The 287,684-nt window shown below is 33.6% G+C and overlaps 17 protein-coding genes and 6 non-coding genes across 41 annotated transcripts; 17 read left to right on the top strand and 6 right to left on the bottom strand.

The window, feature by feature from the left end:
• The first annotated feature begins 9,258 nt into the window (after window positions 1–9,258).
• On the top strand, window positions 9,259–14,658 carry LOC117932687 (transcription factor 25). The gene is made up of 5 exons (XM_034853963.1): window positions 9,259–9,362; window positions 9,462–9,648; window positions 11,105–11,661; window positions 12,765–13,676; window positions 13,944–14,658. The coding sequence occupies exons 2-5, from the start codon at window positions 9,496–9,498 to the stop codon at window positions 14,233–14,235; spliced, it is 1,914 nt and encodes a 637-aa protein (XP_034709854.1). The 5' UTR covers window positions 9,259–9,362; window positions 9,462–9,495; the 3' UTR covers window positions 14,236–14,658.
• Window positions 14,659–15,573: 915 nt separating this feature from the next.
• LOC117932689 (O-methyltransferase MdmC-like) lies at window positions 15,574–19,898 on the bottom strand. 5 transcript variants are annotated; one of them, XR_004654207.1, is made up of 11 exons: window positions 19,552–19,898; window positions 19,412–19,465; window positions 19,226–19,309; window positions 18,055–18,180; window positions 17,868–17,935; window positions 16,649–16,718; window positions 16,457–16,555; window positions 16,303–16,380; window positions 16,146–16,207; window positions 16,012–16,062; window positions 15,574–15,891 (listed from the first exon to the last, which is right to left on the bottom strand). XR_004654207.1 is itself a non-coding variant. In XM_034853967.1 (10 exons), the coding sequence occupies exons 1-9, from the start codon at window positions 19,804–19,806 to the stop codon at window positions 16,166–16,168; spliced, it is 843 nt and encodes a 280-aa protein (XP_034709858.1). In that variant the 5' UTR covers window positions 19,807–19,898; the 3' UTR covers window positions 15,574–16,062; window positions 16,146–16,165. The 5 variants fall into 5 exon arrangements, 4 of the variants coding, with proteins under 4 accessions (XP_034709858.1, XP_034709857.1, XP_034709859.1 ...); XM_034853967.1 differs by having other exon boundaries at window positions 15,574–16,062; window positions 16,457–16,522; XM_034853966.1 differs by having other exon boundaries at window positions 15,574–16,062.
• Window positions 19,899–19,969: 71 nt separating this feature from the next.
• On the top strand, window positions 19,970–31,503 carry LOC117932690 (probable plastid-lipid-associated protein 10, chloroplastic). 5 transcript variants are annotated; one of them, XM_034853972.1, is made up of 9 exons: window positions 19,970–20,047; window positions 20,807–20,990; window positions 21,086–21,199; window positions 21,340–21,474; window positions 28,115–28,210; window positions 29,342–29,422; window positions 30,589–30,675; window positions 30,975–31,030; window positions 31,124–31,503. In XM_034853972.1, the coding sequence occupies exons 2-9, from the start codon at window positions 20,835–20,837 to the stop codon at window positions 31,233–31,235; spliced, it is 837 nt and encodes a 278-aa protein (XP_034709863.1). In that variant the 5' UTR covers window positions 19,970–20,047; window positions 20,807–20,834; the 3' UTR covers window positions 31,236–31,503. The 5 variants fall into 5 exon arrangements, 4 of the variants coding, with proteins under 4 accessions (XP_034709863.1, XP_034709864.1, XP_034709862.1 ...); XM_034853973.1 differs by having other exon boundaries at window positions 19,971–20,047; window positions 20,833–20,990; XM_034853971.1 differs by having other exon boundaries at window positions 19,972–20,047; window positions 20,740–20,990.
• Window positions 31,504–32,486: 983 nt separating this feature from the next.
• Window positions 32,487–69,272, bottom strand: LOC117932686. 3 transcript variants are annotated; one of them, XM_034853961.1, is made up of 14 exons: window positions 68,846–69,271; window positions 65,172–65,489; window positions 61,019–61,198; window positions 59,636–59,771; window positions 57,862–58,196; window positions 51,328–51,457; window positions 49,674–49,802; window positions 49,488–49,532; window positions 36,706–36,785; window positions 34,881–34,977; window positions 34,672–34,761; window positions 34,411–34,464; window positions 32,894–32,959; window positions 32,487–32,817 (listed from the first exon to the last, which is right to left on the bottom strand). In XM_034853961.1, exons 1-14 carry the CDS (start codon window positions 69,190–69,192, stop codon window positions 32,665–32,667), a joined length of 2,160 nt encoding a protein of 719 aa, XP_034709852.1. In that variant the 5' UTR covers window positions 69,193–69,271; the 3' UTR covers window positions 32,487–32,664. The 3 variants fall into 3 exon arrangements, 2 of the variants coding, with proteins under 2 accessions (XP_034709852.1, XP_034709853.1); XM_034853962.1 differs by lacking the exon at window positions 61,019–61,198; XR_004654206.1 differs by lacking the exons at window positions 32,487–32,817; window positions 32,894–32,959 and having other exon boundaries at window positions 34,888–34,977; window positions 68,846–69,272.
• Window positions 69,273–72,287: 3,015 nt separating this feature from the next.
• LOC117932688 (methionine aminopeptidase 2B) lies at window positions 72,288–99,042 on the bottom strand. The gene is made up of 12 exons (XM_034853965.1): window positions 98,927–99,042; window positions 98,484–98,608; window positions 92,032–92,068; window positions 91,835–91,942; window positions 82,229–82,328; window positions 81,928–82,073; window positions 81,743–81,834; window positions 81,490–81,584; window positions 80,964–81,060; window positions 79,715–79,858; window positions 79,386–79,603; window positions 72,288–72,687 (listed from the first exon to the last, which is right to left on the bottom strand). Exons 2-12 carry the CDS (start codon window positions 98,599–98,601, stop codon window positions 72,577–72,579), a joined length of 1,266 nt encoding a protein of 421 aa, XP_034709856.1. The 5' UTR covers window positions 98,602–98,608; window positions 98,927–99,042; the 3' UTR covers window positions 72,288–72,576.
• Window positions 99,043–102,713: 3,671 nt separating this feature from the next.
• LOC117931790 (light-mediated development protein DET1) lies at window positions 102,714–136,908 on the top strand. 3 transcript variants are annotated; one of them, XM_034852856.1, is made up of 12 exons: window positions 102,715–102,961; window positions 105,723–105,828; window positions 111,350–111,777; window positions 111,917–112,145; window positions 112,975–113,133; window positions 119,665–119,733; window positions 119,919–119,975; window positions 124,384–124,464; window positions 124,558–124,722; window positions 124,884–124,979; window positions 136,208–136,307; window positions 136,590–136,908. In XM_034852856.1, the coding sequence occupies exons 2-12, from the start codon at window positions 105,757–105,759 to the stop codon at window positions 136,727–136,729; spliced, it is 1,596 nt and encodes a 531-aa protein (XP_034708747.1). In that variant the 5' UTR covers window positions 102,715–102,961; window positions 105,723–105,756; the 3' UTR covers window positions 136,730–136,908. The 3 variants fall into 3 exon arrangements, with proteins under 3 accessions (XP_034708751.1, XP_034708747.1, XP_034708750.1); XM_034852859.1 differs by lacking the exon at window positions 119,665–119,733; XM_034852860.1 differs by lacking the exons at window positions 119,665–119,733; window positions 119,919–119,975 and having other exon boundaries at window positions 102,714–102,961.
• LOC117931789 lies at window positions 115,354–117,853 on the top strand. Of its 2 annotated transcripts, none has more exons than XR_004654092.1 (3): window positions 115,354–117,083; window positions 117,189–117,515; window positions 117,604–117,853. XR_004654092.1 is itself a non-coding variant. In XM_034852855.1 (3 exons), the coding sequence occupies exons 1-3, from the start codon at window positions 115,437–115,439 to the stop codon at window positions 117,637–117,639; spliced, it is 1,650 nt and encodes a 549-aa protein (XP_034708746.1). In that variant the 5' UTR covers window positions 115,354–115,436; the 3' UTR covers window positions 117,640–117,853. The 2 variants fall into 2 exon arrangements, 1 of the variants encoding a protein (XP_034708746.1); XM_034852855.1 differs by having other exon boundaries at window positions 115,354–116,906; window positions 117,372–117,515.
• Window positions 136,909–206,426: 69,518 nt separating the features above from the next.
• On the top strand, window positions 206,427–210,887 carry LOC117931829 (transcription factor MYB3R-3-like). Of its 2 annotated transcripts, XR_004654103.1 has the most exons (8): window positions 206,427–207,036; window positions 207,624–207,678; window positions 207,868–207,925; window positions 208,140–208,234; window positions 208,328–208,431; window positions 208,663–208,791; window positions 208,941–210,316; window positions 210,608–210,887. XR_004654103.1 is itself a non-coding variant. In XM_034852899.1 (7 exons), exons 1-7 carry the CDS (start codon window positions 206,927–206,929, stop codon window positions 210,187–210,189), a joined length of 1,800 nt encoding a protein of 599 aa, XP_034708790.1. In that variant the 5' UTR covers window positions 206,427–206,926; the 3' UTR covers window positions 210,190–210,887. The 2 variants fall into 2 exon arrangements, 1 of the variants encoding a protein (XP_034708790.1); XM_034852899.1 differs by having other exon boundaries at window positions 208,941–210,887.
• A 534-nt stretch (window positions 210,888–211,421) lies between these two features.
• LOC117932704 lies at window positions 211,422–214,459 on the top strand. 2 transcript variants are annotated; one of them, XR_004654209.1, is made up of 5 exons: window positions 211,422–211,694; window positions 212,175–212,321; window positions 213,888–214,059; window positions 214,140–214,175; window positions 214,279–214,459. XR_004654209.1 is itself a non-coding variant. In XM_034853994.1 (4 exons), the coding sequence occupies exons 1-3, from the start codon at window positions 211,449–211,451 to the stop codon at window positions 214,029–214,031; spliced, it is 537 nt and encodes a 178-aa protein (XP_034709885.1). In that variant the 5' UTR covers window positions 211,423–211,448; the 3' UTR covers window positions 214,032–214,059; window positions 214,140–214,432. The 2 variants fall into 2 exon arrangements, 1 of the variants encoding a protein (XP_034709885.1); XM_034853994.1 differs by having other exon boundaries at window positions 211,423–211,694; window positions 214,140–214,432.
• A 789-nt stretch (window positions 214,460–215,248) lies between these two features.
• On the top strand, window positions 215,249–218,420 carry LOC117932705. The gene is made up of 3 exons (XM_034853995.1): window positions 215,249–215,567; window positions 216,467–216,613; window positions 218,049–218,420. The coding sequence occupies exons 1-3, from the start codon at window positions 215,328–215,330 to the stop codon at window positions 218,190–218,192; spliced, it is 531 nt and encodes a 176-aa protein (XP_034709886.1). The 5' UTR covers window positions 215,249–215,327; the 3' UTR covers window positions 218,193–218,420.
• Window positions 218,421–219,653: 1,233 nt separating this feature from the next.
• Window positions 219,654–222,105, top strand: LOC117932380 (acyl-coenzyme A thioesterase 13-like). Its single transcript, XM_034853618.1, has 3 exons — window positions 219,654–219,944; window positions 220,557–220,703; window positions 221,803–222,105. The coding sequence occupies exons 1-3, from the start codon at window positions 219,720–219,722 to the stop codon at window positions 221,944–221,946; spliced, it is 516 nt and encodes a 171-aa protein (XP_034709509.1). The 5' UTR covers window positions 219,654–219,719; the 3' UTR covers window positions 221,947–222,105.
• Window positions 222,106–222,268: 163 nt separating this feature from the next.
• Window positions 222,269–229,670, bottom strand: LOC117932379 (cell division protein FtsY homolog, chloroplastic). 2 transcript variants are annotated; one of them, XM_034853616.1, is made up of 12 exons: window positions 229,345–229,670; window positions 229,151–229,255; window positions 228,999–229,072; window positions 228,844–228,902; window positions 228,660–228,697; window positions 227,248–227,368; window positions 227,019–227,087; window positions 226,827–226,909; window positions 225,739–225,807; window positions 224,736–224,798; window positions 224,466–224,594; window positions 222,269–222,670 (listed from the first exon to the last, which is right to left on the bottom strand). In XM_034853616.1, the coding sequence occupies exons 1-11, from the start codon at window positions 229,651–229,653 to the stop codon at window positions 224,481–224,483; spliced, it is 1,104 nt and encodes a 367-aa protein (XP_034709507.1). In that variant the 5' UTR covers window positions 229,654–229,670; the 3' UTR covers window positions 222,269–222,670; window positions 224,466–224,480. The 2 variants fall into 2 exon arrangements, with proteins under 2 accessions (XP_034709507.1, XP_034709508.1); XM_034853617.1 differs by having other exon boundaries at window positions 222,269–222,699.
• Window positions 229,671–235,153: 5,483 nt separating this feature from the next.
• LOC117932401 (BON1-associated protein 2) lies at window positions 235,154–235,914 on the top strand. The gene has a single exon (XM_034853646.1). It carries the CDS (start codon window positions 235,225–235,227, stop codon window positions 235,753–235,755), a length of 531 nt encoding a protein of 176 aa, XP_034709537.1. The 5' UTR covers window positions 235,154–235,224; the 3' UTR covers window positions 235,756–235,914.
• Window positions 235,915–240,976: 5,062 nt separating this feature from the next.
• LOC117932627 lies at window positions 240,977–252,910 on the top strand. The gene is made up of 13 exons (XM_034853906.1): window positions 240,977–241,339; window positions 241,467–241,678; window positions 242,750–243,017; window positions 243,123–243,408; window positions 245,469–245,682; window positions 246,744–246,953; window positions 247,047–247,107; window positions 247,245–247,349; window positions 247,866–248,063; window positions 250,473–250,721; window positions 250,854–251,065; window positions 252,061–252,328; window positions 252,448–252,910. The coding sequence occupies exons 1-13, from the start codon at window positions 241,112–241,114 to the stop codon at window positions 252,736–252,738; spliced, it is 2,802 nt and encodes a 933-aa protein (XP_034709797.1). The 5' UTR covers window positions 240,977–241,111; the 3' UTR covers window positions 252,739–252,910.
• A 908-nt stretch (window positions 252,911–253,818) lies between these two features.
• LOC117932840 lies at window positions 253,819–253,912 on the top strand. Its single transcript, XR_004654245.1, has one exon. It is a non-coding gene; the product is annotated as a small nucleolar RNA snoR114 (small nucleolar RNA).
• A 1,296-nt stretch (window positions 253,913–255,208) lies between these two features.
• Window positions 255,209–255,301, top strand: LOC117932835. Its single transcript, XR_004654241.1, has one exon. It is a non-coding gene; the product is annotated as a small nucleolar RNA snoR114 (small nucleolar RNA).
• Window positions 255,302–256,175: 874 nt separating this feature from the next.
• LOC117932837 lies at window positions 256,176–256,267 on the top strand. Its single transcript, XR_004654243.1, has one exon. It is a non-coding gene; the product is annotated as a small nucleolar RNA snoR114 (small nucleolar RNA).
• A 709-nt stretch (window positions 256,268–256,976) lies between these two features.
• Window positions 256,977–257,068, top strand: LOC117932833. Its single transcript, XR_004654240.1, has one exon. It is a non-coding gene; the product is annotated as a small nucleolar RNA snoR114 (small nucleolar RNA).
• A 419-nt stretch (window positions 257,069–257,487) lies between these two features.
• Window positions 257,488–257,579, top strand: LOC117932836. Its single transcript, XR_004654242.1, has one exon. It is a non-coding gene; the product is annotated as a small nucleolar RNA snoR114 (small nucleolar RNA).
• A 526-nt stretch (window positions 257,580–258,105) lies between these two features.
• On the top strand, window positions 258,106–258,197 carry LOC117932839. The gene has a single exon (XR_004654244.1). It is a non-coding gene; the product is annotated as a small nucleolar RNA snoR114 (small nucleolar RNA).
• Window positions 258,198–258,373: 176 nt separating this feature from the next.
• Window positions 258,374–263,051, bottom strand: LOC117932335 (E3 ubiquitin-protein ligase At1g12760-like). The gene is made up of 5 exons (XM_034853547.1): window positions 262,300–263,051; window positions 261,155–261,274; window positions 260,941–261,073; window positions 259,363–259,527; window positions 258,374–258,933 (listed from the first exon to the last, which is right to left on the bottom strand). The coding sequence occupies exons 1-5, from the start codon at window positions 262,851–262,853 to the stop codon at window positions 258,757–258,759; spliced, it is 1,149 nt and encodes a 382-aa protein (XP_034709438.1). The 5' UTR covers window positions 262,854–263,051; the 3' UTR covers window positions 258,374–258,756.
• Window positions 263,052–266,499: 3,448 nt separating this feature from the next.
• On the top strand, window positions 266,500–270,049 carry LOC117932184 (pentatricopeptide repeat-containing protein At2g03880, mitochondrial). Of its 3 annotated transcripts, none has more exons than XM_034853292.1 (3): window positions 266,500–269,198; window positions 269,295–269,582; window positions 269,721–270,049. In XM_034853292.1, exon 1 carries the CDS (start codon window positions 266,640–266,642, stop codon window positions 269,082–269,084), a length of 2,445 nt encoding a protein of 814 aa, XP_034709183.1. In that variant the 5' UTR covers window positions 266,500–266,639; the 3' UTR covers window positions 269,085–269,198; window positions 269,295–269,582; window positions 269,721–270,049. The 3 variants fall into 3 exon arrangements, with proteins under 3 accessions (XP_034709183.1, XP_034709182.1, XP_034709184.1); XM_034853291.1 differs by having other exon boundaries at window positions 269,295–269,451; XM_034853293.1 differs by having other exon boundaries at window positions 266,500–269,180; window positions 269,295–269,451.
• Window positions 270,050–270,153: 104 nt separating this feature from the next.
• Window positions 270,154–276,408, bottom strand: LOC117932186 (shaggy-related protein kinase theta-like). The gene is made up of 13 exons (XM_034853294.1): window positions 276,118–276,408; window positions 274,113–274,364; window positions 273,894–273,986; window positions 273,341–273,400; window positions 272,965–273,237; window positions 272,738–272,812; window positions 272,500–272,556; window positions 272,280–272,420; window positions 271,614–271,664; window positions 271,427–271,522; window positions 271,236–271,319; window positions 270,839–270,941; window positions 270,154–270,754 (listed from the first exon to the last, which is right to left on the bottom strand). Exons 1-13 carry the CDS (start codon window positions 276,175–276,177, stop codon window positions 270,693–270,695), a joined length of 1,407 nt encoding a protein of 468 aa, XP_034709185.1. The 5' UTR covers window positions 276,178–276,408; the 3' UTR covers window positions 270,154–270,692.
• Window positions 276,409–287,684: the final 11,276 nt, after the last annotated feature.

Below are 287,684 nucleotides of genomic sequence, written 5' to 3' on the forward strand. Positions count from 1 at the left end.
TTCATCATTGTTTGATCAATCGGATTCCTAACAATAATCATTCAGCGTGTCATGTAAAGCAGAAAGCATATAATCAAAAGAAGGTTACCTATCTGTAATGATGTCTGCAGCCGATAGTGGTGTGCCTAATGATATGCTTGAGTCCCCCTTTCACATGGCACCCGCGGTTTGAAGCATGGTCCCCCCGTCCCCCTCGACCCCTCTTCTTCCTCCTCCATCCTCCCCGCAATCTATGCAGAGATAAAAAGCAAAATCTACTACAATCCACAGCTGCCACGCCTGGGTGGAGGAGCCATAATCGCTATCAATTGATGATTACTGCCCTTTTTCAACACCCCAGGGTCCACTTGGGAAGTGATATTTTCTTCTTAGCATGCAAAGGTCTGCCCAAACACTGCCCCCCGTCCTCCTCCATGGATTACATTCTGGGTTTGCTCATCACGTCCATCATGATGCATGGCTACTGTATGAAATCTTGAAAAATTCAGAAACGGGAAGCATGAATTATGATCAGCTAAGGTGAAAGTGGTATAGAATACATGAAGAATCAGAAGAAAAAGGACCCTCTATTCTTTAAAACCCCATTAGAACTTGCAGATACCCACAGTGACATCCATGATTGCTGGTTGAATTAGTTTCACAACAATGATATACTGCAACATGGAAGGATGAGCATGAAAAAAAAATTGATAGCATGTCATCTTAATCAACAAAGAAGTTGATATATAGATCTTTTGAGAAGCTTTACCTGGAATGTCCTAGCCAAAAGAAGATGAAGAAGAAGAAGTTCACCTGGACTGCCAGAATAGAAGGGATCAAGAATTTTCCCCTGTCAAATTAAATTGGATCCTTCAGTTATCTTCTTGTCAAGCTGCAGAACTGATTTGATTCCATTTTTTTTTTGTTCAAATGGGGTTGAGTTCATATCCATGGCAGAAAGTTCAGACTTGTTGGATAACTTTTTTTGGCTTCTCCAAACCCTTAATTCATGACAAGCTATTTTTAGCTGATAATATGAACTCTAGACATCCAGATTCCAAGACATGAAGAACACAAACGGACGATGATACTAGCTAGAAAAAAGACTTCACACAAGATACATTTACTCCTTTGATGAAATTGCAAATTATTTATCAACACCCCCTCTTGATTTGTAATTTCCGGTTGCTCCTTAAACTTATCAAACTTCTCTTTAGTTATGTTTTGGTGAGAACATTGGCAGGCTGTTCATTTGTGTTGATCAACTCCAAGCAAATTTCTCCTACGCTTACCGAATCATGAATATAATGATGCCAAAGTTCCATGTGCTTTGATCTTGCATGAAAAACCAAGATTTTTAATCATAGCAGTCACAAAAGATTGTAGTAGGTTTCTGAGACATTCTGCTGCAAATCATCAACTAGCTCCCTTAGCCAAATTGCTTCGCATGCAGCTTAATTTGTTGCTACATGCCCTGCTTCTGTCCATGACAATGCAGCAGTCCACCGCTTTTTTGAAATCACTTTTGATCCCATAAAAAAGAAGAGCCAAATGTACTCCTTCCATCATCATCGGTACTTCCTGCTCAATCACCATCAGTAAAACCAATGAGTTTGCCATCTGATTCTTTAGCATACTTGATGCCTTGCTTCCTCCTCCCATACTGGAGGATTCTTTTTGCTTCTGTAAAATGAAAATTTACTCGGAATATATCTATTAACCTTGTAACAACACCAACCATTGGTGACAAAATTAAGAGAAACAACTGGCTTCAATCATTGCTTCAATGTTCTCCATACCATAGTTCTACTAAGTGGTGATTAAGTTTGATATACTTTGTAACTCAAATCCAATACCATTTTTCTTAGATTTGGATTTTTGAGTGTAAACATGTATAAGTAAAATAAAAAATAAAATAAAAAATATTTTTGAGTCAACTTGCATAATATGAATTTGACTTAAATGAACCTATTTAATAGTCGTGTTGATTAACCTGGGTATAATTTTAAACTATTTAACCCATTTAATCCTTTCTTTTTAACAAATAAATCATTTACGTCATAAACAAATATTGGTATGACATTGATAAGATCCGTCCATCAACACAGATTGACACTCATAATCCTACTATAACTTTTTATTGTGTATCGTGCAAGGATGAAAATATTAGGTTTCTAAGATTATATTCGTAACTTAATTTTACAAATATATCAGATATATCGATGAATATTTTGATATAAAATACCACTCAGTAAAATAAAAATTGATCAAAACTCATAAAAATATTGAGAAAAAAAACTTTAACAAATGATAAAATAAGGAACAATTAACATATATCAATATTTTGATATAGTGAATTTTCTTCTCCTTTACTGTGGTTTTTCTTATCTAGGGTTTTCCACCTAAATCTATGTCTTCTTATTCTAGTTTCTTTTTTATTGTCCATTCTAGTTATTTTGTAACGTATTTTTTTTTTAAAAAAAAAACAGTCTTTCATACAAAAATCATCTTTTCAAAGCTTTTAAAATTATTTGTAGAAATAAAACATTTTTAGAATTGTATTTTTAATATATGCATAAATCATCTTTTCAAAAAAATTATTTTATACAAATTTTTTAAAATAATATTTTAGCTAATTCTAAATAATAATAAAAAACTCATTATTACACAAAAAAGAAAAAAGAAAAAAAAAAACCCATAGGAGCTTTTTGTTCAAGTACCAATAATTAAAAAAATAAATACCCTCCAGTCCGATTGACTTCGTCCAAACCGGTCCAATCTGATGAACCGTGCGGTTTTTTTTTAATCTGTCAACATTATTTTGACCAAGATCATAATGTGAGCCCAACCCCCTTCATTTCTAGCCCAATGTGCTTTGTATCATAATGACCCAACTGCAGCCCAATAACAATCTCCAACCCAACATGTTTGAAACTTCGAGGATAAGCAAAGTATCTATATAAAATATAATTTATGTTATAAATAAAGTGGTGAATGACCACATTGAATAAAATATTAATGGTTATTTATAAACTCCATTTACTCATCTTTAAGATGAGTAATGGGAGTTCATATGGTGAAACCTATAAAAGGCTTCTTACACCCCATGTAAGGAGCATCCAGAGAAAAAGAAGCTTTCACTCTTCCTCTCTTTATCTCTCTCTTATTCTCTCTTTCTTTCATTCTCTCAGCACTTCTCTTCTTTGATTTCTTTCTCCCATTTATATATATTACTAAAGTAATATATAGTCATCTTTACTTTTATTTGAGTCACATTTATTCTCGTTGTACAATATGTTATTAGTATGAATTGTTTTGAAGGTAATTCTCATATCTTAAACTTAAAGTTATTTATATAGAATAAAATTTTACATATTTATATTATTGTTGATTTGTTTTGTTAAAGGTTATAAACAAATTATTTGATTTTGTTTATAATCAAAGTTATACCAATGCTATCAATTTATAATTGATTCTAATAATATTGTTTTATCATATATATGAAGTTATTTGACAATGTCGAATCTCACAAAACTCAAATTTGTGGCACTTGACATTTCGGGAAAGAACTATCTATCTTAGATCATTGATGCTGAAATACATCTTGATGCAATGAACCTTGGAGCTATGATCAAAGAAGGAAATCAAGCATCCCTGCAGGATCGCACGAAAGCATTGATTTTCCTTCGTCATCACTTCCATGAATGTTTAAAAAATGAGTATCTTACGGTAGAAGTCCCTTTTACCCTATGGAGTAATTTAAAGGAAAGATATGACCACCAGAAAACTGTGATTCTCCCAAAAACTCGATATGATTGGATGCACCTGAGGTTGCAAGATTTTAAAACTATTAGTGAATATAACTCCACACTTTTTAAAATCAGCTCTCAATTATAGTTGTGTGGAGAAAAAATCACAGAAGAAGACATGTTAGAGAAAATTACTACGTTTCATGCCTCGAATGTGCTCTTGCAACAACAATATCAAGAGAGTAGATTTACAAAATATTATAAATTAATATCATGTTTTCTTGTTGATGAACAAAATAGTGAGCTTTTGATGAGAAATCATCAGTCTCGTCCAATTGGATCTAAACCATTCCCTGAAGTGAATGCAATATCGTCTCAAACTCGTGGATGTGGACGTGGACGAGGACGAGGACGTAGTCGTGGTCATGGTCGTGGAAGAAATCCTTGATACCATGGTTATTATAATAATAATTCATCAAATTCTCAAAAAATGAAAACCTCATTGCACCACCAAAAGTGGAACAATACTAAGGTAAAACAAGAAAATGAGAAGTGTTTACAAAATAAACCTCCTAAGAACTATGAGAATAATTTTTATAGATGTAGTATGAAAGGGCATTGGTCGCGTACCTGTCGTATGCCCAAACATTTGGTCGACCTTTACCAAGCATCAATAAAAGCAAAAGGAAAATATATAGAGATGAACTTTATCAATGGTGATGGATTAGACCTAACCTACTATGACATTGATTTCTTTGGAAGTCCCATTGAAAAAACAGACCATTTAATAAATGATAAGAAGATTAACATTGATTAATGTTACTTTCTATATCAAATAATATATTATTATGTCTTATATTTACATCTAATTTTCTTTTGTTATTTACATTATGCCTCTTTTTTTTAGTTATATCTAAAATCCATGTGCTATTTGGTCTCAAGATGAATGAGGATGATGTATGTCTCGTAGACTACGCAACCATGCACACAATTCTTCGAGATAAAAGATATTTTCTCGAATTGATATTAATAAAAGCTAATGTAAGTACCATATCTGGTACTACAAACTTAATTGAAGGCTCTAGAATAGCAAACATAACGCTACCAAATGGAACAAGATTCCATATAAATGACGCTTTATATTCTAGCAAATCCAGAAGAAATTTGCTCAGTTGTAAAGATATTTACAAAAATGGATATCATATTGAAACTATGAACGAAAATAATATAGAATATCTTTACATTACTTTCATTATATCTGGCCAGAAGCTTATAATGGAAAAACTCTCGACTTTTTCCACTGGGATGTATCATACAACTATAAAGCCTATTGAATCATATGTTGTCATGAACCAGAAGTTCAACGACCCAAAAGTTTTTGTCCTTTGGCATGACAGGCTAGGCCACCCAAGGTATTCAATGATGCATCAAATAATCGAACACTCACATGGGCATCCACTAAAGAATCGGAATATTCTTTCACCTAATGAATACTCATGTGCTGCATGTTCACAAGGTAAATTGATAGTCATACCATCTTTTGCTAAAGTCATATCTGAGTCACCAATCTTTTTTAAAAAAAATACATGGGGACATATGTAGGCTTACACATCTACCATGTGGACCATTCCGTTATTTTATTATCTTAATGGATGTTTCTATTAGGTGGTCACATGTTTGTCTCATTTCTACACGTAACGTTGCCTTTGCTAGACTCCTTGCACAAATAATCATATCACGAGCACAATTTTCAGATTATCCAATTAAGACAATACGTCTTGATAATGCTGGTGAATTTACTTCTCAAACATTCATTGACTATTGCATGTCAGTGGGGATAAATATTGAGCATCTTGTTGCTCATACTCATACCCAAAATGGTTTAGCAGAATCCTTCATCAAACACCTCCAATTAATAGCTCGACCATTACTAATGAAAACCAAATTACCTACTTCCGCTTGGGGACATGCTATTATGCATGCTGCAACTTTAGTCCGTATTCGACCTACAACTTACCATGAATACTCCCCTTTACAACTTGTGCTTGGAAAACAACCAAATATCTCTCACTTACGAATCTTTGGTTGTGCAGTATATGTACCAATTGCACCTATACAACGCACTAAAATGGGTCCCCAACAAAGACTTGGGATTTATGTAGGTTTTGATTCTCCATTTATCATAAGATATCTTGAAACTTTGACAGACGATGTTTTTACAGCCCGCTTTGCGGATTTTCGTTTTAATGAGAGTGTTTTCCCATCATTAGGGGAAGAAAAGTCAATTCTTGAAGAACGACGAGAAATTAGTTGGAAGACATCTACTATGTCTCATCTTGATCCTCGTACAAATCAATGTGAACTAGAAGTTCAAAGGATCATTCATTTGCAAAATCTTGCAAATCAACTACCAGATGCATTCATTGATACAAAGAAAGTGACAAAGTCACATATCCCGACTGCAAATACTCTAGCACGGATTGATGTCTCTGTAGGACAGTTAACAAATGAATCTAAGATACGCCTGAAGCATGGTAGACTTATCGGCTCAAAAGATGTAACTTCTTGGAAGAGGAAAACCCAAGAAAAAACTTGGCACTCTAGAAGAGACCATCAAACTGACTAATCAGTTTAAAATTGATACATCTATAGCCCTAGAAGAGGCATAAATAATGCAGAAAGCCCCTGAAGAAACACATATTGAACAAGAAGCCCCTGAAAAGGCACATATTAAACGAGAAGCCCTTGAAAAGGCACATGTACCTGAAAATTGTGAGATCTCAGTAAGTTATGTACACACAAGAGAAAAATGGGATCGAAATAATATTGTTATTAACACTATTTTCGCTTTCCAAGTGGCATTCGATATCATAAGAAATGATGAAGATCCCGAACCATGAAATGTGGAGGAATAACGACATAGAAATGATTGGCCAAAATGGAAAGAAGCTATACAGGTAGAGTTAAACTTATTAACAAAACGAGAAGTTTTTGGACCTGTAATCCAAACATCTGAAGATGTAAATCTTGTTGGGTATAAATGGGTATTTATACGAAAGTGCAATGAGAATAATGAGATCATAAGATATAAAGCGCGATTAGTAGCACAAGGTTTTTCGTAGAGACCTGGTATTGATTACAAGCAAACATATTCTCCCGTCATGGACGCAATCACATTTCGTTTCTTAACCAGTTTGGCAGTCTCAGAAAGACTGGATATGTGTCTCATGGATGTTATTACAACATATTTATACGGATCCATGAATAATGATATATACATGAAAATCCCTGAAGGATTTAAATTGCCTAAAGCAAATAGTACAAAGCCTCATAACATGTACTCAATCAAGTTACAACGATCCTTGTATGGATTAAAGTAATCTGGATGCATGTGGTACAATCGCCTTAGCGAATACTTGTTAAAAAAAGGGTATGTGAATAACCCTATATGCCCATACATCTTCATTAAGATATCAGAAACCGGATTTGTAATTATTGTAGTGTATGTTGATGACTTAAATCTTGTTGGAACTCCTGAAGAACTCACAAGAACAACAAATTACTTGAAAAAAGAATTTGAGATGAAAGATTTTGAAAAAACAAAATTTTGTCTCGGCCTGCAAATCGAGCATTTTCCAAATGGAGTTTTAGTACATCAATCAACATACATTAAGAAAGTTTTGAAGTGTTTTTATATGGATAAAGCGCATCCTTTAAGTTCTCTATTGGTTGTCCGATCACTTGATGTGAAAAAAGACTCATTTCACCTTGAGAAAAAAATGAAGAATTACTTGGTCCTGAAGTATCATATCTTAGTGCTATTGGTGCACTTATGTATCTTGTCAATTGTACACGTCCAGACATTGCTTTTTTTGTCAATTTATTAGCAAGATACTATTCTGCTCCAACTCAAAGACATTGAAATGGTATCAAACATATATTTCATTATCTTCACGAAACTACTGATATGGGTCTATTTTACTCAAGGGAATCAAAGCAACAATTGCTTGGATATGCAGATGCAGGATATCTTTCAGATTCACATAAAAGTAGGTCACAAACAGGGTATGTGTTTAATTGCAATGGTATTACTATTTTATGAAGATCTGTCAAACAAACAATGGGGGCCACATCATCAAATCATTCAGACATATTGGCAATTCATGAAGCAAATCGTGAATGTATATGTCTAAGATTTATGATCCAGCATATTCGGGAATCATGTAGACTCTCCTCTATCAAAGGTGACCCAACAATATTATTTGAAGATAATGTTGCATGCATTGCACAAATAACAAAGGGTTATATTAAAGGAAATAAAACTAAACACATTTCACCAAAATTCTTTTATACACATGAACTCTAAAAGAGTGGTGAAATTGATGTGCAACAAATACGCTCAAGTGATAATCTAGAAGATTTATTCATAAAATCATTGTCAACCTCAACATTCAAGAAGTTAATACACAAGATTGGAATGCGTCAACTCAAGAATATTGACATGAGGGGGAGTATGCTTGTAAAAGGATGTTAGTATATTGTACTATTTTTTTCTTTGTCTAGGTTTTGTCCTACTGGGTTTTATTAACAAGGTTTTTAATGAGGCAATCCTAACATACCAAGAAAAGAATATTGTAATCTTTTTTCTTCGCTAAGTTTTTCTTATAAGGTTTTTTACTAACAAGGTTTTAATGAAACATATTCTTTTAATATGGTGGTCATCCAAGGGGGAGTGTTGTAAATAAAGTGGTGAATGATCATATTGAATAAAATATTAATGGTTATTTATGAACTCCATTTACTCATCTTTAAGATGAGTAATGAGAGTTCATATGGTGAAGCCTATAAAAGGCTTCTTATACCCCATGTAAGGAGCATCCAAAGAAAAAGAAGCTTTTGTTCTTCTTCTCATTCTCTCTCTTATTCTCTATTTCTTTCATTCTCTCAACACTTCTCTTATTTGATTTCTTTCTCCCCTTTATATATATTATTAAAGTAATATATAGTATCTCTACTTTTATTTGAGTCACATTTATTCTTGTTTTACATCAGTTTATAAATTTTTGATGTAGGATTGCTTATAATATTTAAGGAAAACAAACTTTATTTTATAATAATTATATAATGATAAGCATAAAAATAATATAATAATTTTTTAAAATTTAAAATAATAAAATAAATAAAGATAAAATTAAATATTAAATTTTTTTATTCTAAATATATAATTTATACAATAATATATAAATTATATATTTATTAAGTCACCAATTCAATAATTGGTCCGATCAATGAATGATGAATAATAATTTTTTTCGTTCAATAATGAATCCAATTATCAAAACATTGAAAAAAAAAACTATAAATTGAACAAGTGATATCTCTTTCTTTTTTTTTTTTGTATTTATTTTTAAATAATTTTTTATTTATAATTTTTTTTTTAGAACAACAAAATGTCAATTTTTTTTTAATAATATTTTATTTTTGAAGCAACATGTAGAGAAAAAACAAAATCCCTTTAGGCGCATGTGATATAGATGAATTAACATCCAAAATTTCCTGACGCACTTGAATTGATAATAAACGGAACGGACCGGAGCTGGGGAGTGAAGAGGCCTCCGATTAGGTCAAACCAGTGTAAGAACCCTAGCGATTTCCCGTCTGGGATTCTGTTTATGTTTTCAATTTTTGATCAAAATGAATACAAATTTATTACATCCACCCACACCCACATAGGTTGAAGGCTTTATTGGATTGTCAAAGAACAGCAATGTCGGCGCGATTGCTGAGGAAGGTTTTGCAAGAACAAGAAGAGCAGCAGCCGCAGCTCGACAACGACGATGACTCGGACTCTCCCGATTCCGTCGCTCCTCCTTCAAAAAATCTCTTCCATATCCTCAACGACGACGACGATGAAGCTCAGGTTCCCATATTGCTTCTTTCTTCTTCATAGCAAGTTCTGCTGCTATTCATAAATGAATAACCATTAAAGATTTTTTTTTTTTCCCAATTCTTGAGATGGGATGATGTTGTAATTCATTTTTCATATCGTTTCTCTGGGATTTGCGATTTGCGAAGATGAAATCAACAGGTGTTTTTCATTGTTTCTATTTGCCATTAGAATTGGAAGAACTTTCTATATGAATTCTTTAGTGAATTTGTCCTCTCAACTCTCTTACCCTCCGTTAAGAATTCAACTTGGAAATCATTCAAGCATATGCCTATGTATGTATTGTATTTTAGCCCTTGTTCTTGTGATTGGGCAAAGTTTCTCTATAGCCTCACCCCTTCCTCTCCTATACAATAAGCCCTCCTACATAGATAGGCCCTGTTTGGGAAAGCTTCTCAAAGTCTGCAGCTACTTATTAGTGTGTTTGATAGAATTCTCAATCATGACTCCATATTTCCCAATGTAATTTACCCAGCCAAGCTGATTTTTATTTAATTAAAAATTTGAAAGATATCATAATTATCCTTATTTTTAATAAAAATAATTTTAAAATATAATTCCCAAACATAAAACTTAGTCAAAGTACTTCTTATTAAACCCTATCCCCAATAGGGCTGTAGATGTATTTGAGGGTTGGAGATTGTACTTTCTTACCAAGGCTATGTTTGGTTCTTGGAAAATTCAAGGGAAAATGCAAGGAGAAGGAAATGAGGATGAAAAGTGGAAGGAAAGAAAAGCAAAGGAAAATACAAAAAATAGATTTAACATCAATAAATTATTTTTATATGCTACTTCAAATTTGTTTCACTTGTTTTAGATTTTTTATATAAAGATTAAATAATCTAAAAATGTATAAGTTTCTAACTAATTTAAATTTTATTTGTTTTTCTTTTGTATTTTTCATAATAAAATCAAACATTAGAAAATTATTTTCTTTAGTATTTTTTTTTTTAAATTTCTTTCTTAAAACCAAGCATAGCATTAAAGATATCATATTTATCCTTATGTTTAATAAAATCAATTTTAAAAATATAGTTCCAAACATAAAACTCCATTACACTCTTGTAATAATTACTTCTACTTCCTATATTGTTAATTGCAAAGTTAATCCGTATCCCAAATAAAGCTATAAATGAATTTGAACCTCAGAGATTGTACTTTATTATTAATTCACTTGTTTTTCAAACCTCATTCCCATTGCAGTAATAATTCACAGATGTGAGACTATATTAGATGCTAGCTTATGCTTCTCTCTTGTATTTCCATTGTTACCAAGTGTTAACTTTTGGTAAAAATTCATTATTGAGTTTTTTGTGTGTTTGTGCATTTGTAAATTCATTTTACAAATTATTGGTGGCTGCTGAATGGGTAATCATTGAACATTGGCACTTTATTTGTTTGACTTGCTAATGATCAATTTCATCTGCAGGGGGATGAAAGTGAAATTGCTAACGAAACGTTGACCAGAAACATTAATGAACAAGAATCCTCTGTGGAGAAAAGTACTGCTGATGTAGTTTCAACTTCTAATCATAAATCAAAGAAAAAGAAAAAGAAAAAGATAAAGGGCAAGCAGGGTTCATTTTCAAGAGTGGATAAAGCTGAAAAACCCTTGGATGTGATTTTGAAAACATTGTCTCTTGATAGTAACTCTTCTAGCAATCAGCCTGGCTCTACAGAAGCTAAATCAGTGAATGTAAAAGTTTGTGATAACCGGGCTAAACAGTACACGACCTCCATATTACAAGTAGACCCAAAATTTTTAAGTGCTGAAAACGAGCTGCGGCGAATATTTGGCTCTAAGGTAGTGAGTTCTTTTGAGAATAGTCAGCAAACTGGTAGTTCCAGACAGATACGTGGGGGAAGACGTGGAAGCCACAATCCCAAAAAGACTATTCTTGTGTCTCCCTCAGACCATTGGCCCCGTTGGGATGGATCTTTGTCTATGGAATTTCTGGAATCCAAAGATGGATTGAACTTCTTCAGGTAACTATCATCCTTAGTCTGCTTGACAATTTTGGAGCTCTACACCTTTTCTTCCATGTTAAGACTATGTTATTGAACTGCAACTGCTGACCAAATCTTTCTGTTTTAATATGAATGGCTCATTCTTTGCTTGTAATGCACACCTTTATGCGAGCTACAGACTATGTTATTGAATTGCAACTGCTAGCCTTACCTTTCTGTTTTAATATGAACGACTCATTCTTTGCTTGTAATGCAAACCTTTATGTGAGCTGCAATTTGGAATTTTAACAGGGTGTGAATGCCTTGTGGATAAATGGTTCAACATGGCAAATGGTATTCCTTTGCACATGCAATTTTGATTAGATGCTCCAACAATTAGTGCCATGGACAGTGGTTGTGATTTGCAATTTTGGTTATCCGAATGTGCATGCATGCATGCAGAAGCAAAGCTCACGAATGTGAGGATCAAACATCTAGGTGATTTTCCACATGAAAAATAACCTGAGGGGACATTGAAACTTGCTAGAACCATCTATAACTAGTGTCTTAATCACTAGTAGGTTCTTGCCATAAGCACCCCTGCTATGTATCTTTTACCAAACGAAAAGGTTATGGGGAGTGTGTCCCATATATTTACTCTTAGCTCTTCCTTTAATTTGTGCATTTCTATCATGTGCACTATGGGAAATGTTAGGACTCATGTGACATTTCATACATTGGTCACTGCTTAAGTATGGAAACCACTGCATAAGTGTTTGAATTAGAGGGGGATCCTGCTATAAAGGAAAATTCTTAATTTGCTGATTTGACTTGTCGATTTGTTTCTCCAGCACTCATTGTGACATATGATGTAAATTTTTCAAAATTGAGGAGAGTTGTGCGATGTGAATGGTCTGTGAAGCTGAGTTCATCACACATCTCCTGTTATCTTGTGCGTAAGCAATTATGATCACATGTTATTATTAACTATGTAATAATTTTATATTTTGGATAAAAAAGGTAGTTCAGCGCCCATCTTGAGGATCATAACAGCATATCTCATTTCCACTATAATATATAGCACTTTGGTTTGAGCTTATTAAACTATGTGCCCTAATTTTGGCTTTGTTTATGTCATGTAGATATGTACATTCTTCTTCCTATGGCCAAGCTCAGAGAGCGTTTGAAGGTGCCAAATCTATTCATGATCTGAACAGTATAGCCAGTGTTTTACTGTACTATCCTTATCACTTGGATTCACTCATAACAATGGCAGACTATTTTAAATTTGTGGGGGAACATCACATGTCAGCTGATGCTACTGCAAAGTCTTTGTATGCCTTGGAATGTGCATGGAATCCAATGTTTACCCCATTGCAGGGTAATTGTCAATTAAAATTCAGCCATGAAACAAACAAGCCATTGTTCACAACACTTTTCACTCACATGAAAAACATGGACAGGCGAGGTTGTCATCGGTCTGCCCTTGAAGTTTGCAAACTGTTGCTTTCACTGGATTCAGATGATCCAATGGGGATCATGTTCTGCATTGACTACTTTGCTTTGAGGGCAGAGGAATATGCTTGGCTAGAACGTTTCTCTGAAGATTACAAAAGTGATAACTCCTTGTGGTTGTTTCCAAACTTCTCATATTCCCTTGCCATTTGCCGGTTTTATCTTGAGAGAGATGAATCCTCAAAAGACACTCATGTGGAAAATGTGAAGGCTACTTCAACTGATCTTATGAGGCAGGCTTTGATGCTTCACCCTTCGGTCCTTAAGAAATTAGTTGCAAAGGTACCTTTAAAGGACCAGGCATGGACAAATATACTCAAGCAAGCTTTTTTTAAATCAGAACAAGCAGGGAGCCTCTCCTTGGATCACCTGATTAATATCTATGTAGAGAGGAGTTATATCATATGGAGGCTCCCAGATTTGCAAAAATTGTTGAGAAATGCTGCCCTTCTGGTGATTGAAACACTGGAAAGTAATGGAAGTGAAGCTAGGGATTGGGCTTGTGTAAGAAAAGAAGTGTTCTCTTCTCAGAAAAATGAGTGAGTATTTTCATTTATTCAAAGACTATTGTTTAGTTCTCTAGTTAACTATTTTTTTTTCTTTGGCTTTTCACCCCATAATGGTGGTTGTGCTGCAATTGTCTCTGGAACAATTAAATCTCAGTAACAGTTCTTAGATTTAGTTATGGATATCAGGCTAGACTTGAATCTTCTTGTTAAGTAGATGGTAGATATACTTCCTGTGTTCATACGGTTAAATTTATTGTGTATTTGGGAGATTGGATGACAGAAGTTCTTGTTTGTCAGGTATGGTCATTTATTGGTGTCAGATTTCTCTGATTCAGTGCCAACTCTTCCACCTGATAACTTGCAAAATTTTATGGCTGACCCGAGGATGAGAGAGGAGGTGCTAAATGTGAACCAAGTTGTCAATCCACATGGTGGTGATCGTGCTCCACGAGACATTGCAAATCGAAGTCCATTAGCTGTTTTGTTTGAGTCGATACTACCCTGGGTTGATTTTGGAGATAGAGTTGAAGAGGAAGCTGGTGAGGACAACCAACCCAATGGACGTGGTCCTGATGATCAAGGTCATTGATCAGCATCTATGGCGATCTGGCCAATGCTTAAATTTTCAGAAACTCATTTACATCAGTGATCAAGACCAATTTTCTGCACCGAAGAATAACTCTTTCTAGAGGTGACCAAGTTGTTTTGCTGCTTGGGAAAATGATTTGTCCCATCTTTTTTTCTATTGTGCGTGTAGGTTTAAACATACATGTGCTGTTGCCATATAAGGATTGATGCCGTAGCATTCCTAAAGTGGTTAAACAATTGTTGAGGTAAATAAATAGTTGAGACAAACAAACACAGTGCCAGCTGATATATGAATCTTGTGGTGCTTGTGGTCTTATAGATGCAAATCCAATATGGAGAATGGATCAGCAAATATCTTGTAAACCATGATTTGAGTTAATTATAGCTACGCTGTAAATTTGGCTTATGGCTTTTCTCCTGTCAATCGAGCTCCGCCTTCATAGGTTTTACTGTTTTATGGCCACTAGAATGCAAGAAATCCTTGGGGAAAAAGCTGCTCCTCACTCTGCACTACCTTCTAAAATTGCTGTTGTGCACAGCAATTGACATTTAATAGAAGGTAACATTCAATTTCCCTTATCAATGGTGGCATCATCTGGGACCACTATAAAACAAAGGGGTGAACCCACTGGCAAAATTACCCATGTCCAAAGTATTCCAAAATGGGAGGTACAGGTGCCTTTGCAGGTGAGGAGGGGGTAAAGGGGGCATATGGTGCCATGCTCTCTGCCCACACAGGGCCTTTGCTTTCCAAGCAAGGCCCCAGAAACCATGGTAAAGGCCTAATCGTTGTGCCAATGCAGGGAGCTCAAGAACCGGCAAGATGGCGAGGATTGTGGTGAAGAGAGCAATATCGGTAGCGTTGAGTGCAGTGACAGTGTTTGCAGAATGAAGTTTTACTGCAGAAAACTGGTTCTCTTCTAGTAACCATGCATACTTACTATGAGGCGGTGGTGTTGCCGCTTAGTTCTCTCTTAATTATTATTTTCTTTTCTTCTCAACTCTGTGATGCATGGTGACTTACAAGATCCTGTACATGGGTTGCACACCCTTCTTCTTAGGCACTTTTCTAATAAATTTTCTTTGCCTATAAAGAGCAGACCAACAAAATCAGCGACCACCAACCTAGCTCATCATCATACCAGGCTGGTAACTTGATGTTTTCATCTGGATTTTGTTGTTGCAATGACAATTCCTTTCTTCATCACATATTCACTTCATTGTTTGTTAGACACTTCATGTGTTTTGATAGGACTCTTGAGCTTTACTGAGAAATGAACATGGCATTCAATTTTAGCCCTAAGAGTTAGAAGTAATCATATCAAATCACAGCAACAAATAAAACTCATTGTATCCCAAAATTTCATCAAAACTGCAATTTTTTGTTAGTTCAAAGACGATACAGAGTTCAATGTGCTACTTGGAGACGCATAGATACGGTACAGAAGACAACTTACAAGTTCAAAGATAGACAAAAATAACAAATGATTGCACACTTCATGGCATCTGAACATAGCCTGCCTTTTTATTGGCAACATATGTTAAGTGATTATTGAATTCATGGTTGATAGTGCAGTCACCCTTGCAAGGTGCACCAGGATGATTGTTATCCCTGCTTTCCATCTGGACCAAAATTCATCGCAAGAGAATGTAGTCTCTGCCACCATCAATTTCAGCAGACTTTCATATCTCAAACTGAATTGTCAAGCTGTTGAAGGAATGCCAACACAGGACCAATGTTTTAACCAAGAGTCTGGTGTCTCAATGACTAAATTACCTTTCTGTGGAAACCATGGAAGCCGTTGGATATGATACCTTTTCACAATAACTGAGACCAAGGAAATATCAGCTGCATACACTAATGTAATTGATACTTTCTTTATGAAATAGGTCATTGCATCAACATAGTACCAGATGTTTTTAATGTGTGGTCATCTTTTTCTGCAGATTGTTATGCCATCTCCAATAGGTACCTAAAAAGCCAAAATGTTAGGGTATGTACAAAATGAAAAGAGTTGTTCACAACTTGATAAAACAAAAACAAAAAACCTATATGGTATATACCTACCATACTGATGCTTACACGCTTGTCCTCCATGATATTTTTATTAAAATTTCTTATGCTGACAGTCCTAGCATCATTTACCTGTTCAAGAGATGATATTAGAAATATTTTTCCTTTCAATGGGCAAAGTTTACAAATCAGAGTGATATTAATTCACCAGAGGATCAGCAACTTTTCCATGCCAGAGAACATTATCAATCACAATGACACCCCTGGTCCTCACCTGCAACAGGAGACTAAGTGCATTTCTTACAAACTACTGACGGAAAATTGAATTATCAGTTTCATCAAATTAGATGTTGCCAGTGGATCTAGAACATACTGTTTAAACATGACATTTTGGTCTTACCAGTTGCAGTAGCAATTCAAAGTATTCTTGATTCATTCTCTTGTCAGCATCAACAAATGCAAAATCATAGCTGCATTAAAAAGAAGATGCAGAAAACATTATTTAATTTGTTATCTTGATCAGTCATAAAAAGTAAAAATGGCACTAAAAGAATGTTCTAAAACATAAATATATGTTACCCCGCAATTAGTCATAAAGAAACTCCTTTTACTAGGACAAAGATTGCAGTTTTTGAAAATAAACAAATTGATGAATGGATTCGGATCCTCTGTGCCATGAAATTGCAACTTGAGGAGTTAGAAAAGTTGGTTTGTCATAGGAAAATTAGGCAAGGGATCAGCCCAATAACTTAGAATCTAATTTTCCTTTAATATAAGAAAAAAAACATGTAACTTGGTCTTGATTATCTACCATAGGATGACATATAACAGTGCAAATGGTTCACCAAAAAACCGTAAGGTTACAATTGTACAAAAACGAAAATCAAATGCATATAATCATGTGAGTTGATTCCATTCATATGACCTCCAAGGCAGAGTGCCTTAATGTCAATCTGTCCCTTTCTCATGTATGCTACTTTTTTTTTTTTTTTTTAATTAGAAACAATAATGTAATATATTAAGATAGGTATCATGAGGTACAAAAGAACGATGAGAAATGCCCCCCAAAAATTAAAGGAACTAGATAGAAGGTATGTCGGAACCTTCAAAGTACAAAATAAACCTAAACAACAGTGAAGTACCATATGGGAATATACACAATCAAATCATAGTTCCGTACAAGAAAAATTCCCTGCCACACCTTTCAAACTACACACTGATATTCAATCAAGTTGAACCACATTATAGGGAAATGCCCTTAAAATGTGGTGCAAGAGGCCCAAAATGATGCGAAGAAATGAATGATATCCCAACAAGCCTCTGAAGACCTTGCCTTATCCTAAAAAATCCAAGTATTTCTTTCCCACCCACCACGTAACCCAAATCAAAGCGAGACATGTGGTTTGCCATAGAACCTTGCCTCTAGTGGAGCTTCCCAATCCCTTATAAAAGATAGTCATCATATCACATATACTCATAAGAGAAACCCAGTCCAAATTAGCCAATCTAAATAGTTTGTGCCACAGCTCTCTCATGTATGCTACTTTTAAGGCACATGTCCACAGGAACAGATATATAATTGAACTTCATTAAATAATTGTGTTCTTTGTGCAATATACCTGCCGGATTCTCCATTTAAAATCAAAGATTTTAGAGCATCTGATGCTAGTCCGTGTTTCACGTCCACCTAAAGTCAATAAATTGTATCAGAGCTATCCATATCACTGGATAAGATTCAGTCTGTACTACTGGCAAAATCAAGAACTTTATAATTCTAAATTAGCATATAGAAGAAATGTGAATCACCTTGTGTGCCACACCAGCCTGCTTGTAGTACCTTTTTGCAACCTCAAGAGATTTGGAATCTCTTTCACAAGCAACTAAATAACCTGATTCTGGTAGGACTAAAGCAATAGCCAACGATGAGTATCCCTGAAAATAAATGATCGTGATTATAATAAGATGCTATATATTGCTACTTCATTTGCAGAGCACAAGCGGTCTTCTGTATAATAAGAAGTTAATCTTAAAATGGAACATGAAAAACAAAACAGAAAATACCATAGGATGGTAATACAAATTCTAATGCCAAATTAGTATAGTACTAAAATGTGAAGCAGCCTTCATAGTGAAGGTGCAAATATTGAACTAAATGAATAAATGTGTATGCTGAATCATTCCTAAACCTGAGTACATGTGTGCAAGCTCACAAGAAGAACAACTGAGTGGGCTACACATTAGTTGTGGTCGAGCCTCTATGGTGCTAAAAGTAATCTTGATAATATGTCCTACTCGCTTTTTATGAGAGATTACATCATTACAACAGTTAAAACAAGTAGAATGCTGTTCAAAGTTTCTTTGGGTCAGAAGATGTTCTTCAACAACTTAGGGACACAAATATAGAGCATATTCAAAAGTGAGTTCGTGGCAAAAATGACGGTCAACTGCCTCAGAGTGACATTGAATCACATCATTATATTGCTAATGAGAAAAACAAATGTAGCCCATTTCAGTTATTTTTCGTAGTCGGGTATGCATATATTTTTTTTCCTTAATCATAACAGTTATTAGTATGCATTAGTCGGATATTAAATGACTGAGATACATAACATTTTTTCATGGCATTGAACCTGCATAAAAGACTTTTACCAAGTATTCATAGCTTGACAAAACGTTCATCTGGCAAAATGTTTAAGATACTATAAACATATCCATCAGAAATCATGTGTAATACCATCATTTGCTCAATCCATTTTCAAATTATATGAGTACATTCATTTTAAACTTCATATAATTCTAATATTTGTGTTTTCATATGCCTAACAAGCAAAGCAGGCCAGAGAATTTGACAACACTAATGATATTTGATACTTCACCATACATAGAGTGTTAACAGAATATGTTCTTCAAAATGGTAAGCTGTAGCGCAACTGAGACAACTGAAGTTCAGAAACGAAGGTGTTATTGAGGTCCTTACAGTGTAAACACCAACTTCAATACATCGTTCCGCCCCGAGAATCTGGACGAGCATGGCAAGTAGTTGTGCCTGCTCCGGAGATACCTTTTAAGAGAACATTTGAATGATACTGGAGTTGAATTCGATGAATAATGGTGGTTTGGAGATACTAAATTTATAGAAAAAACAAAATCATAATAAAAGTACCTGCATTTGAGAACCCCGCATATTAGCAGTCTCCTCCCGAAGTTGCCTTAGAATCTGAAGAAGGTAAAGCATGATAAGAATACCAGAGAGACAGAGAAGAGAATGGCTTAACAAGAGAAACGGAAGAATCGAAACCGCACCTCAGGCTCCCGAACGTTTGTCAATATATAGTCGTAAAGGCGTGGAGTAATTGTGATGACCTGTTTGTTGCCATACTTGGGGTTATCGGAAACAACGGAAGGTTGAAGATGGGCATAGACATGACAGCTTCTTCTCCTTCTGGGAATGCCACCAAGGTTTGTAACTGCAGGCAATGAAAGGAGGGATAACCTCTTCCCAACAATTTGGCGTTGAAGCCCTAACACAGAATGATTAACTGCTGTGCTACAAGCCATTGAATTTGGAATTCTCTAGGAAGCATCTTGGCATCGTCAGGGCTGTCTCCTCCACTCCTTTTATCCTAAACAAATTTGATAATTTTACATTTTTACCCTTAGGAATTGGGGTGGGTATTTGATAAGGGAATTGGGATATGAATATCATTTGCAAATTGCAACTGTAATCATCAGAATTTAGTCTTCTAGGGTTACGGCTACCTGCTTCTTGTTTCCTCCTCTTCTCCTCTAGCAGAACCAGGTAAGCTGTTTGTTGCTTTCTTCTTTTTTCGTCTTCTTTTCACTTAATATATTTCTTTGCCTTTTGTGTTTTGATTGGGAAAAGAGTAAATGATTATGTTATCAAACCTCCATATTCACATAATTTGAACCTGCTTCAAGTAAAGGGAGAAGTTAGAGGTGACTCCATTTTAACAGTTGATGAAGGAAAGTTGTTTATGATGGTTGTATGCAAGGAAGGCATATAAATGGACTAGTGGGGCAATGGGGCAATGGGCCGATGGGGCAAGTGATTTGATTTGAGCCCTAGATAAAGAAAGACAGTAGCAAGGGAGATGACATGATATCCAGTACTAACAGAGAAAGGGGTTTTAGATGGAGCTGAAGGGGAAGAAAAGACTCTTTGTAGCTGAATCCCCATTCCATTGTTGGGATTAGGGCTTCATTGGGTAGAATTGATTTGTTAAAAAAAAAGAAAAGAAAAAAAAAAAGGGTTGCTGCAGATGGAGATGATGGTTCACAAATTGCCTCTATCTTGTTGTCTCTTTACTTGGTTACCTTTCAATTTCAGAACTCACATAAATCTTTGGGTTATTTGATTAAAAGGGATGAAATCATCCCCTTTTGTAAACCTAACCGTCCACTTTTTAGGGGCTCTCATGAAAGAATAATGGAATAAATATTGTTTGAAAATGATACATATTTTCTTTTTAGACAAGGTTTCAGAAAAGCTGTTGTTTTGTTTTGCATTGCATTGACCTCATGAAGTTTGAGCTTTTAGAAGAATTACCCTGCCCATCTCTTAAGAAATGAACTTGGCATTTGCTTCTACATTGCACCTTCCAACCGGACAAAGAGTTGGCTATGACACAAGACCCGTTAGCTTGGCCCCTAATGTCAGCAGAGCGCTGTCTACTCAGAAAATGTTTCCATGTTTGGCAGCTACTGCTACCCCCACGACTCAGGTCACCTTTTTCCTCCTTTATTTTATTTTATTTTATTTTATTTAATCTTTTAACTCATTTTTATTACTTAATTTTTATTTGGTTTGGAGTTCCAGGCAGCTGAATTTGTGTTAGAGGAGAAAAAACATGATCTGTTGAGAGCTATCCAAGACACACAACGGGGCCTTGTTGCAACTGCAGATCAACGCTCTTGCATTGAGGAGGCCCTAGTGAGCTTCTTCCATTTTCTTCCTTTAGATCATACATTGCTCTGTCCTAATTATTTCCATTGACAAATTTTCACCTGCTCATCCAAAGGGAGGTTGGAAGCAAGGGTGATTTTATTTTATTTTGTATATAAAAATGGTAGGTAAATGTGGAGGAGTACAATGCTGGTGCACCAATTGATCTGGGAAAGTTAGATGGGACATGGCGTCTGCAGTATACTTCCGCCCCGGATGTCCTCGTTCTTCTGGAATCTGCTGCAAGGTTTTCATTCTTTCAGGTACTACAATTGAAATATAAAATAATGTTTTTCCTATTCTGAACCTTTTATTCTCTTTTGTTTACTTTTTTTTCCTTTTTGTTTTAATCATCCAAGATGATGGAAATTGACCTATTCTCCATATTCTCTCTCTGTTAACTATGAAAGGATTTTGCTGGAAGTTGCCTTGCATGAAGATGCTTGTGTGTGGTTTTGCGTATGTGTGTGTGTGTTTTTGTTTGTTCTGGTTCTGGTTTCTTTTTTGATGAATTTGTCTTTGTACACAAAATAAGACTTGATGTTTGAAGTGATTGCTATCATCTTTTCTAGATTTTATGTTGAGTATGTTAGTTGTTCACCTTTGTCTACTCTTTGATGCAAGACAACCCTAAGGTGGTTGTATACAACCAAATAAGTTGGATTAGGGCTTTAGATTCTAAACAATCCAAACTAGCAAAAATACCAAAATAACCGTTTGGTCCTTTTCATGGATAAACCCTAAAGCTCCATTTGGAACTTGGAAAGGTTGAAGGAAAGCACAAGGGCAAGAAACTAGAGGGGAAAAATGGAAGAAAAGAAAATAGAAATAGGTTAAAACTCAGAAAGTTCTTATTACATGCTTCTCCAAATTTACTCTTGGTCCTTTTATATATGAAGAATTTCTGAATTCCTTTATTGATGCTTTAGGTACACACCATACACATATATATACACAACTGACTGAATAAGAAAAAATCAATCTAGCTTGATTCTCTCCTAAAATTAGGAAACTGAATCATCCTAAATGATCTCTCCTTCTTTATTCCTAAAATACTTTCCTAAATTAAAAAACCCTAACTTTGAATGCCAAATTTCAACACTCCCCCTCAAGCTGGAGAATATATATCATATAATCCCAGCTTGCAAGTTAAGTCTTCAAAGTTAGGCCTAGGTAAAGCTTTGGTGAGGATGTCTGCGGTTTGGTGCTTGGTAGGAACATAGTTCAATCTAACCGTCTCACTAGTCACCTTCTCTGTGATGAAGTGTCTGTCAATCTCAACGTGCTTGGTCCTGTCATGATGCACGGGGTTCTTTGCTATGCTTATAGCTGCCTGATTATCACACATCATCAGAATTGGAGATGAACTCGTTTGCCCCAGTTCACTAAGAACCCTTTTTATCCAAATCCCTTCACAGATTCCCTGTGCAAGAGCTCTGTACTCAGCTTCTGCACTACTTCTGGCTACAACTGATTGCTTCTTACTCCTCCAGGTAACAAGATTTCCCCAGACAAAAGAACAATATCCAGAAGTGGACCGCCTGTCAATGATGTTTCCTGCCCAATCCGCATCTGAGTATACTTCAGTGTCACGGTTCTCTGTCTTTCTGAAGAATAGGCCTTTCCCTGGTGTCATTTTTAAACATCTAAGAATCCTGTAGACTGCTTCCATGTGTTCCTCAGTGGGGCTGTGCATGAATTGACTTACAGCACTCACTGCAAAGCCAATATCTGGCCGAGTGTGTGAGAGATAAATCAAGCGCCCGACGAGCCGCTGATATCTCCCCCTATCTACCGGTGTACTTTCTTTCTCGATACTAAGTTTCTTCTGACTATCCATAGGAGTATCAATTGGTTTGCATCCAAGCATACCGGTCTCCTTAAGAAGATCGAGTATGTATTTTCTTTGAGAGACTACAATTCCCTTCCTTGATCTAGCCACTTCCATACCAAGGAAATATTTCAAATTTCCAAGGTCTTTAACTTCAAACTCCTCTGACAAATACTTCTTCAAATTCTGTAATTCCTCCATATCATTCCCAGATAGAATAATATCATCAACATAGACTATCAATATGGCCATTTTCCCGGCATGAGACTTCTTGACAAATAGAGTATGATCAGCCTGACCTTGTTTGTAGCCCAGCTTCAGGACTGCTTTTGTGAATCTATCAAACCAGGCTCGGGGAGATTGTTTAAGGCCGTACAAGGATTTTTGGAGTTTGCAAACCTGATTCTTTGCCATACTTCCTTCGAAACCAGGTGGTATTTCCATGTAGACTTCCTCTTCTAGGTCACCATTTAGAAACGCATTTTTTATGTCCAGTTGTTGCAAGCACCAATCTTGATTGACAGCCAATGAGAGAAGAATCCTGATAGTGTTCAGTTTTGCAACATGAGCAAAAGTCTCCTGATAGTCTATCCCATAGGATTGTGTAAACCCTCTAGCTACCAAACGAGCCTTGAATCTCTCGACTGATCCATCTGCTTTGTATTTTATGGTGAAAATCCACTTGCACCCCACGGGCCTCTTCCCAACCGGCAAATCTGTGATAGTCCACGTCCCATTCTTCTCAAGTGCATCAATCTCATCTTGTACTGCCTTCTTCCATTCTGAAATTTTTAATGCCTCTTGTATTGTGTTGGGAACCTGAGTATCATCAAGAGAAGTAGCAAATGCTCTGTAAGATGGTGATAGCCCTTCATATGTAACATAATTCCCAATTGGGTGATCTGTACATCTCCTAACACCCTTCCTCAATGCAATCGGCAGAGTAGAATCATCAATGCTGGGAATTAACACCTCTCCAGCCCTATCCTCACCTATGTTCTCTTCAGGAAGACTTGAATTGGAGTCAATATATTGGCCACATGTTGACTGTGATCCGTGCTCTAATTCCTGTCTTTTCCTCCTCCTGATGTAAACTTGTAAGTTCTCATTAGCAAGTTGTGGGGCTATAGGTTGAATAGGCATGGGAGACTGGATGGTCACAGGAGATGGCTGGACTGATGACGGTATGGGTGTGGACAACTCAGTGGGCGCGAATTGAAAAGGATTTGGTGACTCTGAGTGAAAAGAAGGTACACCCTCAAGAAGAGACTCCCAAACTTGATGTTCATTCATGCTCTCCCCCTGAACATGAGATTTGGGATAGAAGAAGACATGTTCAAAGAAAGAGACGTCCATGGTGGTGTAAAATCTTTTGTTGGTTGGAGAATAGCATTTGTACCCTTTTTGGGTTGGAGAATACCCTAGGAAAATGCACTTATTCGCTCGAGGAGCAAATTTGCTACGATTTTGAGGATACACATGAACGAATGCCGTGCAACCAAATACTTTGAGTGGTAAATCAGAAGAGGCTGCACGGGTGTGAGGAAATTGTTTTAAGAAAAGTTGACGTGGGGATTGAAAGGTAAGCACTCTGGATGGCATACGGTTAATCAAATAAGTAGCTGTGAGAATAGCTTCCCCCAGAAATAGTTTGGAACATTAGAGGAAAACATAAGGCACCGGGCAACCTCCAAGAGATGTCTATTCTTGCATTCAGCCACCCCATTTTGTTGTGGGGTGTCAACGCAAGAACTTATGTGGATAATGCCGTGATTTTGAAGATAAGTACTGAGACTACTAGTAAAGTATTCCTTTGCATTATCTGACTTGAGGACTTGAATTTTGGAATTGAATTGATTTTGAACCATAAGATGGAAGGTTTGAAAAATGTGCCCGACCTCTGACTTTTCTTTCATAAGGAAAACCCATGTTACCCGTGTATGATCATCAACGAATGTCACAAACCATCGAGTGCCAGAAATATTTTTTATCCGGGAGGGACCCCACACATCACTATGTACTAGAGAGAAAACAGTCGAAGGTTTGTATGGGATTTGAGGATAGACTGTTCGAGTATGCTTTGCAAACTGACAAATTTCACAGTGATAAGATGCTGGATTTTTATTGATAAATAATTTGGGAAACAATTTTGCAAGGTAAACAAAGCTAGGATGACCAAGGCGATAGTGTAACATTATAATCTCACTATCTTTATTGACCTTAGAATTTGACACAGAATTGAAAGACTCTAACATACTCTGAGACTGTACACAACTTGCTTGAGAGACTTGGTTTGAGAATTGGCCACATGAGAGGAGGTAGAGCCCGGAACACAGTTCAGCACTGCCAATCATCTTCCCCGATTTCAAGTCCTGAAAAACACACAAGTTTGGATAAAATTTAGTAACACATTGGAGATCACGGGCCAATTTGCTAATGGACAAAAGATTACAATCCAAGTTTGGAACATGGAGAACAGAGTCAAGATATAAGTCTTTAGTAAGTTTTATAGAACCTGTCCCGGCAATTTTTGACTTTGAACCATCAGCAATATGGACGGATGAATGACCATTACTTGGCTTGTAATTTTGAAGAATGGTAGCATCTCCTGTCATGTGATCAGAAGCACCTGTGTCCACTATCCACGACTTCATTCCTCCTCGATTAGCAGTGAAGGCTACACCGGTAGTACTGCCACTGCCAACTTGGCTTAATAGTTTCTGTAGCATCTCCATCTGCTCTTTGTTGAATGGACTCGGCTCGGGAACAGAGGTGCTCTCAGAGTTGGCAGCCACGTGTGCTCTGCCATCTCTGTCAGACCGTGGCTTTGGTTTCCAATCAGCCGGTTTGCCATGAAGCTTCCAGCAAGTCTCCTTATAATGGCCTGGTTTCTTACAATAATCACACCAAGGCCTATCCCGTTTCTGACGATCTCCACCACTACTATTAAATGACCGAGTCGCAAGGGCAGAGGCATCCAATGTTGGGGCAGGTTGCTCTTTGGATCCCATCATCACTTTCTTTCTACTTTCTTCACGCCTAACCTCTGAAAAAGCCTCCCTGAGACTTGGCAGGGGTTTAATGCCCATGATTCGGCCTCTAACATCATCCAATTCCCTGTTTAGTCCTAGGAAAAACTTGAACAGTCTCTTTTGTTCCACAATTTTCCTGTATGTTGCTGCATCATCAGGACATTTCCATGAGTGAGTCTCGAATAAGTCAAGGTGCTGCCAATACCTTGTGAGTGTGTTGTAATACTGAGTAACTGTCTGCTCTCCTTGGCGGAAGTCATGTAGGGCTGATTCAACCTGAAAAAGTTCTGAAATATTTTCAGAACTTGAGTAAGTTTCTTTGGCTGCATCCCATATGTCCTTTGCAATCCTAAACAGCAAGAAATTTTCACCTATGTCATTATTCATGGAATTGATAAGCCATGACATGATCATGCTGTTTTCAATCTTCCACTTCCTGAAACCCGGTTCTGTAGTTTCTGGCATGACTGCTTCTCCAGTGAGGTACTCATCCTTTCCTTTACCGCAAATGAACAGCAACACAGATTGTGACCACTGTAAGTAGTTATGGCCATTTAATTTGTGTCCTGTGATGAGAATAGGAGAGGAATCACTACCACCAAGGTTTGGAATTTCAGATCTGCCTCCTAATTCTGGTGACGTGACGCTGGATACTTGTGATGATGCCATTCTGTATTTCGTCATGGACCGGAAAGGTAGAAGAACACTTCCCAAGGCACGTGCAGGGATTGGAGTTGAGGAAAAATAGCCGGAGGACGTCGGAAAAGCTGATCGGAGGGCTCGCGGAGGCAAAAAGACCCCAAAAGAGGCACGTGCAGGGCTTGGATAGCAGAAACAAGTACGTAGGGTGGCTGGTCGGCGTCAGGCGAGCTTGGAGTAGGAAGCGCGTCGCCGGAAAGTGGCTCACGCGCCCTCACGCGCCGGCGCGTGAGATGCAGTCGCCGGCCGGAAAAACGCGCGTGGGCGGCGCGTGGATGGTTTTCTGGCTCCGGTGTTTTTGGAAAAGTTGTAGATCTCCTCCAGACGCTCCTTGCGGTGTGAAAACAAACCGTCGCGGGAAAAGTTCGCCGGAAAAGTTCGCCGGCGGTGAATGTTTTTCTGACGACGATTCGACCGACCGGAAAGCGTTTTCTCCCTTGGCTCTGAGAATAGGGACTGATGACCGGAATGAGAGATGGTCGGATTGAGAGATGGCCAGAGAGATTTGGCCGGAATGAATGATGGCCTGAATACGAGGTGGCCAGAAGGGATTAGGGTTTCAGAAAACTGGCTCTGATACCATGAAGAATTTCTGAATTCCTTTATTGATGCTTTAGGTACACACCATACACATATATATACACAACTGACTGAATAAGAAAAAATCAATCTAGCTTGATTCTCTCCTAAAATTAGGAAACTGAATCATCCTAAATGATCTCTCCTTCTTTATTCCTAAAATACTTTCCTAAATTAAAAAACCCTAACTTTGAATGCCAAATTTCAACAATATATATAGAATGGAGAATTTGAAAATATTTAACATTTTAAATCATTCAATTTTCCTTCATAATTCCCAAGATACACCAAACAAGAGAATTTGAATTCTTTCCCTTTTTTTCCCTTCCCTAGTACTTTCCTTGATCCAAACAGAGCCCAAGCATCTCATCCCCACCAATCTCAGTCTCATTTATGTCTATACATGTGGAGTAGGTTGGGCAAATCTTCCAAAAATTTGAATGCCAGAATAATTTGGAAGCCTTCTATTTTTTATTTTTTATTTTTTATTTTTGTCACGAGGTGGTTTCTGTTTGTGTTTGTTTATTTATTTTGGTTCTGATTTCTTTTTCAACGAATTAGCCTTTGGACATGGGATTGTGCTTAACATATAAAGGAAGTGCAATAGAACTTTGGATGATTTTGTGTTGGTTATGTCTGCAAATTTCAATTGTCAGATTTGAATTTGAATGATCAAATTTCCTGGATCACTTTTCTTTCCTTCTTCTCTTGTTCTAGTTTTGTCTTTTCTCAGTCTCATACATGTCCATGTTTGTGGAGTAGGTTGGGCAAATCTTCCAAAAATTTGAATGTCAGAATCAATCAAAAGAAGGTGTTGTTCGCAATGTTGTTCGGTGGAGTATTCCACCCTTATTAGAGGTAAGATTTTGCTTATTTATTTATTTCTTAGACTTCCAAATGTAATTATCAATTCTGAATTATAGCTCTGCACTATGCTAAGATTCTTCACCAAAGAACTATTTCATCTTCCCTCCCCTGTAAAAAAGATATGAGAATTCCCTCCCCTGTAAAAAAGATATGAGAATGATTAAGCACGATTCATAAAAGGTAGCATAGATAGCAGTTTATCTTCATTGATAAGGACCTGAATACGAAGCATGTTGTGTTAGTGCTCAAAATGATGAAAGAGCTTTTCCCTTGGTTTGCAATACTGGCTTGTATGTGGTCATTTCTTGAGATATATTACAGAATCACTTAGAATGACCTTCATTAGTTGTTTTAGGCATAGGGGATACTTTTCCCGATCTCTCTCTCATTTATAAATATGACTAAAATGCACCAAGAGGTGGATTCTATTCCAAACAAGCATGAAGCGTATAAACACAATAAAATGAGAAGGGCCCCAGTCAAACAATGCTCTTATTGTCCAAAAAATCAAAAAGGGAAAAGAAATCAATTTATTCTGAATCAGTAACCAGATGAATAAGGACTTACTCTGAATATCTTTCTAGTTTAGGACTGCTTACCGTTTCCTCATAAGTTCTTCTGTAATGGTTCTTCCATCTATGTTGCATAGGGCATCAAGGGACTTTCCTCCAAATTAATTGTTTCCTTATATTCAACTATTATTCATGGTATGTCTTAAGGAATCAAACACTGATTGTGCAGCTATCCAAGATACCCCAAAGATGGAAAATTGATGGGCCTTTTTTTTCTTTTTTCTTTTTGCCTTTATCCTTTTATTCTTATAGTCGTGTATTATTGTCAAACTCTATTAAGAAAAGTTCGGAAATAAGGACCATCCTTTTCTCTGTCTTATTGCATTCTATAAAATTCGAACTGTCAATAAATTTTATGAAGTCCACAGAATTAGCATCAAACTTGTGATCAGGTTGAATAGTAGCCACCTGTGTATGAAGGTGGTCAGCATGAGTTAGGAATGTATGCTTTTCTTTCCACATTGAGGAGAGTCTTGGGGACATTCTGTTATCTTATAACTGCTTGTAATTGTGGAAGACTGTCTTAATTTTGTGGTTCTTTGCTTTACAGGAGCAAGAAGGTGCTACTCTGCTTGTATCTGCAAAGTTTTCTGTTGTATCTGCCCGTAACATCTACCTTCAGTTTGAAGAGGTCAGTTTCCCTGTCTTCAAAAAACACAACACGACTTCCTAGGAAGTTGAGTGGTGGCAGATTCAACATTTTTCCACTGTTTGGTTGGGCAGCCAAAGGGTCGCCTGGAACTGTTCCCAATCAAAATGATAGGATTAGGTGTATCTTATACTTGGTATCGTTGTGAGCCAATTAGTTCACTTGCTCACTTTGCTTTACTAGAAGTTTGAAATCCTCATGGATTTTTTTTTTCTTTTTCTATCATCTCCAATCTGATCATTTTCTTCCTTTGATGGGAGCAATGTGTCCAGTTTATTATAAAACTAGGGACAATGGAAAAGTGCCACTTGTCTACTCCATTGTTTTAGAGGAAATGACTAGAAAAGGCAATTAGAAACACATTCTAGTAATGATGGGATCCTTTCCATGGTCGCCTCTGAAGCCAGTCTGACTTATATTCAATCAGATAGTCTACAGATAAGTTCTCTTCAGGAATAGTGTTGGAGAGAGAGCAAGGTCAGGATTGTGTAAGCAGAGTTCTGCAATCTTTGATTAAAAGCTCTGTTGTGTCAAACCAACAAGTTCAGCATCAGATATACAAATCACTTCCCTTGCAAAGGCTATGCCTTGTCTAATGGAGGAATGTTGCTGTAGGACAACAGAAGCACTTTGTACATAGAAGAGAAATTGTGGTAAGAAGCAAATTAGATGAGAAGAAAATAGATGAGAAAATATAAGAAAACAAGGAGAGAGAGAAATAGATGCTAACTTCTAGTATTTCTCTAATAATAATAATCAATCCATACATAGTTATAATCAACTCTATTTATAAGCAATTCAATAAACTTAATATCCCTGCTTAAATGGTTTTGACTTGTTAAACAGATGAGTCTGACATTTCTTCAATCTGAAAGTGATGCTGAGGTGAAAGAGCTTCATCTTAATGATCTTATTCAAGCTCCTCCCAAATGATATTGGGCTCTAATTTTTTGGTTCCAGGCCTGTATGTAGGGCTTTAAACCATATACCGAGATCTACATTGACCAATTTAAGTTGGGTTAGTAGACCATAAATTATGATTTATCACCTGTTAACAAAGTATCCTCACTGGTCTTTTCTTGCTCTTTATACATTTCTAGCTTAACTAATCAAAGTATTAACTGAAGGATGCAACTTCCATATCACAGATATCAATTCAAAATATAAACATCAGTGAGGAGCTCCAAGCTCTGATAGCTCCAGCAATACTACCACGTTCTTTTTTGAGTCTACAGGTAAAAGAAGCTACATCCCTAATTCAGCTTGCATTCTTGAATTTCAAGGTTTGCATGCCACCTTGGACATCCGATACCTGGGTCCCAGATTCAGCAAATGTCTAGCAAACTTGGATTTTGAAGTTTTATCATCTTTGAATGTTCAGAAAATATTTGGTTATCCTACTTCAAGATAAATTGAAAAAAATCAATACAAACTATTTTCATGTCTTTGATGCTACTTTGTATTAGCTTATACCTATGTGCATGCACTTCAATACACCTCTTCTTTTGTGTGTTGCATAAATGTTTGTGTGCAGATCTTGCAGTTTATTCGTACTTTCAAAGCTGAAATTCCTGTGAGAAACCAAGGGAGGTCTGTATCTTGCATTCATAGATCTCACAATCAACTTTGTATTATACACATGCTTCTTAGATATTCTTGTGAAGAATGAAAATTGAATTGCAGGCGATCAGTTGGAGGGCTTTATTACCTTTCATATCTGGATGCCAATATGCTTTTGGGGCGTGCTGCTGCAGGTGGAATATTTGTGTTTACTAGAGCTCAACCTCTTGTTTGATGTGGAAGCTCAACCTTTTTCTTCAAGATACACGAACCTGCAATGTGCATACTGGGACAAAGCCGAATACCAGTCTATCAATTACACACCTCATAGGTTTACGACTGTGTGTTCGCTCAAAATAGTACTCATCCATTCATTTTCACATATTACAGCCATGAGCCCAGGCATTTAATCCGGTCTACCTTTTAAATTACATAGTTAATTTAAACATTTCCTGTTGGAGTATTTCTTTATTTCTATCTGAAAAGTCATGTTGATATAGTCACATTTTGTCTCCTTTTGGCTTCTTCATTTGGGTCAGGTCTCTTATATGCTTCCCCCTCTAGCCTATCCGCTTGTTTAAGTTTATACAAATGCTTCTTCTAACCTATCTTATTCATTTTAATTGGGAGGTTTGACACAGAAATCCTATCTCATTCATTTTAATACAACTTCTAATCATCACTTCTGTTGGATCTCCAATTACATTTGAGATAGAGAAATTTTTAAGCACTTCCGATTTATTTATTGTGACTCCAATTTCCTTATCATCAATTCTTAACCTTCCTGTCTTTTTTTAAATCTCATCCAATTTATCTGTCAATCTCTTTCTTGACCCCAAGTGTTCAAGCCTACATCATCATCATCATCATCATCATCACTTGGATCCTTTGGACGAGGTCCTAAATCACCTATGATCACATTTCTGAACAACTTTTGGTATTCAAATGGTACACCTTATAGGCTTTGTTATGAAAGAATCACCATAGAAGATCCTTAAATCAGATTTTGAGCCAAACTTACTATTTCACTCACTATTCCTGAGGATAAAACACTTCCTGGGAGTGCAAGGTCCTCAAGGTGTTTGGAGGGGCTAATAGGGTGACTGATGCATTGGCTATTATGACTTACACTTGCTGCAACGACTCTACATGATTTGATTCTGTTACTTCATAAGCTGAAGAATGCCTACGTTCTTATAATATAGGCTGTGCTTGGCCTAGACCTCTCATGAAGCCAACTTTCCTTCTTGTACCAGGGGAGATTTTAAATGGCATGCTTGAATAAAAGCAACCTACCCAAAGGTGATGAACAACATTGCACTACACAACCAGGGACATATTATTTTGGGTTTGAGAATCATTCTCGTGTATCAGAATAATTGAAACTTGAGTTAGATGTTTGGATACAAGTCAAAATCTTAGTGTTCTAGGTACTAAACAAATGACAATCCTATTTTGTAATCACTTGGCCATGCTAACTTTCATGGGATGTCACAGATATATTAACCCTTGCTCTATTTTTTTCCAATCAAGTAAAAGGGAAAATCTGTATATCAATGAGATCAAAAAATATATTACAGTTTCTTTTAATTGAATTTTTAAATAAACTAAAAAATTTACATCACATATGGCATGGAACATGGAACTTGAACCCTCATAGTCAGTCACTTAAGCAAACTGTTCCATCGTTGTTTAAGGGCCTGACATGCCTTGGGACAGGGAACGGCCTGGAGTCCCATTATTCCATTAATGGGTGTTTCTGTTACTAGACCCAACCTTAACAATGTATCTGCTGCCTTGTCAACAGGCATTTCGACCTGCACAAATGTATCAAATAATCATCGAATGCAGAGTTCAGAATTACTAGATGATATACTCCTTTTCTTTTATTACCTTCTGTTTAAACACGTTGTACATGAATCTCTCACATTCATCTCCAAGGCTTTTGCGGCAAGTGGCCTGCATACCAAACAAAACTTAGAGTGTGTTTGATAGTGATTTTAAGAAGTATTTTTAACCTTTTTAATACTTGAAAGGTAAAAATTTTAAGTTATTAAAAATGTTAGAAACGCTTCCTAGAATCACTGTCAAACGCACTCTTAGTGATGGAAGGAAATTTCTCATATTTATATTTGAACTAACAACATACTTAATCAAAATACAACGGGCCGAATGTAGTCCATCTCAATATAATGACAGCTTGCACAACAGAAAAGGGTAAAAAGGCAAGGTTCTCCAGTAGGCAGGCCAGAATGGTTAGGATTGAGCCCCTATGGGTGGGGAATAGCCAGATCTAGGCTATATGAACCAATATTTAGGTGTTGCAGGTCCATCAAATGGAAGAATAGGACGATGTGATTTTAGGAGAGAATAAAGACACAGGATATATGACTTGTCTTTTACAGAATATTCACTTCTCCAAATTGTTTCTTTAAGTAGCACCTATAGGTGGAACCTTTTGTAGAACAAAAAGCAGAGACGCTTATGTTTTAAATAAATATTGTAATCCATGTTACCCTTCATTCCTATAGTAATTGAAGTGTTCTTACCATCTGGCATTACAGTAGACAATCTTGCAACACTAAGGAACAAGTAGACAGACATTTCTATGAGCGAACAGAACAACATGTCAAGTGAATGGGATTCTCTGTCCTGAACTCCAAGATTGGGCATCTCTGTGAAAGTATGTATCAAATGCAAAGAAAGATCAAGGAGGCTTGATCCTTGAATTGATTCTGAGAAACAATACATGGCTGCGATACCAGAATAAACAATTTAATCCAATGATTACTTCTCAAAACATAAGATTGGAGTTTCCTTAATTTAATGAAGATCCATCAAGAAGGTTTTATCATGTAGAAGAATTCTTCACTTATCACCAAACCCCATCTCAACAAGTCAAAATCACATCCTTCCAGTTAGAAGGGGAAACTCCCCAATGTGTCAAACCTAAGATTCTCATGGAGCAGTTGGCAAGACTTGATTACAAGAACAAAAGTTGATAATTATATGACAAAGATACTCACAGAATTTATTTTAATTATTGTTCCACAGAATTTGTATGAAGCATCACTTTAATTTAACTAGCTGGCTCATACAGATTTCATACAGCAATTTGATCTCCACAGAAGAAATTGTAAAAAGTGTATGGTACCTTCACCTCTGTTTGGACTGACTTAATCCTTTATTGCATATATGTTTGTCTTTGTCATGAAACTACCACTATTATGTTTTAAGGAAATTTGATTCCGCATGACATTGAAAATCTTGGAATCTAACAACTACCAACAACCCTATTCAAACAAGGAATAAATGTACTTAGCTGCAAGCTAAAAATATATTGACAAAATATGTTAACAGTATGAATGCTTCTAATATAGATGCATAGAACTGAGAAGGAAAGGGAAAACCTGGCCTTTCTCTGCTTTGAGCAGTATTGCATATGCTAAAATAGCTTCCTTGTACTGTACAACATAAGCCCAGGAGAAAGTGAAATGAGAAAAAAAAATCATCAAATTTTATCAAAACTATTAAATACAGAGCACAGGGAATGCTTGACATTTTCTCAGTTGCTTCCTCTTTTCTTTTTCTTTTTTTTTTTCTGTTTTTTAATTGAACATTTATCTGTTGGGTTCATAAGAACACAAAAATGATAATGAAGAGTTTCTCACTTGCTGCTGTTCAGAGGCATCCAGAAGAAAATGAACTGAGCCAAAGCCACTAGCTAAGGTTTTTTCATAAAGTGTCCTGTTGACCAAAAGCTGTAATAACAGGTTCCATTAATAAAGTTTGGAATATGCCTTAAAGTGAAAAAAAATGTGGTTGATACACTTTAAATCAAGATCTCCTGTACTGGATAAAGCAAACTTCATCAACTCACTTGATACCTATCCCATGTCTGTTTGTAGCCCAGAGCTACACGTGTCACATATATTATAAGAGCACTGACAGCTATGACATCAAGAAGTATTGCTGATCTGTATAAGAAATTAAGAATTATATAATGTAGTCAGCATTTTCTCAATGACAAGCAACTTGAAGGATGGTTTGGAATGATAGTATCAGTTAAAAAGTAGTCAGAGAAATGATAAGGGAACTCATAATCAATAAATCACCACTCCATGTATGAAGACTATACCAATGAGTAGGCAGAGAAGAAGGTCAAGCTATCCCAAACTAGCTTATGTTACTCTAGATCTTGTTAGTTGTTCCTATGATAATCCACTAAAAGTCTCCAGATCCATAGTTCATTTAATTGTCCCAAAAAGGAAAAACATAAAAGATGGAACAAGAAAAATAAATACGGAGATAACAGTATATTAGAGACAGAATCTGAGATAAGCTCAAAGTAGAAATAGTATACTGTTCTATGTACTGATCAACAACTAGATATGGTTCATGATCATCAAGTCAAATAAAGTGTAACCTCAACGATAATAAATAGCATATATCATAATGTACCACTAGTAATAAAATATGCTTCAGTGATAAGAAATAGCATATATCATGCTGTACCACTTTAATAAAATATGTGATTGGTATATAGGAATAGCACCACATTGTCTTCGAAAGTAAAAAAAAAAAATTCTTAATCTAACACTATCATGGAATTTTCCATTACTTCTAATTATAGACATGATGGGAGAAGCTTGCAATCATGTAACTAGGTCCCTCTGAATTCTTTTTTCTATCATTAATTTTTTTTTTTTTTTGATATTTTATTTTATTTCACTATATATATATCAGAGTTCCTAGAGGGTTCTATCAAGGTTGAAGATTTCTGAGAGTTGAGACAGGTGATGAATACATATGAAGAGTTCAATGACTAGACTCATCAAGGAAAGTTGGCAATATGTAGACAAGAAAATGATAATGTAATTTTCTGAGAGGTCTGTATTTTCCCCATCAGACAAATTTTGACCAAAAGTGAAGTTCCAAAACAAGAATGGAGAAAAGGAATCTAGAAATTAAGCTATGAGGGAGCTTCTAGGACTGACAAGCAAGTAACAATCAGGGAATTAGAAGCACAAAGGCTTATCTCCACAAAAATCTTCCTAGAACTGAGCTCTTATACTTTCTTGAATCAAAATACAAATGAAAAGTGAATATGCTAGGAAACCTGGGCATATAGCATTCCAAGGGCAGTGATGTGAACACCTATGACCTGAAGGTTGGCGTCCTAGCCATTCAAGTCAAATAAATGATTTTAATAACTTTGTGCCAAAGAATCTCATTTTCCCTTGGCAACCTCCACAACCACTCATCCAAGAAGCTTTTTGTTAAAGATGTTGCACTTCATATGTTGAAGATGCAGTCCTGATTAATTGTGCTGACTTTCCTCATTATGTGTTACTTTGTTAATTGTGTATTTATTATATTTTAATTTCTTAATTGTAACTAGTTGCCTTTTGTTTATAGCTCATCCAAGAATCTAGTTCCTACAAATTAGGATTATTTAGTTGACTTTTGAAAAAAATAAAATTATGGCTCACCTCTTTATGTGCAACCTCTCACTCATGGAAATACATTTTTTTATTTTTTGTATTTTCTTCTTTATGGAATCAGAGCAATCACGGGATATCTCCCAAATCATTCATCATGCTCATAGGAAATTCAAGATCAAGTTTATATATGAGATGGAGTTAATTCATCTATGTTGCTCAACTTCCAAATGTAATTAAGTAAAACAATCAAAATATACTTACGGAGAAGATAAGATGTCCTCAAATTTGTAGTTTATGAAAAAAGCCAAAAGTCCCAATATTGTGGCAGCATCCAAGCGTACCTGTAAATGAAGTTCATAATAGATGGCCAAGCAAAGTCAATAAACATTTTGGTCGGACATTCTTTGTTCCACATATAACAATGCTTGGTCAATAAATATTAAAATCGAAAATCAGAATTTTGCCCAAAATTAAGAACTGGAGAGTACTTAAAGTAAGCATGAATTAGGTCAATCTCTAGTTCAAAGTCCACAACTGCCATGCTTCAAACCTACATTCCATGATCAGCATGCGCACAAAACAAATATTCTTATATGTGATAATGACATATTCTTATAAAGGTTGAACAAATCAAACACATGGGGAAAACAACTTGTTCATTATCATGTCTTTGTTTTATTTTCTTAGAGCTTAGAATCCCCTAATACTATCCTTCAACTGACCGGCTATCCTGAATCCTGATAAAAATATAGTATTATAAAGATGGATAAACCTTAAGGGTCATCTTGCTCAATTTTCACCAACTTGGAAGATACTTAACCTTGTATTTAAATGAGTTTTCTGGTCTGATAGAATCCCAAGCAATTCCTTCCACCTTTTTCATCATCCCATCCAAATGAAATGCTTGGGCAATAAGCTGCAATTCCCTTAAGATAAATCTTCCACAGACAATAAATGCATCTTTTCCAGCAAACTCAAACATTGTGGAGTGAGTCACATCAACATTTTTAATTACATCCTACATACATCAGGAGATCAAACAATTAAATTTGGTCGACATAACAGATGGTACTTCTCTTGTCTCAACAAACTCTGTCATTACATCTTGCAGGAGCCTTTTTGGCTGCAAGGGATGCCTGGATATTTCAGAAATAGAAACATCCAAGCCAACTTGCATGTTTTGAACTTTTATTACTATCTGTTTTCTGAAAAGTGTTGCCACCACCATGGGGTTATATAAGGGATAGTACCAGAAGCAAATGGCACCAAGTGGCTGAAATGCCATCTGTGATATCCTTCAAAGCATCGATTTTCTAGAAGAGCAGTGTTCAAGATTTTACTGAGCTCCATCCTTTGAAAGAAGCTAACTGATATCTTTGAATTCTTTCTCAAGTTATTCTTTCCCTCATGCAGGAACTCACTTTTTTAATCTCTCTCATTTAAGCCTTTGGAGTTCTCTTGTTGCTAGTTTTTTCCTCAACATTGTTGCTATAGTTCAAACTTGCCTGTGATAGAAACTTGAGAAAACCTCACACATCGTCCATCACACTTGAATTAGAGTAGCAGATCTATGCTTATTTCTTAACAGCCATCCACGATCATACTTATGTATTGAAATAGCAGGAGCAACCTGTTATTTTGCTGCATATTTATTCCAACCAATAAGTTCTCTGCAATATGCTTAGAGTATAATTGCAACCATTGAATTGAGACAAAGTCCCCGTGTGTAATGAATATCCCTGCAATATGACCTATCAAAGACCTCCACCGTGGAGCTTAAGCCTAAGGTGTTTGCCAATAATCTGATAAGGGGTCGACTACAGTTTCACTTTTATAGGAGTTAAGGAGATGAACAAGTGCTTGAGGTTATAGGGGAAAAAAATAAAATGAGAAATAGACAGAGAAGGATAGGATAGAAAAAAAAAACTTAGTGTCACACAAAGGCCTCCCAAAAGTTTCACCTAGAATAGAAAATAATGGATTCCCACCATTAAATAATGCAATGATGCAAATTATTATCATTTATCATTCATTGTTTTTCTTTTCATCACATAGCATTAGACTTTGGAAACTCAAAAAAAAAAAACCTTCAACAAATTATACATGAAAAAAAAAATGGAAACCTTTAGCTCCCTTTTAGGAAACACAACAAGAATTTTTTTTTAATATAATGATCACAAAATGTGGAATAAAATATGTTGTCATAAGTGAGTTCCCTTACAAGGATATTAGAATTGAAGCTTACAAATTTATAAACATAAAGTAGAAATCTTTATTTCTATGTAGCACACTCTCCAATGACATCTTTTAGAGGTAACTCTTAGGTTGTTATAACTAGATCTACATCAATGATTCAATAGGCTAATTGTTTCGCTCCTATATCTTCCAAAAAGAAAAAAAAATCTTTGAGAGTTGCTTCTTAAATCTGGTTCTAGCTAGATCTACATCAATAAGCCAAAGAAAAAAGATCTTTGAGAGTTGTTTCTTAAATCCAAAAGAATGTAACTAGGTTCTCCCGATAATTAAAAGGTGCATCATGCTTGAATCTACTAACTAGGGTTAGCGTTGGTGGAGAAATTGGATCTGAAAAGAGAGATACAAACTAAAAATTTTCACTAGTGGTAATTGTGCATAATTGATGTTAAATATTTACATTTAAAAGATATCTTTTCACAAAAATCAAAACCTTGTTGTCACTAAAATATGATGAGAAGAAATACATACATCTTAAGATTTCCTTCCTTATTTTCTATGTATTTTTTTGTGTTCTTTTTTAACCTGAGGTTCACTAATCTTTTTGCAAATTTTTGCTAAAAATGCTGGAGAGACCTGTTGGTGTTTTTGACAGGGAGGAAGCATTTGCCTACTTGACACATTAGAAGAATTTGTTTGGATTTTAACAGGGGTGTAGGGCCCTACCCTTAGAGGTGATAGAGAGGACTTTTAGGAGGAATTGGGGGCAATTAGGGTTCTGTGGACTGGCTCGTGGCGTATTGGTAGAGATTTCAATGTTGTGAGATTTCTAGGTGAGCATATTGGTGCCTTCATGTTGTCGGCAATGAGAAGATTTACAGAGATCATTGACAATCTCCAATTGAGGGATCTTCCTCTACTTGGGGGCTCTTTTACTTGGAGTGAGGGCTTGAATAATCAAGCCCATTCGAGGTTAGATCACTTCCTAGTATTTGAGGGATGGGAAGGTTGTTTAGCAGTGTGATGCAGTGTATCTTGCCCAGAATTGTGTCAGACCATTCTCTAATTTTGTTGGATGTGGGTGGAATGCAGAGAGGGCATTTTCCTTTTAGGTTTGAGAATATGTGGCTTAAGGAGAAAAGTTTGGTCGAAGGAGGGTGATGGAAATACCATTTTTATTTTTTTTCACAAAATGGCCACATAGAAGGAAGAATTCTTTGGCTAAGGTCAAGATTAATGGGGTTTCATCAACAAGGAGGGTGACATTAAGGCAGAGATCATCCAGGCATTCCAGATTCTTTTGACTGAGCTAGGGGAATGACACCTCAGTATAAGGGGCATGAGCTTCGAAGCCTTGAGTGGGCAAGATACAACCAAATTGGAGGAACCTTTGTTGAGGAAGAAGTGTTCAATGCACTGCTAGCTCTAAATGGGGATAAAGCTCCAAGGTCAGACTACTTTTCAATGACATTTTGGTAATGTTGTTGGAAATTAAAGAAGGGGTGATGGGATTCTTTAAGAATTTTCACGAGCGGGGTAGATTTGTAAAAAGTCTCAATGCTACGTTTCTGGTGTTGCTGCCAAAGAAAGGCAAACTTGAAGATCTTAAGGATTTCTGACCTATAAGTTTGGTGAGTAGCCTTTATAAGTTATTAGCTGAAGTGTTGGCTAACAGGCTTAAAAAGATAGTGAGTAAAGTGGTCTCCAATTTTCAAAATGCCTTTGTGGAAGGTAGGTAAATCCTTGATGTTGTGCTTGTAGCAAATGAAGCAATTGACCCAATGCTGAAAAGTAATAGGCCTGGGGTGCTCTATAAGCTTGATATTGAGAAAGCATATGACTGTGTTAATTGAGACTTTTTACTCAAGGTTTCGGAAAAAATGGGTTTTGGCGCTTTTTAATATATTTTTTTTTTTTATAAATAAGCACAGAATAGAAAAAAAGGCAAAAAGCCACAAAGCATACAGGGAGTATACACAGCAGCCTAAACCTAAAAACGCAAAAAACAAGCAACTTCACCAGCCCTTAAGTGGACGCTAGCCACTCCAAAAAGCCTAAGAGTGAAGAGGACTCCTCTCCAATATACACCCTAACCCAACTCCACAAATTACATACAAAAGAATTTTTGAACTTCTGTATAGCTAAGAACTCCCCCTCCCTTCCCCCTCCCTTAAAAGCTAATCTATTCCTTCCCTTTCAGACCGTCCAAAAATTACACAACGAAATGGAATTCCAGAACTTTTTCCTTTTTTTCCCCACAAAAGGGCCCCTCCAACTGAATAACACCTCTTTAACTATCTCTGGGAACACCCACTGAATCCCAAACAAGGCAAAGACGATCTCCCAAAGGACCCTGACCATTATACAGTGTAAAAGAATATGATTTACAATTTCTTCTTCACAACCACACAAAAAACAGCGATTAGGGAGCTGCCACCCCCGTTTTTGAAGCCTATCCAGGGCGAGAATCTTCCCCCACGTGGCCTCCCAAGCGAAAAAAAATAGCTTTAGTTGGAACCTTATCCACCCTGTTGAGAGAGAGAGAAAGAAGAAAGACCTTAATTCTCATTCATGTAATATCTACTTACAATTGAGAAATATATATATATACAAGGCTAGGAGTCCTAACTACCATACATGTGACTTATATTAACAAGGAAAGATTATACACTATAAATACATTATATTCAACACTCCCCCTCAAGTTGGAGCATATACGTCATATGCACCAAGCTTGTTACAAATATATTTAATCCTAGGACCTCTAAGAGATTTAGTGAAGATGTCTGCTAGTTGATCATTTGAATTAACAAAACTTGTAGCAACACATCCTAATGCGATCTTCTCTCTAATGAAATGACAGTCAACTTCAATATGTTTGGTCCTTTCATGAAAGACTGGATTGGATGCAATATGTAATGCGGCCTGGTTATCACAGATGAGTTTCATCTGTTCATCCTTTCCAAATCTCAACTCTCGAAGAAGATGTCTCAACCATATGAGTTCACATGTTGCCAAAGCCATAGCTCGATACTCGGCTTCAGCGCTAGATCTGGCCACTACATCTTGTTTCTTACTCTTCCAAGATATTAGATTACCTCCAATAAAAACACAGTACCCTGAAATGGAACGTCTATCTGTGGGTGAGTCAGCCCAATTTGCATCTGTGTAACCAACAACCTGAGTATAACCTCTGTTCTCGTACAACACACCTTGGCCTAGTGTACTTTTGATATATCGAAGAATGCGGATTACGGCATCCCAATGGCTATCACATGGTGACTGTAAGAATTGACTAACAACACTCACAGGAAAAGAAATGTCTGGACGAGTAATGGTGAGATAGTTCAATTTACCTACGAGCCGTCGATATCTCCCAGGGTCTCCTAAAGGCTCCCCCTGTCCTGGTACAAGTTTGACATTTGGATCCATAGGTGTGTCTACCGGTTTACAGTCTAACATACTGGTTTCTTCCAGGATGTCTAAAGCATACTTCCTTTGGAAAAGGACCACACCAGAACTGGATTGAGCTATCTCAATTCCCAAGAAATACTTGAGTTTCCCCAAGTCTTTGGTCTGAAAGTAGGTAAAAAGATGTTGCTTTAGTTTCTAAATACCATCCTGATCACTGCCTGTAATGACGATGTCGTCCACATAAACAACCAGATAAATACACTGCCCCAAAGAGTTATGATGATAGAAAACTGAATGGTCTGCTGTACTGCGAAGCATGCCAAACTCTTGAACAACAGAACTAAAACGGCCAAACCATGCTCGAGGAGATTGTTTCAAGCCATATAGAGAACGACGTAACCTGCACACTAAACCAGACTCCCCCTGAGCAACAAAACCAGGAGGTTGCTCCATATAAACTTCCTCGGCAAGATCACCATGAAGGAAGGCATTTTTAATATCCAACTGATAAAGAGGCCAAGAACACATAGCAGCCATGGAGAGAAGCAGACGGACAGAAGCAATCTTGGCAACAAGAAAGAATGTGTCACCATAATCAGAACCATAAACCTGAGTATAGCCTTTAGCAACTAAGCGGGCCTTAAGGCGATCAACCTGACCATCAGGACCAACCTTAACCGCGTAGACCCAACGACAGCCAACGGTAGATTTACCAGAAGGTAAAACAACAAGATCCCAAGTGCCATTAGAGTGCAAAGCAGCCATTTCATCCACCATTGCCTGTCGCCAGCCTGGATGGGAAAGAGCTTCATGGGTGCTCTTTGGAAAAGAAACAGAGGATATAGCAGAAACAAAAGCAGAATAGGGTGAAGATAATCGATGATAACTCAAAAAGTTGTAAATAGGATGAGGATTACGAGTAGAGCGAGTACCTTTCCGAACAGCAATGGGTAAGTCATTAGGAGAAGGCAGAGCTGGGGCAGTTGAAGCCGAAGGGATAGGAAGTGAGTCAACAGGTGCCTCAGCAAAAGGGAGAGGAGCAACGACACGAGGGCGACGATGATAAACCTGAAGTGGTCGAGGAGGCATAGCATCAGGTGGGGAGACAATGGGAATAGGCAAGACTTCAGAAACAGGAAGAAACTCAGAAGTGGTGGAAAAGAATGGTGAGTCCTCAAAGAAGGTGACATCAGCGGAGATAAAGTATCGATGAGTCTCAAAGGAATAACAACGATAACCCTTCTGAAGTTTGGAGTATCCCAAGAAGAGGCACTTCATGGCTTTGGCGGAAAGCTTGTCCTGTCCAGGAGTGAGAATATGAACAAAGCAAGTACAACCAAAGACACGAGGAGGAAGGAAATAAAGTGGTTGATCAAGGAAGAGAAGGGAGTGAGGAATCTGATCGTGTAAGACAGAAGAGGGCATACGATTAATCAAATAACAAGTGGTAAGAACAGCGTCCCCCCAAAAACGAAAAGGAACAGTATTATGGAGGAGGATAGTACGAGCTGTCTCAACAAGATGTCAATTCTTGCGTTCAGCTACCCCATTTTGTTGAGGAGTATGAGCACAAGAAGACTGATGAAGAATCCCATGATGAGACATAAACGAAGTAAATGGGGCTGAAAAATATTCCCTGGCATTGTCATTGCGTAACACACGAATAGAAATATTGAATTGGGTTTGGATTTCAGCATAAAATTTCTAGAAAATAGAGAATAACTCAGCTCGATTTTTCATTAAAAATAACCAAGTACATCAAGAATAGTCATCAATGAAAGTGACAAAATACTGAAATCCTAAAGTAGACGCAATCCGACAAGGACCCCAAACATCAGTATGGACAAGCTCAAAAGAAGACTTTGCCCGATTATTCAAACGCTTTGGGAATGAGACACGAGTATGTTTCCCAAGCTGACATGACTCACACGGAAGCGACGACAAAGTGGAAAAATGAGGGACCATCTTCTGGAACTTGGAGAGACTAGGGTGGCCCAGATGATTGTGAATGAGGAGATGAGCATCAGTGGAAATGCAAACTGCAAGAGATGAATCCGAGGTGAGGTGATAGAGGCCTTGAGACTCACGTCCTATGCCAATCGTCTTCCCCGTACTCCGGTCCTGCAAGGTCACAAATTTATCAGAAAAGGTAATAGAGCAATTAAGAGTACGAGTGATTTTGCTGATGGAAATAAGATTAAAAAGACATTCAGGAGTATAAAGGACAGAAGTGAGAGGTAGAGAAGGCAGAAGAAGGGTCAAACCAATACCTTTAGCCACAGTTTGAGAACCATTAGCTAAGGTAACAGTAGGTAAAGCAGAGGTAGTAGTAATAGAGGAGAAAAGATCCTTATTACCAGATAAGTGATCAGAAGCTCCAGAATCTAGAATCCAGGGTCCAAGAGAAGATGTGTGGGTAAGGCAGGCAGAGGCATTACCAGGCTGGGCAACAGAGGCAACAGAAGCCTGAGATGCGGAAGAGCTCGGAGGCTGAGGCAGCGGAGAATCAGAGGACTGGGCCACATGGGCAGTGCAAGGAGGTCGTCCATGTAACTGATAGCAACGATCGCGAGTGTGGCCAAGTTTATGGAAATAGGTGCAATGAGGACGTTGACCTCTACCTCGGGTACCACTGCGGCCTCCTCGTGAGCTAGTTTGAGAAACTAACACAGAAGAATCTGAAGTGCTATCAAATGGCAAAGTCTGAGTGGAGGAGATACGGAGGAGGCGAGCAAACACATCATCCAAGGACGAAACTGATGAACTACCAAGAATCTGATCGCGGACAGGCTCAAGATCCGGACGGAGGCCAATAAGAGTAAGAACCATGAAGAACTTGTCAAGCTGTGTTTGTTGAGCCCCAACATCAGGAGTAAGAGGCATCACAGTCAAGAACTCCTCCTTAAGAGAGGCAATCTGGCCAATATAAGTAGATAGATCCAAGTCCTGTTGGCTGATATGGACAATAGCAGAAGCCACCTTATAAAGACGCTAGATATCATTCGTATATAATCCTTTGGCCTGAGTCCAAAATTTAAAACAAGTTTTGTAGGCCCGAAGATGAAGAAGAATCTTGGGATCAACCGATTGCCATAATACACTACATAACTGTGCATCTATCTTCCTCCACTGTACGCGGTCAACCTCAGGGATATCTGCCTCCTGTGTAATCAAGTGATCTTCATATCCTTGACCCATAAACCAAAGTTCAACAGAGGCAGACCAAGAAAGATAATTGTCACTGCCAACCAATTTCTCCAAAGTAATCATAGGAGATCCAACCAATTTCTCCGAAGTAATCATAGGAGATTCAGATATAACAGAGGAAAAAATGGAAGTTTTAGTAACCATATCTACTTATCTGGAGAATGAAGTATATTTGGATCGAAAAGAGCACTAATACGGCTGCAGATCGCAGCGTGGCACCACTAGAAAGGGAGACGGCTTCAGATCGCAGCGTGGCACCACCGGAAAGGTAGAAGAACACTTCCTTAGGCACGTGCAGGGATTAGGATGGAGAAAAAGTAGTCGAAACTCGCCGGAAAAACTGTTTGGAGGGTCGGCGGAGGCAAAAAACCCCAAAAGAGGTACGTGCAGGGCTCGGATGGCAGAACCAGGGATGAAGGAAGGCTAGTCGGCGTCAAGCGAGGCTGGAGGAGGAGGCGCGAGACCAGGAAAGTCCTCACACGCCCTCAAGCGTCGGCGCGTGAGATGCAGTCGCCGGACTAAAAATTGCGCGTGGATGATCTTTTGGTTCCGGTGCCTTCACAAAAGTTGGAGATCTCCTCCAGGCGCTCCTTCTGGTATAGTCGGTGTCGGAAAAAGACATCGCCGGAAAGTTCGCCGGAAAAGTTTGTCGGCGGTGAGTGTTTTCTGACGACGATCCGACTGACCGGAAAGTATTGGGAGATGGGGAAGGTGACCGGAATGAAACACGGTCACCGGAAGGTTTCCCGGAGTTGATGACACGGGAAACTGGAAAAAATTAGGTTTTCTCCCTTGGCTCTGATACCATGTTGAGAGAGAGAGAGAAAGAAGAAAAACCTTAATTCTCATTCATGTAATATCTACTTACAATTGAGAAATATATATATATACAAGGCTAGGAATCCTAACTACCATACATGTGACTTATATTAACAAGGAAATATTATACACTATAAATACATTATATTCAACACACCCAAATGCACTTTTTCGGGGAAGCGAAATCGTTTGGAGCAACTAGCAGATTATAAGCATCCTTAACCCCAAAAATACCATTTCCCCCACCTTTCCAGATAACCGAATCCTCCTCTGAAGATATCTTGAAGTCCCTCCACATATTAAGCAAATCTCCTATCAAATCCAACTCCCAATCATTAAAATCTCTAGAGAATCTGAGACTCCAACCTCCTTGACCAAAACTAGGGTCCCACACTTCATTAACTGTTGCATTCCTATGGACTGCCAAGACGAATAACTGGGGAAAGTTTTGGGACAGCGCTGCATTGCCACACCAATGATCAGTCCAGAACTTGACTTTAGTCCCTTTACCTACTTAAAACTCTATCTTTAGAATCTCCTTCCAAACCCCCACTCCAAACGTCCCACGAGCCTCATTAGACCTCCACCCAAAACCCTCCCGTCCATACTTCACCAAAATCGCCTTCTTCCAAAGATTGTCCTTTTCAAAGGCAAATCTCTATATCCATTTGCCCAACAAGGCCTTGTTCAAAAGGACAATTTTCCTTATGCCTAGACCACCCTTCTCCTTTTGAGCACACACCACCTCCCATTTAATTAAGTGGACTTTCCTTTCCAAGCTTCCCCCTCCCCAAAGGAAGTCTCTTTTTAATTTTTCAACCTTCTTGCAACAATCTTGGGCATTCGAAAGAGAGACAATTGGTAAATCGGCATGTTGGCCAGCGTGCTCTTAATGAGGGTGATTCTCCCGCCTTTGGATATATATTGTCTTTTCCACAGAGCTAATCTTCTCCTCATTCTCTCTTCCACCCCATCCCACATAGAAGGAGCCTTGTGATGAGCTCCTAAGGGTAGCCCCAAGTAAACATTGGGCAAAGACCCCACCCTACACCCTAGCTCCACTGCCATTTCCTCAATCTCTTCCACCTCACCAACTGGAATTAATTCATTTTTGGCCAGGTTGATCCTCAAGCCGAACGCAGCCTCAAACCAAGCCAAAATCCAGCTTAAAAAGGTTAGATTCTCTTTCCTTGCTTCGCAGAATAAGATTGTATCGTCAGCAAAGAGTAAGTGGGAGACATTTATCTCCATCCTTCCTCTTCCCCGAAATCTGCAGCTTGAGATGAAACCCCCATCATCAGCCCTTCTTATGAGTGCACTTAGCACTTCCATTCCTAAGACAAAAAGGTAAGGAGAAAGAGGATGTCCTTGACGCAGCCCCTTGGTGCTCGAGAAGAAGCCTGCTGGCATCCCATTAACCAGAACAGAGAATTTGGCAGTTGAGATGCACCGCCAAATCCACTCCATCCACCGAGACCCAAAGCCCATCTTATGCAAAACCTTCATAAGAAAATTCCAATTTATATTGTCATAGGCTTTTTCAATGTCCAGTTTACAGATCAGCCCTTTCTCTTTTCGTTTTTGCCAGGAGTCAATTACCTCATTAGCTATAAGCGAAGCATCCAAAATTTGTCTACAAACACATTTTGATCCACAGAAACCACCCTTCCTAAAACCTTCTTCAGCCTATTTGTCAGCACCTTGGCCAAAAGCTTGTACAGCCCCCCTAAAAGACCGATGGGTCGGAAGTCTCCCAGGTCCTCAACACCCTCTTTCTTTGGAATAAGGACCAGGAAAGTGGTATTAAGGCTTTTGGCAAAGGAGCTTTGATCATAAAACTCCTTAAACAACTCCAAAATCTCCTCCTTCACAAAGTCCCAACAAGCTTGCCAAAAAGCCACTGTGAATCCATCCGGGCCTGAAGCTTTATCACCATTCATCTCCAACAGGAGCTTTTTAATATTGTTTTCATTTACTGATAAAATAAAATAAAAAAATCAATGTTGGACTTCTTCGATCCATATAAATTTAAATGGGCATTTCCCATTAGTTATTATGTATGAATCCTTAATCTTCCTTTCATGAAGCTTTTCCATTATTCATATAGTTCCATCTTTTAAAAATTATGAAAATCATTTAAAGCACAATAACTGTTTTATTTAAGGATTTGGTAGTTCAGGTCTTTTATTTTCATTTTTATTTTTTATTTTTGTTTTTTTGATAGGCAGTAGATCAGGTCTTTTAATTGAAATGCATAAATCCAAAATATTATTCTCTATGTCCACTAAGATCTATGGTCAGCCTACAGATGATCAACAAGCAACCACTACTTCACACCTTCCTATCTCATGGAAAACCCTTTTTGGTATCTTTCTTCATTAACAGTTCTGGGCTGTTTCTTAGGTTGGTTAACAGAGTTACTGGTAAGTTGGCAAGGAGATTCATGGAGAAGAAATGAAAGAGCATGACTACTCTTGATTTGATGTTTCTATTTGGAAAGAGGAATTAAAGATATTTTGAGAAGTGGAGAACATGGAGTTGGTGTAGAAAAATTCTTTGTTAATCTTTGTACTCCTGTCAACTTTCTTGCTAAGAGTTAAGGCCTTCTTAGTGTTTGCATTCAATGCGCTTTGAATACATCCTCCATTTTAAGGTTGCACCCGTTTTTCTTGTGAAAAACCTTTATTGTATTATTATTACTTCACCTATCAAAAAATAAAAAAACAAATGAAAAAAAGGAAACTTAACAATGCATGTCACTAGTTTAGAATATTTTTTCATTGGAAAAAATCACCAAAATGTCAAACGTGTGCAATCATTGTATATGCCATCTCTACATGAATGTAGAAGGAAAAAACAAAAGAAAGGGAAATAAAAGTGCCATGACTAACTCATAATTTAGAAATAAGGTGACATGACTATGTAATTACTATTACAATGTATTACACAACTTTTCAAAATAGAAAAAGGGAGTGCTAGAAACCTATAATGAACATGATATTTCTACCCATTACCACATGGAAAGAAGTGAAAGTAAAAATGCCACTCCTTGTTTGGTATATTATCCTATATTGTCAAACTAATTCCTATGTTTAACAAAAACATGGTTAAAGAAAACTTATTTTAGAACAGATAATGGTCCTTATTTATTGACATTTATATGGTTTTCCAAATAAATATGTAATCATCTGGTCAATGCAGATATGACAAGCATATAGACAATGACTTCTGTGATAGATATTATCATCTGATAAAGTAACAACAGATAAGCATCCAAGAAAATCAGTAAAGCTACTGGCTACTGCATATAGCCTTGAACTGTTTAAATCCAATTTATAGATAGTAACTATGGAGTTTTTTTTTATAGAGCCAACCCAACATGCAACAAAGACAAATCTAATTGTTCATACCGTGTCTATGATACGGAAAGATAGCTTTTTGTGAGGAAAAACAACCTGCAAATACATGAGCCATATGAAAATTCATGAGAAAATCCTTCAAGCATTGCATAAAGAAAGAACTGCAAAAAGGTAGATACAAATAACTTGAGCCAAGCATAACACATGAGAGGATTGATAAGTATCACAGTTATTTACCGGTAAATCAGGAATAGGAATTCTCTCATAGATCTTCAATTGCAATGAAGGAACCTCAGATTTATATTTGGATTCTCCTTCACTCACTTCTTCAGTATAAAGCAGAATCAATTCTTCGAATGCTGGCTCCTGATTTGAGAAGGCAGAAATTTTTAGAATAATATTCACTATTATCTCATAATGACAATACTAATAACAAAATTAACCATTTAAAAGATGTTCACATGATGTGGAGAAGAGTATACATACACATGTAAAATACATAGACACGTATTCAAATTAAAGAATACCCAATTCATATAAACAAAAAGCTAATCTGGAGTCAGCAAAGTGAAGTTGTACCAATCATCATTTCACATGAAGCCATAATCCTACCTAGATAACCTGACACCTCTCATGCAGAATTTTTTAGTATACTCAATATAGCTCACAATTCCTACAAAACCCACTCAATATAGCTCAATATACTCATTTTTTTTTAGTATAATAGTAACATGACTAATTTATTTCCAACCTTTGGTCTTGAGGCCTAGCTCAAGTGATAAGGGGTTAAAGGGGGTTTGTAAGAGGTTCCAGGTTCTAGCTTCAATGGGGATAAAATTAAAAAAGAAAAAGAATAAAAAAGAATTCACCCCAATGATTATTTTGTACATGTTCTCTAAGTGATGATTCTTTCCTATATGCTACTTCAAAAAAAAAAATGTTTTCTATATGCTATCTGTGGGGTGCGGACTTAAATAGAATGCAAGCGACAATCTAATTATTCCAATTGTCACTCAGAGTGAATCCCTCCCGATAGTCCTTCATAATTTTGAAAGAAAGCTAAGGAAATCTTCAAAAAAACAACACCCAAAGATCAACATAGAAAAAATCATATTGTCATAAATCATAATTATAAGTGTTGATGCTTGACTGTGGCGTCTATGAAAATTTATAATGAATCTACCAATCATATTCTCATTCACTGTTGTGGGCTTTTAACTTGTGGATCCCAGTCTTGGGTCCTGCCTTGCTCCATTAAGGGTGTGAAACTTTAACGGGATTGAGGCTTTGGGGACAAGAGCCGCAGGAAGGTCTGAAGAAAAACTCTCATTTGTTTATATTGGAAAATGTGGAAAGAGAGAAATAGAAGAAGTTTCCAAGGCTTAGGGCACTTCTAATTGATGGTGGAGTAAAGAACTTTCCTTAAAACTTTGTTGGACCAGTTGTTTAGGAGAAGCTGATGTTTCTTCTTTTCTGGATTTAGTAGATAGCTTAGGTTAAACTTGCATCCAAATAACCTTCGAACCTTGATGCAAGAAAAAAAAGTGAAAGTCAAGAGAAATGTTGTCCACATTAATAGAATGAACATAAAGGCAGAGAGGAATGTAAATCCATCAAGAGTCATCTCAACATAAACACGTGTGGTACTTTATAGCAAACCTTCTGCTCCTCATACTGTAATTATATCTCACAAGAAAAACTCGACAACCAAAATGAGAAGTAATAAAACTAGCTATCTATTACAATGGGAGAAAATCCTAACTCCAAAAATGAGAGAAATTGTAATTTATGGGAAAAAGGGGTAAGGCACGAACAATCATTCTAAAATATTTGATGATATAATATAAGTAATAGATAAAAGGAAAACAGTAATTACATAGATGGCTAATACCTGGAGGATTGACTGTGAGAGAAGAATGGAAATGGATGTTTTCAACATTTTCCAAAAATCATTTCCACAATTTTTCCTTGTAGCAGGTCTCCATATATCACCCAATGTTATCCTTGATAAGGAAATCGGCCTGGTGAAACAATTCTTGTGTTACTTGGTCACTTCTCAGATAATAAAAAATTCTAACCATGATTGCAAACTGCAAAATATAATTAGTTAAAACTTTAAGAATCCACTTTATAATGTAGCATAAGCTATCAGATCACTTCATAAACACAATAATGTGAAAATAATATCAGCACAAACAGAAAAGAGAACAGAGTTAGGAGACAGAGAGAATGATCATACATAAGTATATTTTCCAATTTATAAGTATGTACAGGAAACAGGTTTAATAGATGGTAAATCCCTACACAAAAAGAAACATGATCAGCATAAGCCTAGAATCCTGGGTCAATTATATTTACATGAAAGACAACCAGCATCAGCCTAGGACCATGGATTAATTTTATTTACAAGTGAACATGATCAGCAAGACAAGGAAATATAATCAGCATAGTAATACTCAAACATTCATGTGTGACATGAAGCATCAAGAGTTTGTCAAGAAGAAGGTGAAAGCGTATAATGGTGTGGGACTTCATGAAGAAATCAGCCAATTGCATAAAGGAAGAGAGAAATGGTAGTGAAATGATCCCAAGTTGAAGATGTTACTAAACAAAGTGGTAATCAATCTCTATGCACTTAGTCTACAAATTCTGAATTTTCATCTTGTAAAATTCTACAATATATCACTTACATCTATACAATGGGAACATCCTAGGAAAGGAAGATTTACAACTATAATTATCCTAAATTACAATCAAGGAGACAAATCTGTACCCCCCCAAAAAAAAAAGAAGACAAATTAGAAAACCAAGTATGGTTTATGAATCAAATTACCAATCAGACTAGAATCAAGAAAGTAAATAAAATCATGATATGGACTTTCCACACTCCCCTTAAAGCTTGTTTAAAGATGTTCATCATACCCACCTTGATTACTAGAGATTAAAACACTTGCTTTGAAAATTGTTTGTGAGAATATTTGTTAATTGTTCATGTGCTGTCACAAATGGAATACAAATAAAAAAACTATGCAACTTTTTCCTCAATGAAGTGTCAATCAATTTCAACATGTTTAGTCCTATCATGTTGAACAGGGTTATAGGCCATATTAGTAGCAGCCTTGTGGTCACAATATAACGTCATAATTTCTGGTTTTTTTTTTTTTCATTCTCAATTTTGAATGAAGAATTCTCAACCATAGTAACTCACAATATCCTTGTGTCATTACTCGAAACTTAGCTTCAGTGCTTGACCTAGCCACATCTTCTTGCATTTTGCTTCTCCAAGTCACTAGATTACCTCCAATGAATGTGCAATACCTCAAATTAGATCTCCTGTCATCAAGGGATCAAATCTAATCCTCAAGTATGTAAGCCTCTACTAGAGCCTCTACTAGTCAGTAATTATTCTGAGGGAACAAAAGACCTTTTCCAAGTGTGCCCTTCAAGTATCTTAGTATCTTAATGACTGCCTTCATATGAGCTTCACTTGGTGACTGCATACATTAGCTAACTACACTAACCATGTGAGCAATAGGCTTTGTATGAGATAAATAAATTAGCTTCCCAACCAACCTTTGATATCAACTTTTGTCAACTAGTTTACCCTCAATACAAGTTCCTAGCCTGCAGTTTGCCTTAATCGAAGTATCACTTGGTTTGCACCCTATCATGCCAACCTCTTTTAGGAGGTCTAACATATACTTTATATCTCTTTTTATGACTTGCAACTTTGATTCCCAGAAAGTACCTCAATGCTCTAAGATCCTCGATCTCAAACTTGTTAGCTAGAAGTTGTTTCAAAATTTTGTATCTCACACTTATCGTTTCTTGTTAAGATGATACCATCTACATGTACTATAAGAATGGCTATTTTTTCATCCTTGAGTATCTAAAAATCATAATATGGTTCCCTTAACTCTAACAGTACTCATATCTGATAAGAGATCATGTGAATCTTTCAAACTAGACCCTAGGTGATTACTTGAGACTGTAAAGGGATTTTTTAACCTTGTAAACCTTTTGATTATCATACATATCCTCAAAACCGGGTGAAAGATCCATATACACTTCTTCCTTTAATTCACCATGAAGAAATGTATTTTTTATATTCAACTAAAGTAGTGCCTTTCTAGGTTTGTAATAAGACATAACAGTACCCTAAATGAATTCATCTCAGCAAATGGGGTGAAAGTCCCTTGATAATTAATTCCATAGGTTTGTATAAAACCTTTTGCAACAAGCCTTGCCTTATGTTCTTTGATTGATCCATCTACCCTATTCTTTATAGTAAACACCCATTTGCATCCAACATGTCTCTTCCAAGATGGAAGACTTACAAGCTCCTAAGTAGCATTTTATCTAGGGTTCTCATCTCTTCTTAAATTGCCTCTCTCCACTTTGGAAGAGCAAGACCTTCTTGTATAGTTTTAGGAATAACTTTTGAAAGATTAGTAGTGAAGGCTCTAAAAAGGAGTGTTAGAGTGCATGATATACGTTGTAGGCCCAAATCCTACAAGCTTAAGCTTTTTTAAGCTTAAACTTTTAGAAAAATCGATTGCTCAATATGGTATCAAAGCCTTGTTTAGTGACAAGTCATATGTCCGAATCTCACTACCATATATTTATATCCCCAATTTATTAAGCCTAAAAGAGGTTGATTGTGGTTGTTTGCCTATCGGCCTGTGTGTCTCTCCACATGCGGGTATAAGGGTTGCACGTGAGGGAGAGTGTTAAAGTGCATAATATACATTGTGGGCCCAAATCTTACAAGCTTAAGCTTTAGGAAAATTGGTTGTCCAACAAAGAGTATTAGCATATGATAAGAAAAAAACTGGCTTATAGGATGATGCGTACAAGATCTAACACCCTTTCTCATAGTAATAGGCAAATCAAGATTTGAGACAAAAACAATGGGATAAATAAAGCAAGATTTAGAAAAATAATAGGCAGAGAAGAACAAGGCTCAAAGCCACCTATGTTTTCCAAAGGCACTATCTCTAAATCAGAAGATTAGCAATCTTTCTTAGACTTATTCTTCAAGAATACACCTGTAATTCATAAGATTTTCCATTTTCCTTTTCCTCAACCACTAGTTGATTATTAGCTAGAATTTCTTCTTAGTTAATTTCAACTATAGGCATGGTAGAAGGTGGCCATGATGTAGGCAAAGTATGTTACAATGAAAAGGATTCATAACAAGTGTTAGTAACATCTCATCATCCTAAAACTAATCTCCCACACTTTTATTCCCCCCCGAAAAAATGTTTAGGTGAAACAAGGTTGTGACTCAAAGAAAGTGACATCCATAGTAACAAAAAAACTTCTTTGTTCAAGGATGAAAACATTTATACCCTTTTTTGAATAAGAGAATGGTCAATGAAGATATTGTTAGGAGGCATCCCAAATTCCTAATTAATATAGATTCTTTTTTTGTAAAGAATATTATATAGAATATTTTTAGGTTGATATATTATTGTAATATTAGACTTCCTTATAGAATAAGGAAGGTTGTTGGAAATATTTCTATAAATATTCTAGATCATGAGGAGAAAAAGTTATGAGATGGAGATGGGCATGTAGAGACTATACGAGGTGAATAAAGATGTGAGGAAGAACGGAAGGTACCCGGTGGAGCGAGAGGGCTCGTAGTAAGGTATGGATATAAGGAGTGGGGAAACATGGGATGTTTTGGGAACCCAATAGTTGTATCTGGTTCTGTCCTCTGTAATATTCTCTATTGTATAGTGGAATCATTCTCTCTCATCCGTGGACGTAGGCATGGTTGGCCGAACCACGTTAAAACCTCGTGTACCGTATGTGTGATTGTTTTATCTTTGTATTCTTGAACTAACATTGTTGGCATCAAAGCTTTCGTTGGCACTACAACTAGAATCAGAGCTTTCGCTAACACAACAACTGGTATCAGAGCTAGCAATTTGCTTGCCGAAACCCTCCTTATTCCTCTCTTTCAATCCCTGTTCTCTGAAACCATGTCGGATATTTCAAACGAGTCCACTACTGTTCCTCAAACTTCTCTGAACAATCCCATCATCACTGATTCTTCAAAAATCAGTCCTACCACCTTGGAATCTCACTCTATCCAAATCACCACGATTCGCTTGAATGGTGACAACTTTCTGAGATGGTCTCAATCAGTTCGGATGTACATCAGAGGACGTGGAAAGATAGGCTACCTGACGGGTGAAAAGAAGACTCCTGCAGTGGATGATCCGAACTATGCTATATGGGATAATGAGAATTCCATGGTGATGACATGGCTTGTGAATTCTATGGAAGAAGACATTAGCTCTAATTACATGTGCTATCCAACAGCACAAGAGCTTTGGGAGAATGTAAATCAGATGTATTCTGATTTAGGGAATCAATCACAAACCGCACTGATGAAATCCAACTTGACATCTGGTACTTCTAGTGTTTCTTTGGCACACACAGGTAATGAATTATATGCTCTATCTTGTCGTTTTAAATCTACTCCATGGATAATCGATTCTGGAGCATCTGACCACATGACCAATTCCTCAAACATGTTTGAATCCTACTCACCGTGTCCTGGAAATAAAAAGGTTCGGATAGCTGATGGTAATTTCTCACCTATTGCAGGAAAATGTCTAATAAAAATCTCTGAGGGAATAGATCTTAAATTTGTTCTCCATGTTCCTAAACTTACTTGTAATCTCTTGTCTGTTAGCAAATTATCTAGAGATTCTAATTGTTATCTTCTATGAATCCCATTGTATTTTTCTGGTATCAGAGCTTGGGTTGAAGATTTCTGGAAGAGTAAAAGATCACAAAGCACACAAGATGAAAACAAAAGGAATTTTCACTGAAGGTGGAGTTGATTGCTCTTTCGTGGTGATATGATACAAAAAGGTTTGTGTCATGCAGAGATTGAAGATTAACTTCATGGAATTTGGTCCAAGGTGGAGATTGTTAGGAAGTGTCCCAAATTCCTAATTAATATAGATTCCTTTTTTGTAAAGAATATTATATAGATTATTTTTAGGTTGACATATTATTGTAATATTAGACTTCCTTATAGAATAAGGAAGGTTGTTGGAAATATCTCTATAAATATTCTAGATCATGAGGAGAAAAAGTTATGAGATGGAGATAGGCCTGCAGAGACTATACGAGGTAGATAGAGATGTGAGGAAGAACGAGAGGTACCCGGTGGAGCGAGAAGGCTCGTAGTAAGGTATGGATACAAGGAGTTGGAAAACATGGGATGTTTCGAGAACCCAATAGTTGTATCTGGTTCTGTCCTCTGTAATATTCTCTATTGTATAGTGGAATTATTCTCTCTCATCCGTGGACGTAGGCATGGTTGGCCGAACCACGTTAAAACCTCATGTACCGTATGTGTGATTGTTTTATCTTTGTGTTCTTGAACTAACATTGTTGGCATCAAAGCTTTCGTTGGCACTACAACAGAAGACACTCTTAAGTGACCTAAAATTAAGCTTACTCAAATTGTGCTTTTGAAAGTGAACAAATGATTGTACAACAAGAAACTTTTGGTATAAGTCTTAAACCAGTGAGAGGTTGGAAAAACAAGTTTAAGAGAGTAAAAAGGAGTGTTAAAATTGAGGACTAGAGTAGGCATTCTATTAACCACTACAAGTAGCTAGGATAGTTTCCTCCCACAAATATTGTGGCACTCCCATGGTGAATAACAAAGCCTTAATAACATCAAGTAAATGTCTATTTTTCCTCTGAGATATCCTACTTTGTTAAGACGTATACACAAGATATTTGATTAACAACCCCATTCTAACTCCAGTAACTACCGAATGTAGAAGAAAAGATCCCCTCCAATATTTGTTCAAAAACAAAAGCAAAATTTTGGTTTCCCTAAAACGATTTCAAGGAAATGGAGAGAGAAATTGAAAACAACAGAAAAGTAGGACGCTGAAGTTAAATTTAGGAGAACGAGGACGAGAACAACTCAAAATCAAAACAGCTCATGTAATATGAAAATAATATCAGACTGAGCAGAAAAGAAAGAAAACATTTGGGAGACAGAGAATGATCATAAACAAGTATATTTTCCAATGTACAAGCATGTACAGTTAAATGGTTTAAATAGATGGTAAATCCCAACACAAAAGGAAACATGATCAGCATCAACCTAGAATCATGGCCCAATTGTATTTATGAGGAAACATAACCAACATCAGCCTAGGATCATGGTTCGATTCTATTTACATGTAAACATAATCAGCATCACATGGGAACCTAATTAGCATCACAAACAATGATTGATTATGGGACACCTTTCATAGCACAAGATGCTTTAAATAACACCCAAGCAACTCTTTTCCATGAATCAATTAGCCAAGGCAATAGGTCTATTACTAATAGCCAACACAAAAAACAAAAGGGATACAATTTCATTAAGACAAACCCCAAATAAAGTTCTGAAGCAGTATTATCATTTTGAAGCTCAAATGTTGTTTCTGTTGTAGAGGGTATAAGTCCACTCCATGTAAGCAATTTCCTTAAGAGCCTGCCACGGGGTCCAACAGGTGACAGGAGTCCTTCATAACGAGTTACAGCCTTCTGTGCTGCTAGCCAAATAGGAAGATCGCTATCTGATAGTTTGTCTACATCCAACAGATAATCGGAAGTTTGTTCTTTATAAGAATATGATTGTTGAAAAAGAGACAGTTCTTCAAGCCAAAGTTTCATTCTCTTAATCCAAACTTGTATTTCCTGTGTCTGATAAGCACTTTTGAAAGCCTGTCCTAAAGCAATTAAGGAGACATGTCAGATGCAATACTATCTATAATGAAGAAAAAAAAAAGCTCAAAATTTACTGAAGCAAAGTGAGCAATAGAGTCTTCAAAATAATGAATTTAAAAACAGAAAATATTAGATAAAAGAATAGCTGTGTCTATCCAACTGTTCCTCCTTTGATTCAACTCCTTTAATAGATTACTTATGAGGATATTGTAGATTGTTTCAGACACAAAGAGTATCATACTTACCCATATAGTTTCAAACTGCCAAACAAGATATATATTATAAAGGAGTTGCACTTCTTAAATGCATATGATCACAAAACATTTGTTCTAAATCAGGCTCCAGAAAATGAGAAACTTTTTGTAAATGTGCTTAACCATAAAATTACCCAAACCATAAGCGTTGTAACTGGGAGATGGTTTGATGCAAAGACATTAAAAAGTTCCCACAATGTTAAAAATTCTAGGGTTAAAAATAGATGAAACAAGACAAGTCAAAGATTAGTGTTACTCCAGAAACACTGAAGAAGCATTTGTGTTTGAAATAGATAAAATTGAAATACCTTCTTTTCAGGGCACCCTGACAAAACAGTAAGAAATTTCACAGATTTCATCAATTTTACCAGTTCAATCTCTTTAACCAGAAGAGATCTGTGGAGAACAACAAATTTTGCAAAGTAGTTATATGTACCTCCACTGATGAATCCAGAGAGAGCCATATCCGTCTAGTAATATCTGGAAAGAGTTGAAAATGAAGCAATTTTTGTCCTAGAAACAAAGGGTCATGCTATGCTGTACAGTGGAGGTATGGTGCCTATACTTTTTAGCCATTGGATCAAATTACTGGTTTGGCTACCTTACATAGCCTCAAATACGCCCCTTTCATGTTTGGGTCTCCCATTGGAAGGGAACCCTTGGTCTGCTTCATTTTGGGACCCAGTTCTTGATAGGATTTCCTGTAGATTGGATCGTTGGAAGAAAGTCCTCGTCCCTAGACAATAAAATAACCCTGACACAATCTTTTATTTCTCTTACTCATTCATTTTCTATCAATGTTTAAAATCCCTTCCAAAGTAGCACTTAAGATCGAGAAATTATATAGGGATTTTCTTTGGTCAGGAATTGGAAAATGAAACCAGTTGTTTTTCCCCCTTTTTTTCTCCCCTTTTTTCTTAAAATGCAAACTTAAGGAATTCTTATTAAGACAATTACAAACAATTATAGGAACACTTAATACACATAAACACATGCATAGATAAATATAAAAGCATGCTTGTCTACACCACATCTACAATCAACCGTATGAAGTAGTAGAATCCTTTCAAATAACAATATGACATCCAGGTAGCTTTAAATATGCAACCTTCAATAAAAAAGTAAAAGTTTGAGACTGCCTCAAGATGGAGACGTCCAAGTTTCCATAAACAAGAGAACAACCTCATTTATCCAGGTGCCAACTTTCCCTAATGGTTTTGATATGACAAAGAAAATTCCTTGCAGAAGTTTTGACTGTAAGTAATCCAGTTTTTCAACAACTAATAGACCCTTCTGCCTCTCGGTTGCATATCCCCGCCTGTAATATGAAAGGTGAATGCCTGTCAAAAGAAAGTGGCCTTCTAATATCTCACATAGTAGAATACTAGAATTTGTGGAAATAGCAGGTTTATGCACAGAAAGCAACCAAAACAAATAACTCTGCAATCATGGCATGCAAGTGCATACTAAGACATTTATCATATGAAAAAGATGGAAGAATATAAATATAAGGAACCTAACTAAAAGGGGGCACAATCCATGTACATAGGAAGTATACCAGAAGCACTGAAAATATTAAAACCAAAAAAAAAGGAAGAAGAAGAAAAAGAACTGCAACAAGCACTAATGGGCCTTAAACCTAGTTCACTGATCAATAAAATCTAAAAAGACAAGTTGTTAACCACAAAGGATCCCTTGACCAAGAAACAGAGATTTGATGAGATACTCTTTCAGAACCCACTCTGAACACTTCATACGATAAATATTCCTATGATTCCGCTCCTTTTCAAAGGCACCAAAATAAACAACAAGGGAACATCTTCTCACCAACTTTCTACTCTTGCCAACAAAACATTCTAGAGCCAATTGTACAATGTATCCTTAATCAACCAAGGAAACACCCAAACCACCCTGAGCAGATGGTAACTGACTCCTCCATTTGTATGCACAATCAGCACCAACGTACCTCTTCCCATGGGTTGGTCAATAGCAAGATTTTTTTTTATCAAACCATTTCCAATACAAAGAACCTAACCTTAGAAGGAGTGCAATGAAAAAAAAAACTCCTAAATACAGTGCCTTACAAAAAGACTTCACAGAGAAGCAATCATTCATTGATATTCTCCAGACCAAGCTATCATCTCTTCCATCACAGATAACAACAGGATGAATAAGTTACAAAAATAACTACACCAAAACCAACTCCAATCCTGAGAACTCCTTAAGAATCTTGGATCCTGAGACTCTGACCACCCTCCATAATACAATAATTGACCACCCAACCATTCTTGATTACAGGAAAGTTATGAGTCAACAAAGCAATCATTCAAGCATGCCCCTTTTACACACATACAAATACATGGTACACGTGTACACACATACATCACACAATGTGTACAGACATGCATAGACCAGAAAAAATATATAAAATCTACAAATTTCATGTCCAAATCTACTGTTTCACTCAAACTACAAGTTGACTTCATGAGTTTGGCTTGTTAAAATTTGTCTGAAAGTTAAGATGAAGATGAAAAAGATATAAGCAGGTCTATAACTAAAACTCACTTGAATATTATTGCATTGGACTCAGATGCCTTCTTCCAGTCGACATATATAGGCAGAGTAAGGAGATAATCAGTGTTTAATGCAGATGTTAACATCAAATCCCTAGCTGATAGTTCTTCAAACTGAGCATCATACAGAAGTTGCATAAAAGCACGCTGGAATTGAGTGGCAACAGCAACTCTACAAACAACTTGGCAGAATAAGCTAAATCCAGCTAAAGCATGAAACTGGAAAACGGTCAATATAGAACAATGTGAATATAAGAATAAAAAATGAACAGCTATCTTAAAAAATCAGCAGCATTTAGTGACATTTTTTTTTTCTTTTAATACGTGATAACAATGAATTAATAGGACATCAACGACACCTTAATCTCAACATAAGTAGTCAACTAGATCCTGAAAAGACCCAAAGTGACAATCCTAGGCCCAATTTGTATTAGCACTTAGTGGAAAGGGTGCTCCGTAGTGGGATGGGAAAGGCATAGTTTATGCAAAAGTTGCAAGACATGAAAACAAAGTTGAAAATCTGAAAGAAGGTTATTTTTTAGATATCAAAAAAGGGAAGGAAGCCATCTTGAGAGGTAATATTGCTATGTCGATTCACAAGAGGGTAACTATTGAGTTGGCTACTTTGAGGCCTACAAAAAATGTGGAACTGAAAGATTTGGTGTTGAAAGAAGAGGTGCATTAAAGACAAAAATGTAGAGAACTAAACGGGCAAAGAAAGGGCATTATAATTCAAAATACTTCCATAGGATAGCTAATAGAATAAGAAAAAGAAATTGATCAAATTCAAATCATTGATGAATGAGGAGGTAATGATAGATAACCAAGATAATATCTCGGATGAGATTTTGGGTTTCTTTGGCAGACTTTACAGCAGATCAAGCTTCAACTTGATTTGAACAGTATGGCCAGAAAGAAATACAAAGATTTTTTAGGATGTTTGGAGGATAGAAAATATGGTTTATTACTTGTTTTACTCTCCTATGTCCCTTTAACCCTTTGTTAGTGAAGCTTTCACTGGAACTCCTTTAAGCCTTGTATCACACAAGACTAGGGCCTTGTAAGTAGGTGGAAAAGGTTGGTTAAGAACAGTTCTCAAATATGGTCAACCTTGATTGAACCGTTCGTCAAGTTGGATTTGATGGATGTTCTTTGGCTACCCCAAGGCAACTTGGAATTGGTGGAGTAATTAGAGATTAACAAGGTACAGTGACAAAATCTTACCCTAAACCTACAGGTGAGAGCTTTTGCTATTGAGACCAAAGCTTTGAGGTTGTCCAATCTTATAGTCAAGGAAGATTTTGACGTTATCATTTCATGGGCGACTAAGAGAAAAAGTGTTCATGGAGATTTGTGTTGGAATTGAACCCCTAAAAGCAAGACATGATGTAACAAAGTCAAACTTGACTATCATCTTGCTATCATTTTTATACATTGACATTGATTTAAGCATTCAACGCACATTTCTTACATTGTACATGACTTGGGTCTATTAGGAATTGCACAAAGGATACAAGTTATAGGTTCCTTGTATATAGATAAATTGTCCATAGTCAGTTAATGGATTTAGGTAATCCAATAGACTATAGTGCATTACCTCCTAATTGGAGAGATGACTTGTCTTGGCGATCAGGATGGGTTTCTCATGGTGAGTGCACTTATATATGTAATGCACTTGTGTATGTGATGCTCATTAGATAAGACCTGCGGTGAATCATGACGTAAGACTATCAATTGTCAGGATTCACCAAGTTACTATACTACATGAATTCTTAACCTTAAGAAGATATTGAGCATGTGTCAAAATCAATAGGAGGTTTTAACCTATTGGTGAGACCCTAAAGTGGTCATATATCCCTATGGATTAGGTCACTGTTGATAGAGGTTGATGGTAACTGGTATTTTCAATAGAGATAACAAAATATCTCATGGGATTAAGACAGTGTGTGCCCTTGAGTGATCCAAAGAACATGTGATCATGAAATCTACGATCGCAGTAATTCCTTTAGTGGAATTTGACGTATGCTCCATGAAGCTAGAGTATGTCAATTGATCACAAAATAAGTAGGATCTGTAACTCAAGGATTAGAGAGGTAATTTTGATAGACGATAGCACTACCTTGTTAGATTACAGACCCCAATTCATGGGGAGTCTGCATGCAGTGGATAGTAGGTCACAAACCTGAACTTTGCCTCGTTGTTATTTACATAGAGTACTAAAGTGAAATTAATTCTTTTCAGTGGAATGTTAAATCAACTTTAAAATTGGATTTTGAGGGATCCAATACTCCTATGGGTCCCAATGATCCCCGCTCTGAGCTCAAATACCATAATGACACGATTTATGAGGATTGAATTGGCTCTAAGTTCATTTTTGTGTATAAGGGCGTTTTGGCAATTAAGCAAGACTACACAAGGGATAGTGAACAAGGTCTTTGGATTGAGCTAATTAATTAATTAAATGAATTTATATGGTTAATTAATCAATTAGGACCTGTTTTAGGCTAGATTAAGTGACACAAACCTTGATAGGCTCAAGTCACTTAAGCTTAGTGAGCAACACTATAAATACACTTTAGGGGTTAGGGTTTCCTAATGACTTTCAATTAGTCGTCTTCCATCTCCAAAGAGAGAGAAAGAGAGAAACAAAGCTTCCTCTCTTCCATTGCCCACACTTTGGAGTGTCAAGATTGTGGTTTGAGTCATTGGGCAGAAAACGTTGGGTACGTGAGTCCTTCAAACTTCTTCTCTACGTGAAATTGATTTGGGAACATCCAAATCCAAGTATGAGTATTATATCTCAAGATGTATAGTTAATTAATGGTTTTTATTGTCGTTTTATTTCGTTGTGATAGATTTAAAGATGCTTAGAGATAGATGCATGCACCCTACGAGATCTAGGGACAAGGAGTGGGAAAGTCTGGGGTTCCCAGTAGTTTGATGGGTAACCACACCAAATATTGTATAGGATCCTTCATCCATTGGCTTCTTCACTTAATCAATCAAGTGGCAAACTTTTTAGCTAAAAGAAAAGCAAAATATTTGGTGTCTTTTATTAGAGATTTTTTACCTCATTTTCTAATGCATGTTTATTTATGCTCTATTCCTAGATTTTTGTAATTCTTGTAGTCAAGGAAGATTCTGCTGTTACCATTTCATGGACGGCTAAAAGGAAAAAAGGTGCATGGAGGTTTGATAGGTGGCCACACCAAATATTGTATAGGATCCTTCATCTGTTGGTTTATTCACTTAATCAATCAAGTGTAAAACTTTTTAGCTAAAAGAGGAGCAAAACATTTGGTATCTTTTGTTATAGATTTTTTGCCTCCTTTTCTAGTTAATGTTTATTTACATTCTATTCCTAGATTTTTGTAATTCATTCTTTTTTTAATTATTTAGCTTGTATGGCTCCTTGTTAAGGAGTTTTTTCTCTTGTTTTGATTAGGTTTGTATCTTATGAAAGGAAGTCTTGTTCTCCTTTGTCTTTTTAATCAATAGAAAGATCTAGTGTGTTCCTGATCCCCAAAAAAAAAAAGAAGGAAAACCACAACAACAACTCATTCTGATTGAACAAGGCAACACCCACAAAAAGACATAACACCAAAGGTCTAAACTATGCATCACCCAGCATTAAATAAGAATATGATTGGCTTTATTCCTCATTCTGCTTGCAAAGAAAACACCAACTTGCCACAGCCAATCCTTAGCTATATAGGGCTGTATTTTCCATTTCAAGCAATAAACTGTAGAAAATATTATAGCATTGGTACTATTTGCATGGAGAGATGCAATACACCCCTACAAGACTCCCAATCAAGAAGTAAGACCTTTCTTTCTCTACTAGGGTAATATGAGACAATCAATTTTTTCTTTTATTTTCTTATCTTTCTTCAGTATCTTATAAGCCTTTCACATGAATCTGCTAGGCTAAGAAAATTTCAACAAAGGGGATATAAAATTAATATCAAGCACAAGTAATTAATCCAAAAACCATGGCTTGGTTGCTATTCTGATAAGTGCCTAGTTTGTCCAGTTTTGTTATCATTAGTAGTTCTTTCATCACTAAGAATCAGTGAATAACTCAAAAAAACTTTTTTAACCTTGGCACACTGAAAATCAAGCTGTCAAGACAATCTGTTACTAACCTGGACTCTGCACCAGAATTTTTCTTCATATTGTTGGTCGAAGAACTGAAGAGATATCTCAAATCTAGACCATAGCTGGAAAAAATTGAATTTTCAGGTTCAATGTTCTCCTCCCTGCATCTCTCCATGCTGCCAACCCCAGTAGTGCTATCACCAGCCATGTCAGGCTCCTCCACCTTAGTCACAAATTTTCTTTCTAAACTAGTTGTATCCTCATTAATCATTCCCTTGTCCTCTGCTGAATGAGTAAGGGGATAACTAATCCGCATTTCTTCTAAAACCTTTTTGTGTTCAGCATGAAGAATAGAATCCAAGCACCTGAAATACATAAAAATATACATCTCATAAGGAACCAGGCATAGAAGGAAAAGAAAGAATGTAAACTTAAAATTATCTTCTCATGCTAAGGTTCAGGCAGACAAGATAGCAAGAACCAGGCATAGATTTGCCTCCTTGTCTGGTTGTGGGGTCAGACGCCTTCCTACTAAACACCTAGGGTTGCCTTTAGGAGCGTCTCATAGGTCTTGTGCAGAGTGGGACTTAGTTGAGAAAGACCAAGAAGGAGATTAGCCTCTTGGAAGAAGCAACATTTGTGTGTTGCTTCTTTTTCCTTTTATTTTATTTATTTTACTTTATTTTAATTGTTAGGAGAGGGATAGACCCTTATCAAGAGTGCCTTCTTGAGCCTCCTCATATACTTTATGCCCTTATTTGTATTTCCAAGAAAGTGACAACCTGTCTAAAAGATATTCAGAGAGTTTTTGATGCAGCCAAATAGGGGTATCTTGGTTTCTACTTGGCGATGATGTGGATACCACTTTGGTGTTGATCAGTTTTTATAGCAGAATCATTTATAGGGAAGAAGGATGCATAAAGTGAAATGGTCGTCATTACCAAGGCATAAAAAGTGTGGAGGATTGCGAATTAAAAGAAGCATTCTCTAAATAAGGCTTGGCAAATGGTTGTGGATATATACACATGGACATGATAGTTTGTGGGGGTTGTCACACCAAGTGTTGAAAGAGGCTTTTGGTGTGGTTTGTAGAAAGATTTTTTTTATTATTACTATTATTTTTTATCAAAAACAAGGATATATTCATCATGGATAAAAAGTACAAGAGAAGGATGAGGAGTTCTCCCCACAAAATATAAGAATTTGATCAAGGTATAACTAAAACTACTCCACTATACAAGAAGACCTATACAAAAAGTTTAGTCCACTAAAGACCATACATCAATTCCAAACAAAGCTCCTCTCATTGTTGTCCAACCCTTTTGAATTATAAATCAAATGCCAATTGAGCTGAATAACATTGAGAGGAGTGTCTTTAAATGTAACAATACAAAAGGCCCAAAAGGAGAATAGAAGTGAAGTAAGTCCCACAACATCTATACTGTCCTCCACTTTTCCTCAAAGATCCTATCATTTCTCTCTTGCCACCTAATCCAAGACAATGTGAGGCAAGCAATTTGCGAAAGGATTTTGCCTCTAATGGAACTCCTCAATCCCCTTGAAGAAATGGTCATCATGTCGCATATACTCTAGGACGAAACCTAATCCATCTTGGCTAGACTGAATAATTTGTGCCATAATCCCAAAGTTATTGAACAATGTAGAAAGAAATGGTCAATTGACTTTCAAATTCCTAAAAAGATGCACTAATTAGAACTAAGTAATTTGTAAGGTTTTCTCAAGTGCAACATGTCATTGGTATTTATCTTTTTCTACGCTACTAACCATGCAAAGGCCTTAACATTAGATGGGACTTTAGATTTTCATAAAAAATTTGGTTGGAAGGAAAGGAACTAGACTTGATAAATTGGATAAGGCAAAAAAGAAAGATTTTGCCAAGAATAAACCTAAAGAGAACAAAAACCAAACTCATGTGTCTAGGATGGATGGAGATAAGTGCACTAGAGTGAGTGAGGAAATAAGTCTTTCAAGTTCCTCAATTTCCAAATCCATGAAATTGCAACAAAAGTTCAAGTTCCAAGAAAGAAAACGAGAAGAAGGGTCACCAAGAACAGTTGAAATAGTGAGATTTTTTCATGTTATAACTCTGTAAAGATTTGAAAATTTCAAACATAAAGGTTGATTTCCTTACCATAAGCTTTCCCAAAAATGAATTCTCTCCCTGTCACCCACCACAAAGTGGGTATATGGAGAAAAATCCTAGAAAACAAGTCTAATGGCCTTTCAAAGACCATAGCTTGACCCTCTAACCAAAATGTTGGTGTCGCATCCATTAGGATGTTTCTTATAAATAATCGAAATAACCTAATGCCAAAGGGTAGAACTTTCCCTAGGGAACCTCCAAAGCAACTTCTGTAATAAAGCACGAGTCCTCAAAGAAGTCTTCTAGAAGCCCAAACCTCTAGACTCCTTTGGCCTACATACTATGTCTCAATTGATAAGATGATCTTTTTTACCCTCGAGAACCCCCGACCAAAGAAAAATTCTTTCCAATTTCTTAATCTTTGAAGCTACTGATATTGGAATCTTGAACCTAAGGATGTATGACAAGCATGACTGAATTGGAATTATTCTTCCCCCCAATGATAGAAAGGCTCTTTTCTACCCATCCAATCTCCGTGAGATTCTATTAACCAATGGATCCAAAAACCTGCTTGCCAACAAATATTAGAAGGGGTTGGTAAGAGTTAAGCCTTAGAACTGCTTTCTTGGTGAGGAATGGAATAATGACCAAGTTTTGGTTTGAAACTTTAGTGGGAAAATGCTCTTAGAAAGAGGCCTCTATACTTTTTGGTCTAGCCTTTTCCAAAAAGGTTACATATTTATTGGAATTGCAATGAGGAGGATATGGATCACTTCATTTCCAAAGGCATTCTTATAATTGGGAAGTGGACAATTTATGGAGCTCATTCATACTATTTATTGCATGGGCGGTGATATAGCAAAGATATTAGATCTCCTTATGGGGAAAGGGTAGAGGTTGGTGAACAGACTGTGAGAGGACTAGATGGATAATTTTTGAACTGTCATGGGTAATCCAGATTGGGTTGGAACGTTTATGGTATGAAAATTATACATTCTTGAATTTTATTGATAGTCTAAATTGAGAATTTCACTGGGTGGTTTAGTTCTCCTTTCCTTCAATGTCTCTTGTATACCCTCACGCAAACAGGATGCGCCCCATTTTCATTAGGCCCTTTCTAATATGTTTTCTGTTTTCCCATGAAAAGAATGAAGATAAATAAGAAAAATCCATGTACTTGTTTTAGGTTCCCTCTTAAAAATAGAGAGAATTGGATTATGCTACCACTAACATCAGGATAACTAGAAAAGGAGAAATTTCTTGCCTTTCTTAGGACTCTTTTTCTTTCAGAAAACAAACAAGGAGAAGAGAATCTCTTCAACCTCTCTGCTACTTATTTTCTTTCCCCTGTGATTCCTATTCCCTAATGCACTGGGATTTCTGTGCATAGAATGGGATATACGAATGAGATACTGGAAATCAAACCCTTTTTCAATAAATCAATTTAAAATGGCAGGGATATTTTCATTCTTTCTGTTCGTTGTGAGAACAGATGATGCTTGGCAAATTGGAAACGACCAGGACAAAATACCAATCAAAATTCTAAAAAAAATTCCTTCCTTCTTTCTTACCCGACTGAGAGAGAGCAGGAAGGATACAGAAATCAAGCGCACTTACGAGGACAGAAGAAGAAAGTGATCGACATCTTGCTGTGAGTCGAACTTTAGTACTATGGCGTCCAACAGGTCCGACTTGGAAATGGGAATGTATTTCTGCCTCGGCACTTGAATTCCCGAAATCGCTTTATCCCCTTTTCCACCTCCATCATCTGGAACGCCATGTTCAAGATTGTTGAGCTTCGTGGCCTCCACCGGCGATGGAAATTGTAAATTCTTGACGGGGATTTTCTGGACTCGTATGGAGCAAGTGGGGGCTTTAAGATTGACGGCATGGCGGGAAGAAGAAAAGGTATAAGTAGGTGAGGACAGAGCACTAAAGCTGGTGCGAATTTGCCAAGATAACATCACTACCAACTGAACCAGGTGATTTCCCTCGTCACTACTCCAAACGCTTGCTTACAATCCCTGACGGATAAGGTGAGCAAGCGCTCAACAGTAACGACCGAAGGAAACGGTTTAGAATGAATCGGTTAAAAGGACGAAATAATCCTAGTGAACCCATTTTTAATATAAATATTAAAAAAAAAAAAAAATTATCAAAATGTGATAAAAAAAAAAAAAAAATTGAGGGTTAAATATCTAAAATTGGTTTCCAATTATCCTTCTAATCAAATGACCCAAGGGTTTATTAGGTATAATCGGGTTAGTATAATGTGACAATTAAACCGTTGAATAAATGGGTCGTATTAAACTGCTCAACTCGTTTACTTAATTCATATAAAATAGTTTTTTCATTTAATCGTATCAAAATAATTCATTTGTGATTTAACCCCAAGTGTTAGTATTTTAAATCATGCATATTTATTAAATTTATATATTTAAAAATTATAAAAAAATTAAAATAAAATTATAAATATCATATAATTAAAAAAATAAAATAATTAAATAAAGTTTTATATATTTCATTATAAAGCTTTAAATATTTTATAGTTAACATACTAAATAAATCTGTGAATTAGAGTAAAATTAAAACTAAAAATTACTTTTTATGTTATAAACATATTATAATTAAATTAATTAAAAATTTTAAAAATTAAAACTATAAGACAGTTTGCAACAATGTGTTTGTGAATTTCAAATTTTAAAATAAGTTCGATGGATTAAAATTATGTTTTAACAAGTTAAAATCCTACTAACATATTATTTGTGTAATTCATACAAGTTAAATAAGTTGTATTGTATTATGTGTGACGAATATTGAGGTCCAAATAACCTTATACTAATATTAAATAAATTTTCATTGATTCTTACTTTAATATGAATATTATCATTTTGTTTTCTCCTAAAAATAGGGTTAAATTCACTTAATGTGTTTTACAATTTGCACCTTCATATTCAAAATTCAACACTTTTCCTCGAAACTTGTTTAAGAGCAATATTTTACCTCAATTACAAACCCTTCATAAAATCATAAAAAGGGATTGCTCTTTTTGCATTTGATTCAAACATTGGTTTGAATTTAAGTAGAACCAATTTAGTATTGACAAGTTTGAAGTGAAATTTCTCAAACACTTTCAAAATATGACAACCATTAATTTTGGCTTTTGATTTTAAAGAGATGTTTATATTGTCATTCATGATTTTTACATGTAATTATGAAGTGTGACAATTTTGAATTTGGATAATAGGTATTTTATTTGTATTTTAGTCTTATTTCTTTATTGTTTATTGACTGTTTAACAAGTTTGAAAGACAAATATTTTTGCAAAACCAAAGTTTAGTTAAGTTCAGTTTTGATGATAACAAAACAAAGTATGAAACTAATATTTTATATTAAATATATTCAGGTTAGAAGGTTTCAAAATGACAATAATAAAAATAAATAAAGCCAAAGGAAAATCAAAATTAAGGAGAAGACCTCAAAGTAAAAAACTTTCAAAACTCATTTCTATAGAATCTTTTTATGAGATTGTTGGTATATTAAGATCATGCATTTTATTTTTATTTTTGCACCAAAAATCATTCAAAGTGCTAAATTGTTTGAAGTTATTTTAAATTTGAATAATTTCTTGTTTTGAATCAAAACCTTGAGCCAAATGTTTTTAAAATTTATCCTAAAAAGTTTTAACAAATTAAACATAAGTTGTTGGACACTTCAAATCAAGTTGTTTAAGCACTTTATAACGCAATTGGTTAAAGGTGTGAGGAACCAATAAGTGGATTGAGCTTTGACCGGTCGAGGGGCATTCTGTGCATTCCTCACTTTTAGGAGCATTTGTTTAGCTAGTTGAGGTAATGCCTCAATTGGTCAAGGGTTGATTGATGTTTTAACCTCCAATAGTCACTTATCAAAACATTAAATGCTCAATGGCTAATGAATCGATCAAGTCGATTGCTCAATTAGTTGACCATAAATTTGCTTAATAATTAGTTTGTCTTCCAAATCTTATTTAAAGGTTTCAAACTTCTTTATTTTGTTGTGCTAGAGTTCTAAATCTTTTTTAAATATTATTTAAGCTTTAGAGGAGTGTTTTGAACGCACTTTGTTTTCAAATTAGCATATCCATTAGTTCACCTCAATTTTAATTTATCTTATATCATTTGAGTTCAAAATTTGTGAAGATATCTCTTATCATTTCTTATAAACCTATAGAGGTAATCTCAAGTGTAGAATATCACTTAAGGGAAAATCTAAGTGTAAAGTATCATTTAGTGTTTGCTAATTATGGGATTTCACTTGGATATTTTAAGAGTGAGACATCTTTTGAGGTGATTGTACAAAGTGCTTGAATCTATAATTCAAGTGGTGTTTAGAGGCATAAGTTAAAAATGGTTGATTAGAATCATAATCCAATTTGTAATGCTTGAAGGCTTATATTGGAAGTCTTAGAAGAGTAGAACCCTCACCTTAAAGGGAGGATTACTTTCGGTTGATATAGATAAAATCCTAACAATATTATTATTGAATAACTTCGGCAAAATATTGCCCTATAACAAACTTTGGGGGCAAATTGTTAGATTTTGAATGCAACAAGACAAAGTATAATAACTGTCATAGGTTAAGAGGATAAAATGCATGTGACAATAAAAAGAAAGAGAAGAACAGGAAAAAAAAAATGAAAAAGAAAATGCAACCTCACTTTCCATCAAGCAATGATAGGCTACTAGGATGGGATTTTGAATGATTTAATTCAAATTTAAACATAGGGCAAGAATATAGGTTTTCTCTTGAATTGCATCCATCTGTAACTTATTTCTACAAAACCCTATTGCAGGGTTTTACTGATTTTGTTCCTCCATAGGAATGCATCAAGTTGGCATTAGGCTATGAGGAGAGAAATGGGAAACACCCAATTCACCATCATTTGATCAGAACTGCCTTGAATCCTACACCTGGGGCCAGTTTCCAATTCCATTTATTACTTAAAACCTGACTTAAGGTAGATTAATTATAAAAATGTAATTCATCACCATTCATAAAATTTAGAAGGGAAAAAAAATAGAAACAACAAAAACAATCCAAATTTTATATTCCCTTTCTTTTCTAGGCAATTTTTCGCTTTTTGGGTCAAACACATGTATCCTGGCCTCAACAGCATAAACAAAATATCACCAAGAGGGCAAGACCAGAAGGATAATAATCTTGATCAATACATCTTTGCATTCGTCAAAACCAAATCTAAGAAAACATAGATAACTCAGGATTGAAGTGAGCATTTTGTGTTCCAAATAGATGATGTATGTTTACAATGCAGGTATTAACAAGACAGTATTTGATTCCTTCCATTTTCAGTAGTCATCTCCTCGGGATATGACTTCCTTGCAGGTTGGCCGAAGTAAAATGGTATGCTCAAACTGAGATACATAGCTTCCTTTAACATCACAGAGAGGAGGATAAGGCTGCAAAAAAATAATTGGATGAAATTCTCCATGAGTAGCAATAATGGTGTGAGGGGAAATTCATAAAGCACAGCAGCACACCCAGAAAAAAATTCCATTTAAAGCATAGAAATTATTAGATTAAATGAACTGTCAACTGTCTACGTATTAAGGTCCTTTTAGAAACAAGATTTTGTTGGGGTCCCACCTGCTATTTTAGTTCATTATCATAGGCCTCTTCTAATTGGAGAGAATTTTGTTTTTCTTTTTGTACACCTAAATGTGGGCATGCTTTTATGTTAAACATTTTGATCTCCATTATCTTGGAGAAGAAACAAAGAAAAAAAACCTAAGGTGGCATTATGCTTTCTGTTTTTTGTTTTTCAAAAATAGAAAATAGTATTAACCTTTACAAAGTGTAGGAACTCCTATACAAAAAGCAGGGACATGCTTATGTTCTTAAAAACTTCTATCAAAATTTTTAAAATTTCAGAAAGTAAAAATAATTTAGTACTTATATCATTTTTTAAAAATTTTAAAAACCACAGGTAAATGTAGTATATGCATGAAAGTTTTCACCATCTGTTTAAAACACCATGTAAGCTTTTCTAGGTCTATGTAGCTTAGCAAAGTTGAAACCAAGTAATTTAACCGTATGATTAGTTACCGTTGTAGTTTGGTCTCACCATTTTTATGGGGTGTGGTAGGGGTGAGGACAATGCAGACTGCCAAACGGGACTCATGTGGTTGGAGCTATCTTGTTGGCATGGTATGGGTTAGGGTTGCAAGTTAGAATCTGGGGTTTGGGTTAGGATGGATGGGGTTTGAATGGGTTAATGTCAGGTTTGAGTCTATAAAAAAATACTAACACAAAAATACTTGGGTTGGCATGAGTTTAAGGTGAGGGCAATCCATTTTGCATGTTATTATTTATTTATTCTTATTCATTTAATTATATTGTTAATTATTTTATGTAAAATATAAAAATATAGAGTGGTAGGGATTTATCACTTTTGTTGAATTGTTAAAATATCTTTGAATGATGAAATTTGAGTTTAGGGTTGTCACTTATGTTTTTTTTTTTGATAAGTAAAGGAATTTCATTCAAAAGGCACAACGCCACAAGGAATAAGGGTTGTCACTTATGTTGGAAGACCATTCTCAACTTATCTATGTATGGATTTTAAGATGGAAATATTTAGCTTATGAGACAAGCTTTTTGTACAAGGGAGAGAGAAAAATGATAAGCGTAAGGGTTACCTACTAAAAAAATTGGTAACACATAGTAACTTGAGTTGTCCATGGTCTTGGCATGGATGGGGAATTCCTGACCCGCTCTCAAGTTAGGTTTGACATAGGTGGAATATAAATATATTGATAGACAAAAGAAAACATATATTAAAACCCCCTAAGAGGAGTAGCATAGTACACACGAAATATACAAAAAACACCTAGTATAAGCGAAAAGGTTAAATAACAAAAAATCACTCTCCTTACTTTAAGCTCAACTAATCTACAAAATCTAACATAGATGTTGTCTCGCCCTCTATATACCCCCTAGCCCAATTCACAAAAGTGTACATAAAATTGAATTTGATTGCTTGGTCAGACTGTTCAACATCAACTTAAGTAGGTTGAAGATGTTGTAATATTAAGAGACAAGTTTGACACGGATTAGCCTTTTAACCTACCCAACCTGCCTAAGTTGCAGTCCTATATAGGCTGATTGCTCAACCCTAATCTAGGTAATTATGTTGTAACTGAAAAATGAAGTTTATGATATGGCATGGCCTGGTATCATTTTAAATATCTTCAATTTTCCTCCCCTAATAAGTAGAAGCAAGGAAATATTATATATATATATATATATATATATATATATATAAGAAGTTATATAGTAAGTTACATCAGACATATACAATGGGTACCAAAAGACATTGCAAGAAAGAGAGAGAACACTTAATAACTATTCCTTCCTTCAACTAGATCCCACCTAATCTACAAATTAAGCCTTTTCAATGTACATGTTCACCCATAACAATAGATTCCTAAGGAAAGAACACTTTAGCACTTAAATTGGCTTCTCCTTATTTTTGAACACTTTTTGGTTCACTTCCTTCCAAATTGTCTAAAAAATGAGTAGTGGAGCATTTCTCCAAACTTTTCTATATATTCTTCACACAAAAGAGACTTACCAACTTAAAAGTCTCTCTTTGACTATAGAAGGAAGGACATACGCAATGTCAAACAAAGAGAACAAAAGCTGCCATAGTGCCCTTACTTTGACATAGTATAGAAGGATGTGATTTATTGATTCCTCTTTGCTTTTGCAAATGAGACATTTGTTTGGCAATTTTTTATCTTTTTGATAGGTAAATAAGCAAATAGATTAAACACGCAAAGAAAGGTGCACCAACTACACGGGAGTATACAAAGCTCCAAAAACTAGGCGAAAGGAGAAAACATCAAATCACAACCCAAGCCAAAGTGCTCCCAAACCAACAAAACCAAGCCCTAACAAACTAAGGAGTACAAGACTAACAAAACCAAGTCATTGCTTAATTCCCAAACCCACAATTCCAAGAAAAACGTAGAATCCACCCATTGTGAAAGCCTAATGCACAAGGAAGAGACTGCAAACCACCTTTTCCTCTCTACCTCCCATCCCCACCCAAAGCCCTATCATGGGCACTCAAAAACCACATCCAACCTAAACTTCCTACTTTGTCTTCCTTTGTCGCTTAAGAGGTTGTAATTAACTGAGCAATCGAACTTTTCAAAGTTCCCTTTCAAACTGAGAAGTAGGAGAAGGCCTCCTCTTACCTTTCGACCCCACCACTCTTTGACCCTCTTGGGCTTCCAACTTTCTCAAAAGGGAGCCAACTTCTTTCTCAAAGCCTTCCATAGGCAAACCTAAGTGCTCACTAAAGGAGACGAAGTTCTTGTAAGAATTGGCAAAATTCTCCCCTAACTCCATATCCTTCCCACCCACATCTTCATTGAACCCGATCGGGTCCACACTCATGGCAATGGAAGGAGTCTGTGGTAAAACTAGATCCAAACCTGCACCGGAAGACAAGCAAAGGCCTACCACACTCATCCTTTCTTTCAACTTGAAACTCCTCATTTTGCTCCCTCCATTGGATAATATCTCTTGCCAACAAACACCCCCGTCTTTGGGTGAAGAAGAAGAAGAAGAAGAAGGAGACGAGGTGAGAGACCTACTCCCCAAGACGAACAAACCCAAGCCCGTAAAGCCATCCGCTTTTGAAGCTAATCCCAAGTTAACATCTTACCCCAACTATACTCACATGCAAAAAAGATTGTTTTTGATGAAACTCATGAACTCCAAAAAATAGTCATTAGGAAAAGATAGCATGTCCTAGATCTAGAATGGAATATGTATAAATATTTGACATAGAAGATCTCATTCCTAGAATCCATCCATACCACCCTATCATTTTCTTCCCTCTTTATAGACCTTCCTTGCAACCTTGAGAAAAAAAGCCTTTACATTATCTAGCTCCCAATCATTCAAGTGTTTAGCAAAATGAGGATTCTAGTGGCCTCCCTCACCCAAACCATTCCAAACATCCGCTACCCAAGCCTCTTTTGACAATGCAAAGGCATACAAGGAAGGGAAAGACACATATAAGGGTTCATCCCCACACCATTTGTCCTTCCAAAACTACACCCTCCCATTTCCCACATCAAAGGATACTCTATTGTCTACTAGGTCTCATCCATTTATGATGTTTTTTCATATCCCATTCCCATAACCTTCCCTCACTTTGTAAGAATATCAAACCCCCCTCATCCTCTCCATACTTTCCTTGAATGATCTCTTTCCAAAAGGCTTCTTCTAAAGCACATCTCCAATACCATTTTCCCAAGAGAGTCGTATTAGGTGAGGAAAGGCATCTAATTCCTAGGCTCCTTATTTATATATTTATTTATTTATTCTCCCTACAAACAATCAATTATTTCACTGAATGCATCTTTTTCTCTAAACCCCCCGCTTCCCTAAGGGAAATCTCTCAGAATTTTCTCAAGCCCCAATCTTACTGTTTTGAGAATTGCTAAACAGGTACATAAAATAAATAGGGAAACTAGACAAGATGCTTCAAATTAGGGAAAGCCTCTCCCCTTCAAAACATATTGCCTTTTCCACAACGACAGTCTTCTACAATATCCTTCTTTCACACTTCCCCAAATTGATTCTACTTCAAATGGAGGCCTTAAGGGAAGCCTAATGTACTTGGAAGCTCCCTAGGCTTGCATCCCAATTGTAGATCAAAATCCTCCACATTAGTTGCCATCCCTATTATGATCCATTCATTTTTCTCAAGGTTAAATTTTGTGTGGCCTTGTAAAAAACTAGGGTGTCATTGGCAAACAACAAATGAGACACGACCAAGGTTGGTTTCCTTCCATACATTCTTAGCTATGATTAATTTAAAGAAATAATCAAAGTAAGTAGGATGTATTTAATTCCACACAAGACAAAAACTTCTTGGGTCATGATAATTCATTTTTCACTTTAATTTCAATTTTTCAAAGAAATTTTAGTCATAGAGATCACTTCATTTCCCTTCTCCAATCTATTGATCTCTCTATTTATTTTGGATCCTCTTGATGTTGGACCTTGGATGGAAGAGAAGGTATGCTTTCTTCTAGATTTATATGCAAATTCAACAACTTTCCTTCTAACTAAATTTATTTGGAAAACAAAAGCTCCCTAGGGTTAAAAAGCATTTACATGGTGGGTGGCCCCTAAGAAAGTACATATTAATTCCATGCATCAATCACATAGAGTGTACATGGCTAGCAACCCTAACAAATGTTTTTAATGTAAGACCGATGAAGAATTGGTTGACCATTTGCTTCTTCATTGGTTTGTTTTCTCTTAATAGATGATATGCCTTCTTCCCCTAGTAGGTTTTCAGTGGGCAACCTCCCAGAGGTGAAAGAGTGATTTATGTGGAGGTTGTTAAACTAGAAATTATTTTCTTCTTGCTTTGCCTCATTATTTTCAGTAAAATGACATCTATTTTTTTTTTAATAAAGAGAAAGATATATTAAGAAGAGCCGTCAAAAGAGCGACTCAAGGTATACAATACCCATACGCCCATCACCGAAATGGCAAAAAGAGGAAAAAGAAAAACCAAACAGAAGGGGCTAAAAAAACCTCAACAAGAGCCCAACCAATCAACAAAATTAACTAAAGTTAGAGGATAATCATCTATAAACAACTTTGTCTCTGATCAAAGGGAGCAAACAAAAGAACTTTTTAGTCTCTGTATCGTAAGCATGTCATCATTGAAGATCATTCTATTCCTTGTCTTCCACACCACCCAAAGGATGTGTTAAGGGAGCTGCTCTCCAGACCTTCTTGCACTTTTTGCCCATAAAGGAACCATGCCAACCTAGTAAAGTCTCTTTGACTAACAAAGGAAGCACCCAAGACACCCCGAACAAAGAAAAAAGCATCTCCCATGATTAGAAGCCTTTCAGTGGAAGGTAATTTTGGTGTTGGTTATTTATTGGGTTTGTTCGAGAAGGGGTGGTCTTTGCAAGCTCTCCTAATGGTGAACAAGGATACAGTCCTAGGCAAGAGGTTTGGGGCTCATCTCTTTCTTGGGGCTTAGACCATCCAACTAGGTGGCTGATGGATTGACTCAAAGGGGTTTGGGTCCCTTGAGATTTTCATAGAGGATTTTTTTACTCCCCCAATTCTGCCACCTATATTTTTCTTTACTTTCACTCACTTAGTTTTTAATATCATTTGGGTGTCCTTTAATGTGGTTTTTTCTTTTAAGGATTCCATATCCTTCTTTGCCCTTGATCTTTATTAGATCTGTTTATTTCTTAAAAATTGTCAATTAATTAAACTAACTATTTTTCTCTTTGTTGAACAATCAATTTTCCTAAAAGCTTAAGCTTTTAGAATTTGGGTTCACAATGCATATCATGCTCTTTTAACACCCTCCCTCATGTGCAATCCTCATACTCACATGCAGAGAGATACATAGGTTTGTAGGCAAACAACCACAATTAACCTCCTTTGGGCTTATACAATAAATTGGAGAAATAAATATGCAGTGAGACTCGAATACATGACCTCTCACCAAACAAAGCTATAATACTATGTAAAACTACCAATTTTCTTAAAAGCTTAAATGTGTAAGATTTGGATTCACAATGTATATCATACTCTTTAACACTCTAAATAAAGATTTTTATACTTTAATGATTGGAAGAACTAATTACATATCTATCTATCTATATATATATATATATCAGGCATGGTATCATAAAAACATGATCAGATGGAGAAGCTGGCTGAACAAGAGGTTCAATGGATTTGGAAAGAAATACAGAATCTTTCCAATCAGACATTCCATTTGGTAAATGAGATAGCACAAGTACGCTAAAAGAATGGTAAGATTAGTTTGTTGTATACACGCACGCGCACACACGATTTTTTTAAACATCTGAATGCACATGATATCCTATCTCTAGGATGGGAAAATTCAGCAATTGGAAGTACCGAGGCACCCTATGCTAGAATATGATTGATTCAGATTCAGAATACATTAAAATGTGGTACAGAATAGGGAAAGAAGGAAGACACAGTAGAATCACACTTAGAGCTGCACAATAACGACGGTTAATACATGCCTAAAAATATGCTAAATAAAACCATTTTTAAAACATACCTGAACAATACCAGAATCACACAAATTCTTTAACGCCATCAGATATTTAGTCTCCCCTAGGCGGTCTAAATATCGTCTGCAGAAAGCCAATGTGGAGAAGTTCTTGTTGATTGTTGCTAGCAGTTGCTTTGCTCTAGGCAAACGCAAAGGAATGTGCCCAACTTCAAAATTTTTCATGTAGTGGCTGCACTCTAAATCTTCTCTCACATAGCCTTTTCCTGCACATAAAAGTGAAAAATGACATTGTTGAGTAGGCTATGCATTCATTGCTGTCTCTTTTGAAATAAATATCTTTCCCTACCAATGCAAAAAAAAAAAAAAAGATGCACCTGTTGATGCAAAAGTTTCAATTGCAAAAAATTCGCCTTCTTCCATTTTTGTCTGCTCCCCTCCTTTAACGATAGGAACAGACTTTCCAGCATGGATCTGATAACTCCCAATACTATGTCCATTCAAGTTCCGGATACTTTTAACTGTCAATAACAGCCAAAGTCCGCATACATTAGCCATAGAACATATTAATTACAAATTATAGATAGAAAAGGTGAATTCATCATCCCAGCAACAACAGCCAATGTCCCCATACATTACCCCATGGAGTAAAGGTGCAAGGCATGAAAAGGGAATTCAACATCCTAACAACATATACAACACTGAACTAAGAAAAAGGCACAGAAGTATGGTTTTCAGGCATTATCCTCATCATGTGAGAAAAACCAGCATTTTGATCCATAGAAATGAAATAGAGTTTGTCTTTGAAACTATAATATTTTTGGTTGGAACTTAGTTAAACTCTGTTGTCTTAAAATTCAGTTTGAACCTCAGACCAGTATGATGTGTAAATAGAGCCAATAAGTTGATTTGACATCTCCCTCTTAGCCCAAAAAAGGTCTTCTTCCTTGAGAAAGTTTGTTGATTAGGTAGGGTGGAATGCTGTTGTTTTTTGTCAAATATGGATAACAAATCATAACAAAAAGCGAAACCACCCCCTCATTTCGGAGATTCTCAATCTCTCCATTCAATCTCTCTATGTAAAGGCTCCTCAAACTCAGTTCGTCCTTCATTTTCTTTGTATTGTGCTTTTGAGATACAAAGGAATTTTTTTTTTGATAGGCAAACACAGAAATACATTAGAAAAGGGCACCTTGAGGCTGACCCAAAGGAATTTGAAAAGCATATATTAAAAAAGGAAATTCAGTTTTAGGATTTGTAAGTAAACATCCCATTCATAAGCATCAATGCTAATGTTCTATTTTCTAAGATCAGTGCACCCTAGACAAATTGCATCTGTGCTTTGAATTGCAATGGATTAGCAAAATATAATCACTAAATTTGCCTGGATTTCCAAAAATGCTCTCAATTGCGGACAATAGCTAAGCTAGCTTACTAGTCCATGAGCCCAAGAATCAATAACCATATAGTAAAGCATGGATAATAACAATTCTTCCATATATTTGGTTGAAGTAATGCACCACACTTAAAATACACACTGCAAAAAAAAAAAATTTGCATATCAAAATTTAATTGGATAAAATTTGTTTAACAATCTAAAATTGTAAATTTCATATAACATCATACCTTGGAAAACTTTCCCATTAATTTCAACTTCATACGATTCCATGACCTCTTGGATTGCAGCACCAACGTCGCAAAGACGCACATCAATTCCAGATTCCTACACAATAAACAAGAAAGTGTAAATACCACTTTCTGATGTGTTTCTTAAAGTGATGTGATGTGCTGCTCTCCACTTATTCTATTGTCAGCAATTTTTTCCGATTTTTTTGACAAAATCAGTGATTTTCCGTTGGACCTTCTTTCTCTCTGTTTTACCTTTCCATGCCTGCTGAGTTCTGATTTTTTTTCAGTGAAAAATTGGCTACTTTCCCTGATCTTTTAAACATTCCTATGCACCACTTAACCTAACTAGTATGATGTCACTTAATTGCATAACATTTCACTCCATAGAAGATACCCAATACATAGAAGGGATACAGAAGTACACCCAAAATATCAAAGGAATACAGGATTAAATTTAACATCTCTCACATTTATATGCTAAGATGGCCTATCTTGTTATGATTATAGGTCCATAATACACTACCTTGATTCCAGTATTGGTAGCTTCACGTGAGGCCTCAAGCAGTGGATCAAACATAGGATTGAATGCCACTGTAAATGCACAGTCAACTATATGTCCTGTAAAAACAACTGTAATAAGTCATCTCTGCCAACAATGAGGAACAAAACTATGATGATGTAACACATCCAAGAGTGGAACTCTACTGACAATCTACTAAGCAAAAGTAAAACTTGTTGAGAAATCAAGAAGACAGATGAAGTATGAGTGGTGCTACCATCAATATGAGTTCCAAAATCCAACTTCATTACATCATCATACTGAAGCACAGTCTTATCTCCAGAATTTGGAGTCCAGTGAGCAGCCACCCTGGCCATTAAGGAGATCTCCCAGTACAGATGCAACCAAATGAAGCAAATCAAAACTGATGAGCATTCTCAAACACCAAAAAGAAAAACTTACCAGTTTAAAGAGCAACCAGTAGGGAACGCAATGCCTGCTTGCAGACCATTCTCTGATATTAGCTTTCGAACTGTATTCTCCAAGGTCTCACATAGGTCAGTCATCAACATTCCAGGCTTCAAAATACTTTTGATGTATTTCCGAACCTAACCAAAATAAAGCAAACAATTCCAGTCAGGGACCAGAAGCAGAAAAGCTCTTCACATACATACATACATATATATATATTAATCCTGAGCAGCATATTGATATTTGATTTCCTTTCAGAAGCAATTATGTACATATGGTAACCAATTGCAACCTGGCGATGGACTTCTGCTGCTTGGCGAACTGAATTATAAATTGGTTTTTCAAGGCGCTCCAACTCCCGCTTTTCTTCAGATGTACTCCTCCAGAGATTACTGGCATATCATCACCAACTTTGAATATCAAGCTCCAGATATTTCAACAGAAATAGAGAAAACAAATGGGTGAACAGGCACAAATCCTACAGTCAATTAACTCAGGAAAAAGAATACAAATAAGTAGAATAAACTATGCATGGAAAAGTGCCTTAATTGACATTCCATTCCATAAATGTTATTTTGAAACAAATGGAATGACGATTACCAAGTAGAAGCACTTCTGCAGTAAAAATCGATGACAAGCCCAATCAATGTTAGGTTTACTTGGTACAAAAACAAAAGTATTTGACACAAAAGCAGAGGATAATATTTTGCAAAAGCAGTTTAACAAGCAACTCAAAAGGATAATTAACTTAGGATCAATAATGATCCAACATGCTAATGATCAAAATATAATTAATTAGTCATTTCTGACAGAAATGAATCAGAATTTCAAAGTTCCTTCTAATTCTTACCTCTATTATTATTGATAGGGTTACAACTATGGGCCCTAGATAGAAGGGGCCATGGAAAATCAATAAAACCTAAGTTTGATTAATTAGTTTTCATACCCGAGAGAGGACCACTGATAAAAACTCAAGGAGCATTTTGTGAGCTTGCATTGGTTCTTGAATTTTTATATGTATTTAGATAACCATATCCATCATATTATCTAACCTTTCAAAGGAAAAATGAAAAACATCTAACAGCAGTATTGAAAAGCTATACTATGCATGAACGACACCATATTTTTTTCTAGAGCATCCTTGGAAGAGTTGCAGTTGCTTAAGCTAATTTTGTTGGTGTTAGGTGTCTATTTGGGCTTAAGATTAACCTAAATAAGAACACTCTCTTTGGAATCAACATTAGCCAAGACCAAACGGCTAGGTTGGCCTCTTTGCTTGATTGTGCAATTTCTGATTGACCTTTACCGTATTTGGGTCTCCCTTTAAGGGGGGGGGGGACCCAAAATTGATTTCCTTTTAGGACCCCGTGCTGGATAGCGTCTCTAGGAGGTTGGATGATTGGAAGAAAGCCTTCTTATCTTTTGGTGGAAGAATCACCCTAATTTAGTCTTGTTTGTCGCATATCCCAAGCTACTTCCCATCTATTTTCAAGATCCCAACTTTAATAGCTTTGAGGATTGAGAAATTACAAAGAGATTTTCTTTGGTCAGATTGTGGGGAAGGTAAAAAGGATCATCTGGTGCGGGACTTAGTCTGTAGGCTTAAGGAATTTGGTGGTTTAGGGTTTGGGAAAATTTCTCTGAGGAACCAAGCTTTATTAGGGAAGTGGCTTTGGAGGTTTCCTAAGGATAGTTCTATCCTCTGGCATTAGATTGTCTTGAGTATCTATGGGACATATTCTAATGGATGGGATGACAACAATTTAGTTAGATGGTCATATTGCTACCCTTGGAAGGCCATTGCACATATGCTCTAAGTTTTTTCTACACACACTCGCTTTGTGGTAGGTGAGATGGGTCTAGAATCCATTTTTTGGGAAGTTTTGTGGTAGGGGGACCAACCTTTCTATTTACAATTTCCAAGTCTTTTTAGAGTCACCACTACTAAAAACCGTCCTATTTCAGCCATCTTGGGTAATAACACCTCTTTGTCTTGGGATCTTACCTTTCATCGCAATCTAGTGAATCTTGAAAGATTAACGTCCTTACTTTCCAATATCATTTGACCCCTTTTGTTCTAGATGCGAAAGCTTGGGTATCATCCTCTTTAGAAGTTTCCTTAGTAAAATCGTTTTTTTTTAGTCTTATCTGTTTCGTCAGATTTTGTTCCGTTCTACCTAGCTAATTTTTTTTTATGGAAATCAAGAGTCCCAAATAAAGAGGACTAGAATAGCACACAGCCACACTAGATTCCCAAATAATTCCCTTGTAAGAACTCTTAAACTAGCCCATCATGTGATGGGGGAAAGCCTTTTAAAGTTTATTCAAGGAAGAAAGTGAAGACCTAAGTAAACTTTAAATAGGTTTAATATTAATTAGGATTGAATTGGGATTGGTATTTGTTGGAGTCTAATTAGGATTAGCTAGTTGAGTTATAATATTTTTTTTTTTTGATAAGTAAAGCAAGATATAATAATAAAGAGGCGGAAAGTTACAAGTATACAGGGGGTATACAAAGCAACAACCCCTCACAAAAACCAGAACAAAACAACAAGGCTCACCACCCCTTAGTTGGACGCCAACCATTCCAAAAACCCTATAAGGGACATACGCTCCTCACCAATATACAATCTAGCCCAACTCCACAAACTACAAACAAAAGAATTCTTAAGCTTTTGTATATCTAACATTCCCCCCCTAAAAGCTAGCCTATTTCTTTCCTTCCAGACCGTCCAAAAAATACACAACGGAATGGATTTCCATATCTTTTTCCTTTTCTTTCCCACAAAAGGGCCCCTCCAGCTAGTTAAGACCTCCTTTACAGTTTCTGGAAAGACCCACTGCACACCTGATAACCCAAGAACAATATGCCACAGAACTCTGACCACTATACAATGAATAAGAATGTGATTTACAGTTTCTTCTTCACAACCACATAGAAAGCAACGATTGGGTAGCGGCCATCCTCTTTTCTGAAGTCTATCAAGAGTAAGCACCCTCCCCCAAGTAGCCTCCCAAGCATAGAATGAGACCTTGGTTGGAACTGAATCCACCCAAATGCATCTAGAAGGAAAGACAAAATCATTGGGTCTTGCCACCAATCTATAGGCTTCTTTAACCCTAAATTTGCCATTCCTTCCTCCCTTCCAACAGACTGCATCTTCCTCCATAGAAGGCTTGTAATCCCTCAGAACATGCAACAAGTTCCCTATCATATCCATCTCCCAATCATTAAAGTCCCTCAAAAATCTTAGATTCCACCCCCCTTGACCAAAATTCTGATCCCACATCTCCTCCACCGTCGCATTCCTATGAGCAGCCATAGCAAATAAATGGGGAAAATTTTGGGACAGCCTTGTACCCTTACACCATACATCAGTCCAAAAATTGATTTTGCTTCCCTTGCCAACGATGAACTCCATGTTATCCCAACACCAATCGGTTTCCTTCCATATTTCCTTCCATACCCCCACACCAAAAGCCCCATAAGCCCTCTTTGCTCTCCAACCATGACCCTCTTGCCCATATTTCGCTGTTATCACTTGCTTCCAAAGATCATCTTTATCATAAGCAAATCTCCAAATCCATTTACCAAGCAAGGCTTTGTTCAAGAGCACTAGCTTCCTTAAGCCTAGTCCTCCTTTGCTCTTATCCTCACAAATCGCCTCCCACTTGATTAGATGAGCTTTCCTTTCCATACTTCCCCCTCCCCAAAGGAAATCTCTTTGAACTTTATCTAATCTCCTAGCCACTGACTTAGGCATTCTGAACAAAGACATGTGATAGATTGGCATGCTAGCCAAAACGCTTCTTATGAGAGTGATTCTCCCCCCTTTTGATATATATTGCCGTTTCCATCGCGCTAGTCTTCTTCTCACTTTCTCTTCCACCCCATCCCAAACTGAGGTGGCTTTATTAGGAGCCCCTAATGGCAAGCCCAAGTACTGAGAGGGTAGAGAGCCCACCCTACATCCTAATTCCACTGCCATCTCCTCAATCTCCTCCACCACACCAACTGGGATAATTTCACTTTTGTCCAAGTTAATCCTTAAGCCTGAAGCTGCTTCAAACCACAAAAGAATCCAGCTCAAATATGTTAAGTGCTCTTTGTTAGCCTCACAGAACACGATTGTATCATCAGCAAAGAATAGATGGGAAATTTTTAGATTGTGTCTCCTATCCCCCTGAATAGTGCACCCTGAAAGGTAGCCCCCCGTGACCGCCCTCCTAATTAAGGCATCTAGCACTTCCATTCCCAAAACGAATAGGTAAGGAGATAATGGATCCCCTTGACGAAGCCCTTTAGAACTCGAGAAGAATCCAGTTGGAACCCCATTAACTAGAACTGAAAACTTGGCTGAAGATATACAGCTCCACATCCACCCCACCCACTTTGAGCCAAATCCCATTTTGTGAAGAGTCTTCAGCAAGAACTGCCAGTTGATGCTGTCATACGCTTTCTCAATATCCAACTTACAAATGAGCCCTTTCTCTTTTCTTTTCTGCCATGAGTCTATCACCTCATTCGCAATTAAAGAAGCATCAAGGATTTGCCTACCCATCACAAATGCATTCTGAGTTGGGGCTACCACTTTGTTTAACACTCTCTTGAGTCTATTAGCTAACACCTTAGCCAACAATTTGTATAGCCCCCCCCAGGAGACTAATGGGTCTAAAATCTCCCAAATCAGCCGCTCCCCCTTTCTTAGGAATCAGAACCAGGAAAGTATGATTGAGGCTTTTGAGAAAGGAGCTTTGCTCATGAAACTCCTTAAACATCTCCAAGATCTCCCCTTTCACAAAATCCCAACAACTCTGCCAAAACGCCATAGTAAAGCCATCCGGCCCAGGAGCTTTATCCCCACTCATCTCCATTAAGGCTGAATGAATCTCATTTTCAGAGAACGGGATCTCAAGGTCCTCTGCTTCTTGCTGGCTAATTTGATCTAAATGGATCCTCTCAATATCCGCCTTCCACCCCAAATCTTCTGAGAGCCTCTGTTGATAAGCATTTGCAATCCCCTCCCTTACCTCCTGCTCCTCTTCCAACCAAACCCCATCAATTTTAATTCTGTCCAAAGAGTTGTTGTTACGGTGAGCATTCGCCATCCGATGAAAGAATCCCGTATTTTTATCCCCTTCCTTAAGCCAAACCTCCCTTGAGAGTTGTCTCCAATAACTTTCTTCCAAAAGGACCCATTTTTTATAGCTTTCCTTTGCTTCCTTTTTCAATTCTGTCTCTACCAAAGACAAACTTCTTTCGCTTTCCACACGGTCCCAATAATCCACTTGCTGCAGGGCTGCACTTTTGTTCACTTCCAGATTTCCAAAAACCTCTCTATTCCAAGCTTTCAATTTCTGTTTGAGCTCCTTCATCTTTGCTGCCAATCTATAGCTAGCAGTGCCTCTGACCTCAATTTCCTCCCACCAATTCTGGATAAGGTCTAGAAAACCCTCAACTTTTAACCACATATTTTCGAACCTGAAGAGAGATGGGCCTCTCCTCAGCCCACCTCCTTCAAGCAGAATGGGAAAGTGGTCCGAAACAGGACGAGACAGCCTTCTTTGATTCACCCCACTGAACTGATCTAGCCAGCTAGGAGAAACCAAAAACCTGTCCAATCTTGCCCAGGACTGATTATTCAGGCCCCCGCTCCAAGTAAACACTCCCCCTTGCAACGGTAGATCTACCAGCCCTAATTCATCAATAATATGAGCAAATCTCCTCATGGTTGGGATTATTCTCCCTTGGCGACTTCTTTCACTTTGGAAGAGGGTACTATTGAAGTCACCCCCTAGGCACCAGGGCTCGTCCTAGATTCCTCTAACAGCCCCAAGCTCTTCCCACAGGCATTCTCTTTCCTCTTTAGTGAATGGGCCATAGACACCCGTAAACACCCAAACAGCCCCATCTTCCACATTCTTGAATCTACACGACAGGGAGTACTGTCCCTCCTCCCAATCCACAATTTCCAACGACCTTTTATCCCAGCAAATCAACAGACCTCCCGCCACCCCCTCCGCATCCAAAGCCCTCCAATCTAAAAATCTTCCTGTGCCTAAACTTCTCACCACCCCCTCTGACATTGGCTGGATCTTTGTCTCCTGAATACACAGTAAGTCAACTTTTTGATTCCTTATAAAAGTCTTGATAATCTTCTTCTTGGCCCTGTCATTCGCCCCCCTCACATTCCAACTTAACAGCTTTAGCTTCATTAATCTACTGCAAGCTGATCCCCTTTGCCCTGTGAAAGGCTTTTTTGCTTACACCCTTTCTCATAATTAATTGAGCACTCCAGTCTCTTCAATTCCCTTTCAAATTTTGACTTCTCCATCACTTCTTTGCTGTGAATTCTCTCCCGTCTCTTTCTTATTTTGATCAAGAAGTTCAAAATTTCCCTTTCCAACCCTTCTGTCAAAAAACCCAAAAAATGACTGAACTTGGCCAAACTGCTTTCTTCCCATCTATCCTCTTTCTCAGTTCTGACCTCTTGAAGTTCTGTCCTCTCTGGATTCCCCTCCACCCCCCTGGCCAAAATGGGGTCCTTATTGAATTCTACCAAGTCCCAGCATCCATTGTCATCCATTCCGAGACCAACTTCATTACTTTCCTTTTGCAACCCAGAATGATCGAAAGGCTCCCCCCCCGGAGTCCAATCAAAAGAATACAAGATGAGATGAGAAGACCCATATCCCCTTTCCCTCTCTATCCTTAACCCAGAAACATACCTCATAGCTTCCTCTGCCAACGCCTTGTCTATTGCTGAAAGAATGGCTTTCTCCCTTGTCTTCCTTGCTTCCTCTGGCTCCCATATGACTAGGTGCTCTCCCTCTGAAGGGCTTCCGTTGCTGGCAATTCTACAGTCCAGAAGATTTCCTTTCTCCAGGGATCTTTTACCTTTGATTTGGACCATGGACTGACTTGATCTGGCCTCTTCCAACTCAGCCACTGGGCCTCTCCCGACATGAGCCCATCTTTTGGGCTGGTTGGTCTCTGGTCCACCAGGACTGGCCATCCCTTCCTTTAATGTCAGGCCCCTCGCTATACTCAGCCCACATGGGCTTTTCTTCTTCTCTTCCCCCCTTATCATTGGCTCCTGGGCCTGATCTACTTTTCCCTTCCAGCCCAAATAACTTTCCTGCCAGCCCAGCCTTTTATTTGAACTTACCAACTCCTCGGGCCGTTCAAGGAATGACTCTTGGATCGTGGGCTGAATGACCCCATTCATAAGGCAGCCTTCCTTGTCAAAGGCCCAACTCTTGGACGGCCCAGCCTCTATCCCCGCCCCCTCTTGCATCACTCCTTTTAACTTTAGGCCCAACTGTTTCGGCCCACAAACCCTTCCTTCATAACCCATGGGCGCTGATTGTTGGGCCCGGTCAACTCTCCCTTCCCAGCCCATGACCCTCTTCTGTCTCCCTGTCCCCTCATCTGACGATAGCAGCTCCTCGGTATTTTCAGCGTCCGATTCTATCTCCACGCGCGAGTCGGAGCGTGATATATTGTCATCCCTGACCTCCCCCCATCTTCGACTATCAACCCTAAATTTCTTGACTGACGGCCTGAACTCCCACCAGAGGGCAAGAGTGAGCACATCCTCCTCGATCCCAATCTCCAACGTACTCGGTTTGTCTCCGCCGTCCGTCCTAACCAAAATCCTGGCCCATTGGAGCTCTTCCAGATTCTTCGTCTTCGAGTCGGTGTCAATGTAACCACCGCATTCATCCCCCACCCTTCTCAACACAGTCGAGTTCCACAACGACACAGGCAGTCCAAAGATTCTAACCCAAACCTCATTACCTTCGTTCTCCTCCTCCCTGCATCCACTCCATTGGCTCCATTTCTCGAACTTCAGTCTTATCTCTCCCATCATTTTTTCACCTGATAGGGAAACCCTTTGCGCTTCTTCCAAATATTCGAATTCCAGCAAGATTCTGCTTCTCTCCAGTTTTGCCAGCCCTAGGCTTCCTTTCAACCCCCAAGATCTCGACAGAAATCTCCCCAATTTTTCCAAATCTTCTTCCTCTCCAGACCTAGGGTTCCAACTCCCGACAACACAATACTCCAATTTTTCCAGATTTCTTTGGATTTCCTCCCTCCTTATCTTCACCTGAACTGAGTTTGTAACCCTACAGATCGGTCTCTTTACCACTTCCGCGAAACTTCTCTTCAGATCCATGTTTCTACCTACTTTTTCTTCTTGCGAATTGTTCTTTCTATCGATTGACCTGCGCAGAATCTGTAGATTTTCCGCCATTGCAGTCCATCCCTTTTTTCCCCTCTACCCTTTGGGATGTATATACAATATTGTTTTCGTTCCAGATCCGTTACTCCTAGTCGGATGAAGCACCCCGCTCTATTTACACTTCGCAGCAGAGAGAAGGATCTCCCCTGTTCCTTCCATTCCGTCACCCATCTGTCTTCCTTCTCATCCCTTATACAGTGGTTTAGGCCTTCCATCAAGAACCCTAAACTCTCCACTCCCATTCTGACCCAAGACGAGACTCCCCCTTTGCTTTCCTCTATAAATATTTGGGGTTTTCCTCTTCTCTCTAGAAGCTCCTGCTCAAACACCTTTGATTCAACTGCGAACCTGCTCCCCCTTCTCCTTCTTCGAGGCTCCTCCTTATCTTCATCTCCCTCGCCGGCGTAGTCTCGCCTATTTCCTTCCTCACGAGCTCGCTCGCTGCCGCGCTCACTCTCTCTCACTCGCTCTCTCTCTCGCTCTCTCTCACCCATCTCTTCTCTGATATTAGTATTTCCTAGTTGAGTTATAATATAATTAGAATTAGAATCATAATAGGTTATTAGAGTCCTAATAGATTTTGGATTTCTTAGAAAAGCCTATAAATAGGCTAATCAATGTAAATTAAAGGGACGAATTTAATAAATAATATTATACTTTCTTTCATTGCAAGGTTGCAACCCTCAATGATGAGACTTCATTGATTTTCTTCTAGGTGAGACTCCTAGAAGGCCTTAGTGAGACTCTAAGGTTTTCCATCTTTTCTTCATTCTTTCTTCTTTCTCTCTATTTCTTATCTTATAATTTTCTCTACCATAAAATTTATTCCTTGTTCCTCTCCTTACACCCTAAAAATAAAACCCTAGCCCACCTACCCTTGAGTGTAGGCAACCATCCTAGGGTTGTCCTACATCATCATGTAATAAGGCAAGTTTGGCAGATTAGCTCCTAATATTAAATCAACATGGTTTTGTATACTACATTTTGGAGGCAGTTCTCTAAACAAATGCAAGGGACAGTGCCTGTATTTTTTTTCTTTAACCAGAAAATCCCATAATGGCATGGCCCTTTGGACCCACCCATGGCTTCCAAACCCCAGGGAGACTGACAACACCTGCCACAGCCAGCTTCGGGTAATCTAGGGATTTCCAATGGCAAGGATTGAACCCAAGACCGTGTGCCTCTACCACACATCCCAGCACTTGCCCTTACCACTAGGCCATGCCCTGACAGGTATTATTCTTGTTGTATCTTTGTCTAGCCCATATCCTATTTTTAGGAGTTGTCTGTTAGCATGTGTTTGACTTATCACATTGTCCTGTATCTATTCTTGTGCTACTTATATATGACCACTAGAACAACAAAATCAGCTCCTTGTTGCACTTAAACCAATTGAATGAGCATTTAACCCCAAATCAGGGCCTTCTCATGATCAACCATAGAGCAGCATGAGCATATTTTTCCATTTGACATGAATACAACAGACTTCGATCGACAAAAGTAAAGGAGCAGTACAAATGTACAACCTGAGCCCAAAACAAAAATAATACTCAGAATAAACCATATTCCAGCTATGTTATAGGAATTATGTTTTGTGTATACTTAAGCAAATTACAAGTTATTATGGTCAAAGAAAAATAGCTTATACTCACTCATCTTTGTACTGTTGAATTTCACCCTCAGGGAACTCCCCAGAGGGAAAAAGTTCAACAACAGGAATGGATGGTGGATCAGTCTGCTCAGGTAGTTCTTTCTTTTTCCTGCATACCATGGAAGAAAAACCATCAACCTTTCAGGTGAAAAAGCTTTACTGATAATAGGATAACCAAAACTAGATATGGGCACTCACTTGCTTTTACTTTTCTTCTTCTTCTTCTTTACAACTTCTGCTAAGACAGTTTTCAAATGCAAACAAGTGCACGTATTAGAAATACCATGGGCTAGATCATCTCTTCAAAGCAAAAATTCATCATATAATTGTAGAGATATAGAAATTTTAATCTGATCTCTATATCTGAAAATCATATTACAAAACCGCATTTAAACCAACCTAAAACATCAGGGAATGTAGACTAGTTTGTATTATCGGGGAATGTAGACTGAATGTATCATCAAATATTTTCATTTCTTATGGGACCATTTGCAATTGATTACGACATTTACTAGTTTGGCTTGTTTTGGTCCCCTTTTGATTTTTGACACAGTAGGCTTGCCCATATTCAAGTTCAGCTTAGATTCTCTGTGAATACTGTTGTCAGCAGCTCCATATAGGAGTCCATGTCATTTCCTATGGCTTGTCAACATGAAAAATGATAGGCTTAGCCTTTTTCATTAGTGAAACCATGCAATCTCCAATTTGACTTGGTTCATTCTGATAAATACGGACCTACTCCTATCCTAACAGTGGTAATAGATATTATCTTTATTGATGATTATTTTTGCTAACTTGCTGTATTTCACGAGAGGTATGTAGATAGTTCAATAATTTATGCATGATCCATTTGATTCTCTAAAACCCAGGTTCACATCTCAAGGCACTTGTACCAACTTTCATGTGCTGGCAGAAATCAACAAATACTGTTGCAAAAAGGAAACCTCACCATATTTTTCATATGACTTGTTAGTTTCTTTGTACTTTTGGTCCCATATAGTAGAGCAAAGTTAACAATTCAGCTCATCAACCATAAATGTTTCTTGTTAATGTCACTCAACAATTTTATTCCCAATGAAATTCATAGAAGCACTTGTGTTTATCTTCTTCCACACTTTGAATGCACCCAGTTGCCAATACATATACTGCTCTTACTCTTATAGAACTTCATTTGACTATGCAAAAATAAAAAATAACAGTGAGTGAATTCCCCATGCCACTCTCTCTCTTCTTCATTTTTTTAGGCAAAGATCAATTTTATAAAAAAGCGCCCAAAAAAAAGTCACAAAAGTATAGACAATACATATAAAGATGCCAAAAGGCCACACAAAATGAAGATAGACACAAAAAACAATACTCTCTTCCTACTTAGAGCTTAACCAATCAATGAAGTCCTACAAGTAGTCACCTATATACACTCTCGCCCATCCTAGGATATTGTACATTTTTTTTTATAGGTAAATAAGCATGACATATTAAGACACTTGCAAAAGGGTGCAATGAAGCATATGCACAGTATACAAAAAAGACCTAAAGGGAAGCATGAAAAAGGAAAAAGGAAAAAGAAAAACAAATGCCCCCCACCCTTACTACAACCAACCCTTAAGGAAGAAAGAACTTCCCTAACAAGAAGGCCTAAGCAACAGAAAAAAACCGCCCTCTCAACCCCACAAGGAAGACCCCTTCTGAACACAGAACCTTCCTGATCCCAATTACAACTCCTTCCCTCATACCCCATCACCCCTTTCCTTTCCTCTAATAGTGAACGAAGAGCTCTTATAGCTAATTGAACACCCCAACTTTCAAATTTCCCTCTCAAAACGTGAAGACAGAGGTTCTTTCTTTCTCCTTGACACCCTCATCCCACGTCCTTATCTTGATTCCATTTTCCTAAAAAGTGAACAAATTTCCTTCTCAAAGCCTGCAATTGGCATCCCTAAGCAGTTACTGAAACTGACAAAACCATTGGGAAGGATCTCAATATCCCCTTCCTCCTCCGCAACACAATCGAATTCCACGTCCCTTGGTCGTTCCATCTCCTCAGTCTTAATCACCAACTCCTTACCAGAAGGAACCCTTGCAGCCTCCCCTGAAAGCTCCGACAAACCACCATCCTGAAGCAACAACTTTAACAACTGGCAACCAGGGCTTAGAGGTCTCAAGTAAGAAGACCCAAGAGCTAGGATGTCTATTTGCCTCCCCGCCATGATAGCTTTGTCAATGGTTGGTACGCAAAAAGTTAACGTTGATGTTGGATGGTTCACTACCACCCTCACACCACTCTACCGCCCTGAGGACTTCAATAGAGGGCGCGACATGAGGAGACTCGGCTTGGGATGACTTCATCGCCAATGTAGGGGGCATCCTTTGCCTCTCGACCTTAGCTCCATCAAGATTACTCCTCTCAGCCACAAGATTTGTGCAACCCACTTGCTCCAACACTTGATCCTTTGCAGAGAAATGGAGCTCTAATGAGCCCACTTCTCCTCCTGAAAAGACCCTTAAGGGCCTTCCCTCCTTAGAAGCGACCTCCTCTTCCATCCTTGAACAATCTTGGGCTGAGCCCACACTCGGCAGCCCCCTGCACCAAATCCTGAGGCCAAGTGGGCCTTAGAGACTGTCACAGTCTCATGGGCCCCAAAAAAGGTCCTATGCTTTGAATGGTCAACTTCCAGCCCCTGCCGTCCCAAACGTTTTAGCCTAAGCACAACGCCACTAGTCTCATCTTTAAAACACGACCCAACCAAACTTTCTTTACCATCATCGTCTGTACTTCTCTTATTGCCACCTAGGTAATCCCCTTGACAATAGCTTTTGCAGCATAGGCTGCGATAACCTCACCTACCAACTTAGACCTGTAAGAAAGCGACTCATCAATGTTTGCAGGAAGCAAGGCTTACAACCCCTATCCCCTCTCTTTGTTGAGCGTGAGCTACCTACTGCACCACCCCTAACTTCCTACTTGCAAGGCTTCCCCCCCGCCCTTTTTTTTATTTTTTTGATAAGTGCTGCTCACAAGGCTTGTTGAAGCTTCTTCTTGGTTCCAGAAGCGAACAACATGGTGGAGCTTCCCACCACAATTGAAAGGAGTAATAAGAGTTGCCCACTACCATTTGCAGTGAACTGGGCAAGACTCTCCCCACAGAACACACCAAGATCTTGACCCAATGAAAGATTAGACATCAAAGTAGTGTCTTCATTCACAACAACAAACCCACCACAACAATCCCTAATTTTCTTCAACACCTCTTAACTCCACAGGTGCAGTGGGAGACCTAACACACTCACCCACACCTCCTTAGTCTACCCCCAGGAAATTGTACATGTAACAATGTTTGATTGTTTGAACCCTATTTTCAATGTTTTCAAAAGCTTTCCTATTTCTCTTCCTCCAAATTGTCCAAAATAAGCACAAAAGAGTCACACTCCAAGCTCTCTTCATTTTTTCCCGACAAAGGGTCCATGTCAACCCAAAAGGATTCTTCTACGGAGTGTATCACCCACTTTATACCAAAAAAAGCATAAATGAATCTCCACAAAATGACTACCTTTGTGCATTGGAGGAGGATATGATCATTTGACTTTTCTTATTCTTTGCAAAAATAACATCTATTTGACAACTTCCATTCCTTCCTTTTGAGCTGGTTCAATGTTAAGATCCTTCTACAACTTGCTTCCCAAACAAACAAACTTACCCTCGATGAAACCTAAGAGCTCCAAACCATGCTCTAAAGAAAAACCACATTCTTCCATAAGATAAGGAGTAGAGAGATTTAACTAAGAAAATGACGCTTCTTGAACTCAACCACAAAATATTGTCCTCTAGATCCCTACTAATAGTTTGACCCTGTGGTCTCCCAAAGAAAGCCTCCACCTTCTCAAGTTCCCAATGATGGATATTTCTTAAAAAATGGTAGTCTTATCTAAATTTATCTTCAACCTTGAAATGTGCTCGAACACCAATAAAATCAGTTGAAAAATTTGTAAGTTAGTTGGACTAGCTCACGAGAAGGGTCATAACCAAACTGTAAATAAGTTATCCTTGTCCCAATGCTACCTTTAGGAGGCCTTAAAAAAATACCACACTCCTTAGTTTTATAATAAAAAGAGATGGAGAGAGGGGATAGCCTCGTCCTTTTTTTTTTTGGTCTCCTTTTTGATATGTAAAGCAAGTGTGTATATGGATAAAAAGAAACACCAACATTTTGCACCTAGAGTACATGGGAAGTATACAATAATCACCTAAAGACTCAACCAAAAGAATAAAGGGGGCTATAAAAAAGCACCCCCCCCCCCCCCCCCCCCCCCTTGATAAGAACCCAACCAATCAACAAGCTAACTAAAGACAGATGAATCATCTATAAACATCTTGGTCCAAGACCAAAGATCACAAGCAAAAGTGTGTTTTAGCATTTGGCTAGAAAGCTCCTTGTTTTCAAATGATTCTCCATTCTTTTCCTTTTAAACTGTCTAAAAGATGCATGAGGGAGTTGCTTGTCATGCCTTTTTACACTTTTTACCCATGATAGAGTCATGCCATCCTAAGAGGATCTTTCTAACCAAAGAGGAAAACACCCATGACACATTGAAAAGGGAAAATAGCAATTGCCACACATCGAAAAGGGGATCACTATGTTTTAAACCTCTCATAGCCTACCTATCAATAAAACCCCTCATAGCCTTAGCCATCCTTTAACACGCCCATTTAATAGCACTACAAAATATTATGATGACAAACATCCACGAATCCATGATCTTCTTCTCTATCTAAAGCTTTTTCTTTTTAAAGCATGATTAATAAACTCCCAGTCCACATGATAGTAAGATTTTTTAAAGCCAATCTTATAAACAAGCCCCTCTTCTCCCAACAATCTTTTTTCATCTACTACTTCATTTGCTACAAGGATTGCATCCAAAATTTCTCTCTTCTCAATGAAGGCTCCTTATGAAAAATGGATGGTCTCATGCAACATCCCTCATCAATGTTGAGACAACATTTTAGCTATGATCTTGTAAAGGCTAGTCACCAAAACAATATGTCTGAAATTAGAGAATCTGTTGGTTTGACTTTTTTTATGTACTAGAGCAACAAATGTGGTAGTAGTACTCTTCTTTATGAAAATCCACTCTCATAGAATTCAGCATAGACATTCAGCAAGTCCTCTTTTATTATGTCCCAACACTCTTGAAACAAAATTAGAGCAAATCCATCTAGGGCTTGAGCCTTATCCTTATCCATATTAAAACCCATATCCCAAATTTCCTAATTTAAAAAAGGTTGCTCCAAGTTGCTAGCACTCTCCTCTAAGATAAAGGGCCCACTGCAATCCTTCTACCCCCTCCACAAAACCTCGTTTGATCTACTATACAGACCATTGAAGAATCTCAATATCTCCTTTGAACTACTTACTAGATCATCTAGCATTGTTCAATTCTCAGTGACAACAGATTCCTTTCACCACTTAAAACTTAAACTGAAAACCATTACAAAAATATCAAACAACAGTTTGCAAGCCGGTTGAGACCATTTGTTTTGGAAAGAGAAAGCATTGAAAAGAAATGGAGAAGAGGGCAAAACAAGATCAACTCAGAACTCAACCAGAATGAAGCTTGCTCCAATACCATGTTCTCAAAAAGGAGAGGAAAGAGGGGAAAACTTCCTTGTTCAGTTCAAGTAGGCTCTTATGATATATGTATATATATATCGTCCCGCTACCTTGGTTTAGAGTCGGTGGGCTGCTTTTGTATACTTCCTATATACCTAGAGGGCACTAGTTTGGTGTCTCCTCTTTCATTTTAATATACTTCTCTTTACTTATCAAAAAAAAAAATATATATATATATATGTATATATATATATATATATATATACATATAGGGTTTTAGTAAAATGACAAAATACCTCATTTTTAGCCACTAAACCTTTTTATTAAATAGAAGCAAAAAATACACATGGAAAAGAACATGAACAAGTTATGCATAGGATAAGGGAAAAGGAAAAAGAACAAGGGCCAACTTGATAGCCATATCTTGAAGGTAATAAATAAGCTACATGAGAATTTAACAAAAAGAAGGGAAGTGAAAACCCTTTGAAAATTAAAAAAGGGGATCTGTTGAATCAGAGTCAGACAACACAACAAATGTTACTATTTTTTTATTTTTTATTTTTATTAGAAATGAAGTAATATCATGGTAGTAATGTTTCTTTTCCACCTCTATACCATTCTGCTGAATAAGGAATTAGCTCCCACAGTTATCTTCTACATGTGAAGTGATTTTCTGAGTCTTGTTTCATGTGAGAGATTAAACAAATGGTACCAAGAAACAAAATGTTAAAATATTTACAGAGCCCTGCAACAAGAGTATTGAACTAAAGAAAGCATGAAATGAATAAACCCGTTTGCTTCAATAACATAATAAAAAATGTTCTATTTAGTTTACACCGCAAATGATTTGGCTAACTGAGTGAAAGGAATGTCTTTAGGAATTCCAAATAACAATGTTGAAACAAAGAACATTGCTTCCATATTCAACACTACATAACCTAAAACCAACAAAAAAAACCGTAATCACCCAACCAAAAGAATTTACATCTAAATTGAATCATGTGCACGTAATAGTATGTAATAAAAAATTAGCTTTTCACTCACCTTCATCTTTCAGGGGTGAGGCAGAAAGTTCAGCCGACTCTTCATTCCCATTAACAAGCTTTGCAGGTTCTTTTTCTTCAACACAAGCTTCTGTACTCAAGTTTTCATTTTCCATCATTGAAGGTCTGTTATGCATAAAATACATCACAAACAATTTACATGCAACTTGCGAGTGTAATAAATAACTACAGATGGCAAACTTTGAAAAGACTCATTTCAAAACAATGCATATAAACCCTTCAAATACAATTCTAATTGCGTTTCAGGAAATATCTAATCAATATCAGAACTGGATCGCATTAACCAAAAGGTTTTTCGAGAAAATCAGAACAAAGATGAACTAATTTGAGCAAGAAATTTGAGGATTAAAGAAGAAAAAAATCTCAAAACGATAGCGTTGTCATCCGGAAACACTAAGTCAAGGCGTCTAGAAGAGAAAGCACCTGTTGGAAGAGTCGAAGCAAGTTAGGGTTTCTTTAGAAACAGAGAGAGAATGGCAGAAGAAGAGAGGAGTGCATATACACGGCTCTTTTAGGGAGAATTGTGTTTTCGCCCGGCTAAAAATTAACATTTGGTCCATATATCAAGAGCCAAACAAAGTATAAAAATTAAGATAAAAAATATTATATTTCATTAATTCCTAAAATACCCTTTAACTCTTACATAGGCACAAGTGAGTGTGAATTTCAATTTTTTGTGTTTTTTTTCCCTTTTCTATTCTTATTAGGTATTACTCATTTCTAACTTTTTTTTTCTTTTTCTTTCTATCTATATTTCTATTTTATGTCAAAAAGCAATAATATTTTTTTGTTTTTCATTTTTAAAGATATTGAATTTTTTTGCTCTTATTATAAACAATGATAAAAATTTTGAGATTTTTCATCCAAATATTTTATATCTTTTTGTATTTATCTTTTAGTTTAATTTTCATTTTTTATTTTAAATTTATATTACCCTTTCATTTATATTTTTCTCTTGTTTTTAATTATTTTTTATATTTTCTACATTAACCATATTTTAAAAAATTTTAAAATTGACTATCACTTTACTTTATTTTATATATATATATATATATATATATATATATATATATATATATATATATATATATATATATATATATATCATTTTAGCTTTTTAATTTTTAATTTTTTTATTTTAAAATGTTTTAAAATATAAATTTATTAAAAAAAATAACTAAGATATGAAGTTCTAATATTATATTAATAATTTTTTCTTATTTTGATAGACTAATGCAGAGTATTTTGACTCACAACAAGAAAATTTTCAATACACTTTTTTAGTTAAACTTTATAAATTAAATTTCAAATAAAATATATTATATAAAAATTTATCTAAAAATTATTGAAAGTGGTATTTAATTTTTTTTATTGACTTTCAAACTTATTTAATTATTTACTTGAAAGGTAATAAAACATGTTAAAAAAAAAATTAGTTTTTCGTTTTCTAAATAAATGAGTATAAATATATTAAAATAATTAAAGATAATCTTAGTAAAAAATTTGATAAATATGATTATAATTTTAAATATAAATTCATTTGGATAAATTTTCACAAAAAAAAAATAGTGGAAATAAATAACATTGCTAAAACTACGAAAACAAAATATATAATTACAAAATTATAATGATGAAATTTAAAAATAAAATTCAAAACAATTATTGAGTGAGAGAATTTGAGTGGGGAAAAAAATATTTGAGTGGAAAAAAATTGGAAAGTTTTTCAAAATCACTTGAAATTTTTAACAAAAAGTAGTCTTCTACGCCCTTGTACAATTAGTAAATTTGTCTTGTACAACTAGTGTAATACCCTAATACAATAACTCAAATTTCATACATTATCTCATGAATATCTGACAATAAGTCGGTTAACCATATTTGCATTGGTTTTGTTTAAAAAAAAAAAAATTGTTGTATAATTTTGTTTTACAATCATCATAAATGAAGTACCTATTAAAATGACCAAATACAAGTTAGATAAAGTGTATGAGATGAATGTATACTTAACCAATGTGTGTAAGAAATGTCATTTATCCTTGTTAAGAGAAATAAATAAATAAGTTTTTCAGAATCACTTAAAATCTTTTACAAATAATAATCTTGTACATCATTGTACAATTAGTATATTTGTCATGTATACTCAGTGTAAATACTTTGTATAGTGACTCGAATTCCATATACCCCCTACTCAATGTGTAACCATAGGTAGGTTAACCATGTTTTCATTGGTCTATTTCAAAAAATAGTAGAAGATGGAAAAACAAAATTTTATCTCAAACATTGTTAGCGGGATAAGTATTCGAATTATCATATGTGAATTGAATAAAATGCATAAGATGAGTGTGTAATAGAGGAATATGTACCTTAAGAGTGTGCAATCGTTAGATGACAAGACAAAAAAAAAAGTTGTCCAAAATTGATTAAAATATTTCACAAAAGATAGCCTTGTATATCCCTTGTACCGTTAGAACATTTGTTTTGTACAGTTATAAAATTTGTCTTGTCTAATTGAACATTTACCTTGTAAAGTTAGTATAACACCCTTGTATAATGGTGCAAATTTCATCAATATACATATATTATGTGTCACATATGATGTGTGAACCATGTTTTCAATGGTTTGATTTAAAAAATGATATAAAACGTAAAAACAAATTTTTTCTTTAAATATCATTATTAAGGTAAATACTAAATACTTGAATTGTTATATACAAGTTAAATAAAGTATATGAAATAAAAGAATTTGTGGTAGGAGAACGTATAATCCTTAAATGATAAAAAAAAAAAAAAGTTGTTCAAAATGTACAGTTTCGTACACCCCTGGTACAATTAGTGTAATAACCTTATATAATGATATAAATTATATATATATATGTATAAATTATATCCACATGAGTGTGTAAACTATGTTCCCAATAGTTTGACATTTAAATTAATTAAAACAAATAAAATGTTATTTTATTTTATTTTCAATGCAAAATATAATTAAAAATAAGACAAATAAATTACTTAAAAACTATTATTTAAGTCAAGTTTATTTATTCATTTCCTTTTATTTTTGGAAATAAAGAAAAAATAATAAAAAAATTATTTAACCATAAGAAATTTTAATAGAAGATCAGTTAGAAAATACCAAATTTATTTATTTTTTATTTTTTATTTTTTGAATTAAAGAAAAAATATAAAAATTTGATTTAACCATAAAAAGTACTGATATAAAATATGTTAAAAAATAGAAATAACCCCAAATTTATTTACTTATTTAATTTTATTTATTTAAATTAGAAAGTAATTTATTTTAATAGATTAAAATGTGCACAATTGATTTATTACTTTGTTAATCATGGATATATTAAAATTTTATACTAGACAAAAAATAAATAAAGAAAATAAAATTTAAAAGAGTAATAAATATATATAATTTAGTTATTTAATTATTTTTCATGTAAAAGATAGTCCCACAAAAAACACATAATTGATCAATTTCTTTGTTTAATTGTAAACATACTATATTTTTTTGTTTTATTATTATAATAACTAATGGAAAAAAATAAAAATGGATAATCGAAATTTAATTTTTTTAATTATTTTCATATAAAAAATAGTATTAAACAATGTTTTCAATTTTATTTTTAAAAATAGTTTTCATTTTTTAATTAAATGTTTTTTAAAAAAGAAAATATAAAAAATATAAATCATATTACCATTTTTTTAGAAAGTATTTTTTAAAATAGTTTTTGAACATAATTTTTCTTTATTTATAATTTAAAATAGAAAATAATGTTGATTTTCAATTATTTATAATTTTTTTTAAAAAACAATGAAAAATCAAAATTATTGAAACGGAATTATTATGGTTGCATGAAAAAGTTTATGTGAAAGGTCATTGGATATTTTAGTCCATCACTATTTTATATCCTTAAAAAGGTAATATATAAAAATTTGAAAGATATATTGGTCTTTTAACATCTTATATTATTTTCATCAATGGAAGTTATATGGACCAAATGTTAATTTTTGGTTCAGTTGGGTCTAAAACACAATTCTCCCGTTCTTTTATTGTAGAATTAGCTAAGGTGCGCTGCGGCTCACCGTACTTAACGTGGTGCCTCAATTTTTACCGAAAATATGAAGTGGGATCTGGAGTCCTGGACAATGGGATTTAGACTAACTTATTAAGATGTGCTGGCCCACTTCTGAGAACAAGAAAATTGACATTGGCAGTCAAACGGGTTTTCCATTTTTGTCGTGGGGCAATTGTGACCCGGAAATTGTCCGGGCGATTCCCTGTGTTTGGAACGATACTGTAGGGCTTTGGATTCGAGAGCAAATAGACGAAGATCCCTCTGCCTAGACTGTGAAGAGGACGACGGGCTTGGAATGAGAAAGAAGAGGGCAATAATGTTAGGGCTTTAGTAGCGAATCTGTCTTTTGCTCGTTTGTTCAAATCCGTCACTGGTATGCTCTTCTTTTTGGTGTTTGTTATTTGATTTTTAGTTCTATTAGGCTCAAGCATCGTTGATTTTACATTGGAAGCGGATAAGAGTTTCTTCTGCTATCCTGGCCACTTGTGACGCGATCCACGGCTTATCATTTAGGGTTTCTGGCGATTTTTTTTTTTTTTGATAAGGTTTCTCGCGGTTTTGCTTTTGTTTGATTTCTGAGATGAGATTATACATTTGAAACTTCATTTCTCAAAATGAAGCTGAAAAGGCAAATGTTCTGAACTGAGCTCAAGAACTAGGGTTGCCTTTTTTTTCCCCCTGAAACGCTTCTGTTATTGATAACGATTTCTGAAAACTGGAGCTTTTGTTCATAATTTACTAAAACTTGTATGTCTAAATGATTCTTTTAGTAAGCTATGGGTTTTTGTTCTGTTTTCAGTGACATTGAAATTGGATGGTGGACAATGCCAAATTATGTTATATACATCCAGCAAAGCAATGTACTGAAAAGACCCATAGGATGGCATTTTTATTGAAATCTAAATGGACTTGAATTTAATTTAAATCCGAGTAAAGGTTAATGTCATTAAGTGTTTCATTTTGATTTAGTCTATTTGTTTTTTTTATTAATGTTGAATCATAAAAGTCTTAAATTGCTTATTCTTATCAATATCTGAAGTTGTTTAGTGTTAAATCTGTTTCTTTATTGGGAGTTTTTATCGCTCGACTTTCAACTTCACTCCTCCCTAAGTTTCCAGCACTCGCAGTGATGGCAACAACAGTCCCTTCAGCTCCATGCGGCTTAGAAACAACCAAGGCAGTACCTTCCTCAGGATTGTTATTACTTTCGAGCAAAACATTTCTTCGTCCTTCTTCCCCCCCCTCCGCCCCCCTAATTATTGCAAACGCTTCATTTAGGAAAGTAAGGCCTTTCTCCCAAGATTTTTTTTTTTTTGATAAGTAAGCCAGGAATGTATTAAACCAGAGGCCAAAAGCCACACAACATACATGGGGTATACAAGACAGCTAAGGCCTCATAAGCTAAAAAGATAGCCAAAAAAACCTCACCACCCTTTAAGTGGATGCTAACCACTCTAGAAAGCCTAAAAGGGAGAGAGACTCCTCTCCAATGTACAATCTAGTCCAGCTCCATAAATTACAAACAAAATAATTCTTGAGTTTCTGAATATCTAACACACCCTCCCTAAAGGTTAATCTATTCATCTTCTTCCAAACTGTTCAAAAAATGCACAATGGGATGGATTTCCATATCTTTTTCATTTTTTTCCCTACAAAGGGGCCCCTCTAACTAATTAAGATCTCCTTTACAGTTTCTGGAAAGACCCACTTAACACCTAATAACCTAAGGACGATATCCCATAGGACTCTGACCACTATACAGTGTATAAGAATATGATTTACAGATTTTTCTTTACAACCACACAAAAAACAACAATTAGGGAGCTGCCACCCTCTTTTCTGGAGTCTGTAAAGAGTAAACACCTTCCCCCACGTAGCCTCCCGAGCAAAGAATGCGACTTTGGTTGGAACTCTATCCACCCTAATGCAACTTTTCGGAAAAACGGTGTCAATGGGGTTGGCCAACAAGCTGTACGCTTCCTTGACTCTAAATTGATCGTTTCTTCCTCCCTTCCAAGAAACCGAGTCTTTCTCCAAAGAAGGCTTGTGACCCCTCAAGACATGGAGCAAGTCCCCTACCATATCCAACTCCCAATCATTAAAATCCCTCAAAAAACTTAGATTCCAACTTCCTTGACCGAAATTCTGGTCCCACATCTCCTCCACCGTAGCATTCCTATGTACAGCCATGGCAAAGAGATGAGGGAAGCTTTGGGACAGCGCTGTACCAACGCACCAAACATCAGTCCAGAATCTGATTTTGGTGCCATTCCCAGCTATGAGCACCATATTATCCCAACACCAATCAGTTTCCTTCAAGATCTCCTTCCAAACCCCTACTCCAAACTCCCCATTAGCCTTCTTTGTCCTCCAACCAAGACCCTCTTGCCCATATTTTGCTAGGATCACCTGCTTCCAAAGATTGTCTTTATCACAAACAAATCTCCATATCCATTTACCAAGCAAGACTTTGTTCAAAAGGGCTAGCTTCATTAAGCCTAACCCACCCTTATCCTTATCCGCACAAACCACCTCCCAATTAACTAGATGAGCTTTCCTCTCCAAGTTTCCCCCTCCCCAAAGGAAGTCTTTTTGCAATTTTTCTAACCTTCTAACAACAATCTTGGACATCCGGAAAAGAGATATTTGATAAATGGGCATACTAGCCAATGTGCTCTTTATGAGAGCCTCTCTCCCAAGAATTTGGACCCTAACCTAATAAAATTTCACACTCAAGCCAACTAAGAAATCAAAGAGCCTTTTTTTCTTAATTAACTAGTGATGTATCGCTGCATCTTTACTGCATGTCATCTTATAATTATGGTAATGATCTGGCTCAAGCCTGAAACCTTTAATAATAATAATGTATTATTCAGTTATGGAAAGAGTACCTTGCTTAGTGTTATGAACCTTGGTTTTGAGTTCAAAAATCTGGGTAGCATCTCTCACTTTAGAGTAAGTTTGTTGAATGGCTTCCCAAATCTTCTTTGCTGTTGAGAGAAACATACATGAACAATGGTGTTCACTTCTTATTTTGATGAAAGGCAACATTCTTGGAATCCATGTGATGTATTATACCATATCGCTTAGCCAAACATGATTATTTTATTTCCAATCTTACACATTGGTTTCAGGAGGAAGATTAATTGAGGTTATGCATCAGCACTGATGTTTAGAAGCAACAATGTCGTTGCTAGGATTTTCCAACGGCAGATTTGCACACCTGCACCTGGCACCAGTGTATGACTTTTCTTCTTTTCTATTGTTTCCTCTTGCAACCTTCCAGGTCATCTGTTCCTTTGTTTTTTCCCTTTTGTTTTTTTAGTAATCTAAACTTCAAAATTTCTTGCTTTATGGATGGGAAGTATTTGCATGATTGAACTGTGGTTTTGCATTAACTTTGATTCCTTTTTTTGATAGGTAAAAGCAATTGTATGAAAAGCACCTAAAGAAGGGCACATAAAAGTATACATGATGTATGTAAGGCACCTAAGGCCAAAAAAGAAGAGGGATACACAAAAAAACCATGCCCTCTCCTTACTAGCAACCAACCAACTTTGATACCTCTTGTCTATTTTCTTTCAATGTTTTCCATTTAAGCAATAAGTCAACTTTAGCTTTCTACTAATTGCTCTAATAGTTGGCTATGTTTCTTAGGTGGTGTTTGTTTTTTTACTTAATTCTAAATAGAAATTTAATGTTTAATAGTGTTAAGGATTAGGTTGTTTGTTTTTTAATATTTTATTTCTATTAAACATTAAAAAGTAAAGAAAAATCAACATGTTACTTTCTCCATTTAGAAAAAGCCAAATATTTTGGTTTTTTCTATTCAACAAAAAGTTTATAACAAATTATGAAAAAGTAAAAAAACAAACAATCTAAAGTTTGAAAGCAAATTGCTTTAAGCAAAAAGCTAAAAAAACAAATGCTCTCTTAGTCTCCATATTTAGTCAAGTGTGGTAGTTTTGATATTGATTGAACATGCCTCTATGAATTTGGATCATTTTGACAACAATGTTCTTATCATTTAAATTTTGAGGAGTCCTTTTATGATTGTAAGGTGGTGGTGGAAAGGGAGAAGGGTGTGAAGGTTTCACATCTTAAAGAAGATTTCATACTTAGAGGGTGTTTGATAAAACTTAATACTTATTGCTTAATGACTTGAGTTAACTTTAAGTTAAATTATTCTTAAGTTGTTGATTTAAAACTGTTTTTTTTTTTTTTTTGATAAGTAAGCACAAATTGTATTAAAGGGCAAACCACCACAAAGCATACAGGGAGTATACAACGTAGCCACACCCAAAAAACAAAAGAAACGAGCGGCCTCACCGGCCCTTAACTAGCCGCTAGCCACTCCAAAAAGATTAAAAGCGAAGAGGACTCCTCTCCCATGTACACTCTAGCCCAACACTACAAGTTACGAACAAAATAATTTTTGAGTTTCTGTATGTCCAAAGAGTCCACCCTAAAGGCTAATCTATTTCTCTTCTTCCAAACCGTTCAAAAAATACACACCGGTATGGAATTCCAGATTTTTTCCCTCTTTTTCCCCACAAAGGAGCCCCTCTAACTAAGTAACACCTCTATGACTGTCTTTGGGAACACCCAATGAACCCCAAACAAAGCAAGGATGATATCCCAGAGAACCCTAGCCACTGTACAGTGTAAAAGAATGTGATTTACATTTTCCTCTTCACAATCACACAAAAAACAGCAATTAGGAAACTGTCACCCTCGTTTTTGAAGCCTATCCAAAGTAAGGATCTTCCCCCACGTAGCTTCCCAAGCAAAAAAGGCAGCTTTAGTTGGGACCTTATCCACCCAAATGCAACTAACCGGGAAGGCGAGGGCATTAGGAGCAGCCAGCAGGTTGTAAGCATGTCTGACTCCAAAGATACCTTGACCTCCACCTCTCCAAACCACCGAGTCATTTTCTTGGGAGATCTTGACGTCCCTCAGCATGTTAAACAAAGCTCCTATTAAATCCAGCTCCCAATCATTAGAATCTCTAGCAAATCTGAGATTCCAACCCCCTTGACCGAGGCTAGAGTCCCAAACCTCATTGATCGTTGCATTCTTATTCACCACCAAGGCAAATAACTGAGGAAAAATTCTGGATAGCGCCTCATTACCACACCAGTGATCAGTCCAAAATTTTACCTTAGTCCCCTTGCCCACCTTAAACCTTATGTTATCCCAACACCAATTTGCCTCCTTCAGAATCTCCTTCCACACCCCCACTCCAAACGCCCCGCGAGCTTCATTAGTCCGCCAACCAAAGCCTTCTTAACCATACTTCACCCTAATCACTTTCTTCCAAAGAATGTCCTCTTCAAAGGCAAACCTCCAAATCCACTTACCCAACAAGGCTTTGTTAAGGAGATCAATCTTCCGTATACCAAGCCCTCCATTCTCCTTTTGAGTGCACACCACCTCCCAATTGATTAGGTGGATTTTCCTTTCCATTCTCCCCCCTCCCCAAAGAAAGTCTCTTTGTAACTTTTCAAGCCTTCTCGCCACTAGCTTGGGCATTCAGAAAAGGGACAATTGATAAATAGGAATGCTGGCCAAGGTGCTCTTGATGAGGGTGATTCTCCTACCCTTAGAAATGTATTGTCTTTTCCAAAGGGCTAATCTTCTCCTCATTCTTTCTTCCACCCCATCCCACATAGATATGGCCTTGTGATGGGCTCCAAGGGGCAGCCCCAGATAAACTAAAGGAAGAGCCCCCACTTTACATCCAAGCTCCACTGCCATTTCCTTAATTTCTTCAACCTCCCCAATAGGGATTAATTCGCTTTTAGCTAGGTTTATTCTTAGCCCAGAAGCCGCCTCAAACCAAGCCAGAATCCAGCTTAAAGAGGTTAGATACTCTTTTCTAGCTTCACAAGAGATGATTGTGTCGTCTGCAAAGAGTAGATGAGAGACATCCATCTCCAAACTCCCTCTACCCCAAAGGCTGCAACCTGAGATGAACCCCCCCCCCCCCCCCCCTCCCAACAGCCCTTCTTATGAGTGCACTTAGCACTTCCATATCCAGGACAAAAAGATAAGGAGATAGAGGATCTCCTTGACGCAGCCCCTTGGAACTCGAGAAGAAGCCTGCTGGCACCCCATTAACCAGGATAGAAAATTTGGCAGTTGAAATGCACCACCAAATCCACTCCATCCACCGAGGCCCAAACCCCATCTTTTGCAAGACCTTCATGAGGAAATTCCAGTTAATGCTATCGTAGGCTTTTTCAATGTCCAATTTACAAATCAACCCCTTCTCCTTACGCTTGTGCCAGAAGTCGATCACCTCATTAGCTGTAAGAGAGGGATCCAAAATCTGTTTGCCCCTTACAAAGGCGTTTTGGTCCATTGAAACCACATTTCCTAAGACCTTCTTCAACCTATTCGCCAACACCTTAGCCAAGAGTTTGTACAGTCCCCCTAAAAGGCTAATAGGCCGAAAATCCCCAAGCTCCTCCGTTCCCCCTTTCTTAGGAATAAGGACCAAGAAAGTGGTGTTGAGACTTTTGGCAAAAGATTTTTGCACAAAGAACTCCTTGAATAGATCCACAATCTCCTCCTTCACAAAGTCCCAATAGGTTTGCCAAAAGGCCATTGTAAACCCATCCGGCCTAGGAGCTTTGTCGCCATTCATGTCCAACAGGGCAGAATGGATCTCTTCCACAGTGAAAGGCACCTCCAAGCCTTCAGCATCACTGGAGTTTAGGCTTGGGAGGTGCAGCCTCTCAATATCCGCTTTCCAACCTGGCTCTTCAGTAAGTAGTTGCTGAAAATTTTGCACAATCCCCTCCCTCACCTCCTGCTCCTCAACCCTCCACACCCCGTTGATTTTAATTCTGTCTAGGGAATTGTTTCTACGATGAGCATTGGCCATCCGGTGGAAGAATCCTGTATTCTTGTCCCCTTCCTTCAACCACAACTCCCTCGACATTTGTCGCCAGTGGGTTTCTTCTAGCAGAACTCACTTTTTGAAGGATTCCTTAGCTTCCTTTTTCATTTCCGTTTCACTTACTGAGAGGCTCCTCTCACTTTCCACCCTATCCCAGAACTCGACCTGCTGGAGAGCCAAGTTTTTGTTAACTTCTAGTCTTCCAAACACCTCCCTATTCCAGTCTTTGATTTTCTGTTTCAGCACCTTCAGCTTAGAGGCCAATCTAAAACTGGCCTTCCCACTCACCAATTTAAAACTTATTACATAATCCTTATTTTAAATATTAAAGTTGCTTGATGGAGTTAACTTAAAATTTATTCTAAATCATCAAATTGACATATTTACCCTCATTAATTTTAATTAATATTTATACATTGACTAATCTTAAGCAATAAATTTATTTGTTATGGATAGTCATCAAAGTGACTTATTTACCCTCATTAATTTTAATTAATATTTATATTTTCACTAATCTTAAGCAATAAATTTATTTGTTAAACATCCATATTTAAAGTACTATAGATACATAAGATAGTTACAAAAATATTTACTATAAAAGATGAGTTGTGAATGTAAAGTGATGATTGTAAAATATATTCTCACTAAATATGGACAAATGAGGCAAAAGAGATTTAAGATTAAAAATAAGGTTACCATTTTAACTTTATACTTAAAGTTGTTTTTAACTTTAAGTTGTGATATTAAGTTATTTTACCAAACATGCTTAAATCCACTTATTGACTTAAATTAAGTTATTAAGTCATATTAAATCATTAAGTTGATTTACCGAATACCCTCTTATTTTCTGTGAAGGTAGTGTTAAAGGCAGTTGTATTTTAGGTGGTCCTCTTTTTGAATTGATGTTTGGTTATTAATCTGCAGAAGAGTTAGCTTATTGAGGTAGGAAAGGTGGCGGAAGTGGAGAGGTTGACCTTGATGTTTGGCTATAGAGTGGGTAGACAATCTACTACCTATTTAGGCCTTCTTTTCGGGGCTTGTTTATAAATCTTGTTTTGTGTGGACTTCAATGGAGGAGCGGTTCATGAGATGAAGACTTTCATCAGAAGCGCCTTCTCTAGTTTGTTGATGTACTTTGTCTTAGTTCTCATCCTTTTAGCAATAAGGGAAAGATCCAAAAAAATCCAAAGATTTTCTATGGGGGTCCATCTTTTGGGAAAATTTTGAACCTTGTTAAATGGACCACTATTTGCTTGGATGAAAGAAATGGAGAATTGAGAATTAGAAACCAGTGCATTGAGAAGATAAGGAAGTGTTTCTGATTAACAAAAAATGGATGCAAGGAAGTGATTCCTCTTTGGAAAGCTATCAGATAGGGTTGGAGGATTACGGATGAAATCTTTATCTTGGCTTAAGGAAGTGACACACGTTGGTTTGTTAGCCACGCTTTCAGTGGTAACAGGGGAAAATCCATGATGGAACAATTTTGTGAGTCTCCTCCAAAAAAAGTTTTGGGTGCTTTCTAGTAGGGTTTTGGGTCTCCTATATTATTCTTGTTTGCTTCTCTTCATGAAGAACTTTTTATCCTTTAAGTTGTATTTATATCCATTCTCCAATTGTATATGTTTCCTATTAAAAAATAACTAAGAAAAGGAAGAAGAAACTAAAATTGTGTCTTCAAAAAAATCTTTTTCTTTCTTCTTTCATGGATCAGAAGTAAACAAATGGTGCTGGTTTTGTTAGATTTGGCATTTTCTTTTTCACTTATTAATGAAAAGGGTTTCTATGACATGTTATCAAATTTTATTCTATTACACCTCGACGAGAGAATCTTGAGTGATAATTTGGTGGTTGCAGGTTCATTGTGCAAGGCGATTTTATGAGAATCTAGTCCCAAGTTGCACTATATATGATGTTGAATGCCCGGATCATTCATTCCGAAAGTTTACTGATGACGGTCAATACCTCATTAGTTTCAGCAGAAATAATCAGGATTTGATTGTTTACAGACCAACATGGCTATCATTTTCATGCAAAGAAGAAGACTGCGATTCTTATGATCTTCCCTTGAAAGCAAAGAGGTTTGAAAGCTTCTTCACCCAGCTATACTGTGTATCACTTGCTTCCAGCAATGAGTTTATATGCAAGGACTTCTTCCTCTACATGGAGAGTAACCAATTTGGACTGTTTGCAACTTCTACTGCGCAAATTCATGATGCACCTGCTACGGGAGGAGCAGTTCAGGGAATCCCATCAATAGAAAAGATAACTTTCCATCTTTTGAGGTGTGCATTTTTAGCTTTTCATAGTCATTCTTGACATTTTTTTTTTTAATAATTTTAGAATGTAGAGGTTTTGATACTTTTTCTAGAAGGTTTTTGTTCATGGTCTACTTTACATTCTGATTTCCTTTGTTGAAATTAGATTGGAAGATGGATTTAGACTAGATGAGAGGGTTTTCCACAACGATTTTGTCAATTTGACCCATAGTATGGGTGTTTTCTTGTATGATGATTTACTGGCTATCGTGTCCCTCCGCTATCAAACAATACACATTCTCCAAATTAGGGACTCTGGAAATCTTGTTGATGTACGAGCTATTGGGACATTTTGCCGTGAAGATGATGAACTTTTTCTTAATTCCAATGCTCAGGCAAGTATATTGTTTAGCTGTCTAAAAACCATATAAAAGTGCTTCTTGAAAACCCTAGCAAGTGCCATCCATTGTAAAATCTAATTGGTATATCAATGGAACCCACTTGAGTTTGTAAATTATTGTGAACTCAGTCTTCTATTAGCTATCCATATCTTAATTTTTTTAGATATTAAAAATAACACTAAGTACATGATGAAATTAAAACTGTTTCCCTGCTTTTGTGCTTAATCCTGCTACTCATGTGCCTGTTGCTTAAATCAAATGCAGTGTAAAATTTGTGTCTGTTGCTGGAACAAACTTATGTTGTCTTAAGATTCCAAATAAGAATCAAATTATAGCTCCTCCCAGATGGGCAGGGAGAACTTGCAGGCCGGAAAATATAACTTACTAATTTACTGTTTCATATTTTTATATGATTCTTTGTTTTGTATTGACTTGAGTGATTATCTGGAGATAAGTTTGCCATGTTTGGTTGGTTGCCAATTAATTGATTTACATTTTACTTTGTCCTAGGTTTAGATTGGTCAGATCAATATGTTTTTTTGTTAATGCTTTAAACCATTCATAATGCTTATTGTGTAGACAACCTCGTGCTTGTTAAACATGACAGATCTTTAATTGCATGGAAGATACTGCTCCTTATTGAGACGGATTTCCTTTCCACAAATTACAAAATAAACAAGAAATAAAAACCCCAAATTATTGCTTTTGTAATTGCCATGTATTTTTTTTCCATGATTTTATCACCTACAATCAATTCAATATATTAATTAAGGTCTTTTTTGAGCATGGGACACTCATCTGACAATTTAGCCATTGGTTGCAGCGTGTGGCTGGCCCGCATCAGTTGCCTCGGAATCATGTTGAGAATGGTTTGGATCATAACCAGATTAATATGAACAATTCTTTTCTGAGTGGTATCAAACAGCGGTTGCTTTCGTTTATATTCCGAAGCATATCAAATGAGGAAACAGATAAAACCTTGGTTGGTTCTTTGAATCTCAGATGCTTGTTTATTTCTGTCCATGACAGCTTCAGTAGTTAACTTGTGTCATTGTAGACATGATTCAAACATCATTTTTGTCTAGACAAAGGCTATTTTCTATTGCTTCCTTGCATTTCATCAATGCAATGTAAGGTTGATTTTTAGCTGTATCCTACATGAAGAACAATATTTGATTAACCTGGCTATATTTGATATCACCTTCCCCCCCCCCCCTTGCTTCTGTTAGAAACAATCTTCCAGCTATTCTTGAAGTTTAGTTGACATATATTCTATCCTTATGCTCCAGTTTTTCTTGCTACATGTATATTTATTACCTGCTTAGTGGTAGCTTGGCATGTATATGGAACTAATGCCACTGTAAAGATTTGCATCTACCTTTATCTGGTCACTTTATTACTCCATTTGACTAGGAAGATATAATGCTGGAAAATGAGTAGTATAAAGTATAAGCTAAGTAAAAAAAAAGAAAAGCCCATTTCCTGCTTGCATCTGGTTAGCCTGAAGCAGATGCATTGTTTCTGATTGGAAGAGACTTAGATGGTGTTTACTAAAATTTAATACTTATTGCTTAACAACTTAAGTTGACTTTAAGTTAAATTATGCTAAAGTGGTTAACTTAAAATTTATTTCTTGATTTTTTACTTTAAAAGATTAAGGTTGTGTGGTAAAGTTAAATTTTTTTCTAAACTATTGACTTTAAATATTTCTCCTCATTATTTTAACTAATATTTACTTTTATTAATCTTAAGTAATAAATTTGTTTGTTAAACATTCATATTAAAAGTATTGTAAACACAAAATAACTACAAAATAGAACAACCAGTTCAAACTCTCAAATTTTTTTTTCTATGCTCTCTCTAGCTCTGGGCAAAAAGTCTTTAAAGGGTGCATCTAGGTCCATGCTGTATTTTGTTGATTGGTTGGACTCTTGTTGATGATACAAAGGTGTTTTTTATTAATCTCTCAATCTTATTGCTTTTATGGCACCTTTGTAGACTCTCTGTGTACTTTGGTGTGCCTTCTTTTGATTAGGTGCTACTACTAATATTATTTTTTGCCTATCAAAAAATAATTTTAAAATATTTACTATAAAAAATAAGTCATAGATGTGGAGTCATAGACAAAGTTTTCAAAGGCGTATCTCAGGCATGCCTTGAAGTGCACCTTAGGGCGAGGCGGGGCAAAAACGCCTTGACGCGTAAATAATAAAACACAACTCCTGAAAGGCGTACGCCTTTTCCAGTGAGGCGTGTCTGAGGCGAGCTTTGATCGTGCCTTTTACGCTCCGAGAAGAAGGTGCACGCTTTGTAGAAGCTGATGTGGCCATGAAGAAATTAAAAAAAAAAACCCTAACTAATCCCTAAAGCAAAACCCGAGTCCTGATTGAAGGGGAGAAAAACTCCAAAAGGAAACCCTACCTGAAGCGGCGATGGGGTGCTTAACCTCAGGCGGTGACCAATCGTAGAGGATTTTCTCCGGCGGCGATCCTTCTCGTTCATCTCCAGGTATGTCGCGATTTAGCGATCTTCCTTTCTTCGTCTCCGATGCTTCCCCCTCTCGACTTCATCTCTTCATCTTTTTCTCCATCTTCCATAGTTTTCTCCATCTTCCATGGTAGTCGGCAGACTTGACACAGAGGTTGGTCTCTCGCTTGGCAGTCGGTTGGTCTCCCTTTTCATCAATTTTTTTATTTTTAATCAAATGCCTCTTCATCCAATATATATGCATATAACTATATATATTTAAATCATTTGACCAAGCTCTCAGCTAATAATTTTGACCATGCTCTCAGTCTCAACCAGTAAGCTGTTTCTCCCTTCATCCATTTTTATTTTCTAAATATTCCAGTAAATTGGCTGCTTAAAATTGATTTTTTATTTCTGGTTTAATTTTATTTTTCACCCAAATTTTCTTTATTTCATTATTAAATTCCAATTAAAATTTATGTGTATAATTTTTAAATTCTTCTAAAAAAAATATTGGTATTTTTAAATTAAAACCAATTAAATTTTGTATTTCATTTTTAAATTCCTTTCAATTATGTTTTGTTATTATTTTTTAGTCAATTATATTGTTATATAGAAATTTGAATATTATTATTGGTGTTTTTTTTTTTAGAATGAGTTCCTCCGATTCGAAAAATTCAAGAAAAGATTTTGTGTGGAAGTATGTTATTGAAGTTGCCGAGGAGTAATATTTAAGATGTAAATTTTGCAATCAATCAAAGATGCACGGGAGGGGTGAATAGACTCAAGCATCACTTAGCCGGAACTCATCATGGTATGAAACCATGCAACAAAGTTAGTGAAGATGCTAGATTGGAATGCAAAGAGGCATTGGCCAATTTTAAGGATCAAAAAATGAAAAGAAATGAATTGCTCCAAGAAATTGGTATGGGTCCAACTTCAATGCATGAGAGTGCCTTGTCTAAAACAATAGGGACATTAGGGAGTGGGAGTGGGGAACGTATTCCTAGGGGACCCATGGATAAATTTACCACTTCACAACCTAGACAAACTACTTTGAATTCAAAGTGGAAGCAAGAAGAAAGGAAGGAAGTGTGTAGAAAAATTGGTAGGTTTATATATTCAAAAGGTTTCCCATTCAACACTGTGAATGATCCTTATTGGTTTCCTATGATAAATGTTGTTGCAGATTTTGGGCCCGGGTTTAAGCCTCCATCTATGCATAAATTGAGGACATGGATTCTTAAAGAAAAGGTGAATGACCTAAGTATCATTATAGAAGATCACAAAAAAGCTTGGAAACAATATGGATGTTCAATTATGTCAGATGGTTGGACAGATGGAAAGAGTAGGTGTCTTATCAATTTTTTGGTGAATGGTCCTGCTGGCACTTGGTTTATGAAATCAATTGATACTTCTTATACAATAAAAAATGGGGAATTGATGTTCAAATATCTTGATGAGGTGGTTGAAGAAATTGGAGAGGAGAATGTTGTGCAAGTCATCACTGATAATGCCTCTAATTATGTGAATGCTGGAATGAGGCTTATGGAAAAAAGGAGAAAATTGTGGTGGACTACTTGTGTTGCTCATTGTATTGATTTGATGTTGGAGGATATTGGAAAGCTAAATGTTCATGCTACTACACTATCTCGAGCTAGGCAAGTAGTGAAGTTCATATATGGGCATACTTGGGTTCTTAGCTTGATGAGAACATTTACAAAAAATCATGAACTTCTTCGTCCAGTAATTACACGATTTGCTACTGCATTTCTTACTCTCCAAAGTCTTTATAAGCAAAAGCAAGCTCTTATAGCAATGTTCTCCTCAGAAAAATGGTGTTCAAGCACATGGGCTAAAAAGGTAGAAGGTGTGAAAACTCGAAGTACAGTGTTGTTTGATCCAAATTTTTGGCCTCATGTTGCTTTTTGCATAAAGACCACTGTTCCATTAGTTAGTGTCTTGAGAGAGGTTGATTCAGAGGAAAGACCAGCCATGGGTTATATTTATGAGTTGATGGATTTACCTAAGGAGAAGATTGCATTTAATTGTCGGGGTGTGGAGAGAAAATATGGCCCAATTTGGAGAAAAATTGATGCAAGATGGACGCCGCAACTTCATCGACCTTTACATGCAACGGGTTATTATCTTAATCCTCAATTGCGGTATGGAGATAAGTTCTCTAATGCTGATGAGGTGAGGAAGGGATTATTTGAATGCATGGATAGGATGTTGGATTATCAAGAACGTTTAAAAGCTGACATTCAGTTGGACTCATATGACCAAACAATGGGTGAATTTGGGAGTCGTATTGCAATTGATTCTTGAACATTAAGAAGTCCTACAAGTTGGTGGATGCGTTTTGGGGGTTCAACACCGGAGTTGCAAAAGTTTGCTATTTGAGTCCTTAGCCTTACTTGTAGTACTTCGGGATGTGAAAGAAATTGGAGCACATTTGAGTCGGTAATACTTCTATTTTTATAAATTTTTATACATATATTTCTATTTCAATGTTAGAGAACCTTATTTCATTTTAACACATAAATTTGTTTCTTTTATTATTTGTAGATCCATACAAAAAAAAGAAATAGACTTGAACATCAAAGGTTGAATGCTCTAGTGTATGTAAGATACAACACTTGATTGAGAGAGCGAAGTCTACAAAGGAAAAAAATGTTGATCCGATTTTGGTAGAGGAGATTGATTTAGATGATGAATGGATTGCGGAGAAAGAAGATCCCCTCCTCCCCCTTGATCTTTGTTGGCTTCAAGATAATGAGTTATTCAGTGTTGATGCCATTAGAGCTGTGTCATCCAACTCTCAAGAGACTGAAGCATCATCGGATCACATGGTTTCTTCACATTCCTACAAAAGGAAACATAATGAAGTACCAAGTAAGTACTCAAAAATTGAAGTCATAAATTTGATTAAATTTAATAAAAAAACTTATAATATTTACACTTAATTAATTCTTTATGCTAGGTACAAGTGGAGGCAAAGGCAAAGAGAAGGAGTTGAATTTGACACCAATTGATGAAGATGAAGATTTACATGAAATGGGGATACATGATAGTGGACATTTTCCTACTATTGATACATTGGACGAGGATGATGATGACCTTGGAGATGAGGATTTAAGTTGAAACAATTGACTCTAGTTGTTATTTCATGACTTAGTTATGGATTTTTTGTAAAAGTTTAGAACTATTATTATGGTTGACTCTATTTTCTATTTTATGACTTAGTTATGGCTTTTTGTTAAAAATTTGAAACTATTAGTATAGTTGAATTTAGAATCTATTTTATGACTTTGTTATGGTTTTTTTGTGAAAGTAGGATACTAGTATGCTTTTTTTTTTTATGATTCTAATGAATTGTTTTCATGTTTTTATTTATGTTATTTTATTTTATATATTTAAAAATATTAATTAATTAATTATATAATGTGAGGCTAAAAAAGCTTACGCCTCAACGCCTCGAGGCTTAAGCCTCGCCTCATGAACACAAAAACGCCTCGCCTTACGTTTTCGCCTTTAAAAACTTTGGTCATAGATACAAAATAGACTCTCACTAGACGTAGGGAAATAAAGCAAAAAAGATTTGAGATTCAAATAAGTTAATTATTTTGACTTAATACTTAAAGCTATTTTTAATTTTAAGTTTTGACATTAAGTTAATTTATCAAGCATGCTTAATTTACTTATTGACTTCAATTAAATAATTGAGTCATATTAGGTCATTTTTCTTTTTCCATGGACCATAAGCCCTCATAATAGCAACAATATGCATCTTATATCTTTTTTGTGGTTCCCTCTAATGTCTCTTGTAGTTTTCTTCTTCCCTTCTTTCTTTTTGGTTTGCTTATTCCTATTGCAAGAGGTCTCCTTGGCATTTGTTATAGTAGAATCCTTTCTTCTTTTCAATAGAATTTTTTTTCCTAACACCATCGCCTCCCCATCCCATCCCTCCCCTCCCCCAGCCCTCTCTAAATTTGTCTATTTGTTTATTTAATTTTCTTTTATTTTGTGTTCATTCAGATAATTGGAATTTATGATGCCCACATTTGCCACATTGTAAGAGGCAAACTAAATCAGACAATTTAGATTGTTTTTTCCAATGTAAAACTAAAGTAGCATAGAGGTTCCAAAAAATTTTCTTGTTCCTTTGTTTTTTTTTTTTTTTTTGTTAGTCCATTTATTTATTTTTCAATTTCTTTTGCACTTTCCTTTAGTGATTATCCATGTTTTCATTTCTCACTTTGTCAATGAAGCAAACAAAATCAGACAGCTTTGTTTGCTTGTTTGTGATTGAGACAAAAAAGGGTTGAAATATACATCAAACAGCTTAGAGAGAGCCTACCTCCACTTTTTAAGCACTAACACCAAAAGTAAACTACTTGCCAACAAGAAATGCCAAAGTATATGCTGACAACAAAAGTAAACTAGTAAAAGGCATATAAATTTTTTTAGAAAGGTTGGCTCTCTAAGCTCTTTGTGGATGCTTGTTTGTTCTTTTTACTTGAGCCTTAAAGCAAGTTGCTTTATGACAAAACATTTTAAGGGTTGTAGCAACTTGGGTTTGGGATTATGGCTTCCAGGTTTAGGTTTGTAGAGATGGCTGCTCAGATTTATGATAAAGAACATGTTGAACTTGCTTTGATACTATGTTGAAAAAGGGGACAAATTGAAGTAAAAAATTGTAAGGTTACTGCCTATTACTAAATGGATCACTTTTCATATATTAATAAAATACAATATAAAATTTTAGAAAGTTACCCCTTTTCATATGGGATACAAATACCCTTAATATTATACTTTAACAAATTTTTGTCAGTTGTTCCATATTATATGCTTGATGTACCATATAATTTGTTGTATCTCATATTATTTTCCCCTTAGCTTCTTGAGTTTTTCTTTCAAATTCTACATGATGAATTCACAGTAATTTTTAAAAGGCAATGATGAGAGTAAGTTATCAAGATGAATTTTCAAAATTTACTCCAGAATTTCTTGGCTTAATTTTTCTGCTTTTTGTTTTATTCAGAGGATGCAATGCTTGAAGAAGAAGTTTTATTTTCGTTTTCAAGATTATGTTGACTTGATTGTTTGGAAGGTAGGAAGATGTGTCTTTATTCTTTTACATGTTTTATACACTCTAATAGCCTCTTGCACAAAATTAGACATGAGACTTGCATGTCTTATTGTGTGTGTGTCCTTTCTCATTGTGAATATATTATTCAAGTTTTACTACACCTTTCAATGGTGTGTAACAGGTTATTTATACACTTCTCTGGACAGGCACAATTCTTGGACCGGCATCATTTGTTGATCAAGTTTGGTAGTGTAGATGGAGGGGTGAGGTTTCTTCTTATTTAGCACTACGGTAAAATTCAAGGGGATCAGAAATTGGATGCACCCCCAATTCTGTACTCACATACATACATGCTTATATGTAGGTGCATGTATGTGCATGCGTACTCGCATATGTAAACTTCCATTCTTTTTTTCTTGACCAATCAACTGAAAAATGGATCAACCTTCTTGGGGCTAAGTCTCCACTGCATATTGGATGTGGTTGAACTCACAATTTGAGGTTGCCAGAAAATCGACTCCCTTTTTCCAAATTTGACCATGGTTTTGGTATTTTTATAATTTTTTAGTCTATAATGGTGCTTTACATCATCTGCTACTCCTTGAACTTCTTGTTTGTAGATTTGATTGATGATCCACTCTGAAAAATGAGCATCCCATTCCATATTCTTCCCACAAATTTTAACTATTTAACCACTTGTTGCACATATGGGTGGTGTTAGTTTGATGATCCTAGGAACTCAGCAACAAATTGCTAATTGGGTAATGTTTTGTAACACATATGCCTTGACAGTTTTTTCAAATAATACTCATATTAGTTGTGGGAGACTGGGAGTATTTAAGGGATAAGCACCTGAACAGGTAGAATGGGCTAAGGGAGGTTATCATCTTGTGTTAGATTCATTTCTATGAAATATGGAGATTTTAAATACTCAGCATGTTGAATGGAACAAGCTTTATATTGTAGTTGGGGATTCTAGTAATATATAATGATTGATGGTTCTGACAGGGACCTTGACTTTTGGGAGATTAACTAGGCGGAGAGGTGGTGAGTTTTCTAATCGATTTTCATGTTTTTGGTTCTTTTGAGAGAAGTTTGAATGCTACAACATCAAGATGACAGTCAATGTGAGTTTGTGGGGAGGATTAACATGTTATTTCTAGAGCAACTTTATCCATTGAGTAATGACCCTTCTACTTAGCACCATTGGATCTCTAAGACTGACACAAAAAGAGTGTCACCGTTTAATGGGTGGGTCTTGCAATGAAGCTCCCTTCTACATTTACGCTCGATGGCCAATGTCTATATGGTCTAAGAAAACATTTGCACACTGTATTACCTTTTAGGGGGCCTACACCTCATAAAAACTGTCTATTTGAGACTACCTTGTGGGCTGTAGGTCCTAACAAAAGGTTAGAATTCTAGCATTTCCTAGAGTGGTACCTCACTAATGGCTCGAGCCCTCTACAAGGAGGCTTTCTTTACTGTTCACCTAAGATACACAACAAAATAAATAAATAAATAAGGAAAGAGGATGTTCTTAGCAAAAAAAGGGGAATAGGATATGAACTTGGTCAAGGTCCTAGCAAGCAAGTTTAAATAAGGCCATTGGAAAAATGGTGCCCATTAAAAAGAGAAGTGCTGCCCATTAAAAAGAGAAGTGCTGCCCAATGAGAAAGAAAAAGATGATTGGAAAAGTGGTCTTTGATTTTTAAAATGTCTTTCTGGAGGGAAGACAAATTGTTGATACCTCCAACCTATCCAAAAATAAAATAAAATTATTGATGCCTCCAACTTGCACATAAAAAGGGAATATGGTCATGTATATTGTCATCTTCTTTTTTTGGGTCATGTTGTTGGAAAAGAGGAGCTTTATGCAAAAGTAGATAATGTTAATTAAATTTTCCATATCCTCAATTAGATTCTTGATGTTGAACCTTCAGGTTTCTTGCAAAGCTCTAGAAGGTTACACCAAGACGGCCCCCCTTTCTCTTATCTGTTTGTGTTACTGTTGAAAATATATAGTTGCCTTCATTTTGCAGGCTAAGGAGGGATTGTTTCTTAAGTAGCTTTTAGGTTTGGGAATGATGTGGGCATGGATTCGAGATTTTCCACTTGCTTGTTGCTGATGTCATTATTATTTTGTGGGCCAGATAGTGATCAATTGCTTTATTTGATTTGTGGGATGTAACATTAGTGGTTTTATTGGTGTGCAGAGCAGGTAGTCTGCCAAATAGTTACTTGAGTTGGCCATTAGATGCTTCTTTCAAAGCCTAATTAATGTGGACCTAGATGGGAAAGGTTCTAGAGGTGTGCTTCTTGGAAGAAACAGTATCCTTCTATGGGAGGCCCCTTGAGGCTTATCCTAACATTCTATTGAGTTTACTAGCATACTTTTTTGTTGTATCTATGTTAGTTCACAAAAAACTTAAAAATTCAGAGAGGCTTCCTATTGTGGGAGGGGATGTAGAAGGGAAGGTTCCCTTGTTAAATTTATTGATTGCTTGCACCAAAAAGTAGAAGGGTGATTTATGTAAAAGCTGGTTGATCCTTAACAACTCTATGTTAAGTGAGTGGTGATGGAGGTTTTCTAACTAGAGGAACAGATTGTGGAAAAAGTCATAGTGGTAATATTTGGAGAGGGTAGGGGTTGCCCTTCTGGAGGGGGGAAGAGAACCTATTGTCCAAAGGATGGGGTGATGTGGATGGACTCAAAGGATGGGGTTTTCTCGGTAAAAATCTTTGTATAGGACTATGCAGCCGGTGTCTCTTGTTTCTTTCCCTTCGAAGATTATTTGGAACTCTTGTGTGCAGCCCAAATTAAGCTTCTTTGCGTGGGAGGCCTCATGGGGAAGAGTTCTAACCTTGGATCGTTTGCAAAAGAGAGGTTGGGCTTTGGCAAATAGATGTTTTTGTGCCAAACGTGTGAGGAGTCAATTGACCACCTCCTCATTCATTGTGAAAAAACAAGGGAAGTGTGGATGTTGCTCCTTTCTTTTTTTGGATTTTCTTGGGTTTTTCCTCTTTCGGTGAAGGAAACCCTTTTAGGATGGAGGGGCTCTTTTGTGGGTAAGAAGAGGAAGGTGGCATGGCAAGTGGGACCGTTATGTTTGTTTTGGGTCATATGGAAGGCTAGAAATTCAATTGCTTTTGAGGATTGCGTGCTATCCATTCAAAGGCTGAAAGCTTCTTTTGTGTATTTACTGTGGTCAGAAACCAATTTGTGGATAAAAGATGGTCTTTCGACCTTAATAGATTTTATAGATTGGGTGTGTTTGCGATAAGGGAGAAGGTTTTTGTTTTTTTCCTTGTTGTATGGGCCCTTATGTAAGGGGGTGAGTTCCTTTGTATTGTAATTCTGTGGGTCGCTATTTTAGCGCTTCTTTGCAATACAATCTTATACTTATTGATAAAAAAAAAAAATAAAAAAAAATAGAGAACCTTTTGTCCAAGGCTAAGAAAGCTATTAGAAGGGGTTGGAATGATTTCATTCTCACATCAATGCATCTGTAAATGATGGCCAAGTATGAAGTACTGGTCTAAGATTTTGTGTGTGAAGGCTTCTTTGGAGGGTTTTTTTTTCTGGATTTGTTCAATATCACAGCCAATGAACAACAAAGTTGGTAGATTATGGGCACATAGAAGAGGGGTGTGGCCATTAGACCAAGCTTCACTAAATACATTCATGATCAGGAGCTTGAGATGGAGTTTTTTCCTTATATTATTTTCTGGAGTTTGTGGTCAGTGAGAAAAGAGAGGAGAAGCTGCTTCTGGAGGTTTCTAAGAATGGTTTTCTCTTTGTTAAGTACTTATACAAGATCCTTTCTCTAAAAAATTCTTTCTTCCTCGCCATTGAGGGAGGTTTAGATAGATTTTATGCCACCAAAGGTTAGATCTTTGCTTTTTAGGCAATGTGGGAAAGGATCCTTACAATTGACCAAATCATGAGAAGGGCTAGGACTTTGGTTAATTGGTGTTGCATGAAGATGATTAGTTGGCTAACTGCCTTGTTATTCATTTTGAAGTGGCTCACAGCTAACTGGCTTTGATTTTTGTCATCTTTGGTAGTTCATGGGTCCTCCCTCTCTTGTTGAAGGAGATCCTTTTGAGTTGGATTGGCAATTTTAGTAGAAGTGCAAGCAGAAAGTGTGGAAGGCAACCCCTTTGAGTATCTTCTGGTGTTTACTGAAAAGGTGGAATCCTCCCTCTCTTGCTGAAGGAGATCCTTTTGAGTTGGAATGGTAATTTTAGTGGAAGTGCAAGCAGAAAGTGTGGAAGGCAACCCCTTCGAGTATCTTCTGGTGTTTACTGAAAATGTGGAATCCAATGATTTTTACAAGGTAGAGCTTTTTGTTTCAGAAACTGATGGATTTCTTTCTGAAAACTGTGTATGTAATGGTGGAAGATTCTTTGTTGAATGTAACTTTCGGGATTAGTCTTACACTGACAGATTTTATTCATAGGTTAGGGTTGATTTGAGCTCTTTCTTGAGGAGCAGTGTGTGTGTGTGTGTGTTTTGCTCTGCCTTTTCCTTGTTTGGGTGTTGGGCACTCCTTGTGTCCATCCTATGTGCCTAGGCTTCACTTCTTTTGTTGAGCACTTGGTTTAGATATTATATATATATGGATATGTGTTTAAGTATCTAGTGATTGAAATTTTTTTAAGCTTCAGGTATCACGAAATGCTGATCAATATCCTGCATTCTTTGCTGTATATAACATGGAGACAACTGAGATTATTTCATTTTATCAGGTACCCATTGTGGTTCATATTCTGGTTGTTTTATGTTTTCTACCAGTACCAGAACTTGAATTTCTCTGACATGCACATTATTTCTTTATGTAGAACTCTGCAGATGAGCTTTATCTCTTGTTTGAGCATTTCTGCGATCACTTTCATGCAACATCAAGGAATCCATTGTCTATGAATTTCATATCATCTCACTCAAATAATATTCATGCTCTTGAGCAACTAAGACTCATTAAAAACAAATCTAGCAGCTTTTCACAGGTAAACTCAAATTATAGGACCTCATTACTTTAAAACATTTTTATGCATGTATCTCTGGAAGAATTCATGTGGGTTAGAAAGCTGATATAACTCTTATTGTCATGCAATACATTTAGCCTTGTGCTGTAAAATCTTATCTAATCAGCTGATGAATTCTGCAGTTTGTGAAGAAGATGATGGCCTCTTTGCCTTTCAGTTGTCAGTCACAAAGTCCTTCTCCCTATTTTGACCAATCTCTCTTTCGGTTTGATGAAAAGGTTTGATTCTGAGACTCAGTTTTTTCCTCTTTCATGCTAAAACTGAATTTAATTAAAATTCTACACTCCCATTACAAGCTAGCTACCTACTCCTTGTGTTCTAGTTACATGTGAGACAGCTTTTTGAGGTTTGTATTATGATGAGGCTTTAAGGAGACTGACCTTAGATGTAAACTCAATACTCAAAGTTCATGCCTCATATTATGAATTCATGGGGGGGCATTCCTTGCTGCTGTTTTGAAACTCAACAAGTAAACCCTAAACTTGGCTAAGTCTCTAGTTGATTTGCATTAAATTTGACATGATCAAAGCCTGGGTATTTACTAATCAGCTAAGCCAAGTAAATCAAAACTCAACCACTTTAACACTGTATATTTATTTTTCATAGGGTGCCCTTAACGGAGACTAGCCTTCCCTATTCTAGGTCTTTTCCCTCTTTTCTGCAGCCTGGTGGGGCTTTTGTTGTGTACTGCCTGGATACATAGGGTGTGCCCCCTGTTCTTAGGCATTTATTAATTCAATCTGCCTTTGTCTATAAAAAAAAATATTCATTTTTCATCTTGATAAAAATATCAACTTAAAATATTAATATCTGACATTATATTCAAAGGAAACCTCTCTAACTCAGTGTTTTGTAAATAATAATGTCGATATGTCTTAACTTTTTTGCATGGAACCAACTTGGTCCCTGGATTTAAAACCAGTTTTATCTAATATTTACTGATTACACTTTTCTTTCACCTCAATCCCAGATAAAAGTCAAGGGTTGAGTAGTAAAACATAAACAATGGAAGCTAATAGCTGTTGAGATGAGTTGAGGAGATTAATTTTTTCCATCTAGTCTCTTAAAGTTCAAAGGTAAACTCCAATTCCTTTGGGGGTTGGTGGTGGCCCAAGATCTACAGTTATCTTCTAATCTCTTTTTTACTGATTGTTATTTCTAGATAATTCTGTTGCGTTTCTCACTCAATGAACTGTATGTGTCCTTCAAGTTTCAAGTAATGCATTTGGGTTGGTAGTTAGAATTGCAAACTTTCTTGATCCTAGAAATAGCTAGTTTAGAGTAACTGTATGCCATTTCTCTACACAACTCAACTCCACAAATATTATTGTTAAAAGGTCCTTTTGTTGGAATTAAGATAAAAACCTTGAGATGGGATTGCGGATCGCTAGGTAAAGGTATCTTTCCTTGTTAGAGGTAATGATTTGACTGATTTGTTAAAAAGAATCTAAATGCTAGGATGTAAGCAAGCAAATATTGAGATGAATCATCTATTGGGTGATGATGAAGGTGGACATGTTACTAAAAGAAGAAAGGGAATCAGTCTAAGGAAATCTAAATATAGAATTATTTCAATTCACGATCTTGGTGTGGGTTAAAGGCATTGTGGTTGGCCCATCTGCTTCTTGTGGGTGTAATTGTCGCAAGGGTCCAATCTTTGATGATGGAAGGAGCATTAGGCGTTCACTGCAATGCTAGTTTATGGCTTGACCATCCTATGCTCTTTTCTTTTCTTTTCTTTCATTTTATTTTATTTATTTATTTTTTAGGTTCTAACTTCTACTCTAATCTGTTTTGGATGGAGGAAATTGAACTACAAACCTTGTTTTTTCCGCAATCTAGCCAATTTCAGGCTAAGCTCACAAGTTGGTCTCTAAGGAGTGGAGATACTTTTCTCAAGTCCCTATCTTATGCTTTAAAGGAATCGAGGAGGTTCATACAAGCTCAATGTTTTTATTTGTGATGGGTAAAGTCAATTATATCAATAGCACTTGACAAAAGAGACACAATAGTGGACACGGTGGCAAAGCATACACGGTGTGTACATGGTAGCAAAAGGCCAAACATGGCCATAGGCTACACAAAAAACAACACTCTTGCCTTACTTAAACCTGAGTCAATCAATAAAATCGATCATCAACAGTGGCCAATCTCCTATATACATTCTAACCCTCTCCAAAAAGTTGTACATAAATGATTGTTTGATCTACTTTTTCAACGTTTTCAAACTCTCTCCTATTTCTCTCCTTCTATTTGATAAAAAATAAGTACAAAGGAGTTGTCCTTGAAGCTCTCTTCCTTTTGTTTCCAACAAAGGACCCATGCCGATTAACAAGAACATCTTTGACTAAGGAGAGCATCACCCATTGGACTCTAAAGAGAGCATAACTACCATAGCATGACTACTTTGGAACAATGAAGGAGGGTGTGATTAACCATTTCTTTGTCTCTTTTACACAAGTAACATCTATTTGGCATTCTCGAGCCTCTCATTTTGAGATGATCCAATGTTAATATTTTTTCCTATATAGTTTCATAAGCCAAAAAAGAAAAAAAAAAGAAAAAAAAAAGGGGTATGTCGCTAAAACCCATGGATTCCAACAATGCTTAAGGGGAATGTTTCTAGGAGAGGCCTAGTATCGTGGCATGATGACCATTATATATAAGGGATTGGGAAGCTCTAGGAGAGACCTAGTATTGTGGTAAATTGCTTGTATTGCTTTAATTTAGGTTATGTAGCGAGAAAAAATGTTAGGATTTTTTAGGATAAAGCAAGGACTTTAGAGGTTCTTTGGGATACCATTTATTTTCTTGCTTCTTTTTGAGCCTCTTGCATCATAACTTTTAATGATATCCCCCTTAATGTGGCTCAACTTGATTGGATAGCGGTGTATAGTTCCAATGGTGTGGGTTAGTGAGGAGAGGTTGCTTTTTGTATTTACCTTATGGTTTTTGGTATTCCTTATGTTTAGGTTTTGTTTGTGGGAGGATTGCTCATCATTTTATTGTACACTTAATTTCTAATTCAATATATCACATTGTTGTTTCTCATAAAATAAAAAATAAAAAAATTGTCTCTATTCTTCTATTTGATTAGGATGAAGATAGGAATTCAACTATTAATGTGCCACTCTTTGAAATCAGCCAAAATATATTATTCTCTATATGCCTACTTATCATTTGCTCTTGTAATCTCTTAACAAAAGCCACCATCTCCCACAACTCCCAATCATGAATTTGTCTTGCAAAAATTGGGGTTCCAACAACCTCTCTCCCTATTCTACTTCCACACCTCAGCTACCCATGCATCTTTAACAATAACTATCGAGAACAATGTAGGAAATGCCTCTTCTAGGGGGTTCATCGTCGCATCACTTATCCTTCCAAAATTTCACTCTTCAACCCTTTTTCACCCTAAATCCAATCTTATTGCTACACACCTCTCACCCATTTTTTATTGCCTTTCATAACGCCATCCCATACCCTTCCCTCATTCCTTAGAGCTATATGCCCCCTTTTCCTCCCCATACTTCTCTATAATCACCTCCTTCTAAACGGATTCTTTCTCGATTGTAAATCTCCAACACCATTTACCATGAAGAGCCTTGTTTAGGAGGTGCAAACTCCTACTGCCTAAGCCCCCACTCCTTTTGTCCATGCAAACTATTGGTCAATTCACTAACTATGACTTTCTTTTAATTGCTACTCCCTCCCAAAGGAAATCCTTCTCTATCTTTTTTAGTCTTCAATTTATCGTTCTCAAATGACAAATGATGACATAGTAAATAGTAAGCTAGATAGAGTGCTTTTTTTTGTCAAAGTTAATCTTCCTCCTCTTGATAGGTATGGTCTCTTCCACATGGCAAGTTGTCTCTAAAATTTTTCCTCCACATCATCATTGTAAATTCGAGAAGAATTGAAAGGAGCTCCAAGCAAAAGACTAAAATAGTTTGTGGGGAGACCCACTCTATGACCTAGAACCCTAGCTAGGTCATCCATATTAGAAACCCCTCCAACTGGAATCAACTCACTCCAAATTAATTTTTAAAGCTGAGATTGCCTAAAATCACATGAATGTCTAGCTCAAGTACTCCATATGCTTCTCATTGGCATTGCATGGAATAAGGGTATCATCAACAAATAATAAATGGGATACCTCCATACCCTCTCCTCTTCCACTAATTGAAAAACCCGCTATAAAGTCTCCTTCTTTTAACTTATTTAGGGTATAGGGTGTATATGGGAGAGGAGTCCTCTTCGCTTTTAGGCTTTTTGGAATGGCTTGCGGTTCCTTAAGGGCTGGTGAGGTTGTTTGTTCATGTGTTTTTTGTTATTAGGCTGCTATGTATACTACTTGTATGCTTTGTGGCTTTTCGCCCTTTAATATATTTGTGCTCATTTATCAAAAAAAAAAAAAAAAAAACTTATTCAGGGTATAGGATAGCGTCTCCATGGCCATAATGGAAAGATAAGGAGAAAGAGAGTCACCTTGTCTCAAGCCTCTATAACTTTGGAAAAATTTTGTTGGGGTTCCATTAACTAATAAGGAGAAACAAGCCATAGAGATGCATGACTTAATGTTTCTTAACCACTTAGGACTAAATCCCATTTTTTTTCCCAAGCTCACCAATAAGAAGCCTTAATTGACATGATCATGAGTCTTCTTGATATCCAATTTACATATTACCTTGTTCTTTGGAACTTTTCAACCTTGAGTCAATGGCTTCATTTGCTATGAGGATTGCATGCAAAATTTGTCTACTTTTTACAAATGCATGCTAGAAATTGAAGACCATTTTTCCTATCATGTTTTTCAATTTGTTATCTAGGACTTTTGCTAGAAGCTTATGTACCACCTCCCCCCTTAACCCATCAAACCAATCCGTGTAAAATCTTTTAAATTTTCTATGCACCCCCTTTTTTGGGAACTAACACTATAAAAGTGGCATTTAAGCTTCTTTTGAAGGTGCCTAGCTCATAGAACTCCGTGAAAAAGCCTATCACTTCATTTTTCACGAAGTCGTAACAAAATTTCCAAAAAGCCATGGGAAATCCATCTAGCCCAAGGCCTTCATACAAGCTCTTGTCTAGTCAAGATTTTCATGCTTAACAGTATACATGTTTTTGAATCTAAATAAGATGTGAGGAGATGCGTGCTACAGATCCAATCTGATAAAAGATTTTGCTATGTGAGGTGGTAGCGACAATGTTTTTTGCTAGTTCTAAGAACTCAACCTTTGGAGTGAGGAATCATATCAAGATGGAGCATTGTTATAGAAATCTGTTCTCCGAAAATACAATGGGTTGGAATACCTCTTTCATTCACCTATGGATAGCCCTACTAGAAGTGCTCTAGGCATGCACTTCTTTGTGGTTTTTTTAATTTTTTTTTTAATTTTTTTTTTAATTTTTTTTATTATGAGGTGAATAAGAGTCTTATTAAAAAATGGCATCTAAAAAAATACCACACTCCATGTAACACAATCAATGAAATCCACACTGCTAAAATCTACTTCCAAAGACTTCCTAGAGCAAACAAAAGACTTTCAAATATTGAAAACACTCCAAGTTTTCCAATGTTCTATAATTTTACTCCTTCCAAATTGTTTAAAAAAAGCACAATGGAGTCATCCTTTAAACTTTCTTGTAATTTTTCCTAATGAAACTTTCATGACACCCTAATGAAACCTTATTCCTCAACTAAGGAAGCACTTAAGAGGTGTTGAGTAGAGAGAATAGAAGTTTCTAAGGGCACGAGCTATAGTGCAATGATAAGAATATGGTCAGTTGATTCTTCCTCACTTTTGCACAAACATTGATAAGTTAAAGGTTAAACTTTCCTCATCAACTAGTTTATCATTAAAATCTTTTCTCAAGGCGCTTCCTTAGCAAAGAAGTCCATTTTTGTTAGGGTAAAACTGTCTAATTGCAAGTTCAAGATTGATGACCTCTCTAGCCGGGTTGATTTGAATGAAGATAATGAAATTGTTCATTACCTTGCGGGCTTGAATTCATCAATCATGGATGAGCCAGGGGTGGTTTGGAAAACTTATATCCGAGGCCCCTTGATGATGTGTCAATCACTGTTATCCAAGGTGCTCAAAGTCATCAAATAGTTAAAAAGAATGAGTAGGAGATTACCATCACTAATTAGACTGGTAATAGTCTTTGAATTAATAGCCCTCGGTTCGATCTATTTTTTTATCTCCCCATGAATCGTATGTTTATAACAATAGGGACAGAATTTTTGCAATTCCAATCGACCGGGCGTATTGTGTCGATTTTTTTCAGCTGCGCTACATCCCTTTCAATTGGTCTACAGTGTCATTGTAGAGAATACCTGTCTTGTTTTCCACATCCTTATTTCCTCCATTGATATACACAATTTTTCTTCCCATTTCTTCTTTTTTTTTTTATCATATTATTATATATTAACATATAATAATAAAAGACTTATATACATATAAAATATGAAACCCACCCTAAAAATGAAATAAAAAATAAATGAATATTTTTGGGGAATGCTCAGGAGTAAAGAAGACGATGGGGGATAAGCTTCATCGTCGAGAGGGAAACAGCCCGGATCACCAGCTAAGGCCCCTAAATGACCGCTCAGTGATAAAGGAGGTAGGGGTGCAGAGACAGCCAGGAGGTTTGCCTAGAAGCAGCCACCCTTGAAAGAGTGCGTAATAGCTCACTGATCGAGCGCTCTTGCGCCGAAGATGAACGGGGCTAAGCGATCTGCCGAACATGGAAATACATAGGTTCAAAATGCAAAATAACTCTAATGCAGGCTCTTCAAAACTGGACACCACATCATAAATTCTTTGTTTTATATGAGATGAAGAAGAGGAGCTATTGGACTCAAACATATGATGATGAAGAAGAAGAAGAAATTGTTATGTTTTCATTGCAAAGGAATTCTTGGTGGTGTGCCAAGCATGGAAAACACCAAAAACTGAAGAAGATTGGAGATGATCAAATATTTTTGCACATGTCTATTTGGTGATAAATTGTGCATTGTTATTTGTGATGGTAGTAGGAGTGAGAATATTGTTTCAAAAGAGGTTGCAAAGTTGAAGTTGCCCATTGAAAAGCATCCTACTTTCAGAGTTGCATGGTTCCAAAGGGGGAACATGGTATCAATTACTTGAACCAGCCGCACTGCCAGGTGATCATGCTTGGGAGCTGATCTTTTATTAAGCCCTTTAGTCATTATGAGTCCAATAATGTTGGAACCAAACAGCATTACAAATTTCTAGTTGAAGACCACCAAGATAAAGCAATTGTTTGTTATCCGGTTTGAAAATCTGACCAAACTTCTTGAGTTGTTCAAACTAATAATCCATGGAAAGCTCCAATTGTTTAAAGGTGTGAAATTGGTGGAAAGCATCTAGCTGACTGCTTTTGGAAAGTAAATAAATAAAATAAAAACCTTATTATTAAGTCCTCATTTGGATACACTCTTTTCTATTTTTAAAAATAAAATAACAGTAATTTCTATATAATATAGCTACTTTTATATAAGAAGTATGAATTTATCTTATGTCTTTCCAAATTATTTTGAAAATTTTTAAAATTTGTAGTAAAATTTTTTTAATACCTCAGTTTTTTAAATAGTTTTAAAAGTCATTATTTTTTTAAAGTAAGTTTCAAAGAGTTATTGCATTTTATGTAAAAGTTACTGTTATTTTCTATTTTTAGAAACAAAAAACAAGAAGTGCATCCAAACAACACCTAAGTTCTTTTATTTTTTCTCATTTCCCAATCTTAATCTTCCCATTCCTAGCTTACCGCTTGTTGAGGTGTTCTCACCATGTATTGGCTGGCTTCTTTTATTAATAGCTGCAATCCAGTATGTCTTTGAAATTGAACAATCCATTCAGCATTGTTAAGACAATCTATAAAATTACTTGGTTCCTTCTAACTCTAGAATTTCAATGTGCATAACATAATTTCATTGGAAACATGGTTCCTTCAAAGCTGGGACTCAATGAGGAGCTTTATTGCGCAATGATATACTGTGACCAAAATGAAAGGGTTTAACCTTCCCATCCTCATAATTTAATGCAGGATGCTTAGAGCCAACATGCAGATCATCATGCTCTAAAGCCTCATAGTGCTTAAGGCTCTGCAGGGATCGTTGCACTCGTTTTTGTAGATTTTACATCTTAACTCCCTCAGGTAGCTTTCCCATGCTGGAATTTCTTTAGTGTTTGGTCCTCAACAATGACAACCAGTCATCTGAAACCCTGTTTTATTACCAATTTGACAATAGAAGAGAATGAAGAAGTGAAAACTCAAAAGAGTAGGTCAGCTATCTCAAGGCATCCACCAAAGGGATAAGAGCGAAGAAGAACTCATTAACATGTCAAAATCTCAAATGTAACTCAATCCAATAAGAAAAATGAAAAGACATGAGAATGTTTTAACTCTAAAAATAATTCTACTTGAGCAAGGTGGTCATTAGGACTTGAAAGTTCATTAGATGGGCCTTGGCAAAAGAATTATAATCTGTGAAAGTGCCTTTCAAAAAATACTGTGAAAGTGCTAAAATTTAATGAAACTGAGGTAAGAATTGGGCTGGACAGAAGTAGTGTTCTTCTCAGGCACGGTTTATCATTTAGGTGATTCATCACAACACACATTGAACCCGAACTTAACCTAAGACCATCATCTAACAAAATCTGTTCTATAATGACAATCATGTGGTCCTCATTCAGTTACATTCCTACTTCATGTACTTCCCTTCCTACACTGTCTTCCTTCTCACCAAACTTTCCCAATATAACTTGTCTCCATAAAGAATCTGTCTCAACTACAATTCTCCCAGTCCACTTTCCAAATAAGACCTTGTTTCCCTTTTCTTACCACAACAGGCTACTGGGAAATTATGGAGTTTGTAGACCACTGGTTTTCTCATGGCCAGAGGGAGCAAGAACAGAAGCATGTTGGCCAACAATATCAACATGATCATCTTGACTAAGGGAGTGAGAAATGATTCATACTGGACCTGTTCATCTAACTCACTAGGAGTGGTTCTTTGAGACTGATTTTCCATTTTTATAGTCAGATTTGGGTGATAGTGTTGATCATCTCTGTTCACGGATTTACTAGGGGTGATGGGAGCAAAGTCCTTTGACAATGCATGACTCTAGCTACCTTAGGTTGGCGAGAAATTTCCAGATTTTTCAGCATAACTATACACCTTTGGCTGAGAAAGAAGACAACATTTTTTTTCTTTCTTTTAGTTGGTCTTAGTGGTCAAGGTTTTTGCAAATATTCTTGTTAGCAATCTCTATGAACTAGAGGGCAGTTCAATTTCCCTAACTGGGTTAGGGGACTTTGATAGCAGGCCATGTTTTGACTAAGCTTGGAGGCACTGATTACTTTGTTTTCCTTCTTGAAAGATATGTCATCCTTCTTTCTATCCCTTTTGTTTCTTTTCTGATAACATTCCTCAACTTGGTATCAAGAGAGATTATCAAAGAACCTAAGGGATTAAACTACCTGCTAAACAAAGTTGCTGGTGCAATTATAATGTCCGAACAATTGAGTGCAAAGGAACATACTTCAAGGCTTAGAAAAAATGTGTGATTGAGGAAACTTTGAGATGAATAAATTGACTGGAAAGCAAGAATAAAGGGTTAGTGAGACTAAATTAAAGCATACCATAACCTCCATTGCAAGAAGTACAAAGCAGTGGCAGAGCCTGGAAACTGATTTAGGGTGAGTCATGTAATGGAAAACCTTCTCCCTATACATAATTTGGGAACAAAGGAGGTCACAAACTGTTATGGTATCAAGCTTAGAGAACATATGATTTTCCCCCCCTATAGGGACCACCTGATGGGTTTTAGGGGGAAAAAAGAAAAAGAAAGAAAGGAGGGTAACCAGTGGATATATTGATGTGATCAAGGACATGTATGACTAGGCTGTTATTGGATTGAGAATAATTGGTACACAAGTTATTTGCCAATGGCTTGCTGAAATGGCTGACTAGTTCTCTTCAGAGGCTCAATCCAGTTCGGAAAAAGCTCTGTTTGTTTGAGAGAGGAGAAATTCTAGCTTAGAGGTTCTATAGTATCCACTTTTCTTCAAAGTGTCACAGGCCCTAGAGTTTGGGCTTTTGAGTAAGAGTGCGTGGTTTCACTTGATATGCATGGGTAGCATGTGATTCAAAATTGAGCTGCTTCCTTTCACAAGATTGAATTTGTAGATTCCATTGGCGCAACATTTCTTTAGCCTGCTGCAACTTTAGGTTTTTTATTCTTCTTAAGCACAAAGAAGAATCTGTATTACAGCTTTTGCATGACTTTTGGCCATTTTAAGGGTTTTCTTGATTTTTCCATCATTGTGTGATTCAAGAGGTTGTCATTGGATTTGAGGATTCTAGAGGTTTTGATATTTGGGACGTTCAAATTTTGGTTGTAATTTCCACACGAATATAATTTAATTTCATCCACTATTGTTACACTTGGGAGTTAATTTTGTTATTGGATGGGTCTGTTAGATTGGGAATTGCTTGATTAAATGCTTTGAGTCAGACCCCTAATATGTATTTTGCTGAGCATGTTTAAACTAAAGTTTGTTTGGCGCTCCGTGGGTTTTTCCAGAAACTGTAAAAGAGGTTTTATTTAGCTGGAGGAGCTCTTTTGTGGGGAAAAAAAGGAAGAAGATTTAAAAATCTATTCCGCTGTATATTTTTTGGATGGTTTGGAAGGAGAGGAATAGACTAACTTTTTGGGTGGGGGGGGGGGGGGGAGGGGGTGTTAGCAATTCAAAAGCTTAAAAATTATTTTGTTTGTAATTTATGGGGTTGGGCTAAATTGTATATTGGAGAGGAGCCGCTCTCCCTTATAGACTTTTTGGAGTGGTTGGCTTCCAGTTAAGGGTTGGTGAGTTTTTTGTTTCTTCTTCTTTTGGTTGCGAGGCCTTAGTTGCCTTGTATACTCCCTGTATGCTTTGTGACTTTTTTGTCTCTTGTTAATTCATTCTGCGCTTATTTATAAAAAAAAAAAAAAAAAAACTAAAGTTTGTGTTGGATCCATATTGCTGATTTTTATTGATTTCTCCATTGCATGCATTGATTACCCCACATCAGCTATTTACCTTGTATGTAGGAAAATTATCGCCCTAGAGATGACCATGTGAGAGCTATCAACTTATATCTCCCTATGTTGCAATTGCACTTGAATCAAGTTTTAATTGCATGCACTTAGAAAATTCATCAAGCATTGCTAGTCTTGATTGGTCGCCTATATGTTGCGCTTTAAAATTTGATCTGCTTTATTTTGTTAATTTAAGATTTTGTTCTTTTAGCCCACCTTCTCTTTGATTTGCTACTACATAATATATGGGTTTTTATTATCCTCAACTCTGATCTGCTACTCAAAAGTCCTTTTTCCTAAGTTATTTCACCTTTTTAGTTGTTCTGTTATTGCAGTTGATTTCAGCAACTGATCGGCATAGACAGTCCACAGACCATCCTATCAAGTTCATTTCGAGAAGGCGTCCATATTCTCTCAAATTCAAGATTAAGCCAGGTATATATTATGTGGTAGATTTCAACAATCAACACTATTCATACAAGCCTACAAATGGACTGTATGTACATGATCCTTGAGTCTGGATATGGTTTTCTGTACAAGGAAATTATCTATAGCTAATACATTTCTGGCATAGATCAATCATATCTTTTGGTTGTCTCAAATTTTTCTTCCTCATGTACACCATTACTTTATCCAGTTTCTTGCTTCATTGAGTTCTAAACCAAGTAGATGATCTTGGTGCCCTGTTTTTTTTTTCCCTTTTTGAAATCTTTTTAGGTCCTGAAGCTGGGAGTACAGATGGACAGACAAAAAAGATATGTTCATTCCTGTTCCACCCAATTTTGCCCCTTGCTCTATCCATTCAGCAGACCTTGTTCTTGCAGTCATCAGTTGTGAATATTCATTTCCGGAGATGACTATCTTTCTTGCTGCCTTCCATTATTTGTAACAGGCTCTACTTAGATTCACGTTAAATTAAGGAAACAATATATTCTAAATGATGTATTTACAGCAGCTTGCATTGCTTGTACACACCAACATCCAGCTAATATTTTCAGTTTTATTTATCCCAGTTTGCAGGTTTTGTTTTGTGAAATTAAAGTGGGGAAATTCGACACTGTAGAACTTCATTCCTTCATTTGCTGTTAGGTTAGAATCTCACAATTATGATCCAAACCTAGAGAGAAGATGAATTGGTTCTTAAGAAAAAAACATGTCACGCTGATCAAGTAAATGCGATTATTTTAAGATTGGAGCTATGCTATACTAATGAAGCGCTCATGGTTTTAGTCTATATTGCCTCCTATTAAAATGGAATCTTTCAAATGGTAAGTCCATTAGATAAGATGCAGCTTCCAGGGCCTTATGGGGAAGGACCCACCTTGGTTTTGGCTACTGATGAAGGGGCTGCATCTGGACTGGAACAGGGGCACGAAGCTGCTCCTGCTCCGTGACATTCCATATGAGTTGAAAGACTATGATCCCCTCCATTGACATCAACTCACCCTAATGAATAAGCTGGAGAGAACCCACAAGCTTTTATCCGCACCATGGCCTGCCAAAAGTCGGATTGAGAAAGGCTTTGGGAGAAAGGTTCTGAACTAGAGGGACTGCCCTAGAGGTAGTGGGTCTTTGTTTTGAATGAATTGAAAAACTACATATATCATTCATAATCAACACGATGGATTTTGAGGTTTAGAAAAATTCAGTTTGATTCAATTTGAAGTTACATTATGCAAGTGCTTTATTTATTCTATAAGCATAAAATATTGGACCAAACATTTTTTGTTTTTGAAAAAAATATTTATTTATTCTTGGCAAACTTAAGGAGGGTCTGTTTTCTGACACACGATCTGCTCATTTAAACTTTTAGCAGTGCATAGGATTCATGTTGCTGTGCTGTTTTGACATGTTCAATTTAACTTCTATTTCACTGTACTCTCCCATAATATCCCTCACATATGTTAGGTTTTTTAGTCAGACAGTTTGGGAAGTACAATTCTCATCAACTGGGGCTTCTTACTGACAACATGCTTTTTTGTCATATTGAGTGGACTTTTAAGGGCATTAAGCCTGTGGTCCTTGAGCTATACTTGAGCTTGTGGTTTTTAAGCTAAATTTACCTAGTCTAGATTCTTTGTTTTACCCGTGATCCTTCAGCTAAATTTCTGTGTTGAATTCTTTATTTAGGGTTGAGCTCCAATGTAGTAAAATCTCTTTCCCTCTCCTTTCTGTCTCTTTCTCTGTTTTTGGGGGATTTTTAAGAGGAGTTGACTCATTATTTTTTGGGCAGGACATGTCTTTATTTAACTTTTGACCTGTGCTTAAATCAATAATTACCTACTAAAAAAAAAATCATTAGTCCGCATTTTCATTAAGATGTCCTCTCTCTCTCTCTCTGTGTGTTAAAACTTGTTAAATATCTCTTAAAGGCCAGGAGCCATACTATTTATGGTAAATTTTGGGCATATTGTGGAACTTTATCACTATGCCATTGAGTAGAACTTCATTAACTACTCTTTTAAAAGCATGGTTTTTCAAGTTTCCACCAAGAAGGCTATGTGGGCTATGTAAAAGGTTGCAACCTTTCAAATTGTTCATTGGTAAGGTTGAACTTCTTATGAATGTTGTTTTGTTTATAATCACATTGGTGATTTTACCTAAATTCAAGTGTTGGGTTATTGAAATAGTCGCATACTTTATAGTAACTTTTGAATTGGGTGTTAACACAATTGGTTTAATATGTAATGTACATTTCCATTTTGGCATTCTTTTCCCTTTTTCTAATATTATTTACTGTGGATGTTAGGGATAATCAACAGGATATTTTACCATACTATGGTGCTATGTTAAGGGTTTAAGATGGAATAATATTGTCTTTCTATTCATCTTGTCTCACCCAGGTGCTAAAGTTCAATTGCATCACCATGATGTTCTTCCTTGGTAAAGATGTGGAAAAAGCTCCTTGCATCCTCTTCTTTGTAGCTTATTAGATTGCACAAACTCTCAAATGTTTAATAGAACATTTGTGGGGTTCCAAACCACTCTTAAAAGTATTATGTGCCAATACTTTAAGTAGTTTTTTCATAGGCAATGAGGGGTTCACAAAAGGATGTAATGAGTATCAATAAATCTTATCAAGTAGTTTCATTTATTTATTTTTTACTTACCTCAAAATCATCAATATGAACAGTTGAAAAGGCCTTTTGGATTTTCCTTCATAAATAGTGCCCCAATTTTGGATTGTTTTAAACTTCTACTCTTAGTAGTAGAAGATGTAGAAGTAACTAGTTTTACATAGAGATTAATTTTATGTTTGGGAAATATATTTTAAAAATGATATTTGACGTTTTAAAAGAAGTTGACTTACTGTCTGGATATATTTCTTATTTTTTGTTTTAAAAAATAAGATGTAGTAATAAATTCTATATAAAAAGTAGGACGTCTTATACAAAATGTATAGATTTAATGTTTTTAAAATTTGAGATAATAAATTTTTATACTCCAATTTTTTGAACAACTTTTAAAACCATAACCTTTTCAATTTAAGCTTATAGGAGTTATTGCCCTACATATAAAAGTCAATTCTATATTTCTAATTTTAAAAACAGAAAATAGGGAATGTAACTAAATTGACATTAAACAATGTGCCTCTTACATCATATTTTTGAAAAAGTAAAGAGGGTCATATTTTTTTGCAAAGTATAGACAAATTACTTAGGAAAAGTAAGGTCTACATTTGAGATTGCTTTCTAAATATCTTTAAAAGTTATCAACAAAGTCATGAACTTCATATATTTACATTTCCCATATTATACATCTAATGTGTATATTGGAAGATTAAAGGTATAAGGTATATGGAAAAATACAAGATATCAAGACCAAAATCATGGACCAACTAAATTGTATACAAGGTACAATGACCAAAGTTATATACCTATATTAAAGTTTCATATGCCTTGAAAACTATATGAAATTGAAAAAGGTAGATTCATATAATTTAGAAGAAAGTGTTTGTTTATGACTTTTGATGGAAATGTGACTAAACATGATATAATAGGGCTCTTGGTCCTTCTCTTTACTCATCATAAGTTTGTGAGGTTTCCTATCATTTGTACAAACATTAAGTGAGAGAGAGGGGATTGAAGATACAAAATGCCAATAATAGTACAAAGTGACAAGGTTCTACCAAAATTATACAACATTGTAAATAATCTACGTAAGGTGATCTTTATCACAATGACACAAGTTGAGTTTTATAAATCTATTTTGGTTCATTAAACCAAAATTATGATATCTTATTTACTTGATTTTTTAGCATATGACATCATAGCTTAGTTGAAGTTTATTAATCAATAAAGTGTGCAATATGGTATTTGTGCAAGTTATTTCTAATAATAATAGAACTTTCATAACTGTATTGATATAAAATTTATGTTTTATAGTATATATTGAAATCCTAAGTATGTTAAAAGGATTTTTATTCTTTAATATATATATATATATATATATATATATATATATATATATATATATATATATATATGCTTTGAAATGTTAATTGAAACTCACCAAAGTGACCCAATTAATGTTACATTATGGTATGGTTAATCAAGCCATTTAAGGTGTGATCATTCTATAAATTGTCTATTAAAAATAGATAAATAAAATAATTTAGGATGATCATGAGATGTTGTCTTACCCAAAGTTATATAACATCTCAATTAGAGTTATACAAGTAATACAAGCACATCACTTGAAATGGATCATCGGATTGAAGAAGTGAATGAGTTCATCTAGCTTTTATGATCAATTGGTCTAACTTTGTAATTGTTGGTTTTTCTTATTGTACTTTTATACTAAAATTTATGAGGAACCCTATGGGTTTTCTTAAGTGTGTTTTTTTCTTAATTATTTTTAAATATTTTGAATTGAACAAAAGGCCCTCTTAGTGTCAAAAGTACTATTTTAATGACCGAGGTTCTATTTTAGCTCTTTGTGGATGATCTATTTTGTTGTTCAACTGTCATTTCTATCAACTTGAGATATATTTTTTTCTTGGAGTTTTTAGATCATATGTGGTTGAAACATTGCTCTTGTAGACTCTATTATGTAACTGGAAGATGGTTGTTATTGAAAATGAATTGAATCTCTATGTAATATATATATATATATATATATATATATATATATATATGTGTGTGTGTGTGTGTGTGTGTGTGTGTGTGTGTGTGTGTGTGTGATTTTTTTTTTTTGTTGCTATGAAAAGATTCTTAATTTCTTTGACAAATGCAATAAAATATACTTGGGTTTGATTGCCTTCAGGGTTACACAAAGACTAACAATTCAGTTTAGTCCATCAACCCATATTTATGAACTTATATTCTAGACTTTGATGTGTATTATGTGATGTTGTATGTTGGAAATAAAACAATCATACACAAGAAAAGACACCCTAATTTTTATGTGGAAACTCTTCATGAGATGAAAACCATGGTTACCTTCTTGGCTAAAACTCCAATTTGATAAAGAGAAAAACTTCCTGTAAACAAAACTTAAGTTTGGAAAATTTTCAAAAATTGGATTTGATTTGCTTTCTATAAATTAAGTGGATATTTTTTAGTTTGAGTAGTAGATTTGGTGTTTATTGGTATACACTTCATGTTGCCTATTTTTTAAAATAAGAAAATAGTAGTAACTTTTATATAAAATATAAAATCTTTTCAAGACTTACATTGAAAAAAATAATGGTTTTAAAAATTATTAAAAAAAAAAATCGAGGTATCCAAAAATTTGATGTAACTTCAAAGAAAGATGAAAGGTGGAAGAATCCCAATCAAACTGTGAGTACTCGATAAGGCTTTAAGTTGTGGTGTGGCTTCCCCAAAGTGAAAAGAAATCTCATCTTGAGGGTGAGTGCTTTGATGTGTGCAATTGTTTTCAGTTTCTATATCCATTGTGTATTACAAAAATCTACAATAAAACTACCTATTGCAATTTTATTTGGATTAACTAGATTAGCTCATTTATAGGATACTTGAAGCATAACTTTAAAAAATATTAATTATCACTTGTCTAACTTGCATAAATCGAGATAATTCAAACATTTTATACATTTGGTATCAGTTTGATATGAGATTCTTACAAGTGGTATTAGATTTAACCAATTTATGTGGTACACTTTTTCACCATATACAATTGATGATGTGTTTTTAGCCTATAGAAAGTAAAAGTAGGCACATTACATTTTTGTGACATTGAAAAAAAATAATAATCAAGGAACATAGTTTCTAAAGGTGTGTCTTAGCTACAATTAAGCATAGTGCATAGTAACTTCTAAGCTATAATGCCTTGGTTGCCTAGTCACATGCCTTGCTCAAAAGGTGTACATATTGCTTTATACCTGAACATCCCTTCCCCCTCCCTAACCCCATCCACATTGTCACCTTAGTTTTTTGTTTGTCAAGTCTTTAGTGAGAACATCTACTTCCTCTTCCATGTAGATTAACATTTCAGCTGCTCTCTTTAACCAATTTAGGACATTTGAGAAAAACAATTAGACACACTTCATTTTTGAAATATTGAAAAAAAAAAAAATTCTAGGAAACATAGTTTCCAAAGGTGTCTTAGGTGCATCTAGGCCTAACGCATAGTGACTTCCTAATGTGATGTCTTAGTTTGCTAGGTCACGTGCCTTGCTCGAAAGTCGCACGTGTCATTTTATCCTCTTTTCACCTAGACACCCTTCCCCCCTCTCTAACCCTACCTACACTAGTGTCGTGGTTTTGTGTTTGAGAGTCTTCAGTGAGAAAATCCACCTCCTTTCCCATGTAGATCAACATTTTAGCTGCTCTCTTTAACCAATTTATGGCATCTAAGAAAAACAACTTAGGGATTTTGAGTAAAAAAATTTAGGGTTTTCATGCTAGTGAGATCATATTTACAGAAAAAAAATCCTTCATAATCAATGGTCAGTGAAGATTGGCCGGAATCACTTCCAAAAGGATGGATCTTGCAGAGAAACACTAAAGGCAAGGTAATCTAACAACTTCATTGAATTCGCATAGGGTTTTTTTTTATTCATTTTTCCTAAATTTTTTGCCATACATGGCTATTGGAATTGATATCATGAGTTTTTGTATATGTTTTCACTGACATTACTTAAGCCAATTTCAATTATTTATGCTAGATTAATCCATTATGATTGGTGTATTTACTTATTTATTTTTTCTAGATTTCTTTCCTCTTTTCATTAATTGATTGATGATTATTTTTTTTCTTTCTAATTTATCATTTAAATATATTTTGGTTGCTAGTTGATTTAGTCTAGTACTTAGACGAGGAAATGAATAGAAAATAAAAGAGAGAAGAGAAGAAAAGAGAAAATATTCGAATATAGTCCACTTTCTTTTGTTTACACATGGAAAGTAGAAGAAAAATGCTAGGGTTGTCATTGGTTTACTTTAAGGAAATAAACTAGGTTTTATACCCAAGTTTAATATACTTGAATGTGATCTTAAAACACATAAAATTTAGGGTAACAACAGAAAAAATGATAGTATTTGATTGAAAGAGAGAGGGTTAAACATGAACCAAATCTTCTCGGTAATAGATTTGGAATGATAGCTTCCTCTATTGGTTCAAATTCCTAGTTAGCAAGTCTTTAACTTATCCATAAACTTCATTTAAATTATTAAAAATAAACAAATAAAATTCTAAGACTTCTTCACAACCATAAAGTTAGGGATGAAGTTGATGTCTACAGTAAATCTTCAAATCCAAATACAACTAGGAGGAAAATATTGTATAAGCACTTGTAACTTGGTCTATAATGTGTCATCTAACTTGTGTAAATCATTTCCTTTTAAATTTCCTTAATTTTTCGAGAGAAACTTAGGTGGTTTTCATATTGCATTTCCATCTTTTCCCTCATCACTTAGAAATTGAAGAACAAGAGTTGATGAAACAATTTTCAATTTTCCTTCATTTCCTATTCATTCTTTTTCCAAAAAAAAAAGATATATAGGTATTGACTGATGGAAACATTTTTTCCCTCATCACTTAGAAATTGAACAACAAGAATTGATGAAACAATTTTTAATTTTCCTCCATTTCCTATTCATTCTTTTTCCAAAAAAAAAAAAAAAAAAAGACATATAGGTATTGACTGATGGAAAAGAAAGAAAAATAAAAAAGGTTGAGAGCTAATTAAAATAATAGTAGGTTCTGGAAGCTTTTGAGGGTTCCATGAGAGATTATGCATACGAGGTAAATAAATATTGCCTAAGATTTTGTTACTTAAAAATCTTCGAAACATTAATGAATCTTGTTAACCATATGCCCTTGGTATCATATATGACATGAGGCTATGGTATGTTATTTTTATAATGTCATGGATTTATTTACTTATAAGAGAAATATGTTTGTCATTTTCTTATGATTTCAAGTGATAATTCACAAGCCAAGTTTGGTATGGATTACCACTTACTTTTAGTGGATCAAACAATTGATACTTTCTATTCTTTACACCTTTGAATTAGATTTGCCATCATATGAATCTCTTCAAAATGTTACCTTTCAACTCTTTTGTTATGGTTGATGTTGACAACTAATAATTATATCCATTATGTATAAAAAAAAAAAATCTACAAGAAAACTACATATTGCAATTTTATTTGGATTAACTAGATTAGTTCATTTATAGGGTACTTGAAGTATATAGTTTTAACAAATATTAATTATCACATATCTAGCTTGCATAAATTGAGATAATTCCAATATTTTATATATTTGGTATCAATTTGATATGAGATTCTTACAGGTGGTATTAGATTTAATCAATTTATGTGATACACTATTTGCCCATATACTATAGATGATGTGTTTTTAACATATAGAAAGTAAAAGTAGACACATTACATTTTTGTGACATTGAAAAAAAAATAAAAAAAATCTAGGAACATAGTTTCTAAAAGTGTGTCTTAGGTGCAATTAGGCCTAGTGCATGGTAACTTCTTAGCTATAATGCCTTGGTTGCCTAGTCAAATGCCTTGGTTGCCTAGTCACATGCCTTGCTCAAAAGGTGTACATATTGCTTTATCCTTCTTCTCATGTTGAACATCCCTTCCCCCTCTCTAACCCCATCCACATTGGCACCTTAGTTTTTTGTTTGTCAAGTCTTCAATGAGAACATCTACTTCCTCTCCCATGTAGATTAACATTTCAGCTGCTCTCATTAACCAATTTAGGACATTTGACAAAAACAATTAGACACTTCATTTTTCTAATATTGAAAAAAAATAAAAAATTCTAGGAAACATAGTTTCCAAAGGTGTCTTAGGTGCATTTAGGCGTAACGCATAGTGACTTCCTAGATTTGATGCCTTAGTTTGCCAGGTCACGTGCCTTGCTCGAAAGTCGCATGTGTCATTTTATCCTCTTTTCACCTAGACACCCTTCCCCCCTCTCTAACCCTACCTACACTAGTGTCGTGGTTTTGTGTTTGAGAGTCTTCAGTGAGAAAATCCACCTCCTTTCCCATGTAGATCAACATTTTAGCTGCTCTCTTTAACCAATTTATGGCATCTAAGAAAAACAACTTAGGGATTTTGAGTAAAAAAATTTAGGGTTTTCATGCTAGTGAGATCATATTTAGAGAAAAAAAATCCTTCATAATCAATGGTCAGTGAAGATTGGCCGGAACCACTTCCAAAAGGATGGATCTTGCAGAGAAACACTAAAGGCAAGGTAATCTAACAACTTCATTGAATTCGCATAGGGTTTTTTTTTATTCATTTTTCCTAAATTTTTTGCCATACATGGCTATTGGAATTGATATCATGAGTTTTTGTATATGTTTTCACTGACATTACTTAAGCCAATTTCAATTATTTATGCTAGATTAATCCATTATGATTGGTGTATTTACTTATTTATTTTTTCTAGATTTCTTTCCTCTTTTCATTAATTGATTGATGATTATTTTTTTTTCTAATTTATCATTTAAATATATTTTGGTTTCTAGTTGATTTAGTCTAGTACTTAGATGAGGAAATGAATAGAAAATAAAAGATAGAAGAGAAGAAAGGAGAATACTCGAATATAGAAGAAAGGAGAATACTCGAATATAGTCCACTTTATTTTGTTTACACAAGGAAAGTAGAAGAAAAATGTTAGGGTTGTCCTTAGTTTACTTTGAGGAAATACACTAGGTTTTATACCCAAGTTTAATGTACTTGAATGTGATCTTAAAACACATAAAATATAGGGTTATAACAGAAAAAATGATAGTAATTGATTCAAAGAGAGGGTTTAACACGAATCAAATCTTCTCGGTAATAGATTTGGAATGACAACTTCCTCTATTGGTTCAAATTCCTAGTTAGCAAGTCTTTAACTTATCCATAAACTTCATTTAAATTATTAAAAATAAACAAATAAAATTCTAAGACTTATTCACAACCATAAAGTTAGGGATGAAGTTGATGTCTACAGTAAATCTTCAAATCCAAATACAACCAGGAGGAAAATATTGTATAAGCACTTGTAACTTGGTCTATAATGTGTCATCTAACTTGTGTAAATCATTTCCTTTTAAATTGCCTTAATTTTTTTTTTTTTTTTTTTTAAACTTAGGTGGTTTTCATTTTGCATTTCCATCTTTTCCCTCATCACTTAGAAATTGAAGAACAAGAGTTGATGAAACAATTTTCAATTTTCCTTCATTTCCTATTCATTCTTTTTCCAAAAAAAAAGAAGAAAAAAGGATATATAGTTATTGACCGATGGAAAATAAAGAAAAAGAAAAAAGGTTGCAAGCTAATTAAAATAATAGTAGGTTTTGGAAAGCTTTTGAGGGTTCCATGAGAGATTATGCATACGAGGTAAATAAATATTGCGTAAGATTTTGTTGCTTAAAAATCTTTGAAACATTAATGAATCTTGTTAAACATATGCCCTTGGTATCATATATGACATGAGACTATGGTATGTTATTTTTATAATGTCATGGATTGATTTACTTAAAAGAGAAATATGTTTGTCATTTTCTTATGATTTCAAGTGATAATTCACAAGCCAAGTTTGGTATGGATTACCACTTACTTTTAGTGGATCAAACAATTGATAATTTCTATGCTTTACAACTGTGAGTTTGCAATTTTATTTGGATTAACTAGATTAGCTCATTTATAGGGTACTTGAAGTATATAGTTTTAACAAATATTAATTATCACATGTCTAGCTTGCATAAATTGAGATAATTCCAATATTTTATATATTTGGTATCAATTTGATATGAGATTCTTACAAGTGGTATTAGATTTAATCAATTTTTGTGATACACTTTTTGCCCATGTACTATAGATGATGTGTTTTTAGCATATAGAAAGTAAAAGTAGACACATTACATTTTTGTGACATTGAAAAAAATAAATAAAAATCTAGGAACATAGTTTCTAAAAGTGTGTCTTAGGTGCAATTAGGCCTAGTGCATAGTAACTTCTTAGCTATAATGCCTTGGTTTCCTAGTCACATGCCTTGCTCAAAAGGTGTACATATTGCTTTATCCTTCTTCTCACGCTGAACATCCTTTCCCCCTCCCTAACCCCATCCACATTGGCACCTTAGTTTTTTGTTTGTCAAGTCTTTAGTGAGAACATCTACTTCCTCTCCCATGTAGATTAACATTTCAGCTGCTCTCTTTAACCAATTTAGGACATTTGAGAAAAACAATTAGACATACTTCATTTTTCTAATATTGAAAAAAAAAAATTTCTAGGAAACATAGTTTCCAAAGGTGTCTTAGGTGCATCTAGGCGTAACGCATAGTGACTTCCTAGATGTGATGCCTTAGTTTTCCAGGTTACGTGCCTTGCTCGAAAGTCGCACGTATCATTTTATCTTATTTTCACCTAGACACCCTTCCCCCCTTTCTAACCCTACCTACACTAGTGTAGTGGTTTTGTGTTTGAGAGTCTTTAGTGAGAAAATCCACCTTCTCTCCCATGTAGATCAAATTTCAACTGTTCTCTTTAACCAATTTATGGCATATAAGAAAAACAACTTAGTGCTTTTGAGTAAAAAAAAATTTAGAGTTTTCTTACTAGTGAGATCATATTTAGAGAAAAAAACATCCTTCATAATCAATGGCCAGTGAAGATTGGCCGGAACCACTTCGAAAATGATGGATCTTGCAAACAAACGCTGAAAGTGAGGTAATGTAACAACTTCATTGAATTTGTCTAGGGTTTTTTTTACTCATTTTTCCTAAATTTTTTGCCATACATGGCTATTGGAATTGATATCATGAGTTTTTGTATATGTTTTCGCTGACATTACTTAAGCCAATTTCAATTATTTATGCTAGATTAATCCATTATGATTGGTGTATTTACTTATTTATTTTTTTTAGATTTCTTTCCTCTTTTCATTAATTGATTGATGATTTTTGTTTCTAATTTATCATTTAAATATCTTTTGGTTGCTAGTTGATTTAGTCTAGTACTTAGATGATGAAATGAATAGAAAATAAAAGAGAGAAGAGAAGAAAAGAGAAAATATTCGAATATAGTCCACTTTCTTTTGTTTACATAAGGAAAGTAGAAGAAAAATGCTAGGGTTGTCATTGGTTTACTTTGAGGAAATACACTAGGTTTTATACCCAAGTTTAATGTACTTGAATGTGATCTTAAAACACATAAAATATAGATTTGGAATGAGAGAGGGTTTAACATGAACCAAATCTTCTCGGTAATAGATTTGGAATGATAGCTAGGACTATTGGTTCAAATTCCTAGTTAGCAAGTCTTTAACTTATCAATAAACTTCATTTAAATTATTAAAAATAAACAAATAAAATTCTAAGACTTCTTTACAACCATAAAGTAAGGGATGAAGTTGATGTCTGCATTAAAATGTCTATAGTAAATCTTCAAATTCAAATACAACCAAGAGAAAAATATTGTATAAACTCTTGTAACTTGGTCTATAATGTGTCATCTGACTTGTGTAAATCATTTCCCTTTAAATTTCTTTAATTTTTTGAGAGAAACTTAGGTTGTTTTCATATTGCTTCCATCTTTTCCCTCATCACTTAGAAATTGAACAAGAGTTGATGAACAATTTTGGAATTTCCCTTCCTTTCCCATTCATTCTTTTCCCAAAAAGTGGAATATACAGGTATTGACTGATGGAAAAAAAAAAGAAGGGGTTGCAAGCTAATTAAAATAATAGTAGGTTCTGGAAAGCTTTTAAGGCTTCCATGATAGATGTTATGCATGTGAGGTAAATAAATATTGGCTAAGATTTTATTGCTTAAAAAATCTTCAAAACATTAATGAATCTTGTTGACTATATGCCTTTATAGGTGTTGGTATTATATATGACATGAGATAGTGGTTTGTCATGTTGAATTCTATGGATGTATTTACAAAAAAGAGAAATATGTTTGTCATTTTCTTATGATTTCAAGTGATAATTCACAAGGCATGTTAGGTATGGATTACCACTTACTTTTAGTGGATCAAACAATTGATAATTTATATGCTTTGCAACTGTGAATTAGATTTGTCAGCATATGAATCTCTTCAAAATGTTACCTTTGAACTCTTTTGATATGGTTGATGTTGTTAGACAACTAATAATTATTGACTTTGCAATGATTTTCTTTTCTATGTATGGATATTGTAGTATGCATTTAATGTGGAGACTGGGCAAAAATTTCATACAAAGAAGGATCTCCTCCGATATGTGCATTATGTGGAAACTAGACTTTCACTTTCTAAGGGTGAGCTGGATCTTATCAGATCTTTTTCTTCCATCTTTGCTCTCTCCTCTTATAGTTTAGTGATTCTGCTGTAACATCAGTCACATGGCTTCAGAAAAAGAAAGTATCTACACTTTATATATCATGAAATTTTATGGAATTTATAGACTAAATAAACACTGATTTTTCTTACTTCAATCCAACATTATATAAGAATGTGGTACGTACTTAATATTCCCATCACCTTTGAGGTGCTATAGATGATGCTGGGTTCATTGTGACAAGATTTCTTAGGGTCTGTGGTAAAGGGGAGAGGGAAGTGTCCTTGTCAGAAAGGAGCGTGCATTGTGCTCAAATAAATAACTTTTGTCCTGAATTGTTTCAATATGATTAGGTTATCTTTGTCCTGAATTGCTTTCTAATGTGATGTAGATAATAACAATTTTAAAGCCCATCTTTCTGATGAAACTGAGAGAGAGTCAGACGAAGCTTCCCAAGTTGGTGAAAGTAATAAACAAGAAGCTCCTGATGATGAAGAAGAAGCGCCTGATGATGATGAATTCAATTGCGAGGTAACTTTTGATGATGAAAAATTTAGTTTGGAGAAAGCTCTTGCTGAATATGAAGGCCACTCATACAAAGGATCTGACAAGGAAGGCACTTCAGTACAACCTTTTGATGATGAAGAATTTAGTTTGGAGAAAGCTTTTGCTGATTATGACGGCAGTTCATGCAAAGTATCTGACAAGGAAGGCGCTTCAGTGCAACCTTTTGCTGACAACACTCTTGATCCGATTACTGTAAGCAATGCCCAGAACATAGAAAAGGAGGCTCATGATGGAAAGAAACTTGTTGATGCCCAAAATACAGCTAGTAATATGGTAAATGATACCCAGAAGGATCAACCGCGCGGGAAAGAGATAAAGACTCCAGGGCAAAGAAAAAGGAGGAATGAACCTCGGAAGAAATTTAATATGCCTCCAAAGCAATTTCGTGGATGGGAGTCTCTTAGGAAGTACCCTCCCCCAATTCATAAAATGGATTGATTATATCCAGACTTTTCCTTTTGTGCCCTGACTGTTTTGGCTAGTTTGTGTTTCATTTCCAGACAATTGCAATTTCATTTCTTCAGTGTGAGTTGTTAGATGCCAACTTCTTATATGACAGTTTGAGGGAACTGCAATGGATTTTGAAATCAAGTGGAGATCGATCGAGGAGGATGCTGAGATTACCATGATGGTAGCACAATGGCAGTTATATGATTTTATGAACAATTAGTACCAGCAAGCTTGTTTTAGAACACCCACTACAAGCTTGTCTTCATCCTCTTAATATCACTACATTTATGTAATTTTCTAAGATTATTTTTACTAAGAATTATTTTAAAAAGCAAAGAACTATAACTAAACAATTTTAATAGGAGTAATATTACTATGAGATATCTATTGAATGTTTAATTTGGAATGGCTTGAAATTTAAAATCATTTTAGGCCGGAAACGAGCATGGATTAATTGTAAAAGTTTGATTAAATTAGGGTTTTGGAAAATTTTATTTATTGTAGTCTTTAAAATGGTTGCAATGATCAATGAAATTTAGCTTCTTTTTTTTTTTTTTTTTTTTTTTTTTTTTTTTTTTATAATTTCAAAGGTTTTTGTTAATGTATTGCTTTAGGTTAACAATTTTGCTTCAAAGATTACTAGTTTGAAACTACTTCACTTCTACGTACTAGAATTTTTTAGCTTCAAGAGCAAGTTTGATGACTCAAGGAAGTAAAACAAATTAAGGTAAAAATGTACCTTTGGACTTGGTTAAGTAATGATAAAATTAATAATTGAATTTATTATTACAAAATTAGTTCTTTACTTTTTTTATTGAGCTTGTTTAAAAACTTTATTTGTGTTATACCTATTTTACAAGTGGTTAAAACACAAAACCTTAGATTTTTTGAATCTCACATGGTATCAGAGTGCAACTGATTTTAATGAAATCCTTGATTTATGATTTCATTGAAAAAAGTTTAATTTCACACATAGTTTAATCACATTTTAATGGAATTCTTGATTTATTTATTTTTCGTCATGTCTAATAGTAGAATTTCATCATGGGTGATTACATCGGTTTTTCCTGTTTGATTATAGTAATGATTTTGTATCTATTTTCTTTGGTTCGTATCTATTTTATTTTGTTTGGTGATTATTTATTGTTTATTCATCATGACTGGTGAAAGAGATGATTCCCTTCAATCTATTAGTGTGAGATCGGACGAAAAAATTATTCGTATTAGAGTTATGTAATAAAAAATATTCTAAATGACAAAAAAAATGTGGGGTTATATTGTTGGTACTCTATGCAAACCTAGGAATGAAGATGATGAAAAATATGCAGAAAAGTTAGATGTTTGAAAAGTAAACAATTTGAAAATTATCATTTAGATCAACAACTCTATTGAGAATTCAATAGGTACACAATTGACGAAGTATGAAACTATCAAAGAGACTTGGGAACATTTGAAAAGATTATATATGCAATCTAATTTTGCAAAATAGTATCAATTAAAGGTTGATATTCAAGCCCTTGAACAGAAAAACATGAGTATTCAGGAGTTCTATTCCACTATGAATGATCTTTGGACTAGTTAGCTCTCATGGAATCAACTAAGGTTCAAACTTTTGCACCTTATATTGCTTGTAAAAAGGAATAACAACTGGTTGAATTTTTTATGACCCTTCATAGTAATTTTAAGGGACTATGTGGGACAATTTTGCATCACAACCCATTTCTCTTTGTTGATTCAATAGTCAGTGAACTATTTGACTGAGGAGATAAATCTTAAGTCTCAAGTTGGAAAATGAATTCTCTCTGCATCTCATGCATTTGTTTTGGTAGTACCTTTTAAACCACATTCCAACAATCCAAATAGGCCTTACTCAAAGGTTTCCATGGATGAATGTAGCTTGTATAGGTAGAAAGGTCACTAGAAGGCTTAATGTCCTAAGATCTTGAATAGAATCGTGCAACAATAACCCTTTCAACAATCTAAACAAAATTAGTCTAATATTGACCAACAACATTTTTACAAGCCTCTATAACCTAATACCGCAATAGTTGTTCCTCTAACTTTTTTAGATTAATTTGAACCTACACTATCCTTTAATCCCATGGTAGCTGCCCTTAGTGAACAATTCCATAAGTTCATCACCACACAACCACATGTTATGTTTGCCTCTTTAATTAGGTTTATAGCCCTCAATTCTTCAAGTGTGTCCCTCCTCCATATAGGTTTTATATTCTAGAGCTTATTATGTCACTTGATTCTTTATCTTTTGCTTCTTTATCTCCTATGTCTGCATTGTCTATCATGACTACTTATGACACTCTTATGCCTCTAGCTAGTGTTAGATTTGTTAATATGCCTCATTTGTCTCTTTAGGTTATGGGATCATCTTTAAATAAAAACAACCATATCTTCCTCTTCAACATCTAGATTGCCATCCCATTCTACTTCCCCACAATCACCATTTTAAGAACTTTTTTTTTTTTTTTTTTTCATTAGAGTATTTTAAGGATTTTTAGTGAAATTATTTTAGGTTTATCGAAGTTGTGAAAGCATATTAAGAGAAAAACATCCAAATCCCTTTTTTTTTTCATGTTGATCCAAAACTCATTCCTCTTTACTCTTTTATCCTACTTTCAATGCTTTACTCAGTCTTTCTTAGTGTGATGAGGAGATTTTTTTATTTAAAATTTAGAGTTCTTCTAGGTAGCGAAAACATCTTTTAGAGGAAAACATCTAAATCCTTTCTTCCTTTCCACATTAAGATGGCACACTATTCTCCTATTTTATAGGGTTTTCTTACAATTGGTGCCAATTATAAAGATTTTAGATAGTTGCTTTTTTTTCACCAGTTATTTGGATTCCCATGTTTTGATACTCTATTTTATGATATTTGCACAAGTGGCCTTTAACCCCCTTGCTTTCAAACAAAAACAATTCTCTTCAAACAAATTAAAATTTATCTAACATATCTGTTCACAAGAATATGCATTTTCTGCATATGTTTGCATGCAACAACATATGTTTTCACTAGCTTATAGTCATGCTCTTCTTCACCTTTAGCAACAAGTTTTTGTTGCAGCTATAAATGTATTTTTCTTGTAGTTAAAGTCTTATGACAATTTCATAGTTTTCTTGTCGTATAAGCCCACTAAAAAAATCTACCTAGAAACAAAGAAATTCAAAATGTGTATTGAAGATATATTAATTAAAATGCTATTATAATATGATATTTACATATATTCTCCTAAGTTTGTTTAAAAAAATTGCAAAATATACTATGATAAGTATTTATAAAATTTAGGTGTGTTTAGTATAGTAAGAACAAAAATAATAATAAAATATTTAGTTGACCCTCATACTCTTGCACAACGAATGTCATTTATCCTTAAAAAGAGATTCACTTTATTAGCTTAGGTCAACTTTAGGCTTGGGTTAATACTCTAAATCATAATTAAATAATGTTTCTTATCCTTAACTCTTGTGAAGTGGAAGTCCTTTTGAAATTTATCAACTTTAGACATTATTCAAACTAGTAGTGTTACTACTACCCTAGTATTCATAACTTTACAAAAACCAATGTAACTTGCTATATCTTTTCTCATAAAGTATTTTGAAAAATGTAGTCTTTGTTTAATTTGTAGTGAAAATTGAAAAAATGAAATGTTGGTTTTAAAAATATTTTTTATTTTTTTAAAATGCTTTCCTTTATTACTTAAATTGGAGGACTAGATTTTAAATAATTTCTAAAAGATAAAATATTTTCTAGAAATGTTGTTTAAAGATATTTGTACAATCTTTTTTTTAAATTATTTAAAAGGTTTTAAATATGTGAAAACACAAGGGTACAAGCCTATGGAATTTGGAAAATAAATTACTATAATAAATATTAGTTTTCAGTACAAATATCTTTGCTACAATTTTAATTTCTTGGCATAAAATTCACTATTTTCTAGGAAAGGCATTTTCACCACTAATAAAAGGTTGAAAATAGCTCCAACACAAGCATTGCCTTTTTTTCTTCTTTTTCCTTTTTTCCCACAAATTTCGATCACTTGTCAAACTTAGGTTTTGTGGCACAAAGTTGCTTTTTTGTCATGAATGACGTGTTGTCTCTAACAATAATGCAAGACTATTTCTTGTGCAAAAAGTTCATATTTTTTCCACAATCAAAATATAACATATTGTGACAAAAGGTGACTTTCAATGACAAAATAATTAATGAAACGGAAAATGGACATGAAAAAATTTTCATTAAAGTGTCTAGGTTTTTTTTTTTATTCAAACCAACATTTTTTATCATACTAACTAAAAACACATAAATTCAAAGATAAAGTTTGAAAAAAGTTCAAAAAAAATCTAAAAACTAATAAGTTGTCTCATTATTAAAGCACACAAGGTTTTTCTTTTTAAAGGAAAATATAATCATAGGGAGGTGCTCTTGATAATGTGAAATTATTAATTTAAATTAAAAGTGTACTCATGATTGGTGTTTTAAAAGGTTATTGAGACTTGCTCCATAAGGTTTAAGTCTCATGCTATTTAGGCCAAAGCCTAAAATATCTAAAGGCTTTTGGTATATATCTCATAAGAAGCTTAAGCCAAAATTTTCAATGAGTTTTAATGGGTTCTATTGTCATCTATGCCTTTGTGAGCTTTTGATATAAAATTCATGAGTTTTGTATTAGGTCTTAACTTGGTTTAGTCTTTCATTAAATAAGAATTAATTGACTTCCAATTAATGTTTTAAAAGGAAAGGAAAAGAAGAAAGAATAGCAAAATATTGATTCCCTTAGTGCTTGATCTTATAAATATAATCGTTATGACCGGTGGACAAAGAAGAAGAATGAGTGCATAATAACACCAATATGGAGGATAATATAGCCATTGGATATAACTATGTTCATTGGAGGATCTTATTAGTGATAGCAAAAATAATGTTGAAAACTATTTGATTAAACCATAAGAACGAGCTAAATTTTTTGAAGAGAGGAAAGTGAAGTAAATTAAAAACTATTAACAATGACAAATAATTAATTTTTTCATTATGAAGTTTATGTTTTTTTATTAGTCAATTTTCTTGTGGCTTTGTGAGTATTAATATTATGATTTTTTTTCATAATTATTTATTATTTATTTGTTTAAATTAAAGCTTACACCTCATTCTACATTAAGGCTTACCCCTTACCTCATTTGGGCAAAACACTTTAAGATCAATTTTAGCCTTTTAAAATACTATTCATGATGTACCAAACTACTTGGGGATGAATATGTACTCCAGACTATATTATCATAATTTTTATATTTATCAATTATATTATGAATTTTCTTTTAATTTAACTTAGATATGATCATGTATGAAAATCAATAAATGAGACACATGCACTACAATAAACATCACTTTTGGCCCTGAATTGTTTTACCATAAATTCAATTTTGTGGCAAAATATAACTTTTAGTTAGAAATTCACTTTTGTCACTAAAAATGTGATGCAGATAATTCTCATGAGATATATGACACTTTACCATGAACTTCACTATTTGCTACCAAATTGTTCGTGGTAAAATGTTACTTTTCTCCATGAAAGTACTCTTCATTGCGAAAAATAATTGAAATTATTTCCATGCAATATATGACATTGTAGCATGAACTCCATTTTTTTCCATAAAATTATTTGTGGTCAAATATCACATGAATAATTACCACATAATAAGTGATATTCTACTATGAACATTATTTTTTGATACAAAATATTTATGATTAAAAATATATAAACAAGAACTTAAATATTTCATTTTTTTGTTGAATTTTTTTCCATAATCTTATTTGTCGTATAAAAGTATCTTTTATTTGAATTAAGTATGCACCATTTTTCTATAATAAATTTAAAATAAAAAAGTTATTAAACAATTAATATTTAAATATTTAATCATTTGTAAAAATATTATATATAGTCATTAATTATAAAAGAAGTTTTTTTTATTAAAGCACAAGAACTAGTTCGATATTGATGAAAATGAAAAAAAAAACAACTATATGATTTTTTTTTTATGTGAGTTTAATAATTCTAATTTTGAAGATATAATTGAAATTTATAAAAATATATAAAATTTGAAGAATACATGTTATTTTAAATTTTGTGGCAAAATTTTTATTTATAATTAAAAATTGTAATGAGTATATAAAATAAGAGAAAAAAACTTATAAAAAGCAAGTTTCTCATAATTTGACATAGACATTTTTTTTCTTCTAATTTATGTTAAATATTACATTTTTTCAAAAATTCCTTTACTAAGAATTTTGACATTTCTTATATTTTAGTTCAAATGGTGTTACATTTTCTAAATATTTTATCTTTTATTTTTTAAAAAAAAAGTTTTAACTCATTCATTCATATGAACACTAATTGTTGTTCAAGATGAATATAAAAATAGAAATAATGTTGAACTCAATTAAAAGTTTGTTATATATACTTGAATATCAATTGGTTTATAGAAGAGATGATCAAAGTCTCTTCAAAATATGGTGATGAAGTGCAGGTCATGAGTTCGAGTCACAAGAATTACTTACTATTCATCGTTAAAGAAATTATATTGTCATGAAACAAAATTTGCAAAACTTTTCTTAAAAAACAGTATTTTTTGCCACAAATATTATTCATCACTAAAAATAACTTTCATTGATAAAAAAATTTATTTGTCACTAAAAATAACTTTTACTAACAAAATTTTTTATTAGTAGTTAAAATTAATCATGGACTTATTGCAGCAACAATGCCATGAAATATCATATTTATTGTAGTGATTATATATATATATATATATACTTTTAAACTTCTTTGTCGGAGGTAAACCACAAGTCTATAGACGACCACAAGGAAAATACGGTCACACTAAAAAATATACTTTGTTTACCTTAATTAGGTGCAGGTTTCTTCTAACTAAAACACACTCTTTTTTTACATCCTTAACATGGAATCCTCACGATCCTTAATGATTTTCACCTCAATCCCCTTTGAGATGTAGATTGGCTAACCATGTCTTTTCACCAAAAGAACTTTCTAGATTTTTTTTATAAGGTTTTTTAGAGTTTTTTGAGATATTAAAGATTTTCACAAAGTAATGATAATCAAACTTTCTACTACTCCTAGGTTATGAAAATATTTGTCTTTTTATAGGCATAGAAACCCTAGATAGAATTGAATATAAAGTCTTACAAAGTAAAAAATTGAGCCCAATGAGAAAATAATTTAAAAAATAACAATAATTTGACACAATACCCAAGGAACGCTTGAACAATGTCAAGGGAGGGCTTCATCTCTTTAAGGCACTTAAGCATTGTTGTTGGCATGGGCCAGTCTTTCTATTCTTTGAATTTCATCACATTTTAAGTAAGCTCTAATGCTCATCTTTAGACTTTTTAAATCAAACTTCAAATTTTAATTTATCTTTCCTTAATCAATGTCTAGATTACATATTCATCTCACTTCATCTTACTATCATAAAACTTTAGTGTTCCTCTAAAGCCAATAGGTTGCTTAGAATTACTTAGGAATAGTATATATATATATATATATATATATATATATATATATATATATATATATATATATATATATATATATATATTGTTTTTATTTTTTTACATCTAGTTGTACTGACATACTAATATAAATAACAAAAAGTAGGTCCAATTCTAAAACTAATTATATGGTGTTATCATATCTTTTGAGTGTAGTTTTTTTCTTTAAGTGCTTCTCATTACAAAATCAATCCTTGAAATATCATTACAAAATCTTTAATGTAAAAGTAACATTTAAAATCTTTAAAATGATTTATTTAATAAGGAAAAGATTAAGAAATGAATTTTTTATTGTCTCGTTATGATTGCATAGTACAAAAACATGAAAAATTTTAAAAGAGAAATACAAAAATATAAACTAAACAAAAATCTAAACATAGAATGGAAGAGGGCCAATGGGTCAAAAATTGTTTGTTCTTTTCTTGGGGTAGTTACCATATACTTACCATTAGTTTGATTGGTGGTAAAATTCTATATCTTATGTAAAAACCTAACAAAAGTATTGGGCACCATGTGTTTTCTTAAATGTCTTTTTACATTATACTTTAGGTAAGAGACTTTATTATTAAACTTCAATCACTATGTAATCTCAAAATCAATTATGTTACTATTCCATTTCATTTTCAGAAACATTATGTGACTTTGTGACACATCTTGATCAATCTCTTCCCAATAACATCTATTGTCTCTTACCATATTTAACGAGGTGAGTAGACACTTTAAGAACATGAGCTATAATTATACATGTGGAAATGACTTTATTATTAATTATGGAAATAATACCTATAACTTCTGTATACTTCTAAAAATGTTTTTTAATATTTATAGAAAACCAATAACATAAATTGAGTGATTTGTAAACCCAATTTTTTTCTTTTGACCTTTAATATTAACCTAGATGCATGAATTGAAAATCTCAATATTTTTTATACTTATACTAATGAAGTTATAGGTTTTTGTCATTTATTTTCATTTGTGTTGATTTTTTTTTAATTGTAAATATACCTAACGGAATTCCATATTTCCCCCAAAAATATATTCATAGATTGGATCAATATAACCTTTTGTTTTAAAACATGAAAAAAAAAAAAATTCAATTGCAATAATATTGCACCATATGTGAAAAAAAAATTAAAAATAATAATAATATTCTCATTTATGGTCAAAAGGTTCACAAAGTTGAAAATGATGGAACTAAAATTGAGAAATTTGAAATTTAAACAAAAAAATTAAAATTAAAGTAAACCCACAAAATTTAAGAGGTAATAATGAGAAAATAGTATTAAATCAATGTAAAAAAACAAAAGGGTCAGTTTGCCCTTTTTTTTTGCCCTAGCCGCTTTTCCTTACTCTCTTTTCATCTACTCCTCTCTACTTCCATTTTCTCCTCTGATGCCCTAGCCTCTTTCTCACCCTTTTCCTTAACAATCCAAGTACAAATCTCTCTATTTTTTTTTTTTTTTTTTTTTTTTATCTCTTTAAAGCTCTCTCTATGATATAACCCCTATACAATTTGAGGGGCATTTCCTAATGTTATGTTTATTTTTTATGTTTCTATTACTTGTTTCAAATCAACAACCTAGATCATTATTTTTTTATGTTATTTGTTTCAGATTAACAACCTATATCATTGTTTTTGATGTTTCTATCACTTGCATGTTTCAGATCAACAACCTAAATCAAGAGTCTTATTGGATCTAGGTATTTTAAATAAAGGATTACCTAAAATTTAAGGGTTTATAGCATCTAGCATCTACTTTTATCCATTCATAATTTATTGTATCTTTGTGGTGTATATTTAGATGAGATTTCTTATCTTTTCTAGAATGAAATCAAAAGCAATTTTCAACTTTTTTTTTCATTTTTTTTGGTTTAGATTTTCCATTTTGTGTGGAGAGTCTCATTGAAGAATGAAAGTGATTGACATCTTATTTTCCTAAAATATAGAAACACTTTTTTGCAAGATGATTGTCCTTTTTTTTTCTTTTTTTTTTACTCAATGTTTATTTTTATACTTCTATTACTTGTTTTATATCAATAACTTAATTCATTCATTTTTTATGTTGTTTTTTATTAACAACCTAAATCATTTTTTCTTAGTGTTGATGTTACTTGCATGATTTTCCATGAGGTGTTTCTTCTATTTTTTATTTTATTTTTATTCTTGGTTTTCTCTTACAGTACCAATTTTTAGTTTTTATAAGGAAGCAAAATTTGGGTATGAAGCTAATGTATATTTTAAATTGAAAAAGTTATTAGAAAGTTGAAACAAATTTTGTTCCTTATATTAAAACTATATTTGGGTTTGTTTGACAAGATTTGATGTTTTTTTGTTTCTTGTTTTCAACATGTTATTTTTTGTTTATTTTTAAAAAATAGTATTAAAATGTGTGCTAGAAGGTTTTTTCATTTTATGATTGAAAATACTACTTTAATTATTTAAGGTTCTATTTTACAATTTTTTTTGGAACATTTTGTCTTTGTTGTAGACATCTATTTACAAATTTTAATTTTGTTTTCTATGTTATATATTTGTTTTTGCTTATATTAATACAATTTATTAATAAAATAATTTTTAGTTATTGATAGAACAATACTTGAGATAGATATTATTGTGGATTCGTTAGATCATATGTTTGAGAAAATGAATTCAATAATGTTTAACATAACTTTCTAATTCACCAATTTGCCTTTATAAATTCTAGGACTATGTGATGTGAGAATGAAATCATAGTTATCATGATAAGTGTCATGACCACATTTAGTTAAATAGAATAAACTATCAATCAAGTTTCTAGATATCATAAATTTAGAAAGTCTTAGTTTTATATTAGCATTTCATATGATTTAATAATATTCAATAGCTAAAATTAACATTAAGCAAAAAGAAAAAAAAATATTGTTTTTTATTGCATGTTATCATTGCAATTGCATATTAGCATTAGTATGTGTTTTCAATTGTTTAGATATTAGAATTTCATGAGACCTTAATGTTGGTTCGCTATAATCATCTGTAAGTGAAAATGAAATATTGATGTTTTTTTTTGAATGTCATGGCTATATATTTTTCTAAAGAAGACATGCTTTCAATATCATGACCATCAAATTGTATGTATTGTGCATTGTAAGTTCTAGTTTTCTTGTAGTGAATAGATGCATGTGAACTTTTACTTATAATGAATGTGTATGTGGAAATTCACATGTCATATCAAATCTAATGTTGTTTTTGCTTTCTGATCTCTATATCTCTCTTGTAATTTTTTTTGGCATCATCATTAGTGATTATGTTATAAATTTGTCAGATATCATAAATTTAGAAAGTCTTAGTTTTATATTAGCATTTCATATGATTTAATAATATTCAATAGCTAAAATTAACATTAAGCAAAAAGAAAAAAAAATTGTTTTTTATTGTATGTTATCATTGCAATTGCATATTAACATTAATATGTGTTTTCAATTGTTTAGATATTAGAATTTCATGAGACCTTAATGTTGGTCCGCTATAATCATTTGTAAGTGAAAATGAAATATTGATGTTTTTTGTTGAATGTCATGGCTATATATTTTTCTAAAGAAGACATGCTTTCAATATCATGACCATCAAATTGTATGTATTGTGCATTGTAAGTTCTAGTTTTCTTGTAGTGAATAGATGCATGTGAACTTTTACTTATAATGAATGTGTATGTGGAAATTCACATGTCATATCAAATCTATTGTTGTTTTTGCTTTCTGATCTCTATATCTCTCTTGTAATTTTTTTTGGCATCATCATTAGTGATTATGTTATAAATTTGTTAGATATCATAAATTTAGAAAGTCTTAGTTTTATATTAGCATTTCATATGATTTAATAATATTCAATAGCTAAAATTAACATTAAGCAAAAAGAAAAAAAAATTGTTTTTATTGTATGTTATCATTGCAATTGCATATTAACATTAATATGTGTTTTCAATTGTTTAGATATTAGAATTTCATGAGACCTTAATGTTGGTTCGCTATAATCATCTGTAAGTGAAAAATGAAATATTGATGTTTTTTTGTTGAATGTCATGGCTATATATTTTTCTAAAGAAGACATGCTTTCAATATCATGACCATCAAATTGTATGTATTGTGCATTGTAAGTTCTAGTTTTCTTGTAGTGAATAGATGCATGTGAACTTTTACTTATAATGAATGTGTATGTGGAAATTCACATGTCATATCAAATCTATTGTTGTTTTTGCTTTCTGATCTCTATATCTCTCTTGTAATTTTTTTTGGCATTATCATTAGTGATTATGTTATAAATTTGTTTTCCTTTTACATTGAACATTTCTTTATGTCATCTTCAATTAATTTATTTTTTGTGACATTCTAACTTTTATTTAATTGGTGTAGGAAAGAGGAGTTATGAAAGGTCTTGAAGCAAACCCCAACTCAGGTATGCATGTTACATCGACAATTTATTACTATTGTGGATATAGAACATAGTTCATGTAGTTTTCATTCTAAGGAATCGATTCCTCATGGGTATGTCTTTAATTGTATTTACTTATGTAGGGGAAAAGAACTACTTCCACTTCTTGCATATTACCTAGTATGCTAGTCTAAAATCCCCATAATTTTGCATTAACTTTTACCACATAAACTTATACTCAATGTATAGTCCGTTTTTTATGTTTCATGTCATATTCTCCTATTTCCGTTAAGTTAATTTCTATAAAAGAGAAAAACAAGAACTATTATCTTAATTTTGCAATTCTTACGCTTCCTTTCCAAAGGATGTGTTGTTTCCACATGTTAAGAAGAGATAAACCTCAATGGACCCTACAACTATTGAAAACAAATACTATAGAAGTATGCTTTAAATAGAAGTTGAAAAATTTAGTCTATCACCTTCACCTCTTAGTTATATATATATATATATTAATATTGGAAGTCTTTTAGAATTAACTATTATAACAACTTAGGCGAAAATGTTTTATTGAACCATGGATTTCATAAGTTGGATATTATTTCCTCATATTTTTTATAATACATAATTTATGAGGCTAATTCATGAAGTAAGCTTAGTTTATTGTGAATGTAATTGTTAGGACAATTGATCTAAGAATACTTATTGTAAATGTAAATGTTAAGACCATTGCATCAAGAATACTTGTGCACAACTAACCTATAAAGTAAATTAAACAAGGTATGAAACTTACAAAATGGACAACTGATAGAGCATGGGTTTGCCTTATTCAATGATCAAGTAAGGTCAAAGAAAGAAACTTCAAAGAAGCATTGGCATTATGGAATGTCAATTAATGTAGTTATATTTTGCATTATACTCTTAGGCTACTTAAGAGATAGTCATTGATTCCTACTTTTCTATGTTTTTATACCTTGGCTAGATATTGAGCAAGAAAACTTGTTGAGGTCATGTATTACTAGTTTGAGATTAGTTCAACAATAGTCAAATCATGATGGCAACATGACATCATTTATATATATATGAATGATATCATTTTTAAAGTGAAAACACTTTTAACTTTTTTTTATTATTTTCTAGATTTCATAATATCAATAAAAAAACAACTAAACATATAGCCATTTTATGTTCTAAAAAAACTTTTCACAATATCAATTTTGAAACAAGAGAAAAACAATGTTCTTTCTCATGAAGAAAAGTATGTTGTTTTGTAGGTAAAGAAAATGTATCAATGGATTGATTGGTTTTTCCAAACTTGATTAGTTTGTCTCATATGCTAGCTCAACATTTGGGTGGTTAGTTCATAATCAAAATAGGTTGAAGGTTTAAATCATATTGAAAAGAGAGATAATTACTTTAGTCTAAATATGAAAACTTTGTTCCACTATAAGGAATGATCTTTAACTTAATTAGAATTTTCTTAGATTAGAAGCCACTATCATTTGATGGGATCCCATTATTGGTAATTATTACTACCTATATAGTATCACCTCCATGGATTAAGCTCAAGGTTAGGATATGCTAGCCTGCGCTTAAGCCCATCCTTTAGGCCTAATTGTTTTTTTATGTTAGGTCATCATGGGTAGGCATGGACTTAAACTTGACTATCTAGCCTAAGGTAGTGGACTAATGTTAATACTTTCACTGCTTATGATGTAGAACATGTACACTGGAAAATGTGGTGGCACCATGCACCCTTAGCATATAGGAAACCATGTCAAAACTTGAATAAGAGGAGTTTGTTGGAGGCTGAGCATATTAGTTAGTTTTTAAGGCATGAGACATGCTATTACACACATAGGCCAAGACATGACACAACATGGATCATGGCATGTAGGGCTTTATGTTTGCATGACTCAATTGGGCCTAAATAAAAAAAAATAAAGAAACAAATTTTTAGTGGTTTAAGAATTTTCCTTTCAAGGGAATGGTCTAAAGAGAATTCTCCAAATAACTACATGCATGAAAATTATAAAATTTTTCTAAAATTAATGTTATGTTTTCTAGAAAATAATTATGCATGTTGAAGAATATATGATATCGCATCGTGTTAGAATTGAAATCACTTAGAATGCTCCTTAAATGAGAGGGAATGTTAGAGGTGGCCTAAAGCATGAAGAGAAGCATAACTTAACCTAAATTAAGATAGTTTAACATAGGTTGATCACATGATTTGGCTTTAGACATATAGAATGTGTTGCTGCAACACATGGTCAAATCATGACATGGTAGCACAATACCCATCATGACCATTCAACATAACATACAACATGGCATAGGAAACCAATTCATGGGTGGCTCTATTAAAAATGAATTCGGCATAGTCGATAGTTTGAGATTTTTCTTTTAAAAAACACACTTTAATAGGTATTATTAAGACTTAGCATATAGAAAAGATTTATTTTACAATTATTTATGATTTTACAAAAACCTTATGCTTACTCAAGCATATGTGATGTCTCCTCCTATAAGAATGGAAATCACTCAGAATGTTCTTTAAAGGAAGGATGTGTTGAAATCACAAGATGGAGATTTTGGGGAATAACAAAGCAAATAACCTAAAATAATAAGACCTAGCCAAAGGGTATCCTAAGGCAAGGACAAAGCCTTGATAGGTTAGCATGAAGGCATAATGCCTTATGCAATGGATAGACATGTTGTGAGCACAATGTCATGGTTGACTATAACTAGACATAGGGTTATACCAATATAAGGAAATAACCAAGAAGTATGGTGCATAACACAATAGTCACAAAACATAAGGAAAAAGCATGTTGGAAACCTTGACATAAGTTACAACATATAATGGACATGGACTCAATGCCATGTTGCAGATGACCAAGTCATGGTATAGAAAATGATTTGAGTGGCACGAGGTAAGAATCAATATGTGTTTAGTGACACAACGAATGACACCAATCATGAAGGCTAAGTGAGTTAGTAATAGTAAAATGTAGGCAAGAAAGTATGGCAATATAGGGATTATTCATGGTTGGTATATATGCATGTAAGCCTTGACATAGATAAGTGATAGGATATTAGTGTAGCCATAGTGCATTGACATGGGGACAAGAGTACTATGGGCTAATAGCATAATGCATGCACAACATATGTAGGCACACCAGAATGCCACCTTGACATTGGTGGAAGAGTAAGCAAGGGATTTGCTATCATGTTAAGAGCTTGATACCTAGATGACAAAAAAGGTATTGCAAGATGAGTAGATAATTACCTATATATCTTGGAAAATCATAACATGGCCTAAAATACATGCTAAAAACATGCAACAAATGAGGTCAAGCACATGGTAAAGTGCCTAGAAATGTAAGGAGTTACTAAGATTGTGTGCATTGGATGAAACTCCCTAGACATATGGGTGATAATTGGAACAACACTTAGCCTATGACAGTTATAAGGCATGGTAGAAACATGGGCTTGCAAGTAGCTAGGTTGATGAAAAGAAGTATATTGAGACATGTGTCATGAGCTAAACACATATTTGAGAGGGCCACGAAGGTAACATGCAAAAGTGCATCAAGTGATAGGTTGCAAGATCCAAGGAAGGCGATATATGGGCTAAAAGGTAGCATCACTAATGGTCTTGTAGGTAAAATACTAGAACATATGGCATCAATAGAGGGCTTCAAGGCAACTACTAGACAAACAGAAATACAAGAAGCACAACACCTAGATATGGGTATAGGAAATAAGGCTTACTCTCCCAAACTTGGGGAAAAAGTAGCCCACTCAATACACAATGTTAAAAAGTAGGCAAATATGGGGGTTGATTATGGCTTAGTGAGGATAATTGCTAGTAAAACCTCCTTAGACACTCATATATAAGTAGATTATTGTACTTGATTTGCAAAAGAGATAAAAGTGAGTATTGTCTAAGCCTAGGTCATGTTTACTTGTAATTATTTGAGTAAGATATAATAGAAGTGTGTATGGGGATTTTATCATGTTTTCCCCTTATATTGGCTTGTCACTTATTTCCATCTTATAATTCATTAGTGGATAACCTAATAGGATCTTAAATCATTTGTCTTAAGGGGTTTAACCACTACATAAGCAAGGAAAATTTATAGAAAACTTTGTTCATAAACCAAGTTTGACCTAACCTACCAAAGAATTCAGCTTGGCCTTAAGTGACTTTATCCATTATCTTCAATCCTCTTAACTCATTCAAGGAGCTGAAATGAGCTTATTTGTGTGAGCTTGCTTAAGCATATCCAATAAAAGCTATTATATCATATTAATTTAGGGTTGTATGCTCAACAAAGTAGAGTCATTTAATTGTTTATCTAGTAGCTAGTATTAGTTACTCATCCAATTATATTTAAGTAAAACTTTTATAAACTCTAAGGACTAGTGGTGAGCTTATATGGATACTTTTTTTTTTTTCTTAAGAATAAATATTCTTTGATATCATGGTTTTTTTATCAACTTTGTAATTATTTCGTGTTTCCCCATATTTTGACCTACCATAATTAAAGTATCAATTTTCTACCTAGCTTAAAGCATTATCCTTGCCTATTTAAAGAACAATCATAGTCATCAAACCAATAATTTTTTGTTTGTGTAGATACCAAAATATCTTTGTTTTTGTGTTTTTTTTTTTTTTTTTTGCTTGTATTGATTTAATTTACTACCAAAATTAATTCTAGCCATTGATAGAGATCACTCAAGGTGGATTTTTTTTGTGATTTATTAGATGAAATACATTTAAGAAAAAATATTCAATTAATATATTTGAATGGAACTTGCCAATTTACCAAATACCCCTTGTGAATTATGATAGTTTGTGGTGTTAAATTGGAATCATGGTCATTATGTTGAATGTTATTGTTATATTTAATTAGGAACAATCAATTAGAAATCATTTTCTACATATATCATCAATAATTAGTAGATGTTTATTTCTTCACATTTGATAAGATTTTAGTATCAAATAGTTAAAAATGGCAATAAGTAACAAAGAAATCTTGGTCATCCTATTGAATTTTGTGACTTTTTTAATTTAAAGAAAATTTTTCAATAATGTCATTATTGCATAATATTTAGTATATGTATCATGGTCACTATTTCTAGTTTACTTTTAGTTGATATGTGTGCAACTAGGTTTCACTTTAAATATGTTTTTTTTTTTTCTCTCATATCTCTCTCTTTTTCACTCTTTTGTAGGTTTTTTTTTTTTTTTTTTTTTTTTTTGGTACCATTAACTAAATTGCTTTTTTTTTTTTTTTCAATTTTGCTAGGTGAAGATTGGCCAGATCCACTTCCTAAAGGATGGGTCCTGAAGAAATATCGTAATGGCAAGGTAATCCAATAATTTCATTTTATTTCTTTATTAAGTTTATTTTCTTCTATGATTTTATATATCATCCATGCCTATGAGGACTGATTTCATCAATTATGGGATTTGTGTTCATTTGTATTAATTAAAGATTCAATTGTCCTCTTAGATACCATTTTTTTTCCTTTTTTAAAGATTCTATTTCTCTTATAATTAAGTTTTTCAATAATTCATTCATTATATAATTCTCTTGTTATAATCAATCTTTTGATCTTTCCCTTTAAAGATTGAGTGCAAAATAAGAAAGGTAAGAGAAATAAGGAGAAAATGAGAGTATCCTCCATTTTCCCATGTTTACACTAAGAAAATCAAATTTGAGTTTACTTTAAGAAGTGTATTGGGTCTTATCACTTAAGGTTAATTCATTTGAACGAAATTTCAAAACACAAAATCCATGTCTATAAGAGAAAAATGAGAAATAAACAATTGAAAGATAAAAGTCCAATTCCAATAAAATCCTTTTAGGAATGAATTTGAAATGGAACCTTCCTACATTTATTTTAACTATAGTAATTGGTTAACAAGTATTTAAACCATCTATAAATTTCATTGAAACAAAACATAAATAAATTAACATTCATACCTGTATTGTAAAAAGCTTATATCATGTTCCATTATGTTTCATCTAACTTGTCTAGAACATTTTACTTTAAATAGAAAATTATGATTTTCAACTTTTTGTTATTATAAGTGATAATCCACAAGCCTAGTGGCCTTATGATTTAAAAAATTATGACATACCAATTGTTTTAGTGAATCAGATAATTGTTATTCCATGCTCTACAACTATGAGTTATCTTTTTTCATTGGATTCACTTTAATTCTTTCCTTTCAACTCTTTGGATATAGTTTGTGTTTGATGGTGAAAGTTAGCAATTCAATCTAAAGGAAAAAGATTGATAGATTTATTTATGTATTTATTTTGGTTAGAAGGTGTTGATCTTTATGGGATTTTGTGCACTAATTACACTCCTATTTATCATCATATTAACTAACTCTTGAAATGCATAATTAAATTTTTATTTGGGTGATGTAGTATCGAGCACATAATGAGAGGACTGGGCAAACGTTTCATACCAAGAAGGATCTCCTTCGCTATGTGCATTATGCAGAAACTATACTTCCTCTTTATAATGGTAAGATTTGAACTTTGTATACTTTTATGTCCATTTATTATTTAACTTTGTTCAAATATTATGCATTTAAAGGATCATGAGGTGGTTATACATATACTCTAGTTTAGCTCATGGATTAATGTGTTTGTGTTTCCATATTTACTTAATTGTTTTCTTTTCTTAATGATTCTATTGTGATTTTAGTCACATTAGTTCTTTATGGATGGTTAAAAAGTGATTTGTGTGGTATAACATATTTAGATACTACAATGTTTTGTTTGTGTTTATCATGTCTCACTCACGAGTCAATTACACAAGTTTTCTTCCATCAAAGTGATATTGTATAAGTGATATTTAAAGGTTACTCTTTCATTAATTTGTGTTGTCACTAATCAAATTTATATCACATTAAAACCATGTTTTACATTTTTTTAAATATTTGTTCTAAATCACTATTTAATCTTAAAAGTTGTACCAAACACTCTAATAGTTTTTCTTGTCATGGTGATAAGTTTTAAAAGGAGTTGCAAAAGTATCTTGCAATAGCTCTTAGTAATTTTATTCAAAATTGTTCTTATGAAGTGATACATCTCCATGTTAAAAATAAAAAATAAAAAAAATGAACAAAGAAAAAATGGTATCCACAAATGTCAAATAAAATGAATGACCAAGGTGTAGTCATCTTGTAAAAACCTTAATATAGTATTCGCTAATTGATCTTACCTCTATTAACTTTCTTTCATTTGTATCATAGTGAGGGGATCAAGAATCGTTGTTTTATAGAAACTTTATAGGAAATTGTTGTTAAAAAACTATTTAAAAAATAATAATAATAATAGAGAGAAAGAAAATAGAAAACACATAAAGCACACCACAATTCTCATGGTTTTCCTAAAGCTTGCATCATTGAGTGAAGAGAATGAAGAACTTTCATTGTTGTTCAAGGAGATTATAATCTAGAGTTCTTGAATTCTTAAGGCCCAATTACACCCAAAAAGGCTCTTGTTTTCTAATTCCTAATTACTTAGGAATATTCCATACAGGAAACTAATTTCTTAATTATAAAATATACATATTCCTATAACAAAATTTCATAAAAATCTTTTAAACAAATATATTATAGTAGAAAAATATTAAAGGCTTACAAATTGACTCGAATGAGAATTTAAGATACTTTCTCACAATCTCTACCTTAACTACAAATTTCAAGTTCTAGAAAAACTCAAAAAGTCTTCAAGGCTCAATTACACCCAAAAAGGCCTTTTTCTTTCAATCAAAATCCTTTGTTATATTTTTTTTTTCCTAATTACATAGGAATATTTCATATAGGAAACTAATTTCTTAATTATAAAATATAGAATCTAGGCACCACAACTTGTACCCTTGTATATTATGTGCATACCCTTGCACTTCCATGCCCTTGCTCCAAACTTACCATCATTTGCATGAATATAAGCAAGATGATCAAAAAAATTTAATCTATATAATTAGTAGAGGAACTAGACCATATTTCTTTAGGAGTCCTATAGCCAATAGAAATTGAAAGAGCTCTCATAAGATAACAAGAAGATGTAGTCTCTATACTAAAAGCTTACACCATTATCTCTTTGAAAGAATTATATTTATCCATTATGGAAAACTATTTTATTGTGGAGTATGTCCAACTATGCAGTGTGCATTCATAATGCATTCCTATTTGCTTCTTGATTATAACTTTTCATTACTTCAACTTCTTAAAAACATTGTTCTCATATTTCAAGATATAAACCTTGACCTTTCTAAAGTAGTTATCAACAACATATATTTTTCACCATCATGTGATACAATCCAATAAGTGGCCTCAAATATCTAACATACATTCCACAAAGTGTTGATAAGAATTTGGTAGAGAACATATCAAAATTGTGACACCTTAGTCTTCATTATTAATTCTAAGATCATTCTTCCTTAGATCCATAAGTTTTATTGAACTCATCAAGGTAATCTTCATTAGATATACCTTTTTTCATTTTGAGAGCGAACTATTTCTTCAAACACAAACAATTTATAAGAGACTTTGTCATATACAAACTTCTCATCGTTAACCAAAGCTCAATAGTTGTATCCTCTTTTACAACTTTATGAAGTACCTCATTACCCAAGTGCAACAAATATCTTCATGTGCTTTCTCCATAAGTATATCCTTCTCTTCATCAAACATTGTTGTTGGTAGAGTCTATCTACCTTTTAATATTTTAGATGATCCTTGTTGAATAAGTAAGGCATCTAAGGCACATATCTTAATGCACTATAAACTAAAACTATTTCTTCTATCAGACTTCCTAACCTTGAAGTTTTCACCATTCTATGTTTAATAACCTTTTCCATAGTACAATTTTTTAATGAAAGAACCATGACAAAAAGACAATAATACTCAAAAGAAAATATGATGATAAAAATGGAAAACACATCAAGTACACAATGATTTTTGTAGATTGTCCTAAAACCTACATCTACAAAGAAAGATAATGAAAATATTTCACTATTATTAAAAGTTATTACAAGTTTAGAGCTTGCAAATCTCAAATCCCTAACTATACCTAAAACATTCTCTCCTTTACTCAATTTTTTTTGTATATAATTACATAAGAACATCCCATGTAGGAAATTAATTACCTAATTATAAAATAAACAAATTCCTATAAGAAAGTCTCATAATATAATACATTTTTTATATAATAGGAGCGTCCTTAACATGAATATATCCTAGTGAGAAAATATGAAATCTAAGACACTTTCTAACAAAAACTAAGGTAAGACAATTTTTTTTTTCTTTGTTATAATGATTGACAAATAAGAAATGAAATTGGAAACCTAATGCAAAATCCATGTGGGGCCAACCATTGGTTTAATAAGTTCTTATATAAAAGTGTTATTCTACATATTTGACAAACCAATCATTTTCGTTAGATATTTTCCCAAATTTAAATTCTAGGGGAATTTTCTATATATATATATATATATATATATATATATATATATATAGTTGTTCCATTTATTCATTTTCTCCTTGATCAACTATGATGAAATTCATTACATGTCAACTTGAGTTTTTTTTAGGGTTTTATGAAGGTTAACAAACAAAGGTTACCTATAAGTCCTAATGTTTTAATAAGTAATTTATTCTTTTATAGAGGTATATTAAAGAATGAACAAGACTTTTAGTTATTACATTTATCCATTATGTTGTATTTTTTCTTACTAACTTCTTAGGAGTTCAATAAAATATTTCATCTTATCTTACTATTTTCCCAAATGATCAATTTGATCTTATTTATTGGTAGATCACCAAAAATGCCCCTTATCTAGCCACATGTTAAGGAATTTAGATGAAGTAGTAAAATATTTCACCAACTTTTAATGTGGTAACAAAATTGTTTATGTACCTTATTTGTGTCCTTTTATAGATGTATATGATATACAACTAGTTTGGCCAAATTACCTTGACTATCCTATTTTACAAGCTAGTAATTCAACCTAATCTTAAGTCAATGGATATACTTTAATTTATGGTATTTTTTCCCAACTTTCTATAGTATTAGGAAAAAATAATTATTTAAGTAAATGAAAGGTAATTTAGTAAGATTAAGTCATATCTTTTTATAGTTTCTTACTTGGTATTAAAATTGTTAGAATTACATCATCTACCACTTGTTGGTTCTTTCATGTTTTGGAAATGTAAGGATTATTATATGCATAAAACACATGAAGAATTTCTATTATTCTTGGCTTTATCTTGTCTTTAGAAAAAAAAATGACGATTTCTATTTTTTTTTCCTTTTTTTCTTTTTTGACACACAATTTGCTCATTTTTTGTTGTTTTGATAGTGAATAGAAATTCATGTTGTTATATTGTTATGGTATGTTTAATTTAATTTTCATTTCTCTTTATACTATTATACAATATCTATCATATCTATTAGTTATAGCCTAATAGAGTTTTTAATGTACCATTAATTAGCAACTAAGAGCATTTTCCTTAAGAAAATATTTTTTGTTATGTTTCTAAATCTTCTATATTTTAATAGTTAAGTGTCTTGATGATGATGCATCTTAAATGTTTAATCACAAAAAGGGAAAAAAAAGTGTGGAGTCAAAATAGGCAATGCTTGTCTAAGCCAAAGTAAAATTTGAAAACTTAGGTTTATAGGTTTTTAAAAGATGTAGAAGTATTAAGATATGAATCAATATCTTAGTAGGTTAATTAGAGTTTGGAAACTCTAGGGTTGCTAGTGCATGTAACTAATATATATATATATATATAATTAAATTAGGCTTTTTATGAATATTTGCTTGTGGTAGTGAGACACTATTACCCTTTTCTTTTTTGTGAGATTTCTATTTAAAAAAATTAAAATTAGTGAGATTCTAAGACACTTTTATTTCTGTTTCTGCATCCTCTCTCATTTTCTATTTTTATTTTAATTTTTCCCATTGATACAATATAATCATAGTTCCTCTACTTAAATCCTAAACAAGTAAAATCCTAGTCTAATTATTTGATTATGAAAAACCACTTAAGCATTGTTCTATATCATATCTACCTTTTTCTTTTTTCAATTTACATTATTTTTCATTTTTTAGTTTTCTTTCTCTTTAAGACACAATTTTTTGGTCAAACATGCTTCCAATGAATATACTACCTATGTGTCAACTATTATTTAGAACTATTTCCCAACTAGCTTTAACAACTTCAATTTGAATAACTTTAGGGTGTTAAAAGATTGATTATATGTAACAACCCGCAACCAACCATGTGGATACTGGTCATTCAGGTCCAAAGAGGCCCTTACGGCTTTAAAACACGTCTACAAGGTTAAGAGGAGTTCATATGTATATAACCCTAGTAACTTCCTCCATTTTCCAATGTGGCATATCACAAACACCCTCTCATGTAGACACAACATCCTCATTATGTCCCACAAATTGCAGGGTCAAATAAACGAACACCCCTCATAAACAAACTCGCACACTGAGGTTGGGGATCGACTCACACACTGGGGTTGGGGATAGACTCTAATACCATTTGCAACAACCTACACCCAACCATATAGATACTATACACTTTGGGCCTAAAAGGGCCCTCACGACTTTAAAACGCGTTTACTTGGTTAAGAAGAGTCCATACATATATAGCACCTCGAACTTTCTCTTCTATCAAATATGCGAGATCACATTATAACTTATAGCCAACATGTACTCCCTTATAAAATCCCTTTAAGCATGTCTAATAAAAATGTTTGCATTAGAAGAAGTTGGAGTTGTGTACTTTTGTTTTAAATTTATTTGACCTATAGGGACCTAAATCTAGAACCTTCTTGGATTTTTTAGCCAAATGCTTACAACATTAATCAATCCTTAAGGTTTTTATAGAACCTATAAAAAAATTCTTTAATTTTTTCATTTTTTTTCTTAGATAATATCTCAACATACATACATACATATGAAGTGGGTTTTTGAAATCATATTTGAGTTGAACTTTAGAGACAAAAAGAGACATTGGCTGGGGATATGGAGGTGCACATACATATCAAATGGGTGTTTAAACTCATATTTAAGATAAATTTTGCAAATACAAAGAAATGATTGGAATATGGAAATGTTTTTACCATAGAAACATAAGTTGAGAGTAAGAAAAATTATGGATTTGCTAAATACTATACTATGAAATTTAATTCTTTACATCTGTATTATACATGATCATTTTTCTTTCTTATTTACAACATTGCACAAGAATCTGCTCCTTAGTATTCCCATTTTGTAGTACCATAGATAATGTTGGCTTCAATATGAGAAAAAAAATTTAAGAGGGTTTCAGGAGGAACTAACTCCTTGTTTAAATGCAACTAATCATGGTGTCCAATATTGATGTATATGAAGAAAGCATAATGATATGACTTTTAAGAGTAATAAGACTATGGCCCTTAAGTTAAATTTCTCTGTGTCAATTCTTTAGTTTATGGGGGTCGAACTCCTCTTCCCCATCCCCACCTTCCTCCATCTCCTAGTTCTACATTCCCTTTTGCTTTTGGAAATTTTGAAGATAGGTTGAATCCTAATTATTTTTTAGCTTGTTAGTCATTTACGTAATATGCTATTGCTTAAATTTTGGCTTATGGTGGAAACAACAATTTTTTTAATTTTCTAGGACAATGAGATTATCTTATTTTGTTTTTGTGAAAAAAAAAATATTAGTTAACAATTTTTTTAAGATTGTTTTTTTTCCTCCCAATATTGCTCTCTATTATTTGTTGTATATATACTTTTTTTTTTCTCTCTTCCTCTAAGTGAAGATTTTGAAAACAAGTGGAGTCCTAGGTCTTTTTTAGCTTTATGGTACATCTAATGTGTTGTCACTATACTCAAGTCAATCATTTTTAGGTGAATTTATGGGATAATGAGGGTCTATTACTTCATTCTTATTAAAAGAAATTTGTTTGCCTATATTTATTAAGATCATTTTTTTTTCTCTTGAATCACTCTGTACTTCATCTTGTAGAAAGGGATAATAAAATCAACCATGAAGCCTTAACTAGCCATGGTCCACCCAAAGCTATTGGCCATCATAATGAAGGTGCGTCATACAAAATTTCTGATGATGAAAGAAATATGGAGTCTGATGATGATGATGATGATGATGATGATGATGATGATGGTATGTATAACGGTATTGATTTTAGCCAAGGTATTTGGAGCGTTGACGTTGAGATTATTGAACGCAAATTAGACCGTACTATTGATAGTGGTCTTATTTCCACAATTGATGTGCAAAATACACTAAGTGAATCAGTTAATGATACTGACACTTTTCTAGCATTAACAAGTCATGGTCCACCCAAAGCTACTGATCATAATGAAGGCAATTCATACAAAATTTATGATGATGAAAAAAATATGGAGAAAGCTTCTAATGATGAAGAAGGTGGTATAGATGAGGGGTTTAATGGCAGATGGGGCATGCTTGTTGAGCTTGATGAAGGAAACTCAGAAAGCACTATTGAGAATGGTCTTAGTTCTGTAACAGATGTGCAAAATACATCAAGTGGTTCCAGTGGTGATACCAATAAGGTTGCAAGCAAAGAAGAAGATGAAAATTGAAGGGCCACAAAAATAGAAGACCTCAACATCAAAAGAATGTGAAATGCTTTAAAAGTGTTTCTAGTGACTTTGTTTTGTTATGACAAGTGTTTTAAAGATTTTACAAGTTTATCATGACATTTTGTTTTATACCCTATGTTTGTTTTAGCAATCGTGTTTCATTTCCTTAGTATAATCATATTTTAGACATTTTATTGATTTATCATGCTAGACATTTTGTTTTGTACTCTATGTTTTAACAATCATGTTTCATTTCCTTAAGTTTTATAGAAATAATAGGTAGACTTTACTATTGTTACGATAACAATATTTTTTAGAACTATACTAATTCTAAAATTACCATTATGGTAGCATTAGTGGATACAAGTTTGTCTGGATTATATTTATGAACCTACTTTTCCAATAAGATTTCATTTACACACTCTTAATTTTATAGAACATTCTAAGTATTTAGAAAAATTCCAGGAAATTTCTTAATAAAAATAAAATAATATTAAAACAAAAACTATCCTTATATAACATATAAAAAAACAAGAAACTAGTGTTTCTAAGAATAATCCATTTTCAAGAATTATCTATGTTGAAAATCATTTTGCAAAAATATATTTCTGGTTTCATTTCTAGGTAAGACCTAGTTCAAGCTCAACATGGTCTAAAATTTACTATCCTTAACAGCTCGAATTTATATCTAGAAGAAGTCAAAATCACTTTTTACATGTTTGTCTTTGATTTTAAGACCACTAAGTCAAGTCAAATGGATATTTTGTACAAGTTTTTTCTGTATCATATGAGTTTCTCATCTAATTTAGGACTTTAGTGTTTATTAATATATGCTTCCCACTATTTTTGGTGCGGATCCTAGGATAAAATAGTAGAAGAAGAATGAGTTCATCATTGATGTCATGCTGAATGTTATAAATTTATTTAGTTTTTTATAAGACTCTTTTCCAAAAATATTTTTGTAGTAAAAAGTTAGTTTTTTCATGGCAAAAACTATTTTATAATGAAAAATTTGTGGCACTATCATGGTAACAAGTCTTTAACTAATTTGTTTTAGTCACAAATAAAACATTTTATCACAAAAAGTAAAACATTTGTTGCAAGAGGTAACTTTCTAGCATGAAATAAGTTTTGTGCAAAAAAATCTTTTTTTTTCCACCTTTTTGTAAAGTTCAAATCCATGAACTTTTCTTATGTTACCACATTTTATAAGAGACTTGTGGCATCTCATCAGGAACTAATTAATGTCCAAAGTAATATACTAAACTTTTACACCTTAACTTAATTTACACACCCCAAATTAGGATTATTTTCCATATTCATCAATGAAAGAGTAAAAATATTAAGAAAACAAAGAGTTCAAAACAAAGTTCATAAAATTACCAATATTTATTTTCATTTATGAAATTATTCTCTTTTAAAAATGAAAATATTCAACGAAAAAAATAAAAAACATTAAAATGAAAATAATATTTGAAGTTAGAGAAATCTTTAATTAAAATTAATGTAGTAGTTATATGAATTGAAATATAAAGAAAGTTGAAAATTCAACTTTGGATGAACAAAAAAAAAAATTGAAATTAGAAATAAAGTCTATATCAAAAATGAGAAAATATTTTTTAAATTTTTATAAATTGTCTATTTCAATTTTCTTTACTTACCTGTTATAGTTTTTAATTAATAAATAATTTTTTTCTTTGGATTTAAAAATAATAAGTATGCTTCAAAATTTTGAAGCATTTGTCAAATTTTCATAAACTTCACTTATCTCTTCAAATTTTAAATTATTAAATTTGTATGAAATGTGAAAAAGATTGAATAGTTAATTTTTCTTGCTTTGATCAATATTATTGAATTTTTTTGTACTTGAATATAAATAATGTCTTTTTACATCTATAGACCATCTTACAATTTTTTTTAATAATTTTATTTAATTTTTAATCCATTACACTTTCAGCCAAGAATATGCTTGTTCATAGAAAAATGTTACATTTTGTGATGACATGTGTATTTCATGGCAAAATATTAGATTTGTTTTTAATATTATTTATTCTCTTTACTGTAGCAAAAAATTAAAATTTCCAAGTTTTTTTATAATTTTATCTACCAACATAAAATTATTAATTTAATAAGTAATAGTTTGTATAGAATAGTAAAATATAAGTATTTTAATTTAATGAGTAAAAATTATTTTTTAGATTGAATGGTAATTTTTTATAATTATTATTATAAAATTTATCTGATATTGAAATAAAAAAATTAATATTATATTTTACAATACCTAATTACTATTTTATGTAGTTTACTTTTTATAATTACTACATATACTTTACTGAGAGTTTTAAAATTAATTTTTAAATATATTACACTTTTTGCAACAAATACTTTAGTGAAAAATTATTGTTTTTTTGCCATGACATCTATTTTTGTTGCAAATTTAAAATTTGTTGTATCACTATTTTTGCCACAAAAATATTTGTCACAATATTAATTTTAGTGGCAATGTTTGTTATAAATAATTTAACTTAAAAAAATTTCAACAAATATATTTAGCCTTTTTATCATAACTTTAAAAATTTGTGGCTATATGTTAGACATTGAATATCTTTAATTGAACCATTTTTCTACAAAAGAATTTGTGGAAAAATTGGAAAAGAACATATCCAATTCAAAAAGTAAATTTTGTGGTAAAAGGTAACTAGTGATAATATTTGTATTTTGTGGCGGAAAGGATGCTACTTTTCTTTCTCTTGAGCTGCTCTACATTGTATGTTGCAAAAAAGGAGTTCCCACATGAAGATAATGTAGCCTTAACAAGTTGCAAAGGCAAAACTACTGTTGATGATGAAGGAAATTTAGAGAATCCCATTGAGGAAGAAGATGACATTTTTGAGGAAGCTTTGGCTGATAAATGATGATAGTTTGGTTGGTGACAATTTGCTCAAAATAATCAACTACAAGAGAGGGAGAAGATGAAGACTCAAAATGATCAACAAATAGAGGGCAAGATGAAGACTAAGAACCAGAGAAACAGGATATTTGAGCCTAAGAAGAAATTTGACATGCCTCCTAAGCAATTTTACTCGCATAAGAACAATCATCACATGCCTCCTAATCAATTTTGTGGATTGGACTCTCATAAGAACAATCATCATATGTCTCCTAAGCAATTTATTTTAGCAATTGGTGTTCTTAAGTCACAAAGGAGTCCTCTTAAGTTGGCGAATTCTACTATTATGATTTCAATATTTATTGGAAGTTAGAATAACAAATGGATTGTTGGGTTTACCAATGACCTTATATTTGTGAAATTGGCTTTTGGCTAAAACTCCACTTTGATAAAGAGAAAAACTTCTTGTGAACTAAACTTAAGTTTAGGAAATTCTCAAAAATTAGATTTAATTTGATCTCTACAAATTATGTAGACATTTTTAGTTTGAGTAGTAGATTTGGTGTTTACTATGAGTACTCAATAAGGCTTCAAGTTGTAGTATGATTTCCCGAAAGTGAAAAGAAATCTTAGCTCAAGTGTAAGTGCTTTGGTGTGTACAATTATTTTCATTTTGTATATCCATTATGCATTTAAAAAATCTACAACAAAATTTCCTATTTCAATTTAATTTGGATTAACTAGATCAACTCATTTATAGAATACTTGAAGTATAACTTTAACAAATATTAATTATCACTTGTCTAGCTTGCATAAATTGAGATAATTTCAATTGCGTAATATGAGATTCTTACAAGTGGTATTAGATTTAATCAATTTATATAGTACATATTTTCATCATATACTACAAATGAGGTATTTTTAGCATGTAGAAAGTGAAAGTAGGCACATTGTATTTTTGTGATATTAAAAAAAAAAAAAAAAATCTAGGAACATAGTTTCTAAAGGTGTCTTAGGTGCAACTAAGCCTAATGCATTTTAACTTTCAAGTTATAATGCCTTGGTTTCCAAGTCACATGCCTTGCTCAAAAGGCACACATGTTGTTTTATCCCTCTTTTCACCCTAAACATCCCTTCCCCCTCCCTAACCCCACCCATACTAGCACCTTAGTTTTTTTTTTTTTTGTGAGTCACCTACCTCCTCTCCCATATAGATCAACATTTAATGCTTTCTTTAACCAATTTAGAGCTTTTGAGGAAAACAATTAGACATACTACATTTTTGTAACATTGAAAAAAAAAAATCTAGGAAACATAGTGTAGACCCCCATTTTGGGGAGACATCTTCACAGCCTAATTATGACAAGTGTCACCATCTGGGATGGTCACGTGTCACTCCCGGACTGGTTGGTGAGGTATCAGGCTAGTGGCTTTGTTAGCCAATGAAAGCTGGACACATGGAGATTTCTTTCAGCAGAAAAAAAAAAAAGATGAAAGCCGTTGGGGTTGCCAGCTGCATGTGGGAGTGAGTGGAGAAAAAGCCAGCTGATGAGTTAGTGGAGATGGTGTTTTGTGGCTGCAGAGATGGTTAGAGGGGCAAATCCGGGAAAGGAAAAGGATATGGGCAGGTAGGTTGTTTTAGAAAAGGCAGAGAGAGCTTTCAGGAGGGGGGGGCTTTTTGTTTGGACATTTTCCAAGGGGCTGCCGTTAGAGAGATTCAGGGAGCTTTAGAGAGAGGACCTTTGGTTTAGTTATTTTGGGGAGTGAAAAGCAGACGAAAGAAGGACGGCAGAGAGCTTTTGGCCAGAGGAGTTTTTGGCTTTGGTGATTTTTGGGTGAGGAATTCTAGGGAGCTTTTTGAGAGTTTTGGAGTTTGAGGCTGAGAAGAGAGGGTTGGCTTAAATCCAATCAAACTTCTACTTGAGGAGAACACAGCTAGCGCATGAAGGTTCGTTGCCCAGGTACGCACTCATTCTCACTCTGGTTAATTCGTATGTATTTTCCGACTCTCATATGTGCATGATCGATTCGAGTATTCATTGTTTTCCTCATCATTGCCATCATCGCTTCATTTTATTAGTAGAGACCCGACCTTAGGGACTTAGAGGGGTGCTACGGTCTTTACCGTACCTTCCCGATAAGTAACCTGACCCCCGAACCCGATCCGGTTTTTCGTAGATTGCCTTTTCCAAAATAAGGAGTCATACTTAGGGTTTTTCTTTCTTATTTTGTTTACCCTTTAAAAATAAAACAAAAATAAGTGGCGACTCCAAGTCATTTTTCAAACAATAAATAAAATCAACTTTTCAAAAATAAAATCGAGCTCGCCATCGAGTGGGAAACGCATGAGCTCGAAATGCGGGGTCCACACATAGTTTTTAAAGGTGTGTCTTAGGTGTATTTAGGCCTAATGCATAGTTACTCCTCCAAATGTGATGCCTAGGTTGCCTAGTCATATGCTTTGCTTAGAAATCACACATGTGATTTTATCCATCTTCTCAACCTAAACACCATGGTTTTGTGTTTATGAGTCTTCAATGAAAACACCCACCTTATTTTCCATCTAGATCAACATTTCAATCTACTCTCTTTAGTCAATTAAGGACCTTTGGGAAAAAAATTAAGGTTTTTCTCCTAGTGAGATCATATTTAAAGAAAAAAACATCATTTATAGTAAATAGTCAATAAAGATTGGTTGGAACCACTTCCAAAAGGATAGATCTTATAGAGAAATGCTAAAAGCAAGGTAATCCAACAATTTCATTGATTTTTTCCTAAAATTTTTGTCATACATGGTTGTTGGAATTGATATCATGATTTTTTGTATTTGTTTTCACTTACATTACTTAATAGTAGTGTAAGCTAATTAACATAATGGCAGGGTCTGAAAAGATTTTGCGGGTTTCATAAGAGATGATATGCATATGAGCCTAAGGTGGTGTTTATTTCTTTTTTTCTTAATTCTAAATAGAACTTTACTACTTAATAGTGTTAATTATTAGGTTGTTTGTTTTTGTAGTATTTCATTTCTATTAAGTATTAAAAAGTAAAGAAAAACCAACATATTACTTTTTCCATTTAGAAAAATCCAAATATTTTGGTTTTTTTATTTAGTAAAAAGTTCATAATAAGTCATGAAAAAAATAGAAAAACAAACAACTTAAAGTCTGGAAAACAAATTGTTTTCAGTAAAAACTTAAAAAAAATAAACACCCTCTACGATTTTATTGTCTAAAAATCTTCAAAACATTAATGAATCTTGTTCACTATATGCCTTTATAGGTGTTGGTATTATATATGACATGAGATATTGGGAATCACTTAGGGGTATTTTAGGAACATTTGAAAATTTTTTAAATGTTTTTTTTAAAAAAAGAAACACCTCCCAAATGCTTCTTTAAAAATCACTTCAAGAAACACCTCTCAAGTGCTTTTTTAAAAAATCACTTCAAATGTTTTTCTAAATTTTCAAAACTGTTTTTAAAAATATTGTCAATAGTTTATTTTGACAAAAAAAAAAAAAAAACACTTTTTATTAAGTGTTTTTAAGACTAAAAACACTTTTTAAAATCACCATAAAATGGGTTTTTAATATCTTTTTTACTAACTAAGCTAGATCCTTACCTAGTTTTGTGTGAGTATGTGTTTTTATACTTTTTTTCACTTTTATTTTGTTAAAAGAAAATAATTAACTAAAGTTAAAAAATAAATGAGAGGAAATGAGACAATGTGGATTTACCTTGGTATATTAAAAGCATGTCATGAGAACTAAGCGTCATTTTCCTTAGAACAAAATGGAAAATATACATGATCGCTCAGATTTTTGTCGTTTGTTGGATCAAAACAAAATTTATAACCTAATTCACTCTTCTATAGCAATTTGCACCCGATCAAAAAGTGGTTTTAGTACAAACTACTGTAGTATAGTAGTTTTTAGGTATCGTCCACAAGGATGGATTATTCTTGGTAATTAAGGCTTGAATGAGATGATAAGAAATGATGGTGATCAAGTGAAATTTACTTGAAATTGCATGATAAAATCTCAAGATAGCAATGTATTCAAATTGAATTGAAAATGAAGTGTAAAAGAGAAGAAAATTTATAAGATGTGAGATTCTCGGAGTTAGGATTTTCTAGAGAGCAATTTCCATGGTGAATAGGTGTTGAGATCTAATTTTCATCAAGTTAGATTGAAAACCTAAATTTTCATCTAAACCGATTTTTGATTTAGCTTTAGATCTAGATCTAATTTCTCTTAAAATTAGGTAATCTAATCCAAGAGATCAATTTGAATCATAAATTCAATTCATCTTAAACTATCTTCCAATGATTCACACAATGCAACTATTCAATTTCATCAAATCTAGCATTAAGAATTTGATGAATCTACCTAGCTTGCATTGTAATAATCATCCAAGACAATTTGAAGAGAAAAATCCCCAAATTTCAATTAATCAATCAATTGGATCAAATTACCTTTACAATTCAGGCTCAATTCTCTAATTCACCATAGATCTTGCCTCTAGATCCTCTCTCCTCCGAGAAAAACGAGATTTAGCCACTCATGCTTGAAGATTTGATCTCACAAGACATGTTTGGCTACCGAGAAAATAAGAGAAACTGAAGGAAAAAGGAGAATTATATAGAGAGAAGAAGTATGAAAAGTTCTACAATTAGAAAATGTATCAAAAATCCTTAAATGAGTCAATCCCGTTTCTATTTATAGGCCAAGGTAAAAAGGACACTTAGCAACATTTTAGAGGTCTTCTGGATGCTTCTTCATCAAGGAATCTGGAGAGAATGCATTTTCGCACGAGCCCCTAGCAATCTCGCATGATGGTGCGAAGTGAAAAATCCAACAGCTTCAATTTCGTTCTTCTGGAGCGTTTCGCATGACTGTGCAAAAATTTCGCATAGTCATGCGAAATCACTTTTCTCAAAATTTCCTTTTGTGCTGCAGCCACCTCCTTTCTGTTTCATTTCGCATGACTGTGCGAAAATTTCGCATGGTCATGCGAAATAAAAAAATCATGCTATTCCGGCTCCTCTTTACAATTTCTCTCATTTCTTCATGTTTAATCCATCTCCACCACCTTCAATTAAGCTCCAAAGCTTGGTCCAAGTGCATTTCCTCTTCCTCATGACCACATTATGTACCCTCCTCCATTCATTTTCCATTTGTCACTCCATGCTTCAAAAATCACCTTAAAATATCTCCAAAACTCAACAAAGAACCATTAGTATCTCTTGCAAGGGTAGTAATGTATTACTTGGGCAAATTAGGCATAATTACTACTCAAAAGGTGTAAAACTCATGAAAGTTAGTATCTAAAATGTGTAGTTTTTGAGTAGTAATCAATACATATCACTATTTGTTGGAAGAATGCGAAAATAGGAATGAGATTCAATGTTACCAAAAAAAATTTGTTTGATCCTATGCATCTACCTGAGCATAGAGCATGTTGTCATAGTGTAGCTTGGTGTAAGGATCAACCATCCCTGAATGAGGGTTAAAGAGGACATAGTCCAAAGAAATCTGAGTTGGGCTATCTTTATAAGCAAAATAAGGGTATGCATTGATCCAAAAGGGTGACTTGGTGTTGGACAAGAACCGTAAAAATTGTGAGACCTAATTTTTATCATCCTTATACCTCCATGGTTATATCCTATGTGTTTACATGGTCCACAAAATGTGTGTTGTGAAAATACAAGAGAAATATGGTAATTTTGTTTTCAAGATTGTAAGTTAAAGTCATAATTTATAATTAGGCTCACCTATAAAGGTTTATCTAGAAACAAAAAACTTCAACACACCAAATTTTGTTTTAAAAAAATTACAAAATATACTATGATAAGTATTTATAAAATTTGGGTTTGTTTAATATAGTAAGATAAAAAATAATATAAAAATATTTAGTTAACCCCCCCCCCCCCCCCCCCACCCCCCACCCCCCACATACACTAGCATAACAAAGGTTATCTATTCTTAAAAAAAAAAAAAAAAAAAAAGGCCCACTTTATTAGCCTAGTTCACCTTTAGGCTTGGGTGAGCAAACTTGATCATAATTAAATATCTTATCTTTATATTTCTTGAACAATGGAAAATCCTTTTGAATTTTGTCAATTCTAGACACTATTTAAACTAGCAGTGTTACTACTACTCTAGTACTCATAACTTTACAAAAACCAATATAACTTGTTATATCTTTTCTCAAAAAGTAAGTTGAAAAATGTAGGTCTTGTTTATAACAAAAATTGAAAGAATGAAATGTTGGTTTTAGAAATATTTTTTATTTTTTAAAACATTTGTCTTTATTACTTAAATTGGACAACTCAACTTCAAGACTTTCTAAAAGACAACATATTTTTGAGAAGACTTTTTTTAAATATATAAGGATTTTAATATGTGAAAACATAGGGATACAAGCCTATGAAATTTGGAAAAGAAATTGCTATAATAAATATTAGTTTTCACTATAGATATCTTTTCTACAATTTTAATTTCTTGGTAGAAAATTCACTATTTGCTAGGAAAGACATTTTTCGTTATTAATAAAAGTTGATAATAGCTCTAACACAAGCATTGAGTCTTTTTTTCTTCACAAACTTCACTTTTCAAGCTTAGGTTTTGTGGTACGAAGTCACTTTTTGCCATGATTGACATGTTGTATCTAACAATAGTGCAAAACTATTTCTCATGCAAACTTTAATATTTTGGTTTAAATTTTAAATTTGATTACAAATCTATTTGTGATAAAAAGTAACACTATATCCATTTTGTTATTAAAAAAAAAATATCCATTTGTCAAGGACTCACACATTGTCATATATATATATATATATATATATATATATAAGGAGTTTCAACCACAAATTAGATTTGTGGAGGAAAAAAGGATTAATGCAGAAGGTTGACTTTTATACAATGAAATCTCGTGTTATGGCTTAAAGTGACTTTCAACAACCAATTAATTTCCAAATGAAAAAAAGAAGATAAAAAAAGAGCCTCAAATTCATATATAATCACAAAAAAATGACTTTTAGTCATGAACTAATTTGTGATAAAAAAAAATCAATATAAAGTTCACATTTTTTTCCACAATCAAAATCAACATATTGTGACAGAAGGTGACTTTTAATAACAAACTAATTAATGAAAAAAGAAAATGGACATGACAAATTAATTAATGATAAAAGGTGACTTTTAATAACAAGGTGACTTTTTAGACGTTTTTTAAATTCAAATTCAAATTTTAATTTATTGCTCCTTAATCAATGTCTAGACTACATAGTCATCTCACTATTGTGAAACTTCAATATCCCTTTCAAGCCAACAAGTAGCTTAGAAGTACCTAACAATTGTACTAATGTTTTTTTTTTATAACTAAAATCTAGTTGTACTAATAGACTAAAAACGACAAAAAATAGATCCAAATTTGAAACTAATTATGTGATATCTTTTGAGTATAGTTTTTTTCTTTGAAGTTTTCCTTAGCACAAAATCAATCCTTGAAATATCATTACAAAATCTTTAAATTAAAACTGATATCTAAAATCTTTAAAATGACTTATTTAATTATTTATTTAATAAGAAAAATATCAAGAAACGAAATTTTTTATTTTTTTTCCCCCATTATGATTGTATAGTACAAAAGCATGAGAAATTTTTTTAAAAGAGAAATACAAAAATAAAAAATAAAAATTGAACATAGAATGGAAGAAGATCAATAGGTCAAAAATTGACCCATTTGGAAATATCGATAGTTAATTTAAAATCCATCTTTTTCAAGTTTTTCCATAGCCCACAATTCTTAATCAAGACCATAACCAAATAATTATTATTTGAAAATAATTGTTTGTTGTTTTCTTAGGATAATTACCCTATACTTACCATTACTTCAATAAATTGTAAAATTCAGAATTTTATGTAAAACCTAACAAAATATGTGGCGTCATAAGTTTTCCTAAATGTCATTTTACATTGTGCTTTAGGTTAGACACTTTTTATTATTAAACTTTGATCACTATGTAATCTCAAAATCAATTATGTTATTAGTTCATTTCATTTTCAACAAACATTATGTGACATTGTGCTACATCTTGATCAATCTCTTCCCATTAACATCTATACTTTCTTACCATACTTAACGAGGTGAGTAGACACTCCAAGAACATGAGCAATAATTATACATCAAGAAATAACTTTATTATTTATCATGGGAAATAACATCTACAATATTAACCTCAGAAAACAGTAATATTTTCAAATATTAATTATTTGGTTATGAATTTTCAAATAACATCTACAATGTAGATGTTTGTTATTTGAAAATATTTACCTAGATGTTATTTCAAATAATAACATCTACAATATTATTTGAAAATATTGAATTTTATTGTTTTTCAATATTAACCCAGATGCATAAATTGAAAAATCAATTTTTAAAACCAATTGAATTTTAAACCAATTTTTTTTTTCTTTTGACCTTTATTATTTACCTAGATGCATAAATTGAAAATTCTCAATATTTTTAATACTTATACTAATGCAATTATGGGTTTATATCATTTATATATGCTTGTGTTGAACCTTTTATTGTAAATAAATTTAATACAATTCCACATTTTTGCCAAAAATAAGTTTACTAATTGGATAAACATAATTTTTTAAATTAAAACATGACAAAGATTCAATTGCGATAATTTTACTCCATATGTGGAAAAAAAGGATAAACTAATAATAATAAATTGTCTCATTTATGGTTGAAAGGTTCACAAAGTTGAAAATGATGGAATTAAAATTGAAAAATTGGGAATTTAAATGATGAAAATTAAAATTAAAATTAAAGTAAGCCTACCAAATTTAAGAGGTCATAATGAGAAATAATATTAAATTGGTATGTATGAACCTAAAGGGTTAGTTTGCCCCTTTTTTAACCAAGCAACTTTTCCTTACTCCATTTCTCATCTACTCCTCTCCACACCCATTTTCTCCTATGTGCACGACTAATTTGGAGACTTATCTACCATTAGAAAACCCTACCTGAGTATGAATCTTTCTAACTTTTTTTATTTCTTTAAAACTCCTTCTACCATATAACCCTTGTACAATTTGAAGGGTGTTTCCTAAGGTTTATTTTTTATGCTTATGCTACTTGTTTATATGTTATTTGTTTCAAATCAACAACCTAAATCATTATTTTTTATGCTATTTATTTCAAATCAACAACCAAGATTATTGTTTTTTATGCTTCTGTTGTTTACCTATTTCAGATTAATAACCTAAATCCCGAGTCTTATTAGATCTAGGTATTTTAAACAATGGATTACCCAAAATTAATCTAAGGGTTCAAAACATCTCTTTTTACCTATTTGAATTTTATTGTATCTTTGTGGTATACATCTAGATGATATTTATCATATTTTCTAGGATGAAGCTCAAAAGCAATTTTCAAGCTTATATTTAAAAAAAAAAATAGATTCTCCATTTTGTTTGGAGGGGCTCACAGAAGAATGGAAGTGATTGAAATCTTATTTTCTTAGAATATAAAAACACCCTTTTGCAAAATAATTGTTTTATTTTTTTACCTAATGTTTATTTTATTTTTTATGTTTTTTTATGCTTCTATTACATGTTTCATATCAACAACCTCAATCATTTTTATTTTTTTTTGTTACTTGCATGACTTTCCATGTGGTGTTTCTCTAGTTTTGTGATTCTTGGTTTTTTCTTAGAGTACTATTTTATATTGTTTATATGGAAGTAGAATTTGGGTCTGAAGTTAAGGTATTTTTTAAATCGAAAATGTTATTTGGAAGTTGAAACAAATTTTATTCCTATATTCAAACTATATTTGGGGTTTATTTGACAAGATTTGATATTTTATGTTTCTTATCTTCAACATGTCATTTTTTGTGTATTTAATATATATATATATAAAATAAAAAATATAAAAAAATTAAAAATAAAAATAAAAACATACTATTAAACTCTATGCTAGAAGACCTTTTCATTTCATGATTAAAAATGCTACTTCAATTATTTAAGGTTATATTTTATAATTGTATAGAATATTTTTTCTTTGTTGTATAGACCTTTTCATTTTATAATTTTAATTTTGTTTTCTTTGTTATAGATTTCTTTTTGCTTATATTAGAACAATTTATTATTAACATCAATTTTAGTTATTGATAGAACAATATTTGAAATAGATATTATTGTGGATTTGTTAGATCATATGTTTGAGAAAATGAATTCAATAATGTTTTAACATAACTTGCTAATTCACAAATTTGTCTTTTTAGAATCTAGGACTATGTGATGTTAGAATGAAATCATAGTCATCATGTTAAGTGTCACGACTTCATTTAGTCAACAAATATATATTTATACAAACTAACAATTAAGTTTTTAAATATCGTAAATTTAGAAAGTGTTAGTTTCATATTAGCATTTCATGAGATTTAATAATGTTAAATAGCTAAAATTGGCATTAAGAAAAAAAAAAACTTCTTATTTTCTATTGCAAATTATCATTGCAATTGTTGAGAGAGAATATATTTCTTTTTTTTTATATATTAATAAAAATTTTGGGTTGTTTAGATATTACAATTTCATGAGACCTGTATGTTGGTTCGCTAAAATCATTCATGAGTGAAAATGAAATACCGATGTTTTTGTTGAATGTCATGACTATGTATTTTCATAAAGATGACATGTTTTCATTATCATGGTCATCAAAGTGTGTGTATTATGCATTTTAAGTTCTAGTTCTTGTAATGACTAGATAGATGCATGTGAACATTTACTTATAATGAATATGTGTATTTGGAAATTCATGTCATATCAAATCTATTGTTGTTTTTGTTATTCTTACCTCTCTCTTTCTCTCTCTCTCTCTCTCTCTTGTAATTTTTTTGGCATTATCATTAATGGTTATGTTATAAATCTTTTTTTTTTCCTTCTTCATCATTAAATATTTCTTAAGGTCATCTTTGATTAATTTATTTTTTGGAAAATTCTAACTTCCATTTAGTTGGTGCAGGAAAGAGAAGCTAGCTATGAAAAAACATGAAACAAGACTTAACTCAAGTATGCATGTTACATTGACAATCTTTTTCTCTTGTGAGTATAGAACATAGCTCATGTATGTTTTCATTCTAAATACATTTCTAGGAATTGATTCCTCATGGGATAATTATTAAGAGTCTTTGTGCTTCTAATTGTATTCACCCACGTAGGAAAAAAAACCAACTTCCACTCCTTGCACATTACTTGGTATGCTAGTTTAAAATCTTCATAATTTTGCATTAACTTCCACAATGTAAATGTATAGTCATCTTTTGATGTTTCATGTCATGTTCTCCTATTTGTGTTAAACTAATTTTCTACAAAAGAAAAAATAACTATGATATTAATTTTGATTTTTTTTTTGCACTTTTCTTATTAAAGGATGTGTTGTTGCCACATGTTGGGAACAGATAAGCCTCTAGGAATGCCACAACTATTGAAATTGAATATTATAGAAGTATTCTTTAGATAGAAGTTGAAAATTTTTGCCTTTCACCTTGACCTCTTATTTATATACATTTTTATGTTTAATATTGGAAGACATTTGGAATTCATTATGTTAACAACTTAGTCGAAGATGTTTTATTGAACCATGGATTTCAAAAGTCAGAATATTATTTCCTCAAATTTTTATAATACATATATAATTTATAAGGCTAATTCATGAAGCAAGCTTAGCTTATTGCAATGGCAACATGACATCATTTATATATATAACTAAAAAATTAATATCATTTTTTAAAGTGAAGAAACTTTTAGCTTTTTTTTGTTATTTTATAGGTTTCATAATATCAATAAAAAAACAACTAAATACATAACCATTTTATGTTCTAAAAAAAAACCTTTCACAATATCGATTTGGAAACATGGGCAAAAGCGAAAGACTATATTTTCATATAAAGAAAGTATGTTGTTTTGAATGTAAAAAAATATATCAATGGATTACTTGGTTTTTCCAAAGTGGATCAATTTGTCTCATTTGCTAGCTCAATTGCTTGGTTGGCTAGTTCATAATTGAAACAGATTGAAGGTTTGAATCATATCAAAAAGAGAAATAGTCAAATACTTTGATTTAAGTATGAAAACTTTGCTCCATTTTAAGGAATGATCTTTAACTTAACTAGAATTTTCTTACAATAGAAGTCATATCAATTGATAGGATCCCATTACTGGGAATTATTACTACTTATAAAGAATTGCCTCCATGGTTTGAACTCAAGGCTAGACTATGCTAGCCTAGGCTTAGGCTCATCCCTTAGGCCTAGGTTTTATTTATTTATATATATGTTAGGTCATCAAGGGTAGTGCGAGCCTAAACTTAACTATCTAGCCTAAGGTAGTGGACTAACCTTAGTGCCTTCACCACTAGTGACATAGAACATAGGCAAATGTGGTGGCAACATGCACCCATATGACCTAAGGCATAAAGGAAAACACTCTTTAACATGAATAAGAGGAATTTGTTGGAGTTTGAGGATATTAGTTAGTTTTAAAGGTGTAAGACATGCTATTATGGAATATAGCCAAGGCATGGTGCAATAACATGACATGCAACATTGCATATAAGGATTTTTGTTTGAGTGGCTCAACTAGGCCAAAATTTTTTTTAAAAAAATTTTTAGAGGTTTAGAAATTTTCTTTTCAAGTAGATGCTCTGAAAAGAACTAAAAGGAATTCTCCAAGTAATTGCATGAAAATTATAGATTTATTCTACAATTAGTGTTATGTTTTTTAGAAAATAATCAAGCATGTTGAAGAATATGTGATATCCCCTCGCATTAGAATTGAAATATCTTATTATGCTCCTTAAAGAAGATGAAGAGCGAGGTCACCTAAGGGATGAAGGGAGGCATGACTTAACCTAATAAAAATGGTTTAACATAGGTTGATCACATAAATTGCCTTTAGAGGCATTAGACATGTTGCTACAACACATAGTTAAGGCATGACATAGTAACATAACACCCAACATAACCATTTGACATAGCATACAACATAGCACATGGGACCTATGCATGAGTGGCTCAATTTGATTTAAAAATGAATTTGAGATAGTAAATAGTTTGAGTTCCTTCAAAGAGCACACTCTAAGAGGTATTCTCTACGTCTTAGCATATAGACAATATTTATTTTACGATTATTTATGATTTTATAAAAATATTAAGCCTATTCAAGCATATATGGTATCTCCTCTTGTAAGAATGGAAATCACTTAGAATTCTCTTTAAGGGAGGTATGTGTACCGACTAAAACCAAAAGATGGAGATTCTAGGGGATGACAAAACCAATGCCTTAAAATAATAATACATACCCAAGGGGCACCCTAAGGCAAGGACAAAGCTTTGATAGCTAGTAAAAGGGAACAATGCCTTATGCAATGGATAGACATGTTGTGGGCATAATGTCATGGTAGGGGTATAACCAAACATAGGGTTGCATCAATATAAGAAAATAACTAAGAAGTGTGATGTATAACACAAGAGTTTCAAAACATAAGGAAAGGCATGTGGGAAACCTTGACACTGTTATAACATGTAATAGGCTTAAACTTAATACCATGTTGTGAATGGCCAAGTCATGGTGCAGGGCATGGCTTAGATGGCATAAGGTGAGAGTCATAACGTGACTAGTGATACAACAAATGATAGCAATCATGGAGGCTAAGTGAATTGGTGATAGCAAAGTGGTGCATGCAAGAAAGTATATATGGTAATATAGGGGTTATTCATGGTTGGCATGAATGTAAGCCATGACACATATAAATGATAGGATATTAGTGTAGCCATGGCACATTGGCATGGGGCTAAGATTACTATGGGCTAATAGCATAATGCATGCACAACACATTAGGCACAATGGAATGCCAACTTGACATTGGTGGAAATGCAAGCAAAGGATCTGTTATCATGTTAAGAGCTTGATACCTAGATGACGAAAGATATATTGCAAAATGAGTAGACAATTACCCATATCTTGGAAGATCATACTATGGCCTAAAAGACATACTAAAAACATGCAACAAATGAGGTCAAGGACATGGACTAGGAGGTAAAGTGCCTAGAAATGTGGGGAGTTACTAAGATTGAGGGAGCTAGATGAAACTAACTAGACATATGGGCAATATTTTAAGCAACACTCAAGCTAAGACAACAAGGCATGGCAAAAACATAGGTGTGCAAGTAGGCTGATGAAGGGAAGCTTGCTATGACATGTGTCATGAGCTAAGTACATATCTGAGGGGGTCATAAAGGTAACAGGCAAGAATACATCGTATAATAGGTGGCAATATCCAAGGAAGGCAATAGATGGGCTAAAAGATAGCATCACTAAAGGGCTTTAGAGGTAAAACTATTAGGACATATGGCCTCAATTCTACTAAACAAACAAAAATACAAGAGTCACAACACCTAGATATGGATGGAGAAAATAAGGCTTACTCTCCTAAACTTGGGGAAAAGTATCGCTCTCAACACACAATGATAAAGAGTAATCAAATGTGGGGGTTGATTATGGCTTGGTGAGGATAATTGCTAGTGTAATCTCCTTAAATGCTTATATATAAATAGATTGCTAGACTTGTTATGTAAGGGAGATATAACTGAATATTGCCTAAGCCTAGGCTATGTTTACTTATAATTATTCGAGTAAGAAATAATAAAAGTGTATAGAGATTTTATCATGTTTCCTCCTTATGTTAGCTTGTCTCTTCTTTCTGTCTTGTGGTTTTTGTCTTATGGTTCATCAATGGGGACCTAGATAGGATCTCAAATAAGTTGTCTTAAAGGGTTCCAACCATTACATAAGCATGGAAAATTTAAAAAAAAACTTTATTCATAAACCAACTTTGACCTAAGCTAGTGGGACTTTATCCAGTGTCTTCAATCCTCTTAACTCGTTCAAGGAGTGGAAATGAGCTTATTTGTGTTAGCTTGCTTAAGCATATCCACTAAAAGTTATCATATCATATTAATTTAGGGATGTGTGCTTGACTAAGTAGAGTCATTTAAATGTTTATCTAGTAGCTAGTATTGGTTATTCATCCAATTATATTTAAGTATAATTTTTATAAACACTAAGGACTAGTGGTAAGCTTATATGGATACTTTTTTTTTTTTTTAGGAATAAATTTTGATCTCATGGTTTTTTTTTTTTAGAACTTTGTAATTTTTTTGTATTTTCCCATATTTTCACCTGCCATAGTTAAAGTGTTAAATTTCTACCTAGTTGGTAGCATCATGTATGCATTCTCACCTATTCAAAGAAAAATCATAGTCATCAGTCAATTTGCTAATTTTTCACTTGTGTAAAGGTCAAAATATCTTTGTTTTTGTATTTGCTTTTTCTTGTATTGATTTAATTTACTACTAAAACCAATTCTAGCTATATTCATAAAGAGCATTCAAAATGGATTTTTTTTTTTTGTGGTTTATTAGATGAATCATATGTTCAAGACAAAATATTCAATTGATACAATTTAAAAGAACTTTGTCAATTTACCAAATAGCCTTTGTGGATTATCATAGCTTGTGGTGTTAGATTGGAATCATGGTCATTATGTTGAATATTATGGCTATATTTAGTTAGAAACAATCAATTTGAAATTATTTCTTGATATATCATCAATAATTTGTACATGTTTCTTGTACACATTTCATAAGATTTTTGTACATAATTAAAGAAATCTTGGTCATCCTATTGAATATTGTGACTTTGTTTATTTGAAGAGAATTTGTCAATAATTTCACTATTGCATAATATTTATATAATTGGATTCAACCAGGTCTCTTGTTATGTATATAACAACTTGTATTAGTTGTTTAAATATGAGTGTTCAATGAGATTTATTAATGTTGGATAGCTAAACTTGACTATAGGAGATAAGAAAGCTTTAGTGACATTTTATTGAATGTAGTTACTATATTTGTCAAATGCAAATCTCCTTTTTAATATCAAGGCCATTAAAATGTGCAACTAGGTGTCATTTTAAATATGTTCTTATTTTTTCTTTCTTATCTTTTTCTCTCTTTTTTACTCTTTTATAGGTTTTTTTTTTTTTTGGTACTATTGGCTTTTTTTTTTTTTTCAATTTTGCTACTTCAACATTTCTTTATATCATCTTAGAGTACTTTTTTTTTTGGACAAATTCTAATTGTTTATATATTTGGCAGTTGAAGATTGGTCAAATCCACTTCCTAAAGGATGGATCTTGAAGAAACATCATAATGGCAAAGTAATCCAATAATTTCATCTTATTACTTTTTAAGTTTATCTTCTTCAGTGATTTTATATACCATCCATGTCTATGAGGATCGATTTTATCGGTTTCAAGATTTGTATTCATTTGCATTAATTAAAGAAATTTAGGCATTTATGTTGGAGGGCCCCTTTTGGGTAAGATTTTGTTTTTCTTTTTTAAAGATTATATTTCTCTTCTAATTAATTTCTTTCAATAATTCATTCATTATATAATTTCCTTTTTATAAATAATCTTATGGTATTTCCTTTTAAAGAATGAATGCAAAATACAAAAGGTAAGGAAAATAAGGATAAAAGGGGAATATTTGAGTTTACTTTAAGAAGCATATTGAGTCTTATCACCAAAATTTGTTTTCTTTGAGGAAAACTTCAAAACACAAATCTATGGTAATAAAGGAAAGAAAAGAAATAAATTATTGAGAGATAGAGAGTCCAATGCCAATAAAATCCTCTTAGGAATGAATTCGAACTTTAACCTTCCTACATTTATTTTTACTATATTGGTTAACAAGTATTTGAGTCATCTATAAATTTCATTGAAATAAAATATAAATTAATCAACATTTACACCTCTATTGTAAAAAACCTATATTGTGTTCTATTATGGTTCATCTAACTAGTCTAGAATACTTTCCTTTAAATGTGACCTTTTCTAAAAGGAAAACATTGGTGGCTTAGAACTTTGGTGCTTGGAACATTTTCCTTTAAACAAAGAATTATGATTTTCAATTTTTTGTTACTGTAAGTGGCAATACAAAAGCCTAGTGGCCTTATGATTTATAAAATTATGACATACCAATTATTTTAGTGAATCAAATAATTGTTATTCCATGCTCAACAACTATGAGTTATCTTTCACCATTTGAATCACTTTAATTATTTCCTTTCAACTCATTGGATAAAACAAGTGCTTGGTGATCAAGTCATAAATTCAATCTAGAGGGCAAAGATTGATAGATTTATTTATCTATTCATATTTACTAAGACGGTGTGGTTCTGTATAGGATTTTGTGCACTAATTACATTCATACTTATCATCATATTAACTAACTCTTGAAATGCATTATTACATTTTTTTTATTTGGGTGATGTAGTATCGAGCACATAATAAAGAGATTGGGCAAACGTTTTATACCAAGGAAGATCTCCTTTGTTATGTGCATTATGCAGAAAATATACTTCCACTCAGTAAGTTTGAACTTTGTATAATTTTACATCCATTAATTATTTAACTTTGCTCAAATATTGTGTATTTAAAGGATCATGAGGTGGTTATACATATAGTTTACTTTAGCTCATGGTTTAATGTGCTTATGTTTCCATATTTGTTTTCTTGCTTTCTCTTCTTAATGATTCAATTGTACAATCACATTGGTTCTTCATGGATTCTTAGCAAGAGATTTGTGTGGTAGAGTATATTGGGATAATACAATGTTTTGTTTGCTCAAATGCATAAATCTTCTCCCATCAAAGTAATATTATTATGTATAAGTGATACTTAAATAATCCCCTTTTATTAATTTGTGTGGTCACTAATCAAATTAATATTACTTTAAAACATGTTTTACATTGGTTTTTTGTTAAGTATTTGTTCTAAATTACTAATTACTCATAAAAGTACGTAGTGTGCGACACTTTAAATAGTTTTTCTTATCAAGATGATGAGTTTTAAAAGGAGTTGCAAAAGTATTTAGTAATATAGCTCTTATTAATTTTATTTAAAATTGTTTTTATGAAGTTATACATTCTATTAAAAAAATGATATCCACAAATATCAAATGAAATGAATGGTCAATGTATAGTCATTTTCTAAAAAAGTTAATATAGTAATAGCTAATTGATTTCACCTCTATTAACTTTCTTTCATTTGTATTATAGTGAGGGGATCAAGAAATCTTGATATATAAAAACTTTATTGGAAATTGTTGTGAAAAATCACAAAATGAACAATAATAGAGAAGAAAAATATAAAACACATAAAGCACACCAAAATTTACGTGGTTTTCCTTAGCTTGCATCCTTGGGTGAAGATAATGAGGAACTTTCATTATTATTCAAGGAAATTATAATCTAAGCCCCAATTGCACCTAAAAAGGCTCTTTCATTCAATCAAAATCCCTTCTTATATTTTTTTTTCTTAATTACATAGGAATACCATACATGTAAGAAACTAATTTCTTAATTATAAAATATACACATTCCTATAATAAAATCTCATAACATAATACATAGATCCTTTATAATAATAGGAAAATCCTTTAAACAAACATATCCTAACAGAAAAATATTAAAGGCTTGCAAGTTGACTCAAAAGAGAATTCGATCTCCACCTTAACTAAAATTTTCTAGTTCTAAACAAACTTAAAAACTTTTCCATGTCACTTTGATCCCATGGCTCTAAAGAGAAAGAGGTCTTTATACTATAATCACTAATTGAGCTCAAGCAAATTTTAGGCTTTAATGTAGGAACAAATTTAGTAATCACATTTTTCAATTCTCTATTATAATGATTTTTTTTTCTATTCTTTATCATACTAAGTGCATAAGCAAACAAAATTATAACTACCATACCTCTAAGATGGTTCAATCTACCCCTTCCTTTTATCTCTAGTCAAATTGTATTATTGCACGTTTGGTGTATTTCTTTATTGTCAAAATATTATTATACTTATTTCTCTTTTTTTTTTTAAAAAAAAAAAAAGCAACTTTAATTTCAACATTTCCTAAAGTGTAAAGCTCAAACTCTACCTTTTCTCTCATATTAAGGTTTTTTTCTCTATCAAATTGTTTCTTCTTAGAAACTGTTAAACAAGAATTAGAGGGTTTTGAATTAGGGCGTCACAACTTATACCTTTTTATACTATTTTCATACCCTTGCACTTCCTTGCTCTTGGTTCCAACTTACCATCATTTGCATGAGTATCAACAACATGATAAAAATTCTTGAATTTGTATGACTAGTGGAGGAGATAGACTATACTTTGATTCCTATAATCAATAAAAATTAAAGGAGATTTCATAAGATAATAAGAAAATCTATTGCCTAGCTACTGTGCAATGGCTCATAGTGCATTCATTCTTATAGAACTCATTTAACTCTTTCTTACTAAGTTCTATCTTACTATCAATTCTCAAGCACTTGATATATTTTTCTATTTGCTTCTTGATTATAACTTTTCATTATTTGAAATTCCTAAAGATGTTATTCTTATATTTCAAGATATATACCCAGACTTTCGAAAGTAGATATCAACCAAGGTCAACATATATTTTCCACTACCATGTGATAAAATATGATAAAGGGCCTAAAAATATCTAAATTGATGTAACCCAAAGTACCTTTAAGTTTATGAATAATGATCCTAAATCTAACATGCACTATTTCCAAAACACAATGCTCACCAAAATTTAGTTTTACAATTTTCTATTCATTAAGCAAACCTTGTTGGCTAAAAATATTCATCCATCTCTTACCCATATGCTACGATCAAATAGTATCCAAAACTGATTTCTAAGGTTAAAATTGGAGTTGTACTTGTAACGATACCACCCCATAACATAACGACCATTAATTTTATATCCATTCATCAAGCACCCTTTGAGATTTTCATAACTACATCTCCAATTTTATATGTGCACAAATAAATCTGCTTTTTTTCTACTCTAGAACATGTCTTACATTAGTTAATGTCTTCACAATGTCATTATGTGTCTTAATTTGAATTGTGTTCATCCCAACAACTTTGCGAACTACATTGTTTCCCATAAGAACATTCCCACCATCTATACGCACCCAAAACCAAAGTATCCACTCATCACTTGAGTTACTAACAATATGTAAAAAGACATCTAAAGCATCCAAATTTTTCTCTACACAACTACTATGGCACTAGAAGTAGAAGCTTTCTCATTCTTCTCATTTACATTCAAGATAATTTGTCACATAGTGCCTTTTTTTATTGTGATTGAAAGACTATTGTTTCTGTTAGAATTTGATTTAGAACTTGTTGAAATGTCTTGTCTTTTTTTTTATTATTATTGTTCTTTCTATTGCAATTAAACCTTCATTTAAGTCTTCTTTCTCTATTGTAACACTCTTTTGTTCAATTCCTTTTAATGTGGGCCCACTTTAAAAAAAATTATGGAGAGAGTATCTCTAACATAAATTCCGCAAAGTACCTATCAAAATTTTATAGAGAACATACATCAAAATTGTGACACCTTAGTCTTCATCATTAATTCTAACATTAGTCTTCCTCGGATCCATAATTTTATTAAACTCACCAAGGAGATCTTTGTTAGATGTATATTTTTTTCATTTGGAGAATGAATAACTATTTCTTCAAACACAAGCATAAGAGACTTCGTCATATACAAACTTCTCACCTTCAACCATAACTCAATGGTTGTATCCTCTTTTACAACTTCATGAAGTACCTCCTTACCCAAATGCAATAAAATAATGTCATGTGCTTTCATACATACATACATGCATACATATCAAGTCGGCTTTTGAAGTCATATTTGAGATGAACTTTGGAGATAGAAAGAGACATTAGTTGGGGATATAGAAGTGCACATACATATCAAATAGGTGTTTAAATTCATATTTGAGATAAATTTTGCAGATACAAAGAGATGATTGGAATATGGAAGTGTTTTTACCATGGAAACATAAGTTGAGAGTAAAAAGAATTATGGATTTTCTTGATATTATACTATGAAATTCAATTCTTTTCATCCATATTATACAGATCATTTTTCTTTCCTATTTGCAACATTGCACAAGAATTCACTCTTTAGTATTCCCACTTTTGTGGTGCCATAGATGATGTTGGCTTCACTATGAGAAAAAATTTTAAGAGGGTGTCGTTGTTAGTTTTTTTAGGAAGGACTAACTCCTTGGTCAGCCAATTATGGTGTCCAATATTGATGTATATGAAGAAAGTAAAATGAGATGACATTTAAGGGGAGTGAGGTTATGGTCCTTATGTTAAATTTCTATGTATCAATTATTTAATTTATGGAGGTTGAACTCCTCTTCCCCACCCCTCTCCCAACTCTCCCTTCCCTTTTGCTTTTGGAAATTTTGAAGATAAGTTGAATCCTGGTTATCTTTTGGCTTGTCAGCTACTTGCATAATATGTTATTGTTTAAATTTTGGTTTATGGAAGTTGAGTCCTAGGTCTTTTTTAGCTTTGTGGTATATCTATAATATTGTCACTTGCATAACATGTCACTACTCTCAAATCAATCATTTTTAGGTGAACTTACTAGATAATGAGGGTTCATTACTTCATTCTTATTAAAAGAAATATTTTTGCTCATATTTATTAAGATTATATTTTCTTTCTCTTGAATTGCTATGTTGTAGAAAAGGATTGTACAACTAGCTATGAAGCCTTAATTGGTCATGGTCTACCCAAAGCTACTGACCATAAGGAAGATGAACCGCCAACAAAGAAGATAAAAATTGAAGGGCCACAAAAATAGAAGACCTCAACCTCAAAAGAAATTTGAAATGCCTTAAAAGTGTTTTTAGCAATTGTGGTTTAGACATTTTGCTAATTTATCATGTCAAACATTTTGTTTTATATTCTATGTGTTTTGACAATCTTGTTTCATTTCCTCAGTATACTAAGTTTTATTGGGTGACTTCGATTTATTCTGACAATGGTGTTTTAGAGATTTTGTTGCTTTATCATGTTAGACATTTTGTTTTGTAATCTATGTTTGTTTCAATAATTGTGTTTCAATTCTCTTCTATAAAAGGTTTTATAGTAATTGACTTTGCATAAATCTTCTTTACTCACAAATGAAAACTCTTAATTATCGAAATAATGGGTAGACTTTACCACTGGTTTGATAGCAACATTTGTTAGAACTATAATAGATTCTAAAATTACCATTGTGGTAACACCAATGGATACATGTTTGTTTCGATTATATTTTTCAAACTACTTTTCCAATAAGATCTCATTTACGTGCTCTTAATTTTATAGAACATTCCAAGTATTTAGAAATTTTGTGCATATTTCTTAATAAAGATAAAAATAATACAAAAATATATATATTTATATAACATATGAAAAAAAAATCCAACATTTCCAAATATAATCCATTTTCAAGAATTATGTTGAAAATAATTTCGCAAAAATATATTTCTAGTTTCATTTTTATATTAGTTTATTTTTAAATTTTGAAATGCCATTTCTCTTTGTCATCTAAGAAGATCCATACGTAGGGTTTGGTTTAGCTTAACCCAGCCTAAAATCTACTATCCTAGACACCTTTGATTCAATGTCTAGGAAAAGGAAAAATCACTTTTTCCAAGTTTGTCTTTAATTTTAAGGCCACTAGGTAAATTTAAATGGATATTTTGTACATGTTTTTTGTGTCTTTTGAGTTTCTTGTCTAATTTTAGACTCTAATGCTTATGAATATATGCTTCCTACTATTTTTGTTGTGGATCATATGATAAAATAGTAGAAGGAGAATGGGTTCATCATTGTTGTCTTTGAATGTTATGACTTTTTTTTTTTAAAAGACTTTTTTCCAAAATTATTTTTGTGGCAAAAATTTGGCTTTTTAATCGCAAAAACCATTTTGCCATGACAAAATTGTGGCACAATCATGGTAACAAGTCTTTTATTTATTTATTTTAGCCACATATAAAATACTTTGTCACAAAAGGAAAATATTTGGTGTAAGAGGTACCTTTCTATCATGAAATAAGTTTTGTGGTGTAAGAGTTGAGTCATCTCTCTCTCTCTCTCTCTCTCTCTCTCTCTCTCTCTCTATCTATCTCTCTTTCTCTCCATTTATCTAGGATTTTTGAAGATGAGCTGAGTCCCATGCACCTCCCAGGTATCTAGTATTTCTCTGAATGTGGGGGTTTTGAAGATGAGTTGAATCCTAAGTACTCATTATTGTTTGGCTTGTGGTCCAGCCATGTGCTCCAAGTATAATTTTATGGCTGCTTGTTCATCTACTCTGCTGTATCGATCACCTACATAATATCTCATTATCCACAACATTTTATGTGGGCTCACTGTGATATGATGAGTCTCCATTATTTCATTCATGTTAGAGGAAAATCATTCGCCCATATTTCATTAAGATCGACTTTTCCTTCTCCTGAGGACATTGCTCTCCATTGTATGCTGCAGACAAAAGTTGCAGAGGCAAAGCTGCTGCAGACAAGGTTTTAATTAATTACAAAATCCATATCACCTGATTGTTTGGTCCTCATATCCACAACTAATAGCATGAGTATATGGCTTATTTCAGGAAGGCTTCAAGAGAAAAATGACTATGAAACACCACCATTTTCCAGTAGGGTTGAAGCAACAAACATAGCAGATTAATCAAACAGTTTCTCTAGTCTCATTTGTTGGTTATGTTTGGTTCCGGAAAGTACAAAGGAAAGAAAAAAAATGCTCAGGAAAATGATTTTCTCATATTTGGTTGTCCTATAAAATATTTCAAATAAAATTAAATATAATTAAAATTAGTTAGAAACTTATGCATTTTAAAATTATTTAATTTTTATATTGATGAGTTAAAATAAATAAAAAATGAGTTTGAAATAGCAAATAAAAAAAATTTATCATCTTTTATTCTATATTTTATTTTCCTTCACTTTTTCTTTCCTTTTATTTTTCCTCTCTATTTTCTTTCCTTTGCATTTTCCCTCATATTTTCCGAGAACCAAACATAGCCTAAATTAACAGGGATTTTGCATCATCACCAAATCCAAGACCTGATTATATGAATGCACACCAATAAAAGATAGAGACAAACTTATGCATGAATGTTACTAAGCAAAGTACAAGAACACATCCTTATATGAAAATCATACAATTATATCATGATAATTGAACATTTGATAATTTTACAGCATAGTGAGTATCCTTTCTTGGGTCTGAACTTGAACTCCATTAATAGAAATATGAAAGGCTATAGAGCGTGGAAGATGGTGAGGCTTAATGAAGAGAAAACCTAGCTAGTTGCCTTTGCGTGAAGTCTTCATGCATGAGAATGAGAGATTTTCTATAGCAATGAGAAGATGTCGCTTCTAATTTAAAGCAACATTGTCTACATAAAAAATAAAAGGGTCATATATATATATATATATATATATATATATATATATATATATATATATATATATATATATATATATATATTTATTGTTCACAATTCCAATATGGAATCATGAATCCTTCCATTTTTTGTAGTGTGACATCAGACACACTAGCCACTTAAGAGTAGTGAGATTGACCGGTATAAAGTCAAGTGATAAAGAAGTAGTAATAATCTAACAAACCTATTCTCAAAGATATCATCAACTTCAACATTAATTTAAGAAGTCCATACAGAAAGTAACTATCATCATAGCTCATGTCAACCATGCTGGTATCTCAATCTTAGAAAAAAGTTCTAATAATGTGAAAAATATACGTTAAACTAATAATATAACAAATAAATATTTAATATTTTAACTAAAAGTTCGTTTGACAGTAATTTTAGAAAGCATTTTTAATTAAAAAGTGTGTGTAAAAAATAAAATAAAAACTAAGTATTTGGTAAAATTAAAAAAAAAAACTTAAAAAAATATGAAAAATCACTTGTTATGTTGGAAAATCTATTATAGTGTTTTTTTGGAGGAACACTCGATAAGTGATTCTCCTAAAAAACACTTCTAGAGAAAATATTTTTGTGAGAAGCTCCCCTTCATATGTCCTTCATAGGCTCAAAACCCTTTGGTCGTCCAAGGTAAATAGATAATCCGTTTGTGAGCAGTCCGTCTAGACCAAGACAAATTTTGTCTGGCGCAAGAAAAAAAAAAAAAGAGAAACTTCCTTCTTCCTCAATGCCAAATGAAATAGGCAAACCAAGCTGATTGAGGACTTCCAGGTGAACAAACCAAGTCAATTGGAAATTCTAGGCATTGAGCGGATGATTAACCACCACCAATGCCTAAGCGATAATCAAAACAACATTTACACTCAAAAATCAATATCCCTCAATCGTTACGCACAATCAGTGACATTAGCAAACGTAAATGCATAGTCAACGACATGATCCAAGATTCTTGCACGTTAGACAACAAATGGTGCAAATCAACAGCTCTTATTTGGTATGATTGCCTAATCCACACTGAGAAAATGACGTTAATTATCTTATTAAAATATAGTATCCACTACAACAATATTCATCAACGCAGTAAAAACATGAATGCACAATTAACGTTGCGATGATAGTGTCATACGTTCTATAAAAACCCTTCCAGAAGTATGAAAAAAGTACGTGCACATAGTCATTCAAAAAGTTGGATTCACTCTCACTAGATTCTGACTTAAGCTTCGGAGGAACATGTCTAAACCACCTATCTAGACATCCTTTTGTACAAGGGAGCAATCCATTTTACTCTGGTGAAGCTAAACGAGTCTGCATCTAGTTGACACAACTCCAACAATTTTCACTAAAGACACTTCGAATAGAAACATTGTCAAACACAATATAAATAGATCATCTTGATTTCAACTTTTGATGATATGACTACCACCATGACAATAGATGGAGTTTCAATCAAATCAAATTAGATGTTGATTTCTCTAATCAAATTCATCACTAGCATATATTTAATTTCAAAAATATTTAAATACGTGGAATACAAAGGCAAACCCGTTAATCCCACAAACAAAATTCTTCGATTATGTTTAATTTTTTTTATTTAAAACATAAAGCCAAGTTACTTCTAAAAAAAAGTATTTGAAGTTTGAAGCCTCTCTTTTTTTTTCAATATTATAGATTCATACGAATTCCATGAAAAAAAATAAGGGTTATTTTAATTATAAATAAATAAAACAATTGCATATTGTGAAAAATAACCTTGAAGTTCGTAAAAAATGTTTTAAAATATTTTGTTAAGTAAAATCATCATCTTATATCTAAATACTATATATATATATATATATATATATATATATATATATATATATATATATATATATATATAAAAGGTAAGAAAAACACTATGAAAATTTGGAAAAATGTTAAAAAGAAAAATTGTTAGAGATAAGGGAAAAATAGTTAAGACATCTTTTCAACAATTTAATTTTCTTTCCTTCAAACAAAATAAAACTTTTATAATTTTTCCTTTTATTTTATCATCTTATTTATTTTTCTCAAACTTTTCCCGCTTTATATTTGTACCCATCAAATATCCCTACCTTTTTAAATTTCTCATTTCTAAAACACTTCCAAATTATTTTTAATTATTTTTTAGAAATTTTTTAAATAAATATATTAATAAAATTAATGTTTTAAAGTCTATATATTGATTAAGTAGATGCAAATATCACATAGGTTTAGATTTTTTTTTTGATAAAAATTTCCTATTCATTTCTCTTTTATTCTATTTTTTATTTTTTTATTTTTTTATTACAAATTACAAATTACAATTTGCCGGGGATATTCTATCTAAACTCATCTTAAATTTTGAAATTATTTTGAGTACTTATCTAACAAGATTTTTCACTTCAAGAAAAATTTTAGAAAATCCAACTAACAATCAAATATATTTATTTAGTAAATATTTTTATTTGATGTTAATGGGGATATTAGAAAATGTTTTATTTTATTTCATTTCATTTCGCCACGTCTTAGGAGAATCATATGATTGGTATTTTCGTTTGATTTTATAAAGAAAAATAAAAATAAATAACGGTATTTCTCGAATAGGCAATTTACACGTGTAACGGGTAAAACTCGCCCGGATACCGCTAAAAGTGGGCGTTTTCCTTATAGCGAAGGGTGTGGGGAGGAAGTTTATAAGGAAACGAAAGTTTGAAACACCAAATATGTTGCCGTTTAGACTCTCACTTTCTATTGCTCTCCTCTCTTTCCCGCGAACACACTCTCTCTAGAATCTTTATATCTCTCTAGAGAATCTCCCTCATTGCAAAACCTGATCTGCATATCCATGGATGCTTCAAATCTTGCTCTCAAGACTCTCCTTTTTGTCTCCTCTTTGAAAACTAGATCCTTCGATATCCGACTTTCTTCTTTCCTTTTCTTTTGTTTCCTTTCTCAGCTTTTTCTTTTGGCCGTTACAGATTTTTGTAAATGCAGTGAAAGCGATCTTCGAATCTCCATCAATTGCGTTTAGGCTTGATTTTCGTTTGGTTGTTTTGTTTATGGTTGTTTTGTGTTTTTGACCGTTGAAGTTAATCTCCTAGAGTTTGAATTTCTGGATTGGGGTTTGTATGAAGATTAGGATTTAGGGTTTTTTTTTTTTTTTTGGTTTCGAGAGCTGTTTAACGTTAGCTTGAAGATTGAAAAGGGCCGTTTTGGTTGTTGTTTTTGGATTTTTATTTTTTATTTTTTTTTAATCGGCTGATTGGAGGGAGAAATTATGGTAGAGGCAGACGAGTGTAACGCCGATGAGAAGGCGGATGAGAAGCAGGCTTTAGGTTTTTCAAGCACTACCGTCTCTGATAGTGATCGCAGTTCTGCTGATCCCAAGTTAGTCTCTGTTCTAGGGTTTTTTTTTTTTTCTTTTGCTTCACTCTCTGTTTGGATGCTGGAAAAGTAGGAAAATAAAAGTGAATAAATTTAGAATTTCATGTTTTATGATCTTATTCTCTTTGGTTGCTCACTAAGCAGAGGCAAAGGAAGGAAGTGTTCTTGGTTGTGTTTCCAAGATTAAAAAAGTGAAAATGAAAATGAAAAGCACAACTATGCCAAAGAGTATCAAGCTTAGTTGAGTGAAGTTTACAAATTTTGATTACTTCTATTTTCCAACGATTTCTCGCCATCCAAGCAGAGTTTAATATTGAGTAAGAAATTTGATTGCTTCATAGCATATAGTTTAGTACTTCAAATTTTATGGTTTAGACTGTTATTGTTGTTTTATATTAGATGTATTTAAAGAAACTGGTTGCATCTGAACCTATTTATGGCAAGGTATATTCTAATACGAAAATTAGAAAAGCATGAGAGTAGATCATGAAGACCATTATTAATACAGTAAGAATTCCTTTGTTTATTTCATTAATGGTTCTGGAATGGCGTAAATTTTATGATATTGTTTGGTATTATTGCATATATAGGAGGGTGACTGGGCCTGCCAGGCGATCTACTAAGGGATTCTGGACAGAGCAAAAGGTTAGAAATTAAAGGTTCTTGTAGGCTTTATGGCTTTATGTTGTGTAGTTTTGGGGGTTGGGCTAGATATTTGAACTACTGTGGGAAGTGGTTGGCCTGAATGGTTCTTTGCATTTACTTGTTATTTGAACTACTGTGAAATGAAGATTAGATGAATGACTTCATATGCATTCTTTTCTCCATTAACAGGATCGAGTTTTAGCCTATGCCGTCAATAAGTTCAAGGGAAAAAACTGGAAAAAAATTGGTGCGTATAACATTATTGCTTTCCACTCATAAGGATTCCCCAGTAGCAGAATCTATCTGATGAACTGTGTGATTCGAAAATATACAGAGTAGCTGGGGATGTTAATTAATGTTTTCTGCAAAAATGATTTTGACAATATTTTTTTGGCTGGCCAATTTTGCTCTTTCTGTTTCTTTGAACTGTCAATTTGTGATGAACATGTCATCTTGTGCAGCTGAATGTGTCACTGGCACGACAGACGTTCAGTGCCTGCATCGCTGGCAGAAGGTCCTTGACCCTAACCTTGTTAAAGGGCCTTGGACAAAGGAGGTGGAAATTAAATTTATTGGTTGTCTTCTGAAAAGAGTATACTTTTTGTTTGAATATTTGATTATGAAATTTTTTTTTGCTTGGCATTCCCAGGAAGATGATCTTATCATTGAGCTGGTTGGGAAACAAGGTAACAAGAAGTGGGCTGAAGTAGCAAAATGCCTAACAGGCCGTATAGGCAAGCAATGCCGAGAAAGGTAGTAACAGCAATTTATGCAATCAATTCCAAAGTTTGTTTGATCATTCAGAGCTATTTCTCATATTTCTATTTCTGGTACTACTTTTTTTCTTTTTACCCACAAGCATTTTTTTAGCTATCAATAACATTTTCATCCATATTTTCGTCCTCTAAAAGGACTGGCTTCTTTTTTCATAAGCAAAAGAAAAAAAGAAAGAAACTGAAGCAATGGCTAACTTGATTTATTCAGGTGGCATAACCATCTAAACCCAGCTATTAACAAAGCTGCATGGACCAAAGAAGAGGAATTGGTTCTTATACAGGCACACCAGAAATATGGGAATAAGTGGGCTGAAATAGCAAAGATTCTACCAGGAAGGTAATCAGAGAAGAATGTTTCTACATTAAAATCAAATGATCAGATGTGATGTTTTGTTCCAATGTATAAAGCATAGATATGTTTTATTGGACAGAATGATTTATTGCTTTCTGATATGAGGAGTTTATTTTGTTTTTGGGAATTAACAGGACTGAAAACTCAATAAAAAATCACTGGAACTGCTCACTGAAGAAGAGACTCAACTTAAATGCATCTGCTTTTCATCTTCCTGGATTTCCCACCAACAATTTAGATAGTTTGAAAATGGAAAGAGAAACAGAAAATGGGACAACTCAGGTTGTGAAACAAAGTCTTGGAACAACATTCTCTCTTGACAAGCAAATGGAATCACAGAGTAGTGTGGATACTCATCTGGAATTGGCTGTTGGATATTCTAGTGGAAGAGAGAGTCATAGACCACCATTTAAGAAAGTGAACTGTAGATTTCCAAAAAAGGAGGCCATTGGTCCCATGAAGCCACCATTTCAGACCATATTTGATAAGAAAGAAGTTCCTGAATGTGATCTGGCGAGTGGACGATGCCAAGATAGTGCAGTTAATGATAAGCCTTCGCGAGACCCACATATCAAGGCTAACAAGCTCAATGAATCATGCAGTATTTCATTACGTGATCAATTGACTCTCTGGCATTCGGCTAAACCTGGTGAACATTCTCCTCCACTACCTCATTCTGGATGTATTCCACCCTCGTCAAATTCTCCATTGGACAAGATTGGTTGTAATGGAAAAACTAATGTTCTTCCCCACAAGATGGATCTTCCTGTCTCTGCTAAGAGATCACTTCAACCCCCAAAAAGGATGAGCAAATTACTTTCCACTGACAGCTCGGGTGCTATTGATTCAGGATCTAGAGGCCAGTCTAAAAAATTTTTTCCATCCACTCAGACACATGAAGTTAATGGAACAAATGAGCATACTGAAAAATGTTTAAATTTAGAGGATAAAAATCTTGGTGGTTTGTGCTATGAGCCACTCAATCTGGAGGGTCTGAACACTTTGTTGCAATCTGGTACATTTCCCAGATCAGATAGCTATATTCAGCAACCATCTAGTCCAGTTTCCTCTTATACGCCAGCTAGCAATGGGAAAGGAATTTCTGGTAGTTGTAGCAGCCCAGAATCCATATTGAGGAGTGCAGCCAGGAGTTTCAAAAATACTCCATCTATCATGAGGAAACGAAACCGAACTCCCATAGAAACTGATAATGCAAATAACAATGATGGCACTGGTACAGAAGAAAAGACTGATAGTAAGGTTCTTCCAAAGGTGAAGCAGCTTTTCCTCTCTCCCCCCAAGTCCCAGAAGCTTGACCCATCTTCTGTAGTGAAACTTGTAGAAAAACGTCTGGAATATGCATTTGATAAAGAGCAGGATTAAGGCCTTCAGCAATGGGTGGATTTTCTGATGGATGACTCAATTAGTTCTTCAATAGCCTGACTAGAAGGTTTGCTCTAGAACTCTTGCTACATGATTCCAAAGGGAAACTTCAACTCTCTGACCTTAGGTGAGTGATTTCTGCTTGTCTTTTATTTTGATTTATAACCTTTTCTGACCAAAGCCACAGAAATTTAATTCTCCGAGACCCGTAATAACTGAAACAGAGTTTGTTCCACTGGAAGCTTGATTGAGACCCTTGTTTGAGACCAAGGTTTTGAGCAATTTCATTGTTTATCTGATGTATTAATATTAGGAGGAGGCATGCATATTGGGTTTGTTTTTGTCTTTAGAATGCGGGATTCAGCTAGTTTAAATTGCCATTCTATTGATCTTTTCCTGTTTTCTTCTCTCTTTGCAGATTAAGTATCAGTTTCATTAACCTGTACAAGAGATATTGATTCAAGATACTGTGGATAAGTGGGACAAAAGGTATGCAGCCAACCCCAGAAACAGCAAGAATAAGGCTCAAAAATAAGGGCGATGAATAGAACCAGAATGTAAATTGATTCATACAAAATCATTGGGGGCTTGTGATGAGCTGAAAATGTTTGTTACCATGATTTTTTATTTTTTATTTTTCCTCTCTTATAATCAGTTTCTTACTGGAATTTCAGTACTTTCTCTTCTCCTTTCTCAAAGAAATCAGCTCCTGAGGTTGTGATGAGATATGGGCTTTGGCAATAGTAGGCCCATTTGGCCCATTTTGAAGGGACGCCTGATCTAGAGGCCCAGCTCTTTTTCAATTTATTTTTTGCAGGTTTATTAAAATAGATAAAAATTTCTTAATTTTTCTTATTGGGGATGTTTTAGATTTTTTTTTTTCTCCAGAATTAAAATTCAAAATCGATATTTGAACTATCAATTACGATTTTTAATTGAAAAACAGAATTTGTTAATAAAATTTCGATCTTTTCTTTTTGACAACAGAAATTAGATAAAGTTTAAATAATTTAAAATTAGAAAAATATTATTAAGTTTTCAATATCCAAAATCTTTATAAAAAAATATTTATATTTAAAAAAAAAAATTACAAATCCAAATGTGGTAGATGGTAATGTTAAAAGACAATCGTACCCCTGCTATATTCATTTACCCCATCTTCTCCCATGATGTTGGGGAGCGGCATTCACGTAATTTGCCAGTAATTAGATCGCGATAAAGACGGTGAACAAACAAAAGGAGCGCGTTAAGGTGGGAGAATGGGGAAGCCGACAGCAACAGACTACGCGCCACCATTGACGGCAGCCACAGTCTGGAGTGACGTTCCTGAACCAAATCGTTCAGGGACCATCGACTTCTTCGAAAGACAAACGTTGGCCTCCCCCGTCGCCGCCGATTGCCTCCGAAAGGACTTCTACTCTCGCCTCATCCTCAGCCTTCTGGAGGTCGACAGTGTCGAACGTGGCCGCATCACTTGCCTCGTCTCCGTCAAACCTGCTGTCATCGTAACAAAACCCTCATAACTTTCTCCTTTTTTCTTTAATTTATGTTAGCGTTACTTCGTTTTGTTGCTCTGGGAAGAGGATGAATTTTCAATTTTGTTTTTGACTCCGATTCGATCTCCATTTGGATCTCGAGACGGAAAAAAGGAATTTTCGATTCTAAATTTATTAAAAACAAATATATTTTCAAATTTATTTTCCTTTTTTTTTTCAATCTGTAAGGGTAGAAATTTAAAATAGATTATTCGGCTAAAAGTTTTCTCCCATTCTGTTGTCCCACGAAGACTCTTTTAAGTTCTAAATTTTCAATTTTTTTCATGGACTTGGGAAAACTGTAACCTCCATTCTGGCATATTTCAGCTATTTGAGTTGAGTTTTCAGTCATTGTAGGCCAAAATGTCGTAAAATCGTATTTTTCTTTTTCTTTTCTTCCAATTTCTTCAAGAACCTTAATGTTTTGTTCCTGCATTTTTGGGTTTGTAGAATTATTTCGGTGGACTCCATGGAGGGGCTGTGGCTTCCATTGCAGAGTTAGTATCAATCGCGTGTGCTAGAACAGTAGTTGCTGAGGATAAGGAACTGTTTCTAGGTGAATTGGGCATGTCTTATCTCTCAGCTGCACCAAAAAATGTGAGCCTTGTTTCTCATGTCCAAATTTTGAAGCATCTTTCTTGCCTTTCAAAGCAAAAAATTGCATTAATTTCTGTTCTTAAAAGCAATGGAAGGACTTTTGAAATGCTTACCAAACAATGCCTGTTAGTTCTTTTGCTCTGCATTATGGTTTATATGCTGGGATTCAATGAATTGATGAGCATCCATTTGAAGTGTTTGAAAACTTAGGCTGCATTTGGTTGTTTTTCCAATTATGTGGAATTTGAAAATCTTGCATTAAGGATGGAATTGGGTTGTGGATTTTGTGTTGATCAGATTTAAATTCACTTTTATTTGAAACAAGCAAAGAAACAATGGGTCTGGGATGGGATCCTCAAATTCCAGTACTGACTAGTTCAGAATACGGCCTTGATGAATCTTTTGCCTCTGTTTACTATGTAATCCTTGGTCTGCAAAATTTTAGGAAAAGTGCGTCATTTAGTGTGGGCATCATTTTGTGGGTGGTAACCTAGCTTCATTTTCAGTTGGATGCCTTATAGGTAGAAAAACCTCTGCCACAAAAAATGGTAAATGCATTGTCAGTCACAAAGAGTGATTCATACTGATGCGCCATGAAGCTTGAAGCATGTTGGATGAAGAGTTCATCCACTATAGTAGCAGTACAATAGCAGAAGCATGCTTTGCTTGCTGATTGTACCCTGGAAAATAACACTTATTTCCTCAGAAAAGAGGCAGCCCTTTGTGAAATTGAAAACTCAAGACTATATTTGTTCAGCTATGGACAGAGGCTGCAATAAGCTTTGGTTGCTGCCCCTTTGATATTTTTTGCCTCTGCTTACTATATAACCCTAGGTTTGTTAAATTTTAGTTCAGGGTTGCCTTTTTATCTGGCTATCAGTTTTGTGGCCTGTAAACTAACCTCATTTTCAGTTTGATACCTTATAAATAAACTCCTTCCAGAAAAAGTGGTAAACGAGTGGTTCCGCTCACTAAGAGTGCTTCACACTTATGTACTATGAAGCTTCAATAAACTATTTTTATACGTCACTTTAAATTCATTTCACTTATCGTAAAATTTTTATACAAAGATTATTTAATTTGAAAGTGCATAAATTTTACCTAATTTTAGTTATATCTGATTTTTCTTTCATATTTTCTGTAGTAAAACCAATCATAAGAAAATTATTCTCCTTAACATTTTTTTTTCCTTAGTACTTTCTAGGAACTAAACATAATATATATGATGTTTGACGAAGAGTTCAACCACGACCATGGTAGTACTACAGCGGAACATTGCATGTGTTGCTAGTTGATTCTAACCAGGAAAGACACAGCCCTTTGTGAAATTGGAATGTCAGCCATACATGTTTAGGTTATAGGTAGAAGCTGCAGTAAGCTCTGGTCACAACCACCACATAACTTATCAGATCTTTGGTTTCTGGTGTCTGGTTTCTCAAATGGCCTTTTCTGCATGCTTGGCATATATAGTTCATTGCATTTGCAAAACCCCTTTTCTCTCTTCAATTTTCTTTTTCGCTTTTTTCAAAATTTATCATTGAGATGAGCTTGTTTCCACACATATAGGCGGAATTGACAGTCAATGCATCTGTAGTGAGGAGTGGAAGAAATGTGACAGTAATTGCAGTTGAGTTCAAAATGAGGGAAACCAGCCAGTTGGTTTACACTGCTCGTGCCACCTTCTATAACATGCCTATGGCAAAATTATGAGATTTCCCCTTAGTTGTAAACAGGAATGGTAATGCCCTTGTTCTTTTATTGGTCTTTTCTTCATTTAAATTGCTACTCTACTTACACTTCTCTTTCTCCTTTTTGCAGATTAATAACCACACGAGATAAAGCTCAGATTAATAAGTAGAATTTACTCGAACTTGTAGATGATTTTTTTATTTTTTTTCCTATCTACCAAACAGAATGACTAAATGGATCCACTTTCATTTTTTTTTTTTTTTTTCAGAGCTTTCAACAGCATCCATGTTTGTATTTCAACATATTTTTGGGCATTGGGCCCATTTGCAGACTGGGGCTTGAGTTCCTATCAAGAGGTCATGTGATCCCATATCATATATATATAATATATGTTGGGCCGGGCCTGTCATTTTGTTGTTAAACTTTAACCCTGTTCGGCCCAACTCGTCGAAATCCTAGATTATGAATTCGAAGGAAAGAAAAATAAATTAAGGAAAATGACTTCTTATATTGATTTTTATTATGAAAAATATGAAAATAAAAGGATAAAACTAAATTTAGTTAGAAATTTATCTTTTAACCCTACAAGGGAAGATGAAATAAGATAGATAAACTTGAAGTAATATATAAAAATAATTTATTAATTTTAAATATATTTTTATTTTTTTAATATTTTTCTTGAAATTTTTATTATATAAAGTATTAAGATGTAATATATTTTTAAAATAAAAAATTAAATAAAATTAAAACTTTATCTCCACATGAATATTCATCATTCATTTTTTAAACTCATATTTGTCTCTCAAATATTATTTTTATTTTTATAATTATTTTAAATTTTAATAATTTATAAATTATATATTTATAACATCTCAACAATAACTTTTTCTATTAATTAATTGTCACATATATCATTTTTTTAATAAAAAATAATTAATTAAAAATTTTATCTCCATACCAGCAAGTTATATCGATGTTGTAGTAATAAATTAATATTGAATATATATTTTTAAAATTCAAATTTTTTTTTTCTCCCTCTACACATTATATTATTATCAAACCCCATATGTTAGTGTATAAAAATTTTTAAAGTTTATATCTAAATTTTGTTTTGAGTATTAATTTTTATCCAACCCAAAATTTTCATTTCCTATATATTTATATATTTTCCATATTTTTATAATATCTAATTACAAATATTTTAAGAATTTTCAAAAAATTTCATTTCTACCATCACTTTTTTTTTTGTTTTGGGGCCAGTTCTGATGAGAAAACTCAGAAAAGGAAGGGATTGCAGGGTACGACTGGAAATTCAAAATGGAGAAGGGTTCAGGCAGAAGAGGAGCAGATGGAGAAGTAACAATCTCCAGGCAAATTCCAGAGGCTCATCTTTCGAGGACATTAGGCTTCTTTCAAAATATAGGAGTCACTGCAGACCTCCCTCCCAATTGCCAGGAAAAGGATTTCTATTCTCATCTCATTCGGGGCATTCTCCAAGTCCAACGGGTGGAGCGTGGCCACCTCACTTGCCTCTTCTGCGTCGTGCCTGCTGTTGCGGTAACAAGACCCACTCTTAATTTTCTCTCTTTCTTTTCCTAATTCTTCATAATCCATGTTTGGTTGGTGAGAAAATATGGGGTAAAGAAATGAATTAGTGATCAGTGATGGTTTCGGTGGTGATAGAAGTGGAGGAAAGGGGAATAGGCTTTGGGACTCTGGATGTTGGATTTCTGATTGGAAAAGCCTCAATTCGCCTCAATTCTAAGATGCTTAATACAAGTGTATTTTTGCCTATTTTATTATTTATTTATTTTTGTTTGGCTGCACCACATAAACGTGAATTTAAAATTTTCTCTTTTCTTTCAGAATTTCATTATTTGGGACTTGAGAAGAAAATTAATGATGTCTCCTTGAATATGATTGAGATTTTGAATTTTCGATTTCTCATACTAAACCCTTGATTCAGCCTTTGCATAACAATCTTTGCTCAGTTGGTTTTTTTTCCTATCTAAATAATTTTTTTGTAAAATTAAGACCGGATTCAGCATAAAACTTTGAGATTTTATGCTCCTATTCTTGTTTCTCAGCGGCCAAACAGGGATAAAAGTTTAAAGTTTTAGGCTTCTCACTATTTTGCTCTTGATGAAACTCAGATTTTATGGGGCTGTTGAGAACATTTTTTTAAAAAGTTCTTAAAAACGGTATTCCATTTGCTCTAAAAAATAACCTATTTTCATAAAAAAAATTCTCAAAAAAAAAACTGTTTTCTGTCAAAAGTTTATCGATTTTGTTTTTAAGAAAAAACAGGTTTCAAAAATAGTTTCCAAACATAGCCTATAATACTTACTGCCTTTTGGGTTAGTTGAGATTGATCCTCCATTCTTTTTCAGCTCAGAACAACATAAAAACATAATGGTTGGATTTAATGTGATGTTCTTGCTTTTATGAGTTTGTAGAATTATTATGGAGGGCTACATGGAGGGGCCGTTGCTATCATTGTGGAGTTGGTGTCGATTGCTTGTGCTAGAACTGTGGTAGCTGAGGACAAGGAACTCTTTCTCGGTGAATTGAGCATGTCATATCTCTCTGCTGCACCAGCTAAAGTGAGTCTTCTGGTTTTGACTCCATTCTGTTGGCATTTTTGGATTACTTTTCCTACTTTTAGATGCAAAAACAGCATTCATTGGAGATGTTAGAGAGCACAATGTCATGGACTTAGGCTTTTCCTAAGCTCACATGCGCTCTTTAGACAATTCAAGACATTTGACTTTGCTATGCCAGTCTTTCTCACCCACTTAGTTAGCTAGGCTAAGTATGCGGGAAGCAAAGGTGCACAACAAAGACAACAGTTTAAGAAAGGAAGCTTGTGTTGCACGAGGAATGCTCACAATGCTTGGAAGCTCTCACTTGCTTGGTGCCTTGCCCAAATGAGGCCTCCTCCTATTTAGCTGTGGAACTCTCTAGAACCCACAAAGGCTCCCCACTAACCTAGAACTCTCTAAAAAACTATACAAATGCTATATACAAGTATTTACATAATGACTCAGAAACTCTTTAGAACACTCCACTTCTTTTCATGTCTTCCATTCCTTATGTAGAGATGTGTGGGTGTCTCTAGCCTTCTCTAGAATCTTCCACACTCTTCCGTCAATGGCTAAGTGTAGATTGCTCCGGAAGGTTTCAAAAGCTTCCTACTCGCCTATATAAGCTTAAAGGGGGGTCATTTGAGCAAGTTGTGACAACAAGCTGCATTTCAAGTGTCTGAAATGGATTGATTTGGAGTTCTAATTCTAAGAAATATTGATCATCTTGCATTTATAGTGGAAATGTGTTACTGGATCTTGGATTTATTGAATTTAAAGTTCAACTCCTCAACCAGTTGTGTGCTACTAAAAAAAAGCCTTAATGAACCACTTGACTCTACTTGGTATGTAACCCTTGGTTCCTTAAATTCTATTTTTTAATGCTGCCTTTTAATCTTGCCATTGGTTTGTGAGTGGTAAATAGCCTCATATTCAGCTCTATAAAAAAAATAGCCTCATATTCAGTTTAAATAAATATCAAACATTGAAAAACAATATATTTTTCATTTTATTGGTTAGTTTCTTTTAAGCATGACATGACATATCACATTAGATATGTAGTACTTAAGGATATCATGTTTATTGGATATAATATCTAAGGATATCATATCATATCCAGCCAACCAAACATAGCCTATAAGTAGAGAACCCACTTCAGGAAAAAGTGTCCATTGTTAAGACACAGGCATTCAAACACCTGATGAAGCTTGAAACATGTTTTGTAATACGACATCCTTTGATAGTTGATCAGAACCATCAAAACAACACTTATTTCCAACAAACTCCAGTTGTCCCTGCTATGGAATTTGTAATGTTTTTTGGTTTTCTGGTGTCTGGTTTCTCAGATGACTTACATTTCATCCTTGATATATAATATATTATCATTACCTTGCATCAAAGCACCATTTTTGTTGTCAAAATTATTCTCTGAGATGGTCCTGTTTCCAACAAACAGGCAGAAGTGGTCGCCGATGCATCTGTAGTGAGGAGTGGAAGAAATGTAACGGTAATTGCAGTTGAGTTCAAAATGAAGAAAACCAGCAAGCTGATTTACACCGGCCGTGCAACCTTCTTCAACATGCCTATTGCAAAATTATGAAGATCCCTTTGGTTTTACTCCTTGGAATATTGGTATCTTGTTGAGTAACTTGCCCTAGAAAATACCTTTTGCAATTTCATATAAAGTTTTCATCATCCTATTATATACATTTAAAAATAAATAAAACCCCTTCTTTAGTAACACAAGAAATGTAACTTTTTACTAAAGGTTGTCTTCAAGAAACCTGGAAATTGATTTGAATGGAAGGAGCTCTTTCCTTTCTTGCCAGGTTCTATTGTTTGATTTGTTTCAGCATATTAGAAGAAGCAGGATATACTGAAGGAGACGACAGCCTTTATTTTAAGACATTATTTATATCACAAGAGCCCCCTTTCTGGCATGTTATTAAGGTAGAACAAGGATTGCTGTAGCAGAAAGGAAACCTGGACATATTTCATATCAACCTTTCCCTATTCCTTGTAATGGAAATAAACCCATTCTCTGATCCAAATCATCCAAGTGGCCAACCAGGAGCTTCATCTTGATTAAAGATTTCTGCAGATTTTGAAGTAACTTTGTGCTATGAAGATGGTTGTGAGGGATGAAATGAAATTTAAGTGGAAAAGAATTTAATTAATGAAATTTGAAATGAAAAGAATTTGATTTCAATTTCATCTCCTTGTTTGAGAAAGAATTGAAATAAAAATAATTTTAGAAAAAAGTTTTTTCATTGTTTTGACTATGTTTCAATTGTAAGTATAAATACTTAAAATACTAATCATTCATACCTAAAATTAAATTAAAAATAAATTTAACTATTAAAATAAATAAATCCACTATGATAAAATTAGGTGAGAATATAATTTGCTTTAAAAATTAAATGAAGAGAAATTATTAATTATTTGCAATCTCCAAAGAACTAAATAGAAAAATTATAATTAAAAAATAAGAAATTATTAATTAGCTTAACAAGATATAAATTTTAAGTCTACGTTCATTGAAGTTATGTTATTTGGTATTATTAAGTTATTTTAACTTGAGAAAAAAAGTGATATATTTTAAATTTTTCTATTCGATCAAAAAAACAAACACAACTAAATATACATTTAAATGTATATTCTATTTTTTATTTTTAAGATTAAAAAGTTGTATATAAAGTCTTTGGAAATCATCTAGTAAAATTTTTTGTATCTTAAATTTTTTTAAATGTGTAAGCATTTTTGTATCTTTTATAAATGTTAATATTATTTTTTATTTCGAAAATAAAAAATAAAAAATTATTCAAACAAAATAGAAAAGTATAGCCAAATCCACACTAAAAAATCTAAAAACAACATATATTAATAATGTTAACAAAATTCAAATATTTTCAAATACTATCCTTCCTTCTCTCTTTTTACAAGAATTGTTTTTTTTTTTTTTTTTTGTAAAGATTTAAAAACTAAAAAAATTCTTCCCACTTTTCTACTCTTGAAATACAAAACTGTCAAAACCTAAATATTTCAATTTTTTCTTTTATTTCTGAACTCGGTTGTGGAGTTACTTGCCAGACAAAGCGCCATTGGAGCGGGGTGTGTAGATTGAGAAATGGAGAAGGGTGCAGGAAGGGGCCCAGAAGAGGGTACAGAGATTCCAGACTCTCTGTATTCAAGAACCCTGCTCCTCTTTCACCAGGGAGGCATCTCTGCAAACATCCCCACCATTTCCCAAGGCAAGGATTTTTACTCTATTCTCTTTCGGAGCATTCTCAAAGTCCAACATCTGGACCCTGGCCGCATCATTTGCCTCTTCTCCGTCATACCTGCTGTTGCGGTAATCAAACCCTCTCTTAATTTTCTATTCTTTCTTATTTCTCCTTCTCCTTGTTGATAGCTCCCTGTTTGGTTGCTGAGAAAACATGGGCTAAGGAAATTCCTAATGAGCTTGTGACCAATGATGGGATTCTTGTTGAGTGAAAGTAGGGAATGGGGATGGGTTTTTGGAGGGGTGGAATGTTCCATTTCTCATAGAAAAACCTCAATTCTAGGATGCTTAATACAAATTGTCCTGGTTTATTGGATAACCTAAGATGGGGTGGAATTTGAAGTTTTAGAATTTCAATATTTGGGACTTCAGAAGAGTATTAGTAGGGAAAGAATATGACAGATTTTGAATTTTAGATTTCTCATTCAAAAGCCTCGATTCAACTTTTGCCTGCCTGGGAGAACAGCCCAGGCCACTTCTGAATTAAAACCAGATACAACGTGAGAGTTTTATCTTCCTTTCTTGGTTTTCTCAGCAACCAAACAGGGTAATGGAAGCCCAAAGCTTAAGCACTTAATGAAAATGGGACTTTGAAATACTGCCTCTTGGATTAGCAGAGCTTGATCTATCAATCTTAGTACACAAAATTAACATAAAAAACATAATGTTTGGAGATTGTAGAATTATTATGGAGGGTTACATGGAGGGGCCATCGCTGCCATAGTGGAGTTGGTGTCGATTGCATGTGCTAGAACAGTGGTAGATGAGGACAAGGAACTCTCTCTGGGAGAACTGAGCATGTCTTATCTCTCTTCTGCACCAACAAATGTGAGTCTTCCTCTGGTTTTAACACCAGTTTTCTACTTTTCTTTCTTTTAGCAGTCAAAAATTACTTTCACTAGAGATGCTTCAGAACCTAACTCTATTTCTCTGCATCAAATGGGTTAAAGAGGGTGAAAATGTCCAAGAAAAATAAAAAATAAAAAAAATATTTTTATTTACTATTTCAAATTCATTTCACTTTTATGTAAAATAGTATATAAATTTTAAAGAGAAAATTATTCTTCTTTTATTGGTTTTTTTTTTTTTCTTTTCTTAGTCTTTTCATGCACAAAGTTTTATTTTTTTGGTCCAGCATACAAATATATTATGAAGTTTGCATGGTTTGATGGTTGATTATAACACTAAAAACAATATTAGGTCTGGTAAGTGTTTTTAAAAAATAGAAAAACACATTATATAACTATAAAATAAAAAATAATTTTATGTTCTTAAAAATAAAAAATAAAGTATTTTCAGATAACATTTTTGAGTTGATTTAAATTATTTTCACTTATTTTAGAAAAATTGTTTTAAAAATACTTATACAAATACGATAAATAATTAAAAATATAATAATATAGATAAAATTTATCTTTAAAATATATTTAAAAATATAGAAAATGGGTTTAAAATATTTTAAGTTCCTGAACAGATATTTGTTTTATAAAACATCATAAAATAATTTTTTTGAAAATTGTTGTGAATTTATTTTTTAGAACGGTTTTCTGAAAGCTCTTTCTAAAATCCATGCAGTAGAGAAATGACTAATGAGTGGAACCTTCCTCTACAATACAGTAGGTGATGGTTAAAGTGAGGTGGCTGGTTCCTCCTACCCCTCTCCCACGATGAACTCACTCATGGGTGGCCATTAATGAGAGGTTAAACAAATAGAAACAGTAAGAATGGAAATAAAACCCGACTTTTTCTTCGTACCCTCATCAGCTCTAGTACGAGGGTTTTGTAGTAACTTGATCCGCCAATTTGGGTGTCCTTACATATTGCATGCTTGATATCCTCGTACGTTTTGCATTCTAAGCACTAAATTGGTTCTCACAGATTTTGTTTCTTCTTGGCAATTTTCTTTGTGATGGGCGTGCTTATACAGGCGGAAGTGACGGTCGATGCATCTGTAGTGAGAAGTGGAAGAAACGTGACGGTAATTGCAGTTGAGTTCAAAATGAAGAAGACCGGCAAGTTGGCTTACACCGGTCGTGCAACCTTCTATAGCATGCCTATTGCGAAACTATAAAGCTTGCCCCTTATTCAACTTATCAAAATATGGGTATCATCTTGGTAAACAACTCTGCCCTAGAAAATGCCCATTGCAAGTTTTCATTATTTTTATTGTATAAAACATCAGGACAGGGTGGAAATGAAAATGCGTTCAAAATATTTGCCTTTTAAGAAACCAACTGTTAGTAATACCGTACTAAACAAGATCATTCCTTTTTGTATCAAGATGAAGGACAAGTTTGGATTGTAGATACAAATGATGAGAGTAGGCTTAGATGACAGTAAAATGGGAGCATGGCTTACCTGAAATTGGTAACATATTAGAGCTCCAATCTCTGTACCTGAGGAACTCCCCATATGGGCTGGTTGCAATAGAGATTGAATGTAACAGAACAGAACCAACTAAACCAAAATTCTTATCGTGGATTTCTTTACAGAAAGGCAAGGATAAACACTTTGATCAACGAGCGAAGATATTATAATTGAATTCACCCCTACTATCTCTAGCAAGTGCAAGTGGGAATAAAATTCATGTTTCGATTGAATGGAAGCAGCTACTCTGCAGGCCAATGCCATTTCACAAGTTGGAAGCAAAAACAATCAGATGCCGGGATCTAGGATTTTTTTTTTTCCTCCCCTTGGGTTCTCTGCAGTTTCAATTTGTTCCAGCTACTAGCTTTCACCATTTTGCCTTGCGGTTTTGTGCTAAAAATTGCTGGTGGTTTCGAAAGAGGACAGCCCTGCAGAAAAAGAAAAGAAAGGAGGCAAACTACAGGCGTCGTTAGTGGTAGAAAGGAACTTGTGAATATGATCTGGAACGTAGTGAATAAAATACAAAACTGTGTAACAACTCCACATAGGTTCATTAATTTAGAAAAAGAAAAGAAAAATGGAAAAGCATTTTAGGCACGAATTTCAGTAATTAATGGGACAAAAAAAATTAATTCAGTGAGACAAGCATCATGTCAAGTGATCTACATGCCAACTGTTGAAAGAGGTAAGCCTCCTAGTTTGTATATGCAAGGAAACTATAGTGAACCTAAATCATTTTGAGTTGAATTCCTACTTTGTAGTGACTTCCAACATGTTTTACCTTCATCAGCTTTTTAATAAAAGAAGTTCAGTGTCGGTTTCTAAAAACTGAATTTTTCAGTTGTGAGAAGAATGGAACTTTAAGCTGCCCCAGCCTTTCAAATGCACTCTTTTTCTTAAACTTAATGAACCCTTAAAGTACTTTTGTCTCAAAAGTAAATAATTTGAAAGATTTTTCCTCATATCACTACCAGCATCACCATCAGAAATACATGTGTTGCATACCACCAACACCATTCCAACTCTAACATAGACATCTTAACACACAACACCAATGCCGATACTGACACTGACACGTGCTCCACCCTTTACCCATCAAGAAATCTTGATGCACTTGTCATGCCACTGCCACTAAGGCCTTTTACCACCACCCACATCACCAATATTGTCTTGCCATCAACACCACTCTGTTCCATGCTTTCTTCTTTTCCATGAATACTTTTGCAAAAAAAAAATTACCAAACATGATTTTGAATTTTTGCTTTGTAGGGGAAAAAGATAATAAAAAATAAATAAATAAGGAAGTCTTGCTTTCTTACTCTCCCTTTTAGCTTACCAAGAGGTACTCCTTTGCAGGCAAGAAAGCAAACTATTAACCTCTTTACTTTGAAAATAAATAAACAAAACCAAAAACATACTCCACCAAGCATGCTTGTCTGGGTTTGAAAAATAAAATGCATAAGGAAACCAAGAAAGTGCATAAGCATGTGCCGATGGAAATGACTGATGTAGTTGTGGAACTTGCAGTGGAGGCTCTGATTGTGGTGGAGGTGATAGTGTCAGTGTTAATGGTGGCATCAGTTACTGTGGTTCAGCAGTAGTGTAGGTGAGATAATAATGTTGTGGTCATGACAACTTCAGAGGTGATGGTAATGGTGGTGGCATTATCAACAAAGCTTGTAAGCAAGGCAATAGTGGAATGGTCACACTTTGTGGTGATAATGGCAATAATGGAGAGAATTTTGCAGTTATAAAGCAACAATGAATTGCTTCAACCGTGAAGCAAGCCTTTTTGCTTCCAAACAAGTACTTCTGAAGGCAAATATTTGTATAGAATTAATAATATTACATGTTTACATATAATAATTCAGATAAAACAAGACTGGTTTCCACATTACTGGAGCCCAATCCAGGGTCAATGACATGGAACAACCTGGAACCTCATCTTATATAGGTCTCACAAAAAGTTTTGCCACCTCTAGCAAGAACTAGGATGATGTAGACCGACATGATCAACTAGAGGATTGTTATTATGGTTGTAGAGCTATCCTAGATCATATATTAAGATCGATTCAGGCTTAGGTGTGGGTGCAACTTTATATATAACCTAATGTCCAGAAAATTTCAGAAGCAAGGATCAGTCAAACATAGTAACCATCAGTAAAAATTCACTAATATCTGAGGCGACACAGAATAATAGGATAACAGCAAATGGATACTAACCATCTTTCACAGGTCTCATGAAAATATGGCATTAACAAAGACCTCAGCATCAAAAGGCTGTAGGTCTTCGACACCTTCACCTACACCCACAAACTTTACAGGGATGCCAAGCTCATCAACCACACTGACCTGAAAGCAGAAATAATATCTCTCTGATTACCACTAGGGAAAAAAAAGGTATATCGAAGTTTAGGAGCCATCAGAAGTTAGTATTGCATCACTATCTAACGAAAGGACTGAAGAAAACACTCAGCATAAATTGGACCATACCACACAGCCACCTCTGGCAGAACCATCAAGCTTTGTCAAAATCAAACCACTTATCCCAACAACCTGCAATAAAAGTTAGTAAATATAAGGGTTAATCGATACATAATGAAAGCAGTACAACAAAATATAACATCAGAAATCTCTAGGTCTAGTCAGAATGAACTGGTAAGGGAATCCAGATTGTGAAAATTGTTGGAAACTCCATAACCAGGCTGCAAAATAATACTTCTCAAAATAAGTATATAGCACCAAAAATTTTCTGGGGTTCACATTGCATGTGCTGCTGGTGACCATGTAAGAAGTAAATAACAGCAGCAGTAGTCATGTGATGGTGCTCCTATCGCTACTTTTATCTAACTTATTATTAAATAAAACCATCAAAGGAATACACAGGGAAAGTTAGACCCCCTATTTTCTGCACCCATGGGTCTTTGTGGTATGGTCTAGGTAGAGTCAAAGGTGAAACATTATATTCGTAGCTAACAAAGGTCATTGTTGGAAGGCATATTTGAGTTAATTAAAAATTTAATTATTACCAAAACTGATGAAAGACGTGACATTAGAAGCTTTCTCTTTGCTCCTCTGTTTCTCTCCACAATCAAATGGAGTGACAGGGTGAAACCAAAATTCATCCATCATGGCAAACTTTGCTATGGGAATCTTTGATAAGATTATAAGAAAAGTAATTACTTGAAGACATTTGTTAAGGCCCATTATACAAGTATATTTTAGTCATTCAAGCAGATCATTGGCTAATTTGAGTGCATTATCGAAAGAGCTTCTGATATTCACAAAACTAAATGTGGCAAGACATGTTATATATAACAAAGTTATGATCAAATTTCTTTTCAACACCCCTACTAGTACAATATATGTGTACCTAATAGTAACGGGCATGACAAATCATCAGGTTTTCCAAAGATAGAATGTCCTTGAAACGGAACCAAAAAAAATCACAGGACAAATACCCAACCAACTTAATCCACAAGGATAGGAATTTTACCTCGTTGAACTCTCTTGCTTGTGGAAGCATGTTCAAACCAGTGGTCCCATCCAGAACTAGCAGTATCTCCTGCAATGTTTGTGAAGTGATCTAAAATAAATATCCATCATAAAACAATGGCTTGAAATTTGGCAAATGAAAAAGAATCTGCTCCTTCTCTATGACCAAGTTAGAAAAAAATATGTGCCAGCCATTCTCCATGGCAACAATCTCATATAACATAAACAATAACAAGCAGACAAATAGAGAGAAATAGAATGCATTGCACATACAAGGGTGAACTACCAGAAATAATAACAGTTCATGCTTAAAAAGCATAGAGCTAATGCAATCCATCAAAAAGAATGAAAATTAATTTCAACATGATGATAACAAAAGCAGAGATATATTTGCTTATGAAAAGTAAGAGAGAAAAAACCAAGTGCATAATTCAAAGGCTACTGCAGCTCATAGAGGTATCTGCTTCAAAGTGTAACTGTGTAGTTTCTTGTCAAGATATTGTTATACATTCCCTAATAAGAACTAACTGAAAAGATTTTATACAGTCGCAAACTTGCTGAAACTAATAAAGCCTTCATAAGAAATAAGGTATCTTCGCTCAAAATAAAATTTTATATAATCTTATTTTAAAGGCATGCTTTTGATCAAATTCCACCTATATCCATATTTAGAAAAATGACCCATAATCAGCATCCAGGAAGAATTCCTGTCTTTTTAACACAAGCTTATTGCTGCAAAAACCATCGTAAAAAGAAAGTACCGTAAGATTTTTTTGCCTCTTGGCCAGAAAACTTTTTCCTAATGAAATAATACAACAGCGATTATCAAAACACCAGAATTCATAAAATGTTATAGCACCAGACACAAATTATAATTTTTATCCCAAGAAATTTACAAACACAAAAGGGCTCCTGGGGATGGAAACCTACCATACAAAAAATGGCAGCACATGAAAAATAGATTAAGAATTAATACAGCCTCCGATATATCTATTATACAAAACATGAAAAGCAGATGCATTACATGGCCCTGACATTTAACGCTGCAAAGGAAAAATGATGTTAAAGGTGACAAACAGATGAGATTACATTGGGTGCACCAGAAACAACTTTGCCCACAGCTTTCTTACATGCAATCAACTCTTCCATCAGGCTGTAATTAGTGTGAAGACCTGAAGAAATAAACAAATAGTCATGCTAAAATTTACCATCTATGAGCCGAGTAGAAGGGTAATAATAGTATGTAGCTAGCAGCTACCTATGAGAGTTCTCTGCACTTACGTCCAGATGTATCACACAGAACGATGTCAAAACCTTGTTCTTTCCCTCTCTTTACGGCCTGTGAAAGAACTATTCAGAAAGCACTTTAAGATCATAATTTAGTAATTATTACTATGTAATGCAATCTTTACAGGCAATTACTTAGTATAATTTAATGTGATGGGCAATTGAAAATTAGAAAAGAGATGCCAGATCAATTATATCAGACTTCTCTATTTTAGTTGTCTACCTGATGATGCTTTGGCCTTCTCTCCTTCAGCTACAACAATCTCACAACCAGTCCTCTCAGCCCATATCTCCAACTGATCACTAGCAGCTGCTCTAAATGTGTCTCCTGCTGCCATTAATACCTGACACAATTCCAACCATAAGTTTTTGGATATCTAAAACTACTCATATACAAGACATGCTTTGCTTGGCAGCATCATAAAGGATGAAAGAGGAGAAATAGGAATAAGCATAAACAAAAAGACTTTAAACACAATATCTCCTTCTGGTCAGAAATGGATAATACATGTCGGCAATGTTATCAACTCTTCTGTCAGTTTATAATGTAATTGGGTAAGTATCGAATCCATCTCCTAGGGTGTAACCCAATATCCAAATTAATGGGCAATTCAATCAATCCAAGAATTGAACCAACGTAAGCAGAGACCAAATATCCCAACTAAAAGTCCATCCAGCATTACTCTATCCTGAATCCAACTCAACCCAAGTTTTTTTATTGGCATCAGTAGGAAGTCTTAACATATTAAAATGGGTAAACTCAAATCCTTGGTGCAAAAAGTAAAGGCCTCCTATTTAGCTCACTACATTAATCCATACATTCAGCTGGTTTGCACCTGCCCTTTTGTTAGACACCTCCTAATAGATTTTTTTTTCTGTTTGTCTATCTAAAAACAATGAAAAAAAAACAATACATTTAAGTTACGACAGCAAGTTTTCACCAACTAGAGAAATTTCTTGCACTCTGGGACAGTTAAAATTGATCAAACTGAACAGAACTTGGTTGTTTTCAATTTATCCAGCCTAGAGACTGTCTAATGTCTTTAAGAGGACCATCCAAAACAGTTAAAGTCACCCAGGATATTAAAATTTTACTTATAAGCAACAGAGTGCAATATAAATGATGTATGGACAATACAAAATCTATTAGTGATCCTTCCTTTTCAGCTTAAAAAGTGAATTATATTCATTTTCTATCTGTAGAACACAATTTACCTCACTGACACAAAGGCTTTTGAAATTGAAGTTATGGACATTATTGAAGGAAACTTCAGACTACAAGTTCCTTCTTGGAAAGATATACTAGATGTTGCAAGTTGAATTTTTCAAATGATAAGGAGTTTATACTGGTTTTATGTTTCAAGTTTTAAGTTTGAAACCGCCAAGATCTCTATAATCAACAAGCAGCACAAGCGAAATAGCATTATGAACTGACATCTGAATATCAAACTCCCTATACCATATTCTTCAAATGCTTCCATCTCTATCTAAATAAACCATTCTCCTAAGGAAATTATTATGTGTTACAAAGCCATGCCGCACTAAGTCCAAAACAAGAAAATTGCAATATTTCCTATCATGTCTTTCTAACACATTTAAACCAGTTATATCGAATTGAATTACAAAAGAACTCACCTTAGCCCCTTCTTTCTTCAACTTATAGGCCAGCTTTCCTGCAATTGAAAAATTAATCAAACAGTGCAAATTTCAGGTTCCATGATTCATCAATATTTGAATTGAGATATGTCCATTTGTTTTCTATCAGAAATTTTCTGCGGCATAAACTTCTGGTGTAGATAGATTCAACTGTATTTCTTACCAAGAGATGTAGTCTTGCCACCACCATTGACACCAACAATAATCACTACAGCTGGTTTCCTAACAGCCAATAAAACTAAATTAAATCGAAAGTATAGCACAATCATACAATTAAAATTTTAAATTCAAATCCAAACCTAAATTATAAAATAAAACCTGAATCCAAGTTGAAGCGCTGTTTTACTCCCTTTCTTAGTTAACAAATCCAGCACACTCTTCTTTAAAGCATCCTACAAATCCATACATCACATTCATCAACCAAACTGTTTCAAATTCAAAACCTCGACAGCATTTTCAAAATGCAAAACCTTGATTTCGCTTCCTGATTTGAGCTTCCCCGCTAATATATCGTCTCGCAAGCTCTCCACGATCTTAATCGTGATTCGAGGCCCAAAATCAGACACCAGAAGAGCCTGAAATAAGTAAATTCCGAACCTCATTTCCTGTTCATCTCCCTGGAAATTTAAGAATTTTTCCGGGGGGGGAAGAAAGAAAACAAAACCTCTTCGAGCTCATCGAGGACTCGATCGGTGTCGGCGAGGTTCCAGTAAAGGAGGAGCTCGTCGATGACGGCGAGGTTGTCTCGGGTTTTGGAGAAGCCGGAGAAGAGTTTCTCGACGTCGCTCTTGGTCTTTTCCTTGATGAGGCGGCCGAGCCGGGTGAAGAACCCGGTCTGGCCTGCTTGGCACGTGAAGCGGGGTGCGGAGGGGGGCTTGGGGGCGAACCGGGTTCGGGGGAGGTTGAAGGCGAAGAGGGAGGGTGGCGTTGGAGAAGCTGAGAGTGAGCGAACGAAGGGGGAGGGAGAAGCCATTTCGGTGCTCCCACTGTGCGAGAGACATGGCAGTAGATAATATTCCTTTCAACGACGTCGTTTCGAATCTCACGGAATACAAGCCTTATCCTACAAACGACACCGTTTAGTTAACTACACTCACACAATTGATAAAGGAGAATGATGGAAAAATTTTAGCAAATTTAAGTTTTATTTTAATTTTCTTTCATTACTTCCTTTCTTTATTCTCTTAATTTTTTTTCTTTTGTATATTTCCTTAGACTTTTCAAGATTAAAAACAAAAAAACAAAAAAAATTAAATAATCTCCATTTAACAAATAAAAAGCTTTAAATATTATTCATTGTACCACTAGTAGTGCATATTCTTTTAGCGTCCAATATTACTACATCGTGTTCATATGAGTCCATTTATAATACTAAATATTTTTTTTCAATAGGTATTAAAAATACACCATCGATCAAATGATGTTACGTATATATTTTCAAGTTTCATTGTTTATACCTTAATCTCAATTAGGTGACTTGTGTTTGACAACAAAAAGAGCTAGCATGTGTGCCGGAACATGCAAAGAACCACATGATGGCTCAACTCAACAAAAATTTAAGAGCACTGTTTTGTTGAGTTGATATTTTTTTTCTTCCAAGAGGGATGCCTTGAGAGAGAGTTCAAAGAAAATTTATTTACACACCAATAATGTTCCTTTCCTCCCAAGGGTAGTGATAGGATATGGGCAATAATGGATATGGCACTCCAAAGGCATGATATGGAGTCTTAGGGATAAGTAAGATATGAAGGTAAAACTTTGCTAATACCCATGTATGGGGTATAATACCATAAGTGTGGTACAACTCGTGAGAGCAACATCATGGTGCAACTCTTTAACACATGATACAAGGTATACATGTTTTGGGGGGAGAAGGGATATTGAATAGCACTATGAGCCAACAATATAATGAATGTAAGACAGGGACTAAAATAAAAGTCATGACACATCAAGGCTAGTTGCAACAAGGATGCAAGCCAAGAGGGCATTTAGCATACTAAAACTACCTATACATACATCTATGGGCTAAGTGGTACACATGGGCTCAACACAATGCAACACATGGGCTAAGTGGTACTTATCAACTTTTCTTCTTATACTATTTTCCAATTACCCTGTTGATACCAAGTCAACTAAGGATGGGATCCTCTCTTGATCGTGGCAAAGAAAGCTTATGCATAGCTGTTGGAATCTGGCACTCTTCTTCTTTGCACGAAAGGTGTCCGGATTGGTTGTCCGAGAACACTCTTCGAAGCTTAAGTCAGACACTAAAGTGGGTAGAAACCTCTTTTTAGAGAGAGTAGACGAGAGATTCTCAATGTTGCGTATCTGAGTTTTCTTTTAGTAGGGTTTTTATAGTGCTCAAAAGGGGGAAACACAATGATGTTGAGTTGGCCCTTAACTTAATGTTGCAATGATGATTACGCAAATGAGGGACATGGCAATCATCATAACTTCACGATGGTTGGTGGCTGTGTCAGACGGCGCATTATGACACAGTATGTCATCGCTTCAACCTGTTGAAGGTATGAGATTGGATATGACAGTCCATTGACGTAGATGCAAGGATGGGAAGAATCTCATCAATCATCCTAGTGTCAGATAATCATCATCTCACATATCAAAGAAGATTTGGGACTGTTAAGAAGATGTGGTCCACTTAGTGGCCCTAAATGGTTCGGATATAATGTTTCTGGTGCTTCAAAGATACTCCTAACAACGATGAAAAGAGTGACACGTGGTTCAGTTAAGGTATTGTCACGTGGACAGTAGCGTAAAGGTACACGTGGGTAGACGCGTGGGAGAAGGTCTCCATAGACCCAACATGACTTTAAACAATTTCATGGAACATTAGCTTTTAGTCATAACATTGTCTTTAATTCATAACGGTCTCATGGAGCATTGATTTGTAAGATTAAGGTAGTGTTTGTTTTTTGACTGAATAGAAAAAGCCAAATATTTTGGCTTTTTCTATTTAGTTAAAAGTAATATGTTGATATCATCCAATATAACTAAAATGAACTTATTATCAATAAATTCAATTTAATTATATTGGATAATGTCAACATGTTACTTTTAACTGAATAGAAAAAATTAAAATATTTGGTTTTTTCTATTCAGGAAAAAAAAAACACCACCTAAGTAAAAAGTAAAAGAGAATGAAATTTTTTTTTTTGGGAAATGAGTTAATTTATGCCTTATAATCTAAAATTTTTAAAAATTAATGTGCCCATTTAGTCTCCATAAATTTAATAAACTTAATTGTTCTAAGTATATTGTAAAATTAAAATATAATTAAATAAAATCAAAATATAAAATAAGAGAATTAAATTTGTACAAAATTATCTGAATAAATTATATACGTTCATTCAATGTTGTATCATAAATCTAAAATTAAAAAATTAGTTAATTATAAAATAATGAGAATTGAGTCGATGCGAAACAATATGAACGAATTAGACACGTTGTGCGTCGGGAACTAAAAACTAATTATAACATAAGATTTTTAAAAAAGTTAATTATAATATACAATTAAAAAAATTAATCATAATATGCAATTAAAAGAAAATTAAATGAATTAGAGTACGCAAGCCATTCCCATTGGGCATTGTTTTAAAACATAAAAAACGTGGCGACTTGACCTTGGCCGGTGGTCTCCTCCGTAAAAAATTATGAAAAATAAAAAGGCTGCTCATAGTTTGACAAAATTTTGAATTAAATAAATTTTGAAAAATAATGAGGTGGCAAGATGATGATCGAGCATAGAGAAGCGTTCCTTTAAAGAATTAACTAATCCGCTAAATCGTTGACCCAATTCCTGGACCTCGTGGCTCCGCGGCACGTTTAAAACGACTTACAGTGCACACGCGTGGCACGTGTTATCATCCGGAAGTAAAGTAATCAAATTCCTAATTGAATTTGGAATGGGAATGCGTGGATGATTTCCATGCATCCTCATTCTATCAATTTAAAATAGTCCACGTGAATGGTTTTGATTTTTGTTTTTTTTATTTAAAAAACTGGTTGCGGGGATTCGAATCAATTATTTGACTCAAAATATTTTTTTTAAAGTAAATAATATTTTTATAAAGAATAAGTTGAAAGTAAGGTTTTAATTTTAAAAATTTTTAAATATTTTTTGAGGGCTTTTTTGGAATTGTTCTCATATATATTCATGAAAAAGGTTTTTTTTTTTTTTTTTTATAAAGAGAAAATAATATTTATTTTTAAAATTTTTATAAAAGTATAAATATTTTAAATAATTTTAAGGTATTTTTAGATTTTTTTGAACTTTTTAAAATAATAATAAAAAGATGAAAAATATTTTAAAATTTTAATTTTTGTAATATATAGGTGTGTGTGGTACTTCTATAAAAAAATAAATAGAAAAATTGTTCTCTATATTTGAGTTCTTGAAATTTTATTCTGAAAATAATTAAAAATTATTTTTAAAAACTATTCTAATTTTTTAAATTTAATTATATTTAAAAATATCACAAGTAATCAAATCCCCAGGTGAATTTCAGAGCCGTCTGGGAATGAAAATGCATGAATCAATTACGTGCATGATGCATCTGCCTCCATCAATTTTGAGTCAAATTGAGTCAAATTGTTCTTTTAGACGTTTCTTTTGAAACCATGGCTAAAGTAGCCCACAAAAACAATCCCACGTCTTTCAAAATATAAATAATATTTTTATGAAAATAAGTTAAATAAATTTAAAATAACATATAAAAATAATTTATTAATTTTAAATTTATTTTTTATTTGCTTTGTTTTACCTTTCTTCTAATAATAATTACAAAGAAAAAAGAAAAAAAATGTTTTTACATACTCGTATAAAAATAATTGTAAAATAACAATCCTTTAAAAATAATTTATTCAAACCAAAAAAATATATAAAATTTAATTATTTTGTAAATAACGATTTGAAATTTGTATTTTATAAACTTAGATTTTTATTTTATGAATTTTTATTTTCATATGGGCGTATAAAAACACATTTTCATGGTCCAATTATACAATAATAACCATACAAATTATAAATAAGATCGACCTAATTTCTTGTATCAAAACTATAAAGAAACATCTTATTATAAAACAACTCGTTGCTTTGAATAAATTACATTTTGGTATAGAGTTGTTTATCTAACTAGTTAACTATAAAGTTAAGGATAAAAATTTGGTATAAAGTTGTCTACCAAACCTGTTAACTAGAAAGTAAAAGAATAAAAAGTAGATTTTTAATCTTAAAAAAAAAAAACATAATGCTTTCGGTGATATTTAAAGAAAAATAAAACAATAAAATTTATTTAAAAATTATAAAAGAAGGATTAAAAATATTTGAAAAATATAAAATGTTAATTATTTTTAAATAACTGCTTAAAATTTGTATTTTATAAACTTAGATTCCTATTTTATGATTTTTTTCATATCGATGTATGAAAACATACTTTCATGGTCCATATGATACAATAATAACCATACAAATTATAAGATCGATGTAATTTCTCGTATCAAAACTATAAAGAAACATCGTATCATAAAACAACTCATTGCTTTGAATAATTACATTTTGGTATAGAGTTTTCTACACCTAACACCTAACTAGTTAATTAGAAAGTTAAGAATAAAAATTTGGTATAAAGTTGTCTACCAAACCCATTAACTAGAAAGTAAAAGAATAAAAGTTTTGATGCCAATTGGCTGCTGCTTTTTAAGATAATTTTCTGATCTCTAAATAAAATAAAAATAAATAAATAAATAAAAACAAGAATTCACAATAAAAAATAAAAAGTAGTTTTTTAATCTTAAAATAAAAAATATAGTGTTTTCGATAATATTTAAAAATAATAAAATAATAAAACTTATTTTTAAAAATTATAAAAGATAGATTAAAGATATTTTAAGTTTTAGATTTTTGTTATATAAAATATGGAAAACAAATTTAAAAAATTCTTCTCAAAAACTATATTTTAAAAAATAAATTAAAAATAAAATAATAATAAATATTTTTAAAAATATAAAAGATAAATTAAAAATATGTCAATTTCTTCCTAACTTTTATTTAAAAAATATATATAAAAAAAAAAAAAAACAGTTTTTTAAAATAGTTGTAAAAGGTACATTTTAAAATTATTTTTAAAAACACTCTCCCTTGAATTTTTAAACGTTGGCGTGTGGGTTTGCTTTAAAAGAATCTAAGGAGAAACTTTCGCCGATGGCTGGGGTGAAATACTAGTCAGAGCCCACCCACCTACGGCGCACTTGAATTCTTGTTTCCAAGCAACGGCCCGCTATCCCGCTTTCCAATAGAATTAATTTTCAACCCAATACTGGACCCCACCCGGTCAAGGTCAAACAATGTGCCTCTTCACAGAAGTACCCTGTTACTTTCTATCCACTTTCTCTCTCCTTTCTTTCCTTCTTCCTATTTAGCTCATATAAATTTGCCCTCGCACCGTAAACCCCTTTCCCATCATCATTCTTTTCTAGTCTCTAAACATACAGCAGTATCTACTACATAGTTTGCGTACTTATTAATATGGAGGCCGCTTCAGGGGTCGTGGAAATCACTGTAATCTCCGGCGAGGACTTAAGGGTAAACTCGAGGAGGCCAGTGAAGAAGAATGCCTTTGCCGTTGTGAGAACCGATTCCAAGAACTATCAGATGACGACGGTCGACAAAGAAGGGGGAAGCTACTCGACGTGGAATGAGAAGCTGGTGATGAACTTGCCGGCTCACGCGAGGTTCTTGACGGTGGAGGTGCATTGCAAGACTTCGTCCGGCGACAGGGTCATCGGAACTGCGAGGGTTCCGGTGTCCGACTTTTCCGGAGGGTCGACGCCGGAGAGCTACTTGCATTTCTTGAGCTACAGGTTGAGGGACGACAAGGGTGAAAGGAACGGGATTGTGAATCTGTCCGTAAGAATGAAGGTGCCGGAGCGTGTGGTTCCCGTGATGGCTGCGCCGCCGCAGCGGATGTGGCCGGAGACTGTGGTGGGTGGCTGGGATTGCGCTGGAGTAGTGATGGGTGTGCCTGTTCGCTCCTCGTATCGGACGGTTCAAGTTTGAATTGACCACGATTGTATTTGGACCGTTGGTATTATTTTAAAAAAGTTTGAATTGACCGGGAAATGTATTTGGACCGTTGGTATCATTTTAAAAAAAATTGTATATATACAATATTATATTCATGTCAATTCGGAGAAAATAATAAAAATATATTCTGAATATTAAGGGACAATATTAGTATTGTTATTAAGTATGAAACAAAGTCAAAATGGGGCTTTTACAATAAACGATTGTTCTGTTTGGAAAATGTTTTCATAAATAATTATTAAAAATAGTTTTTGTGATGTTTTGTAAAATAAAAGTCTATTTATAAATTTAAAATATTTTTAATTTATTTTTTATGTTTTTAATGAGTTTTAAAGATAAATTGTATATGTGATGTTTTATTTTTAATCAATTCTCTATATTTATAGAGTAATTTAATAAAATAAATTGAATATAAGTAAAAATAACTAAAAGATGTTATATGAAAATACTATATTTTTTGTTTTTAAGAACAAAAAATAGTTTTCTATTTTTTTGTTGTCAAACATATTTTTCTATTTTTTATTTTGAAAATTAGAAAATTATTTTCAAAAAATAGTTTTAAAGAGAGCCAATATTTTTAAATTATACAAGTTTTTTTTAATAATATTAGTCAACTAAGTATAAAATCTTTTGATGAGTTTAAAAAATAGTTTTTGGTTTGAGAATTCGAATCAAATACAGCTTTAACATTTGTGAAACAAGGCTAATTGACTTAAACAAAACACCTAAAAGGTGCAGGTGCAGGTGATTGAATTTTCAAAACTTTGAATAAAATTAGTCAAATAGGTCTAGAAACTTTTGATGAGTTTTAAAAAAAGTTTTTGGTTTGAGAATTCGAATCAAATACAACCTTAGACAAGACTAATTGACTTAAACAAAACATCGAAGAGGGGGGAATTGAATTTTCAAAACTCGAATAAAATTAGTCAACTAGGTATAAAAACTTTTGATGAGTTTAAAAAAAAAAAAAAAGGTTTTTGGTTTGAGAATTTGAATCAAATAGAGCCTTAGCATTTGTAAAACAAAACTAATTAACTTAAACAAAACACCCAAGCGAGGGGAAGTGTGTTGAATTTTTAAAACTTTGTCAAAAACTAATTTAATTAAGCAAAGAATAACTCAATAAACGTAAATAAGCAGGAATTAAGAGATGCAAATGGTATTTTATAGACAATTTTTGTCTATATCCACTCTCCTCAACCTCATTTTCAAGTGAGAGTTTCAATCATTTTAAGGCTTCCAATGCAAGCCTTCAAGTTTCTACACTTGGATTTAAGGGTTCCAATGACCACATACAAAAACTCATCAAGTTTAATCACAACTTGAAACTTGAAAAAGAACTTGAAGAGTTGCAAGAAAACTTTTTAAATATTGAAAATGATAAATCTTCTTTAGAAAAAAATAATGAAATTTTGAAATAAAAGAATGAATAGTTAACCTCCTCACTTTTAATTTTCTCTTATGGTAAAAAATCTTTTGATATGATACTTGCTAGTTAAAAATGTATGTTTGACAAAAATGATTGGAATACGAGCTTTTTAAGAATCAAAAGTATTTCAAAATTATTTTGTAAAATAATCTTTTAGTGCAAGTGTTTCCACCACTTGCAATTTTTATAAAAGAGGAGCACATATTAATAGCACTTGCTCACTTAGAAATGGTTCTCAAAAGGCTATTACTTTAACAACAAACAAGATTTAAGTTGAAAAATCAAAATGCACTAACCCCTAGGAGCTAAAAATATATGAGTATCTAAATCTACTTGAGTTTTTCTTAAATGGCTAAAAAAATGAATAAGTGATTCTTGGATAATGGATTTTCAAGACATATGATCAGAAATGAAACTAAGTTCTTATTTTCTTACAAAAAGAAAGGGTGGTTATGTGACTTTTGGTGACAATGCAAAAGGAAATATAATTATACAAGAAAATGTTGGTAATAAGCTAATAAAACCTTTTTCCTTACTAAAAATGCGTTGTCAATTGATAGTTTAAAACATAATTTTTTTAGCATTAGTCAACTATGTGACAAAGGTTTTAAAATAATTTTTGAAGCACTTTATTGCGTCATTAAAGATGTTCAAAATGATAAAACTATTTTCATGAGTCATAGAAATGATAATGTTTATACAATTAGTATTCAAAAATATGATGGTCATGACAAATGCTTTTCTAGCATACATGATCAAAGTTGGTTGTGGCATAGGAGGTTAGAACATGCTAACATAAACCTTATTTCACAACTTAACAAAAATAACTTGTAAGAAGTCTTCCCAAAATGTGATTTGAAACTCCACACATATCCTTGAAAAAAATACACACATTATTCACAAAAAAAATATTTACATTTTTTTGGAGGCAAATCAAGACCCCCACTACTACCTCCTTAGGTCTAAATATTTATTTAGATAACTTTGGGAATGGATTTAAGGCATTCTCCCACCTTGAAATGGGATTTGAAATCCCCACATACATCCTTAAGAAAAAAATCCATACATTCTTCATAAAAACATGTATATTTTTTTAGAGGCTAAGCTAACCAGGACCCATTAGGCCCTATTTGAGTATAAATATTCATTTGGGGAACCCTGGGATTGGATTGAAGCCCTTTCCTCACCCCGATGACCAAAATTCTAACTCCTACTTACTTCCTTAAGAAAGATTTTGAAGAACGTATGTATTTTTTTTTTCAATAATGTACATATTTTTCTTAAGGATATACATGGACTTAGAAATTAACTATTGCCATGGAGGAAGGCCTCATACCCATTTTTGAGGTTCCACACGTGAATACTTAGATCTTAATAAGGTCAAATAAGGTATCATTAGACATTTAAAAAATAAACACATTTTTCTTAATAATAAACGTGAGCTTAGAAATCAACTATGGAGGTAAGGAATCGTTTTAAATCCATTCCCAAGATTCCATAAATGAACAACCAATTAAAGGCCCAATTAGACCTTATTATATCTTAAATTTTTATTTAGGGAACCTTGGGAATGGATTTGAGACATTTCCCCACCCTGAAATAGGATTTGGAACCCCACATACATCCTTAGGACAAATATGTACATTCTTCACATAAATATGTACATTCTTTAGAAAAATACATATATTTTTTAAAATGTCAATCGAGGCCCACTTAAGCCCTTTTTGGGTCTAAATATTCATTTTGGGAACCTTGGGAATTAATTTGAGGTCTTCCCCTATCCTAAGATTTGATTTGGAACGTCACGTACATTTTTAAGAAAAATAGGTACATTCTCATGAAAAATACATACATTCTTCATAAAAATATGTACATTTTTTTTAATGCCAATTGAAACCCTATTAGGCCCTATTTGGGTCTAATATTCATTTTGGGAACCTTGGGGATGAATTTGAAGCATTCACCTACCTATAAATTTTGATTTGGAACTCTACATACATCTTTAAAAAAATAGGTATGTTCTTAAGAGAAATACGTACATTCTTCACAAAAGTACATATATTTTTTTGGAAGCCAATCTAAACCTTATTAGGCTTTATTGTGTCTTAAATATTCATTTGAAGAACCTTGGGAATGGTTTTGCGCCCTTCCCCTACTCCAAACTACGATTTGGAACCTCACACACATTCTTAAGAAAAATACATACATTTTTCATAAAATTATGTACAACTTTTTGGTGGGCTAATTGGGGCCTCATTAGGTCTTATTTGTCTTAAATATTCATTTTGGGAACCTTATGAATGGATCTAAGCCCTTTCTCCACCCCAAGATGCGATTTGAAAATTCACATACATTTTTAAGAAAAATACGTACATTTTTTTTAAGCTAATTGAGACCCCATTAAGCCATATTCGGGTGTAAATATTCATTTGGGTTACCTTTGGAACTGGAGTGGAGCCCTTTCTTAACCCTAATGACCGAAATTCTAACCTCCACTTACTTCCTTTTGAAAGATTATTAAGAAAATAAAATCTTGAATACAATATTTTATGACAAATATATATTTTTTCTATTTGATGTTAATAAAATAATTAAAGATTTTAATAAATCAAAAAAGTTATAATCATCGTCAAAAATCATAAGAAAAAAAATCCATAAACATTTATTGCAATTTTGATAAAATAAATAAATAAATAAAAATAATATAAATAGTAAAATAGTATTATAAAGATATTTTTATTTCTATGTGTGATAAGATTTATAAAAAAATAAATCTTTTATTTACCATTAATATAAAAAAAAATTATATCATAAACCTTTAAATAATAAAATATAATTTTTGAATTTAAACCTTTAACTATCAAATTCTTTAACTATCAAATTTTTTTTATTATAATTAATATTTAAAATCATCAAGTATATTATTTTTTGAGATAATATTTTTATCCACTATATATTTATTTAATTTTTTATTATTAACTATTTATTATATTTTATCATTTTAAATTTAATTTGTTCATAAAAAATAAATAGAATGTAGCAACCTATTAAAAGAAAGGGACAATTGTGTTTTGGACCTAATTGAGCCCAAAAATTAAGATTTGGTTCATATAAGTTCACTATTTAAGCCCAAGACCTAGAGAAAGTGTGAAAATTGAGAAGAATGATATGAATTTTTTATCTTTTCAAAAATGACCTTTATTGACTATAAAAAAAAAATAGAAATACATTTATTTAAATTTTATTCATTTTATAAACCTCGATAAACTTTAATTTAATTTAGTGATTTGGAAATAAATACACCCTTTTTCCAAAAAAATAAAAATAAATTATTATTATTATTATTATTTAAAAATCAAACATCTTGAAAAATATATATTTTTAAAATTATATATATATAAAATAACTAAAAATATGTCAAAATTATTTTTTTAAAATGATATATTTTTAGAATATATTTTTTAAAAAAAAAATTAGTTTTCTAAAAATAATAAAATTTTAAAATAATTATTAAAAAAAATTAAGATAAAAAAGTTTGTGAAATATCACGATAGAAATTACTTAAAATAGTTTTAAAGAATATTTTCATCTTTTCATATTTTATAGTAGCACCATCAATCAATTATGTAACTTTTTCAGGTGAATTTTAATTTTTTGATACAACGGATCCAATACACGTCCCTAAAAAAATGAATTGTAGTAGGTGTCATTCCATTAAATTGGGCGTGTAAGATGTCCTATACTCCTATCTTTGTCCGACTATACAGAGGTGGTGCCACTGAAACGAGTTACACGTCGTACCGTAATTAATTTTGCTCAGTTCTTGTGGTTACCACCACCACAGATTAAAACCTAACACATGCATCTGTTTGGTAGCTCAGAAAATTTTTTCCACACAGAATGGAAACTTTTCTAGGTTGGTTCTACAAGGCGTTTCAACCCCAGAAGTTCTCTAGTTTATGTGGTTCACCAGGCGGCCCTCCGGTCACAGCGCAGAGACTCCGTTTAAAGGATGGGCGGTTCCTGGCTTACTCGGAGAGTGGAGTGCCTAAGGACAAAGCCCAGTTTAAGATCATCCTCGCCCATGGCTTTACTGGCTCAAGGCTCGACTTTCTCAGAGCTTCTCCGGTAATATTTGCCTCATAATCTCTACTATTAGTCTTCAGTTGTCCTTTAAAGGGTGTTCTTGACCATTACTACATCATCATAACGTATGAAGAACTTTTAAGTGGCTTTAGTTGAAAACATGGTGCAGGAAATAATAGAAGAGATGGGCATATACATGGTGGGCTACGATAGAGCTGGGCATGGGGAGAGCGATCCAAACACTAGGAAATGGTTGGGAAGTGAAGCCTCTGATGTTGAAGAGCTTGCAGATGCTTTGGAGCTGGGCCAAAAGTTTTATTTGGTGGGAACGTCAATGGGTGGGTATGTGGTTTGGGCATGCCTCAAATACATTCCACACAGGTAGTTCGCTGTTCGTAACTTTAAGCTATGTTCTTCCCTTTTCTTGGTGCTTCCCGGGAGCCAAACAGAGTATGTGTCCTGATTTTTTATTTTTTTTATTTTTTTTATTTTTTTATTTTTAGACCTTTGTTGAGTGATATTATTAAAATTTTAAATTATAAGGAGGAATGGAATTAAATAATTTTTAAATTTTAAAAGGTCATTTTTACCCCACAAATAAAGTTTCTAGTTGTTACAATAGTATAAAATAAATAAATAAGATTAAAGTAAAAATAATAACATAAGATTTATTAGCTGTTTATTAAACTAACTTAATAACTTAAAAATAACTTAATTTAAATTACTAAATAAATTAAATATATTTGGTAAAATTGCTTAATAATATAACTTAGAGTAAAAAACAACTTTAAATAATAAATAAAATAATTAACTTATTTTTAAGTTTATATATTTATTTTACCTTTTTATTCTCACTTGTCTTAATTTCCTTCACAATCTTTATTACTATTTCATAACCTTCATTGTGGCTACTCTATGACATCTATTGTTACTTGACTTTATTTGTCTTAATTATAATTTATAAAAATAAATATATCAATTTAGTAATTTATAATAAATTTTAAATTAATTTTATCAAATAACATTAATATTTAAAATAAGAATTAAGAAATAAATTTTAAACAATTTAAATATAATTTAACTTAAAATCAACTTAAATCACTGAATAATAAGTATTAAGTTTTAGCAAATAATCCGACTTAATATATGAGTTTTTAGTAAGTATTGAATTGATGTTATATATAACCAAACTGTTGGATAATGTCGTACAATTGCTATCTTAATATTATATCTATTCTAGGATATTTTATTTCATAAAGTATAATATAATATGATTTGATCCTTAAAAAATACGGTGAAGAAAAGCTACATACTTTTCTCCAAAATATAAGAATCGTTTTCCTACCAAAGGTAAAATGTTAAAAAAAAAAAAAAAAAGAGAGAGAGAGAGAGAGAGAGAGAGGGAGAAATGGGATTATAGATCATAACCCTAATGGTGAAATCCACTTTCAGATTGGCAGGAGCAGCACTGGTCGCGCCTGTTATAAATTATAGGTGGCCTAGGTTCCCCAAGGATTTGTCAAAGGAGGCTTACTACCAGCAGGCAGTGGGAGACCAGTGGCTACTGAGAGTGGCATACTACGCTCCATGGCTTCTAAACTGGTGGGTGAACCAGTCTTGGTTACCTTCTCCCACAGTCATCCAAGGCAACACTTTCCTCCCCAATCACCTAGACTCTCAGTTTCGCGATCGAGCTATATCCTCAGGGATTTTCCATCAGGTGATTATGCCTTATAAAACAATTCATTACTCTCTGAATACCAACTCTCACAATTTAAGGGTTAGGACATGAGTTGAAATATTCTAGCTTTGTCTCTGATGGCAGAGGAGGAACATATCTACCCTACAAGGTGAAAACGAGTCGCTGCACAGGGACTTAATGGTGATGTTTGGGAAGTGGGAATTTGATCCGATGGACTTGCCGCCGCCATGTTTTCCTGTTCACCTTTGGCAAGGGTGTGAAGACGGCATAGTGCCGGCCAGCCTGCAGAAGTATGTAAGCCAGCGTGTGGGTTGGATCAAGTATCATGAAGTCCCAGGAGGTGGGCACTTTCTGAATGCCATACCGGGATTTGATGATCATCTTCTCAAAACGCTGTTGCTTCAGCCTTGAGAGTTTTTGAGTCACAACTCCAATAAAAGGAGGTTCTACGAACCATCCAGCAAGGTTTAGTTTGTCCTTTGGTGTGAAACTCTTGATCAAAATAACGCTTTAAACTACCATGTGGTTGAGCCTTTGAATATGTCTTGTCATGAAGTTTGAAATTTATGTCACTTTCTACGTTGGTTCATTATGTTTTGATGAAATTTCTAAGGTATTTCCGGGTTCATACATATGTTTAGACTTTGACCATCACCAAAATGGATAAGACAACATCTATATGATTAATCGTCGACTAGCTAAAGAATTTGTTAGTGTTCTACGTCACGCTTCAATATATGGTGCTACAGCTCAGATTGGTTAACAATTTGTTAGTGTTCTACGTCACGTTTCAATATATGGTGCTACGGCTAAGATTGTTGCTAATCGCCTCAGCCCATTTTGAAATGATTTTAAAAAACACTTTTTATATTAAAAAAAAATATTTTCATCAAAATTATCCTAAAATCTAGATGATCACTAAGATAAGAAGATGGTTATAGTAATTCTATGATCAATCTTATTATAAAGTTTTCTTCATCAATGATTGTAATCGGATTTTTAAATATTATATGTTCTAAAGGTTGGGTTCTCCGAATGGGCATAGTTCTTGTTTTATGAATAAGAAAATATAATTTATTTTTTGTTAGTCTAAGATCATATATTTGAAAAACTCTATACCTACTATAATATTTAGGAAATTTATTGGGACAAGTCATTTCTCGTTCTAGTTTTTTGTTGTGTTAGCTTTTAAATCATTTATCAATTTTCTTAGTTTTCTAAGATTTTTCCTTTTTTTTCTTTGGAATTTTTAGGCTTTTAAAGAATAAGTTAATTTTGAAGATTTTGAGGATGTTGGGCTAAGACTGAAGCAATTTTTCCATATGCATACTGTAGACCCCCATTTAGGCTTTTCTTTGCTGCAGCTGGTTTTGCCACGTGGAGGAGCCCCAGCGAGCCACGTGTCTTTTCCTCAGTGGCCACAGGTGAATCAGCCTTGCTTTTTGGAGGACCAATGAGAGGTCGACACGTGGCAATGAAATTCTAGAAGATTCCTGCATGCCGTTAGCAGGAGCTGGGGAGAGAGAGGCTGCAAGCGGGAGAGTGGTGCTTTTGGGATGGTTTTCTGTAGGTTGTTAGAGGAGGGGCAGATCCGGGGGATAAGAAAAGGGGATTTTTCTGTTGTTAGAGGAAGAGCTTTTGGCTAGGAGGAAAAAAGGGTATCCTGGGTTTTGGAGCTGGGGCGGAGAGAGCTTTTAGAGAGGAGGCTGCCATTAGAGAGTTACAGAGAGCTTTTTGGGGGGGGTGAGATTTTCAGAGACTGATTCTTCCGGGAAGAGGATATTTTGGAGTAAAGAGAGAGGTGTCTTCATGGCTGGTTTTATTTGGTGAGATATTTTCAAAGAGGGGGAGATAAGGTTTTGTTGCTGTTTGAGAAAGATTTCTTGGGGTGAAAGAACCTCTGGCTTGAGGAGCTTGTGAGGGAGAAATCCATGGAATGAACTGGAATTTAACCATCTTCACTTGAGGAAACCAGGTACGTACTCTGCAATCCTCTCATTCCTCAGTAGTCTTTGTTTTCTTCAGTTTGTCATTGATTGTTTTTAGCATTATGTTGATTGTGAGAAGGTATAGAGAATCACATGTTTCTTTTTTTAGTGATCTCTAAATTGTTTTTATAGTGCTTTAATGTGTTCATTCTTCATTTGGTTCTGTTGGGAACTAGTTTGATTTCGTTCTTCCTCGATGTTTGCAGTCACGTTAGCCACTCATATTTGAACTATACCTCTTGTCTAACCCACTCATTTTCTTTCAAGCTCACTGATCGTCCATGAGATGAAGCTTGGACTAAGTTTTGTTATTTAAATTTGTTTTAGTTTTTCCTTTGTTTTCTCCTCCCTTTTATTTTTCTTTTGCTTCTGGCTTGCAAATGGGGGATGGATTTCTCTTCTTCTCGAGAAGATTTTATGATGTTATGAGGTATTGTTGCGTTTGACATCGGATGATTGGGTTTGTTCCCACTGGAATCAGCTTCTGGGTCCTTTGAGATATCGGGTATTGAGGATGCTGAAGTTAGAATGCCAAGTGACGAGTTTGAGAGAATTTCAGGAAATGAAGAGAGCACAGTCATGTTACAAAAGATTTCTCTTGGTGCTGTAGAAGAGCAAGATGTTTTGGTAGGACATACGAAGAACTTTGAGAGGGCACTTCCAGCTGATTTCGTGAAGCTATATAAGAATTTTCAGTGGGTGTTCTGAATTGATTCAACCTCAAGGTGCTCTAGCTGTTGATAGTTTCCTACCTCTGGCTCATTCCTTTACACGCATTTCCTAATGTATAACCTCCATGTTCATGCATACTATCTCCATTTCTCTATTCCGTTAGCCTCATACCCACTTCACACTTACATGCTCACCCCATCCTCTCTCTCTCTCTCCGAATACGCATGGTTTATACATTGAAAACCCATATCATACTCCACTTATCGTATTTCTCTCTCTAAATCCTATCATACCCATAACCTTATACCCATTATATCCCCATGCCCATTTCTATACCACGTCACATTCCCACCACTCTCTTTCTCTCTTTTTCTTCACCGTTTCTACATTAGTGTTCATCCCTAGCTGCATGTGCCCACAGCCAATCCATGCTACATGAACTCAGGGCCACTAAACCCATTGTTTTCATACCCGCGTTACCCACATTTCTTACCTTCTCTCTCTCTACCAGTGACTACACCTCATCCATGAGATCACGTGCCTTTCATATTTGCCACTCACCCCTCATTCCCTGCATTGCCCATTTGTTGCCCATTTTGCCACATGCATGAAGCCCTACAATCTTACCAAGTAGCAGATGAAGCCACAAACGCTATGAAATCAACTGCTAAGAGCGAGCCTTCAAGGGGATAAATCAGACTTTCCTCTGCATGGTTTGGTTGACAATGGCTAAAAAATATGCTGGAATGAAGACATTCATTCCAAGGTATTAGAGGCAGCCAAACACCTTCATTTGAAGGAACATACGGTCCGTGACAGTTCTGGGAGTGTTTTCAAATTAGTTGCACTAGTGGGATGCAAAGGCATTGTTGGTAGTGATGACAGGCGCTATCTTTTGGACCTCATGAGAGTAATTCCTTGTGATGCAAACTCTACTGGACCTGGGTCCCCATTTTTGTATTCTGAGACCAGAATTGATTACTGCCTTCTACCAGGCTGAAGTGGCAGAAAGATTAAAAAAAAAAGAAAGAATAAATCTGGGGGTGAGGTTCATGTAGCCTCTGAGCCACCCAAAATCTTCTAGTGATGATGAAAAAGTGAGAACCAAGGCAAATGATGTTGTAGCTTCTGATTCTCAGGGTTTGGTAATTGAAGGGAAGATTGAGGCTGCCCCAGACTCTGCTTCTGCACATGCTGAAAGCACTGAATCGGACTGGCAGCTGGTGAAGGGCTTACTGCTTCAGTTTCAACACGCGGACTGTTCTCTATTACCTATCCGAGTGTCTCAGAGACGGTAAGATCAAAGTTGCAGGCAATATACAATCCATTACAACGAGATGACATATCCATGAAGGATCAAGTTTCAGTTGGGCTATTGATTGTTTAGGATTGTGCCACGTTGGGCGCGTCATTGGAATCCTAGAAATCATGGCAAGCTCAGTACACTGGTATCATAATCGCACAACAGATTTCTGTTTTAATTGATTACGTCGTGTTTCCTCACCAGAGGTCTCTTGTCAAGATCTTTGAGCCTGGGTTTGATGATGGGATTCAAAAGAAAAAAATTATTGCTGCTCTGTCATAGGCTGCTATAGCTGAAGCTGTTGCCATACACGGTATTGAGAGTTTTGATCCAATCTTGAAGTCATTGTGGAAGGATATCTGGTCGCGCATAAGGAAGGCGCTGGCGGTATTTTTGAAAGCAATTGGTTTTATCATTCCTCTCATGGACGCAATATATGCCAGTTGCTATATTGAGGAAGTGGTGTTTATCTCTATTCGTGAATTCCGATCACTTGACGAAGAAATAACAAAAAAAAAGGGATACCCTAGCTATGGTGAAGGCTATAATTTTCTTTGGTGGCAGCAAGAATGAAGTGGGAGGACTACCCATATTAATGCAAATGAAGCTTCCATCGTAATTGTCAAGTTCATTGCCCATCTTGGCAGCTTCGACACTTGGTGACTCAACATTGAAGTGCAAATAATTGTGGAGATAGTTTGCTGTCGGGCATAGATGAGAGATTTTTTTTTATTCGGCAATTTAACAAGACCAGAATCGTGGAGTCTAATATGGTCTGCTCAGTTACTCTCTGAACCTTGACGAAGGCGCATGGCAAAATGATAATTCGGACGAGAATTGTGGCTACGAGTTTTCCGTCTGATACACCTCGGTAATCATTCTCGTCAAAGTCATCTGTGGAAGATGAGAATAAAAATCACCCAGCAACAAAACAGTTCGGAGATTGACGAGAGAGAGGAGATGGAGCAGCCGCCGACGGCTATGCCTTTCTCACGGCTCTTTGCTTGCATCTACAGATCAGATTGGGTTAACGCGTCTGGTGCTGTTCGTGCTGAGTATTTGCGTGCCTTTGCTGCCAAGATAAGGGAAAGAAGATTCATGGTCTAAAAAGTTGTGAGCCTGAATTCCTTGTGACATATGTCGACGATGAGATGAATGAGTTTCAAGACGATGATCCGGTTGTTTTCTTTGAAGCTCAGAAAATGACGTAATTGAGTGACAGAAGGCCAAGGAAGGTATAGAGTCGCTACCAGCTGGAACCTTGAGCATGTTGAATAGGTTATGATTTCTTCGGGTTGGTGGGCTAGTATCAATGATATCTGCAAAGAACAGTCCCCCTTTGCACGCTGGACCCGCGAGCTTAACCCATTTTGCATGGCCACCTTTGGACCATGTGGCATTCTTAGTTTTCTTCTTATTTGATTTTTGAAAATGATTTCTCAAATCTCCTTTTGCAAATATTTCTCTCAAATTCTGATTCTCAAATAATCCAAATTTTCCCATTGTCCATCCTTAGAATTTTTTTTAGATACCGAAATCCCATTTTCAATAAAATTTGGTTGCCATTTTCCTCCCGGCAAGCCACTTTTGCATTTTCTTTGTTTTTAAAATGTTTTAAAAAATAAGTAAGAATTAAATTCCGTAGTTCCAAGTGATGGAATTTATGGAATTGATTCATGTAAAATAAACGGGCTTTGGTGGGGGCCCTACATCAAAGAATCTTTCTTTAAAATAAAAATCAATTTGAATGAATTGTGACATGTGATGACTTTTGTACTTGATTTAGTGACATGTAAGCTATGCTTATACTCTTTATTGTACACTGACCCCATTTTTGTGATAGTATATTGATCGTTTGATGCCCAGGTACGTACCCATTTTTACTTTGATCAGTGTCTATGCATTTTCTGATTCCCATATGTGCATGATCAATTCGGGTATTCATTGATTTCTTTATTAGATGTCACGATTGCTTCATTTTATTAGTAGAGACCCGACTTTAGGGACTTAGAGGGGTGCTACGGTTCTTTACCGTACCTTCCTGATAAGTAACCTGACCCCCGAACCCAATCCGGTTTTTCGTAGATTGTCTTTTCCAAAATAAGGAGTCACACTTAGGGTTTTTCTTTCTTATTTTGTTTACCCTTTAAAAATAAAACAAAAATAAGTGGCGGCTCCAAGTCATTTTTCAAACATTAAATAAAATCAATTTTTCAAATATAAAAATTCGAGCTCGCCATCGAGTGGGAAACGCATTGAGCCAAAATGCAGGGTCCACAAAATGGCGACTCCGCTGGGGAAACCCCACACTATGATTTGGTTAAGAAAATTCTCCCATTTTAAAGAACAAAAACTATACACAATGACTTTATATTCTTTAAAAAGCTTTTGAGAATATAGAAAGTTAAATTTCAAATTTGGATTTAACCCTTTGTTTAGAGATATGGTTTCATAGTGAAAGGTTTTGGATTTAGTTGGTTTGCTTTGGGTCATATTTTTGTAAACAAAATAGAAAATTAATCATTAATAATCATTTGTCCACTTAACTAATTTGTTAATATATTTTTTTTTTCTTTTAATATATTCAAATTTTGGTTTAAAGTCAATTAAAAGGTTCTAGAATTTTATCCATCTTTTCATAGATAGCTTTAAAGAATTTTTATTTTCAAAGAACTTTTGATATTTTTACTATCAGTTCTTAAGGTAAATCGTTTTTGATTTAAAAATAATTAAAAAAATTAAACTAAAATTATTACTTCTATTTTTAACTTTATAGAACTAAGATTTCTTTTATAATCAAAGTTTCACTCCAATATCTACAAAGTTTTTCTCATTCATTATCTGTTAATACTAAAAATATACCTTTCCATCCTATCTATCTTGCATTAATTTGGACTATTTTTCTCAGGGTAAATGTAGGGTTGTAAGATACTTTACAAGTTTCTTATGCTCTAATCGGAATGGATTATCTACTTAGCTAACCTTCGAGGCAAATGCTTTAGTCAACTATAAGCTAAAGTGTCACCCTAAGAATAATAACTAGTTCAACAAAGGAAATAGATTTTTTTTTTTTTTTTTTTTTTTTTTTTTTTTTGAGATTTAGAGGATCGCAGGGAATCTGATTACGTTACGAGTATAATCAAACACGTACTATCTATAAAAAAAAAAATTATATTTCACAGAGCCCCATACTCACTCACGTGGCTTGTCATTTTTGATGAACTAGTTTATTACTTTCAGAAAAATGATCACGTACCCAATATGGGAAATCGAATATTATTCTTGAATCTTGGACCAATGACTACAGGACATTTAATAGAAGAGGACCATTTTCCCAGATTAAATAACCTAATAAAATGATTGATATCTGATCCAAGGATGGCATGTCCTTTCACGGTTTCACCTTTGGCAGACTAATAAATTCGTTAGAAGGAACTGCCACGTGGGGGTGACCAAGCCCTGCCCAATTCAATATTATAAAGCCAACGCATGCACTTAGTTCCAGTGCAGGTCCGGGGACTAGGAAGGATCCTTGCTCACAACATGGCAACTTTTCTAGGCAAAGTGGTTCAGCCCCAGAAATCTAAGTTATGTGGTTCACTAGGCGGCCCCCCGGTGACAGCCCAGAGAATCCGATTAAAGGATGGGAGGTGGCTCGCTTACTCGGAGACTGGGGTGCCTAGGGGCAAAGCCAAGTTTAAGATCATCCTTGCCCATGGCTTTACTGGCTCCAGGCTCGACCTTCTCAGAGCTTCCCCTGTAACTTTTCCCTTCTAATGCTTACCATTACTATTATTTGTTTTGCATGCTTAGACATTTTTTTTATTCATATACTTTTGCTATCTAAGGAATTGGATTTTTTAAGTGGCTTTAGAGGAAAACGTGTTGCAGGAAATAATAGAAGAGATGGGCATATACATGGTCTGTTACGACAGAGCCGGGCATGGGGAGAGTGATCCAAACCCTAGGAGATGGTTGGGAAGTGAAGCCTCTGATGTTGAAGAGCTTGCAGATGCTTTAGAGCTGGGCAAGAAGTTTTATGTGGTGGGAACTTCGATGGGTGGTTACGTAGCTTGGGCATGCCTCAAGTACATACCAGACAGGTGATATTCCATATCCATATGTGTTCTAACGTCGGTGACATTGAAAATAAGTTCAGTAAATTATGCTTTCACCTATAAAAATATTGATAATTACGGATTCATCGATACTTTGATTATACTACCAGTAATAGCACTACCTCATGACTTCATTCTCGATACTTTGATTATACTATCGGTAATAGTACTACCTCATGACTTCATTCTTGAGACTTGAAAACACATTAGATAAATTTTTGACAAAAATTTTTTTTTTTTGAAAACTTCTATCAAAATGGGTTGTTTTATAAAAAACATATTTTAATTATTTTTCCTTATTTTTATTTTGTTATATAAATATGAAAAATAATACATTATAGTTAAACAATTATTTTCAAAGAAATATTTAAAAACATAAAAAACAAGTTAAAAGCATTGTAAGTTCTCAAATAAACTTCTGTTTTATAAAATATTATGAAACTATTTTTCAAAACTGATGTCAAAAATTGTTTTTAAAAATTATTTTGGAAGATATTCCCAAACAATACCTAAGGTCTTTCAAAAATAATTTTTGACAATAGTTTTTAAAAACAGTTCTATGATATTTTATAAAACAAAAATCTATTTGTGTTTCAAATTTTTTTTAAAAATAACTTTTATTTGTAGTGTTTTATTTTCAATCATTTTTTATATTTATTCAATTATTTTTTAAAACAATGAAAAAGCAAGTTAAAATAAATTAAAACAATCGAAAACAATTAAAATATATTACAAAAAATAAATAAATAACACTCTGTTATCAAAAAACTGTTTCTGTACAAAAATTATTAAATGTATTTTTGAGTCTGAAAAACAGTTTCATATTTTTAAAAAAAATGTTCTTAAATGTTGTTCCAAACAGGCTCTAATTCACTGGAAAATCTAAGAGCCTTTTCCTAACAAAGTAAAAAGTTAAAACAAGCAAGTTGAGAAACGGGATGATAAATCTTAATCCTAACAGTGGATCAATCTATTCTCAGATTGGCAGGAGCAGCACTGCTTGCGCCTGTTATAAATTATAGGTGGCCTGGATTCCCCAAGGATTTGTCGAAGGAGGCTTACTATCAACAGGCGGTGGGAGACCAGTGGCTACTGAGAGTGGCATACTATGCTCCATGGCTGCTAAATTGGTGGGTGAACCAATCTTGGTTACCTTCTCCCACAGTCATCCAAGGCAACACTTTCCTCCCCAATCACCTAGACTCTCAGTTTCGCGACCGAGCTATATCCTCAGGGATTTTCCATCAGGTGATGATTCTCATAAAACAACCAAGATCTCCATCATTCATTATTACTCTTTGAATGCCAACTCTTAATATTTAAGGGGTAGGACATGAGTTGAATTCTAGCTTTGTCTCTGATGGCAGAGGAGGAACATATCTACCCTACAAGGTGAACATGAGTCGTTGCACCGGGACTTAATGGTGATGTTTGGGAAGTGGGAATTTGATCCAATGGATCACTTGCCGCCGCCATCTTTTCCAGTTCACCTTTGGCAAGGATGCGAAGATGGCATCGTGCCAGCTAGCCTACAAAAACATATAAGCCAGCGTGTGGGTTGGATCAAGTATCATGAAGTCCTAGATGGTGGACATTTCCTGAATGCCATACCAGGATTTGATGATCATCTTCTAAAAACTCTACTGCTTCAGCCTTGAGAGTTTTTCAGTTACAACTATCCAGCTAGGCTTAATCTATCCTCTGGTAAGATAATAGCTAAAATGTTTTTAAATTTCCTCTCGCAAATCTTCAGTCACAAACTTGATATATCCTTTTATCCTGAATAAAAATCGATAAGTTCAATTTAATTATATTGGATGATGTCAACAAGTCACTTTTAATTGAATAGAAAAAGTCAAATATTTTTATTTTTTCTATTTAACCAAAAAATAAACACAACCTAAATTGAATTTTATGTTAAAAATATATTAAATACATTTATCATTAATTTAAACATAATATAAAAAATTAAATTACTTTAATAAAATCTAATATAAAAAACTTATCAAATATCAAATAATTATATGTAAGTTTTTAACTATCGATTTACTCAGATTTTTATCTATTATGAGACATGAGACAAGAAAATCGAAAATCAAACCGATAAGGTTAATTTTTAAAACTCTCAATTGAAACCGAACCAATATGATTAGTTTTATAAAATATTGAGGTTCTAAAATATTCTTTATATTTTCAATTATTAGTACGAAACAATTAAAAACATAACACCTCAAATTTGTTTTAACAAATAATCTAAAATTTATTCTAAAAATAACCTTTTTGGGAATAGATTCTCAAAATAACTGTTTTATTTCGAAAAAGCTTAAAGATCGTGTAAGAGGCCCTAGAAATATCTGGTTCTCAAAAATCACCTGTTTTGTTTTATTTCCAAGCAGATCATAGCTTCTAATGTTTCGGGGAAAGAAAATTAAGAACAAGAGTTCCAAAAATCCTAACCCAAATACTTATACCTTTTCAAGGAAAAACAACAAAAGTTTTCAAATTTCCGAATCAGATCTGATTTCCGCTATAAACAAACCCTAAATTTCTTCCTAAATTTCCAGTACGCCTAAACCTAATTTTGGGGAAAAAAGAAAAAAAAAAAAAAAAAAAAACAGCAAAAAATGAAGAATAAGAAGAGACATGAAAAATGAAGAACAAAGCAAGAAGCAGGAGTGGAGAACTGGTTATCAAGCATACCTGACGTCGCCATAGACCAGGGTTCGACTCCGCGCAGAGAGCCGGGAGGATTGCTTTGCTCTAAATCGTGATGGATGGGTTCTATCCACCTTTGTCTGATTCTTAAAGAAGACAAAATGCGCATGTGAGCTTCTCTCTTTGATTCTTTTTATTTTACCTAATGAGTTTAATTTTTAAAAAATTATATATATATATATATATATATATATTGTAATAATTCCATGAGATTTTAGGATTTTTTTAAAAAAAAAATTTAATTAACATTTAAACATTTTAATAAAAATAGACTTTTTAAAAATCAGTTAAATCTCTAAAAATTTGAAAAAAGCTTTAAAAAGATTTTCATAAAAAGATCAAATAAAGTAAAATTTAAGGTGCTCTTAGATAAAATTTTGTAACTATTTAAAGGACAAAACTGATAATATAATCGAGATTATCTATATTTTTAATTAATTATGTATATTTAATATATAATTAAAATTATCATTTATATTTTCTATTTTTAAAAATAATAAAAATGTAACTTATTGAATGTGCTTGATATCATTAACTTAATGAAAAATCTTCTAAGTTTGACTATCCAAAATTCTAAAAAGAGAAAATAAAAAATATATATAAAATCAATAAATTATTTTTATTTATTAAGTGATCTTTTTTTAAAACTTTTTTACTTAGAGCTAAATACAATTTACTTTCAACTTTTAGCTTATTGTTTTTTTATTTTTTTTCTTAACTTTTAACTTTTTTTGTCAATATTTTTAATTGAATAAAAAAAAGTCAAAATATGTTATTTTTCTTCTTAATCTAATTAGATATTTAGTATTAAAATTAAAAAAAAAAAACCACTTTTATTTCACTTATTTTAACTTTTACCATATGTATATATAAATACAAAAACAAAAATATATTAAAAAATAAATTTAATAAATTATTTGAGATTCATTTTACTTATTTTTCTTCTGTATGAAAATTAAATAATTTCAAAATATATAGATTTTGAACTGATTTTAATTATATATAATTTTATTTTATATTTTTCCTCGTAAATCAAATATTAAAAAAAATACTATTATTTTTATTCCTTAAATGGTTGAAAATAAGGGCTTTTACCTCGTCTAGCCCTCTTATATCAAATTTATTTTTTATATTTCTGAAATATAAATAATTCCTATTTTATATAAATACAAGAGATTTATTTGTTTTTTTCTGTCATTGCCTTTATTTCCCACATTCAGTAGTCAAACATTTCCTAACCTTCCACCAGAATAACCTAACAAGTATTTTACTATTTTCTTCAATTATGCCATCTCAATGATAAAAAGGTTAAATGAAAGAATCAACCATAAGGATTAAGCGGCCGAGTGGTCGGAGCCCTGGGAAAACCTAGAGCTCAGACAGGGGTTCGAATCCTGGAAGGAGAAATGAAGAGAGCAGTGAGGATTGATTTGCGCTAAACCCGTGATGGCTGGGTCTCATCACCAACGTCTGATGTATCGGACGACAATACGCGCATCTGAGCTCTCTTCTCCCTTTTTTTTTTATATATATATTTTGATTTTTTTCTCTCTCTTGATCCTCCTATTTCAAATCAAACAAGCGAATTTTGTTTGCCTTGGCTTTTCCATGCTACATTCCATAATCCAAATATCCAACCTTCCACCAGGTCTAACTGAAAAGAAAAAAAAATAAAAAAATTAATAGCGTGTTCGGTGGGAGAAGAGCGGTTGGGAGGAAATGAAAAAGAAGTGAATAAATGGGGAAAGAAAATTAAGAACAAGAGTTCTAAATTTCCTAATCGAAAATGGATTTTCCACTAATAGTGTACATAATTTTAGAAATTCCGAATCAAAATCCAGAACAATAGTTTCAAATTTCCGAATCAGATCTGGTTTCCGCTATAAACAAACCCTAAGCCTAAATCTAATTTTGGGGGGAAAAAACAGCAAGATTTCAAATGATTCTGTAATCTGAACTGAAACAAGTGAAGGATCAAGAGAGAGAGAAAAAGAAGAATGAGAGCAAGATGCAGGAGTGGAGAAATGGTTGTCAAGCAAACCTGTCGTCACCCTAGGCCAGGGTTGAGAGAGCCATGAGGATTGCTTCGCGCTAAATCGTGATGGATGGGTCCTATCACCCTTGTCTGATTCTTAAGGAAGACAAATACAACAGATTTTTATTTTTTTTTCCCTCATCGCGTTTATTTCCTGCATTCCATAGTCAAATATTTCCCCAATCTTCCACCAAATCAAACTGATATGCCATCTGAATCATTAAAAAGATAACAACTAAAATGAAGTAATCGAGCCGTGAGGATTAAGTGGTCGAGTGGTCGAAGCATTAAGGAAAACCCGGTGCTTGGGCCGAGGTTCGAATCCTGTTCGGGGTGATTGAGAGAGAGCAGTGAAGATTGGTTTGCGCTAAACCGTGATGGCTGGGTCTCATCACCGACGTCTGATGTATCGGACGACAATACGCGCATCTGAGCTCTCCTCTCCACCCGTCCCTCCCTTTTTTTTTTTTTAAATAATCATAAATTTTCCTTTTTTAAAAATTATTATTATTATTGGTGGTGGTGGTGGTGACATGTTTGATTGATTGGAAAATGGTTCATATTTTTAAATACTAGAATTCATGAATAAGTATTAATAAACTCGAGAATAGATAAATAAATAAGGTTCTGTTTGGTTTCACAAAAAAATAAAAAATTGTGACGGTTGATGGATCCGTTCCCTTTTTTTTTGTTGGATTCTAATAGAATAATTTTTAGCCTTTTGTGTTTTTTTTCTTTATATTAAATTGTCACTTTTTATTAAAATAAGTTATTAGTAAATTATATTAACAATAAATCCATTAAGAAATATGCTAAGTATTAAATTGTGAGTATTGTATCATGTTATACACATGTTTGAGAGCAATAATATCATCTTAAATCCAAAATAGATCACTAAAATAATGATTTTGGTTTATATCTGGTGCTAGAAAATACAAAAGAAAAATTATTTTATTATATTTGATTATTCTATAAAAAATATCAAAGAAAATCAAATATAATTAAAATTAGTTATAACATAAGCCTTTTGAGAATAGGGAAATGAAAAACAACAAAAGAACAACAAGGGCCCATAGTGGGATGGTTAACTGGTCCCTTGGGGTTTGGACCAGGGTTCGAGCCCGTGGCCAGGAAATTTGGAGAGAAGAGCAGTGATGAGTAACATGCGCTAAACTGTGATGGCTGGGTCCCATCACCATCGTCAGATCTTTCGGACGAGAACTTGTGCATCTGAGCTCTCTTGATATTTTTTTGTCAAATAAAAATAAAAAATATATTTTGAATATTTATTAAAAAAATATTTTCCTGTATCATAATATAAACAAATCTAGAAGAAAAAAATTATTTGGAAAGTTGACTTATCATCTATATTTGGATGAGTACCAAGAGTGATTTTTTCAGGTGATCCCCTCTTTCTTTTTTTTATTGGGATAATAATAAATCAATTTTAATTTCTTTTTTATTTTTGAATAAATTTTATATATTGATACTTAATTTTAAATATCATCGAATATAACCTTGTGTCAGAAAAGCACTATTACAATTAGAAAGAGAAAAAAGGGAAAACCATGGAGCCGCAGAATGGTCAAGTGGTTCACTAGATCCCTAGCCCTTGGTTTGGACCAGGGTTCGAGTCCAAGGCTGGAATCATTGGAGAAGGCTGTGATGAGTAATTTGCGCTGAATTGTGATGGCTGGGTCCCATCACCATCGTCTGATCTTTCGGACGACAACTGGCGCATCTGAGCTCTCTCCCCATTTATTAATTTAAAAATTTTGAGATAATAAAAATGGATTAATATCTTAATTTTTTAAACCGAGTAATTATCTTTTTAAGATAAGAGTTGTGACATTTTATACTAAATATTTATATCAAAATTTTAATAATAAATAAGATAATTTTCTAAAATAAATAAATAATAATAAAACGTATATAAAATAAAATAATAAAGGATATAATTATAATTTTGTAATTTTAAAAAATAAAATAAATAAATAAATATTATTATATATAAGATAATAAACTTATAAATATTATAAAAATGTTTATTCCTTGGATAATCAGAACTTACGTCAAGCCCAATAAGCATTAAAAATGATTATCTAGCACCTCCAAGATTCAATTGGTTTGGCCTAACCTCATGGGAGAAACCAAAAAATCAAGACAATTACAATTAGAACCAAAAAAAGAACAAAGAAAGACACCAACCACAATGTAGTCAAGTGGTTTGCCAGTTCGTGGCCCTTGGGGTGGTCCAGGGTTCGAGCCGACTGTGGGGCAGTGACGAAAAATTTGCGCTAAAATGTGATGACCGGGTCTCATCACCATCGTCTGATCTTTCGGACGAGAACTCGCGCATCCGAGCTCCTCCTTTTTTCTTTTCTTTTTTTCATTATTTTATTACAAATAAACTGAATATTTATTATAAAAAAAAATTATTTTCAAACTTCACTTCAATCTTTCTCCGTTCAAGTTATTCCAATAAGAACAAATCTCGAAGAAAATCAAGGAAATGAAATGCAACAGAGGGAAGAAGAACATCAGGAAGAGAAATGTTAAATATGTATTTTATTCTTTCATCTCTGATGAGTAATAAGAGTGACCGGACCCCCATTTATTGAAATATAGAGAAGTGTTGAAACCTAACATGTCATAATCCTAGCTCTCAAGAAAATTAGACATTGAAAGAGAGTTCCAATCGGCAGCATCTACATGAGCTATGGCGGTTCCACACCACAAAATCTTGGGACACCCATATACATTAACCACTCATAGGAGGATAGCTTTGTCAACCCTTAGCATCGCCACTTGCACTGGATCTGTGTAGAACGAAGCTCCGATGCCAGCAGTCAATATGCACAAACCACACACACAACATAGATAGATGCTAAATCAATCTCTACTCGAGAAGAGTTTATGTTTTTTATTATCCTCCTTCACACCCACTTTGGCTGGCATTTTTTAGTATGTTCAGCTTGCAGAGAGGGCAGGTGGCATTGATGTATAGCCACTTGTCTATGCAGGTGCAGTGGAAGCGGTGACGGCAAGGGAGCTCGCGCAGCTCGGTTTCATCCTCGTAGGCAGAGAGGCAGATACAACATTCCTGCAGGTCATCAAAGGGTTTGTGTTAAAACTGCTATTTCTTTTTATATAATCCCTTCTTATGGCCTGGGTTTGGTTATCGTATCTCAAATATCATGCTACTTTTTGATAATCTAGTGGAAAAAGAAAAAAATGAAAAGAACAAATGGGATTCATCCTTGGTATGTCCAGGGTGGGTGGTATTGGAGGAGGTGGTTACATAGAGACAAATTTTAGAATCAGAATAAGAATCCAATCTTGCAGAGGAATCTGATCTACTAAATGGCTATGTGCCATGTGACCAGTTATACTGATTGGGATACCAGGCTTTGGGTCCAAGCCCTGGATGCAACTCATACATAGCCTTTCTGCCAATCATGAAGCAGTTGTTGGAAGATATTTCAGAAAATTTTCAAAATAGAAGTAAATGAAACTGCATGAATGAACTTACAGCATCCTCCTGGGGAATAACATGTTCCATGGGTGTGTCAGTGTCGCACTCCGTCATTATCCCACCAAAAGATTCCTGAATCTCACCATTAAGTTTCTCAGACTCGCCAATCCTCCGGAACTTGTATTTTGGAAGTCTCTCGATTTCTTCCTTGGTTGCACCTTCCTGTTATCATATAGAAAGTGCTATCAATCTAGGAAAGGAACATTCGGCAATACTGATGGAAAAGAAAATTGATCAAACAGTTACCCAGCAAACCAGTGTCCCTATATGAAGAATAGCTCAACTACACACCTCATTAAACAACCAGACAGAATTTTGTAACAGTAGAAGATAGAAATATTGATGAAAGTACATGATCAAGCTGAATTCTCATCTCTCAATGTTTAACACTATTTTCCAGTATTTTGACTCTCAAAAAATCATTCTCCCAAAAACATAAAATTTCTTAATAACATGTATACTCGAATTATTGCCAGTGTGCTCATTTTTTCTGGCAAGTTCTTACTAAGTATGGCAATAGAACAGGATTTCTGTTATCTTTCAAGTACCATTCATACCAGATTTTATAGGCACTTATTGTGTTATTGTTGCTCCATTTTTAGGATAGTACAGTTTGAAACTGCAATTAAGTTGTAAAGTATGATACCACTTAGCCAGGTGGTTATTACACTACTCCCCTTTTCAATAAGACACTGAGCTCAGCACTTTAACTGCACCCATTTGTGGTCAGCTACATGAATCCATTTTTGTGGCACATTCACAAGACCCATCATTTTGTACAAGAGCTTTCTTTTAATATTAATTCCACAATCCACGTCCAATTCCATGCTTTCCCACATTCTCATTCTTGAGAAACCCCATTAGCTCAACCCCTAACAGCAGGATTTAATGTCGTTTCTCTGCACTGACAATGGGTCCCAAAAAGACATCTCCAACCTAGTGCTAAACTTTTCCATCCAAAATATCCATCCACAAAATCATTCTGTATTAGAACCCCAGTTTACTGACTTAACTAATAGCTCCTAGTTTAGAGGAGTGACAAATGCCATACTTACTACTCTCTAAAATCAAGGCTTCTGACTCAATAAATGATATTGAACCCAAAACTCTTCCCTGCTAAGACAATTGTGACACAATATCAAAACATGATGGCTTTGAAATATCTTAGCCCATCTACCTTAAGTATAACTCCACTTGATTGGTGACCTCAATTAAAATGCATCCACAAGGATTTTGTTCAAGTCCAATGTCCCCCTGGCATGGCTAGGCTCTAATGTTCAGCTTATTAAAATAGCTCAATAGTGCTCCATTGCAAACAAAGGAAACAAACGTGGTTAAAAGAAAAAGTTATGGGTGTCAAGCATGACACATGTTGTCTGCATGATTCAGTTGTTCGTATTCCCTAATAGATGATTTTTTTTCTTTTTTTTTGTGTCCAAACCTTTGTCCACTCCTATGACAAAAGCTACACTTTCAAGTTTCTCAACTAAAGTTGAAGAATGGTGGCCTGAGGAAATATGTTGTCTTTTCAGATAATTTATAGAAATAGGAAAAGCATTATTTGTCATGAATTACCTGATCTGCGACCGTATATAAGATTGCTATTATACATGGAAGACAACAGCAAACAGCAATACCAATGACACAGGCCACAGCAACACAGATAACAACAAAGAACACATCAAATGCCAAAAATACGATACAGAGCCTGTAAAACAGAAACAAGTGTAAGTAACAGAAAAGATATGCAAACAAAAGCTTGAAGCTAATGAAAGAAAAGTGTATTCACCAGTAAAGTTGAGGTGAGTCACGTGTCAAATCTTGGCCACCAGCAGATACCCAGTAGAATCCAATGATCCACCAAATAAACGAGAACATAGTATTTGCAGACTCCAGATGCTTAGCAACACTACAGGAGAAATGATGAGTATATTCATGAGTACAGTCATGGAGTAAAGGATGTTCATTTCCTCTAATTTCATTTTTAAGTTAAGCATATAACTTGGATTTCAAATTCTGAGAGATAGAATTTACTTGGTTTTCAAAAATGATTTGGATCTCAGAATTTTTGGTCTAAAACTTCATGTCCTACAAACTTACAAATCCAACTCAGCAGAAGGATAGGATATTATCACACAACAAACATATAAGTGTCCCATATGGACTAACAACTAAACTGAAGCGTTGAATCTTGCATAGAACCCGATATGAGCAGCTTATGGATCAACAACTATACTGAAAGAAACCAAGTCCATACCTAAACGCTAGAACCAAACTGAAAAATCAAGTGATCTAGCTCATCAAGAAACAATCAAGTGATTTAATATTTGCCCGATATGATATGCTTTTTTAAAATATATGTATATTTAATGCCAAGAGGATGCATGCAGACATCTCCAAGTACTTTGGTCGAGACTATTTTGAGTTTGAGTCATTTCAACTGATTCAACAGTTGTTTTTTCTGCAAGGGTCCTTTACTTTAGAATGCTAGTTCGTAGAAAATTTTAACTGCGATCCCACAAGTTGGGAATTTTGAGCATGAATACATGCAAAAGCAAGTCCCCATCAAGCTTCAGAAATTTCACAATCAAGTCAAATTTTTAGTCACCAAAATTTAAAACCCCGAATTCTTTTGCAGAAACATGTTTTCCAACCACCAAACACAGCAGCGCACAGCGTTTGGTTGCTGAGAAAAATACGAGACCAAAAGAAAATAAAATTTTCTATCCTACTTTTTATGCCTGAAACTTCTCCCAGAAAATTTAAACATGAAAAAGACTGAAATTGCAGCTTCAGTTTCTGTCCTTTCCCTGTGTTTGCTTAGCAACCAAGCAAACTATGAAGGAAAAAAAAATAACTTTACCCAGAAAATGAAAAGAAACAGGAAATTCAAAATTCCAAAATTGTCTCAGCAACCAAACAGATAATCGTTACCTAGTTTCATCTTCATCGCGATTCCTTACTTCCACCCTATAATCAATAGGATCCCCTTCATCACTTCCCGAACTCGAACTCAAATGGCCACTGCCCCATCCTCCGCTGCGTTCCACCGCCCCTGAACTCGCCAAACGACGCCGTCTCTTATACTCGACACAAACACACACCATATGCAACACGCACTGCAAGCCATACCCTATAATCCACAATCTCAACGGCGTCGACGGCGTCTCATCTCTACTCATGACCAAGACGGTCATCGCCACAACCACGAACGCCAGATTCCAAACAATATCAAGGATCACTATAGGCTTCGAATACGCCCAATCACTTTGCCGCTCCTCTAGCTGTTCAGCGGCCGTTTCTCTCACTCGCATCGAGGGCTCCCGCATGATCCTCCGGCTGCTCGCCCGCCGGAGAAACCTCGCGGCGCCTCGCAGGCTTGGAGGCCGGCGGATGAGCCGCCGAGAACGTAGAATTTGGTCGGAAACCGATGCATGAAGCAACGGCGTCGTATCGGTAGCGTCCGCGGACGACCTGGCCGTCGACATTTGTGCACGATCGTTGTGAAGTCAAGCGACGGTTCTGTCCATCTGAAAACCCTAAAATCGGAAGGCTTCGAGAGGTAGTGGACGAATTTTTCGTGTGTCTGAACTCAGACGATTACTCGCTCTACGGTGTGATCGTCGAAGATGACGAAACTGATATAGCGAGTAAGTTCGGCGTTTCTGGATTGAAGCACCGTTGTTGGAAAAACGTACGCACACGGAGTCGAGCGTGTATATAAATATGGTACTCGCATTCCAGAGATTACGTGTGGGAATAAGAAAACTTTATAATAAAAAAGTAACTTAAAGCCTTTAAGTCATAACTCAAAAACCAAACCCCAAGTCTAAAGATTGAGTGATAAAATTAAATGTCACTAAAGAATTTGATGGCTTCAACTTTTAAAATCTTAATTTTGAAAATTAAATATCAATTAATTTTTTAGGATTTTCACAAAAAATTTAACTTAAATCGCCTTTTTAAAAAACCCCAAAATTTAAATAAAAATGGAAAATTAGAATTGTCGTCCTATTGACCAACACTAACTAGGACTCTTGAATATCAAGTAATTTGATGTGTTATTAATTTATTATTATTATTTTTGGAATTAATAATAATTTAACACCAACTAGCTAACAAATTAAGATGAATCTTACCAAGTTCACGTCAAATGAAAAAATCCCCTTCATCTTCAAGTCATCCCATCTTCTCATTTTTAATATCTTTAATATTTTAATTCGATGTCATTTCAATCAACTATCTATAATAAATAAAACTAAAATTACACTAAATTAACATAAATTTCGTTTCTCAATTCAATTATTTACATATAATTTTTTTTTTTTTTGTTAAAATAAGACAAAATTTAAAAATTAAAACTCCACTTTCTAACGGTTTATGAAAACAATTCTAAAAAAATTAATATATTTTAAAAATAAATTTTATACCTAGTACTTTATTTTTAATATAAAATCATTTTATAAAACAATAATCAGAAAACAACTAAAATATATTATCCAAAAATATTATTTTTTTTATTTTTTTAAATAAAAAGGAAAAAACTGTTTTTTGTTATAAACCTTGTTTTATTTTTTATTTTTTATTTTTTATTTTAGAGAACATGTCCTAAATTTTCAAGGTTTTCAATTAACTGTTTTAATCAGATAGCTTATTATTATTAACTTATTAACTTATTTTATTTATATTATTAATATGATTTGTAATGATGTTATTTTTATAGATATCAATATATACAAAAATTTTCTAATCCAAAGCTAAGAAAAATACGACAAAACTAAATTTAGATTGATATTTATATGGATGAGTGGCATTTGATTTAATTCAGACTCCTTAATGCTTAAAAACAGAGATTGATGATGACAAAACAATGATTGGTGACCAAAAAAATACTAATTGATTGATGACAAAACATTCATCGATTACTAAAAATTTAGAAATAGATCCATGGTAAAATAATGATTAATGGCAAAAAAAAAAAGAAAAAAGGAAAAAAGGAAAAGGTAATTGATCTTAAAGAAATTAATGGATTGATGACAAAACAATAATTGATGCTAAAAAATGGTAACCTGAATTAATGTCAAAACAATAATGGATGGCTAACCCATGATAGGCAAACAATGATTAATGGGTAAAAAAATACTTATTGATTTTTAGTGCATCCACAATTCATTACTTCGAAGGGTTTTTTTTTAATTTGATGATGATTTTATAAAGTATTTTAAAAATGTTTTTGAAAAATAAAAATAGGTATTTGATAAAATTTAAGAAACACTTTTAAATATTATAATAATCGCTTGTTTATGTCATTGAAAATTACTTATAATATTTATTAAAAAAAAACATTTAACAGATGGATTATCTTAAAAATATTTTGAAAGAAAACACTTCCATTAAGAAAATATTTATATTTAAAGTAATTTTAGTGAAAATATTTTATTTAAAAGTATTTTTAAAATAATTATCTAAAAAATATTTTTTTAGAAAATATTTTAAGTGGTTTTCCAAAATTTGCAAACAACCATTTTTCTTTAAAAATATACTTTTTAAGTAAAAACGGTTTCTAGAATCATTATCAATCGGATTTTACAAACATTTCAAATAGAAACATTATAAGACGTAATCTCATTTCGAAGAATCAAAATATTTTTACTATTTGAAAATTAAAATTTTTAAAGTAATTTATATATTTTTTTTCTATAATATGTTTTAATTCTTATGGAAGTTTTTTTATTTAGAAAATTAAGAAAAAATGTATTTAAATGATCGCTAAATAATTATATTTTAATTTCAAAGCATGTAATGTTTAAGGATAATTTTTTTTTTTTAAAAAAAAAAAGGAAAACCCACATGTTGACATAAAACATGTACAAACAAATTAAAAAAAATAAAAAAAATTCGAAAAATGTTTTTCCCTGATTAATTAATGATAAATATAAGAGAAAACATTATTCGATAACTTATCATAAAAATTTGGCAGTTTTCTTCAATTTTAGAAAATTATAAATCGTGCTTTTAATCAATTTAGATTGATTGATTAATTGTCACGCAAAATCATAGTAATCATTTGCTTTGGTGAAAAAAACTGTGGGTGAGCGAGTATTTTAACTTTTTAATACACTCGCGAATGGGATTAATCAAACTAAAAGGCATTAGTGAGCAGCGTCATTTGTTCGGGTGTGGAGATGTGATGCAAAAGAAAGGAGCCAAATAATTGACGTACGCGTACCCACGTACTCGCTCCTTCAGAAAGACACTTATTCTAAACTCTCGACGCGGCTAAATTCCCGCCTATATATTTCTAAATTATAATCTTAAAATTTGTTAAAAATATATTCTCTATAATTTTAATTTTAATTAGTGCATTTACATTATCAATTAAATAAATTCTCGAAAATGTGAGGCCAATCGCAACACGCCACGTGTATAATTTGTACCCAATTTCTTTTCTTTTTTTTTAAAATAATATTTTACTATTTAAACATAATTAATATTAGATTAATAGGGCATGTGAAAATATTTTGTAAAATTTTAAAAGTTTGAAATAATGATTTTATAGAAAAAGGTTAATTTAAAAATATATTTGTTGTTGGTTTTTGTCCTTTTTTTTTAATGAAACATTATGGGGAAAAGACAAAAGTGTTATATTTCAATTTTTTGTTGTTTGCTCATTTGACAATCATGTGATGACCTCATTTATAACCTTGTATTCAATACACCATATTCCACTTGCATCCCTCCAAGAATTCTCCATGGGACATAATCCTCGGAGTCTTAAATTTAAGATATAATAAGCTTTCATTATATTAAGAATTGATTTTTAAATAAAAAAATTTAATACGATACTTTGGTTTAAGTGAATTTAATCCGAAGATTTAGATAGCCCATTTAATATAGTCCTTTTTTTATAAAAAAAATATTTTTAATAAATTTATTTAATATTAAGATCATCCCTATAAAAATAGAATTTATGATTTCATTTATTCATATGAAAAATGTTATCATTTTGTTTTCTTTTTATTAATTTGATTTGGTTTGAGGGTTTCTTGAATAAATTAAAAAAAAAAAAAAAACTTATTAATTATCTTAAATTATTTTTTAAATATATTAATAGGAAAAAAGAAGATGAAGAAGGAGAGTTTTGGCTCAGGTGTTCAATTCGAACTGTAACGGAACCGAAGAAGCCATGAATTAGTTTCAGGCTCTTTAAACTCCAATAACTACATGATCTCATCAAACTTTTATGCAAGAAAGCAGCAAAAAGGAAAGAGGGTATGTACAGATTAAATTTAGGAATTTACACTTTTTCTCGTAAAGTATGTCATCAACTTGAGCATACAGAAGTGAATCATCATATACGTAGATCTGTGAATTCGTGCGGACCTGTTCATTCTAGTTCTGATTCAAATTGGGTATTGAGTAATTTGTCGAAATGTGGTCGAGTTGACGATGCCCGTAAACTGTTCGATGTAATGCCTGAGAGGGATGAGTGTTCTTGGAACACAATGATTGGTGCTTATGCCAACTCAGGAAGATTAAATGAGGCGAGAAAACTTTTTTATGAGGCCCCAATTAGGAGTTGTATCACTTGGTCTTCCCTCATTTCTGGGTATTGTCGATATGGGTGTGATGTAGAAGCACTTGAATTGTTTTGGGAAATGCAGTACGAGGGAGAAAGGCCTAACCAGTTCACTTGGGGCAGTGTTCTTAGAGTTTGTTCAATGTATGTTTTGCTTGAGAAAGGGAAACAGATTCATGCCCACGCTATAAAGACCCAGTTTGATTCGAATGCTTTTGTTGTCACTGGTCTTGTTGACATGTATGCTAAGTGTAAGTGCATTTTGGAGGCTGAGTATCTCTTTGAATTGGCCCCTGATAAGCGGAATCATGTTCTGTGGACTGCCATGGTTACTGGGTACTCTCAGAATGGTGATGGGCATAAAGCAATTGAGTGTTTTAGAGACATGAGAGGAGAGGGGATTGAGTGCAATCAGTTCACCTTTCCAAGCATATTGACAGCTTGTGGGTCGATTTCAGCCTGTGGTTTTGGGGCACAGGTGCATGGCTGCGTAGTTCGCAGCGGTTTTGGGGCTAATGTGTTTGTTGGAAGTGCATTGGTGGACATGTATTCAAAATGTGGGGATTTGAGTAATGCAAGAAGGATGTTGGAGACTATGGAGGTAGATGATCCGGTTTCTTGGAATTCCATGATAGTTGGGTGTGTAAGACAGGGGCTTGGGGAGGAAGCTCTGTCCTTGTTTAGAATAATGCACTTGAGACATATGAAAATAGATGAGTTCACCTACCCATCTGTTCTAAACTGCTTTTCTTTTGTGATGGATATGAGAAATGCAATGTCTGTGCATTCTTTGATTGTCAAAACTGGGTTTGAAGCTTACAAGTTAGTGAACAATGCTCTTGTTGACATGTATGCTAAACGGGGATACTTTGATTATGCATTTGATGTCTTTGAAAAAATGACAGAAAAGGATGTGATCTCATGGACCTCCCTGGTAACAGGCTGTGTGCATAATGGGTCTTATGAAGAAGCTCTCAGGTTGTTCTGTGAGATGAGAATCATGGGGATTCATCCAGACCAAATTGTCATTGCTGCTGTTTTGAGTGCCTGTGCAGAACTTACAGTTTTGGAATTTGGTAAACAAGTCCATGCCAACTTTCTTAAATCTGGCCTTGGATCATCCTTATCAGTAGACAATTCCCTTGTATCCATGTATGCAAAATGTGGGTGTATTGAAGATGCTAACAAAGTCTTTGACTCAATGGAAATTCAGGATGTGATTACTTGGACAGCTCTAATAGTTGGCTATGCACAGAATGGAAGAGGAAGGGAGTCTCTCAACTTTTACAACGATATGATAACAAGCGGTGTAAAACCCGACTTCATTACTTTCATTGGATTATTATTTGCTTGCAGCCATGCAGGTCTTGTGGAACATGGTCGCAGCTACTTTCAATCAATGGAGGAGGTTTATGGGATAAAACCTGGTCCTGAACACTATGCATGCATGATTGACCTTCTAGGCCGCTCAGGAAAACTCATGGAGGCCAAGGAACTGCTGAATCAGATGGCTGTGCAGCCAGATGCAACTGTGTGGAAGGCACTGCTTGCTGCATGTAGAGTACATGGGAACGTAGAACTGGGGGAGAGAGCTGCAAACAACCTCTTTGAATTGGAACCCAAGAATGCAGTGCCCTATGTTCTGCTATCTAACCTCTATTCTGCTGCCGGTAAATGGGAAGAGGCTGCGAAAACCCGAAGATTGATGAAACTAAGGGGAGTAAGCAAGGAACCCGGGTGCAGCTGGATTGAGATGGGCAGCAAAGTGCATAGATTTATGTCTGAAGATAGAAGCCATCCAAGAACTGCTGAGATTTATTCAAAGGTTGATGAGATCATGATATTAATCAAGGAAGCTGGATATGTTCCAGACATGAATTTTGCTCTTCATGACATGGATGAAGAGGGTAAGGAGCTGGGTCTTGCATATCACAGTGAGAAGCTGGCCGTTGCTTTTGGGCTCCTCACCATGCCACCTGGGGCACCAATCCGGATTTTCAAGAATCTCCGCATCTGTGGAGATTGTCATACTGCTATGAAGTATGTATCAGGAGTTTTCCACCGGCATATTATTTTGAGAGATTCGAATTGTTTTCATCATTTCAGAGAAGGAGCATGCTCTTGCAGTGATTATTGGTAGAAGCTTCATCTTCTTCCCCGTCTCCCCCCTACTTTTCCTACAAGGGTCATTGAAAGCCTACTTCTCTGAGCTGATTCTGACGAGGAGTTGCACCTTGTATGAAAACCAAGTTTGGTATCATTGCTTCATCCCTGGGTCCCTTTTTTGTATTTGGTCTCAATTATTTGTATTATCATCTGATGACCTAAATTTTATTGTGCATTTTAACAGTCAAGATTAAAGTTCAACACCTACAGAAGCGATACCTTTATTTTTTTCCTGGGAGAAAACTCGAGACATTTATCACAGGTGAAGGTGGACATGGCTGGAACCCAAATGCAAACATGCCTGAATCCCACAATATGCAGGACTGAAAAGTGTTTGCTATGTAAGTTTTAACGTTCGGCTTAGATTGTTTATGTTTGTTGTACAGCGTTGACCATGCTGTGTGATCGGTCATATTCACCAATCCCATTTCCCACGCTCATCCTACGAACGAATACATTACAAAGGATTTAGGTAGTTTTGTGGACTTTTTAATCACAATTTTTTTCAAAGTTTGTAGTTTTGTGGACTTTCTAACACAAATCTTTTCACTTTTAAAGTCTATATTTGACTTTTGACTTTTGACTTTTGACTTTGGACCTTGCTGTGCAGAACACCAAGAAAGACCGTTGTCTTCCCATTTGAGGCGATCTCCATCCACACCTTCAAAGATACAATGTATCATTGGACCAATATTCTCCAGATTGAACCAAAGGCTGATCTGGACACAGCTGGGTAGCTGATCGTTCAAATTCTCATCATCATTCACTGATTCTGCCTTTGACGACCCGCTAACATTCCGAGTCCAAATTGGGAACTGTTTCACCATGATGCGGAAGCTAATATGAGATGACGATGAGATAATTTACAATGGGCAATTGAACATGAAACTATTTGAAAGATCTGGTTCCAATGTTTAATCTTATAACGACTTGTGTGATGATGTTGCTTTTGGTTGAGAAGGCAAGCAAAATATCCTTCTGCAATTTACATTCTATACAATACCACAACCTCAAACTGCACCTTTTCGGACATTCACAGGAAAGAGGAAAACAAACGGGGATGCATGTATTGAAACTCAGAAACCAAAATTGGGACCACATAAGTTCCTTGAAAACTTGAATTTTCTCATTAACACCAACAGCCAACGAGAAACGGTATAGACTTAAGAATATCCTAATTCAGCTGGGTTTTTATGATTTTCCTTAGCCTCCATCATAAGCACATTCAAATGGCCATAAACCCTATGACTACAAAGATGGTAACATATATTATGTGGCAGCTCATCTATCAGAACACAGGCATACAACAAAATAGCACATTGTAAACATATACTGTATATTATGTAATGGTAGGGAATCTCAAATCTCAATCCTATGCACCTCATAATTCCACCTGCAAATCCATTGTAAATGCCCGCCTCAAAAAGATAACCCCGCCAGCCCCCAAACACTCTCTCTTAGGCCGCATATTTCCTGTGACTATTCTGTGAAGGCCAAAGGTAGCATGGCTCGTGGGACAACTAAGCATATCCAAAAACCCATTCGTATTGCCTACAGATGAAACCAGTGCAAGCTCATGAACTTATTTCCTTGCATGCTCAGGAATGAGACGTTGACGCAGTTCAGGAGTTGAGTGTACCAGCTCTGTGACAAGTTTGACATGTGATACCAAGGTAAGAATCACCGATTAAGAGAAGAGGATTATAAGGAAATGGTGTATTAGCTTACCTTGAGGTGTGAAATTGAATAAAGGAGGAAGAGGCCGACCATTTGACAAGCAGGCATTTGGCTCTCTTAAATCATCAAAGAAGTGATGTGCACATGCCTCCAGCTGCAAGATAGGATGCTAGGATTAGGATACCATGCTCTCAGAAACACATAATATTTTCTAAAACATTAAATTCCATTCCAAATAGTTTAGAGAAAAGTAATGTTTTGGAAACCAGCTAGTACTAACAATTTTTTTTTTAATAATTAGGGTTGTGACAATATATAATGCAGGTAAAATACATGCAAGTTACAACACAAATCAAACAAAACCACCTCAACACAAGCATTCGGAAGATTTCAGTTTGGAAAAACTATGAAAATGAACAAATTTATATAAAGCATTCAAATTTCATACGGCAGTGCATCTCAAATTTGGCGAATACTGAAGCAGCCTTGATACAAGATCCACAGCTTCTGGGGGCATTCGCTTCTGGAAAAGCTGGAAAACAAAACTTAAATAAGCTTTTGGCTATAGAAATATAATTTATCAAATATCAGTGATGTCGGGCAGCAGATATGATCTACCCTTTAGAATTGTTGACAAACCTTGTGCCATGGGTGAGCTTTGATTTGTGGAAACTTGAACTCATTGTAATTTGGATTCATGCACTTGATTTCTTCTCTGGTGGGTGTACCCAGAATCTAAGACATAACATGCAACAACATCCTGCTTAGCTGACCTATAATATTAAGAAAAGAAAGTGAATAACAGAAAAGCCACTTGATAGCAAACCTTAATGATTTCCACCAGCTGATCAACACCACTTTCCCCAGGAAACAGTGGCTGCACATAACACAACATAGCATATGGGTCAGAAATGTAAAATGTTCATGAAAGATAAAAGGAAGATATGAGGCACATCATAGACCAAAAGAAAATGAACAAATTCAATAAAAGAATGTTTAAGAAAAGGATGCGGAAGGGTCATTAAAATAGTAACATCAGAGAATCCCAACACAAATACTACTTCACATGAAAAACAGAAGATAGATAATAAATAAACAAGGTAAAACTTAGACAGGAGACACTAAGATACGAGTGACATGGTTAACATCCATGAAAGGCAATGGTAAAACCTAGCAAAGCAAAACCATTCCAAACAATTAGATGCCAAGAGGAGAAAAAACAAAATAGGTATACATCTACTCTGCATGCTTAAAAGAACCAAAAGACAGGATATCATAAAATCAACATCTAATTTCTCAAGATGCAACTGAAACGAATGAAGGAATATTATCTTTCCCAGATTCAGTATATTCCATGTTCATTCTTGCACAAATTAGTGGGCCCTGGTGAGTTAAGTGTAAATCTCCAACAAAATCTTTATGAAACGGGAAACTTTTAAAGGTTAGTTCAGCATATTTCATCAGTATAAGATATTCACATGCATAAACCCACCTGGCCAAGAAGAAGCTCAGCCACAACGCAGCCTGCAGACCACATATCAATGGCAGTTGTATATTCTGTAGCCCCAAAGATCAGTTCTGGAGCCCTATAATACCTTGAGCAAATATATGATATGTTTGGTTCACCTGGCACCTACCATCAGGCAAATGAAGTTCAAAACCTGCTATAGCAAATTAGTGTTGAAAATTTCCAAGGAAGATAATAAACATACCAACTTCTTTGCACTCCCAAAATCACATATCTTTAGCTGATGAGTCTGGGGATTGACCTGCGGCATGCATCAAAACCACAAAACCTAAATACTTGGACAAGATATAAATAACAAATTTACCATTTTAACATGAATATAATACAAAGAACAAGATTATCACCACATACTACTAATGAGACAATAATCGCAGCATAAATAATTTCCACCTTCACTTTCTTCATACTCAAGAAAAGCTTACCAATAAATTCTGAGGCTTGATATCACGATGACAGACCCCAATAACACTGTGCATGTAGTTAAGTGCACGGCAGATCTGCAAAAAGGAAAATAATACTAAATGAAATTACAATATAAATGAAATGCAGGTAGGCACAAGAAGGAAATGTAATTACAGTATAAATCCAGCAATGCAACAGTTGCCTTGCAACCAAATTAAGATACTTAATACACAACTTCAAAGTTCACCTGGTATGCATACAGTTGCACATATATAATGGGCATGTGCTGGTTCATCCTGCTGTGATGCCTTGAAACTCGGTAGACAGTTTCAGATACATACTCAAGGACAAGATTAAGGTACACCACATCTTTTTCAGAAGTTGAGAAGAAACAGTGCTTTAGTTGAACAACATTAGGATGGTCAAGTACGCGCATAATTTGGAGTTCTCTATTCTTGTATCTCTTATCCTGCAGCACCTTCTTAATTGCCACTGCTTCACCTGTTTCTAGGCATTTAGCCTGCATTGTCAAAATAAAACATAAAAAAATGAGAACAATATTATCTGGAAAATTACCCAAAGGCCAATTGCTCACAAGGTATATCAAGATCAATTCCAAGTACCTGAAAAACGACCCCAAAGGAACCAGTGCCAACCACCCGCTCAGCCATGTAGGAGACCGTCTGCAACCAAAATAACAACTAATTGTTAACAACTTTGATTGTGGGCAAACATCCTTATTCTCATGAAATACAACTATCAGCCATGATAAACATACTGGAAAAATGTTCAAAGGCAAAAATAGCACATGCAAAAAATGCTAAGGATCGCTAACAAATCCAAGTATAAAAACTTTCACCAAATAGCATATTTTTTGGGAAGAAATCATTCCACCTAAATAAGCAAATCTTTCAAGTAATACCATATTATATACCAACATATATTAAAAAAGAAAAAAAAAAGCCCTCAAATGACATAAATAATGAATCAAAGAATAAAAAATGAATCAAAGAAAAGTTTCCTAACTCCTGCTCCAGTCAATCACTAAAAATCATAAATGTAGTGTAAAAGTAAAAACATGCACCACAACAAATATATGATTATATAAGATCTAGAAAGACAAGTACAAAGAAGAAAAAGAATGCAACAACATTTCCAGAATGGAAATCAGATCACCTGTTTTGGTTGTCCATTGCGACCACCTATTGTAGTTGCAATTATCTGACCTGTTTCTGTTCCACTACCACTCACAACAGTAGGCTCTGCATCCTGCGTTGTGCAAAAATTACCAAAACCATCAATTGGAAACTATTGATCTCAATATACATAGGAGAAAGATATAGATTACAAAGAAATCAGGAATAACAAATAATAAATAACCAACAAGCTCATTACCTTATCATCATGAGGGTCAACTTTTTCATCTCTGATTTTCATGTCATGCATTTCTTTGGGAAGCTGATCATAACCAGACTGTTCGGTTCTTGCAATAGAGGATACATTGGATGTGCTTGCAGCAGTTTCCTGTGATGTAGAAGCCATATGCTGCTCTAGACTTGTGCTTTTCTCTACTGAATGCGATTCATCAGCAACTTTCTGTTCTGCTTCTTGATCGACCTTTGCCCTCTTTGTGCTGGAGTCCCCACCCTAAAAGAAAATAAATTGAAAATTTCTATCACAATTAGGGAGGAAAGGATAAAGTTGCATTAAAAGAATATCAAAAGATAGACTAATTAAAGGCCAAATAGACTCTCCCAGCTTACATGCCTGGCTCTATAACTCGGAGCCTTTTTTTCAATTAACAAAAACTGAAAGGGTACAAAAAGGGGTAATCTTCAAAGACAATCTCAAGTGATAGATAACTCATCAAGACCATAAAAATAGACCACTAAAATCCAATGCTGTAAGGCTCCATTTGGATCATGGAAAGTTTGAAGGCAGGGATTTAGGAGAAAAATGATGAAAAGGGAAGTAAAAAATACAAAAGAAAATGAAAAACAAGCTTATGGTGAATAAAATTTTTTCTCCTTCTATACGGAATACAAGGAAGAATTTACAAACATAAATATTTTTGAATTCTCATTAAATTTTATTTTGCTCTATGATTTTCATGACAGACCAAATAAGAAAATTTGAGATTCCTTCCTATTTTTTAAACTTTTCCTTCTAATTGCCAACATCCAAACAGAGTGAAAATGTTTTGAAGAGCAATTAAAAGATACTCTCCTATCTCATCAGCAACAAATCTTAACTTTATTGTTAACTGAGGACAATGAATTCCAAAGCCAATGCGCTCGTAAACCTCATTTATTGTGTGCATACCACCTTTGGAAATAATAGAGATAAAAAAATCCAATAACCCGCAACAACATTTTCCCAATACCGTAGGCTAAATATTCAAACTAGCCCTCTAGAGCACAACTCAAATGGGAAAACTCAAGGCACATAAATTTGCTTCCATTTTACCATATTTTTTTAATTATCTAACAATGACACAAAATTAGGAATCCTTAGGGTCTTCCTCTTATATTTTTAAGTTATCTAACAACATTCTGCAGCAATCCATTTGAGTCAGTTGATGTGGAAAAACTTGAATAAAATCCATCAAATTTGTCCTATCATAGTTTCTCAATTGCAAATTAACATGTCGGGCAAAGATTCGCAGCCGCTCTAATCCCTACAAAAGGGTCTCAAATGTATAAACTGAGCTGGAGTTATTCATCTAATTCATCATAATCACATTGACAAAACAAAATTTCATGCTCCCATACATCATTCAAGTCCCATAAATGGTCATCAACACCGACTTAAACTAACCTCCTTCAGGCGCATAGAACTCTAAGAGGATGTTTTCCACATTGATCAGCTAACTTTAAAGATATCTTAATCCATCAAAATCTTTTGAAAATCAACCAAACATGCAACACCAGTTGGGAATCAAGAACAAGCACCTTCATAAAATAGAAGGCTACGAAAATGAGCCCAAAAAAGGGAAAAGAAATCTCCAACATTTACTTTCTGAAATCCTAAAATTAATAATACGAATTTATGCAAGATTCAAGAAAAACCATTTAAAATTTTTGAAAAATAAAACAAATTCTAATATTAATTAGAAATTAGCTGAAAACCTATGAAATTAAATAATTACTCAACAAGCTTCAATATAACCAAATCGTGGATGATAATAAATGCTCAGTTTGGTAGCTGAGAGAACATGGAAAGCAAAAGTAATGAACTCCAAAACCTTGGATTGATCATCATAAGCTACCCAGAATTATTTCTAAAAAATACCCATCAACTCCATTCTGCAAAAAGCCAGAAACTTCATTTTTTTGGCTTTTTCTCACCAACCAAACAGGCCATAAAAAGGGAAAGAAAAAAAAAAGGACAGAAAACTTACGGGATCAGAAACGGAGGATCGACCAGAAGCAATGCTCTTGAGACGACGCATCACATTCATCGTTTCCAAGTTCCAACAACGAAAACCCTAATCCCTTTCTCCTTCTTCTCCCTCTGCTTTTCTCTCTCCACGTCTAAGGAAAAAAGAGAGAGAGAAAAAGAGAGAAATTTTTCTCTCTCCTCCGCGCTTAACAGAGTAAACCAAAAAAATCCCAGAAACAAACACCAAGGAGAGAAAAGGAATTTGTAATAAAGAACACAACCTCCCTCACCCCCCTCCCGTCTCTCTCTTTCTCTCTCTCTATTTTCCTTCGCTTTCTCTCTCTATTTTCTCGCTCTAGAAAAAGGCTATAATTGTGTGCTCGTTTCAAATCTCCTTCGGTCAAAGTCTATATAAAAGCCAATCATTCCAACCCCATTCGTACTTCAGTCAAACTCCCATTCTCCGCCGTTGATTCTTCATCATTTCCAATTCGACAGCTCAAGTTCATCCTTCATCGGCACTTTAGGTAAGATTTTTTATCTGCTATTACGATAATACCCCTCCCTCTGGTCACATATGCACGCCAATTGAGAGAGTATAAACGAATATTCTGATTTTTTTTTTCAATTTCCTCTTGGAATTGTTTATTTAAAAATAAATGCCATTCATATACTTATACTAAAATATTTTCACATTTGAAAATAAATATAATAAATATCTTATTTTTATAATATTTTCCATTATTTAAAAAATTAAAATAATAATTTTCTCCCATGTGCTACACTATTTTGTTTTATATTATTTAAAATATAAAAATCAATTTTCTTCTATATGATTAAACAAAATAAACTATAATTTATACTCTTTACTTTTCACTTTTTTTTCATATTAAAATTTCAATAATATAAAAAATATTTTATATTTTTTGTTTTTAAAAAAAATTGAAAAAATATTTTTTGAAAACAGTTTTTGAAAGTTATCCTCTGATATTTGTAAAATTTATTTAGAAACTTAAAATATTTTAAACTTATTTTTAATATTTTTAAATATATTTTTAAAAAATTTATATATAATGATTTATTTTTAAAAAATAAGTGAAAACGATATAAAATAATTCAAATATATTATCTAAAAATACTGTTCTTAATAAAAATAAATAAAAATAAAAATTAATTATCAAAACAGTTATAAACAAACCCAATATAATTTCAAATAGCATTTTTGGTTTTTACTTATTTTTTCTATAACTGTTTTAAAAATAATTATATAAACATACAAAACAATTAAAAATAAAATATACATATATAATTATTTTTAAAACATATTTAAAAATAATAAAAATAAATTAAAAATACTTTAGTTCTCAAACAAAGTTCGATTGTATAAAATATGAAATAACAGTTTTCAAAACTATTTTATAAAACAGTCACCAAATCATGTATAAAATTCCAATAGCAAAATATATTTACTCTTATAATAAATTAACTTTTTTTTTAAAAGGAAAAAATACAAAGTAGCTAAAATTTTGTTTGGTAGAGTCTGACCACAATTTTGGATTCAATAATTAATGAATATAACCATATAAGAGTTGGTGATGACTAATAAACAATTTGTCAAAGCTTGATTCCACAGTGCTCCTTCAAATCAGGGATTGCTTACTATTAGAATATTTCTCAATTAATTCTTTGTTTTCCCCATCATTAAGAACAGGGTAAAAGAAAAAGCACAAACTTTACTCCATTTCAACCCACTCATTACTACAGACATGTCTAATTATTTACAAAAAAAAATATATATATATATATATAGAGAGAGAGAGAGAGAGGAATCAAAGTTGAAATTTCAAAGTTGTGAACAATTTAATAATAATAAATAAATAAATAAATAAATAAATAGGTGGCTTTTTTGTCACATGCCATTTTTTAATTATGCCATGCATGTTTGTAGCATTGCGTAAAGAGAAAAGCAATAGAGTGGAGGAAGCTTTCCAAAATAGGGGCTGGTTTCTTTCATCATTTAGTTTTGTATTCAAACCATAACAAGATTTAATGTTAAATTATAGTAATGAATTTTTGTGTGAGTGTGAGGTGGGAACCGTCTAATGTAAGTTTCTATACATTAAAAAAAAGTCTCCTAATTGTGACTTTCTCCCGTCTAATGGTGGAATTTGAATGCCTCAAAGAGGTAGTTAAATTAAGGGATTTTTAAATAATTTTTTATTTTTTAGAATATAAAACAAGGTTATTTGATTGAAAGGGACAGAATCATTCTCGTTTTATAAATCCAAAGGTTTACTTGGTAACTGTTTTCAAAAAACAGTTTTTAAAATTTGTTAGTTGATATTTTGTAAAATTAAATTATGTTTGAAAACCTATAATATTTTTAACTTGTTTTTTATATTTTTAAAATAATTTTTATATTTTGTGTTTCATTTTTAATTATTTTGTAGTATAAAAATTTGTTATCGAGAACGGTTTTCAAACACATCCTAACCCTTCAATTTTTAAAATTTTTAAAAATTGGACATAAATGTCATAGGTTTTTTCTTAAAAGAAAATATTTTATTTTAAAACAAATATATAAATAATTAATGTATTAAGGGACATATATATCAAACATAGGTTACTTTTTAAGACAAACAATTGTAGAGGTTAGATTTACAAATATGAGATTTATTTCATCCACGCTAATTAATTATTTCTATAAATAAGGTTTTTAATTTTAAAAACACATGACTAATTTTTGTACTAAAAGTATTTTTTTGACAATTTATTTTGAAAACCTAACTTTTAAAATATATCCCAAATGTTTTCATGGATTTTTTTTTTAAAGTATTTATATTAAATAGTTAAAAAATATATAAGATGTTCCAAAACCTTTGTATCATATAATATCTTCATAAAAAATAAACGAAAAGGAACTACCCTGCATATTTGATTTATGGAATAGAGTGTCATTTTTAAAATAATTAAGTCTTAAAATAATATTTTTTTTTAGAATTGAACCAAAAACTTTATTTGGCCATTGCTTTTGAAAAATAGTTATTTATTTTCTTTAAAAAAGAGAGTAAGAAAACATGTTTGATTAAGACAGGTAACTCTTCTTTAAAATAATCGTAAAAAATAGTTTTTGAAAAACTATTTTCTAATTTTTATAAAACAAAAGTTTGTTTGAAAATGTAAATTATTTTAACTTATTTTTCATATTTTTAAATTTATTTTAAAAATAATTTATATATCTAATGTTTTATTTTTAATAATTTTACATATTTGTATAATTATTTTTTAAAATCGCTATTAGAAAATAACAGAAAATGTCTTGTTTTCAAATTTTAATAACATAAAACATAAAATCATTTTTTTTTTTATCATAAAATGTGTTTTATGTTATAGAAAAAAAAAATAGTTCTAAAAAATAGTTGCCAAACAAGCCATAATTTTATATTTTTAAAAACATGTATTTTTTAATATAAAATATCTTTTAATTTATTTATTTACTTTTTGAAGATTATTTTTTAAAATTATCATATAAATATGGAGAATGGTACAAGATAAAGCATTATCTATAAAAAATAATTTTAAAAATATTTCAAGTTCCAAAACATACTATTATTTTACAAAATATTATAAATCTATCTTAAAAAACTACTTTCATAATTAATTTAAAAAACGCTTATAAAAAAAAAGTCTAACCATTTAATACTTTTTTATTTTTTATTTAGGTGTTTATTTGAATATAATATAATTTTAATATTTTAAAAAACACAAAATATAAATATTTGAATTTTTGTCTTTTATTTTTTTAAGGATATTTGATAGTTTTGATTTTAATTTTTTATTTTATTAACAAAAAATTAAAATACATTTAGTAATTATTTAAACCACTATTTTGTTTAAAGCTTTGTCTCTCATTTTATTTATCACTTATATATAATAATAATAATAATAATAATAATAATAATAATAATTGAATGATCTTATGTGCTATCAACTCTTCAAAAAACAATTATAGTGAGGAAGTATTTACCACATTTGAACATAAGACGAGTTGATGAATGCAGTCAACCTTAGATCGATCGATAAACTCCTTACCAACGACACCCCTTTTCAGCCAGTATCAACTCTCCTAAAAACTGGCAAGAAAAACAAATATCCTAATCCTATAATGTATTTACTAAAACACTCACGACATTTGAATACAAGGCAAGTTGATAGATCCGTTCAACCTCTAGTCCACCAATAATAATAATTTTAAAAATAAGAAAAAAAATTTAAAAATTTTCTCCCAGGTTCTATCTGTCATAATATAATTATTTTTTCCAATCATTTATCCTATTTTTCATTTCTCATGGTGTGCCGACCACCTATCTCTTTCGAGAGCCGCACACGTATTCCAACAATCATAAGTTTATTAATATTAAAATAAAATAATTAAATACTCTGAAAATAACATATTAAAAAATTATTAATAATAAAATATAGTCAAAGACCATAGAATAGAAACCTAATAATGGCTTATTATTATTTAATGCCAGGCTCATATTTTATAATTTATACCCATCCAGGCTATCATTAAGGTGAATGCAACACTTTCTCAGCCTCCAAGCATGGAGGATCAGCCCAATTCGATCAACTCTTGGCCCATTGGGCTTAGCAGAGTGGGGGAGGATTTTGTAGCACACGAGCTCACACTAATTGGCCCATGCAAAACTGGGTATGTTACCGGGCTGTTCCCAGCCCAAATTTGAAAATTTGAGGTTTGTACTTCTTTAAAATTTTTAAAAAAGGATTTTTTTATATTTTTTATAAAATTTCTTATATTTTGTATAAAAATAAAAAAATGAATCCAAATTTCATTGTATTTTGCTCATGATGATAATAAAAAGTTAAAATAAGACAACATTGAATTTAAATAAGCTTTTATATAAGTCAAAATTAATCTAGATGAAACATTATTTTATTGTTTTTTAACAAACATTTTTTATAAAATCATATGAACAAATAAAAATAAATTTCTTTAAATTTTTTTAGTTACATTTGGTTGATATGATAAGATAAGATACGACGTGGATTAGACATGCATATCCGGATATAATATTCTTAATTCAATATTTGATATTTATTTAAAATAAAACTTATATTCTCTCAAAATACGTGTTATTAAAAAAAGGCAAGAAATCTTTCTCAAATTTAGTATTATTCACAAATTATTATTTGTTAATAGGGTTAATCTCATTTACCTTTTCCGAGGTTTTGGCTAAATATATTTAGCCCCTATAAGTATGCAATTTCATCATGTACCTCATTTATTTCGAGTGAAATAGGAGGTGAGTAAAAATAAAAAATGAAAATGATGAGAACGGTATTTGATGAAATTTTAATATTAGAAGAATTAGATGTATTTAATCGAAATATCAGATAAGGTGAGTGAAAATTTAAATTTATAATAAAAATATATATAATTTAATTCTTTTTTATTTTTTAACTATAATTTTAATTTTTTAATAAAAAATGAAAAAATTGAATTTATAATTTATGGGATATATAAATATTTATTCATTAATTTGAAAAAAAAAAAAAAAAACAGCTATGAGGTGAATTTTGGGCTGTACTGGGTGAGTAGAGAGTGCATTGATGGTGATCAAAGTTTCAGATTGAGGAGTGGTCATTCCAATTCCCCAATTCCCAGTCAATGAAACCTGAGCTTCCCTATTTGTCTTATTTACAACTCATTTATATCCACAGGGTGAAATGAATAATGACAAACCCCAAACCCTAGGCAGGCTGAGGGCATAGCTCAACATTGGTGGGGCCCTCATCCATTGCATGCCCCAAAACAGCTGTAAGCTCCAATAATTGAGATCCATTTTTATTTATTTATTTATGCCATATATTCACCAAGTACTATTTTCGAAAATATTTTTTTTTATAAAATAAAAAAACGAAAATATGTTTGATAAAAAAAATTGTTTTTAGATAATGTTTTTTAATTATTATTTTTGAGAGTTCTTTTAAAAAATAATTATATAATTATAAAAAATAAATTATTATATATAAAAAATATTTTAAAATGTATTTAAAAGCATGGAAAACTATTACATTTATTCTATAAAAATATCAAAAAAATAATTTTCAAGGATAATTTTTCATATTTATTTTAAAAAACAATTATCAAACAAGTTTTTTTTTTTTTTTTTCCAAATTTACAATATTATTTTTTAAGGAAAATTCTAAGGTATTAAAACAATGAGATCCGGATTATATATATGACACTATTGGATTAATAACGTTTCTACCGTAAATATCGATATTATAATACAACTTATTTCTAAAGCTAATAAAAGTATAATATAATAAGATCTAAATTATATATATAACATTATTTGATTGATGATGTCTCTACAGTAAATGTTGGCATTGTAACTAGACTTTTTTAAAGCCGATGAGAGTACACCACAGTAAAACCCAAATTATATATATGATGACTTAATCAATAATATTTTTTTATATATATCGGTGTTGCAAAGGCACTTATTTTTCAAAGCTAAAGATCCAAATTGTATATATGATTAATGATATTTTTTCGCTATATGTCGGTATCGTAACGGGACTTATTTCCAAACCCGATATATTGACAACAACAGGCACGTGAAAAACAGTAGAATTGAAGGATTAAACTGTAGTGTTTTTGGCACACATGAAATCAATGTCCATCAAGCTCTGCCATTTTCCTCATATAACAATGGTTTCTTCTCTTCTTCTTCTTCTTCCCCAAGTTTCAAAGATTTTTAGGTTTTATTGGGAATAAAAAAGCACAGTGATTTCTTTCTTAAAATTGTTTTTATTTCCAAAACTAAAAATTTTGATGCCTTTTATTTTTGAAAATAGAAATTTATTTTATGTTTATTATCAACAAGTGCTTCAAATTTTCATGCCTTGGAAATTGGAATATACAAATTCTTGTCTTAAATTTTCTCTTGCTTTGTAAGCTCCAATGAAAACCGACAAAGTGGGACCAAATATTTAAGGGCTTGAAAACTCTGCATGGTCCAAAATGGTGGCAATAATTCAGACAAGTTAGGTTAAGATTGAATAGTAAATTCGTACAATTGATTGGATGATACATTATTAGTCTATTTCGATGTAATAATTTGATGATTCTATAGAATTATTTTTAAAAATAATTTTTGACAAAATGATAGGTTTTTTTGATATTTTATTTTGCAAATAAATTATTTTTAAAATAATTTTTATTTGATTTTTTTTAAATATTATAAGTAATATGAAAAATGCTTTAAAAAATTTTGTATTGTACATAAAAATTATTTTCAGGTTCGAATTCTTAGTTGAGAATTGGTTTTAAATCAAAAATAGATTGTTTTTGGAAAAATTGATTTTCAAAAGCGTTTTTAAATAAGCCTGCACTATTTTTAGGTTATAGGTGGAGAGCTTATAGAATATGTTTATTTCCCTAATTTATTCAACCGGACAGGAAATTTCGAAACGGGCTTTCAAGATGGGGCAAGAATATTTTAATTCAAATTAATTAAACAAGCTAGATATATTTTAGTGGGACTAGTCCGGAGCTTGATTCAATGGGCTTACCCGCTCCCGAGGTCTGGTGAATGGCCCAATTTACAAAGGGCCCAGCCCAATGGAGAAATGCATTAACATGCATAAATTGAGCTCAGGTGAAGGCATCCAAGCCCACGGTTGGGCCCATGTTCTCCCAAATTGGAGTTGGCCCATCTCCACACCAAATCTAGCCATAACAGAAGAAAAAACAAATAACAACAAAACATTTTGACTAGTTTGTAAAGCGTCTTAAAGTAATTTTATGCTAATTATTCGTATATATAAGTTTTTTTTATATATTTTATTTTCCTTATCATTCTTGAAATGATTCTAGATTTTCAACTACTTGATTGTATTTTCTTGGTTGAACCACTATTTTTCTCGTCTTTCATTTTCGGTTCTCACTTTATTGCTAAGACTTGACTCTCTAGACAACGTATATTTACAAATACCATGAAAAAAATGTGAAAAATCAAATTTCTAGAAAACACAAGTCCTTGCAAGTTTGAAAACAAGAGTTTATTCGACTTTTATCACTATCATAATATAAATGGACTCATTAAAAAAATGGCTTCATCGTCTTCTCAAGGTCATGACCTAATATTGGTCATGAATAATGCATTATAAATGAGATCATTTCATCTAAATGTCCAAAGGCACCACCCCAATAATTGGAATTAAAATATTATTTTTTCCAAAAAAAAAACAAAAAGGAAAAACTTGTCATTAATAATAACAATTTGTTTCGAATGGAGTACCATGTTGGAGTCAAATGTTAATGCATCCAAAACTCCATTATTGTCCTTTCGTTTTGTACTACAATCAATGGCCTCTTTTATTTTTGTGATTGGAAGTATTTATTTTTCCCTCCGTTCCCACCTTCATGTCTTGAAAATGAACTTAATGGGTATTTTCTCTTGAAAAGAATAGTCACATTCAAAATGTCTATTCTCATTAAACCTACCAATTCATTTGTATTCTTGAGATGTTCCCAAGTCAGAAAGAAATGGTCTTTTGTCAACATATTTATTCTCGTGAAATCCATTTCATATACAATTTTTCTTGTCTAAATTGTGTAAAACTTTTCAAACCATCCATATTTGATAGACTTCAACCTTTTTAGTACCATATATGTATATATATGTATGTATATGTGTATGTGATTTGAATAACTCTTTATATCGCATTAACGACTGAGAAAATGAGCGAAGAGTTCACACATTTCTCCACACAACAAGATGGCATGGACGAGAAAATTTATCGGAGGGAAGGGGAGTCTTGTGATGTGCATTGGGTTTTTTCTACTCATCATATCCAAAAAGTCTTGTTAAACCTTTCTTAGAATGTGGTGGGACCAAATTTTATTCGGGCCAAGGTATCTAACAAACTCCACCATGTCCTTGAGGATAGACTTTGTTGAAATTCATTTATTAATAACTTTATATATTGAATAACACTCAACTACTTAAGTTGTCTTATCTAAAAGCATGGGCTTGTCTAGTAGATTTTAACTTGATAGGGTCAATTTTTGAGAAGTCGATAAATTTTATTAAAAGAACTTATAGCTTAAAAATAGATTAATACTAAACTTAAGAAAACATCATTTTTTTCATAAAAGTTTTATTTTAATTTTGATTTTAACTTTAACTTTTTATTGAATTAGGAAATAACAAATTATCCTAAAGATTTAATTTTTAGAGTAAATATTAGTAACAAAAAAACCACCTAAAAACCAAATATTGAACCCAAAAGATTCGGGGGAATCTCTCAAAAGTGCCGTCAAATCATAACTTCATATTTCCATGGGATTTAATTGGTCATGGGGTTGGTTTGAAGTATTTGTTTGGAAAGAAAGTGAGAGAAAAGTGGACACTTCAAAGGGGGAGATACTCCTTTTTCTTTTGTACCATGTTCACATTCATGCGAAGGAGAAAATCTAGCTATTACCTTTCATTTCCACCCTAATTTCAATGGTCCTACACATTGATTGCACCGGAGGCTTCTCACCTCCTAACTTCTATCACAAAATTCAATGCCGCCATTGGCTTTTTCAGCTACCAACCTCTCTCTCTCTCTCTCTCTTATTGAAGACACCAAAGGGTCTGTCTTATCATTTCTACTTCAATCAATAATTCATTAATGTTGCATACATTTTAACAAGAATTTCACTTTTATCTCTCACCTATTTTAATTATTGCTAGGGTTTTTATTCTTTCTAATGGCATTTTTATTATTATTTTATTATTATAATATGTAGCCTTTTTATGGAGTATGGACAAATTTTCACTTTGCAATTACATATCCATGATATGGGCTTTAAAGCAATGAAATTGAAGTTAAATCTCTGAACTCATATGAGATTGGTGGCCCCCCCATATGCACCAATTATTGGAAAGTCTAAGCCACTGGGCAACCATGGGTCCGGAAAATTCCATTGCCTAGGTTTTGGTTTTACTTAACTCCTTGTTTGGGATAGCTTTTTATTTTTTATTTTATTACTTGGTGAAAAATATAAACTTTTTGAATAAAATTAGTTAAATAAATATAAAAAATATTATTAAAATTTTAAAAATATTTTTGATTCCTCAAAAATCAATTACCTAATTTAAAAAGTATGATGAGTGGGGTACCTTGGCAAAGATATTGGAGAAGGAATATGAAACACCGAACACAATTAATTAATATGAAAATGGTATGAAATCAATCAACATTAGTATTAAATGTTAAAAGATTTGATGATATCTTCTCTAGGATACACATACATTAAGCAAGGAGCCAATGTATAGTTAATGTGAAACCATTTATTATATACCGCTTTTCGTTGTGCGTAACATCCATGTCAACCTCAATAATATATGGTATCTAAATTAATGTATGTTTATGGGCTCATTGTGGGGGACATCTCTCCCTTTTTTATTAATTTATATGTCACACATCCAATCATAATTTAATTTTCATTCTATTTGATTCTAATGCTACAACTAACCGATAAAGGTTGAACACATCGTTTTGTTTTCGAAAATTATAGAGTATCGATTTTGTGTTGATTGAATCTCCAATGTTAAAAACTGATATATAAATAAACGGAAGTAAGTGAAATGGATGGGATCAAAGTACGAAAAATCAAAGCAATATAAAATAACAAGATCTAAATTAGATATCTATCCTTATTGATTCAACAGTTGGTATCGTACTTGAGAAACCGTTAATTTTATATATCATCTATTTTTTTGAACTTGTAATCCCGATTATTGACAGCATATGATGAAATTTACTATGATGGGTGATGATATAAATATATGGGATTATGGTAAAAAAAAAAAAAAAAATAGTAAAAAGTAAGAAAATCTAATTGGTAATTTGGTACTACTAGGGAATGATTTTTTATTTTTATTTTTTTGTGAGGTGGAGGTGGGGGGGTGTTTAAAAGGGGCGTGGTTGGACCCACAAGCATGTGAAGAAGGAGTCATAGGAGGGGTTGAATAATGAATAGGACGGATTGGGATTGGGAAGTAGACGGTCCAAAAGCAATGCTCACACTCAACTGCCATTCCCTCTTCAGGATAGCCTTTCATTTTCTTGACTTTATTGCCTTCGTCCACACCCACCTCTTTAGTCTTTACACGTCATATCATACACCTGTGAATCCTCACGTGTATTTGTGTCTTTTCTCTCACTTTCCCCACTTTTTTTTGGATTCATTTCCTGCTGTTATAAATTTCTTATCTCAAATGATACAATCTCATCTTCATACTATCCCCTACAATGAAAATCAATTATAATTGACAAGGATTGATTTTAAGTGATGTAAAGATTAATAATGAAAAGACTTTAGGTTTAGGGTACGTTTAGTAATATTTTCGTTAGAAAATTAATTTTTGAGAATAATTTATTTTATTTCCAATCATTCTCTGGATTTTTATAATTACTTTTTAAATATTTATAAAAAAACTAAGTAAAAAACAAATATAAAAAAGATATTGTAAACATCATTGCACATCTCTTGTTTGA

Source organism: Vitis riparia, chromosome 15 (assembly GCF_004353265.1).
Source record: "Vitis riparia cultivar Riparia Gloire de Montpellier isolate 1030 chromosome 15, EGFV_Vit.rip_1.0, whole genome shotgun sequence".
NCBI classification, from domain to species: Eukaryota; Viridiplantae; Streptophyta; class Magnoliopsida; order Vitales; family Vitaceae; genus Vitis; species Vitis riparia.

Excerpts from the sequence above, each read along its gene's own strand:
- LOC117932687 (XM_034853963.1), top strand. The coding sequence starts at position 9,496 with ATGTCGGCGCGATTGCTGAGGAAGGTTTTGCAAGAACAAGAAGAGCAG. Across the intron at positions 9,649-11,104 it reads ACGACGACGATGAAGCTCAG|GGGGATGAAAGTGAAATTGC; the intron begins GTTCCCATATTG and ends TTTCATCTGCAG. Across the intron at positions 13,677-13,943 it reads TTCTCTTCTCAGAAAAATGA|GTATGGTCATTTATTGGTGT; the intron begins GTGAGTATTTTC and ends CTTGTTTGTCAG.
- LOC117932689 (XM_034853966.1), bottom strand. The coding sequence starts at position 19,806 with ATGGCTTGTAGCACAGCAGTTAATCATTCTGTGTTAGGGCTTCAACGC. Across the intron at positions 19,466-19,551 it reads CAAACGTTCGGGAGCCTGAG|ATTCTAAGGCAACTTCGGGA; the intron begins GTGCGGTTTCGA and ends TACCTTCTTCAG. Across the intron at positions 17,936-18,054 it reads AGGCTGGTGTGGCACACAAG|GTGGACGTGAAACACGGACT; the intron begins GTGATTCACATT and ends TATTGACTTTAG.
- LOC117932690 (XM_034853972.1), top strand. The coding sequence starts at position 20,835 with ATGAACTTGGCATTTGCTTCTACATTGCACCTTCCAACCGGACAAAGA. Across the intron at positions 21,475-28,114 it reads CAAGGTTTTCATTCTTTCAG|GTTGGGCAAATCTTCCAAAA; the intron begins GTACTACAATTG and ends TTTGTGGAGTAG. Across the intron at positions 28,211-29,341 it reads GTATTCCACCCTTATTAGAG|GAGCAAGAAGGTGCTACTCT; the intron begins GTAAGATTTTGC and ends TTTGCTTTACAG.
- LOC117932686 (XM_034853961.1), bottom strand. The coding sequence starts at position 69,192 with ATGTTATCTTGGCAAATTCGCACCAGCTTTAGTGCTCTGTCCTCACCT. Across the intron at positions 49,533-49,673 it reads TTCCTATTCCTGATTTACCG|GTTGTTTTTCCTCACAAAAA; the intron begins GTAAATAACTGT and ends ATGTATTTGCAG. Across the intron at positions 34,978-36,705 it reads GAGGACATCTTATCTTCTCC|ATCAGCAATACTTCTTGATG; the intron begins GTAAGTATATTT and ends TTTCTTATACAG.
- LOC117932688 (XM_034853965.1), bottom strand. The coding sequence starts at position 98,601 with ATGATGGAAAATGAAAACTTGAGTACAGAAGCTTGTGTTGAAGAAAAA. Across the intron at positions 82,329-91,834 it reads ATTCAACAGTACAAAGATGA|TAATCTCTGGAGGAGTACAT; the intron begins GTGAGTATAAGC and ends ATGATATGCCAG. Across the intron at positions 81,585-81,742 it reads TTTTGGAACTCATATTGATG|GACATATAGTTGACTGTGCA; the intron begins GTAGCACCACTC and ends TTGTTTTTACAG.
- LOC117931790 (XM_034852856.1), top strand. The coding sequence starts at position 105,757 with ATGTTTAGAAGCAACAATGTCGTTGCTAGGATTTTCCAACGGCAGATT. Across the intron at positions 119,734-119,918 it reads TTGACTTGATTGTTTGGAAG|GCACAATTCTTGGACCGGCA; the intron begins GTAGGAAGATGT and ends TTCTCTGGACAG. Across the intron at positions 124,465-124,557 it reads AGATTATTTCATTTTATCAG|AACTCTGCAGATGAGCTTTA; the intron begins GTACCCATTGTG and ends TTCTTTATGTAG.
- LOC117931789 (XM_034852855.1), top strand. The coding sequence starts at position 115,437 with ATGAAACCATGCAACAAAGTTAGTGAAGATGCTAGATTGGAATGCAAA. Across the intron at positions 116,907-117,371 it reads AGTTGGACTCATATGACCAA|TTGATCTTTGTTGGCTTCAA; the intron begins ACAATGGGTGAA and ends CCCTCCTCCCCC. Across the intron at positions 117,516-117,603 it reads GAAACATAATGAAGTACCAA|GTACAAGTGGAGGCAAAGGC; the intron begins GTAAGTACTCAA and ends TCTTTATGCTAG.
- LOC117931829 (XM_034852899.1), top strand. The coding sequence starts at position 206,927 with ATGGTAGAGGCAGACGAGTGTAACGCCGATGAGAAGGCGGATGAGAAG. Across the intron at positions 207,679-207,867 it reads GATTCTGGACAGAGCAAAAG|GATCGAGTTTTAGCCTATGC; the intron begins GTTAGAAATTAA and ends CTCCATTAACAG. Across the intron at positions 207,926-208,139 it reads AAAAAACTGGAAAAAAATTG|CTGAATGTGTCACTGGCACG; the intron begins GTGCGTATAACA and ends CATCTTGTGCAG.
- LOC117932704 (XM_034853994.1), top strand. The coding sequence starts at position 211,449 with ATGGGGAAGCCGACAGCAACAGACTACGCGCCACCATTGACGGCAGCC. Across the intron at positions 211,695-212,174 it reads CCGTCAAACCTGCTGTCATC|AATTATTTCGGTGGACTCCA; the intron begins GTAACAAAACCC and ends TTGGGTTTGTAG. Across the intron at positions 212,322-213,887 it reads TCTCAGCTGCACCAAAAAAT|GCGGAATTGACAGTCAATGC; the intron begins GTGAGCCTTGTT and ends CCACACATATAG.
- LOC117932705 (XM_034853995.1), top strand. The coding sequence starts at position 215,328 with ATGGAGAAGGGTTCAGGCAGAAGAGGAGCAGATGGAGAAGTAACAATC. Across the intron at positions 215,568-216,466 it reads GCGTCGTGCCTGCTGTTGCG|AATTATTATGGAGGGCTACA; the intron begins GTAACAAGACCC and ends ATGAGTTTGTAG. Across the intron at positions 216,614-218,048 it reads TCTCTGCTGCACCAGCTAAA|GCAGAAGTGGTCGCCGATGC; the intron begins GTGAGTCTTCTG and ends TCCAACAAACAG.
- LOC117932380 (XM_034853618.1), top strand. The coding sequence starts at position 219,720 with ATGGAGAAGGGTGCAGGAAGGGGCCCAGAAGAGGGTACAGAGATTCCA. Across the intron at positions 219,945-220,556 it reads CCGTCATACCTGCTGTTGCG|AATTATTATGGAGGGTTACA; the intron begins GTAATCAAACCC and ends TGGAGATTGTAG. Across the intron at positions 220,704-221,802 it reads TCTCTTCTGCACCAACAAAT|GCGGAAGTGACGGTCGATGC; the intron begins GTGAGTCTTCCT and ends GTGCTTATACAG.
- LOC117932379 (XM_034853616.1), bottom strand. The coding sequence starts at position 229,653 with ATGGCTTCTCCCTCCCCCTTCGTTCGCTCACTCTCAGCTTCTCCAACG. Across the intron at positions 224,799-225,738 it reads AAGCAAGAGAGTTCAACGAG|GTTGTTGGGATAAGTGGTTT; the intron begins GTAAAATTCCTA and ends CTTTTATTGCAG. Across the intron at positions 224,595-224,735 it reads CTGCCAGAGGTGGCTGTGTG|GTCAGTGTGGTTGATGAGCT; the intron begins GTATGGTCCAAT and ends TTCTGCTTTCAG.
- LOC117932401 (XM_034853646.1), top strand. The coding sequence starts at position 235,225 with ATGGAGGCCGCTTCAGGGGTCGTGGAAATCACTGTAATCTCCGGCGAG.
- LOC117932627 (XM_034853906.1), top strand. The coding sequence starts at position 241,112 with ATGGAAACTTTTCTAGGTTGGTTCTACAAGGCGTTTCAACCCCAGAAG. Across the intron at positions 243,409-245,468 it reads AACGCTGTTGCTTCAGCCTT|CTTCTGGGTCCTTTGAGATA; the intron begins GAGAGTTTTTGA and ends CACTGGAATCAG. Across the intron at positions 251,066-252,060 it reads CTCAAGTACATACCAGACAG|ATTGGCAGGAGCAGCACTGC; the intron begins GTGATATTCCAT and ends ATCTATTCTCAG.
- LOC117932335 (XM_034853547.1), bottom strand. The coding sequence starts at position 262,853 with ATGTCGACGGCCAGGTCGTCCGCGGACGCTACCGATACGACGCCGTTG. Across the intron at positions 261,275-262,299 it reads CGCGATGAAGATGAAACTAG|TGTTGCTAAGCATCTGGAGT; the intron begins GTAACGATTATC and ends TTTCTCCTGTAG. Across the intron at positions 261,074-261,154 it reads GACTCACCTCAACTTTACTG|GCTCTGTATCGTATTTTTGG; the intron begins GTGAATACACTT and ends TCTGTTTTACAG.
- LOC117932184 (XM_034853292.1), top strand. The coding sequence starts at position 266,640 with ATGTACAGATTAAATTTAGGAATTTACACTTTTTCTCGTAAAGTATGT.
- LOC117932186 (XM_034853294.1), bottom strand. The coding sequence starts at position 276,177 with ATGAATGTGATGCGTCGTCTCAAGAGCATTGCTTCTGGTCGATCCTCC. Across the intron at positions 274,365-276,117 it reads GATCCTCCGTTTCTGATCCC|GGTGGGGACTCCAGCACAAA; the intron begins GTAAGTTTTCTG and ends ATTTTCTTTTAG. Across the intron at positions 272,421-272,499 it reads TTGGGAGTGCAAAGAAGTTG|GTGCCAGGTGAACCAAACAT; the intron begins GTATGTTTATTA and ends GCCTGATGGTAG.